We start from the raw sequence: 288,358 nt of genomic DNA on the forward strand, positions 1-288,358 counted from the left end.
GGTGGTAAGGAGGATAAAATTTGACAGTGCATGTGAAAATACTTTGCAATTTCCCCCTTAATATGATATTGTTTATTTTATGACATTATATTACTGATTATTCACATAATTAAATATCCTGTAAGACATGAAATATTTGGACATCAATACAATTGATGAGGACAGCATGTTCATTGCTGAAAAAGCTGTATTCTGATTTATGAAGCAAGAAATTTTTAAAAAAGCAAGCTACCAAAAATGTAAATATAGGAATTAGTCCAGTAGTATTTTTTTTGTCCCACTGGATGCTATAGAGCAATATGTGTGTAATGTCTATGTTTACAAAAGTAGGTGACATTACTGTCCTAAGAGACCCTAGACAACCCTCACAAACTTCGGGTTCACTTACATTCTTCTTGGCAGAAAAGTCACAATATAATGAGTGAGGGTAGATGACCCCAGAGTTTAGAGCCCTCATGCAGTCAGAGAGCAGAACTCACAGAAAATAAGCCAGAATACTGCACTGACTGACGGCCTCATTTAGGGAGGCGTCAATTTAACTTTAAATCCATTAGCTCATTGAGAGCAGAGGAGAGAAGGGGATGTCTCCAAATGCAGGAAACTGTTGCCATAGCATTTCCCTTCTCTATTTCTGCCTACTCCTCCTCCCTCAAAGCAGCAACAATTTGTGTTCTACCGTTTTCTTTCAGGAACCAGAGGCATTTTCAGCAACCAGGACTCCAAGGATGTGATGTCTACACCACCTAATAACTGTACCTAGTAGGGATGTCGAATAAGTCTGAGAGTGCTGTTAAGTTTCTCAGGACACAATCATCTCTGCGGATGCAATTGCAGAACAGGAAACAGATTCAGGGAGAATTTTAGCCCCCCCCAAATCTCATTGGCTAGCTGCACTAGCCAAGCCACAACAATCACTCCTGCAACACAACCGATCCCTTTCAGTACTCGCAGCCGTGGACAGCTCCCTCACCTCTCGGTCGGTTCCTCCGCAGTGAGCCGACTCGCGTTCAGCCTGCACGGGTCGGTGCGGCACCCGCCACCAAGTCTTCGGCAGCGCGCAGAGAACACGCGCTTCCCCCCGCCTCCCTCTCGGTGCCCCCGCCCCTCGCTCACCCCGGCTCACTCCAGCGGCGACTTTGAGGGATTCCCTCTCAGGCGGCCTCTGCAGCAGCACATCTGGCCTCATTCGCTGCACGGCGAGCATGGATCTCCGAGGAAGAGCCTTTTCCAGCGTCTATAGACTTCGAGTTCTCCTGATGCTGTTCCGTGAGTAGCTTTTGGGCCACAGCGAGGGCAGGGTGCACTATTTGCAGAGAATAGAACGAGCAGAGCAAAACCAGTAGCTTAAGGTCAAAATGTGGCCCCTACGTTTTGTTATTTTCTTTCTTCTTTGCGGGCAGGGTGGAGGGCCTTCCCGCCAGAGGCAGGGAATTCCCCAGAGGGCCACACACCTGTACCGCACATCCCAGACAGAATGCTATACGAGCCTGCTTCGTGGGGTCTGAGCATTGGCAAGAAAGATTTGGTTTTAAAAGCCTAAGATGAAAGAAAAGACCAGTCGGCTTACAAAATAGTAAGGATTTAAATTTAAAAATTTTATTTTTATCATAAATTAACAGCAACGGAGTTGAAATTGTCGGCGCTAGGTTAGGGAAATGGCTCGCAGAGCGCACAGCAGCCGGCAAGGAACTTTATCACCCCGAAGCCTGCAGACCACGATCTCTCCACCCCTGTGCCCGCGACGCGTGGGCTCACTGAGCCCGGAACCGAGAGGATTTTTTTTTTTTTTTGGTTTGTTTTTCCGCAGATACAACGGCTGGAATCATGGCAGAACAAGAAGTGGAAAATCTCTCAGGCCTTTCCACTAACCCTGAAAAAGATATATTTGTGGTGCGGGAAAATGGGACGACGTGTCTCATGGCCGAGTTCGCAGCCAAATTTATTGTCCCTTATGATGTGTGGGCCAGCAATTATGTCGATGTAAGGAAGCTTTTCCCTCCGGGCTTACTCCTAGGGCTCCAGGGGCGAAGGGCATCCCCCTTCAAGGCCCCAGGAAGACGTGGGTCGCCCGCCTTCCCCCTCTGTGCCCCTGCAGGCTTCTCCCGAATGCTGCATGGGGGTTCCGGCTTGTAACGCCTTCTGCTCGCCCTGCCTGCTTTGAAAGTAATCCCCCTTTCTCTGCTTCCCTAACGGCCGGGTCTGCACGCAGAGCAAGCATCTAACCGCATGTTCCGGGACCTGCGAGCGCGCGCGCAAAGGAGCGCTCAGGCGTGCCACCCCGAGTTTGAATGCGCTGCCCTTTACAGCCCCCGCGGAGGCCGGGTGCGCTGAGGGGGTGCGGGGCGTATGTGTTCCCAGCTGATCACGGAACAGGCCGACATCTCCCTGACCCGAGGAGCTGAGGTGAAGGGCCGCTGTGGCCACAACGAGTCGGAGCTGCAGGTGTTCTGGGTGGATCGCGCGTATGCGCTCAAAATGCTGTTTGTAAAGGTAACCCCGAGGGGGACGCGCAGAGGAGGCTCTGCCCACCTCTGGGTGGATGTGGGCGGGGGCCGCCCCCAGGATTTCCTCACCCAAAAGCCGCGGGGACGAGTGACGCGCGCCTCCCTCTTGGCAGGAAAGTCATAATGCGTCCAAAGGACCCGAGGCGACGTGGAGGTTGAGCAAGGTCCAGTTTGTCTATGACTCCTTAGAGAAGACCCATTTTAAAGACGCAGTCAGTGGTGAGTGAGGCCCCAAAGCTGGGGAGGAAGCCTGGGAAAGCCTGGGCACTGCAGAGAGCCCAGGCATGGAGACCAAATTCCTCAGGCAATTTATGGAAACAGATCCTGACTTTGCGCTCCCAGGTCACGTCCGCCCTGGGCTTTCTCTCCAAAGTAGAGGAAGCGGGAGCACCTGAGTGTCCTCTGGACTTTAGGCCTTGTAGATGAGCAAGGAACTACTCAGCCGGTCGGTCACCGTAGCCTGATCCTCGATGAGACATCTCTTGAGGGCCTGTCTTCCCCCTGGCTGCTTCAGGAGGATCTCTTATGATATGTCCTTTAAAGGAGCACGGAGAAGCTAATTTTTCCCCCCTGCACCCTGGTTTTTCTTCTTATGCGCAGAAACTTGAAAGGGGCAGTGTGACTCCTTTTCTCGGTTAGCCTGCAGTATCTTTTTGTTCGTGGCCCTACGGCTCACACTCGGTCTTCAGTCATTGACTGCAGTCACCCCAGAGCAGATTCTGAACCGTGTCCTAATTTATTAGCTTTTCCTGCCCATCGCTTCAACTCTCCCAGAGCCTCCAAAAATATTGTGGCAAGAGCAACAGCCATTCCTCAAATAAGAATGTTCACATGTGCAAGAGCCATCAAAGACCACATTCAAATTAATTAATTAACCAACCTATTTATTTAGTAAACTGTGTAATCTCCTAATGAGGCCTTCCATCACCTGGGCACTGGTGTTGGGAAAAGATTTTTATTGAACACATGAAAGAATGTACGGATCATGTCTCCCTTTCCACCCCTTTTTATCATTGCAGTAAAAAGAACATTTTCTTCTCTTCATCAAAATCCATATTCAAACACTTCTCCCAGTTAAATTAGATACCTTCCTCTCCAAAAAAGGGAAAGAGGGGGGAAAAACAACAAACATGTACCTGAAAAGGAGGAAAAGGGGCAGCCCTGCAAAGAGTGTATATGTGTGTTAAGTCTGCCTAGGGCACCAGCAACCAGCCCTGCTTTGTTGAAGATCTTTAATTCTGTGTGGGGCAGTGTGAAATGTGGAAAACCACATCACTGTTCTGTTTCATTGAAATCTCCATTTTCAGGTTGCATATAGTAAACAGAGTTGGGTTTTTAGGTATCACTCTCCTTTTCCAGAAAAGAAATTTCAAATCAATGTTTAAGGAACCCCTGCTCCTGAAAGAAGGGGAGTGCCTGTCCTTTGTCACCACTTGATGCCCTCTGCAGAGCTCCAGCCCCAGCTCGGCAACACAGAGGATCAGAGATGTTTCTGGAGCTGAGAGAGAGAGAGGCACAGGAGGTTAGGAGGTTAGGATTCTTCCAGAAGTAGGGGCCTAACCATTGCTTTGGGCCTTCCCTGCAGCCGGGAAGCACACGGCCAACTCACATCACCTCTCTGCCTTGGTCACCCCAGCTGGGAAGTCCTACCAGTGTCAAGCTCAGCAGACCATTTCACTAGCCTCCAGCGATCCACAGAAGACAGTTACCATGATTCTGTCTGCGGTACACATCCAGCCTTTTGACATCATCTCTGATTTTGTCTTCAGTGAAGGTAGGTTGGTGGGGATCAGTGTGGGAGGAGACAGGATGGAGGGAAGGGAAGGCTGACTTCAGGGTGGATGGGGAAAGGGACCTGCCAGGATTTCAGGCTGTTACTACTTGTATTTTCTTCAGGCTGACATGACACTTCCTCTCACTATAATATTTTAGACTGTGAACTGATCAACCTTCCTCAATGGTTCTTTCTTCTCCCTTCCCCCTTCATTTCATTCTTTCCTCTCCCACTTTCCCTTCTTTGGCCCTTCCCTTCTTTTTATTTCTTTCCTCTCCTCCTTTTTGTTTGCCAAGAGAGGAACCTTGATAGGGAAAGAGGTAACAAAGACCGTTTGGAAAAATATATATACATAATTTTGATGCAAATTTCCCAATGAAAAATCAGCTAAAAATCTCAAACACTTACATAGAGAGCCATGGATTACAGAAGGGCCTCTGCTTCCATGGGCCTTCACTTCTCCATGTTATTTCAGGTAGTTTCAGCTGTAGTTTCTACCACTGTGAGTCTAAGTTTTTGTGTGGCTAGAATGCAATAGGGGTGTGTGGGTGTGTGTGTGCGCGCGCGCTACAGAGAGACTCATGGAGACCTGCCTCCCTCTAGCACTCACCTTTGTGAGGAGGGCTACCCTTGAGGCTTCAGAAAAGCAGGGGCCCCTGATCTTTTCCTCCTGGGATGTGGAGAAAGGCTTCTTCTCAGTCTGTGCTAGTCTCTGAAAGGGGGTCAGGCAGGATATAGCTGAGGCAGATTCAGGACATCCACATTCTCTTGGTTCTCTGCATCCCAGCAGAAGTTGGGCACAAGGGGAGTCCACATTTCTGCAATTATCTGAGTCTAGCAACAATTTTTACCAGGCAAACGTAGGGTGAATCAATTTTTCAATTCATCTGTTCTCTCTTATCTGGAGAAGGTTGTTAAAGATGGTTTGATATTCTGTTTATTCCTTGTGGCTAAGAAATGGGGAGAGATTCTCATTGCTTTATGGATGCCTTCCTTTGGAGTGGGGATCCCCAGATGAATACAACTATTAGAACATACAGGATATCAGGGAATCCCCATCTGTGTCATACACAAATCATTTGATCATTTCCCAGGGAATCCAGCTTTCATAAAATTCCCCTCCCAATTCAAACTATACTGAGTAGAATATATGCTCCCCTCCCCCAATACCATGATCATTTAAAGACCATTTGAACATTCTTAAGTTAAACTGTCTTTGACAGAAAACCCTACTTCTTTTTTCATCTTTGTATTTTTCGTGCCTAACACAGTGCTTGGTACACTGTAGATGCCCAGTTAACTTTGGCTGAATTGATATCCTGAAGCTGTGGACACAATTAATGGAGACTTCCAAATGCTTGAATATTAGATGAATCAGGATTTAATATGTTTAGTAAGTCAGTGCAGTACTTACTTCCACACACTTGGGGAAGGATGGGCTAACTGCATTTTCATGGATCTTCACAAAATTGAAATTAAACTCACAAGCGTCAAGACCCTAGTGTTTTAAAAATATCTGTTTGATTACATAAGTGTTTATAAAATATAACAGTGTCTTTCTTCAACTGAAAATATTAACTATAATTAAATGTGATTGGACTTATGATTACTGATGACCAGGAATTCATTATGAACATCCTGGACTGTGTAGAATCAGCCCGCAGGGTTCCTACCACAGATACGTTTGAGTTTATGCAGGTACTTTTCATAGTCTCTAATTACTCTTTGTTTTTTACTGGTCAGCTCTTCTCAGGCACTTCTTTTCTGGTTGGTGCTATCTGTGCTGTGATGGCTGCTTTTACTAGGTCCTTACTTCAACCTCACCCCAGTCGTTCTGGGTTATTTCTACACTGTTGCTGATAGTCATTGATGAGCTGAGAAATCAAATCTCATCGGTGTTTAGAATGGTATACAAAATAAGAGTAAATGAGCACTGAATCAGGACCAGAGCTGGTTTCCTGAAAATCAGTGAAGTTCATAGCATGGACGTCTTGGCCTTCTTTGTTTGAAAACCAGGTTTTATTCACTTACAGGTCCTAGAGGGGCACGGTTGCTGGGTAGACTTAGAGAGTTTGTAAGCATGTAGAACTTTCTAAATGCAGATGTATTATTAAGCACAAGCAAACTGCACTTGTCTCAGGCTTTTCTGGGTAATAATTAGGATGTCCCCTCCTATATGGTGCCCTGGGGCTCAAAGCTCCTGCTCCTGGGAGGAGGCAAGCCTCATTCAGAATCACTCACTGGATCCGTTTGCCTTTGTTTGGCAGGGATTCCTTTGTTCCTGGCTCCTCCCATTTGTGCCTTTCAGCACCTGCCCCCCACTGTGTTTTGCAAGGGATCATTTGATTTGATTTGGTAGAATCCAAAAGATTCCTTTTGGGGACCTGGGGCTTGCCCCCGCCCCTGCTTTCCCAGAAAAGAAGCTCAGGAGGCTCTGGATGAATAGCCTGCACCCGCGTAGGGAAGCGGGGGAGTGGAGGAGGGGGCCATATCTGGTCTTATAACTGCACGCCTACTGCAGGGTGTATATGTGGGTTTGGCACGTGTGTGCAGGACCTATAGCCACAGGGTTTCCAATGAAGAAACTATTCCCTGTGTAAGGGGGCCATACTGTCAGTCTGAAGTTTCACATCTGCCTGTTTAATAGACTCTAAAGCAAGAAAGGGTCAGTGAAATGGATTACTGGATACTCACAGCATTGAGAGCAGCTCAAATGGGGGTTGACGTCTTTATCACTTAAATCCCTTTAGTGCATTGAGCTCGGCTACTATGCTTATCCTCAACAGAAGTCTCTTCGCCCAGCACGTCTCCAACTGCAGTGTGCACAGGAATCTGTAGCTGCATTGTGCACGACTGTGGTAATCTTGCTAACATGCAGAGTCTGGTTCAGTAGGTCTGGGGGCGGGGCCCAAGATGCTCCATTTCTAGCAAGCTCCCTGGTGATGCTGCTGGTCTGTGGAATACTCTGTGTGTGTGTGTGTGGGGGGGGGGGGGGGTTGAGGAATCTTGAGCTGATCAAGGAAAAGATATGACCTTGAGAGGCAATAATACACAAGTTTTGTTGGGTGGTGCTTGGACAGGGTTGCATGAGAGCGGAAGCTGCTCAGAGCATGAGACTATCCAGAGAGAGGCATATGGGGACCACCAGCCAGAAGGGAGGAGGGCATAGGACCTCCTGGCAGGGAGAGGGGTACTGGGGAGGGGGCTTACGTGTCTAGGCAATATGGCTCAGCAGCACGGTAAGGAGTCTCTGGGTCAGAGAGCTCTGAGGGGCAGCAGAGGCCAAGGCCTATCTTATCAATGGGTAACAGCTGTTGGGTGAGGTTTGGTATGCAAAGCAGGCAGGCTCTAAATAGCTAAAAATGTGCTTCTTTGGGCTGGTTTTTAAATAATTAGATGTGTAAAAATTTGAGTTTGGCATGATAGACTTTAGAGCTAATAGTCTCAGCCTGCAGTGAAAAAATAAACCACCTAGGGGCCAATACACAGAGGCTACTTTGGCTCATTTCTATAACCAATACACTTGTATGGTAACGACCACCCTGCAGTTCAAAGCACCTCATGTCTCTCAGTTGGGGTTGATTAACGTGTCCTTCCACAATTAAGTCCTTAAAGTGTGTCCCTTTGTGGGCCCCCTGGAGATTCCTGGCTGTGATGGATGAGGATTGCATCACTGATAAGCAACAGATCAGCCTGAGAATTTTAATGGCTTGAATTAAAGGCAACTTTTATGCATAATTTCAAAAGAAACATAAAAGAATGCAAAGGGTATCTCTGTTCCCCTTTGTTTTAAAATTTTTAAAGTTTCTTTATTTTGAGAGAGAAAGAGAGAGAGAAGGAGAAGGAGCAGGGGAGGGGAAGAGAGGGAAGGAGACAGAGTCTCTGCACTGCACTGTCAGCTCAGAGCCTGATGCAGGGCTTGAACCCACGAACCTTAGGATCATGACCTGAGCTGAAATCAAGAGTCAGACACTCAACCGACTGAGCCACTCAGGCACCCAGTCTCTGTTTCCCTTTTTTAAAGATTCAGGTTTAAAAGGCATTTAAAAGTGACCACATATAGGCTGGTCCCTTTTTAATTCTCAAGGGGGAAAAACAAGCAAACAAACAAACCTGTAAAGAAGGTGCTGAGATCCCAGATGACTGCAGAGAAACTGAGGCTCAGAGAAGTGAAGTTATTGGTGAAGCCTGCCCTTCTAGTGGCTGCCAGGGCTGGGGCAAGAGCCTGTCTTTGGGTGTCAGATCCTGAGCGCTTACTCAGAGCCTCAGCTGCTCCTAATAAACATGTGAGCACAGGAGGCACCTTTACACAGGTTGTTGAGTACCCTGAATTCATGAGCCTTTTATTAGTGTTCCTAACAGCATGATTGGAAGATGCCACCTCATCTATGTTTTAACCACATCTGTGTTATAGTGGAAAGGATCGTGCCTTACCGTTCTCTGTACACCAGCCCTCGGTAGGGCACCCTGTGGCTGGCTGCCACGTGCACGAAGGCTTAGCTGATGCTGATCCACAGCATTGTGTAGACCTGTGACTTACATAGCACCTCCCAGCATGCATAGTTGCTCCTCAGGGTCTCCTGGGTATGCATCTAGGGGGAGATAATCCTGTTATGAACACTGCTGAGAACTGTGTCAAGGGCAGGAATGTGGATCCCCAGTGTAGGGCTATGTAACTAGCCAGTTGTAGAATTCAGTGTTCCTGGTACTTTCCTGGAACATAGTGTTTTAGGCTGGGTTCCCCAAGGAGCAGATCCTAGGCAAGCATGTAAGTGCAAGTAGTTTATTTAGGAAGTGGTTCTAGAAAGCACTGGGAAGGGCTTGGGGAAGTGAGATAGTAAGGCAACCAGTACCCGTGCATTAGTGAGCAGGTGTCCACTGTGGGCACCTGGGGCTGACACTGCTGGAACCCCCGAGAGTGTAGAACCCATGTCAGAGTTATCCAGCCTGAGAGGTGGGAACAATGCATTTACCCATCAACTTTTATCCACCACTGATGGCTGCTGGGGTGGGGGAAGAGCATTGACTCTCTGGGACTTCTAGGCTGCCTTGTAGGCAAAACCCATTGCAATGTGTGAGAAAGTGACTGCCAAGGACACTGGATGGGTCTGTTACACGTAGGTTCTGGGGTATATGAAATTTCCTGCCCTGGCAGAGCTTATAGGATTGTGAGAAAGATTTATACAACTCTTTCTTGTGCATGCCATGTGCCTGGTACACAGTGGCATCAATCAACAACTGCTTTTATTATCTTATTTTAATTGCTACTGCTTACTGGTAAAAGTATCTGCTTGTCTCCAGCCAAAGGTCTTCAAGGCCCATTTATGCTCTTTCTCAAAATACAAAACACATTTTGCTGTGGTTACAGGAGTCCAGAACCAGCCCAGAGAAAATGGGAAGAGGGGCAAACTCCTCCCTCCAGCTGTCCTATCAGAGAGTGGAAGAAGCCCAATCAGCCCCTTCCTTGAACAGGAATAGTCTGGGGTGTTAGCAGACCTTGAGAAAGCAGGTAGCTTGCCTTTTTGCCTACTGCCCATCTCAGTGTTTTCATTTGGGGAACAATGAAGAGTTCTTGTGGTTGGTTCGCCTCAGGGAGTAAATACACCATTGAGATGGACATAAAACCATCAAACACACAAAAAATGGTGGTCATCAAACAAACAAGTGACCAAAAAATCCAAAAAACAAAAAACAAAACCATGGACTAAAAATGAGAACTGAAGATGGATCAGAATTTCAGCAGCATTGGATTTATGGTTGAGGGTACCTTATTCGGCAATTGGCAGCTGGCAATAGATTAACCCTCTGTTGTCCGATTTGTCTTTATCTTGTTCTTTCCAATGGCTAGACTGGTTGTTGTCTTTTCCAGCCATATGCCATCCTCTTCAGGATCTGTTTTGTGCACTTGAGAACCCTGAGCCCAGCCAGGGCAGAGGCATGAGGGACCCCACGCCCTGTGGAGGTGAACAGGGAATTAGGGGCCTCTGAGCATCCAAAGCCAGATTTAGTGTGGTCTAAGCCAAAAGATGTTCTTCTCCTAGGCAGAGCCTAGAGCCTTCCTGTTTCATAATCTGTGGGTTATATAATCAATTTATGGCAAAGGATCTTAACCTTGGGGTCCATAAGGGTTGTGGATAGAATTCTGGGAATGTGTGAATTTCAGTGGGAAAAATTTACATCTTTCTTTTCCCAAATTTCTAATTTTTGACATTCCCTTCAGTCATAAATGAAGATAACAACTCACAGTAGTAATAGTGGTGATAATTAATGAATAATTAGAGGTGACTTTCTCACCAATAGAAATCACAGATATTTTCATCCCCCATTTGCTTATGTAGATCTTGCAAAGTAACAATGATGCTTCTTGTTACTTTGCAAGCCCAGCCAGTATGTGTACTAATAAAGGGGTACATGTATTGCTTTCTCCCAACTTATTTAAACATATTTTGAGAGCTGAATTTCAGTGTAATATCTTTCCTTCATAATTGTGTGTGTCTTATCTTTATGCATTTGTAAGCATGATTCTGAGAAGGGTTTTCAACTGGTTTGCACCAGTTTCATCATTACTGGTGCAAAAAAAGATGGCATCTTCTGCCTTAGTAGGTCATGGTCAGCACTGTTTTAAGTTAAAGAGAATAGACTGGAGTGGAAATTATTAGATGCATAGGGTCAGAATAAGTATTGTTTTGTGAAAACTTGGTTTTGGTTATGTTTGTCTACCTATGTTCTGAGTTGCAATGTAAAACACTATTTCCCCTCGGGGTCAGAGGCAGAGTTTGAAATCACTGGCTTGAGCCTGAACGTGGAATGTGTGACCCTCTTGTGTGAGCTCCCGGTCTCTCATTTAAAACCCTTGGGGATAGATGGGTTTCAGAGTTCAGGATTTTTGAGACTTTAGGAAGATAATTTAGTGCATAGTCCATATATTATGGAAAACCCCAGAAGAGTCCACGCAGCCCCCTGTAATCAAATATATTAATATATCTGTTTCTTGCAGTGAAACACGTGAACCTTCATGCTAAGTAGGATGCATGAAATCACGGGCATCCTACATTAGTTCAAGTGTTGCTGCCAAATGCATGATACAAAGTGCTCTGGATTTCCAGAGCTCTGTGGATTTTGAAAGGGTGGAAAAGGGATGGCAGACTTGGGAATGTCCCCTTATTTGACCACTTAGTGGATGTGGATGGATGAGGATGGGGATTCAGTATTTTTCATGATAATTTTTGACATCCCCTTATTTCCCCATGATTATTTTTGACATGTCTGTAGTTTAATGCTCCCTTTATATACCCCTTTCTGTGGTGAGTTTAGTTCAGGTTTTTTCCTAAGGCACAAAAAATAATTTTTAAGAAGTAACCCACAATTATAATGCTAAGTGAAATAAGTCAGAGAAAGATAAATATCATGTGATTTCTCTCATATGTGGAATTTAAGAAATAGAACAAATGAGCAAAGAAAAAAGGAGACAAACCAAAAACAGACTCGTAACTATAGAGAACAAACTGGTGGTTACCAGAGGGGAGGTGGGTAGGGGATGGGTGAAATAGGTGACAGGGATTAAGAGTACACTTGTCATGAGGAGCACTGAGTGATGTATAGAATTTTTGAATCGCCATATTGTACACCTGAAACTAATATAACACTGTATGTTAACTACACTGGAATTAAAATTAAAAAAAAAAACAAAACACGAAACTAAACCACAATGGTATTTTAACCATAATTTTTTTGGTCAGAATATATTGTGCTTTTCCCCTCTGCCTTCCTTGAAGAATGGGATATGAGATGTTATTCTCCCATAACTATACTAAAGTTATTATCTGTTTAAAGGTAATACTCTGGGGAGCACCTGGGGGCTCAGTCGGTTAAGTGTCATGGCACAGGCCATGGTCTCGCAGCTCATGGGTTCGAGGCCCACATTGGGCTCTGTGCTGACAGCTCAAAGCCTGGAGCCTGCTTCGGATTCTGTGTCTCTCCCTCTCTCTCTGCCCCTGCCTTGCTGGAGCTCTGTCTCTCTCGCAAAAATAAACAAGCACTTTAAAAACATTTTTTAAAAAGTTAAAAAAAAGATAATACTTTGGGTAGTATGATTCTGATACCAGTTCAGATGTGTGGGTGTTTTTCCCAACCACTGAGCAATTCTCTGACAGCAGCTGGGTGTTCTGCAATTCAACTCACTGCTGACACTACCTGAAAATACCATCAAATCCCACGGGTTAAGGGCTGTCTCCTACAAGACTGCTCCCCATCTCCATTGCAGATATCAACTGCAAGTCCAGACTGTCACCTAGGCTTCCGATCAACTTACAATCAGAGGTTTCCATGATCTTCTCCTTGAATTCTAGAGAGGCTCACAGAACTCAGAGATATATTTTACTCACTAAGTTACCAGTTTATTATAAAAGGATATAACTCAGGAACAGCTATATGTAGGAGATGCATAGGGTAAGACACAGGGAAAGATGGTGGAGGTTCCAGACTCTTTCCAAGCCCACCACTTGTCCCAAATCTCCATGTGTTCACTGACCAGAAGCTCTCTGAATCCCATCCTTTGGTGTTTTTATTGAGGCTTCATTACACAGGCACAGTTGGTTAAATAATTGGCCATTGGTGATTGAACTCAAGCTCTAGCCACTTTCCCCTCTCTGGAAATCAAGGGGGTGGGGGCTGAAAGTTCCAACTTTCTGGTCACAAGTTTAGTTCTGGCAACCAGCCCCTATCCTTAGGTGACCTAGGGGCTTTCCCAAAGTTACCTCATTAGCTACAGTCAGGTGTGCTTGAAAGGGTCATGTTATGAATATCAGGGTGTAAGTTTGTGAGTAGTACATAGAAAATGAGCAAAGCCCACAATCTACGTTGACATTTCACAGGCAACAGCCTGTTGGGGAAAACAAATAGTTTTTGTTGTTAATAAAATCCCTACCCTAAGAAACCCCATTTCTACTCATTTTTCTCTTCAAAGGGGCAGTGTGGTATCATGGGGGAAAAAGCAACCTTCTGGGTATGGAGCTCTGGGCCCATAGCTGTTCCTGGTGCTGCTGTAACAACCTTAAGACTTTTCCCGGGGGAAATGGGTATGTTGGGCTGCAGGCCGACACTGAAAGTGTGGAACTCATTAGAATTTAATCAAATAGTCAAAAATAAAAGTCCCCTACTGATTCTTTTTAGTCCTTCTGATTATAATAAAGAGAAATGCTCAATTTAGTGCTAATAATAGGTCCTTAGCCCTTCCTTAACATTTGCCAAAATGTCTTTTTAAAAAATCTTCCCTGTAAAAAAATCTCTTCTTTTTTCAATCAGGAAATGTATGTATGTATGTATGTGTATGTTTACTTATTTATTTTAAACACTTTTGTTCAGGTTGTAATTGAAATACAATAAACTTCACACATTTAAGTGTATGATATGAGAAATTCTGACTTAGGAATACACCTATGAAGTCATCACTACAATCCAGAAAAAACAACATATCCATCCCCCCTGAAAATACCCTCATACCTCTTGGTAATAAGTATGACCCTCACTGAATTTTCAGAAATTGAACGTACCTCTGTGACCAGTACACATAGCCCCAGAGCCCGGAAGCCCTCTTCCTGCCCCCTCTTCTGATTCTGTAGCCTCTAAATGCCAGTAGGTCAGGTTTGCTACTGACCTGACCCTAACTCTACCCCTAGCTCATGTCTGCTAACTGCCCCCCTGATTGTGCTGTTGAGTTAGGCTGTCGGAATTCAAGTTGGGGCTTCATTTCCCCTGGGAAAATTACTTAGCTTCATTCTACCTTCTAGGTAATGGGTATAATAACAGTATTTATCTCATAAGGCTGTCATGGGGATTAAATGAGAAAATCTTTGTGCTTAGAACTGAAAGTTAATTTAGGAACCATGCGTATTAAGTATACAGCCTTTATTTTATTTTTATTTTGAGAAAGAGAGGGAGAGACAGAGAGTGTGCACAAGTGGGGAGAGAGGCAGAGGGAATGGGAGAGAGAATCTTAAGCAGGCTCCACTTCAACTCAGAGCCTGACTTGGGGCTCGATCTCATGACAGTGAGATCGTTACCTGAGCCAAAATCAAGAGTTGTATGCTCAACCCAGGTGCCCCAAGTATACAGCTTTTCATAAGCTATATGTTTGTCCATAATCTTCCAGACTCTAATTACTAGAATAAGCTCAGGCCTAATTCTCCTTTCTGCTGGCCTCAGGAGAGGTGAGACGAAGGACTGTGTCAACATGGAGGAGCCTGGCACACAGTTGGTGCTCAGTAAATGTTTACTGGGTCACCTTGACTTAAAAACTTGGTCTTTATGAACAGATATCTAAAGCCTGTTTTCTCCGGTTGTGGCTCATGAGCTTGGTGAAGAGGCCATCAGTTACCCACAAGGAGCAAAAGAGCCTGAGCAAACGTTTCCTGGTTTCTAGGAATGTAGTTCTGCTCAGATCTACAAACTATGTGACCAACACGTTGCCCCAAATTGTTTTTCTGGTTCTAGTTAAAAATTGAGGCAAAGGGCTATTAAACTGTCTTGGGGGTAAGAGAGTAAAACGGAGTCAACACCAACGTGCTGGTAACATTTTCTTTCTTGACCTAGGTGCTGGTTACATGAGATGTTCATTTGTGAAAACTCATGAAGTTCTGCACTCTCTTTTTTAAAATTGTAGTATAATTTACACATATCAAAATGCAAAAATCTAAAAAATTTAGCTTGACACATTTTTTTAATGTTTATTTATTTTTGAGAGAGAGAGAGACAGGGAGAGAACAAGTGGGGGAGGGGCAGAGAGAGAGGGAGACACAGACTCTGAAGCAAGCTGCAGGCTCTGAGCTGTCAACACAGAGCCCAACGTGGGGCTCAAACTATTGGACCATGAGATCATGACCTGAGCCGAAGTTGGATGCTTAACCAATTGAGCCACCCAGGCACCCCATAGCTTGATGCATGTTTACCTGTACTTGCAACCATGTAACCCTTACCTAGATCAAAATACAGGATATTTCCATCACACTTGGATGTTCCCTGTCCTGCTCCCCATATATAAGCACTTTTCTGATTTCAATCACCATAGACTTAGTTTTACCTGCTCTTGAACTTCATGTAAATGGAATCATATATATGTGCTCTTCATGTCTTAGAGTTTTCACTGAACATAGTATTTTTGAGATTCATCCATTTTGTTATGTGTTCATTCCTTTTTATTCATCCCTTTTTATTATTAATATTCCATTGTTTGTTTTTCCATTCCACTTTGATGGACATTTGGATTGTTTCCAGTTTTAAGCTATTGTGAATAAAGTTTCTGCAAACATTTATGCTCAAGCCTTTTTGTGTCCATATGTTTTCATTATTCTTAAGTAAAAACCTAGGAATGGAATGCTGTGTTAGTAGGTAGGTAGGTGTATACTTCCCTTTATTAGAAACTACTGGACAGTTTTACAAAGTGGTTGTACCATCTTCCAACAATATATGAGTTCTAACTGCTCCATATCATTACCAACACTTGATATTTTCAGTCTTTTTGAAAGCTCTACATTGTGTGAAATTCTCTGTGTGTACATATACTTCAGTAAAAAGTTAAAAAATTAAACCAACAATAAAAATGATGGTGGCTGTGTTTAATGCTGAAACTCTGAAAATTGAAATCAATTGTCTGGATGTTTTATTGGCACCTTCCAGGAATCCAATGACCGACTGTTGCCCTGTTTAACTGATACATTTTATTTTTACCTTGTGCAGAAATATTAAGTGGTTCATCCTTATGGTTGGTTGGGGAAACATTATTTCTAAATAAAAGAGTCTCCCCAAATGTTCCTTGAGAAATCTTTTCACCTCCATTTCTCTTTTTGTTTTGATAGGAGAGCTTATGATTTAAAATGTTTTGACAGGAGCTGATTTCTTTTCTTCTTCTTTCCCATTTCAGAACATAAGTGTCCGGTGGATGAGCGGGAGCAGTTGGAGGAAACCTTGCCCCTGATTTTGGGGCTCATCCTAGGCCTCGTCATTGTGGTAACACTGGCGATTTACCACATCCACCACAAAATGACTGCCAACCAGGTGCAGATCCCTAGGGACCAATCCCAATATAAGCACATGGGCTAGGGGCCATTAGGCAGGCAGCCCCCAAATCCCCCTATCCCGGCTGGGTCAGGTAGAGAAACAAAAGCACTTTTCCACCTTGTACATGGGATACACCAACATAGCTACAATGCAACAGGCCTGGGTGTCCAAGGCTTGCTTGGCCTGCGTCCATGCTTAAACCCAGGGATGGGCAGGGGGGGATTCTTTTGGATTCATGGGGTAAGTGGCAGACATTCTCTCCACTCTGGGGAATGAGGAGGGAGGGGTCAGCCAGGCTTCATGCTCATGGTGGCTTGGCTTTGACTCTCCAAGGAGCAACACATACAACTCAGAGGAGTATCTGGCTCGAAGTTTAGGGATTGAAAGACACTTCTTTTGGAAAGACACCCCTTTGGGTTCAGAGAAATGGGGGGTGCTTCGCTCCCTTGGCCTACCTTATACAGTTGTCAATGCACACAAAATACAGCATCATGCTCCCTACAGCAAGACCCCTGAAAGTGATCCTTGCTTCTGGCTGGCATTCTGCATGTCTAGTGATTGTCTTGGGAATGTTTCACTGCTACCTGCACCCGGTGACTTTGCAGCACAAGAACCTGTTTAATGTAACTATGCAGAGCTGTTCGGACTTCATAATGTGTCAGGTCCAAGTAAGGGGACCTGAAGAATCAATCATGTGAGTTTGTTTTTCAAAATGAATTAAAACACACTACTGTCTAACATTTGGCTGCTTTCTTGAAACAAGAAAACAAAACTAAAATGGTTTCTTTGGCATTCAGAGAAGAGAGAGGAATGTTGAAGATGGGCTTTCATTTCTGCAAGATGAGAGCAAAGAAAGGGCAGGGAAGCTGAAAGACGGGGGTTGGTTTTTCCAGGTGAACAAACATGGAATTATTTTGACAAAGATAGTTTTAATAATGGTGCCTTTTCAATAATTGGTCTACTATTGTTTTTGATGTTTCCTGGTCTTGAATTTGGCATTGAACTTCAGATTAAAAAGCTGGTCTGAACATGGTAGCCTAGGATGAGTTGTATTTGAAGTAAAATATATGCTGAAACTTTCTAGAGAAATGGACATAGTTTGAATTTCACTCACTTTCTAAATAAGCATTTTTCTGAAAAATCTGAGCAAGGGTAGGAGAAATTCTTTTCTCTGGTGTTAGGTGGGAATCTCTCCATACCCCATACCATCTCCATCGTATGAGAGCAACTCATGTGTTCATCTCCCCAAGTCTTCAACTGCTAAAAGTAGCGTATCCTTGGAAGTCCATTATCCCAGCAAATCTTGATAAATATCAGTCAATTGCTGTTTCATTACTTGTTTGTTTGCTGCCCTGTCAACCTGCTAGTTTCTTCCCCTGCACTCTCTCTCTTCAGTGCTCAGTTCCAGTGAGGAAGAAGCCCTGGTTCCTCATAAATAAGTTGGACATTGCACAAGGAAAAGGAGATACCTTCTATCATCTGCCATCTTGTCACTCCGTGCCCCGAACTTGACATTGCCCTTTCCTTTTTAGCATCTCATGTATTTTTTAAAAACTTCCCATTTGGAACCACCCAAGAATCTGGGGAGAAATGGTCACTTAGATGTATCAGTGAGTTACCCTTGCACTCTGTAACCCCTTCAGGAAAAAAAAAAATTTAGACCTGACTCACACTTCTCAATACTCTGTATCTCTTTACTTTTACAAAAGGAAATTTGTGTCTTTTAAAAATTTTACTTTCACAAAACATAGGATTCATGATTAGTTTTTGGTATTGTCATTCATTCATTTGTTCAACAAACAGGTTTTGAGCACCTACTGAGCAGTCTCTTGTGCTGAATATACAGGGGTAAACTGACAACTTTGAGTCTATGGGGGAGGGCTGACATACATACACAGGTTGTTCTTTTTTTTTATTTTTATTTTTTATTTTTATTTTTGGGACAGAGAGAGACAGAGCATGAACGGGGGAGGGGCAGAGAGAGAGGGAGACACAGAATCTGAAACAGGCTCCAGGCTCCGAGCCATCAGCCCAGAGCCTGACATGGGGCTCGAACTCACAGACCGCGAGATCGTGACCTGGCTGAAGTCGGACGCTTAACCGACTGCGCCACCCAGGCGCCCCCATACACGGTTGTTCTAAAAAGGACAAGTGCCCTGGCTCTTTTTACAGTGTTGTCATGTAAAACATGGCCACATCCCTGTGTTTAAGCTGATTCATTAAATCTTTCGAGATTCCAACTTTCTTAATTCTCAAATTCCAGTGGCTTTTTTACCTGCAATATGCGGTATGTATATAAAGCCACATTACCATGCCTATAATTGCTATAATCACAGCATCTTTAGTTGTCCTAAAACTAGCTCAGCTCAAACTGAGCCTAATTTAGCCTAATTTCTTTGACCCTCTCATTTCTCTCAGTCCTGCCTTTTTCTTATCAACTCAGTAGAATAAAGGGGAGCCTCCTGGTGAGGGCAGGTGCAGTGGTCTCTGGGTGGATAACACAAGGTGTCCAGAGGAACTAACTCAGCCCTGGATCTCAGCCTGGACTCCGTTCATGGGCATTCCCATTGTCCTGCATTTCACGGCAGCTCCTGTCCCTGAGTATAGCAAGCTGAGATGGTGGCTCATGTATCTGCATTGCTTCTCAAGCTCAGAGATAGAGAAAACAGACAAACCACAGATGCTCAATTACCCCTGTAACTGTCATTTTTTTTTTACTGCAGTTTTAAACACAACTACCTCAGGGCACAAAAGGATGCTGTGTCTGGTTGCTGGTCTGCCTGCCTGGAAAAGCCAGGCCAGATGGACCATATGCAGGTTTCTACTGGGGGGGGGGGGGGGGGCTGAGTGTGAATTAAATTTTGAATGTGCTTCTTTGCAAGATTCCCCCATTATGGGGAAATAGCCCCCAGTGAAGCTGCCTCAGGGAGCAGGGGAGACTGTTCTCCAGCCTGAGAAGGCCTTCTAAGCTATAACCACTCGCTTCTCACCAATTGTCCAATCTTTCTGTTAACAAAGACTTGGCAAAGCCGAGTAGGTGTGGGAGACACCTGAGAAACAGGAAGGGAGAAATGGGTGGGAGAGGGGAGAGGTGGTAGGAAAGCCCAGCAGTGTCTGTTGGAGGCAGCAAGCTGTGTGCTCAGGAAGGGGTGTTTCACCGGGGAGGTGGTCCCAGCTGGCATTGGGCACAGTCACTTCCTGGGAACAAACACCAGAGTGACCAGAACCAGGCAGATGTAGCTTTAAATCAGCGTGTCTCCAAGAGCAGTTTGCAAGCAGCTTTGGCATCAGTCATCCCAGGGGGCCAGTTTAAAACATCAGTTCTACTGGTGCAGCCACTCTGGAAAACAGTGTGGAGGTTCCTCAAAAAATTAAAAACCGATCTACCCTATGATCCAGCAATAGCACTGCTAGGAACTTAACCCAAGGGATACAGGAGTGCTGATGCATAGGGACACTTGTACCCCAATGTTTCTAGCGGCACTTTCAACAATAGCCAAATTATGGAAAGAGCCCAAATGTCCATCAACTGATGAATGGATAAAGAAGTTGTGGTTTATATATACAATGGAATACTACTTGGCAATGAGAAAGAATGAAATATGGCCTTTTGTAGCAATGTGGATGGAACTGGAGAGTGTTATGCTAAGTGAAATAAGTCAGGCAGAGAAAGACAGATACCATATGTTTTCACTCTTATGTGGATCCTGAGAAACTTAACAGAAGACCATGGGGGAGTGAAGAAAAAAAAATTAGGGAGGGAGGCAAACCATAAGAGACTCTTAAAAACTGAGAATAAACTGAGGGTTGATGGGGAGTGGGAGGGAGGAGAGGGTGGATGATGGGCAATGAGGAGGGCACCTGTTGGAAGGAGTACTGGAAACCAATGGTGTTGTATGGAAACCGATTTTACAATAAATTTCATATTAAAGAAAAATAAAACATCAGTTCTAGAGAATCATCCCAGACCGATAGGGAATCTCTGTGGTGAGACCTGGAATCTGCAGTTTTACTATGCTTCCCAGTTCATTTTGATGCAGGCAGGGTATGAAAACTGGTGAAAAAGCCTTTGCTCTCAGCCTACCTGCAACATTATCCACATTATCGGGCTTCTCTCTGTTTTCTCTCCTGAAAATGGAGCTTACTCCCTAATCTTTGCAAAGCTATTTGAGGATTCATGACAGTATATTTAAGTCCCTAGAACAATGGCTGGCATGCTGGAAATGCTCCATAAAAGCTAGTTTTACTGACATGCTTTCTGGCACAATTCTTAACATGCACATTCAAATGTCACCTGCCATCTGAGTTCAGGAAAGGTCCAAAGGGACTGATGTGGGGGGGGGGGGGTTTAACCTAGCACCCACAGTTTTCCATGTCAATTTATTTTGAATTCAGAGTATGTTTCTATGCAGGGATTCCCTGCTCCCCCAGCCCAGGAAACCACTGGGGGAGGGTGTCAATTGATAGGGGTTGGGGAGACCATCAGAGTCCATGAACTTGTAAGGGAAAAAATTACACCTTTAGCCTTTACCAACCTGAAAAGAAAGGTAGCATTTGCTTCAGTTATGAACATAGGCACCAAAGCACTACAGCATAACCAGGAACTGTGTGTCATCAGTAGAAATCAACGCATTGCATCTGTTGGAGATATCTTAAAAAATCACATATATTATGCTAAGTGAAATAAGTCAGAGAAAGACAAACACTGTATGATCTCACTTATATGTGGAATTAAAAAAAGAAACAAGTTGACAGATACAGAGAACAGATCAGTGGTTGCCAGAGGCAAGAGATAGGGGGTGGGTGAAATGGATGAAGGGAGTCCAAGTTACAACTTTTTAAATTTTTATAAGTCCTGCAAGATAATGTATACCTTGGTGACTATAATTAATAATACTTATTAATTAATAAGTATAATTAATAATACAATATAATTAATAATACAATATGGATCAATAATACTTATTAAGTATAATTATATAATAATACAATACGGATTAATATACCATATTGTATATTTGAAAGTTGCTAAGAATAAATCTTGCAAGTGTTCCTAAGGAAAAAAAAATTGTAACTATGTGTGTTGATAGATGTTACCTGGAATTATCATTTCATAACATACACATATAGCAAATTATGCTATACACCTGAAATTAATATGTCAATTACCTCAAAAGAAAAAAGTGACTGAACTTGTCAGGTTGTCTGCTGGGGAAGGATTCACAAACACTCATATGACAAATGAGATAACAAGTATGTGTTAGCATTGACTGACCATATGTTTTCTGGATCTTGGTCTGGGTGCTGAAGACACATCAGTGAACAGAGTAAAAATTCCTGCCCTAACAGAACCGAAGTCTGTGTGTGTGTGTATGTGTGTGTGTGTGTTCCATTCAGGTAGTAAGATTAATGTACTGACATTACTTAACGTTGGGAGCCTTGTTTGGCTCAGTTAAAATGGATCATGGAAGGAAGATCTTGAAGTCTCTTCTAGCTTTAATATTTTTAAAATGTTGACAATGGTGAGGCATAATTATCAAAGCATTTGCTACGTGGGCAAATCTTTCAGGCTAAGAAATCCCTTTGCCTTTAAAAAAGTATATTTTGATCTATAAATCAGCAACCTTTATAGAACTTCTCAAGGCTTCTCTTTGTGTCTTTCACTTTATCTATTTATGTAGGACATGTTGTCAGGGTCTCAGGGTCTCATATTCCCTCAGCCCTTCTTGGAGGCCATGTGCTGAGCGTTTCTGTACAGGCTTCCCATGCCTCTCTCTGTCAAAGGGAACAAACTTTGCCCATATATAAGGCAAGATAGAAGTTCAGAAGTTGATATCCTTGGAACAACTATCAACCAATGAGGAGTAGGAGGTGGTGGATAAATATCCAAACATCTTCAACCCCAGAAGAACGATTCTACAGTGTCTCTCCCAGAAAGTCTTCACTGGGATTGAGCCCCAGTTACCCACAGTGGTACACCCGTTTTTAAAAAACTTACCTCCCTTCTTCATGTCACTTCTCCACTCTGCCGTGTGAGAGAGCTTCTGGCATCATCTCCCAAATAAAGTACTTGTATCTAAGTCTCTGTCTTAGGTTCTCCTTTTGGCAGAACCCACACTAAGGTAATATATTTATTTGACCTGGAAATCCAACTGAAAATGCACACATGTGAAGGCTCAAGTTGACCGACTTTCCTGAATAATTTGGATTTGTACTACCCTGTGTCACTTTCACAGAACTGCTCCTGCTTGTACATCTTGTACCTGCTTCAGACTGAATCGATCCTTTCTCTGCCTGGAACCTCATTACTGTTTCTTTGATGACACAGTGCTATTCATTTGACCAGTTTGACCAAAGAATCTGAACTCATTGAGTTGTTAACTTCATGGGATGATTTTATTTTTTCAGTAATTGCTAGTGTGTTCTTCCCAGTGGGTAATGGGGACACAACCATAAGTCAGTGTGATTCCAACTGTCTAATCCATTTAAAAAAATCAATCTCATTCGAATTCAAAATAACTCCCTTCTCTTTTTCTTGGGCTAAACTTGTATCAGAGAAAGAGGCAGCAGTAGATAGGAAGTGGCAGAAGACACAGTATGCATTCTTAGTCTCCTTTTCTTTCTTCTAGACCCTTCACGCAAACTATGGGGGTGTCACACTAACACATGGCCCAAATGCATAGGGAGCAGCCAGGAAGGGAGGTTCCAGTAACCCAGCTGGGCGTAGCCAGCCACCTTGGAGATTTTGTTGGAAGAAGGGGAGAGGCTGAATGTCATTTGTGTCAGCCTGAAGACTACAGCCTCTGCTGTTTAGAGTGGTCTTGGTGTAGATGGTATATGCAGATTTTATTTTTTTTTTTTTTAATTTTTTTTAATGTTTATTTATTATTGAGAGACAGAGAGGCACAGAGTGTGAGCAGGGGAGGGGACAGAGAGAGGGAGAGACACAGAATCCAAAGCAGGCTCCAGGCTCTGAGCTGTAAGCACAGAACCTGACGCGGGGCTCGAACTCACAAACTGTGAGATCATGACCTGAGTCGAAGTCGGTTGCCTAACCAACTGAACCACCCAGGCGTCCCGTATGCAGATTTTAGAGTAAGGTTCAGCTCCACCCTCAGCCCTTCACCCTGCAGAAAAGTAGCCTTATCTTCCTTTAATTTCCCCCATGGTGCATGCCTCCAATGCACTCTCCAAGGGAGGCATCTCATTACTTGGTTAATGGTTTGATATGTTCCCTGTTCCCTCTCCATTATCTATCATAGACAAAGGGACCTCTTCTTCTATGTTCTGTAATGGCTTCCTGCCTGGGGGAGGAAGCTTCCAGCTTTCTCTTCCCTGGCACATGATATACTACATCCTTTCTCATCCTGCTATCTCAGGCTATTTCCTGAGGGTTTCCACCACCTGAAATTTCCAGGTGAGAAACAAGCTCTTTATATACAAGTGTCCCTCTCAACATCACAGGATAAATGTCAATGTCTCTCTGGTCTGCCAAAGAAGAAGAGGCACCCAATACTCTCTTTCCAGCTGCCAGAGAGCCACATACCTGCTCTGATCCAGAATAATCTCCTTTTTATGTCTCTGTTGGTAAAAGCCTTCAGATCAGTTCAGCATCTTTGACACAGGAAAAAGGTGTAAGGGTCTTTAGCCATGAGCCTGGCTTTCCTTGCCCATGGCCTTCCACAATTTAGTAATTTTGTTCTCAGTTGCGGTATCTTTACCACAGTCTTACACCATCTGTAACCTCCGGGGATGGAAATATTTATCTTTGGTTCATGTCATCATGATGTTACATATAGCATTATACTAACTCATGTACATTCCTTAAGATCATAAAGAAACCATTCTTGGTTACCCAAGAAAACTAATTTGGGAAATCACTGGATGTTCTAATAACACGATGGGAAAAAGGCAAACATTTATTTTTATTTGCAAGTGCAGTTTCTGCCAATAGTTAGTGCTCACAAAACCTTTTAAGCTACAGTAACTTTTGGTAAACTCAATGAATATTTATAAAATACCCAGTGATAAGAAAATTACAGAAAAATTTCCATTACACTGTTGAAAATGTTTGGAATCCAAAATCCACTATTTTCTGCAATGGTTTTTAATATTTGTTCTGGTTAAAAAAAGATTTTCTTTCTCTTTCTACTTCTACATAGTCCTGGTTAAATTAATACAATCTGTCCCATGAACTTTTAGGACGGCCATTTTCTGGATTTAGATTTTTATTCATACATATTTATATCAATATTTTAATATTTTACATAAAACATTGCTTTGCTATGTTTTATGAAACAAAATTATAGATCCTATTTAGGGTGAGACATTTCCAGTTTGGGGGAAAAACTGAAAATCTAATCTGTAGAGGTCATTTTATGCCTTCCCCCCCCTTTTTTTAGCTATAATAAATAATTAGCAACCTATTAATTACAAAAATTCTTAATTATGCCTAGAGCAACCAGAGCATTTTCATACATTTCAAATCCTTTTTGTTACTGTATGTGAAGTCATTAAGAAAAGCCTCTGGTTTTCCAGTTTGGTAACAAATGGCTTTTTTTTTCTGATGCATAATTAATAGAAACTAATGATGACTATGTAGCTCTTCCAGAGTTTTTAAAGGCAAATCTATATTGGCCTACAGTTAACATGCAAATTCATCCAACAAGCAACACAAAATGTATTGTAGTCGTCATTCATTGTTATCAACATTCAAGAAGATCTAGTCAGCAGTACATCTCTCCTATGTCGGAAACACATTATAACATGGTCACAACTGAAGTCAGAGCACACCTGGTAAGATACCCCCTTCCTAATTCATCCTCAACTTCCAGCACAACACATGAACAATAGCAATTAATACTGTGGTACAAAGGTAAATACAGACAAGAGTTTGGTGTGCTAGCATACAGAGTTTTAAAAACAGTGACAAACGAACCCAAACATCTTGCCCTGTTCTCTCTCCTTTCCCTTGGTGAGACTGGAATTCTCACAGTCTTACTTAAAACATTCAATTTGGGGAACTGAGTCCAATGATCATAGCACTGAAATTATTCCCATGGAGGGAAATTTGGCCACAAGGGGACGCCATACCTATCTGAGAGAGGGCACTCTGGGGACCACCCTGCTGTGCAAATACTGGCTTGTGATTAATAGCCTTGAAGGAAAATTTGATTTTTCCCCATATTTAGCTTTATCCCAAGGAGTAGCATGGTGGCATATTGTGGCTCAAATTTTATTTTATTATTTTTGGTTGGATAAGTGAAATGTGTGCCTCCATCACCATCACTCTTAATTCTTCCTCCATCACGTAAGACACTTGTTAAGATAAGAAAGATATTCTACTAAAGCTGACGGTGATTGAGAGTCATTCAGTATTCAAAGTTCCTAAAGAATCGTTGGTTCTCTGAAAGGGATAAAAAAGTAGGAAAGGCTTTTGTTCAAACTCTTGCTAGTAAACAATTACTTCAACTGATACAATGGCTACGTGACATCAAAGTACTATAAATTATCAAAACTATCGTACAGAAAAATTACAAATTCATTGCAAAATACATTACACTGCTACCATTAAGAAAAAAGTGCTTTTTGTTTTCCTTTCTTTTTTTTCTTTCTTTCTTTTTTTTTTTTTTTGCCAGAAAAGTATTCTTTTAATATAGAAAATCCTATGCGTTACCCTGCATGTGGCTAGGATATATCGTAACGGAGTTTGTACTGAGTCCTTCTGATTTGCTGGATGAAGGGCTGAAAAATATAATAATGACTTATTAAAGCCTTGTTCCAAATGATCACGCCAGCTGTCGGTGGAGAGATGCCTATTTAAGACACAAGAAGATGCCCTGGTCTGTTGAACCCTGCCTGTCATCACATTGTCCCACCAATCAGCTGGGTCGAGTCCACAATTATGTCCTCATCTAGCGCTTCCACTGAATCCTTTGCTCAGTGATGTCTGTATTGTCTCATGAGGGGAACGATGCAAGATGGCGGACCTGCCAGTTTCAAGAATGGATGTCCAAGGAGTTCCTGGGCTGTGGCTCTTTGTGAGGGTTCCCTCACCAGCATCAGGTCTAGGAATCCCCGGAGCACTGAAGAAACCTGTGAGAACACAAGATTCCATTCTGAGGACTAACACAGAAATGCAACTAGTTCCCCTAGAGTGGTTTCCCAGCCAATTTCCAGTTAAGTCATTCTATCAAACAACATTGAATTCTAGAAAGTCAGCTTAAGAAGATAGAAGTTATGAAAGCAAAAAGCGGGTACTGCCTTTATTAACATAAGATGTTTTCTTTACCTTCTTCAGGTTTGAAATAATATGAGCAAATGACATGGCAATAAAGAATGACAATCTGCTGACTAAACCGAATAATAATAGAAATAACAGCATTATGAAGTGCTTACTATTTATAAGGACTGGTCACACACATATGATGAAATGTGGTACAAACATGGAATAGTTTTATTTTTCTAACTGTAACCATCTAGGCTTTGTGGACTCCCCCTTCTTGAAGACAAACAAGCTTCTGTAGGGTTACCTGACACAGATAACATGTTTTTCTGTAATTCATTATAATTCACTTTTTGAAGTATATCTTACATACAAATGTATAAATATGACGTGCATGTTTTACAGTAGTATTTTTCTATATATTTACACCTAATTACTCTCCAGCCCCACCAAAATACAGACCATTTCTATCACTCCAGGGGCTGACCTCCGGCCCCCTTCCTGTTAATACCCATCTCCCTGCAAAGGATTACCACTCTCCTGACTTCTAATAGCATGAATTAACATTGCCTCTTTTGTCCTTTATAGAAATGGAGTCATATACCATCAAGTCTCCTCTTTCACCGGCTTCTTTCACTCAACATTGCGTCTGTGGAATTCATCCTGATGTGCATGGTAAAAGCTTTCTCCTTTTCATGAATGCTGTGTAACACTCACTGTTAAATTGTACCACATATTATTTATCAGTTTGGAAAACAACCTTGGGCAGTGTCTAATCTTTGACCATTAGGATTAAGGCTTCTCTTCTACATGACATTGAAGAACATCACACCATTCTTTTTGGATGTGGGACTCTTTTGATATCATGCTATTTTAGCCATTTTTAATTGTATAAACTTATTCCAATTTGGTCAAGGTTTTAACCTCCTGTTAGATTCAAACAGTCTCCTGGTTGTTTTTTGCTTGTTTGTTTGTTTTGCAAGTTCACACAACTATAGGGGTGATTCTATTGGGAGCTCTTCTCTAAGACTTCGGTGTGGGGGAAGAGGGTAATACTGCCCTAAAAGGCAGCCTTACTTCCTCTTAGTGCCATGAGGCAGAGGGCAGGGGAGGTGTGTGTCTGGGTCAGTGTTATATCATCTCATGGGAATGGCCCCTCCCAGCAAGCCCTGTCCCTCCACCTGCACCGGCAGCTACCAGAGTGGTAATTTTTTTCTTTATTTTTTAAAAAAGTTTATTTATTTTGAGAGAGAAAAAATGTAAGTGGTGGAGGAGCAGAGAGTGTAGGGAGAGAAAGAATCCCAAATGATCCCCACTATCAGCTCAGAGTTGAATGCGGGGTTTGAACCCATGAACTGCAAGATCATGACTTGAGCCAAAGTCAGGCGCTTAATCTACTGAGCCACCTAGGCGCCCCAGACTGGTGGTTCTTTGACTCAGCATCATTTTTTTCTGAGCTTGACCCTACCTGGCAATCCTTAGGAAACAGGAAAGATCCTACTTGGTCCCTTAACCATGCCCTTCATGGCCCGTATGATCCAGTCCCTGCCCACCTCTCTGACATATCTTGCCTTCCTCCTTTCTCTGGCTCACTTTGGTCAGCCACAGAATCTTTCCATTTTGGCATAAGGCCTTTGCACCTGTTGTTCCCTCTGCCTCAGACATTTTTCTCCCAGATCTTTGCATATCTTGCTCCGTCTTGCCATTCATATTCCAGTTCAGTTAATCTGTCTTCAGAAAGGGATTCTTTCACCCTTCAACCTAAACAAGCTCTGAATCCCCTCTCCTGCATACTCCACTGTATTACAGTGTTTTATTTGCTTGATAGCATATACCACTGTCTGAAATGAATTTTGTTCCTTCATTTGTTTATAGTTTACCATCTGACTCCCCAACTAGAACACAAGCTCTATGAGACTCAGGAAATCAGAGGTCTTGTGCTACGATATCCCCAGTAATTAGGACAGTCCCCAGTATGTCACAGGTGCTCGGAGAGGGAGTTCTTGTGGAGTGCCCGATTTACTCTTCTAGCCAACCCTACAAAAGAGGAGCCAACTGTATCCCATTTTACAGATAGACTTCAGAGATGGAGAGGCTAAGTACCTAGCCCAGTGAGTGAACAGGAAGAGCAGAGATTTGAATCCAAATGATTCAAATTCCAAAGTTCATGCCCATAAACCAGGATCTACTCCTGGGGAGGATAGGCAAGTCTTTGAAACTACAGAGAGAATGGAGAAGCTAAGAATGACTTTGAACTTCAGCAACACATGCTGTTTCTCACCTTGTGTAGGTCCTTCACTCTTGGAGGTAAACTGTCCCGAATCCTCCGCATTGCCTGGAGGGGGGGCTCATTGAAATAGGGGGGCTCGCCATCAATCATTTCTATCACCATGATCCCAAGGGACCAGATATCCACCTGTTAGGGACAATCCAATGGTTATCTCAGGCCAGGAGAACATTCTGAAATTCTGGATGTGTCTAGGGGACCCAACAGATTCATACCCATTTATAAATTAATGTGGTATTTGCAAACTCTCAAAATTTACAACACAGATTTATAAACTGAACTGTTGAGTTATAAAGTTTTTGCTAATGGTCTTCATTTCTTTCTAAATGTGACTTCAGTGAAGATTCTGTCATTTAGGTACACATGAATATGTTAACATTCTGGAGCTCAGGAGTCCAGAACTTTTTTTTTTTTTTTTTTTTTACCGTTAACTTTGGTGTTTACAGGCCTATCAGGACAGATGAGGAAAACACCCAAAGTTTTATACTATGAATGTAGAGAAGAAAGTTGCATTTAAAACCATAAAAAAGGGAAGCTGACATATTCATAACAAACCGCAAAAAGCTACTTTACACAACACGATATATGCTGATCCTTTTATTAATTGGATTTTTAAAAATAGTTCTTCTTTCTCTACTTTGGAGTTATTTCCTTTGCATTTTGTCATTTTGAAGCAGCATGCACAACACTCTGCTTTGTAAAAACATTTTCAGGGAATGGAGAAAAGAAAAGGAAGGGATGACAAGCAATTCTTTCCAAGTAAAGAATGGGAAGTCAGGACAACGAGAAGCCATCGCTGTGCTATAAATTCCCAGTTATAGCCACTTCCCTGTTACAGCCTCATTATACCTCTTATCAGTTAGCTGCATTCCTGTTATAACCCTTGCTGTAATCTTCACTGAGAATTTATGCTCTTGGGACCACAGTGATAAAAACAAGTACTCATTGAAGGGCGAGCAAACAAGGAAAGAGAGCAGAGTCTGCCTTCACTTCTGCCAATATCCTTAGTTCACTGGTCCATGCTGCCTCTTCATGCTTCTCCTCTCTTAGAATCACCTTCTGCACCATAATGTGTGGAAATGTTGTGTGCCTGGCTGGAACGAACTCCTTGCCGCCCTGTGTGTAGACTTGTGTGTCTCAGAGCTTCACTCATGCTACTCCCTCCCTAGAAGGCTTTTCCTCCACTCCTTCTGGCCCCTTATTTTCACATTTCCAAACCTTGTCCCTTAATAGATCATGAGCAATTGTTTCTTTTCCAAGGGAAACAGAAATTGTGCCGTATTTTAAAATGTTATAATATTCATACATAATTTTTTTTCTCTGTGAAAACATTTGTTCTCTGTCCCTCTATGACACCTGCTCATCTGTGCATCTCTGGCTACTTTTCAAGTTGTACTGCCTTGCTTTGAGTGTGCCCGCCACAGAGGATGCGATTGGAGTTTGAGTGATCTACCTCCCCCACACTCAGTGTCTGCTTAGGACCTCAATAAATGCCCCTGGGTCAATGTTGTGGTGATTTCCTCAATGACAGCCAGTCCCCTTCCTGCCACAACCTCCTCTGTGACAAGTCTAGTGAACGGGGTCAAAGGTGGAGTCCAAAGTCATCACCCTGATCTGTGGTCAATAACTCTCCCAGAACCACTGAATCCCTAAGCCTGCTGTCCTGCCACTCCCAAACAATGACTGTCACCCCCTTACCTCTGTCCCATAAGGTAGCCTAGAAATCACCTCAGGTGCCATCCAGTAAGGAGTGCCAACCAGTGATTTCCTCTTCGGCACCTCTTTAGAAACTTGAGCACAGAAACCAAAGTCAGATAGCTTTATCTGAAAAGGAAAGGAATATAACAAGGTAACAATCTAATAATACCAGTTTCCAGATGGAGAAAGAGAATTTCAAATTCAAAAGAAAATAGTCTCATGAACAGGCCTTGGAAATATGGGAGGTGGTCAGACCCTTTTATTGAAAAGGCCTGATCCATTTTAATGGAAAAACCTCTCATGGCTCCACCAGGGTTGACTTGCAAATGTGAAACCAGAAAAATTTACAAATTACACTCCAGACAACACATTTGTTAAAATTCAAACCCACAACTCTAATACTTAATATACAGATGATGGCTTAGTGTAAGTGAATTGCTATTCTTCACGTGAGTTTTGTACAAACTGCTGGAATTTAGGTTGTTTTGCATTGAACATATTTAGATTTCCAAGTACCATGAGATGATTAAAATCGTCAACCCCATTTCTATATTTGAATTAATGCAAGGCCCATTTCTATAGAATGCTGAATATTGGCTCTTGTTTTTGTTTTCCTCTTTTTCTCATCACAAATTGAATTTGCCAATGTGAACATCAGTGTAGGTAGAAATATGGGTATAGAAACTGGATGTTAGCACTTGTACTAAGGCTTTAAGGTGGTCATCCTAATGACCCAACCAACATATATATATATATATATATATTATTTACCTTAGATGTCATTAAAAAAAGCCCTGAGAACTCTTGCACAGAGCTTTCAAGATTACTCTTAAGAACATACTGGACCATTAGGCACCCTGCAGGTGTGTATACTTCAGAGAACCAGGATTCAGTTCATTTGTGGGGGCCATGATTCCTGCTCATGATGACTTGATCTGAACTTCAGATGGCCTCACTGAAGAGGACTGCCACTTAGGGCTACTGGTGATGACAGAATACACGCAAAGAAAACAATGGTTCAGAATGGGCATTTAAAATAAAAATTCTCATAGATTAAAGGTATAGTCTCTATGGCACAAATTCTCCCTTAATTCTCTTTAGAACTCCCTGAATTGTTTCAGCCCTTTTCTCTGGCTGTCTCTCTGCTGCCTATGCCTTAAAGACTGGGCTTCCTAGGGTTCAGGTCTTAACCCTCACCTCTTCTCTCTGTATATGCTCTTGCTGGGTACTTTTCTTCCTCCCATGCTTAATTAAGATCTCTTTCTCCTCCCTTCTAAACCTAGATTTCCATCGAATATATGTTTCCACATGGAGTTATATGCAAGGTATAAGGTCTGTGCCTAGAGTTTTTTTCTTGTGGATGTCCAGTTGTTCCAGTACCATTTGTTGAAAAGACCATCTTTGGTCCATTGTATTGCTTTTGTTCCCTTGTCAAAGATCAGCTGACTCTATGTGGGTCTATTTCTGGGCTATTTGGTTCCACTGGCCCATTTGTCTATTCTTTTGCCAATAACACTGTCTCAATGACTAGAGCTTTCTAGTAAGGCTTAAAGTAAGGCAGTGGTAGTCTGGCATGACTTTGCTCTTCTTCTTTAATAAGCGTTGGCTAGTGTGATGGTATTTTGCCTCTTCACACACACTTTAGAATCAGCTTGTCAATATCTACAAAATAAATGCTTGGATTTTGACTGGGATTGCATTGAATCTATAGATTCAGTTGGGAAGAAATGACATTTTGGCAATACTGAGTCTTTCTATCCATGAACATGGAATATCTCTACATTTATTTAGTCCTTTGATTTCATTTGTCACTGTTTTCGTAGATTCCCTCATATAAATTGAGTATACATTTTGTTAGACTTATACCTAAATGTTTAATCTTAGGGTGTTAGTGTAAATGGCACTGTGTTAATTTCCAATTCCACTTGTTCATTACTAGCATATAGCAAAATGATGTAATTCTGTTTAAAACCATACATCCTGCAACCTTGTAATAGTTTTAGTTTTTCTTGTCAATTCTTTTGGATTTTATACATAGATGATCATGTCATCTATGAAGAAAGACAGTTTTATTTCTTTCTTCCCAGTATGTATAACTTTTATTGTTCTTTTTTTTTTTTTTTTTGAATTACTGCATATGCTAGTACATCTAGTATGATGTTGAAAAGGAGAGGTGAAGGGGAACATCTCTGCCTACTTCCTAATCTTAGTGGGTAAGTATATTCAATTTTTAAGCATATTTCAAGGCCCTGGTCACTTCTCACTTCCTCCAGATTTTTTCTCAAGAGCCCATATTGATCTCTCTCCTTTCCAGATGTGAGAGAATTTAGCACTCACTCAATCTTGAACTATTTTCTGATGCTGATTTTGTCCCTCCAACTAGAGATGACAGTCCTCAGAGGCAACGGTTCTACCTCTTAATTGTGAAGCCTCACTGTGTTCCTTAAAAGCTGGGAAAACAGTAGGTAACCAAAAACACATGTTATTAGATTGATTTATTTTATAATGACACATACATATATGATAGCAGATCATGTGGTAGAGGACACATTGCTACTCTTTCTGAAACCACTATTGACTTACTGAAGACAGCTGTTACTAGAATCAAAGTTGGAACACAGATGAAGTGGGAATAATGTTTCAGAAATTATTGGGGTCTTTTTCTATTTCCTTGTTCATGATCTCCTCTCTAATCAGGCCAAGGTTAGTGTTGGTGTGGTTTGGGGTGGGAAGAGATTGAAATGCTTCAGATGGAATGCTATAGAAAGCTGGTTTAATGGAGAGATGATTTTTCTCCACTGCTTTGGCATATCAAGCATCAAACCCAGATGAGTCAGATCATAGACTTCCCATGTAGTATAAAGAGAGAGCTGTGGCCATAGTAGCTGGTCCATAATCCTTGCTGCCCTATTGTAAAAGGAATCTACAATTCAGAGAAGTGAAAATCCTATAGTCCAATCCTTTTTTAGCCTGGGATTATTTGCAGAAGAAGGCAAAGAGCAGTGATTTGATTATGGCAGGTCCCAATTTATTATATATCACTTCCATCACCCAAGCAGATGGTGGTGGCCTTCAGAAATATCTAAGTAGCATACACCACCAAACAAGCAAGGGAGAGGAGAAGCCACATGTATCTGTGTTCAGAGGTAGTATTCAAAATATTTAATAACCAGAATCATCTAGATCAATTGGAATCCAGACATAAAGTTGAGCTGTGTCCTGGAGTTTTCCTGGGGTTTTACTATCTTTAATAAGGCAGGGGCTTCCCAGTAAAGGGCTGTCATAATGGGGGATACTCCAATGACTTGAAACAGTGGCTATTAACTAACAAGCATGAAAATACTGCAATATTTTAATATGGGTATAGACATAGTAGTGAATACTGGCTGAACATCAACCTTGGCTCTGCTCAATGTGGCCCCCGTGGAGAGATGGCACAACAGAGTGGATGGCAGAGAACCTGAGGCAACGCTTCTGGCTTCCATGGTCTTGGTCTACTGTGCAGGGGCCCAGAGCTCCTGCAGATCTCAGTGAGGGAATGAGGAAGTGGTTGACATGAGGAGCTTCAGGATGGCTTTCAAGACTTGAAGAAAGAGGCTAGATTTGTGAAATGCTGCAGAAGACACCTTCCTGAAAAGTCCAGTAGCTGTGTGACCTGTTAATCATCAGTAGTCACCAGTCTTGGTAGAAGAAGCCAGTTATGCCAAGGCAGGGACCAGAACGGAACAAAATGGGTCTAATATCCTTTACTTTGAATTCCCATAAGCCACATTTGTCCCTTATTCTCCCAGACCCTTTGAGAAAGAGGGTGGTAGGAAGTGGTAATATGGAGTAGATGGTGGCCAAATCTGAAAGACTGAGGTTCTAAGGTATCAGCTGAAGCTTATAATAATGTGGTTGAACTTTGACAGACAATGTTTAAATTTCTTTTCTTTTCTTTTCTTTTCTTTTCTTTTCTTTTCTTTTCTTTTCTTTTTTTTTCTTTTCCTTTCTTTTCTTTTCTTTTCTTTTCTTTTCTTTTCTTTTCTTTTCTTTTCTTTTCTTTTCATCAGTGGAGCTTTGTGAAGAAGTGCAGATCAGGTTTAAGAAGCAGAGAAATTAGGGGCACCTGCGTGGCTCAGTTGGTTAAGTCTCTGACTCTTGATCTTGGCTTAGGTCATGATCTCACGGTTCATGGGATTGAGCCCTGTGTCAGGCTCTGCCCTGACAGTGCAGAGCCTGCTTGGGATTCTCTCTCTCAAAAATAAATAAACATTTAAAAAAAAAAAAAGCAGCAGAGAATCTATAATTGATGGCGCATGCATGTGTGGTTATTTCCAAAGCTTTGGTGTGAATAAATTTGCAATCCTACTATACAGACAGTGGAGGGGGAACAATTTTGCCAAAGCATATTTTTTGCCTGTAGATTTTAAAAAATATGAATTAAGGAGGTGAATGTATCAGCATTTTGGTATTGGCAGCTTTTAATACCTCTAATGTGGCTTTCTTCTTCTAGACATAAAAAAAAAACACCCCAAACCTGCCAGACTAATAATTATCTCGGCAATATGTAAGGTGAGAAACTGAAACTCAACACTAGGAAGCTAGGCCTGTTCCTCTGTTGTAGAAGTGCAACTGCTTTTACATGATTTTTTTTTTTACTCATCCAAGGACATAAAAGAGACAATTCTCTAAAAGAACATAATTGCACACAACACTCTTCCAAATAAATCTGAAAGTAGATAATGGGAACTTAAGTAATAAGTATAATAAAGTACTGTAGGGAGATCTTCAAAGAAAATCACACAGACTCTAAGCTGAGCCTTATTTGAGATAGAACTGTACAGCATGGTGTATTAGGAAACACTCTGTCTCACTAATGCAGTTAGGCTAAGAGACTTGTAGCTAGAACATGGCCAACCCCTAAAAAAAAGGAGGAGATGCAGCCTGTTCCCCACGGGCCAGACAAGAAACCAGAGGTCAGAGCTCAAAGCTGCTCTTTAAAGCTGACATCTTGTTCATCTCAGTGTGCCCTGCCTAGGAATCAGGGGCCACATAAAAACATGGGTGGTGGCTGGGGGGAGAGTCTATCTACAAGATAGCTACAGGTTTAAAAGAGAAGGTAAAACCCTCATTTTGTAAACTGCATACACTCTAAAGAATTCATGCATCTGCTCTAGGTTTTGCTAAGGCAAACAGATGGATGCTTTTTGTGCCTGGTTCCTGGGTTCTTCCTATAAGGCAATGGTACTCAAAACGTGTAGCATCAACATCCCGTGGGAACTTGGGAGAGATGCAGGTTCTTGGGTATCATCCAGTCTGGCTGAATCAGAATCTCTGGGGTGGGGACCCAAGAATTTGGTTTTTGGCCAAGGTTTTAAGCTCACTAAGGTTTGAAAGGTTTGAGAACTTCTGTTTTAAGAACAATGGCCCAGGGACAAAGGAACAGAGAAGGGTAACAGAAGGGGCCAGATGGATGAAGGTGTCTCCAGCTTCTTCAACTCCTCAACCAGAGAGGAGAGGGAGGCCATCACAGCAGCTAAGGTGGACCAGTATAGTGGCCTCAGTCGGCTCCTCTGCCATTTGACTAAGTGGGACAGGGTGGGAGCTTGCCCAAGACTGTACAATGGTATTAGAGGAGGACTCAGATCCAGTCTCCTGACTTGTCAGGCTGTGTTTCCTATGTAGGAAAAGCCACCTCTGTGGAGTAGCAGGGGAGAGAGAGCACACAGAGCCTGGGTATATCTCAGAGACTATGGGAAATGAATGGATTTATGCAAAGTATGGAACATGTTCCCATCTTTCTTCATTTAGAAAGAACTTCTTGGAGATAATCTTCAGGTCTTCTAATTGTTAAAATTCCAGTTATTTGAGAGACAAAAACACTCAAATGCCTAAGGGGGCCAGGCAAATTATCAATGAATTTAATGGGTTGGGTGGAGACCACGGAAAACTAGGGGTACATGCCTTTGGTGAAGAGACACTGACTTCCAGATGATTGTCAGGGCATAGTACAGGGGGTGTGGAATAGTCACAGGCCCTTGTTGACATCTATGGCCACTTTTCTACCCTTTACCCTCATTTTAAATCCTGTGAAAGAGAGGGTACAAACACATTACATTATCTCTGGAGGTTGGATTAGTTCAGCCCTTGCCCCCTCTGAGCACATTGTGAGACAAGGATTCAGTGCAAGTCATTTATTGGGGAGACATAGGAAACACTGGTAGTGAAACGGAGATATATAGCAGGGAAGGGAAGGCAGTCAGTCAAAGGTTAGTTACCACTGTGGGAACTAGAGCTCATTCCTGATGAGGAAGTCTGGGAGACCACAGAACAGTGCCTCAGAGCTAGTCCACACAAGGACAAGAGAGCTGGGTATTTCTACAGCAACTCCCATCACTTAATCCTGGGCTGCTCCTAGGGAACATGAATGTTAATTCTCTGGAATTTCTAGCCTTCTGTGTACTGGGAGAACAGACTGCAGTAGCTGGAGAAAGTCCCCAGAAAAAGGGATGCCAGTGGTGGCACTGGGAGGTAGAACTAGTGAGTACTGAAAGACGGAGTCTGGTGAAGGTATGGGTGTGGCACCAACAGCATTCTCCAAGGCGCTATTCACCCTCATCACACCACCGCCATTACTGCCATGTGTGAATTCAGGCAAACTGTTGTCAGATACTTAGATTTTTTCAAATGTTTATTTATTTTGAAAGAGAGAGTGCATGAGAGCAGGGGAGGGCAGAGAGAGGGAGAGAGAGAGAATCCCAAGCAGACTTTATGCTGTCAGCACACAGCTCAACTGGGGGCTCGATCCCATCAACTGTGAGCTCAGGATCTGAGCCAAAATCAAGAGTTGGATGCTTAACCGACTGAGCCACCCAGGTACCCCAGATACTTAGATTTTTTATTTTTTTATTTTTTTATTTTTTATTAAAATTTTTTTTTCAGTGTTTATTTTTGAGAGACAGAGAGAGACAGAGCATGAGTGGGGAAGGGGCAGAGAGAGAGGGAGACACAGAATTCAAAGCAGGCTCCAGGCTCTTAGCTGTCAGCACAGAGCCCAACACAGGGCTCGAACCCACGAACCGTGAGATCATGACCTGGGCCGAAGTCGGTCGCCCAACTGACTGAGCCACCCAGGTACCCCAAAGATACTTAGATTTTTTAAAGGAAGACAGGAATCTGAAATTTTATGTGAAATGTCCTGGTTCGTGAATTGTGGCAATCAAATTTTAGTTAAAAAAAAGAGGGCCATAAAAATCACCGTGTATGTCCCTTTTCAATATAGGCACTTGGCTTAATAGATCATGGGTTTGAATGCCATTCTAGCCAATGAATTTGGTAAAAGTTAAATCATTCAGTGTGTAGTGGCTCCTAAGTATCATCTCTCAAATGTAAGTCTTGGGCCAAAGAAAGATCATAGATGAATTTAATTAAAAAGGGGGTATCATCCTCTCTGAGCATCTACCTTGTACCTGGTTTTCTTTGACCGGTTTTACACAGATTACTTCATGTAATTCTTGCAACTGCTCTATTCATTTTCCTTTTCAAACACCAAATACCACCCCCCTCTTCCCCCGCTAAATGTGAATTAGTGACTCACTAGACATTATTTCTGCAACAGAAAAACAGCGAACGGTTTAACTTTGATAGCAAATCATCCCCTTCTAGTCTTGGAAGAGGCCAGAAAGGATTTATCCTTTTAAAAGAAACCTGAGCAATTCACTGTCTCTTCTAGATTTTTTATTTTGAAATAATTCTAGATTCATAAGAAGCTGCAAAGAAATGTGCACACAGTCTTCCCTCCTGCTGGCATCTTATACAACTGTAGTATAATATCAACACAAAGAAAGTGGTGTTGGTACAGTCCATAGAGCTTGCTAGGATATAATCATTTGTACATGAACTCATTTATGTATGTAGTGTGTGAGTGTGTGTAAATACTTTGCAACTGAATCATATTGTAGGCTTGAGTAACAACCCCCACACTCAAGGTACCCAACTCTACTGTCACCATAAGACTCCTTGTGCTGCCCCTTTACAATCGCCCTGCAGTCCCTCACCCCTGCAACCACTACGCTGTTGTGCATCTCTATAATTATGTTATTTCACAAATGTAATATACATGGAATTATGCAGCATGTATCTTTTTGAGATTGGCTTTTCCCCCCACTTAGCACAATTTCCTTGAGGTTCATCCAAGCTCTTACATGTATCACTCATTCATTCCTGTTTCTTTTTGCTGAGTGGTATTCCATGGTATAGACAAATCACCATCTGTTTGACCATTCACTCTGTGAAGGACACTTGGGTTGTTTCTAGTTCTGGGTTTTTATAAATAAAACTGCTATAAACGTTTGTGTGGAAATTTCTGTGTGAAAATAAGTTTCCATTTTTTTTTTCTGGAATATATGCCTAAGAATGCAATTGCATGGAAAGTCCATTTTTAGTTTTGAAAGGAACTGTTTTCCAGAGTGTCTACTATTTCACATTCCCATAAGTGGTATTATCACTATTTTTCATCTTAGCCAGTCCTCTAGGTATTAAGTGGCATATCCTAGTTTTAATTTGTACTTCTCTAAGGGTTAATGATGCTGCACATCTCCCACCAAGAAGAAAACTCAGTATACAGCTTACATGACAATGCTTTCCAGAAAAAGCCAACAATAATATCCCCCAGCCCATGAGCTCTTCTGACCATATAACTCGATCCTCCTCCCACTGGAGAGGGCTTTACATTCCCTCCTCCTGAGCTGGAAGGCCTGTAGCTGCAGGAGAAATGGCCTTCGGGGACTTTGAGGCTGGGTCATAAAAATTCCACGTGCTTCCATCTTGGTTTTTTGGAGTCCAGCCTCCATGCTGTGGGGAAGGCCACCCAGAGAGGTCACATTGTAGGTGTTCCAGTTGATGGCTCAGCTGAGTGCCCAGCCACCAGCCAGCCCTGACTACCTGACATGTAAGTGAGGAAGACTTCTAGATGCAGTGTCTCACCACGAATCAGAGCAGTTCTGGCTAGTAGAGCCCAGCCAACCGCCAGAGCCATGTAAAAACACTGAAGTGACTTTCAAGACCCTAAGCATTGGAGTGATTTGTTACAACAACAATAAGTAAATGAGAATGTTTTCTCCACTGCAAAACTTCATGCTCTAATAAATGAGTACGAAACAAATTAGTACAAAATTTTCTTGAAGTAGCCACACTCTATCCTGATTCTTACTCTTTTTTCAAATTTTTTTAGTAATTTATTTATTTATTTTGAGAGAAAGAGTGCACATGAGCAAGCCGGGAAGGGACAGAGAGAAAGGAAGAGACAGCGCAAGTGGGACAGAGGCAGAGAGAGGGAAAGAGAGAATCCCAATAGGCTCTGTGCTGTCAGCACAGAGCCCTATGTGGGGCCCAATCCCCTGAACTCATGAGATCATGACCTGAGCCAAAATAAAAAGTCAGATGCTCAACCAAGTGAGCCACCCAGGTACCCCTTGGCTCTCATTCTTAAAAAAAAAAAAAAATTCCTTTCTCTACGGAAACTGAAGAAGCCCACTAGAGTCAATATGGTGTGTATGTTGTCCTGAGGTGTGAATGAGCACACTCTGGGCAACATGGCCAAGAGCCACAGGATCCACTCCACATGCTGCTTGTTGCCTTTTCTGGAACACTGTCACCCTGACAGCCATTGTACCTACTCCCTCAGTCTCTGCTGTAGCATCATCTCTTCAGGGGGACTTCTATGACCCCACACTTTTATCACTTTCTACCATATCCTTACTCTGCTTAAATTAATTATCGAAAACTTAGTGCTTATCACCGCCTGCCTGGAGATGATTTTATTTGTGGATTTATCCTACCCCCATGTCCCAAATAAGCTTAATGAAAGTAGCAGTTTTGCTTTGTTCACCTGTAGGACCTAGAACTCCCCTGGCACAGAGCAGATATTCAGTGAGTATTTGTGGAAGGAGGGAGCGAGCAAACCAGTAAGACTAAAAGCACTTACCATGTGCCAGCCCCCAGGAACTCTTTGCTGGGTACATGGAAGTGCAGGACATGTTTGAAGCATAGGTCCACCCTCAAGAATGACACCGAATGATTTAATAACCTTTTGTACATTGTGGGGAGGGGAGATCTTTAAGCTGATTTAAATGAATTATCTTAGTCTCATGTCTGATTTTGACATCTGACATGTACTTGTAGCAAGGAAGTCTTTGTCAGCAGTCTCCAGAAATAAGGGGCAAAAGCCTGGCTTGAAATGGCCCAGCTTTTTCTTTTTCTTTTTTTCTGTAAGCACCAGTCCTGAGGGCCAAGCTGTGGACCAGTTCAGTGCTTTGTAAATTGTGTTCTGAGGTCATGGAACCTCGCATAAGTACTTTCCTGAGTCCGGCCAGGGGAAGGTTCCAACCCATTTCCCATAGCACCCTGTCTGGGAGAATGTGCAACATGGCCACATACCTTTCTTCTCCTTGGACCCACATCCCTTTGCAATGTGACTCTGCATCTTCTCTCATCAACAGGTAAAGTCTCCTTCCCTATCCCATGCATCTAGGCTTGACTGTGTGACTTATTTTGCCCATAGGGACATTAGCAAACAAGATACAAGCAGAGGGTTCAAAAGTGTGCACTGAGGCTTGCCTCCCTTGCTCCTGCTGGGAACCTTGTCATAGACACCATGGAAATAAGCCTGTGATAGTCTGCTGGGAGATGCAGGACACATGGCGAGTGCCGGTCGAAGGAGTGAGGACATCAGCAGCAGGCTGGCCACAGAAGCAAGAGTGAGCTCAGCTGATGCCACATGGAGCAGAGACAAGCTGTTCCAGCAGAGGGCAGCTCAAATGCTGACCCAGAACTGTGAGCGAATACATGGTTGTCTTTTTAAGCCACTAAGTGTAGAGTGGTTTGTTATGTAGCAAAAGCTGACTAAGGCATACTCCCATATCCTCTTAAAAAAAAAATTCATGGGGCACCTGGGTGGTACAGTAGGTTAAGCATCGGACTCTTGATCTCAGTTCAGATCATGATCTCACGTTTCATGAGTTCAAGACTGGTATAGGGGCTCTGTGCTGATGGTGCGGAGCCTGCTTGGAATTCTGTCTCTCCTTATTTCTCACCCTCCCCTGCTTAGGTGCTCTCTCTCTCTCTCCCTCACAATAAATCAATAAAAACTTAAAAAAATTCAGCCATAGTAATGCAAAAAGCAGTACTTAAAACCGCCCATTAAAAAATAATTCCAAGTTTGCAAGTATGCTATACAGGGAAATGTGGGGAAAAATGGGAAATGGTATTAAGGGTGATCTTTATTCTGTCCTTTATACTTTTCTGAATTTCCTGAATTTTCCACAATAGAATTGACAATCTCTTCAAAACAAAAGAGATTTCGAAACAATCTTTTCCCTTGAGAAAAGCCAAAGTGCTTCGGCAGTTTCTTCTGGCTGCCCTCTGATCATTCTTGGGCAATTCTAATGTGACATGAACATTTTCCACATGGCTGAGGTTTTAAAAGACAGGTATATTAAAGGGACAGCTGGCTCCCTACATGCCATGGCCATTACCTCTGGGGGGAGTTTCAGGGAGGTGAAAAGGGTCTAGATGATGAAAATCTATGCTTCAAAACTCTTCCATCTAACTAAGACTGTCTTGAAACGTCAACTCATTCATCCCCTGGCTATTGTATTCTATATCCTTTTGTAACCCAGCATGGCTGATGAGTTTCAGCAGAATCCCTTGAGCAGGCTGTAGTAATGGGAAATGCAGAAATCTGGGCCTGGGGATAAGCTAGTGTGATGGATATCTTTTGTTTGCCTTTCCAGATCTATTCTCCTCCCTTCTCTGAGCCCTGGGAGGCCAACCTGTGTTGACCTTACTGATGGCTTCTGATTGGGTTCAGCCAATGGGGAGAACCCGTAAGGGACCAGAAGAAAGGAATGAAGTAAGGTTAGGCATTTATCCTCCCAGCTCCGATCCTGCAGATTTACCGTGGTCTGTCTTCCACCAAAGATCAGAGTTCCTGCCAGGCATCCCACTTCAGACAACAATGTTTATTTTCAGATTCCAGTAGCCAGTTCCCTGTCTCACTTCCTCAGGCAGGGGTTAGTAAGAGTGGCACTCCATTCTAGAGTACCACACTAATCCTCATGTTCTCTTCCTTATGACTTGTCTACATCTGCCAACACGGTTATTAAACTCTCCTCAAGTTGTCTGCTGGAGTTTGTCTCGTATTTCCCTCAGGAACTCTGAGAGATATTACAGACATGCACAACCCCACAATGAGGGTGGACAAATCCCCAGAAAAGTCCTCTCTTCTCCCCCAACAAAAATAAGAACAAAGAAGAAAAAGAAATTTTCATAGTTTCTATTACTTCCTACACTCATTGTTAAAGGGGAAAGTCATCCATCAAATTCAGATCACAGAGAATTCTGACTAACAGAATGACACAGAGAATAGTAATTTCCTTTTGGCGAGCCTTCTGGGAAGGGCAGTGGGTGACTTGTGAGCAAGGAAACTTAGAATTATGAGAAAGTATTCTTCGGAGGAGAATGCCCATGACAGACAAAGTGACAAGGTAAACCATGTAGAGGCCAAACATGAAATCTTACCCGGCCATCACTTGTCAGGAGGATGGAGTCACTCTTTATGTCCCTGTGAATCACTCCTTGATTGTGAAGGTAGGAAAGAGCTCTCAGAACTGACAGACAGACGGTGGCTATCTGTTCTTCATTCATTCTAGAAAGGAAATAACATTTAAGGAGTGAAGACAGTTTTAAGAACATCTTTGAAATGATCAAGAGAGGCAGTTCCCTTGGTTCTATTGTACCAGTCCATGCTCTCCAGCCCATGTCTGGAAAATCTACAGGCAAGTACAAAGAAATCTTAGAATGTGACTCCCAGAACCTAAGGCTTGGCACTGATGATGACAGGGACCAAATATAAGCCAAAGGAAAGAGACCCCCCCTACTGCTGGCTTTTGGGTCATTAATGCAAATGTACTTCCTTAGACTCTCATGGGTAATTCCTTAGGTATTGTACAAACCTCCAGAGTCCTACAGAGAGAGTGTACTGAATACAGCCAACGTTTCAAGTATGCCTGTTAGGTGACCTTGACCAAGCCCTTTTAACTTCCTTGGGTCTCTTTTTTTCCTTATCTTGGAAATGGGGACACCTATGGTTCTCTTCAAGGCTGGACTCAGACAACACAGTCTTTGGATCTCAAAGATGCCCTAGCACTAGCCCTGTCTCTAGGGGCTAGAGATTCCTGTTGCTATAGGTCCTTCCATCAAGAAGAAAACTGGCCTTAGTTAGTTACTAATAACTGTGAATGGATGACACTTGAACAAATGGATCATGGGTATGGGAAAGGCAAGCACAGCACTGGATATGTGCTCCCACATGTCATCGCTGCACCCTTCTGAAGAAAGGTTCTGGTTTCAGAGGAGATTGAGGTCAAGTAACCTGCCTTAGGTGTCACACAGCTAAGAAACTGACCAGACCATGATTCTAACCCCACTTGTTTTTGAGTTCAGACCCATGCATTTCCACTGTCCCCATGGCATCACGCTGACATTGCAATTCATATGAATGGCTTTTCAGCCACTGAGGAACCTAAGTGGGAAGAATTATTTGAATAGCAGGGGCTTCTTGGTACCCTCAAAATGACGCAGGGAGGTATCTGCCTAACTCATCTGGGTATAAAACTTCCTTCCTGTCACACACAGCGTGAGGCCTAGACCAGATAGCAAATGTGGAAAGAGCTCTTAAAACAAACCATCATACAAAAAGAACACTGTCAGGAGAGATAGAGGGTGTGACTGACCAGAGCCCAAATTTAAGGACTGACTTGAAAACCAATCCCAAGTAACTCTTAGCTCAGCAGGACAAGGAAACGGATGACCCTGAATTTGTGTCAGTCTTGTTGATGCCAGCAAACCCTGAGTAAAATTAGGATTCAAAGTAAAATCCAAAGAGATGACCAACTGGGAGAATGTTGAACATATAAAGTGGATGGGTATCCCTTCTCTTCAAAGAGACTTCTTCCAGTAATGCATCGGTCTGTTACAAAGGCAGGCAAGAAGAAATGGTCTTGTCTGGGAGAGTGGAAACCTACAACTTCTGTGTTCTCAGTTTTGTATGAGTGGGCTGGTTGTTGCGCTTTATTGTTTTCAGATGACAACTCTCCCATCTTCCCACAGCAGAGCCCTCAGAGGTCTAGAGCATCATCAGCAGGGATAAGCGCAAATATACCTTAAAAATAATTCAAAAGCAACAATCACCTTCTCTAGTAAAATTCATTCTTCTTGGATTCCATGGGATTCGAGTTATTTGAAGCAGGCATAAAGATTACTTACAGGTCAACTACAACAAAAATTAATCAAATCTGAGCCCCCATCACTGACTGAAAAATCACCTTTAACTGGCATATGTGACAAATGCTGCTGATTCTGAATTCAGTGGCTTTGAAATTTTCGTACAGGATCCACTGTAGAAAGATTGTGCTTTCCTAGTCTTGCAGGAAGGAAGCCTGAATTGGGATAAAGATGCCTCAGTTCTGTAGTCAATTCCAAACTCAAAACTTGGCTCTGTTTTGAAGAGGTGTGTGGTTTGAAAGGTTACATGAGTTAATGTATGAAGTGCTTGGCACTTCCTTTTGCCTTCTCGAGAAATCAGTAGGATGTAATTTAACAAGATGCTAGGTAGGGCCAAAACTTTGGCACGCATAGGAAATTCCTGAGATTCTGCATTTCTAACAAGCCTCTAGGTGATATTATGCTGTGATTCTCCAGACCACACTTTGAGTAGCAAGGGGTTAGATATTTAACTAATCAGTCAATCATTCAATGAAGCATTTATTGAATATCTTGTATAGGAAACTCTTTGATTTAAGGATTAATGTCTAAATTCAGGATTAAAAGGATTTCAAGTTCTAAATATTCAGTGTTCCTTGACATACAACGTCTCCCTGCTCTCTGGAGCTACTCCACTTTCAATGGAATATTATTGACAAAACTGGATGGAGAGAATAGGAGAACATAATGGATTCCAGAGAGGCTAGCTCTTAAGTGGATCCCACCGACACACAATAAAAACTGAAAAAAAACAAAAAAACAAAAAAACAAAAAAAAAAACCCACCTTGACAAAGAGAGGGCTCTAGAGAGACATGCATAGCTATCTGAAGCTCTCCAGGACAAGAAAAAAGTTCTCTCCTTTGGACATATTCTTATTAATTTAGACATAAGTCACATTTGCCTTATGCTTAGGTTTCTTCAGTATATTTTTTTTCTACAAGTTAAGATGATCTTATGTATTTTTTGGGTGGTTGTGTCCAATGGCTATACCAACAGAGATCTGCCATCTGAAATGTTGGTGATAAACGTTCCGTGTCTTCCCTCATGTTCTTTTGTTTTTACATAGTCTACTACAGACCCAGAGCTGTAGGGGGTAACAATGGACACATCATCTGATTTTAGTGGAGAAACAGCAGCATATTCTACCCCTCACAGGGCCTCCCAATACCTTCTTGCTATTTTGCTTCCCGCCTATTGTTCATTTGGGTTCACTTATGATTTAGGCACCGTCAGCTAACATTCAATGCCTCTCCTTCTTTAAAATCATACCCTAATACTTTGGAGTTTTATTTACTACCAAGAACAAATTTAAGTTTCCCAAATGTAACGTGTTTTTTTAAAAAAATAGGTCTGTTCCTTAGTCCCTTGCTTCCCCAAGGCAGTCCATGAATGAGGAGAATTGGTGTCATCTGGGAGCTTGTTAGAAGACAGTATCATGCCCCTTCCTATTGAATCGAGATCTGCATTTTACTAAGACCCACAGGCACTTTGCATGCACATTAAAATTTGAGGAACACTGTCTTAGCACACACTCTGCCTCAAATCCCTTTCCCCCCCATTTGCCTTCCTAGGAAACTCCTGTGCATCTTTCAAAACTCATCTTGGTTATCACCTTATATTGGGAATCTTTCTTTACTCTCCCTGTTAGAGATATTCAGGTATTCTTCTTTGCTACTTGTATACATCTTTCTAATTCTGCACAGGTATTATAATGTATTTATTTCTAATCTGTGACTTCCTTGATGGAATATCTTTGAGCCTTAATTCTTTGTATTTTTGTATCCCCAGCACTCAGGAAACAGCTTGGCACATCAAAGGTGATCAATAAGCCCTTAATGAAATGACCACAACTGATACATCAGGGAAACAAGGAGCAGAGGTAACAATGACAATTAACCATTGTTACTTGCAAGACTATTTAAAAATAGAATTGAAGAATTTCTATTATGTAGGTTTCTTATTATGACATAAAACTCTGACTAATTTCCCACCTGCCTCCTCCTTACCCAGGTACCCTTGGTGGCACGAACACATAGCAATAGCATGGCAACTCATAATAAAATTAAGTTTTTTAAAAAAAGTATGTAGGAATGGGAAATTCTATTATTTGGCACCAAAGCCCATTCTCAGCAGCTTTCTGATTTTAAATCATTGGGTATTAATGAATTTCTGGAGTGCGAGGAGAATAGAATGTTAATTGAATGAATGAACTACATACATGATATTACAATAGGCACTTAGGGAACATAAATAAAAAGGGTCACCCTATTCCCTGACTTCCAAGGGCTCACAATTTATAGAGTTCATAGAGATAGCCATTGAAGACTTACCCTGGAGTAGATAATAAGCACTTGGAATTTTTTGTCTGGATAATGAAGAGACATACCTGGTATGAGTGACAATGTCTGTCAAGGCACCGCCTTCTAGAAATTCCATGACCACCCAGAGCTCATCGCCAACAAGGTAGCTGTTATACATGTCAACCACGTTGTCATGGTGGTAATCCCGCATTATCACAACCTGGGCAAATGGAAAGATGCTTTTTGACTTGTGACGGTGAAATTTGGCTTTCTGTTCTCTTGTGGCCACATCTGTGCTGTGAGTACAATTGATTAAGAAATATTGATTTGGGGGGAGATTTATTCAGGAGTCTACTATAGACAAAAAGACAGCATTGAAGGCAGCTAGTAGCAATAGAAAGGAATCAAGTTAGTAAATTCAGAGAAAATGGCAGAGCACCCAGGCACTGGGTTTGGGGATAATAAGAGTGAAACAGGCAGAACCCTGGCAAGGTTTGTACTCATAAGAGGGAGTTTTGTTGACTGTTCTGGGGGGAGGCTATTAATGGGGGGACAGGATTCTAAGAGTCTCCTTCAGACTACTCAACTATTGGTTAACCTGGCAAAAGCATCACCAACTCTAAATTATAAATGAGTGAATGATAAGTAGGTCTCACAAGTGAATGAAGTAAACAGTAGGTGTGGGGCCACATGAGGCTAACTTAACATCTTGGGAGAAGATCTGGGTTGAGTGTGAGAGAGGTTTGGGCTGAATACTAATGATAGGTCTTGAGGGTAAAAGCAAACATGACTCAGGCATATAAAAGGCTAACTTGAACTTGCTTCCTGGGGAGAGCATCCAAGAATTGCTGCCCTGCGGCTGCTTCTGGTGACATTTTCAGAATTAGTGCTGAATAATAAATTACAAAGTTATCTATGTTATATTGCTCTGTCTGCTCTAGCACTGTGATTTGGAAATAAGTTCCAGAAATCAGTATCGTGGAAGTGACAAACTGAAGCCCACCCACCTGGTGTTCTCTATGAAATGTGGAACATAGGAAAACACGAACCCATGGGGGCTGAAGACATGTGGAGGCCACTGATGGCCTCACATGAGCCTCCATAGAAGAGGGATCCAAAGTCACATGTGATTGTATTTTTATAATGTCTGTTAGGGGATATGGGTGGTATATCCTTTGTTAGAGACTGGCATATTATCTAACATTGGAATCCTGACTTGCTATCTTTAAGACTTAAATTTTCCATCCACAAAAGCTCATCTCTCTTCCCTAAGCTCTCATAAAATCAATCGATGAATATTATTACAAAACATTTTGTGTCCTTAGACACAGGAACTCATGTTTTTCCACCTCTGTGCATTTTAGAGCTCTCAAGTGTGAAAGGGGGATGAAGAAGTGGAAAATATGTGAAACAAACACATAGAAAAAGGTTAATTCCTTAACATATCAATAGTTCTTACTTATCAATAAGACAAATGCTACCACCCTAATTGAAGACTGCAAAGGATATATGGTTTAATGAAGAAATAAAAATGGCCTATTAACACATAAAGATAAATTCAGCCTCACTAGTAATAATAGTGTTAATTAAAGCAAGAAGATTTATTTATCTCTATCAGATTAACAGAGATCACATGACAGTATCCAGTGCTGGTAAGGATGACATAAGACTATATCAGTGAGGGCCCTCATTGTTACAAACTTTCTGTAAGTCAATACTTTATATTACTTTCTCTAAAGAGAAAAAATATAGAAATATTGAAATATTAAAGTAGCTATTTCTTGGTTGTGAGATTATGGGACATTTTCTGTATTTTCCACAGGAAGAATTCATTACTACTATAGTTAGGAAAACATATCTTAAATTTCCCAAAGAGTGATAATCTGTCACTAAGCTGACCTCTGTTTATTGAGATTATTTTTTAAATCTTTAATTAACAAAAAATTTAATGTCTATTTTTGAGAGAGAGAGAGATTGAGAGATGGAGACAGAGCTGTCCAGCACAGAGCCTGATATGGGGCTCGAACTCATGAACCATGAGATCATGACCTGAGCCAAAGTCAGACACAACCAACTGAGCCACGCAGATGTCCCTGTTTATTGAGATTTTTAAAAAATGGCTATAAAGGGTATATACATGGTATCACCACCATGTGTAAAATGTATATATACATCTACATAGGCAGTGTAGCATGAGGCTTTGGAATCTGCTAGAATTCAAATCCCAGATCTATCATTGACCTGCTCTATGACCCTGGGCTAGTCACTTAACCTGAGTCCAGGTTTCCTTGTTGCTATAGCAATAACGTCGGTCTCATAGGGTTGTTGTGCAAATCAGGCCATATCAGTGCTTAGCATAGTGGCTGATCCACATCAGTACTTTGTAAATGTAGCAGCCATACATGCATAGAGAAAGACCAGAAGGATTATGGGGGCACTATTTTTGTATTTACATTTTCATTGCTTTCTAGTGTCCTACACTGTATGTGCAATATTTTTGCGTGGGAAATAAATGTTACATAGGAGAGAAATAATGATCTGAACACACCGCATACCTCATTAAAGAGCAGTTCTCGTCTCTGTTGCTTGCGGAGGTCCATTTTCTTCACTGCAACTTGTTTCCCTGTGTGTTTCTCAGTTGCGATGCACACAATGCCAGTTGACCCTTCTCCGATTTTGATAAAGTTGTCCAAGTATTCTCTGGGGTCTCCGGGGCTGACCACCAGCTGCAGAGCAGCCCGAAACTGTTCATGGGACACCCTGGAGGGCTGCTGGTCTGAAGAGGAGCCCCAGCTGGGTGGGGGGTAGGTACTGGATGAGATACTCAGAGAGCTCAGATAAGAAGCTGTGGAGATGTACTGTGAACTGGTCTGCAGGGAGGGGTGGTGGTAGAGGGTGGCTTTGTGGTACCCAGATGGGTACTGGTGGCTGCTTGAGGAGTAGCCTGCTTTGCTTTGACTTTGAGGTAGTTTGGCGGGCCCCCTGGGGTAGGTGTCAGACCCTGACAGCGGAGGGCTGAGGACCATCTGTGCTCGATCGTAATCCACCTGGGAAGACAGACACGGATGGAAAATATTCACATGCTAGATCTGAATGCCGCAGTCAGTGAGCCAACCCACAGTTGGCCTGAATGAAGAGTGCCATTATACAACATGGTCGTGGGTGACACTTACCTTGTGAGGTCCCAGGTTGTCCCTGCTTCCACCATTTCCCTACCCTCTACCCCCATCCAGCCTCTTTCTTCCCCTTTCCCTACTAAAATCCCCAGAAGCAGACCATGAGACCTGGATTTGAATATAAATGGTGAGAGGTGATCCCAGGAGTTATGAAGTGAGACAAGGAAGGGGAAAACCAATAAAGGGTGAGTCATAGACTATGATGGTTAATTTTATGAGTTAACTTGGCTAGGCCACAGCATCTGGTTGTTTAGTCAAAAACTAGTCTAGATATTACTGTGAAGGTATTTTTTAGATGTCATTGACATTTAAATGAGTAGATTTTGAGCAAAGCAGACTGCCCTCCATAAAGTGGGTGGGCTGCATCCAATCAGTTGAAGGCTTTAAGTGAAAAGACTAAGGTCATCCACAGAGGACTCATTTTCTGTGCGTGTGCGCGCGCGCGCGCACACACCCACACACACACACACACACACACACACACTCCTACTGGTTCTGTTTCTCTAGTGAACCCTAAAAGGCACAGCAAGTTACCAATGAAACAGGGAACCTAATTCCACTAGGTAACCCTGCATCCTCAGAGACTATATTAAGCAGGTACCTGGGAGTTATCCCATCTGAGGGGCAGAGAGCTGGAATATTTATGCACCAGCTCCCTTTAAAACACTGTTTAACATCTGCTTCCATGGATATTAGTTTCCTGGTACTTCTGGCCTGCCATGTTCTGGGCTGGGTAGGCTCCAGTGGGTAGAGAAAGCTCTTAGAACCAGAATTTCTCAATTTTGGTACTATTGATTTTGGGGTCCAGATAACTGTGTGGGCGACTGCCCTGGATATTGCAGGATGTTTAGCAGCATCCCTGGCCTTTACCCACTAGATGCCAGGAGCAGTCTCTTCTGCCAGTCATTACCAGCAAAAATTTCTTGAGATGTTTTCAAATATCCCCAGAATATGGGTAAAATTGTTCTTGGCTGAGAACTACTGCTTTAGACAAAGGAAAGCAGTGTTGGCAGACAGAAGCAATAGGTGATGAAGGGATATGGCTGGGCAACAACTGTACCCACTGCTCCTAGGAGAGGGCTTTCTCCCCCCTCATCTGAACCACACGGAGAGTTTTAGTTAAAATGTGCCTTATCCAATGTGTATTTAGGCCTTGTTTTCTTTTTTGGGAATGTAAGATCCCATTTGTCATTAACGGGTGTTAGTCTTCAATGAGATAGGGATAGAAGGCCTTTGTCCATGCTTTTGAACCCATCTACTGGAGGGGGGATGTACTACCCACACATATAACCTAGCAGATATATGTAAAAGGAAAAATATTGTTCCCTGTGCCAAGCAGCTTTTCAGTATGGACCATAAGGTAAGTACAATGCTCTCATCAAATATGTAGAAATATAATTGAGAGCAGCCAAAATTTGCAGGGCTGTGTGTGTGAAAGGAAATTTGGTCATCCTTCAAAAGGATTCTGGCAGAGAACACTTTACTCTGGTAATTAAGGATGGATTGAGGGAACTCAACAGAGGAATATAGGGAGGGAAGACAGAACAAGGGTAGGGGAAGTCATTGAGGGGTTTATATGATACTTGATGTACAGCCAGCAATTGCTCCCTGAGAGGTATCAGGAAGGATCTTTGACTACCCCTGGAATGGCTGAGGTCATGAATATACCACATCATGCCACATTCACCTCCTTGCCCAGGATAGAATGCACTAATCGCTCAATGCACTCATATATAATATTCTGATGACAACACAGTGCTGGGTACACAGAAAGCTCTCCAAAAAGATTTTTGATTATACTAACACAGCACCCTAGGAAATCTCTACCACTCTACTGGGATGTACAGGAAATGACACGTATATGCCCCCACCCCCCATCTATCTCAAGGATCTATATCTACTCTAATATATGGATACTGGCTACATGTAACTACTTAATTGAAATCAACAAAAAAATTAAAATAAAACATTCAGTTCCTCAGTTACAGTATTCAGATACATTTTAAGTATCCAATAGCCACACATTGGACAGCATGGATATACAACATTTTCACCACTGCAGAAAGTTCTACTGGGTAGTACCTTTCCAAATAAATTCATTGCTCCCATGTAGTACATTCATGAAGCCCACTGATTAACCTTTGAGCAACTGTTAGGTGCTAGGCACCACTTTAGGTGCCATGGGAAGGTCCAGCAATAATAAAAATGGATGGTATTTCTGCCCTCTTGGGGTTTATATTCTAGAGGAGACAGGTAATAAATAAGAAAACCAATAAATATACAGTATGCAGTCCAGTATTAATAAAGACATGAAGAAAATAAAACAAAGCAAGGGGCTTGAGATTAATGAGATGCCATCTTGGATGTAATGGCCAAGGAAGGCCTCTCTGAGGTGGTGCCATTTGAGCAGTAACCTGGCTGACATGAAGAAATAGGCCCAATGTCTATGTGGGGAGGGGTAGTCTGGGGAGAGGGCACAGCACACACAGAATTCTAAGAAAATACAGGCTTGAGGAATAGCACAGAGGTTCGTCTAGAGTGCAGGGGAGTCCTTTTGGAAAGATGGCCAGGAGCACACACAGAATTCTAAGAAAATACAGGCTTGAGGAATAGCACAGAGGTTCGTCTAGAGTGCAGGGGAGTCCTTTTGGAAAGATGGCCAGAAAAGCAGCTAGGAGGGGATCATGTACACCATGGCAAGGGCGCTGGCTGTCACTCTGAGTAAGATGGGAACCATTGGAGGTTGCTGAGAAGAGAAACATGAGCTTAATATTGATCCTGATCTGCATGCTGGAGCAGAAAAGACCTTTGTGGCAAAAGAGGAAACAGGAATGCGTGTTAGCTTATTGTGGTCCGTGTGAGTTGAGATTAGATTGGCTATTGTAGTTGGGGTAGTCCCCTCCTACACTGTAGCAGGCTCATCTGTCTGGCCAAAAGAATATAGTGGAAGTGATAGCAAGTGCCTTCCATGACCAAAAAAGATATTGTGGCTCCTCTGCCTTCTCTCTTGGATACCTGTCCTGGTTTTCTCTTGCTGCCATGTCTTGAGGGATTCAATAGAGAGGTCCAAGTGCAAGGTCTCCTGCCAAGAGTCAGAAACTGAGGTCTTCCACCAACAGCCATATGAGCCATCCTAGAAGTGATCGTCTGGTCCCAGTCAAGCTTTCAGATGACTAGACCTGGCTGACATCTTGACTGCAACCTCATGAGACTCTCAAGGCCAGAATCATCCAGCTTAGTAAGTAAGTCACAGAGAAGTGACCCAAAGAAACGGTGTGAGGTAATAAATAGTAATAAATGTTTATTATTGTTTTATATCATTAAGTTTTAGAATAATCTGTTACATGGCAAAAGCTAATTATTACATGGGGGAAACAAAGAATTCCAGCATGGCTGCGTTAAGTTTGGGAGAACCATCAAGCATCTACGCAGAGATGTTGCTTAGGTGACTTAGACATGCTTTGCGTCCAGGAAAGAGATGAAGCTAAGACATGCATCTGAGCATCACTGGCGTTTAGTTGGTATTAAAGCCATGATGTTGCATGTGTAAGAGAAAATCCAAGGACCCCAACATTCAGAGACCAGAAAAGGCAGGAAGATGTTGCATAAAGGAGCACAGAAGAAGTAGCCAGAAATGTAGGAGAGAAAGTAAGGGACTAGGTGGTCCTGAGTCAAGGTACGAAAACATTTCAAAAAGGAAGAAGTAATGAAGCATGTCAAATGCCATGGAGAACTGAAGTAGGATGGGGCATGTTGCTCATTGGATCTGGCAATATGGTGGTCACCTGGAAGACAGCAGGTGTTCCAAGCTCCTGCCTCATCACACATCATCACACACCTATTCCAGAAGTCTGGCAGCAAGAGTTGAACACAGTTGGCTCCTTAAAATTCCTACCATGGCACCATTCTCACTCCTTTTGCACTGTTCATTGGCTCCCAGATGACAGTGCTGGCCTGTGCACATCCAGCAGTGAAGTCTTTCCTAGTCATGAAAACACCAGAATCTACTCAGGTGAGTTCACCATTCAGGCAGCCTTGCACCACCCAGCAGGAACAAGGGTACTTTGAAGCCAGGGCCCCATCCTGGCTGTTCAGCAAGAGAACACATGCTTTTGAGGGACATACTTAGGGTTCAATTCTGACTCTGATGGCTTTAGTCAAATCACTAAGCCTCTCTGAGCCTCAGTTTTCTCATCTGTAAAATGGGGATCATAAATACCTCCCTCACAGGGTTTTGATGAGGCTAAACCTAGAGCAACCTAATGTCTAAGAAAACAGGCTCTGGGTTCAAAAATGTTTTCTGCCATTTACACATTGTGTGACATGGGGCAAGTTATTTAAACTTCTGCACTCCAGTTTTCTCATCGGTAAAATGGGAATTGTAACAATAGTAACTACCTCTTTAGGTCATTGTGAGCTCTGAAGGACTGAACGCACATCAAAGGATTTGAATAGTGACTGGCCAATATACTCTACATGCTGGTATCATTATAGAAAGTCCTTAGCATAGTGGGAATGCAAGAGAAAAGAAATAGTAACATATTTTTTTAAAAGCCCAGCTAGCACTTATTGAATATAATATACTGGTAGCAAATGTATTCCTATACTAATGTATAATGTATCCTCAAAACAATCAGCAAAGATGGTTTTAATTATAATCTACTGAATACTGTATTATAATTAAGATGCTGTATTTGAAATCACGCTGAATTTGTGCTATACTCAGGGAAAACTGGTTTGTTTCTGTGATGTGGGGAGGGGGAATAAAATGTCAGTGTGAATTAAACAACTGGGTTCTTCCCTTAAATTAAGTTTGAGATTAGCCAGGCCCAGGCTAATTACAAGGCCAGCATGTGAGGGGAAGCGGGGTCTATGACTTTTATTTTTGAAAGTATGTCCTGGGAACTATCACATGGCCTCATCCCGCGGTGTCTTCCGTGGAGGCCTGGCTCCTGTACTTTAAGCGAAATTGAATTCATTCCCCACAAGCATGTGTAACTGATCTCCGAAGATATATTAAAAATAAAAATCCAGTAGGAATCGCAAACACCACTCCGTACCACATCAGGCCACTTCTCTCCTTTACCGACTGTCAACAGCATTATCCGAGCCTACTCTTAGCAGCCAACGTGTGGCATAAAGAAAAGGAGGCCTGCCTACACGAATGGGACCATTTCCAGTCAGAGAGGGAAGGCTGAGTTGTTCACTGGGAGCTAAACATCTTTGAAATTAGGTTTTTGAGACAAAACCGTGCTACTGTTTTTCATGCCTGCCAGTAAGAGGCACAGACTCAAAAAAAAAAAGTGATGGGTGAGGAGCAACCACTCTCACAAGAAACAATTTTTGAACAAAATTCGAGGTGTATCTGTAGAAGGAGAATTGACTGCTTCCAGGGAGAGAACATGTGGTCCTCCCTCCAGGTTTCCATCGGTTCAAGGAGAAGATGACAGACTAACAGCTGACTTTGGGAAGGAGAAGTGAATGTCCTGGCTCAGGGCCACCATGTTGCTGACCTATAGCCTTCAGTTGGGTCATTAACCCACCCAACTGTGGGTTCCATGATAGTATTGCTGGCCTATTTGTGCCAGCCTCATTCTTTTTCACTCTGAGAGTCAAGAAAGGGGAAATTTATCCCATTTTATTGTGGATAAAATGGAGCCTCAGGGAGGTAAAACTACCCCCCCAACCCCCGCCACTAGCCATCCAAGGCAAATGGCCCTCCATTCCCTCAAGAGGATTGCACAACCCAGTTCTTATTCTGCTCAGGTCAGTCTTTCACTCCGAGGGGGAGGATGTCTAGATGTCCCAGGCGCTAGGCACATTGGCACTACAGGCCTGCATTCTTGCCTGTCTTGACATTTCTACCATTACTTGTCACCTCCCCGCTCTGTGTAATCAAGGCTGAGACACTCACTCCTTGAAAGAATGCAGGGGCATGTTAATGGGAGCCAAAGCAGGGCCCCTTCCATTAACCAACTGCTCTTTCAGAAGTCTATCCCTGTAGGAGTGGTACATATAAATGTTAATAATGATAATTGACATTTGCTGAGTGGTTTCCATGTGCCAGGGACTGTTTTAAACACTTTATATACATAGATGCATTTAAACCTCAAGTTACACAATGAGATAGGCCCCATAATTGTTCCATTTTACAGATAAGGAGACTGAAGCACAGTGAGTTCAAGCAGCTTATGCAAAGGTCTGAAAGCTATTTAGAAGTAGAGTTGGTTGGGGCGCCTGGGTGGCTTAGTCGGTTAAGTGTCTGACGTTGGCTCAGGTCACAATCTTGCGGTTTGTGAGTTCAAGCCCTGTGTTGGGCTCTGTGCCGACAGCTCAGAGCCTGGAGCCTGCTTCGGATTCTGTGTCTCCCTCTCTCCCTGCCCCTCCCCTACTCTCTCTCTCTTCTCTCTCTGTCTTTCAAAAATAAACAAACATTAAAATAAAAAAAGTAGAGGTGGGATTCAAATTCAGATAATGTCACTTTAGAACTTGGGCCTTTGATATGTTGTCAGAGATACCCTTCAGTGATAAAAAGGTAGACATGGTCAGAGCAGAGGTGGGCATGGTGTGGAAAGACAACTACAGAGCAAAAGCATGGTTAAAGTGTTTCACCAGGGGCTCAGATGTCTGGAAGGCCAGGAGCAGAATGCTAGAAATACAAGGGCCAGAAAATGATGAATGATAATGCCTGGGGTGGTGAGGGAGGTGAAGATAAATTAAGTTTGTTTTGTTTTTTTTTTTTGAAGTGTTGGCTTAGAGAAATCAGCTCAAAATACACAGCAAAGAAATAACCATCACAGCAAAATGAGCTGATCATCTATGTACAGAACTCATCACTTTCATTATTGCGTTGGCCAGACCAGAACTTTGTGTTCACCTACAGTAATGTCCTTTCTTTTGCTAAGAAGAAAGCAAGCCCGAGCTTTCTTCTGTAACAAGCCCTCGTGGCCCTCTTACATGGCCCTTAAACTGTTCTAATTATTTCATTGTCTTACTCTAAATAATCTTTCCCATGATACCCTATATTTGGAAATGGGTGAAAAAATCTGATGAATTTGTTCATGTATATTGTTTTGCACAGACACACACGTTTGTGCATGTAAGCAAGGCTTTCAAAGGAGTAAAGCTTGACCTGTGTGATCTTTTTCACAACTGATCTACAAATATATATTCTAGAAAAAAAAAGTACATTCAGAGTGTAGTATCTTGAGATGGATATAGATTTTAATCATTTAGTGAAACCACAATGCAGTAGAAGCAGGCCAACGAAAGGTACAGATATTTAACAAGCAAATCCAATGTACCTTTCCAAAACATCTATGTAAGTGGTTCACCTCTGAAGACATTGCAAGGGCACAGGACTAGAAGCAGGGGTGGAAAACAACACCAGAAAGGCTTTCTTCCCACCCCTCCTGAGAGAATGGTCCTGGGATTTTGTGAAAGAGTAACTTCATAGAAATGAGACCATGGTCCACATACTTTTAAGGGGGGGACTTCCAAATGGCAAGATGTAATAAGAGCAGACTAGACCGTTTTGCAAATTATCACCAAACCTGCCAAAGTGCTTAGCTGCAGTGCTATGAGACCAGTAATTATCATTGAAAATCGAATACGTTCTGAAAAGGAATTCTCTCTACGGGATTCTTTAAAAACACTAAAAGAACTTATACGCAGTTTTGGTTTGCTTCCTCTTTGAAATGCTCAATAACATGCATTCGTAGTTTAGGTTCCATTTTTTAGTTGCCTTCAAGTATACCACACAAATTAATTCTTAAAGAACTGTGCCCTTCCTTTCATGTCTCTATTCAAACTGAATCAAAACATAAGGGCACAAAACAAACAAAAGGCTATATTATACGGGCATAAATAATCCAGGGCTAACAACTCAGCGGGACTACCCTTCGACAATGAGCACAACGTCTCCAAGGATAGGGTCAGACACAGGCTTGCGATGTATCAAAATTATAAATAATTATAGCAATGAATTCATTTAATCAATCAATTTCACCAGTGGTACGCTGGGGTGGACGGGCATAAAACTCCACACAGCTATCAATTGCTCCGATTACAGCTGGCTGTCAGCCAGAATTCCCCTGATCCATGTTCGTTAAATGCACATTAATCTGAATTTGGCAGTGTAATCAAGGACCTAACTGAACTGTGAAATTGAATTCTGCAGTAGAACATCATTTGACCATTTTATGCCAAGGCTGGGAAAAAAAAAAAAAAAAAAAAAAGGTTTGGTGGGGGGAGGGCGGGAGAAAGAAAAGAAGGGAAAAAAAGTCCTGAGGCAGCATCTATATGTTCACCGTGGTCTTCTGTACTGGTGACAGGGAGGCTGTGGCTAGGTCGTGCTGGACTGGGCGTGTGTGTGTGTGTGTGTGTCTGTGCCTGCAGAATGGGGACTGCGGAACGCTCAGTGAAAGATGGACAGTGTCTCTTTCCACTTCCCACAGAGCTACAAGGGATGGGAGGCAGCTGGTTCCAGTGCCTGAGTGTGATGCTCCAATACACCTTTGCGGAGTACAATAAAGCAAAGAGACTGCTCCTCTGAAAAATGAAAGAGCCAGACTGGGTGTTGTTTGTTCTACGTAAATCAAATGTGGGATAAAAGTGAATCACAGACCTCTATCATCTGAACAAGGAAAGGACGTCTGAAATTGTCCTTCCTTGACTCAAAGGGAAGTGTAGCAGTAGCAGCCTCGGCTTTGGGAAAGGAGAGTGACTGCCCGTAAGAATTCCAGGGAGAATCAGTAACTAGCTTTCTCTGCAGGGACATGTTAGAAGCTGGCAATTAGGGGAAAGGGATTCATTAAATCCTGTGACTTGAATATGTATTTACTCTCATGTATCCCTCTGGTTGTTCTCTGCCATGCCAATTCTCCTTGATACGAGCAGGAATGGCACTGATGGGAGCTATTCCCCATCTGCCTCAGGTGGGGGGAGGTTACTGCACCCTAATACAACTCCTGCTTGAAGCAAGACTTCGACAATTGCCCAGCCATGGTCAGTTTCCTCCGATTTACTTATTTCCATTTACAAAATGAAATATCTCTATTTCATATTTGCCCTGCCTAGATGACGAAGGGACACAGCACACAATATGAGCTGCCATTCAATTTTGGTAAGAGAAGCAAGCATATGCTATCATCGCCAATGAGCAGTGGTCATGAGCAGGTTCTACTTGGAACCTGAAGAATCAAGGTGTCTGCTTAAGGTTTTGATGCAGGGGCCTTGGGAAGTAGGTTACCTTCAGGATAGTCAGACACTTGCTGGATTTCCAAACTGCATGTAGCAGGAAGCCACGCACCATATGTGTTTTGCAAGGAGATCTCCCACGCCATGATACTGGATTCCTATTTAGGCATGTAGGCAACTTACACCCCTTATGACATGAAGGAGGAAGAGTCATGCTTTACCCTACCTTACAAAATATATGGCAAATGCACACTGAGACAGCGTGGACAAGTGGCTTATGACCTCTACAGGTAGGGAAAGATTAGTTAAGGAAGTGAATAAATCTGTGATCAGCAGGCTTAAGCATACAGGTATTTCAGGCTCTTCCTCCACCTCTGAATTGGTGTCTTCAACCCTCACCCCCTGCCCCCGCCCCCCTTGCTCCTCCAGACACAAAGAATGCATTTTCTGTTCAAGAGCAGATTACTAAGACCTGAGACTGGCCACTGCCTGCAGCTACAGGGGTGGGGAGGGGGTGTCTGCACCTCTGGGGATTGGCTCCCTGCTGCAGAATATGGTTCAAGTATGTCAGGGCCTCCAAGACAGCCGGAACACATATTGCCAGGTTAGATGAATTTCATTTTAATTTGCTAATGGCAATCTCACTCATAATTTACTTTGATCCATAGGAATATTCATGGGAAGATATGTCCATTCATATACAAACAACCCCTATAGTCTTCCTGCCAAAGGGACAGGTGTCTGAGATGCTCTGAATCACCTTTTTGGATGTTTTATGAGCCAGAATCAACACCCTATAAGAGCCCATATGTAAAGAAAAAAATCAAAATAATACCCATTGTTATATTAAGCGATTAGCACCTCTCTTTCCTTCCCTCTCTTCCCTTGACATCTGATTTTTGTTGCAGCTCATAAGAGTTTACCAGCATTCCCATTGCCACAGGATCTCTGAAAGTGTTCAGCTGGAATCCTTAGCAGATAAGAAGCTGAAGTTTTGTTCCTGAACCCTGGCAGAATCTCGGTGTACTAGTGTGTCACAAAGAACAGTGAGTCATTCAATTATTGATGCAGGAAGATGAAGCACATTAGTTCAGCTTTTTCCTTCCAGGTAAAGCAAAGGAACAGCTGAGCAGTGAAAAACCATTGCAGTGGTGACCCCAGATCTGGGGAATCATGCCAGTTTTCTTGCACCCTCTCTCTCCACTCAGAACTCCTTAATATGTCATCTGTTTGGGATGTCCTGGATTGCAGCACTGGTCATTTTGCTGCTCAGTGTAGACCAGATGCTTGGGGTAACATGGAGAGGTTGGCTGGCAAGAACCATCATGACTGGAGATGTAGTTACATATGATGATTCTTGCTTAAATGCTGCTAAATACTCTGCTCTCTTAACATCTGGCCTCTATGGGGAAGTCTGAGAATTTCATGTCCATCCTACAGAGTAGAGCAATTGGTAAGGTGGCGGGATTGGGGTCCTTCAGCTAGCTCCGTCACTCAGGAGTCACAGGGCCTTGAGGAAGGCACATAGCTACTCTGGCCTTCTGTGACCCGCATCTCTAAGGTGAGGGCATCAGTACTTATGAGTCTGTGAGGGCAAAGTCACATGGAACTTGTTCCCATGTTTTGAAAAAAAAAAATGTAACAGATTACACAGAGAGGATGTTTCTATGGCTGGTGTTAGCAGATATGGGGACATGTCTTCCAACCAAAAATATTCCAGGGAATAAGGGCTAACACTGAGTGCCTGCCATGTGATAACTCCTTTACATTTACTGATCTTTTTTAATCTGTAGAAGAAGTTCAAAGTAGGTATGGAAACACTCTACAGATGAGCGAACTGAGGCACAGACAAGATCATAAAGCCAGTAAGTGCTTAAATCCAGAGAATCGGATTTTAGAACTTGTGTTCTTAAACGTCTTTTGTAATGGGTGAGAACATCTGGACTGTCATTCATAAAAGAGAATAACACCATCACTCAAGGTAGAGTATATATGAGAGTCTCAGGGATCGTTACTTTTTTTTTTAATTTTTAAAACATTTATTCATTTTTGAGAGAGGGAGAGAGGGAGGGAGGGAGGGAGAGGGAGGGAGGGAGGGAGGGAGGGAGGGAGGGAGAGAGAGAGAGAGAGAGAGAGAGAGAGAATGCACACTGGGTAGGGCAGAGAGAGAGGAAGACCAGAATCTGAACCAGGATCAAGGCTGGGAGTTGTCAGAACAGAGCCCAACATGGGGCTTGAACACATGAATCGAACTGCAAGATCATGACCTGAGCCAAAGTTGGATGCTTAACCAACTGAGCCACCCAGGTGCCCCAGGGATCGTTATTCTTAATGCCTCTTTTTGACCAGTGATCCCAGTTTTTTGGCCACAAATCAGTCTGGGTGACACTAAGGAGCTTCTCAGAGGACTTCACCCTACCCTACCCTACAGAGAGAATAAAGGACAGTCCCCATGTACCCCAAATCCGTCTGTGACTCATCACCCATTTCTCACCAGCAAGGTGAGGGCTGACTGTGGCATATCTGAGCCCTGAGGCCTCATATCCATCTTTTTCCTCCTCAGTTTTCTTCTGTGGAAACAGGAATGTTCTGGAATATATCGACTTTGGAGTCAGATGGACCTAATTTTCGATCCTGACTCAGCTGTTTACCTTCATATCCTTGGGAAGTCGATAAAGACTTGGCCTCTGTCTTTCAGCTTTCTCAGGGTAAAAGGGAGATGATCCTGAAGTCTTCCAGAATCGTCATGAGGGCTCAACGGGGGTAATGCTTGCAAAACGCTTGGCACAGTGCCTGGAATAAGGTAACCCTCGGCTTCATGTCACAGCCGCCATCTGGTATGCTATACATACAGATACATGTGTGTATTCATAATCAGGCTGCCGCAATTATTAACTTATATAACCCTCACACAACATGATTGTTCCCATTTTATAGATAGGGAAGTAGAGTTAAGCAATTTACTCACCCAGTTGTAAGTGGTAATGTCAGGACTCAAATCCAGGCAGTCTACCTCCAGAACCTACACCCTTGAATGCCAAAAGGTACTTGACAAATAGTTAGCCTTGAACTGTGGTTCTCAGCTGGGACTGATTTTCCTCCCTGCTGCCCCAGAGGTCATTTGACAGTGTCTGGAAATATTCTGGATGTTACAGGAAGAGATGCCACTGGCACTTAGTGGTAGAAGCCAGGGATGCTGTTAATCATCCTACAGTGACAGCTCCTCCCCTGCAACAAAGAATTATCAGGCCCAGAATGTCCACAGTGTTGAGGCTGAGAAACCCTGCTCCTGAGTGGGACAGTACCATACAACCCTAGAGGACTTCACTGTTAAAGGTATTCAAAGGAGCTTGGAAGGAGGCAGGTTGAAGGCTTAGTGCCTGCAGAATTCCTGTGCCACTGGGGATATATCCAAGGTCTGGCAAAGGGGCCGAGCCCGGACAGCTGGATCCCAGCTTGGCTATGAGCTGACCTGGCTATTACCAGGCCTCTCAGAGCCCCAGTTTCCTCATATGTACAAAGCAGGCAAGAATTGCTGTCTTCCGGGACTGTGAGGCTCAACAAGGCAACACATGTGTCTGGCACACGGCAAGTGCTTAGTGAACTGGCAGAAGTGTGATTACACCAGGGGCTTCTCAGAGGCTGGAGCCAGAGCAAGAAATGGATTGCTGGGTCAGCACCGATACATGTGAGCTGGCAGCTGCCTGCTCCCTGGAGAGCCTGGGAATGAGCAAAATCAGAGGCATGGTGACAATATCTTCAGTCGGTTTCCCTCCCTGTAAAGCAGACTTGTCTGCAGGGGAGGGTGGAGGGCATTCTCCCTCCACATCAAGCTTTTTTCTTTTTTTTAAATTTTTTTAACGTTTATTTATTATTGAGAGACAGAGAGACACAGAGCATGAGCAGGGGAGGGGCCGAGAGATGGAGAGATACAGAATCTGAAGCAGGCTCCAGGCTCTGAGCTGTCAGCACAGAGCCCAACGCGGGGCTCGGACTCACAAACCGTGAGATTATGACCTGAGCCGAAGTTAGATATTTAACCAACTGAGCCACCCAGGCTCCCTCAAGCGGTTTTTATAGTTGTGTAGTGTGAACGGGTTTTTTTTTGGCTTTATTTATTATCCCCCAAGGTTTCATCTGCCTTGTGGCAGCCAAAAACATTCAAAAGTAGGGAGATAGATGCTATATCTACAGATTTGTAACATCCTTGATTCCTGTCATGTCAACAGGAAAATTAGGTAGGCAGATAACACTGGAGGAGTTATTTCTGTGAGCTAATGTTAGTATTTTTCCTCCTTTAGGCCAAAATGTAAAACTGGTGTCTCTCTCTCTCTCTCTCTCACATACACACAACTTTCCTCCCATATTTGCTCTATCTGGAAACCCACACAAATTTGATCCTTTCTCTTATTATTTGAGATGTGAACATTACCCACCAGCCTCTAGGACTTTCCATAAGGCAAAGCCAAATTATCTGAGTCGTGATCTCTATTTCTTCCCTCAGCAGGAAATCCAAATGTGATTGGTAGATTTTTAAGACTACAGTTCTAAAGACACAGGCACCGAAGTCTTTTTAGAGAGATGTTATATTTTTAATCAAGTAAACGTTTTAATTACTAACATGCCTCCCACCACCTACCCTCCCACAAAACCTGCCCGTGAATTTCTCGTGGGTCCCATGTGACATGGAACAGCAGCTTGCTCCTTCAGAGCCCTTGATTATAAGGGCTGAAAAACTCTTGGTAGAAGTTCCCAAGTGTGAATATGTTGTCTTTTTTTTTTTTCCTGAGCCACAACAGTTTCCTCATTATTTCTGTTACAGATATATCTTTTCTGAGCCACAATAGTTTTCTGCATTGTTTCTTGCACTGTTTCTGGGTTTAACAAAAACAGATTTCAGAGTAGGTCTGCTTTGCTTTATAATTGGAAGTCTGCAGGAAGAAGGACCCAGCAAGGAATGAAGCAAATTATCCCTTCCCTCCATCCTCTTCCTACTCCTCTACCTAGCTGAGACTTCTGGCGGCCACTGGGGCCCCTCATGGGTTTTAGTGGCAAATGCAGTTAATCCCCTGAAATCACGTATGCCCTCATAAGGGGAAGAATATGGGACTAGGAAAAACACCAGACCTGGATTTTGTCCTTGTTTTGCAACCAACTAATTATGAAACCTTAAGTATGCCACATGACACTCTGGACCTCAGTTTTTCCTCCTGTGAAATGGGTGGGCAGGCACTGTTGGGGGTTATATTAAATCCCAAATGCCTCTAGGATTAGGTTAATGAGAAAAATGAATGAAGTGGACTGAGAAGGGCCTCTCTCCTCTAATGGGTCAGCCTTTGCTTCCAGCCGGTTCCATTTCCAATGCTATGTGAAAATTGTGCCCAGGCATGTCAGACCATCCCATTTTTTTTTTTTAAAGAGAAGGCTGAAACCCAGAAGTTGAAGATACTAAATGAAATATCTTGATTTTTCAGAAGCTGGAGATGACTATTTTGTGGACCCAACAGGTCAGTGGGCCAAATATGGCCCCAGGGCTGAATGGTTATTGTCTCTGGACAAAGCTTTTTCTATGACCTTGACACAAACAGCTTCCTACCGTAAGTGTGCAACTACAGCACACATGCACAAATCACATTTGACCCTAAACAGCCAAAGCGGTCCTGAGAAAGGAGAACAAAGCTGGATATTTCAAACTATATTACAAAGTTATAGACATCAAAATGTATGGTATTGGCATAAAAGCAGACTCATAGCTCAAAGGAACAGACCAGAGACCAGAAATAAACCCACAAATATACAGTCCATCAAATTTCAGCAGAGGAGCCAAGAATATACAAATGCAGAAAGGATAGTGTTTTCAATAAATGGTGCTGGGAAAATTGGACAGCCACGTGTAAAAGAATGAAACTGGGTCCCTATCTTACTCTATACATAACAACTCAAAATGCATTAAAGACTTGAATGTAAGACCTGAAACCATAAAACTCCTAGAAGAAAAAGAGGGGGTAATTTCTTGAAATTGGTTTTGGCATGATTTTTTGTATTTGACACCAAAAGGCAACAAAAGTAAAAATAAACAAGTGGGACTACATCAAAATAAAAAGATTCTGCACAGCAAAGGGAAACATCAACAAAATGAAAATGCACCTACGGAATGGGAGAAAATATCTGCAAATCACGTATCTGATAAGAGGTTAAAAAATATAGAACGAAGTCATTCAACTCAATAGCAAAAAAAAAATCCCAAATAACCCAATCAAAAAATGGACAAAGGACCTGAATACACTTTTTTTCTAAAGAAGATATACAGATGGTCAACAGGTACATGGAAAGAAAGGTTCTAAACATCACTCATCATAAGAGAAAATCTAAACCACAATGAGATATCACCTCACACCTGTGAGAATGGTTATTAAATTAAAATTTAACTCTAAAATAAACTTTATTAAAAACTTACCATGCAATCCTGATTATTTTTTTCCTTTTCTATAGATCCATGTAAACTTTGTTAGAATATAGGAACCACTGTAATTACTCTATCTAATGGTTTATGATCATATGCTCCTTAATAGAGGACAGTACAATATGAGCAAACTATTTATTAGTAGTATATCAGGACATCTTTCAAATAAATAATTTTTTGTCTTTTAATCAGAAACCCTGTAGGGGATCTCCAAAGACTTGGATTTTAATGAATAAATGTGCCTTGCCCTACATCCTCTGCCCTTGGGGCTCGTGGATAGAAATCAGGTAGGGTTTCGATATAGACTCTCACTTAAAAGGTGAAGCATCACATTAGATCTCTGTGAGAAGGTCATGTTAGCACCACCTTTGTGGGGTGCCTGCACATAAGAAGGAAGGAGGCAGTGAACATAACATTACCTTTGGAATGCACATTGTGGGCTCGGACAGGCGAGGGTAGGTGTAGGAGTTGTACGAATGTCCTTGGGGGTGGGTTTTAAATGCACTTGCTCCGAAGGGCATCATTGGTTCCTGGAGCCCCGAACCTGACCTGGACCTTTGCCGCATGGTGGGCTGAGGGCTGGTCTGATTCAAGTATGATGACTTTGGCCTCCTATCATAGTCATCTAGGCTGGGTCCCCACTCGCTTTCGCTGAACACCAGACTCTCCTTGGAACACCCGCTGGTCCCCGCAGTTCTAGAAGGCGTGAATTGGAATGGATAATCTAGAGGGGAACTGCTTGAGGCTCTCTGGTACTCCCACTTGAGCTCATTGTATTCACTTGGTTTGCTCAGTGAGTCCAAGTGTGTGTGATAATCAACAGGAAATCTGGCAATATCGGATTTCAAAGGCTTCATCTCAGAATAGTAGGCTTCCCCGTGTTTGGTCTTTGTGACATGCCCATTTTGCTTGGCGGCATGGCTGCCTTTATAAAACGGATCCAGGTCATCACCATAGAGACTCTTTTCTCGATACTTCTCAGTGCTGTAGTCAGCAGTGGTATCGGACTCGCTGGAATACTGCGAGAAGGTGATGAAGCCATTTTCTTCCCTATGGCCTTGACCGTAGCTGGAGGCTCCCTGGTCTGGGGTGGGCGGGCTTTCTTTCCTTAGGGAGTTGGAACGAGTCACAGAGATGTTGTCGAAGTCCTCCAGCAGGCCGTTGATGGAGGTTTCTTTGCACGGTTTATTTCCTCTAACGATTGTCTGGGAACAGTAAAGGGAATGCCATTTAAAGAAATCATTTCATGCTTTCAAACTGATATTGCAATCCCACCCCTACTCCACTGAGGAAAAAAGACACCAGGAACATCCACTAAAAAGTGATAAAAATTGATCGTTTCAGTGGTGAAATAAGTCAAATATTATATAACCTTAATTGCAAATTTGCCTTTACCTATCTCAATAGAGGTATCAATTAAACATCAAAAAGCCATTTAGAAGACTATCAAAGCAATCACTGTCTTATTTACTAGTTAGGGGAAACCTCCTCCCTGGTTCCTCTCCTTAAATAATAAGCCCTAACCATCTAATGATAAGCTGATTATAATTTTAAGTCTATAACTGGTTATAAAAAGCATATTATTTCTTACATTCATTATTCATATTATTTGCAAAACGAGTAAGCATTGTCACTTGAGTATTAACATACCCAGGAATGGATGCACATTTTTTTTACCCTTTTACAGAATTCATAAAAATTGGAGTTACTAGATTTTATAGGAAAGGTAGGCATTTTCTGAACTACACTGAACAGCTTGAAGATCACTTATGAGATTTTATATGTGATCACATGTGATATTTTCATTAAGCATCTAACTGTAATGCTTGCTAGAGCCACACTTCTGTATCATCACGGCTGAGGTCTGGATGGCTTAGTAGTTGATGTGGTTGTTGTACTTGAACCTTAGTGACAAACTGCCGAGCCCAAATGTTCCCCTTAATGAACCTAAATAACACCAGAATACCAGGAACAGAAAGAAATCACAAATCACTTACAAAGCCAGTCAGCTGTGCCTTGACAATGACAAGGTTTGCAGCAAAATATGATGGGGGTGGATAAAAGAACAAAGAACAAAGTGTTGTGACTTCAGACTTCCAGAATTTTAGGAGAAAAATACCTTTGAGCAAGTAGCAAAGGAGTTCAAAATCATCTCAGTATAATAGAGGATTTCAAACTAGAGGCAAAAGTCAAATTTGTCCTAGAACATAGGATTTATAGATCAGTGAAAGACAAGGTTTTCTTTTTTTCCTATCCAATCAGTCCTGGACTAATACTTTTTGTCTATACCCCTTTCTTTTAAAGTTTTTTATTTTTTTTTTTAACATTTATTTATTTTTGAGAGACAGAGACAGAGCAAGAGTGGAGGAGGGGCAGAGAGAGAGGGAGACAAAGAATCCGAAGCAGGCTCCAGGCTCTGAGCTGTCATCACAGAGCCCGACATGGGGCTCGAACCCACAAACTGCGAGATCATGACCTGAGCTGAAGTCAGTTACCCAACCGACTGAGCCACCCAGGCACCCTTAAATAAACTTTTAATTTTGGAATAGTTTTAAATAAACTGAGAAGTTGCAAAGAGCATACACAGAGCTCTCATATACCCCTTACTGTATTGTTAATATCTTGCACTACTATTAACTAAACTCCATAGTTTATGTGAATGTCACTAGTTTCTTTCCCCAGTATTCCAGGGCCCCATTCATGACACTACATACTTATTTGTCATGTCTCCTTAGTCTCTTCTGGTCTGTGATAGTTTCTTGGGTTTTCCTTGTTTTTGATGACCTTGGCAATTTTAACAAGTGGTGCTCAGGGGTTCTGCAGAATGTCCCTCAACTGGATATGTGTGATGTTTTTCCCAGGGTTAAACTGGGGTTATTGGTTTTGGAGGTGATCACCAATTATATCACATCGTATGCAGGGTGCTACCATTAACATGGCTTCTCCCTGATGATACTGACCTTGGTCACCTGGCCCAGGTAGTGTTTGCCAGGTTTCCACACATAAAGTTACATTCTGCTTCCTTTGCTGCTTTCTCTACTGCACCCTTTGAAGTAAGTCACTCTACCTCCTTGAGAGGTATGTCTACATAAAGTATATGGAATTCTTCTGCACAGATTTGCATACTCTTATTCATTCATTCATTCATTCATTATGTTCATTTATTTTTGAGAGGAGGAGGGGGGAGAGAGAGAGAGAGAGGGAGAGAGAGAACGTGTGCGTGCAAGTGCCTGTATTCATGCACAAGTGGGGGAGGGGCAGAAAGAGAGGGAGACACAGAATCTGAAGCAGGCTCCAGGCTCTGAGCTGTCAGCACAGAGCCTGACGCGGGGCTCAAACTCACGGACCGTGAGATCATGACCTGAGCTGAAGTCGGACTCTTAACTGACTGAGCCACCTAGGCGTCCCCCGACCCCAGTTCTTTTTAAATCACTGAATAGTCTTCCATTATATGGAATGTTATGGTTATTTGTGGAGGAGGGGTATAAATGGGTTGATTGCCCAAATAGGTGATGTTCTGCTTGAGGATTTCTCAGAGAGAAAAAGAACCATGTATCACATATACATCAGAACCTTTTCTCAGAGTAACAACATCTATGCTGACCCCAATGGATGAACTGAAGAAATAATACCTTTGAACAGAGAAGGGGAAGTAGCTGGGAAGGGGAAAGGAGGAAATGGACATCTTTTGATACATTTAGTATGAATGCTAGCTAACTCATCCTCAAAAATATCAAGTCCATTTGAGTAGCTTTCTAGTGCATTTCAGTTGTATCTTACCTGTTTATTATTATTTCTTTCATTTGCTCAAAGTGCGTTCTCTCTCTCTCTCTCTCTCTCTATATATATATATATATATATAGAGAGAGAGAGAACGAGAATGAGTGGGGAAGAGAGACTGATAATCTTAAGCAGGCTCCATGCTCTGCACGGAGCCCCACATGGAGCTCGACCCCATGACCCTGGGACCATGACCTTAGCTGAAATCAAGAGTCGGATGCTCAGCCGACTGAGTCACCCAGGCACCCCCTCAAGGTGCTCCTTAAAACCCTTTTAGACATATATACTCTTATTTTCTGTGGATTTAAACAATTGGCCTCTCTTCTTCAATAATGTTTTGCATAAATTTTTAAGAAAACAGTATTAATTTGTTTATATCACAGTGGATAAAGTCTTTTCAGCCAGCATTCTAGACAGAAATTATACTCTTGCACATTCCTATTCTCTATCAACAATTAGCAGATTACTTAATGAAATGTTCTCAGTAATTCATGGTCTTCCCCAAAAGTAGCTTCCTGGTATTTCCAATCCTGGGCATCTGTGTTGACTGATGTATAACATGAATAAAGACTGTAAGGTATGCCAAGGTCTTCAAGTAACTTCTCAGTTATTGGACCTGCTTGGATAATCCTTTAGCAAAAATGTTATCAAGACTTTCTGTGAGCTTGACAAATAATAGCTAACTATATTAGAATTTTTCATGGTCAGTGTTATCTTTGGGTATATACCGCAGGGGAAAAAAAAAGTTCTCTAAATTCTATCCATCTTAAACAATATTTAAGTCAATCTTTCTTGTCTGCCTTCACACCTCCCATCTCTGAATACATGAAATATTCAACTCTGGGACCACAGAATCACTTCCAGTATTTTAATGTTGGAATGAATCTAGAGGGCAGTTAGGTAGGCATCCTCCTTCCTTTACTGAGTACCACTAAAACTTAGAGCTGACTTTGCCCACTGATACATAACAGACGTGGGATTCAAACTCCAATCCTCTCCCTTCCAGTCTAGCGTGCTCTCAGTCTCTCTCTCTCAAATCGAAGTATGGCTGACACACAATGAATGTTATATTACTTTCAAGTCAGTCTAGCTCTCTTTCCAAGGTACTCTTCAGACTCATTTGAATAAAATAGCACCAGTTGGCAATGCAAAGGTTTGGTGTGTGACATCATAATCCATCAACAATGGGTTAATAAAGTGCACATTTTCTATTGTGCACTCCATCCCTCTAGCGATAAATTGTTCAGTTTACAGCATATAGACAATTGCAGGTTCTGGTCTCAATTTCACCCACATTTGTTATGTGATTTACTTTCATCCTTCTTTCATTACCCATTCTCCAATTTATAAAAAGGATACTATCACTTGATATTGATACTGATTGATACCCAGGAATTGTAGAGGCTGATGGAGGGAGGAGTTACATAGAAGTTTTGAAACATACTAATGTATGCACTTCCCTCATGTGGACACAAACTTGTAAATCTGAAACAAGTTAGGAATATTAAACACAACTCCTAAATGAAGGCAAGTTAAAATGTGAAGATTATATAGTAAAGAAAAGATCAGAGAAGAACAGACTAAAACTCTTGGAAAGTTTTCAGGGAGGGGAGAATTGTGAGCTAGGTCCAGGAGGAAATAATAGATATACTTGGATGGTGACAAAAAAAAAAAAAAAAAAAAAAAAAAAAAAAAAAAAAAAGAGGTAATTACCAGCTCATCACTTACTAAATGATTGAGACACAGAGATGATCAGAATATGTTAACATGCCACCATCTTTGGGGCTATGTGGATAATTGTGATAACAGAAGAAAGCATTCCCCACTCATATCAAATCAGCATTTCAATCACTTGTCCTTTGGAATTTATATCCAGAGAACTTGTTAGTTTATCTTCAGCAAATTAATAAATGGCTATGATGGGGCTGAACTATCAGTTTTAGAAATTCCCTACCAAGACACAGATATTTAGAAGGGGGGAAAATCCTTCCCTGTGTGATTCTTTTGTGATCAGAGCATTTTGAGTACCTCCTTTGAAACTGCTCAATCCTTTAAATCTTCCAGTTTTCCAAATAAAATTTTCCAATTTCATTTATGAGCTGAATGGGCAGACATGAAACTCAGTCACTTTGTTTCTGAGGAATACTGACAGAAATGAATTTAGATGTCACAAAGAGGCACCTATCTATGTGTCTATCATCTATCAATGTATCCATCCAACTGGCTATCTATCCACCCACCCATCCATACAATAACATCAAAAGCTATAATGGAGATCTGTAATATGTCTATATCCATACTATCTGCAAATATTTTTTTAAATGACTAAGTGATAACATAATGAAGGCCTGTTTGGGAGAGAGCCCTTTCTTTCCCTCATTAGTTGTGCTATAAATATACTATATTTGGAAAATGAAAAACCAAACAATCATAAACACCTATTTCACAATTTTGTCCCCCAAGTAAGTTAATTTAGATTTTTTATGGGAGATTAGAGGGTCACTGTTTTAAGACATGAATTAATCTGTGACCTCAGAATTGGGAAGTCTGCTGTTTCTGTGCACTTATCACTGCATACCCGAAGACATGTTCAGTTTACATGCAGAATTATAGCAGTAAACTCAATAAACAGAATTCTACATACTTGTTGATGTGGAAGGAGAAATATATGGTTATGAGATAACTACTATTTAGAAGAAAAAATAAAGACTATCATTGAATAAGAAACACTTTTAAAAAACAATGTAGTTTTTTATCCTACTTTTGAATCAGGCTTATAGCATTTATCAACTGTGTGATAGTGGGCAAGTTACCTAACCTTTAAAAGCCATGGTTTCTTAATCCATAAAACGGCAAGAATAAATCTTTGTCTCATTGGGTTAACGTGATTTAATACAATAATGTGTAAAACAGCTGGCATGATTCCTGGCATACAGTAAGCACTAATAAATGGTAGTTAGTAAACTATTTTATAAGTTAAAATTTACTTTAAAATTAGGTTGATAATAATTGAAAGAAGAAAGATGTAAACAATGGAATAAATCAATCTCAGCTTTATGCAATGGAAGGAAAAGAATTGATGTTTTAGACTTTTAAAAACAATTATTAGGGGGTGCCTGGGTGGCTCAGTCGGTTAAGTGTCTGACTTCAGCTTGGGTCATGATCTTGTGGTCCATGGGTTTGAGCCCCGTGTCTGACAGCTCAGAACCTGGAGCCTGCTTCAGCTTCTGCCTCCCTCTCTCTCTCTCTATCCTTCCCCTGCTGTCACTCAAAAATAAATAAACATTAATAAAATTTTTAAAAATGATTATTAGTAACTTTAGATACAAAATACTAATTTCCTGAGTTTAAGGATATATCTTCAGCTAATTACAATTGTTATATATATCAAAGAAATATTCCTTATTAGATATAAAAAATGGAATACTTTCAAAACATGATCAGCACTCTACTGTAATCCTTCTTAAAGATGTAATATCTGAGTCCTAAAAATTAACAAAATTAGACTGCCTATTATTTATACTGAAAGATACATACGGAAAAGGAAGATTAATAGAAATACAGTAAAATATTGGCAGTGGTCATCTCTAGGTGGGGAGATTAAGTGTGACATAGATTTTAAACCCGCACTTGTCAAATCTTAATGTGCACACAAATCACCTGAGGATCCTGTTAGAGGGAGAGTCTGATTCAATAGGTCTGAGGTGGGGTCTGGGATTCCGCATCTTGAATGGGCTCCCAGGCAGTGATAATCCTGCTGGTCTGCTGTTCACACTGTGTACTCAATGGGGTTAGTGCATTTTCCATATTTTCTACAACTAGGGTACTTTTATAATAAAACATATTAGACTGACATATACTTTTCAGTATAATACGATCCAGGACTTTATATATATATATATATGTGTGTGTGTGTGTGTGTGTGTGTGTGTGTGTGTGTGTGGCACTAAATATATATTTTATTAAATATATAGTATAATGTTAAATTTGTATTTTATATCTATATAACATATCTGTATACATATATATAGTATTACATATATATGTATTGTGTTAAAATTATTTGATGTTACAGTTGGCTGCTGGGAGCTACACTGTTCAATGTTTTCCCATTCTCTACAAAGGTGAAATATTTCCTATGTTTAACCAAAATGAATACTTTGAAAGATTTCACTATTTTGGCACACCTGCTTCTATAGCATCATGATCTTATTATGAGGTTATAAATCTCAGAGTTATTGATGAATAAAACTTGAATACTATGGAAGTGAAGGTGTGGTTGCAGACATTTGCAAAGAAGAAAATTTCATCTATAGCAAAAACAAAACAAACAAAAACCCAAAGACACTATAATAACAGGCTTTTCTTGGATCTCCTTTTTAACATTTGGAGATGTTTACAGATGTTGTAACTGTATTACTCTTAAAGGAGCAGTGAAAACTATTTAGTCGGTGTTAAAAAGCAAGGGCTTGCAAAATGTAAATATCTGTTAGAAATAAACTGTTGACCTGTCTAAAAAGAATAGAAAAAAAGAAGGCTTTGTAACCTTATTTAATCAGGAAGACCAGTGAAACCAGAACCGAGGTAATATTTGTTTCCCTAACACAGGTTTCACTTTAAGGAATCATAACACCAAAGCAACAATAGTGAAATCCAAACATGCAAAATTTTACAACATGGTTTAACCAGGCTTCAAAATGTAAGAACTACTATTTATGGCTGTCAGTATCTGATGTTTATTAAAGCAAGATTGTGCAGTCTTAGAGATCAATAATATAACGGCAAGACTATCGCTGAACTTCATGCTGCGGAACAGCCAGGCATTAAAAATCAATGCAACCCAACCTATTTGAGTTTGACACCCTGGTTCTCATTGTCTTTCCATTGTGCCTGGACCAGCTCAGCGTCTGCTCTCTTGTTGACAGCGGCCATATTTCATGGTGCTCCTTCCCCAGGCTGCCGGCCAGTGATAAGCTATAATGGATCTGTCCGTAAGAACAGCTGTCTCCCCTTGTTCTGAGGAAGAGATGAAAAAGTGCCTCTGCTCTCACAGACTGTATTAACCTTGACAATAATGAAGTGTGTAATTAACAGCTTTGCCCTAATAAGACCTTGCCTTTCTTTTTAAAAAAACAATGTCTTCTATCCTCTTCAAGAATGTGTTTCATTTTGTCTTTCTGGGTAAACACTTCTCAGGAGGTCAATAAGCTAAACATTCCCATGACTCAAGAACAAACCAAGACTCTCTCAGAAAGTACCTACTTTTAACAATTTATCTGAATTCTCACGCTGTTTGCAGAGAATCAGTTGCCTTGTTTTTATTAAGGAATGTGGTTGCAAACAGCTGTGTATGTAACAACAACAAACGGATCTGACATACTTGAATCCTTATGGCAAGAAATGCTAATTCTCAGCTGGATTTTTATACACCAGAAGACTCAGATCTTCTATTTTCTTTCAATGTAGAAAACACTTTTTTTTTTTTTTTTTGGTAATCACAGGGGGTAGGGCTAATTGAGTAAGTAGGTGGAATTCCATATTCCTGGAAATGTGAGAATAAGGGGCAGCAGGGGTGCAGATTCCTTTAAAAAATTTTTTTAATGTTTATTCATTTTTGAGAGACAGGGAGAGATAGTGTGAACAGGGGAGGGGCAGAGAGAGGGAGACACAGAATTTGAGCCAGGCTCCTGGCTCTGAGCTGTCAGCACAGAGCCTGACATGGGGCTCAAACTCACAAACTGAGATCATGATGCTTAACCAACTGAGCCACCCAGCAGGGGTGTGGATTTCTAATCATTAAGATCTTTTCAGTAAATATGTAATGATCATATAGAATACAAATAAGTCAATTCCTTTATTAACTAAACGTTATGTTCTGCACAGATTATAATAAAGCCTAGTGTATCTAAGAATGACTTTGTGAATTTAGTAAAAGGCAAGATTCCTCATTAAATGGAAAACAGTCTGTTTGCCATTTTTCTCTACCTCGTTAAACACGGTGAATCTAACACATTTAGTGACCAGTTTCATACAAGAATAATCCCTAAAGCAGACTTTCTATTTATTGTTAATCTGGCAAAGCAAATGCAATTTATGGCCCTGGTTCTTGCTGCTTAGAATGTAAAGCAGTCACGCTGAAGTCAACTGAAGTCAGTTTGATCAGAGGTAATATAAGTGTTTCATGGATGGGTTTGAAGTCGGTTTGAGACTATGAGTGTTATAGCTGGGAACTTAACTATTATTTACTTGTGGTGTTCTGGTTTAGAGTGTAGGTAACAATGAAGTAGGACTATAGAAGTATCTCTGTTCATTGATTTATTCATTTACTGAAACAAAAAATTGTTTCTAAGGGCAGGGAGTACTTCGAGATGAGACAAGATTCCACCATGTATTTCTTAACTTGGGTAGTACATATAAGAATTTAATGTTACTCTTAAACTTCTCATATGCCATATTCACATCTTAGTCTGGGTTCCTCAAAAGCAGATATGAGGCAAAGGCCCGCACATGAGTAGTTTATTTTGGAAAATGAAGTTAGGAACTGTAAGGGGGTGAAACAGAAAAGGGGAAGCCCATTCAATGGTATGTTATCAAGCTGACTCTCTGTGGACAATTGGGGCTCAGCTCTCTTGAAGAGCTGTGAACCTGTCTCAGAACTGGCCACTCAAGGGACTGAGGATGGAAGTGTTCATCCACCTGCTCCCATCTTCTGTGTCAGAATGGCTGAGGGGACTCCCATGTGCGTCCCACAAGGTGGCAGTGAACAAACTGCCATGTCTGAAAGCAAAGGTGAGTGGTGCAATGGGGGTGAACAGCAGATTGCCTCAGCAATGGCCGGAGTGAAAAAGGCTGGCCTAAAAGACATGAGATGGGACACAAGAGGCATCAGGCATACCTTTTTTAGAAAAAGATTTCACAATAAAAAAATTGAAAATGAAGATGGATGGGGTCCCCTTCTTGTAAACCAACGGGCATGGATACCAGTATGCTTGACTGATGTGGCAGATATTTTAAGTGGCCACCACAATGGGTACTCCCCTTCCATTGTGTAAAGGCATTGCTGCAAAGCTGTTCCCAGCCAGGGACCACATTTACCAGGAGCCTTTGCATCTAGACAGACAATGGGACCAATTCTCACCCATAGAATGGGAGCAGGACGTGATATTTATCCCTTCCAGGCCAATGCCACAAAGAAATGCCTTTTCTTCTCTTTATTTTCCTGTCTGCCAAATGAATAGAGAGGACCTGGCAGGATCCTCTCAGTTGCTAGGGGATGCCAGGGCCACATGGTAGAATCTTCCTTGCTAAATGACCACATGGGATACCATGCTCTGGTTAGGAAAATCCACACTGGATACTAAGTGAATGAGAAATAAACTTCTATTTTGTTGACCTTATTTACTAAGATGTATGGGTTAGTATGTCACAGCAGCTGGAATACCTTAAGTAGTATAATAATAATGATGATGACAGTGAATCTAGAATTAGAAGGCAGACCAGGAATTAAAGACAGCAGGTAGGGACAGACTTGATTTTGATGTTCCTATCACGTGTGCCCACGCTGACTCTCTATAACTGGCATCAGTCATGGGGCACAGGACATCCACAGCAGCTCCAGGAATACCAAGGGAAGCAATGCCAGTTATGAACCTTAACCTAATTTTCCAAAATAAACTCACATATAAGCCTTGGTCTCAGCTCTGTTTTTGAGGAACCCAGCCTAAGACATGCCTATAGTACACAGAAGGCTTAAAGAACAGTATTAAATTCTTACATGTATATGCACTGAGATTGTCCTGGTAGAAGAAATGACGTTGAGCACCTGAGTCCTGAGACAGAGCACTGAAAGCTGTGAATGGAAGTGCTTGTCTCAGCTTGATTTTAGGTATCAACAAGAAAGTGACCATGTCTGAACAAATGTTTTATTTTTCAGTATTTCAGGTTGAGATATAAACCCACACAGGGGAGAGGAAGAAGCACATTCATTAGAGCATATCACAAAACCCAACCTTGTAGTGTGATATTAATCTCTGTGATAGACAGCTTGTGAAATGGGAACAATTACCCCTCCCCCCCTTCTACGTAATGTGACTTTATAGTTCTTCATACTGGGAGCTGGTGAAGTCTATGTCCCCGCCCTTGAATAGGAGATGGCCATATGGCTGGCTTAGACAATGGAGAATGGGCTTAAGTGACATTATCAATGCTTAGTCTGGGCTATCAGAAGCCTTGTCAGCTGCTACCCTCTCCATTCCCTGCTTCTTCCAGGTGAACACGCTTGGGCTGGACCACTGGGAGATCCAAAATGAGCCATCCTAGATCAGCCAGCCCCAATTCACCCACGTGCCCCTTTCCTCCATGATGGCTGGAGCAGGGAGAGGAGGTATAAAAGCTAGGAGCTGGGCCCATTTATACTAGAGCAGGTAAAGCAGGCTGCGGGAGGAGGAAAGGTTTGTGTGCCTGTGGGCAGGGATGGCAATTCTTAATGTGGCCAGAGAAGAAGGCATTTGTCTGAATAGAATTTCGTGAGAGTTGAATGATAGGGTGGCAGGCTTCTCTTCACTTGATCTTAGCCAAAAGGCCGAGAAGCGATGCAGGCTTAAGTGGGGATAATCAGGAAGCCATTCTCCATCTGTTTTTGCCCACAGAAGGATGAGTCAGTACGAAGTACTAACAGGGGCATGGCCAAGGCTTATCTCTGAGTTGCTTTTAGTTTCTTGTGGCTAAAATTATTTGAATTTGGCATAGTTTCATGGTTAGAATTTTGGTTCTACTTACATAGACTATAAGAAAAATCATTCAAAAGTGGGGATTTTGGCAGTTGTGCAGTTTCCCACCGTCACTTAAAAAATCTTGGGCCATTAGATATCAGGGTGCCGCAGTAAATTTATGTTATCTGTAAGTTGAGGTGTCTGTCTCTTCCTGTTCTAAGATTTGTTCATTCTATCTTTTAAAAGTCTTTAAAAATTCATGTCTTAATAGATCAAGAACTTCAAAAATGTGGCTACAAGAAAATGTAAAATTGAATATTGGTTTGCATTGTATTTCTGTTGGACAGCATTCATCTAGAGCGGAAGATGGCAAGCTATGGTCTGTGGGCCAAATCCAGCCTGTTTTTGTAAATAAGTTTTACTGGAACACAGTCACATGCATGTGCTTATGTACAGCACACGGCTGCTTTGGGGCCACAATAGGCAGAGTTGAGGAGTTGTGACAAAAACCATGTAGCCCACGACCCTTCACAGAAAAAGTCTGCTGACTCTTGATCTAGAGTGTCACCAGTTGTCCCAGCTCCTTTTTGGGGGAAAAACTGTTCTAGTATTTGATTCATGGGCTAAAGAAAGAGGTAGCAGGAGGGAGAGAGGGAGAAAGGGAGAGAGAGGGAGGGCAGGAAGGAGGGAGAAAGAAAGGGAGAGAGAGAGAGAGAAAGAGAGAAAAGAAGGGAGGAGGGAAGAGAGGAGGGGAAGGAGGAGGGAAGGGAGGAAGGAAGGGAGGAAGGAAGGGAGGAGGGAAGTAAGGGAGAAGGAAGGAAGGGAGGAGGGAAGGGAAGAAGGAAGGGAAGAAGGAAGGGGGGAAAGAAAGGGAAGAAGCAAGGAAGGGAGGAAGAGAGGAAGGAGGGAGGAAGAAAGGGAAGAAGGAAAAGAAGAAAGAAGGAAGGGAGGAGGGAATGGAAGAAGGAAGGAAGAGGGGAAGGAAAGAAGGGAGGAAGAGAGGAGGGAAGGGAAGAAGGAAGGGAAGAATGAAGGAAGGAAGGGAGGGAGGAAGGGAAGAATAAAGGAAGGAAGGGAGGGAGGAAGGGAAGAAGGAAGGAAGGGAGGAAGGAAGAGAGGAGGGAAGGGAGGAAGGGAGGAAGGAAGGAAGGGAGGGAGGGAGGGAGGAAGGGAAGAAGGAAGAGAGGAGGGAAGGGAAGAAGGAAGGGAGGAAGGAAGAGGGGAGGGAAGGGAGGAAGTGAGAAAGAAAGGAAGGGATGGAGAAAGAAAGGAAGGGAGGGAGGAAGGAAGGAAGGGAGGGAGGAAAGAAGGAGGGAGGGGAAAAAGGAAGGAGGGGAGGAAGGGAGGGAGGAAGGAAGGGAGGAAGGGGAGGAAGGGAAGGAAGGAAGGAAGGAAGGAAGGAAGGAAGGGAGGAAGGGAGGAGGGAAGGAAGGGAGAAGGAAGGGAAGAAGGAAGGAAGGGAGGAGGGAAGGGAAGAAGGAAAGAAGGAAGGAAGGAGGGAAGGGAGGAAGGGAGGGAGGGAGGGAGGGAGGGAGAAAGGAGGAGAAAGAAAGCCTCTTGGTGAGTTGAGTATTTCCATTTGTCAGTGGGATAGGGTCACTTGGCACCAGAAAAGCACTTGGTTCATTTATAATCTGCAATTCTATGGCAGAAGGGTACATGAAACACAGGTCTTCCACTTCTGAAGCAATTTTATTTGTGAGTCAAGCCAACTGACTAGAATAAGAGATCGTATCCTGTTCTCAAAGGAATTTTCAAGCAGCAGCAATCAGAGATGTGAGCTGCTCGGGTTCTTGTTCAGTGTTAGGCGTCACAGACATGATGGCATAAACAAAAGCTCAGCACACTCCACGGAGGATGTGAACTTTAAATAATTTGTGAGATCAATGAAATGGCTGCCAATATTCCACGAATGGGTTTAAGAGAGCTTCTAGTCACTAACATTGACCTAAACACTGTGTGCCAAGAGAATTACAGGTGTTTCCCCCATATTCACCCTCACAAGACCCTGGGATAGATGACATTATTACCTCTTTGCACAAAGAAGGGAAATGAGGCTCAGAGAGGCCAAGCAACTTGCCCAGTATCACTCAGCTGGTAGTATCAATGCCTCCCAAAATACGTGAAAACCACAGCACAGCCCATCAGCATCCTCAACTTGAACCTCTGAGGGTGTAGGAAAGGAAGCATGGTACGCAGGAACAAGCTCCACCTACTCTGTGACACAATGAGAGGAACGTAAGCACACCCCATGACAAGGTCATGTTAAATATTTCCAGGAAGGAAAGATGTTTAAAACTCAGGATTATGGGAACTGGGGAAAAACAAATTGATTGCTCTTTGGAATGGTTAGCCTTTACAGCAACTTCAAAATTCCATCACTGCAACAAAGGAAACATCTTCTCACCTTGCATTTGGTCAAGATTCTGACATTTAAAATTTAATAGCTAACAAAATGTGTAGTCTACACATCAGTTGCTACCCTACCCTTGTAAAAACACCAACTAGTTACATGATTCGTGAAAAATTGGGCATATGCAATGCCAAATGTCAAAAATTTTTGCTTGCCTATAGATGATATAAAGATGTACAAAGCATATTTATTTTTTTCCATTTAATAATTATTTATTGATGGTATTGCCCCCACAGACCTCACATTCAAACAAGGGAGGGGGTGGACATTAAAAAAGCTTAATAAGTCAATACAGTTCACCTTTACTTAACATTCTATTTCCAGAGACATCTGTCTTCCCTTCTGCTAGATCTCCAAGGGCATATTTATTTTAAATTTGGTCAACAAAATTTTACCTTTCAGTGTCCAAAACTCAAATTTTTTTCCACCTGACATTTTAAGCAATTTTAATAAACATTAAAATGATCTCTTCAAGGCATGATAAATGTTAAAAAACTTGTTAATCTGGAAATAAAACTGCTAAGCACTTAAATAACATTTTAGAGTATAAAGTTGGTATTGTAATTATGTACTTATATTTCAGAGATGGACTGGTCTTGGATGCCAAGAAAAAATTATGCTTCTATGGGGAAAAAAGTGGAGAAAATCTGGGCTCTAAATGTTCCAAAAGTTTCAGAAACACTGAACTTCAAAGTCCATTAAATATTAAGGTCAGCTTTACCAAACATTCCTAGCTATTGGTCATTCATTTCTCTTCAGTGATTGAAGTCAGAATGATGATGATTACCTCCAGGGGAAGATGTTCACTGGGAAGAGGCCCAAGTGAATTTGGTGGGTGATGAAAATGTTCCATCTTCATCTGGATCATGGTCCCATGAATACATACATTATGTAAAATATTGCAAGCTGTATAATAATTATCTTTTATGTAAATTATTCTTTTGTTAAAATACATTGGGGTGGCACAAAAGCACATGATTGCTTGTCTTGTCCAGAAAATATGTAGCATCCTGAGGGCAGCCTCTGCAAAAGTGGGATGGTGGATATATCCCAGTATCAGTGTTTGCCAGGTGTTGGCAGGTAGGGTCAATATGGGCTACAACATGGATGAATTATGGAGTTTAAGTTGGAAGGCCATTAATAAAGAAGGGGGCTGACAGAGAAGCATAATGCAGTAGCATTGGAAGACTGGAGGTCCAAGGGAAGAAGAAGAAATCTTGTGGGGACTAAATGGGTGACTTTGAGTGGGTGACTGAGTCAGAGAGGAGGCGAATCTGATCAAAGGTATCTTTGATATCACTGCAGGGGTACCTGGGTAGCTCAGTCAGTTAAGCATCTGACTCTTGATTTTGGCTCAGGTCATGGTCTCACTGTTGGATTGAGCCCTGAGTCAGGCTCCATGCTGGTAGCTTGGGATTCTCTCTCTGCCCCTCACCAGCTTGAGCATGTGCGCATGCTTTCTCTCTTTCTCAAAATAAAATAAGCTTTAAAAAGTTAAAAAAAAATTTGGGGGGGGGGCTGCCTGGGTGGCTCAATGGGTTAAGCTTCCAACTTCGGCTCAGGTCACGATCTCACGGTTTCTGAGTTTGAGCCCTGCATCAGGCACTGTTCTGACAATTCAGAGCCTGGAGCCTGCTTCAGATTCTGCCTCCCTCCCTCTGCTCCTCCCCTCCTGGCACTCTCTCTCTCTCTCTCCCTCTCTCAAAAAAATAAAAAATTAAAAAAAAAAACTTAAAAAAAGATATGAAACTGCGCACTGAATATTCTAGTAACTTAGCAAATACCAAAGAAACAATGCTATCACAAGTTGGGAGGCTGTTTTCATCCTTAATTTCTTTACCTTTCCGATTAGTGGAGTCTAGTGCTGCTCTCCCTGCTTACTTGGCTCCCCCAGAGAAACCTGGAAGTCTGTGAGGCTCTCTTTCTGCACAGCAGAGGTGCTAAGTCATTTCTTTGATTTATATAAGCTACGTACAGAATAAAATCATGTGGTTTCTCCTTTCTTTTGCAAAATGAGATCACTTTTTCCCCAAAGATATCCATCTATCCATGCAACCATCCTTCCGTCTATTCAAGATATAAGAGCGTTCCTGTTGAAAAGCTTTTATGTCTTTGAAATTCAATAACAGGTTTAAGAATGCACCAGGAGGTTTTCTAACAGCTGAGTCAGTGACAGGTTCCTCTTTACCTGGCAGCTTCAAATGCAGTGGCTCTCAGCCATAGCTGCACACTGGTCACCTGGGGGAGCCTGTGAGCATTTATGAAACCAAGGCCTCTTCCCCACACCAATTACATCGCTGGTGGTTGTTCCAGGTGTCAGTAATTTCTAAAGCTCCCCAGGTGAGTCCAATATGCAGCCAAGTTTGGGAATGGCACTACTAGTAGACCTTGTCCCCTTGCTACTCAGAGTGCGGCTTGGACCAGCAGCCTACGACACACCTGAAAGCCTGTGGGGACTGCAGATTCTCAGCCCCCTAAGCCAGAACCTCAGAATCAGAATTTGCATCTTAACAAAGACTCCAGGGAATTCATGTAGACACTCAAGTCTGAACAGCACTGGTAGACCATGTGCCTGAGGTCCCCTTTTCACGACTCAAATGATTTCAATTCAACAGAGATTTTGAAGGTCAGCCAATTGTGTGACAAATACACACATACACACGTAGATATATACACACACATCTAAATATGCAAAAATCTATAGATATATATTCTCAAAAGAAAAAATACCCTGTAGTCCTTAAACTCCAGATTAATAGGGTCATTTCTTTGTTTTATATTTAAGAAAAGAAAAGAAAAGAACAGAAAGAAGGAAGGAAGGAAGGAAGGAGGGAAGGAAGGAAGAAAGAAAGAAAGAAAGAAAGAAAGAAAGAAAGAAAGAAAAGAAAAGAAAGAAAAGAAACTGCTCCCAAACAGAAAGGGGAAAACGACTGGGGCGTACCACAAAGGGCAGCGCTGGGGTATCACGTTCCTAGAACCTGTTTTATGACTTTAATGTTAGAGCACATTTATCCCATTAAGTCTTCAAACAATCCCTGAGGGAACATTTAAGGCTAGAATGCAGGAGTCTGAAGAGTTCATTGGATAATCTTGTTCACTCATTCGAGGATATTAACAGAACAGCAAGAGCCCTTGCGCCAGCACAAAGAGATAATCATCCACCTTTCTCCTCTAAGTGGGATGCCAGCTCCCAGGACAAGTTGAAAGGGATTTTACAACTCCCCATCCCTAAGTATAACTTAGATAAGGCTGGACACACACACACACACACACACACACACACACACACACACACACCCACCCACCACAAAAGACTCAAACAACATCTCTCTATTTTCCATCAATCACGTTTCACATTATGAACAGATTTAACAAAAAGACACTCAAGCATGAGATCCAGTCCTGCTTTTGCCCTAGGAACTTTCTTGAAGACACACTTCACTCATGTCATTCCGTGTCCCCAGAGAAAGACCTCATGAAACTTTTATTTACAAATAAGAGTTAGAAAGCTTTGCTTTCCTGCAAGAAAGACACTCTCCTACTCCCTTTTCCTATGGATAAAAACTTAAATTTTTTTAATGTTTATTTTTGAGACAGAATGTGAATGGGGTAGGGGCAGAGAGAGAGAGGGAAAATCAGAATCTGAAGCAGGCTCCAGGCTCTGAGTTGTCGGCGCACAGCCTGACACGGGGTTCAAATCCACGAACCACAAGATCATGACCTGAGCCAAAGTTGGACGCTTAACCTACTAAGCCACCCACATGCCCCATAAGTAAAAACTTTGTTAACTACTGGATTCCCAGGAGGCTTGAAATAAAATCAAATTTATAGCTTAACTATTATTATGTTCATGTGTGAGCTTTGCACATTTGTGTTTTTTCATTGTCTTTTCTCTCTTCCATGATTTATATTTTTCTGGGTCGTTAATCTTTTACTGTATGTATAATTTGCAGAATTTTTATTAAGCGGGGTTTCATTGTGTCTTAGTGCCAATCCTTTTTTGGCAACAAAGTAGCTTTTTAAAAACACTCCTCCCAATCACCAGTTCTAGTGTTTAACCTTCCTTTCTTACAAAAACACATTTAAACAATTCTCAACAATTTATAAGTCACTTAACCCTACCCAGGACACTGGAGCAAGGTCGTCAGTTAGGGTCTTCTGAAGGTTGTTTTTACTCATTAGGAAAAACTAGCCTCTTGCACAGAAGGAAAATGTAATAAAAAGCTGCCATTGGCTCAAGGAGCTTTCAAAAATCTTTATGCCCAGACCGTACCCAAGAACAAACAGGTGAGAATCTCTGAGGTGAAGCCCAGGCATCAGCATTTTTAAACCTTTCCCAGGTGATTCCAAGGAACAGCCAACATCGAAAACCAGGGTCCCCAGGGAATGTTTAACTTCTACCATTAATGCAAATGCCCCGGGCAGCAAGTTAATTTGCATACTCTAATTCAGCAGGTCTGGCATGGGGCACAGTACTCTGAATTTTTCTTTTTCTTTTTTAAGTTAAATGTTTATGGAGAGAGAGAGAGACTGCAAGCACATGCGCATGAAGCAGAGGAGGGGCAGAGAGAGGGAGAGAGAGAATTCCAAGCAGTCTCTGTGCTGATGCAGGGCTCAATGAGATCATGATCTGAGCCGAAATCCAGAGTCAGATGCTTAACCTACTGAGCAACCCAGGTGTCCCAAGATGCTGAATTTCTAATAAGCTCTCAGGTAAGGCTGCTGGTCTGCAGAGCACCCTTTAATTGAAAGGTCCCAAAGAATAAAATCAAGTTCCTTGGGTGGTTGAGCTGGGGTTTGCATACTTCAAGGGGATCACTAGATCATAGAGCACTGGATTGTGAGTTCATCAATCTGGGATCTAGTCCAAGTTTTGTTGTTGGCAACTCTGAAGGCTTCATCAAACCCCTTTCCCTTGCTAGGTCTATGGTTCCCGTCCCTACTGATATGATCTGCCTGGGTCCCTTGAGCCTCCAAAATTCTATTGTCTTGAAGACTCTCTCCATGTCTCAGCTTCTCTGAAAAGTTACAGCTCCCACAGAGCACTAAATCTGCCAAGTAGCTGGCTTGATTGGAAAAATAATCTGAGAAGTACTCAATGCCTGAGAGAGAATATTCTGGGCACTAAGAGGAGTTTGTGTATACTTTTCCTATACTTTTAAATCTCTAGAACCAGCACTGCCCCGCTCCTGTAAACAACTTCTAGATTAGATACACGAGCCTATCTTAACATAAACCATTTGGTGTCCTGAGACAGAGTTCTCTATTAACAACGTCAAACTGTGGTATGTTGATGCAAAAAAGTTGCCAGTTTTCCTCTCCTGTCTGTATCCAGGTCATCTGCGGTGAAACTCTGCACCTCCTCCCATCAGGAGATCGGGGCCGTTTCAGTTCCCTCTGACACTGGCTTTGACCACATGACTTGCTCTGGCCAACACAATGCAGCCGAAGTGAGGCTGTACCTATTCCAGCCTACCGTTTCTAGAGACTGGGCAGTTCTGGACCCTGCCCAGCTGCCTGAGCTAGCTTAGGGGAATGATGAGAGACTTGAGGAGCAGAGACAAGCGATCCCAGCTGAAGCCATCCTAGCCCAGGCAGCCCCCAGCCCCCTCAGCAGCTGACTGTAGACCCATGAGTGAGCCCAGACAAGACTAGAAGAACTGCCAGCTGAGCACAGCCAAATTGCCAACTTGCAGAATTGTGAGAGACAAATGCTTATTGTTTTAAGCTCTTTAAAAAAAATACTGTGATAAAACAGAACATAAATTTACCTTTTAACTATGTGAGAGTGTGTATAATGCAGTGGCATTGGGTACAAACTGCTGTGCAACCATCATCACCATGCATTTCCAGAACTTTTTTCATCATCCCAAACAGAAACTGTACCTGTTAAAAAATACCGCCCCCTCCCCCACCCAGGTCCTGGTAACTTCTAATCTACTTTCTGTGTCTATGGACTTGCCTATTCCTGGTCCCTCATATAAGTGGAATCATACAATATATGTCATTTTGTGCCTGGCTTATTTCACCCAGCGTGTTTTTAAGGCTCATCCACGTTGTAGCCTGTGTCAGAACTTCCTTCCTTTTTTAAGGCTGAATAATATTCCATGTATACACCACATTTTGTTTATCCATCACCTGTTGGCTATTATGAATAATGCTGCTGTTAACACTGGTGGACAAGTATCTATTTGAGTCCCTGCTTTAACATTTATTCATTTTTGAGAGACAGAGTATAAGCAGGGGAGGGGCAGAGAAAGAGGGAAACACAGAATCTGAAGCAGGCTCCAGGCTCTGAGCTGTCAGCAAAGAGCCTGACACAGGGCTCGGACCCACGAACCGTGAGATCATGACCTGAGCTGAAGTCGGATGCTTAACCGACTGAGCCACCCAGGCGCCCCTATTTGAGTCACTGCTGTCAATTCTTTTGGGTAATACTGATAAGTAGAATTGTTGGATTGTATGGTAAGTCTTATGTTTAACTCGCGAGAAACCACCTAATTGTTTCCCACAGCACCTGCACCATCTTGCATTCCCACCAGCAAGGCATGAAGGTTCCAATTTCTCCATATCCTTGAAATACTTATTTTCCATAGAAAAATATTTATCTAGCTATATACACATATATATACTTAATATATATCTAATGAGTATGTAGGAGTATCTCACTGTGATTTTTAATTTGCATTTCCCAGGGACCAGTGATATTGAGCATTTTTTTTCCAAGCACTTATTGGCCATTTGTATATCTTCCTTGGAGAATGTCTACTCAAGTCCTTTGCCCACTATTCAGTTTAGTTGTTTGTTTCTGAGCTGTGGAAGTTCTTTATATATTCTGGATGTTAATACCTTATTAGACATTTGATTTGCAAATATCTTCTCCTATATTGTGGCTTGTGTTTTCACTTTTTTGATAGTCTTTTAATGCACAAAGTTTTAAATTGTGACAATGTCCAATTTACTGATTTTTTTTTCTTTTGATGCCTATGCTTTTGGTGTCATATCCAATAAATCATTACTAAATCCATGTCATGAAGTTTTTCTATGTTTTCTTCCAAGTGTTTTATAGTTTTGTTTTGTTTAGCTCTTATGTTTACGTCTTCGATTCACTTTGAGTTAATTTCTGTATGTAGTACAAGGTAAGGATCAAACCTCATTCTTCTGTATGTGGATATCCAGCTCTTCCAACACCACTTGTGGAAAATTTTGTCCTTTCTCCAATGTATGGTCTTGGCACCCCTTCAAAAATCATTTGAATGTGATATATGTGAGGGTATGTTCTTCGGCTCTACATTCTGTTCCACTGGTCTAGACATTTATCATTATGCCATCACCATACAGCTGGCTTTGGTTTTTTAATGTTGTTTTGTAGTAAGTTTTGAGAACATGTGAGTCCTCCGACTTTGTTGTTTTGAAGAATCTTTTGGCTATTTGGGGTCCCCTGAGACTCCACATGAATTTTAGGATGCAGTTTTGTCTATTTCTACAAACAAGTGCTGTTGAGATTTTGATGGGGAGTGTTCTGGACCTGTAGATAGCTTTGAGAATTACTGCCATCTTAACAGTACTTCAATCCACCAACACAGATGTCTTTCCATTTATTTATGTTTTTAATTTCTTTCAGCAATTTTTTTGGTAGTTTTGTGTTTTAAGCTCTTTAGCTTCAGAGTGCTTTGTTATATACAACCATATTTGTGATAACAGATGGCTGATCTTTTATTGGTATTAGTTCATGTCAATGACTCTAACCCTATGGATTTCTCCATTGGCTAGAAAGCTCCCAGCAAGGGATTAACCTTCCTCATTTGCAAAACAGGTTGTCGGGGAAACCACTTCTTCCTTGTCCTCATGTTTCCATGGAGGGTCTTCCATTGGAATGATGCTTTTGTTCTCTCTTGCCTCCCCCACTCACTTGTCTGGATATGACTTATCTGATGGGGGAGATTGGAGAAGGGTAAGGGCACATGCCTGGCTCGAGGACCCTTCTCCTCCTTTTTCTGGACAGTCTTTCTGTCTGTATGGCTTGTACATCCTGCTACTTACACGGGACAAGGACCCAGAACTTCAGTCAGCAGTCTCACTCTGATCCAGTGCTGGCTGATGATGAGTGTGTGCAAGTGATTCCTCCTACTAGCAGGCTGGGTCAATATCAGCTTTGCAGAGCTCTCCCTCATATTTAAGCTGCAAGGCGAGGTGGTGGTGCATATTGTCAGAGGTCTCATTAGTAAATGGGGCTTCATAATCACAAAGCTAATATCTGGATTGCGGTCTATCTTTCCTGCAGGCTAAATACAAGGGAGAGTCTGCAAAGACATACTCTAACCTCATGTGCAAGTATAATAATTTGGATTGGTTCTGGAAGTGAGAGAAGGCATAGCAGGAGCATTTAGGAATTAGGGGAAGGAGGTGTTGCTGGTGTGATGGCAGAGGGAGGACATCAGGAGAGGAAAAGGGTCCAAAATGGAAAGTGTGGATTCATTAAGTTACCCTTTATTTTTTATTTTTTAAATATTTATTTTTTTGACAGAGAGCAAGTAGTGGAGGGGAGCAGAAGGAGAAAGAGAATCTTAAGCCGACTCCATGCTCAGTGCAGGGCCCAACGTGGGGCTCAATCCCATGACCCTGGGATCATGACCTGAGTCAAAATCAAGAGTCAGATGCTCAACTGACTGAGCCACCCAGGCGCCCTAAGTTACTTTTTTTTTTGATCTCTCACTATGTGCTACTCTCTCTCTCTTGTTTTTTTTTTTTTTCTTAGTGTTTATTTATTTTTGAGAGAGAGAGAGAGAGAGAGAGCAAGCAGGGGAGGGGCAGAGAGAGAGGGAGACACAGAATCTGAAGCAGGCTCCAGGGTCTGAGATGTCAGAACAGAGCCCAATGCAGGGCTCGAACTCATGAACCACGAGATCATGACCTGAGCCAAAGTCGGAGTCTCAACACATTGAGCCACCCAGGTGCCCCATCTATCTCTTGGTTTTAATCTTTCCAACAGTCCTGGGAGGAAAATGTAAATTAAGCCTCACTTTACAAATGAGAAAACTTACATGATTTTCAAGGTCTATAGCTTGTTAATGGTCATAGTAGACTGAAGTATTATTTCAACTCTTCGCCTCCTCCCTGTAATGATTTATATCACACCCTTTGCATGTGCCTTTTTAGCTCCACCCAAGTGGAGTATGTGCAGTATACATTCCTGATCCATCGACTTTGGGCTGGGCCATGTGTCTTACCTTGGCCATTGGAACGTTAGTGAATGGACACGAGCAGAGGCTTTTATGTGCTTGCCTGGTTTAGTTTGGTTCCTTGAGTTCTTGCCACCTTCCCTGAGAAAAACCTAATCTGGGTAGTTGCTTATCCAAGAATCATGCCAAGAGGCATCCAGAGTAAACTTGAACCAAACCTAAAACAAGAATCAGCTGCACTGAAGCTTGAAGTAGAGTGACCCCACCAACCTGCACACACCCGTGAACAAGAAAAATATTTGCTGTTATCAGCCATTACCTTTTGGGTTGTTTGTTATACAACATTTTTATAACCAGACTTGACTAATAAAGTTGTGAAGTGAGGATTAAATTCCAAGAATCTGAATTCATAACTGTTGCTTGTAACTTCTCTAATATACAATCTAGGGAACACCACTGCCATGGCTAGCCCATCTGTATTCAGGGGAAGCAGAGCCTTCTGGTGTCTGGGATAAGACTAGTACAGATGCCCACCTGCCATGCATTAGTCATCTTTATGGACAGAGCTTCAGGCTGATCTGGCACTCAGGTCTTAAGAATCTAAAGTTCCTTTTGCAGTTCGTTCTATTGTTACTGTTTTGTACTGTAGGACTTTCCTGCTAGATTAGTAGCTAGTAAAAAGCTTGGTGTACATGCAACATTTCACAGAGCTGAGATGCAGAGCTGCTCCAAATCAGTCAAACATGACAACAGCATCTGAGCAAAATGCAGAAAAGACCCTCTTTGTCAAGCAAACTTGGGTTTCCTCTTAGGGAATAATCTGAACTGAATCCAAGATTCCAATTCTTCATCTTGCCTGAATGTATATGTCATGGAGTGTTTGCAGGCAAAAATATCCATTTGCTTACTCTACTCTTTAACCAGAAAACAACACAAAACACAAAACACAAAACACAGAAGGCAACAAACAAAACAAAAATAACATGCGTCATCAGTCATGCATTTTCGTTCCTATTCCTCTGAGTCACAGATGGTTGAGACAGAGGTGGCTTTGATGCGAAAGCCAAGTTGATTGATTTTGCCCCATTTTGTCTTGGCACAGAACCCAGGAAACTGGGTGGGACTAGTCTGACACAGAAGCATCACAGAGCACAGCAAGTTGGTAGGTTCGGTGGCCTGGAGTTGAAAGATCGTAGATGTCTCTAGACAAAAAGCATCCAAATTGCCTACGAGCTACCTGTGCAATGACACAATGGCTTTCTGGGTAAAGGGAGCTCTCAGGGAACAATGCAACCTTTGGCCTCTCGAGGGAAGTGCTTCATGACCGAGAGGGAGTACCCATTAGCAGCAGGCAGCTTTACCTGGGGGTGGGGGAGTGGGGGGAGGAGGGAGTGATCCATCTTCTCAATCTCTGTCAACTCCACCTTATCTGTCTTTTCCCCCTATTTCTGAGACTCTCGTCTACTTATGCCTCCTCATTCCCCAAAGGCTTCAAGCTCTGCCCTACTTTCTTCAGAGAATCAGCACATCCTGGCACCTAAGGGTTTTGGCCTCTCCCTGGCTGGTGTCCAACTCACACAGGGCTTCTGCCCCAAGGGAAAATTCAGGACTGTGTTTTCACATTGTTCTTCTTGGCCAAGCTAATGCACATCCTACAGATGAGTCAGTCCAAACTGTCTGGATCCACACTCAATGACTGCAGCTTCCTGTTTCCAAACAGCTTCTGGATTCAAGTTGTTTTTCTAGATCTATGGATCACATTATGGTGCTTTTGATGTGCTACATACCGTCTGAAGTTCTGTTTTTCTCTGTGTATTTCATCTTCATAACAACTCCATGAGGTCTGTCCTAGCATTAATCCCCACTTTACAGATGTGGAAACTGAGGCCTGAGCCAGGAAGTAGAAAGCTGTGTGTCTGAACCCACCTGGCTACAGATACCACCTCTTAGCACAGTCCCATTGCTAACATTAAAATCATGCTTTGTCTCCTGGGAGTTGTGTTAAAGGCTTTATATAGACTTTCAAATCTAATCCACTCAGTAACCCTATAAGGTTGGCAGAATTATCACCCACATAGGACATGAGGAAACTGAGGTGTGGAGAGGGTTAAGAGACTCAGTCAAACTCACACAGCTAGTTTCAGTGGGGCAATCAAGGCGTGAAGCTCAGAGGACAGGCAAGTAGTCCAAGAATATGAGGTGGAAGATCTTGGGATGGATCTGAACTGACCACTAAGCCTCAGTGTTTTCTATGTGGGACAAGGTGTTCAGATACCCCTGGATCCCAAGCAATGTCTTTCTATTTGATTTTCAGTATCATCTTCAAAACCAGAAGAAAAATATTATAAATACCAAATATCTTCTCTGCGAAACCTGACAGGGTATTTTTTTAAGAGAAATGTGTGTACAATGTGTACATATTCCCAAATGAAAACAAGATGCATAGGGGGAAGTCTAAAGTGAATTAATTTCTAGGAAGCTGCTGAAACACTTTTGAATCATTGAGATTAAATCTGCTTTGCCGGACAAGCCCACCTCCACTGTGTTCTATTACCGGTGGGAGAGTGGTCCTGACAACTCTAATAAATTAAACTGTCCAGCTGCTGCTCCTTCGTCTGATGCCACTGGTAACCAACACAAGAATAAAAGAGGAGAAAGGGAAAACTCTAGTAATGGCGGATATTCGGTGCAATGACGGATAAAGCAAAGCTGCTGCACGTTTCAGAAAGGAATGATTCCTCTTCACTGAGTGACTCCCATTATTTGAAAGTATCAACTCTGTCCCTTCCCCAGGATGGGAGAAAGGCTTGTCTCTGTAGCCAGACACTAGGCTTTGTGTAACAGGATACTGGCAACCTCCTGACGATAGGGGTGGGGGTCCGGGGGAGGGGTGGGGAGTGGTGCATGGGAGGCAGTGGATTACATACAGTTTGTAGTCTCTCCAGGAGTGAAAAGATGCCTGCCATCGCTTCCCCTGGCCTAGGCTGGTGGCTCTCATTTGCCAGCTGACTCGTCAGTCTTCAGGCCAAACCTGATGAGGTTACCCACTGAACGAGCCAAATGAAGAGGTTACCCACAGTTGGAGTCCATTTGTGTGGCCCTAAGCAACTGTGGTGGGGCATCACCTCCAGAGCCACCACAGTTTAATCCTATGCAGGTGCCCGTACATCCAAACTGCAAGCAAAGCAGAAGCATGAAAACCTTGGTATTTTCCAGGCAAAGACACCAACAGGGACTGAGCAGGCAAACCATTCCTTTCCTCCCACGGGGTGGGTGTTTATGGTGAGGGATTGTACCGGGCAAATGAATTTATAATCTTGAGCTCTGAGACCGATGCTCAGCCATCAGCAGTCAAAACCATTAGAGGTATAGATATCAGGGCTTTTGTGCATTCGGCCCCTGCACATGCTTTAATGAAAGATTTTATAGTGGCAAAACAAGAACACATTAAAAATGGCTAATTTGGGCAGATTTTCTATTCTAAGGTTTTGAAAACTGTGGCCCATATCTTAACTGGTGGATCTTTAACACAGGGAGCAACATCTTCATGTTTAAAATTCAAATGAATCCTCAAAAATTCTCCCCAATGAAATAGAAACACCAATAGGATGGATGGATAATAACACTTTCAAAGCCCACCCAAAGACGGTTTGTAATCAGCAAGTGACAGTGGAAGAAGTAAAATGCAGAATGGTGATTTTCTCCTGAGGTAGACAAACACAGTAGGTTTTTTGTTTGTTTTAAATTAGACCTAGGTATTGTTTTGTAAGGACCACACACCAGATTTCAAGAAGACTGAAGGCTGCCCCCTGGTGTTGGAAATAGATAAAAGCAACTGCAGCTATTTAAGGTGCTTTTTTAAAAATATTTTTTAACATTAATTTTTTTTAATATGAAATTTATTGTCAAATTGGTTTCCATACAACTGGCACCTTAGTAACGTATCTTGGTTGTAAGGCTGAAATTACTGTACCCAAAACTTACTGTGTACGCTGGGCTAATGAAGCCAACCACTGTTTTTGCATTGGGTCTATTCAGAACCAGACAGGCCACTACAGAGATTATCAAAGGAATGCAAGAATTAGTGTGTGCCTCCAAGATAGTCAAACTATTATTAAACACTTCCCTCATATGCTGCCCCAGGTACACTTTGAAGATGGCTTAGCAGACAGGTTCTGTGCTGTAAGTTATCTCTGCTGTATTTTCTGGCTTTCTCAAACAAAATTGCTGGGCGTGGGGGCGGGGTGGTGGTGCTGTTGGGCCATTCCCTGACCAGAGAGCCAGCTGGCGTGGTGCAGTATGTTTGCAGCATTCTTCCTTAGAATCATGTTTCCTATATCTAAATGAATGTAATACAGCCTCATATTTGAATTACAAATAAATTATATTTATAAGGTGCTGGCATACTTACAACACCCTAAGGTATTTCTTCTTTCTTTTTGTACATTCCACTTTGGTCTTCATAGCAGATGCTGTTGATAGATAATCTCTTGGATCTGTGTGGATCTCTTTTACTGTTCCCATGTGTCCCTTCCCTGGCTCCTGTGTGCTTTGCTTATTGCTAACGGCCAATTCCTGTAAGTTATCTTTGAAGGACTCCTCCAGCACTGCTGGGGCTGCTCTGCCTGCATAGACAGACACCAGTGGAGCCTGGGCGTTCCACCCTGGGCGTTCTACCCTGTTCATAGTGTGGTCCTCAGGCAGCCTGCTTGTTGTGGGATCCTGAAGCCCAGCTCCTTGCCTCAAGTGGGAATAAACTCTGAGGAGTGATCTATGCTCCAGAACTCCCCATGGGATTGGGCTGAGGCTGGGAATTTGCCATTAACTGCCTGATGCAGGGCTCCTTTCTTCCTTCTCTCTGCCTGTTTCTTTCACCCTCTTACCACTTTTTCCTGGGAGCACTTTCTTGGAAAATCCTTTTCATAAGAAATCTTTGCCTTAAGGTCTCCTTCCAGGCAACCCCATCTGAGACAGCCCTGTTCTCTGCAAATTCTTTAAACAAGTGTGAACAATGTCATTCTGCTATGCCCCATCCCTCAACCAACTCCTCAGGCAAAAGCTGTCTGGTCCATTATGGAAAATGCCTCTCAGTGGTATGTGTTAATTAAACTCTGGCTCAGTCGGTTAAGCTAAGCGTTTGACTTCTGCTCAGGTCATGATCTCGCGGTTCGTGAGTTCGAGCCCCCATTGGGCTCTGTGCTCACAGCTTAGAGCCTGGAGCCTGCTTTGGACTCTGTGTCTCCCTCTCTCTCTGCTCCCTCCCACTCGCTCTCTGTCTCTGTCTCTCTCTCTCCCCAAAATAAACATTAAAAAAATTTTAAAAACAACCCTGAAGCACAAAGAACAGTGAACATCCAAATCCAAAGTTGTCACTGAGGCCCAACCTCTGGGCTCTGATGGCCTCCCTGCCCTCAGCTCCTGGCATCTCACTGTGCTGCAGGCCAGCTGCCTCTCTGAGCACACCCCACCTTAACTAACCTGTCACCCTGCCTGGAAACCACATTTCCCAGCTAGTGTCAGACCTGTGTCTTCACCCCATTCCCATCTCCACTGAAATGTCACCTTATACCACCCTGCCTATTACTCTCCCTGTCACTTTCTGTCCCATTCTTTGCTTTATTTTTCCTCTTGGCACTTACCATCTGTCCCTCACTAAAATATAAACCCCACAAAACTAGGAACTTTATTTTACATACCATTCAATCCCCATCACCTAGAAGAGCGGTCAGCAAACTTTTTCTGTAAATGTCCCAAATGGTTAAGTATTTTGGCTTTGTGGGCCATATAGTCTTTGTGGCAATTCCTCAACAATGGCCCTTAGCCACAGAGCATATGTAAATGAGCGAGTGAGGTTATGTTCCAACAAAACTTTGTTTACAAAAACCAGACTTCCAGTTTCTGGCCTAGCATGTAAGAAACTTGGAAGTGGCCACTCCATCCTAATAACAAGTAAAAAGCAGAACAAGCTGAAAAATCAACAACTCTTCTTAGCTCTGTCAGAGAAGCGAGGTCCCATGGCAGACTGCTGCCCCAAAGTTGTAAAAACAGGCAGATACAGAGAATCACAACTTACCAGAGCAGAAACCTCTGCCAAACCAGCAAGACCTGCACTTGACAAATTCCTGGAGGCTCAGGATAAGAGAAGTCTGAGAGTTAAAAACTTCATGAGGACCCAGCCATAGGTGGGGGCTCCCCACTTTTGTGTTTCACCTCTAGGAACTCAGTCTGGCTCTCACAGTGAATAAGAGAAAAACGCCCTGGTGCTTCCAGCAGGAGGTGGGGGGACAGGAGCCATTCTGAAATATGCCAGAGCATTCTTCTTAACAAGGCTTGCCCTCAAGCAAACTGATTGTGTAGCAGAGCCCAAATTCTGGAGTTTTGTTTTCTTTCCAAAGCCCAAAATTTAAGGAAGGAATAATATCAACTCTTTACAATCTTTTCTGGATAACAGAAGCAAAGAGAATACTTCCTGACTCATTCTATGAGACTGGTATTGCTCTAATACTGAAAAACAGACAATGATATCATAGGGAAATAAAACCATATATCACTATCTCTCATGAGCATAGATGCAAAAATCCTCAAGAACATATTAGCAAATGGAATCCAACAGTGTATAAAAAGAATTATACACCATGACCACAAGTTTATCCCAAGTATGCGAGGCTGGTTCAACATTCAAAGATCAATTACTGTAATCCATCAACAGGTTAGAGAAGAAAAATCCCATGATCACATCAACAGATGCAGAAAAAGAATTTGGCAAGATCTAACCTCTGTTCATAATAAAAACTCTCAGCAAACTAGGGATATGGGGAACTTCCTCAACATGATAAAGAAGGTCTACAGAAAATCTAAAGCGAACTTCTTACTTAATAGTGAGAAAATAAAAGCTTTTCTGCTGAGATCAGAAAGAAGGCAAGGATGTTCCTTCTTAATACTCCTGTTCAATACCTTTTTTTAATGTTTATGTATTTATTTCTAGAGAAAGAGTGAGCGAGAGAACACACACTAGGAGGGGAGAGGCCAAGATAGAGGAGGAGAATCTCAAGCATGCTCCACATCAGTGCAAAGCCTGATGTGGGGCTTGAGCTCATGAACTGTGAGATCATGACCTGAGATGAAATCAAGAGTTGGACACTGAAGTGACTGAGCCACCAGGTGCCTCACTCCTGCTCAATATCTTACCGGAAGTTCCCAGCTAAGAAAAGGAAATAACAGGTACACTGATTGGGAAGGAAGAAATAAAACTGTCCTTCTTCACACATGACATGATCATTTATGCAGAAAATCCAAAAGAATCAACAATAAAAAAAAAAAAAAACTCCTGGAATAAGTGATTGCAGTAAAGTTGCAGGATATAAGGTTGATAAACCAAAGTCAGTCACTTCCCTATATGTCAGCAATAGACAAATGGAATTTAAGGTTAAAAATACAATGTCATTTACACTGGCATCCTGTAATGTGAAATACTTAGGTGTAAATCTAACCAAATATGCACTAGATCTATAGGAGGAAAACTGATTTTAAAAAAAAAAGAACAAATGGAGAAACATTCCATGGAAGTTCATGGGTGGGAAAACTCAATAGTCAAGATGACAATTCTTCCCAACTTGATCTATAGATTCATCCCAAACAAAATTACCCCAGCAAGTTATTTTGTGGATATTGACAAATTGCTTCTAAAGTTTGTATGGAGAGACAAAAACCAGACTAGTCAATACAATTTGCAGGAGGAGAACAAAGTCGGAGGGCTGGCAATGCCCGACTTCAAGACTTATTGTAAAGCTACAGTAATCAAATCAGTGGAGTGTTGGCAAAATAACTGATAAATACATCAGTGGAACAGAATAGAGATCCCAGAAATAGGCGCCTACAAATACAGTCGGCTGATCTTTAACAAGACAATATAATAAAGCAAAGACAGTCACGTCAGCAAGTAGTGCTGAAATAATTGGATAGGCACATGCCAAAAAAAAAAAAAAAAAAGAATCTAGACATAGACCTTACCCTCTTCACAAAAATTAATTCAAAAGGTATCACAGACCTAAACGTAAAATGCAAAACCATGAAATTCCTAGAAGGTAAATAAGGAAACCTTAGATGACCTTGAGTGTGAAGATGACTTTTAGACACAACACCAAAGGCACTACTGATGAAAGAAATAATCGATAAGCTGGACTTCGTTAAAATTAAAAACCTCTGCTCTATGAAAGACACTGTCAAGAGAATGAGAAGACAAGCCACAGAACAGGAGAAAATATTGGCAAAGACACATCTGATAAAGAACTGTTAGCTAAAACATACACACACACACAAAAACACCCTCTTAAAATTCACCAAGAAAACAACCCAATTAAAAAATGGGTCACAGATCTTAAGAGACACCTTAGCAAAGAAGATACCTATAGACAGATAGCAAAGAAGCATATGAAAAGATGAGTAATATCACATATTAGGGAATTGCAAATTAAACAATGAGATATGCACCTATGAGAATGAAAAAAAAAAAAAAAAGTCCCAAACACTGACATCACCAAATACTGGTGAGGATATAGAGCAACAAGGACTCTCTCATTCATCTCCGGTGGGAATGCTAGATAGTACAGCTACTTTGAAAGACAGTTGGGTGGGTTTCCTACAGAACTAAACATACTTTTTATAAATTTTTTTTAACGTTTATTTATTTTTGAGACAGAGAGAGACAGAGCATGAACGGGGGAAGGGCAGAGAGAGAGGGAGACAGAGAATCAGAAGCAGGCTCCAGGCTCTGAGCCATCAGCCCAGAGCCCGACGCGGGGCTCGAACTCACGGACCGCGAGATCGTGACCTGAGCTGAAGTCAGACGCTTAACTGACTGAGCCACCCAGGCGCCACAACTAAACATACTTTTATGTGACCCAGCAACTGCACTCTTTAATATTTACCCAAATGAGTTGAAAACGTATGTCTACACGAAATGTGCACGTGAGTATTTATAGCTGCTTTGATTCTACAATTACCAAAACTTGGAATCAACAAGGATGGACTTCATTAGGTGAGTGGATAAACAGGTATGTGTCAGCAATGGAGTATTACTCAGTCCCAAAAAGAAATGAGCTATCAAACCATTACAGAGGAACTGTAAATGCACATTACTGATGAAAGGAGGTAGTTTGAAAAGGCTACATACTATTCCAACTATGTGACATTCTGGAAGGACTAAAAGGGTCAGTGGTTGCCAGAGGTTGGGGAAGAGGAGAGAAGGAAGAGGTAGAACAGAGAGAATTTTAGGGAGGTGAAACTATCCTAGAGGATACAGAAATGATGGATGCATGTCACTGTACGTTTGTCAAAATCCACAGAATCTACAACACCAAGTGTGGACCTAATATAAACTATGGATTTCGGGTGGTGACAGTGTGTCAGTGCAGGTTTATGGATGGGAACAAAGGTACCACTCTGGTGGGGGATGCTGATAGTTGGGGAGACTGCGTGTATGTAAGGGGAGCAGGATGTAGATAAATCTCTGTCCCTTCTTCTCAGGTTTGCTGTGAACCTAAAAATGCTTAAAAAAAAAAAAGTCTATTCTATTAAACAATGACAACAATACCCCCCCCCACACACACACACTCCCGCCAAATGGATGGCAGGTGAGATTCAGCCAGTAAGTTATAGTGTTGACTCCTAGCATAGGTCCTCTGTTAAACAAGTGAAAAAAAAACCAAAGTGTGTTCCAATTACTGTCGCATAAAAACAACTGCTTTATTTTGCTTATAATCATGTGGGTCAGGAATTTGGCAGGGGGAGGAGGGGTGGGAGGGGCTAGGCAGTTGCCTGTCATTGCAGTCAGTGGTTGCAAGGTTGGCTGGGCCAACCAAGATGCTCCCTTACATGGCTGGCTCACTCACCATGCAAGCAATGCTGAAAGTATATTCAACTATAACTTCACCTGAAGCAGGGGTGGGTAGGTAGGGAAAGAAATGTGTATTTATCAAGGACAAACTGAGGCAAGCATCATGCTGGCACCTTACACAGGTCAGGCCCCAATATCTTTTGAAGTATGCACGCACCAGAGCTCCCACATTACAGTGGGAGGCAGAGTGGGATTAAGGGACTAGCACAAATATTATGGGCAGTAAATGGCAGATTCTGATGCCAAAGCCAGATTGGATTGCCGGATGCTCATCCTTCCAGACCCGTTTATGTTCCTGTGAACACAGCAAGGGAAGCAGCATGTTGGGAAGGGAATCTGAGTTCTCTCTGGTTAAAACCACTGTGTCCTCTGCGATGGTGCTTAAGCTTTAACCTGCACATGCATCGCTTGGACATCTTGTTCAAACACAGATTCTGATTCAGCAGGTCTGGGGTGGCCCTGAGAGTCTGCATCTAATTAGCCAGGGATGTGGAAGCTGCTGGCCTGTGACCTGCACCGTGGAAAGCTAGGCTCTGGGACACAAGACAGTGATTGGCTGGGGTGCATGAAAAGCAGGTCTCCTTCCTTAGGAGTCTGAAAACCTTAGCTTTCTGTGGGCAGAAAGAACCTAAGGATAGAAATCTGGGGTGGGTGGGAGGTGGAGGTAAAACACTGTTGAATTCCTGAGCAGTCTGTTGCTCATTGCCAGTAAGAATGGGAGTTAGGGGCACCTGGGCGGCTCAGTTGGTTAAGCATCTGACTTCGGCTCAGGTCATGATCTCATGGTTTGTTCATGAGTTTGAGCCCCACATCGGACTCTCTGCTGTTAGCACAAAGCCCACTTTGGATCCTCTGCCCCCCTCCCCTCCCCGTGCTCTCTTTCTCTCAAAAATAAACATTAAAAAAAAAAAAAAAGAATGGGGAGTTAGAAATTGCGATTTTCCTCTGCGAAGTCCCGTCTTTTCAATCCTTCACTTTGGTCTTCCTGGAGTTGTGTAAAAATAGAGGTAACTGCAAAACGCTGGACTAGGGCAGTTGTGTGTGATTCAGGCACAGCAAGGCTGGGAGGCACAACTGAGTTCAGAAAAAGGCCAACTCATAAATCAAAAGAGAGATCATACCAATTATTCCAAGTGAGTTGATGGGATAACATTTGCTTATCTCAGTACAGCACTGGCTTCCCTAATTAAATGCAAATTCGATTGCCTTTGTAAGTGGAAACACTGACAAGTTAAAGTTTCAATATGTCTATATCTGATGTAACAACATAAAAGGCTGCAAAGTGCCACCCAGCCACTGCTGTATCCAGTTAATTTGGAGCGTGAGGCTGTGCAAACTCTTCAGGGCCACTAGGTGGCACCTTTGCCTTTTTTTTTTTTTTTTTTCCCTTTTCTTGACAAAGCCAGAATTTAAAGCTGGAATCCAGGGAAGGAAACGTGTTAGTTTAGTGGTTCTTTGAGAACTCTGGGGACTGAGCTCTGGGAATTTGTAGTTGAAGTAATTCTTCCCTGGTGACTTTTCCACGTGGTTGGCTGATGGGCTGCCATGGGCTGCCTTGAGAAACAGCGGACACAGTTAAAGCTTTAATTGAGCAATGAAGAGGTTGCGATTTACTCAATTTGCAGCAATGAGTCTAGGACCCAACAATCCTGACTCTTGTTTCATTGGTTTTTCTACCAAATCAGGGAAAACAAAAAATAAAAAAGTTAGATAAGTTTTACTGTCAATCATCTGAAATAACTAAACCCTAAATTGTGTCCTGAAATTCAAGATACACCATGGAAGAAAATGTTGAAGCTATCAAAAGAAATTATGCAACTGTTTAACCTGCAACGAGGCTAATATTAATATAACAAAAAATAAACCTTTTAGAAGTACGAGAAAGATGGGTAGGCTTGTAAAGTGGCCCCAATTCCAGTAGATGGCAGCATACTCTAAGGAACATACAAAGCTAGGTGCCACCATCCGGAGTAAAGCAGGTAAAACAAATACAGCTTTAACAGAGGAGGTAAGTGCTTAATGTATAAAGTTTAACGTTACTTTATGTAGATATATTAAAAAAAAAATCAGGTACCTCCCAAACGTTATCAGACTACTACATTATAATCAGATTGGAGAAACTGTTCTATTCCATGCGGCTGCAGTGTTTTCTTTGTTGAGATCCCCTGCCCAGTGTTATTGCTGAGGCATATGTTAATACATATGACAAACTATTATGGGCTGGAATGTATCAATTCAGTCATCAAATATTTATTGAGCACCTGCTTAGTGACAGGCACATTTCTAAAAGTGGAATGTACAAGCAGATTAAACAAAGCTTAGATAAATGAATATATTTATAACATAGCATATGTTTCAGGACTGAAGGTTTTGAGCGGAGATAAGGAAGGAGGGCCCTATTCTTTATTGCTGCTTTACTGTTGGTAGACCAGATAGGAAAACAGAAAAAGAAGTTTGGAAGAAAAAAAATTCATGGTTGTATTCAATCTTAGGGACCATAGGTGTGATCCAGGACACGACAAGAGAGAAGTGAACAACGAACTCCATTCTTTTCTAACTTCTCTTTGGAGGAGACACAGCCGCCAAACTGCGGCCTCAGTTCTCGTATCTGACACCCCCTTTCCCCTCCTGTCAATACTCTTCCTTCTCAGACACTAAATTCCCAGATAGATTTCTCCACTCCAGTCCCTCCTGGCTTTGCTCCTACCCCATCTGCTGTGTCTGGGTACCTTTTGTGTGTGCAGTTGGGTCAATATGGGAACCTTCCTAATGATAAAGATCTCACTCGTTTCCCAGATGACACCTTCCATTGCTAGGGAATACACACTGCTTCTGAGTCCCACTCAGCAGAGGGTGCAGTACTGAGGCCTCTTGGTGCTTTTTCCACTTAGCTCTCTCTTCTGGTTCCTCCTCCTCCCAGGGGATTCCTAGAGGATCCTGAATTCCCCGCCTATAGGGCAGCCACTGAGTGAGCGAAGAAAGCCATCATGTGCCGCCCTCTCTGGGTCTTTGATGGGAGTTATCAGCTTTCAAACTGCCTCCACTCTAGATTCTCCATCATCTTGGCCACCTTTCTTCGGACACACTTGTTAAACACTGTCCAAGGAGGAAACAGAAGGAAACTGACGCTATTACAGCACAGCCAACATGGCGGTAGGTTTTGTGGTGACACCTGTGTGGGTACTGAGAGCAGAAATGCGAACTAGGACTCACTGCCATTCCACCATACCCTTTATTTGCCTCTTTAAAACACACTACACTTATGTCTCTAGGCCACATTAATAATTATTTCCCCTCTGGAGTAAATAATTCAAGCCTGAGTTCGTCACTGCTGTGTTCTCAGCATGTAGCACTGGGCTTGGTCCCCGGCAGCATTTGTTGAAACAAAGTGACTTGAAATAGAAGAAGGTTTGTTTGAATACAGGACTCTTCAGAAGGATTGCCGAAGGTACATGGAGTATTCTGGAATCATGATGATCCAAATACTGTTCCCCTCCTCTCCATGTTCAGTGCCAGGCTATTTCTCTCCACCAAATGACCTGTGGGACTGTGGGCAGCTGGACATTAGCAAGACTTGGGTGCTGAGGACATCTGAATAGAGAAAGCTGGTGGGCTTGTTTCTCCTGGGCTGGGAGAGAGCCTGAGGTCTGGCTGTGTATGAGTGGAAAACAGGGAGAGATCTCAGGAAGAACATGGCCCACAGCAACATGTGGACCCAGAGGAAGGTGGACTTTGTCAGGCTCTAAAGAGCTGATACAAACTGAAATATGCAGTTTCTGCCCTTGAGGCTGGGGGAGCACAAAGAGACTGTGGAAGAAGAGAGGGGCTTTCTCTAGGTGTCTCAGTGGGGATCTCTCAGACTGCCTGCATCTGACTATTAGTTCACTTTGCCTGCCTCTAATGGTGGACTACTGCCACTTGGAAAGAAAACAGCCAGACCTGGGAATCACTGAACTGGAGTCTGAGAGAGAGAGAGAGAGAGAGAGAGAGAGAGAGATTGAGTGTAAAAATATATATATTCCCAACTAAGGGGATCCAGCAGCCAGAGAGAGGAGATATTCACTCACAGCAAATTAAACTCATACCCAGCAAAACAGAGCAACTGTGAAAGACAGATAACAAGTTACATACAACATGCCAGAGCATCTTCAATGACCCAAGCATGGCACAAAGGATTCATCTGGACAATTCGACGTGTGGACTGAAGAAGAGAATGATCAACTGCTGAAAACAGAGCCTAACAAGTGGAAGAAACATCTCAAAAACTGTGAAAAAGCACAAAGAAATGAGAATCATGAGATAAAGAGACAATCTGCAAAGTAACAGCAGTGTCCAACGAATAAAAAGGAACTGGTGGAGGACATAATTTAACAAATAATAGAGGATTATTTCCTTGAGCTAAAGAAAGATCTGAGTATGCACATTAAAAGGGTTTACTGAGTTCAAGGCAGGACTGATTAAAAAAAAAAAGATACATCTCAACATATCCTTGAAATTCCTTAACTCTAAGAATAGCTTACATACTTCTAGGAAAGGAAAAACAATGAGAATGTCAATGGGCTTATTTGCTAAAAACCTTAAGTTTACAGAGCATAGAATAGACACTGGGTACCTGACCATATCCCCTTTACCAGGGGCTGAGTGCTGGTGGCTAACAGCAACTTGCTGCCCACTTTTTCTAGGAACATTCTGGAAAGGGGTTCATAGCCTCACCCAGCAGAGCCTGGGAGGTTATAACCCTCTTTGGGGTGCCTGCAGCCAACAACTGATTGGTAAGTGGGAATAAGGTCAGAGTTGTTACTCCAAGATGAGATAACCCTGAGATGAGATGAGTGTGAGTTGTTCACACTGCAGAGCTCTTGTGGGGCTGGGCTGAAGCTGGACCCTAGCAGATGCCATGTCTTTGCCCAGCTCTTCCTTCTGTCCTGCTTCCTTTATTGTCACAGATTCCTCCTGAGAGCTCCCCTTCAATTAATCCACTTGTGCAAGAATCCCATCTCAGGTTCTAGGGAACCTGACCTGAGAGAAAAGGCCTGAGAAACCCATATTCAACCAAGATGTAGTTCACTTAGCAGCAAAACCCAAACCAAATCTATAGATGATCTTATGTTAGAATTAAAAAAGCAACACAGGGGCACTTGGCTGGCTCATTTGGAAGAGCAAGTGACTCTTAATCTCGGGGTCATGATAGGTGTAGAGATCACTTAAACAAACAAACTTAAAAAAAAAGAAAAGAAAGAAAAACATTCATATACTGATTTTAGAGATAATACTAAAGTCAAGATTCTATCCAACAATAAATTATCTAGATCTAACTTATTCTATTTGGTAGCCACTAGCCATATATGGCCATTTAAATTTAAATTTAAATTAATTACAATTGAATTAAAATTAAAAATTTAATTCCTGAGCTATACTTGCCAGATTTCCAGAGCTTACTATCTCTAGGTTACGAGTGGCTACTCTACTGGAAAGCACATATATGGAACATCTCCATGATCACAGAAAGTTCTGCTGGATAGCACTAATCCAGAACATGCCTCAAGATGAGATAAACATGAGGAGGAGAGGAAAAACTTAAGCAACACACCCAGTGTCTCTATCTCTGTAGGTGTCTATGTATTAATTCTGAATGGATAAAGACAACTGTCTAGGCATGGTGTATAGCAAAATTGCTCAATAAAAAATCCTGAATTAATGTAAGGGAAAGCCTAATAATAGTTTAGTGCTGGAAATGTAAAATAAGTTCACCAAAATTTGAGAGTTTTGGAGGTGTTAGAGAAAGAAAGGCATCCATAAGGAGTGGATAAGAGGAAGAAGGGGAATGGATGAAAGTTTTCTAAATACCTTGTTTTATTGGAGTGGGAGATTGGGACAAAATACAGCATCTTTCAGGGGGACACCATGAGTGTCATTGGGGGAATTAGTCGGGATTTTGTTTCAAAAATGTAATAAGGAGGGAGGTATGTGATTCCAAAAGCAGAGAAATGGGGAGATCCATTAATGAAATATAAAAATGCAAACTCTAAGTTAACAAATGAAAAGCAACATGAATAAATAGGCAATAGAACAAGGAAAAGGAGAAAATAACAGTGCACACTAATTAAAACATGAATATTGAAGACATAAAATCAAATATATAAATCATGATATTAAATATAAATGTACTGAGTTCTTCTGATAAATGACAGATTTCATGAAGACAAAACGACATAAAACCAAATAACCCTATGCAGTTTGCAAGAAAATGCTTACCCATGCACAAAGTAAAATACAGTGTTAGACAAAGATATGAGACAAGCATCAACAACAAAAAAATCAGTTTTGGAAATATCAGTATCAGGCAAGAGGTCATTTAACCAAACAAACTCTTAATAATGCAAAAAGAAGACTTGTAACAGACACAACGGGAAAGACAGGAAACCAACAGAAAAAGTGGCCAAGCATTTGAATACGCAATTGGCGGACTCAGTAGTTAAACAGTGAACAGTGACATGAAGAGATGATCAAACATATTAGCAATCAGAGAAAAGAACTAAAAACTACAATAACACACTTCTTGGAGCTGTAAACACTAGAAAGGCTTATATTGCTAAGGCTCGGTAAGAGTGTAAGGAGATGTGTGCTCCTGTGCTTTACTGGTGGGGTGCACTGGTACCACCATTCTGGAGAGCCATCTGGCAGTACTCGCTCAATTTTAGGGTTTATAGTACTCGCTCAATTTAAGGGTTTATATGCCAATGACCCAGCAATGTCATCCTAGGGTGACAGCATGCCTGGTCTACAGTCAAGGAAATTTTTAGTTCAAAGCTGCATCTGAGGTCCAACATTAGAGAAAAAAAGATTACAAGGAAAACATTATAAGTCACAATCCCAGGGGCACCTGGGTGGCTCAGTCAGTTGAGCATCCGACTTTTGATTTCAGCTCAGATCATGATCTGCATTGTGTGTGGAGCCTGCTTAAGATTCTCTTTCTCCCTTTGTCCCTCTCCCCCCACTTGCATGCTCTCAAAAAGCAAAAATAAAAAATAAAATCACAACCCTAGAGAGGGACTTCTATCTCTCTCAGAATTTGGCAGAGATAGAGAAGTTTTGCTATAAACAGAAATAAGACATAGAAGAATTGCATCGGGAAATTCAAGTTGGTCCAATCCTAGAAGAATTTCAGCCACCGCTGGTTATCAATATCTCAGTCACGGACATACACATCTCACATCTCAGCAAGCACCAGCAGAGAGTCTAGCTTGCTGAACAAATAAATGCTGAATACCTGACAAAGGTATTGTCGGGGTAAAGAAATTAGAAAACAATAGAATCTGAACACCCGGAAGATGTTTACAGGGAGGTTTACAGGTCTTCTGGCAATGCTTAATACAGGGTGGATATATTGTAGAGATAAAGCAAACAGAGTTTCGTCCAAGTTACCTGTTTTCTTGAAATTAAGGGCTGTTTTCTCCCCCTTCCATCCCCATCTGGTGATACACTATTAAGGCTGCTCTACCCTCAGCAACTACCATCCATCTCAAATGGCAAAGCTGCCTGGAAAGGCGCTGGTATCCCAGGAGCTGGGTGGAAGTATGTTCCAGCTCTGCCACTGGAGAGGTGTGTCACCTTCGGCAAATCTCTTGTGTTCTTGAGCCCCAGCTACCCAGTCTGTAATACAAGGATAACAATGCCTATCTCTGCATAGTAAGGCTCAGGTTACGTCATGTCCATCCAAATAAATTAGTACTATTAGCCCCAGCCCTGCACCCCAGCGTTTGTATTCTACAGAGAAAACTGAACTGTGAACCTGTTCCCTGCAAATCTGGAAGAAGCACACATAACCCTACAGGCACACTGGTTTGTGGACAACTGAACATAAAATAATTGTGGGCCTCTCATTTCTACAGGTAACCTTTCTTGAGGCTTAAAAAAAAGGGGGGGATTATTTCTACTGTCCCCTCCCCCAACTTCTACTACCACGAATCACCTCTGTTATCACCTCCACCTCCACTACCACCTTCAGTTTGCAGAGAACCCTCTTAATTTTCAAGTTCTTTCTTGTTTGACTCCATCCACATAACAACCTTACAAGTCAGGAAGATGCAGTTTGGACCTGAGGGAATGTTAATGCAGCACAGGGAAGGGATGTCTTCTTAAGTGAAGAGCTAATTCTAAACCTGAATCCTGGTCTAAAAATCTATGCCAAAGAGAGAAGCAAAATGCTTGAGTAGCCCACTGATGTCTCTCCTTGCAGAGCCAAACTCACTGATGGGGTAGGAGACAGTTCTGAGCTCAGTTATCAAAAGTCAGAACTTTTGGAATTTTACAATTATTTTTATGTGTCTGCATTTTTTTTTTCTGGGTTCTAGGCTAAGTTCTCTCCGGTTGTTGCAAATTTACAAAGTCTTGTCAATTCCTTGGCTTTATTTTTATTCACTAACTTGGAAATGTGAAGCATAGCTGATGGGTTAAACAATGTTTCCTGTTATAGGCTCATTGTTCCTAAAGCTGAACCACTGACAAAACCATGAGGATCATAGGATTTGAAAGGTGGAAAATCAAAGCATTCAAGACTGCAGGTGCTACCAGCTAATTGGGCTAATTGGGCTCTGATTCTGCAAGGTGAGAATTTAACAGACCAACTGGATATGGGTAGGAACTATGTGTTCAGAAATTCTCCCTTCACATAGAAAAATGGAACTTCTTACCCTTTTGAGGACAATGAACTTATCAATAGCAAGCAAACTAGCAATCAAGATAAATTTCCAACAAGAGAAACATTTTAAATCATAATATGTCTGTCCTAAGGTGCCACTAAAAATAATGTTGCAGAAAATATAATGTTAGTTTCATGGTTCCCAAACTGTATGCCAAGATACCCCAGATGACTGACTGCCATGAACTCACAGGGTGGGACAGGATATTTTAAATTTTTGAAGAAAACAGCAATATGTAATCTGTCAGATTCCTTGTAAATCACCAGCTCAAAGGTCATTCATTTCTACATTTTATTCCCCTCTATGTCTTTTGATGACATCACTGAATGTAAAGCTGTGTATTTGGCAGTTGTCAGGACAAAAAGGTAAGTTATGTGTGAAAATCAATGTGGAACAGGAAATGAAGGTGTGGTATCCAACCTGGTTCCATGGTTGAAGAAGTCATATGTGTTTTAGGAATTACATAAAAAAATTATAATCTCGAATTTATATGTGTTACTTAATACGTTGTTTGGATTGAACTGCTTAATAAATGGAACGGATATTTCTTTTTGCCTAGGGGGTGCTGTGACAAAATTGCTGACACGTGATGGGTGCTGTGAACAAAGTTTGGAAAGGGCTGCAGTAGGTTAAAAAGTTTAATAAAAACTGCAAAGTCATTGCAATCAGTCTTGCTCTTCCTAGAGAGAGAGAGAGAGAAAGAGAGAGAGAGAGTGTGTGTGTTAAATGGAAAAAAAAAATGCATCAAAATTAAACAGTGGGCAGTGGAGATATACTAGGTCTTCCTTCTCCATAGTTTCTGTATTTACTAATGTAAATAGCTATTACTCTCCTATGCTGAAAAAAATTAAAGAAGGTTATTAAAAATGATTCCCTGGGGCTTCTGGATGGCTCAGTTGGTTAAGCGTCTGACTTTTGATTTCAGCTCAGGTCATGATGTCTCATGGTTGGTGAGATGGAGCCCCGAGTTGGGCTCTATGCTGACAGCACAGAGCTTGCTTGGGGTTCTCTCTCTCCCTCCCTCTCTGCCCTTCCCCCACGGTGCGTGCATGTGCATGTTCTTTCTCAAAAAAAAAGAAAGAAAGAAAAAAAGAAAAAAAAATGACTTCCCAAAGAAGCACATATGCTTCTAGGAATAAAAATTTCTGTTAAATATACCAGAGAATGGCATTTTGGGAGAAGGTTTTACTGCACTTTGTTAACTTCTCCAGCTTCCTGCTCCACAAATTTGGGATCTAGCTTTAGGACACTGAGATTCTGAAGAAACCTATTTCTACCTGCATCTCTCTTTGGTGCTGTTTTAAAAAGGCTCATGTCCCACCCCTGCAGCCTTTAGGAAGTGAACTTGGGTTGGGGTTTTCACGTGATAGGTGACAGCGGCCCAGAAGCTGATAGGTCTAACAATGACACCATAACTGACTGGATGGGGAGGCAGGGTTTCTCAATGTCAGATGCTGCTGCCAGGACACCCATATCTGTTCTCCTGCTTCATGGAGAAAAGAATGGCCTGCAGCATCCTTCAGGTTCTATGTGAAAGATATCACTGGAAACACGCCTTGAGGAAATTCACCCGTGAAAGCACCCATGAGTGAAAGAGATATGGGTTGTTTTGCTGTTACAACTGACCAACACCTGAGAACTCACCTTTTCTGTACCTTAGAGAGTTAGCTGTAACACTAAGATATACACAAGTCTTTGTTTTATTAACTGTGAGGGGAAAACAAACTTAACACATTGTTGTCCTCTGAAAAAGGGCAATTCTCCTCACACTCTAGTTGAGATAATTGAGTTTGCTTCACTTTATAGACTTCTAATATTTTAAATCAATTAGATTGTTAAATCCTCACATTAAACTGATGAGGTGGTGCTATTATATCCACTTTTAACAGACGAGGAAGCAGAAGCACACAGATTTGAGGAACTTGTGCAAGGCCAAATATTTGGAATTGGCCCAACCAAGATTTTAGAATTATTTTGGAAAGTCTGGCTCCAGAGGGCTCTTAAGGAAGACACCGTCACTTCCTCTTTGTAAAGTTATTTCCTTAATCTAGGGGTATCCTTCCCTTAGGCATGACTACGTGACTGTACTCTTTGAAAACACAAGATTATACCTTCCTTAAATTTTCTGGGAAGTAGAGCCATTCTGTTCTCAAAGCATTCATAAAAGCTTTTATATATTCTACTGTTATATATTAAGTGTTCTATATTCTTCTGTAACATTATATTCTGTCTTTACTAATGTGACTCCCCTACTCTATTGTGTAGTGACCAAACACTGTTTTTCTCTAGAGCTTCAGTGCCTAGAACAAAGTAGGTACACAATAAATATCTGATTAAAAAATGAAAGCTGATGTTGGACACCAGTTGCCATTGGTGTTGCCCCTTTATGCCCTCAGTCCACCTTGAAGGCCACCTGCAGACATTTCCTGTCCATGCTGAACATTTCCTGAGTCCTTCTACCTGAAGGCATTCTCTGGCTGCTAAGGAATGCCTGATCAAATGTCAGGCTGGGTTTTGCCAGGGAATTAATTCCTGGGAGCAACACACAATCATTGAGGAATTAAAGTTGGTGCATAGATATGCTTCAGATTCCTTGCTGGGGCACTTCTAATGTGTGTTCTACAAATGCTCAGGCCATCCCTGGAGGACTGAGCCCCAGGTACCCACACAGCATGTTACCTGTTCATTAACCCCCTTTCTTGACTTTTCTTTTTTAGTGGTCCGAGTATTCCATTCCCTCAGAGCCACAAGGAAACAAATTCTGCCAACAACCTATATTGGAATTGAAGCAGACACTTCCCCAACTGAGCCCCTGGGTGGCCCAACTGACATTTTGATCTCAGTCCTATGAGATCCTGAGAGAGGATCCAGTTAAGCTGTGCCCAGCTCCTGACCTATGAAAACTGTCAGGATATTAATCAATGTGTCCTTTTAAGCTGTTGAGTTTATGGGAACTTGTTACACTGCAATACAAAACTAATACAGATTTTGGTACTTGAAGTGGGGCACTGCTCTAACAAATACCTAAAAACCTGGGTATTAGTTTGCTTGGGCTGCCATGATGCAAGAACCACAGATGAGGTGACTTAAACAACAGAAACATATTTCTAACAGTTCTGGAAGCTGGAGGTCCAAAAGCAAGGTGTTGGCAGCGTATTCTAAAGCCTCTCTCTTTGGCTTGCAGATGGCCACAGTCTACGTTCTCAAGTGGCCTTCCCACTATGTCTGAGTGCCCCTGGGTTTCTTCCTCTCTTTACAAGGAGACCAGTCTTATTAGATTAGGGCCCACCCTTATGGCCTCATTTTACCCTTAATTACCTCCTGAAAGGCCCCATCTCCAAATGCAGTCACAGTGGCAGTTAGGACTTTGACATGTGGATTTTGGAAGGACACAAATTAGTCTCTAAAAGCATAAGGGTTTTGTAACCACAAAGTGAGTAGAGGTTGGAGGAACCTTGAGGAATATGGTAGAGAAAGTCTCAAATGCCATGAACTGACTCTTAGTAGAAATCTGGACTTTGAGGATGTTGATGACTAGGGCAAGTGAAAAACATTACTGGAAATGGGAGGGAGGAGTATCCTTGCTATGTAGTGGCAGAAAGTATGGCAAAATCATCTTCTGAAGTTATCTGGAAAGCAGAAGCTGTAAGTGATAAACTTGGTGACAGATTGAAGGAGATTTCCAAGGAAAGTGTGAAAGGTGCTGCCTGATGTCTTCTTTATACTTACAAGAAGAAATGCAAGAGGAAAGAACTTAAAAAAAAAAAAAAAAAGGAACCAGGATCTCAGGACTTAAAAGGTTCTGAGACTCTGTAGACAGCAAAGATGCAAAAATGCAGAGACGAACTCTCAGAAAAGGCTGAAATGTGACCATACAACTCTGTTACAAACTCAGAAAAATCAAAGGTCAGAATATGCAATCACACAAAGGACTTTTTAACGTTTATTTTGAGAGACAGAGACAGCGCCAGATGGAGGGCCCTAACTCATGAACCTGAGTTCATGACCAGAGCCAAAATCAAGAGTCAGATGCTTACACATGGGAGCCACGCCGGTGCCCCCACAAAGGGCTTTTTAGAGAAGTTAAGGGTATGGCCCACAGACCTTCTCAATCAAACCAGAGAATCTTTAGGGAGCTTAAGGGCACTGTCCCTCAGTCATCCTAGCAAGAGGCCAAAGTACAGGAGGGTTTATCTTAAAAATATCTATAGACATAGGGGCACCTGGGTGGCTCAGTTGGTTGAGCATCTGACTTTCGGTCAGGTCACAATCTTGCAGTTAGTGAGTTCAAGCCCCACATCAGGCTTGCTGCTATCAGTCTGTCAGCACAGAGCCTACCTCAGATCTTCTGTCCCCCTCTCTGCCCCTTCCCCTGCTTGCACTCTCTCAAAAATAAACGTGAAAAAATATCTATGGATATAGCTTTTTCTGATGGACTGAACCACAGTGAAATCCATAAAGGGTCTACAAAGTTCTTGAGAAATTGTTTCAATGAAAATACTGCTAGCTCAGACCAAGGGGGCAGAGATGACAGAAAACAAAAGGAGGCTTTCAGACTCCCTGAATTCTACTGGCTTGATAAAATTGTTTTGCTTAAACACAGGCTTTTGTGATGAATAAGGGCAGAACCAGTGGGTGGAGTCCGAGCCACAGAGGATTAATCCTAAACCTTAAAACCTAATCAAGGAACTCCCAACCTTTGCCAGGCTGGATTTCAGAACAGCTTTGGACCAGTGATGCCTTCTTAACTTTTATTTCCCCTGTTTTGAATGTCTACAGCTATTATCCTAGGCCACCATCATAAGCTGGGAGGGGAGGTGGGGGAGCAGATTCATGTCTGTTTAGTTTCAAACGTCCGCACCTGGAGAGGCATCCAGTCCTAGCAGCTGTACTTAATAGATTACACCCAAGTGCTTTATCCACACCTGCTCCCATTCTAACTTTGAGATGACACTCTAATGGGAAACGACTTTGAGAACCAGGGCTGGGGTGAATGCATTAAGCATGTGGGAGGGATATTGGGGACCAAAGTGGATGAGTCCCAGGGTGGACTCTGCCCCCCCCCCCAATGATTCCAGCCCCTTGGTGCTCATGCCATGAGTGTGGGCAGGACCTGTGACTTGCTTCTAACCAACAGGACATGGAAAAGGTGATCGCATGTCACTTCCACAGCTGTACTAGATTATAGGGCAAAGATGATGGGGTGTCACTCCCATGGTGATGTGACATGATATGGAAACAATGATGGGATACAGCCTCATGACTATGTTAGGATACGCACATAAGACTGCTCTCCTTGAAGAAGCAGGCTGCTGTAAGTTCTACAAACACAAGGAGATGATTTTTGCCAACAGCTTAAATGCGCTTGGAAGTATATTCTTCCTGAGTTAAGCCTCCAGATGGCAATGAAGCCCTGCTGACCTCTGGACTGCAGCCTTGTAAGAGCTGGAGCAGAGAACCCAGTTAAGTCATGCCTTAGACTCCAGACACAGAAACTGAGGTCTGTTCTTTTAGGCCATTATGTTTGTAGTAATTTGTTATGTAATAATGGAAAACTAATACAAAGATTCTCCACAAGTAATGGACTGTGTGATGACAGAAAACTTAGACTCGTATCATCCTGGGTACAGCTTTTTTTGTTGAAATTTTAACCTTATACATAACAGGAGTAGCATCCAGTTAGTTGGATAATGGTGTGCTGCTTAGAAATGATCAAAGTATTGATACACTGCTTTATTACTCGTTTAAACAGAGTCAGCAATATAATTGTTTTATTTAAAATTACTTAACAGAATGATAAAGATTATAGGATTTGGCAGTGTCCGCCAAGAAGCCTGCAGCTGCCATTTTAGTGCCCCAATTTCTACAAGATGCTAAATGAGAGATGAAATTAAAGTTTTCAAGTTCCAAGCGTGTGTGGGAGTCACAGAGAGCCACATGCTTTTTCTTTTTCTTTTGATTTAGAAGGATTATTTTCAGTTAGGTCACCCCTGCCAGGAGAGAAGAGCTGGGGCAAATAAGGCATTCCTGAGAATATCATCTCCCTTTATATAGAATTTTCCAGTTATCAAAGCACAGCCATTCTCATCTGATGAGTTCAGCCGTCAGCAGTTGAGAGCAGATCACTCAGTGGGAAACCAACAGAAGTCTGGAAAGAGGCTTGCGATTGAAGGGTTCATGGCTTGACCTCAGACATGATCAGCCCATGGAGTGGTGAGGCTGTCCTGGAGAGAGCGTGAGGAGCACACGTCTGGATGTGTACTCATTTGCGTCTTAGTGCACACTTGCACTGACATTTCCTGTTCAAATATTCTGCCTAATTCACCTGAGAAGACTTGTGGATTACACCCAAAATAAAAGACTCTGCAAAGCATATGCAGTGCTCTGCAACTAGAAAATAAAGTCACGTGCCAATAATAAGAAATCACATTGAGGTAGGCATTTAAATGATATCCTTTCAGATTCTGGAGGGAGGGCTAGTTTGTGGGCTACAGCTAGGTGCTTGAATCAGAAGCACCCCTTTTACTCAGAAACAGTATCTGACATCTAGCACTAACCTGCTGTGACCTTGGGAAAAATTTCTTTACCTAACCGGAGTCTCAGCTATATCATCTGTTAGATGAAAAGGAAGGATGAGGTAAGTAGAAAGGAATTTTTTGACTTAGCATAATTTATGCATGCAACGCTTGTTCATGCCTGAACACACCGTTATAATCAGGAGGCAGGGTGGTACAGTGGTTACAGCATGGTTTTTTGTTTTGTTTTGTTTTGTTTTTGTTTTTGTTTTTTTGAGAGAGAGAGAGAGAGAGCTGAACGGTCAGAGAGAGAGAATCCCAAGCTGGCTCCTCACCATCAATGTGAAGCCCAATGCGGGGCTCAAATTTAGGAACCGTGAAATCATGACCTGAGCCAACGTTGGATGCTTAACTGACTGAACCACCCAGGCGCCACACAGTATAGGTTTTGAGTCAGAGGTTTAGGGTTTGAATCTGGGCCTCTTCCAGTTCCTAGCTGTGGGACCTTTAGCAAGTTCTTTACCCTTCATAAGCCTTGCTTTCCTCACCTAAAATAGAAAATATCCCCCATTTGAAAAGCTGTGATGAAGGTTGAGACAGTGTTATAAGTCAGTTGTCTAGTAATGCTGTGTAACAAACCACTCCACGCTTAGTGTTGCACAATGTGCCTGGGGCTGGAGCAATGCTTTAAGCTGTAGAGATGCAAGATGTCCAGGGTGATTCTGCCCCATGTGCTCCTAACTCTTCTGGATTCTCCCAGATGCCTGAGGCGTGTTTTTCTAATGGTGATGGCAAAAACACAGAGGCAAATCTCAGCTGTACATTGCAAGCCTTTGTTCACATTACCCGACTGGCCAAGGCAAGTTACATAGGAAAGTCCAAAATCAAGGGGTGGGGAAGTAGTCAGTCCTCCATGAGGCTATGGCAAGAGGAATGAAGAACTGAGTTGAATAATTCAGCCCAGCACAGATGGGAAGCTCTTCTGTAGGCTGGGCTTGATCAGAGCCATGATTGATCACTGACATCTCTGATTATGTTTTTTTTGTTTGTTTGTTTGTTTGTTTTTTTCCCAACCTTCTCGATGCCAATCAATATTTCTGTGCTACTTGAAGCAAACTAGAAAATTACTCTGGCTCAAAAATACCACCATTCTCCTCACCTGTCTGACACTGCAATAGAAGCTTCTCTCTTTGGAATCATTGTCTTTTTCCTGTGGTCCTCCTATCAATAGCAAATACTTTGGAGGTAGGGAGGTATACAAAGTAATCATTAACCCGTTAGGAAAGAAGGGCAGAGGATGAAGAGAGAAATGGTATGGGAGTATGGGGCAAAAGAATGCTGCTGGGTCTTTGATATTAGAACTGGGTACAACTTAGAAATGGGGTGAATTTGAACAAATTGATCAACCATGGTCTTCTCCAAGGAAGAGGTTATTCTCCCCAACCTTTTAGGGAGTCCAAAACCTTGGCCTACATTCTGAAGCACTGGTTTTAGGAATGAACTCAGCATTTCCACTTTAACAACCTCCTCTGACTTCCCAAGTGAGGGAGAAGAAATGCTCACCCCTCATACTGAATGTGTGTAGGATTCTCTGACACTTGGGCAGTGATGGGGGGGGAGATATGAAGGGTGTGGAGCCCCCCCATTCCTCAGGTCTCCTTGATGCTTCCTCCACACATTCTTGCCTTCCCATGATTTCCAGCCCTGTCAAACTTGCGCCTGAATCCAGACTCTCCCCGATTCCTTTAATCCAGGCCAGGTAATGTCCCACCCATCCCAGCCTATGGTCTGGCCCTCATCTTCTCTTTCTCCCTAAACCCTTTTCAACCCAGACTCCCAAACTGGAAGGCTTCACCCACCAACTACCCACAAATCTACCTGTTAACAAGGACGAGGCTCAGCACCCACTTGGAGCAGAGCATGAGCTTCTTCATCTATATAACTGGCTCCTTCATCTACACAACTGGATTAAAACTATTCAGTGGTTATGGGATCACCACAAAATAATATTAAAGATTTTGTACTCTTCACAACACTCTCCAATGTTTAGTAACAATATTCTGGGTTTGGGTCAGGCCTGTTTTCTATGATATTCCTACATAATCCACAGATTACTACAGGTTTGATGCCTGCTTTGCCTCACACCAGCATCTGCTCTGGGACTAGTACTGGGTTCAAACAATCCTTGAGGTGGACACAGAACCTGTGCCTATATCCTGTCAATGTGTGGGAGCTGTTCTATCTCCTCTCTGGAGTCAGAGGAGGAGACCACGGTCACTGCAGGGATGCTGGCAAAGGCATTTTCATCTGTGAGAGGAGCCATTCAGAAACAGACCTGTCAGTCATAGATTACTTCCCAATACAACCCAATATTGACAATCACTTAGTACATGGTACATTCCATTCGTGTTTATCTTCGTCTTGAGGGTGACTATGGATACTAAACTCTTGACAGGGAGTGACTGTGAGCATTCCTTCATGAGGTCTTCATGGTCCAATCTTCACTGGGAGCCTAGAATCCGTCTCCCAAGTTCCAGGATCATGGAGTAGGAAAGCCCAGTTATTTTGTGCTTGCTTCAGTGAGTTGCAGGTGTGGGATCCTCTCATTTGTGGTTACAGAACTGTCACCCTGGGTGTCTGGATGAACAGCCAAGAGGCCCGGAGGAGGAGTGTGTCTAATATTCTGCCCTCCTCAAAAGGGAGGAAGGGGTGATACCCGCAGTGATAACCTTCCTATGATGGTTCCCTCTCCCCTGAAAACATCAGCCTTTGTTATTTGTGAAGTAACAACTAGGCCATCTGAGTTTAAGGCTGCCCCACCTTTGAAAGGCAATGTTAAGGCAGTTTAAATAAAACACTGCAGGGAAAGAAGAAAGATGGTACTTATAAGTGGTTGATGACAATTTTTACTTTTTTAACTTTTGGGGGTGTGGGTGTGTCTGTGCGTGTGCGTGTGTGCGTGTGCATTCGTGTATCTGTGCATGGAGTGGGGTGGGGCAGGCGTGGGACACATCAAACACTAATTTCATTGATACAAGCAAAAACTGCTTTCAGAAGCTTCCAGATATGATTGGATTATAGAAATGAAGGTATATAATACATCTGGCTTTGGTTTTGGCTTGGTCTATTCCTTTGGAACAAAGGTTACCTTGTGCCCAAGTCTAGTCTCCTGAATTTAGGCAAGTGAGAGAATTTAGGGCCAGTGTGATGTTTCTCTTCCATAGTCTCTGCGGCCATGGGAAGGTTAAGAAGGCATACTAAAAATTGGAGGAGGAATTCCAGAACACTATAGGCACCAAAACAATGGTTACCCTCACTGGTTTTGCAAGTGTGGAAACACCAGTGATAACTTCAGCAGTTAGCAGAGGAGATAACTTTCTCCTCATGACTGTGTTGGTTTCAGTCAACTCAACGGAGAGTGCTGTACATCTTTTCGGGCGGTGTTTTTGACGAGAGGTTTTAAAATACCAGTTATCTGCCCAACAGACTGCCTTTTATAATTAGATTTTCCTTCTCAAAAAAATCAGTCTTTAGAACACACACCCTATTTCTTCTGTAAGAACGTTTGTCAACATCACGTAGTTAGAAGGACTCCCTGAATCTCAACTCTTCATGCCTATTTAACTAATAATACCCCTAAAACCTACTGGATGGCATATCAAAACAATAGAGTTGGCACAGTTTAAATTGGATCTGACCTTTAAATGAATTGATTCATTTCATAATAGAACAATTTCTTGATCCGCAACTTGAGTCCCTCATGCATGGGGGGTTAACTAATGGCAAAGTCCTGTCTGTGGCTGATGAAAGCCACTCATCCAGACCCTCCTACCCATCTGACCACATCTCCTGCTCCTCTCCCCAACCCACTCTGCTCTAGCCCCACAGTCACCTGTTCGTCCTTTATAGTCTCCATACCTTTTCCTACCACAGGGTCTTTGCACTGGTTTTTCCTTCCATCTGTGAATTTCTCCCCCTCCTGGGGATTCTCCCGGTTCTCTTGTCACCTTCCCAGAAGGACTCTACTCAAGGACTCCAAATAGCTTCCCCATACCCTCAGTTGCTTTATCTTATTATGTTTTATATTCTTCACATTTACTGCTCCTGAAGCTGTTGTTTGCTTATTTTTAAATGATCATTGTCTGTCTTCCCGTGAGAATTCAAGGTCCCCAGAACAGGCACCTGGCACTCTTTGTTCACATAAGCAACCCCTGACCCAAAACAACACCACGCACACAGTGAGCATTCAATAAATGGATGAATGAATGAAATTAATATAAAAAATTTTTTTGTATCCTGTGGGTTTTAATGATATAGATCTTAGAACTGGCTCTGAGTTAACAAACAAGGGTTGGCAACCCTGTGCATATTCTTAACAATGCCACGATCAATATTTTTATATTAGGCTAAGTGTTAGTTTAACAACACATTCAATTACCTTATTATATTTTATGTGTTTTTACTGTTGTTTATGTGCATTTATTTTAAGTGTTTATGGTTGAAGCAGCCAAGAAAACTTAACATACCCCACCTCTGATTTTCTTGAAATATTTGAGAGATTGTGACAAATTAATATCTAACTGTATAAGGTACTATGATTTACAGAATTAATTTAATAATAAGGGATATTTTACTAAAAAAACTGCTTAACAGATCTGTAATTTTATCGCATTATTGACCTAAAGTAAAACAATGGAATGCATTCTTCTCCACATGCCAAAGCTCTTAGACAGTTAGGATCTGGCCATGTAAGCTTGCAAGAGAAATATTAGCAGCTTCATTGTATGGATAAGGAGACTTCTGTTCAAAGAAGTAGGCAAACCACTTATCTAAAGCCATGCAGTTTATGAATCGGCAGATGCCGGACCTCGATTCCAGTGTGCCGGCTCCCTTCCATTTCTAAGTGCCCAGCTGGGTGAACACCAAGGTATTGAATTTCAGGTTGTAAGAAAGGCGCTTCTATGTTCAATAGTATATTTCAGTAGAAACAGATCTAAAAGGAGGAAGATGCATAGCCACAAGGACTTAAGAAGAAAATTATGAGGAATCCATGAGCTTTAAGAGGGCACCCAGTGGAAAACATCAGGATGAAAATAGAAGGGCAGGAGCCACTCAGCCCAGCTGGAAGGTGTGTGAGGCTTTCATGTTATAAGACATTAAATAGGCATGGGAGCCAAAAGGTCATGATGGGGCCGTCCTCAGCTCTCAGAATTGCTGCGAGTCATTTCAGCTAAGAGCATAACAACCACCTGATACACACTTTAAACCCCTTGGTGACAACTCTCAAAAGGTGGAGGTGGTACTCAAAGAAAACATCCCTCCAAACTTAATTCTGACCAATGAGGAATTGCACATCAGCCACAATGAAATGAGAAGGATATTTGGGAGAAACTCTTCCCTTGGGTCAAAAGGAAATAAATGCCAGAAAATGTCAGAGAGTTGTCTCGTACTTCAAGAAAGTTGATTACAAACATTTTCAAGGAAATGATGAAGCCCACAGAAATGCAACTAAGAAGGATGATGTGGCTCTAAACACGTAGATCCTGAATGCAAAACTGTGAATCATGAAAACAGAGAGAGGATAGAGAATCACAGAGTAATTACAATGGAAGCATTCTTTGATGAGCTTTTTACATAAGCTCTGCTAGGGGAGAATACAAAATGGTGCCACAAGTCCTCAAGAACGGAGTGGCCACACCTGAGCATTTACCTCTCTTGATTTTTCCGTTTCTGAGAGTAGGGCAGTTTTTGATGTGATGGCCGGGGTTGGGGGGGAGGCGGTTAATGAGCAAGGAGAGCCTCAACTCTGTAAGACTGGAAGACTAGCAAACACTGAAGATGACAAAGATGAAGCAGACCCAGAGAATTTTGCTTTGGTATTCTCTGTGCTTCTTCAAACTTAAAAGATAAAAAAAAAAAAAAAAAAAAAAAAAGACTGCCAGAAAGGATTGAAAGATAAATTTGAGAAGGAGATGGTGAGTAAGGATGCAGGGATTTTCAATGATGCCACAAGTCTCAGTTTAGACAAATTATATTCTGTGACACTGAAAGGGATGGAGTATTACATTTACATTCAATGATCTCTGAGACAGTTGTACAGACTAGAAGATTATCAGCCAGCTAGAGAAGACAAAAATCTCTATTTTCCCCAAACCATCCCCCCCACACCTAAAAAGTATTGGTAGTGTGTGAGGAGCAAGTTGTAGAAGCCACAGATAATCAAATTTGATATCAGCCCAAACATAGTGGCTCTCAATCTTTTTGCCCTCAAGAACCTGTTATAATTATTAAGGGCATACCACAAAATACTTTGGTTTATGTTGTATCTAGTAACATTTACTGTATTTGAAATTAAAACTGAGAAACATTTAAAACTTAAGAGGAGCGCCTGGGTGGCTGAGTTGGTTAGGCATTTGACTCTTGGTTTAGCCTCAAGGACATGATCTCATGGTTAAGATTGAGCCCCATATCAGGCTCTGCACTGCCAGCATGGAGAGCCTGCTTGGGATTCTGTGCCTCCCTCTCTTGCTGCCCCTCCCCCACTTTCTCTCTGCCCCTCAAAATAACTAAATAAGTAAATAACATTAAAGAAAACAAAACAAAACAAACAAAAACTTAAGAATACAAGCACAAAGTGTGCCTGGGTGGCTCAGTCAGTTAAGCGTCTGACTCCTGGTTTCGGCTCAGGTCATGATCTCACAGTCTCGTGAGTTCGGACCCTATGTCAAGGCTCTGTGCTGACAGTGTAGAGCCTGCTTGGGATTCTCTCCCTCCCCCTCTCTCTCCCTCTCTCTCTGTCTCTGTCTCTCTCAAAATAAATAAACTTAAAAAAATAAAAGAATACAAAGCACCAATCCATTAGGCATCAGACCCAGTGATGTCAAGACGTATCACGTAGCTTCTGGGAAACTCCACTGTACATTTTGGAGAGAATGAGAGCAGAAAATGCATATGATCTCTTAGTATTAGGAAAACAGGTTTGGTCCTGCAGACTCCCTCAAAGAGAGAAGTTCTGGATCATACTCTGAGAACTGTTACACAAAAATTTCTCACCATGTCCCCAAGGAGATACAAATATAGATGCTCATAACAACATTACTTATAAATAGCAAATACTTGCCAATATCCTTTAGTAGAGAAATGGGTAAACTATAAAAAAACCCCTCTAATTTCTAAATAAACTCATTTTCTGCCTATCAATATGATTTATAGCAAAACAATGTTGTAAAAAGAAACAACTTGGAGAATATTCTATCCAGTATGACATCATTAAATAAAATTCCAATATGCTGTGGAACACCTGGGTGGCTCAGTAGGTTGAGCGTCAGACTTTTTTTCATTTTGGCTCAGGTCATGATCCCAGGGTTAAGCCCCATATCAGGCTCTTCACTGAGCATGGAGCCTGCTTTACATTCTCTCACCCCAGGGGTGCCTGGGTGGCTCAGTTGGTTATGTGTCTGACTTCAGCTCAGGTCGCGATCTCTGTTTGTGAGTTCAAGTCCCACATCAGGCTCTGTGCTGACAGTTCAGAGCCTGGAGCCTGTTTCAGGTTCTGTGTCTCCCTCTCTCTCTGCCCCTCCCCGACTCATGCTCGGTCTGTCTGTCTCTCTTTCTCCCTCAAAAATAAATATTAAAAAAAAAAAGATTCTCTCACCCCATCTGTCCCTCTCCCCTGCTTGTGTACTAAAATATATATATAAATAAATAAATAAATAAATAAATATATATATATATATATATATATATATATATATACATATGGCAAATAATACTATTATTTCTAAAGCCCTACTTGAAACTGAAAACCAATATGAAGCAAGTATTAAAATATGCTATCTGTTCATTTTAAATAGAGGATACAAAGGCTTTTTAATATTATCCTCTGTATTTTTTTTTTCAGCATCTTTCAAATGATTTCCAGGCTGTTACCAAGAGTGATCATTAAGTTCTAACTTCAGGCCACCTAAAATAATGGTTCTTAAAGTGTATCCACCCCCCCCCCCCCACTCATCAGTAGCATCAGCCTCATCTGAGGGCTTGTTAGACCCACAAATCACAAGGCCCACCCCAGACCTCCTGAATCTGCATCTCTAGGTTGGGGCTAGGGAATCTGGGTTATGGCAAGTCACTCAGGAGATTCTGATGAAAGCCCCAGTTTGAGAACCAGAGTGCAAGAACAATGTGACCATTCAACCTGCCACTTAAATAAATGCATCTAATTCAGCAGAAATTTTGGTAACATTGCTTATGATGCTTTGTGGACAAAATGACATTAGACAGAAAAAGGAATTTCTCAAAGACACTTACCAAATGTCCTAAAAGGATCCCCCCTGTCTCTGGGGGTTCAGATTTTCTTCGTTTGCCTACGTGCCTTTGGCTTGAGTACATGAACTTTAACTTTTGACACAAATCTGAGCTAACCTGTGGCTTCTGGTTACATTTCTGACCATTTGGACATCCTGGTCAGCATAAACTTTGATCGATTACACCTTATGTGGATGAATTCCTTTATAATTACCTAAATCAAAGTTCTTAAAGTGCGGTTTCCAGACCAGCAACATCAGCATCACCTGGAAACTTATTAGAAATGTAAAATTCTGACCCCATCCCAGTTCTGCTGAATCAGAAACTTGGGGGATGGGCCCAGCAATCTGTTTTAGCAATCCCTCCAGGTGACTTTGATGGACTATAGTTTGAGATACACTGACATCAATAAATCTACACAGAAGAAGAGCGTCCTGGCAAGAGTGATATGCAATTTAAAGAAGGTTCCGAATAGGAACGGCTGAAACACTAATCAGAGAATTAATCGCAATGGCGAATCTCCATTCAGAACCAGCCTGCCTAAAGCTTACTGAAGTGCTACACACTTCTTCCATTTACTGCTTTCGTGTGGTGATCTCTTATTTTTCTTTGTCCCCTTTAAAGGACAGCCTGAAAAAATTAGAATTGTTTGGTCTACTTAAATAACTTTGCCAAAATGGCTTTATCAGCATAATTCTTTTCACTCCTTTCTGTCAATTCCTGCATAGCTTATTTCGAGGACTGTTCTGACTTCTGAGATAGATTCTGCATGATTCATAATATGTTGAAACTATGGAAGATTCCTCCAGAGAAGGCATTTCCAAAAAGTAGATCATGCAAACCACGTGGCATACTTTGGCCCCTTGAACGCTTTTCTGATTCTAGAGATGCTATGGAGTCACCAGGATTCTCTCAGACCAATATTGTCCAACACGTGTCGACAGCACTGACTTCACTCACAGGATCTGGAGGAGAGGATCAATCTATAGCAGTTGGTGAAAGTATCAAGTAGAGATTTATTGGGTGTCCTTCAGTTCAAAATGTTTGATTAACTCCACTCTTTCTGGGGAAAATTCTACCTAGCTGATTACTGTTTTGTTATTCCTTGTCCGTTCTTATTTTCTTTCTCACAGGCAAAACTGTGCCTGAGGTCCAATTTCCATAATTCAGGCCTGGGTCTCTACTGGAGATATATTTTCCCGTCATCTTGCAGTTTGCATTTAAGTGCCTATAACAAATATTATCATTTCATACAGACTGGAGGCTCACTCATGGGCATCAGGGCTAGAAAGCCCATAGAGTGAGTAAGTGAATCATGAGGCCCAGAAGTTCAGCAGTTAGGAAACCTTGGTCCAACTCTTAGCGGAGCTGGCAAATTCTGTCAGAGAGGATAATGGGCTAGCCCATCTGAGAAATGGAAGAAATGAACTAGAAGTCCTGTTAAGTCCTACCTTCACCAAGCATGGTGGATTATCACTGAGATAGTAACCTCCTCCTTCACTGCCAGCCAGGCCCTGCTAGGACCCAGATGAATGAAAAACCACAGTGCGTAGATAATACTCTGTCCTTAATAATAGACACACTCTCTAATAAGACAGTGCATGTCCTGGGCCTTTAGCTAGGATGTTTTTAAGACTCTGTCTCCTTCTAGCTTGTTCCTCATCAAATAATAATGACACTCAATAATTGTTTCACTGGGGCGTTTTTCCTTCACCATGAGGCTCAATGGCAGAAAATTTTTCTGGGCACAGTGCACACTCCATTGTTTGGGTTTTATAAAAACTTGGGATAGGAGAAAAATAATAAAAAGAAAGAGCAAATTCTTTCACTCCATTATTTACTCATTAGTTAAGCATTAGCCTTCTCTTAGGGAGAAAATCATGTTCAGTAGTAGGATATGGCCTAATATCAAGCAGTAGAGTTGGTTAATTGGTCAATTTCTTTTTAAAATTTATTTACTTTTATTTTTTCAAGTAGGCTTCACACCCAGTGTGGAGCACAATGCAAGGCTTGAACTCATGACCCTGAGATCAAGACCTGAGCTGAGACCAAAAGTCAGACACTTAACCAACTGAGTCACCCAGGCGCCCCCTTTTTTATTTTATTTATTTATATGTTTATTTATTTATTTGATTAATTTCTATTAAATACCAGTCAATATCTTTTTTAAATGGGAGGTTCCTTTTTGTCCCCAAAGATGTATCTTGTCCAATATCCACCTTTTGAATATTTTACATTTTAGCTGGCCTAAAAGGTTTCTAAATCTTAATGAGAAAATCAAACTCACAAAATTCAAGATTAGAAGACTCTGTATTTATCTTTGGGTGGGACAGACCTACCCATTCAATACCAGAACAGAATGACCAAGACTGTGTGCACATGATGGAATGACAATTCTACTTTACTTAGCTCAGGTGGTATGTTGTAAGAATTTCCTGTAACTTATCAGCCAGGCCTCTTTCTCTGCATCCTTTAAAAATGCATCCACTTTTGTTTTGCCTAATCACTAACACACAATGTACTCAATATTCATGTTTACACAGAAGAGGCTATTTCATGTAGCTCAGATGTCTGCTAATACAATGAATAAGAGACCTATTGCATAACATGATGATAAACTTCAATGATGTTTAACTCCCATAGGGAGCTTTTGGACAATTTTTTGGTGGTCTACAGAATTCTTATTCTGAGATGCAGAAGGAAACAGCAACGACTGAATTTCCTTTATAGCCTCTTGACATTTTGAAATTACTGTGTCTCCTTTCTGCTTTAATGCAATTATCTTCATGAACAGACCTTGCCAAAAATCTACTAGCCATTTCTTTAAGGTACATTATATTGTATTCTGGGACTCAAATGATTCATTTTTGTTTGAAACAGCTCTCTCTTAGACAATGAAGACAAATATGAATATATATGTATATAAACATGATTATATATAAAAGGTACATATGTGTGTGGACATGTATGTTTATGTGTGTATGTGTATATACATACATATGAATCATTTATTATTGTCAAAATCTGTTAGTGCTATATTTGATATGCAAGTTAAACATTCTAAAGGGCAAATTCAAAACACCTAAAGGTTGCCTATTTCATCAGAGGTTACTGACCACACTTACCAGAGGGGGTAGATAATATTCTTCAGTATGAAGACTAGCAAACACCATTTTATTTATTTATTTTTATTTAAAAAATTTTTTAAGAGAGAGAGAGAGACAGTGTGTGAGTGGGGGAGGGCAGAGAGAGAGGGAGACTGAACTCCCTGAAGCAGGCTCCAGGCTCCATGCTGTCAGCACAGAGCCGACGCAGGGCTCAAACTCACCAACTGTGAGATCATGACCTGAGCTGAAGTCGGACGCTTCACCCAGGCATCCCAACACACACCATTTTTAAGTAGAAATAAGACTTGTCTATTTTGTGATTGCATTTTATGTGTTTGATTAAAAAAAATCTCACATCTGAAAGTTGCAGTTCCTTTTCATGTGCTGCAATTTACAATAAGTGGTGAACATTATAATCACTGAAGAGTAAGTGTGGATAATCAGCAGATACTTAAAAACAAATACATGATTTAGGCATTTTCTAGCTTGCCTGTACATATGGTGCACTGCATTAAATGAGAACATGCTTCTTAAGCCAACATAAAGACAGAATCCTCACCATACCTTCATAGGAGCCAGCTGGATGGGTGTGATGCAGGAAGGGTCTACCATGGGCTTCCGCCTGTTGGCCGTGTCTGCTAACAGGCTGTGCCACTGCTGCGGGAGGCCCGTGAATTTCTGTTCTTGCGGATCAAACCCAGTGTGAACCCTGTGTTCAAAGTTGGATGGACCAGATATTTCAATCTTTTTCTTTTTCTTTCCGAACATGATGCAAAGACCTGGGAAATGCAAACAGAAAAGAGATAATGTTTGTATCTCGCCAGCAGGAGATGATAGGAAAACCATCCATTCGCAGTTCTGTCTTCTCGATTATTCCTCTAGGTATCAGCAGCAAAAGATGAAAGTTGGATTTTCAGGGGGTGTAGATAAGATATTTCACTCATAATTTGTTTTCTCCTTGCACTTGCCATGCGGAATATACAGTTCCCTGCTCAACTGATTTTGGATTTGGCCATGTGAACTGCCTTCATATGGACTGTGCAGTAGTCCGGTGTGGAGGCACTCTGAGTAGAAGAGTAGAAGGCACTCAGAGTAGAAGGCACTCTGTGTTTCTACTTTCCTCCTTGTGCTTCTGGTGGGTGATACTCCCTCAGCCTGTATCCTGGAAGGAGAGACGCATGAAGCAGATCCAAATCCAACCTCCAGTCTGAAGCCATGCCCAGCTGAGCCACAGGTGACTCATGAGTAAGAAATCAAGGCTTATAATTAAGCCACTAAAATTCTGAACTTGTTATGTGGTATTAGCAAAGCAGAAGTTGACTAGCACACAGGGAGAAGCATCTCAAAATTTGGTGTGCACTTGAAATCTCAAACCTTTGTATGGACAAATATATGTTTATACATGAAAAATGAGGTTAGTAATCACATTCACCATATAAAATTATTATTAGGATTAAACTAGTAAACATTGTTAAAACACTCTGAAAAGTCCCTGGCACAAAGTAAATGCTACAAATATAAATAGATCTCTGAACAAATAGAGAAGAAACTTGACTGGCATTGCCTGCAGAGAAAGGAGCTGGGGAGACAAAGCAGGGAGAAAGACCCATTTTTTCACTGTATATTATGTTTAGAACTTCATAGCATGCATGTTGCCTATTTGAAACAATGTAGTTTACCTAATTAAAATATACCTTGTGACCAGGATACCTCTAGAAAATATTTAAAATAGTCATTGTGTGCTTTATGGTACCGAAAACATGTCAGACAACCTGGGTTTGAATCCCAGGTAGGTCGCCTATTCACTATGATCGTGGGTAACTGCTTTTCCATCTCTCAGTTTATTGTGAATAGGACCATCATGATCATTTGGGGAACCCTGAAAAACACTGTTGCAGGCATTATAAATGATGATGGTTTGGCTTCAATGTTGCTTTGTTGGGAAAGCCTTCCCTCAGCCTTTAGGCTTGAATAGGTGAGTTATACATTCATATAGCTCCATGTACATATTCTTCCCAGCATTTACCCACTTGCTATCAATTAATTAGGTGTAATGGTGTGCCTGGTGTCTTTTTTTCCCTACCAGACATGGTAGGGAAATATCTGGTAATATCCACCAGAGAAGGGGTACTATCGGCTTGTTCACTACTGCATGCAGTACCTGCTCAAGAAATATCTGCTCACAGACTAAAATCACGAGCACAGTACATTTATTCAGTGAATGACACCTGGGGTAAGAGCACCAAAGGTGTTAACATCTTCCCTTGCTCTCCCCCTCCCTCGCCTTTACCTTCCATTAAAATGTGTTTCTTCTCTTAACCAGTTATCCCTGCTTGGGAAACAGGGTCTTCCTGGTGCCTTCAAGTTTTCCCAAGTTCCTATTCCATCCTCTACCCGGGTGTTGGGCCGCCATAACAAAATACCCGAGACTGGCTAGCTTAAACAACAGACGTTTATTTTTCACAGTTCTGGAGTCTGGAAGTCCAAGATCAAGGCTCTGGCAGATTTGGTGTCTAGTGAGAACTGACTTCCTGCATGGCTGTCTTTTTGCTGGAACCTCACATGTTGGTAGGGAAAAAGGAGCTCTCTCTGTCCTCTTCTAACAATGGCACTAATTCTCCATTCATGATATTCCACCCTTATGAGCCAGTCCTCTCCCAAAGGCCCCACCACTTCCTAATGAGCTCACCTCGAGGGTTAGGAGTTCAACCTATGGGTTTTGGAGGGACACATTTAGACCACAGCACTGGATACGTATTCTCTTGACAGTGATCAGATTTTTCACAGCCTTAACTCCCTAGACTCTATCAAAACCCATTTTCCCATCCATCGTGGTTGTTACTTAAGACTAATTGGGGAAACTAATATAAAGGGATAAAGAAAAATCAATGAAAGATAATAAGGGCTGAAAACACCTTGATGTGTTGTTTCTTTTGGAGAGCGTAGCACAACTTAAAAAATTCTTTAAGTACCTTACTAAAGTGGGTTAATAAATACAGGTCGGCTGACTTTAAACTTTTGAGAATACCCAAGCCAAAATGTAAAGAATTTAAGGAATCCAGTTGTGGTAGACCATTAGAGGAATGGTCCCTGATGTTTCATGCCTCCCAGTGTCCATGTCCTTATGTGGGTCTCTCCCACACTGACTCTGGGCCTGAATATGTAATTTGCTGTGGCCAATGGGACAACAGAAACCATGACACAAGCATGAAATGATCTTGGACATTGGAGTTTGCCTTCTTACTGCTCTTGGAACAAGCAGCCAGCTTGAGAACAAGTCCAGGCCATCCTGCTGGAGGATGACAGACGGTGTGGCCCAGTCACCCATCAGTGCATCCAATAATCAGCTCTGGTAGCAAAGCCACATAACTGACCAGCAGCTATCCACTAAGTGAAGCCAGTCAAAACCAGGAGAAGAATCATGCAGCTGAGCTAGACCCAAAGTGCTGACTTACAGAATCAGGACATAAATAAACGGCTGTTGCTTTAAGCCATTACATACTGGAGTAAATTTTGGCACAGAAAATACCAATAGCAAAGACCTGCTTATCATCCCATACCTTGTATCTTCAGGTGCCCATCATTTTTCTCTTTCTACTTTAGCTGCTTCAAAGTCTCAAGTAATAACATCCAATGTGGTAACTGTGTTAGCTGTTATACAATTGCATTAACTCAGAGGAACCTTGATTGTGATGTTACCATCTGGTTGGCTGAGGGCCTGGAATGTTTTCAGTGGCCAGGAAATTATGCCAAATATGTAAGTGGGTCTATATACTACCTCTCAGTATTATATCGTGAAAATAAAAATACATTTGAAAATATAATTTGGTCATGTGTTGGTGGAGTCCACTTGACATTTGAATAAACTTTATGACTATTTTTTTTTAAAACAAGGCAGCAATTACCTTAGAAAAATCACTTAAGGAGAGTTATTTTGCATGAATTCATACATGAACTAGCACTGAAAATGCTAGGTCAAATATTTTTAGAATCAGAATAGAAATGTTTTACTATTCCCTTCCTATTTGTGAATGTCCCAGTGGTTGCCATGCCACTCATATGAAAATATAAAAAAGAAGATATCAATGGACTAATACTGTTCTTGTTCTAAAATAAGGCAGTTGTCCTGTGCCTGAATTAATTTACCTACACTGTATCCTGTGATACTACATAACTGTAATTTACATGGTTATACAGTTCTACACTTCTAGTAAGTTTGAGCTAAAGAGTTATAGAGGAAGAAACTAGACAGGAAAATTTTAAAGTTCTACATTTTCAAGCAATGTTTCCCTAAATGTAGAGAGACCATCTCCATGAGGTACAGTGATATTTCATTAGCGATGGCCATTACTCTGGTAGCAATGAGGAAACTCACACTCAGGTGAAATAGTCCTGATGCTTTTCACACCATGAAAGAGAGAGATACACGGTAGGGGGCCCTCCTAAAATCCATGATCTGCTTGGAATGGTTTCTTCTCTTGGATATGTCCATGATCTGTCTGTACCTGGCATAGTGCTCAAGGTTCACCTTGTCTATCTCACTTAGAACTCACAATAGCCCTATTTTGGTAGCAGGGGGTGATGGGGTGTTCCAAGACCACCCTCAGGTTTGATTGGCTAGGAGAACTCACAGAACTTAGCACACACTCACACTCCAGCTGTGATTTATTACAGTGAACATATGCAAAGCATCATCAGCAAAGGGAAAAAGGCACATGGGCAAAGTCTGGAGGAAACCAGGCGTAGGCTTCCTGGCATTCTCTCTTAGTGGACTCACATAGGACACGATTAATTCCTCCAGCACTGAATGGTTTCAATACGTGAAAAATGTTGTTGACCAGATAAGCTTGTGATACACTCAGTTCCTGAAGGTTTTATTCAGTATAGGTCACATAAGTACCCTTTGCTTGGCCCATGCCAAAATTTTAGAATCCAGAAGGAAATCAGGGGTTCAGCATAAACAATATTGTTTGCATAAACAATTTAGGCACAGTGAATCATTCTTATCAGGGAAAGGTGGGACCCCTCCTAAAATCCAAGCTTCCATATGCAACCTTACAAATCAGCTTTTCTAAGATACGTGGTCTCACACATTAACTCTTCTCTGCACAGGAGGTGTTATTATCATATCTCTATGGAGGAAACAGAAGCTCAGAAGTCAGAAAATGGCAAGTCTGGAGAATCAGAACCTCAAAACATGTGCTTTGAATCACTAGAAAAGCAACACTGCCCTGCACTAGCTTTCTTTATCAGACATGTTCACCCCTGCGATTTTTAGGAAACTTGTTCCCCTAGAGATATGCATTAGTGGGGAAGGTGGGCTCTAATAAGGTAACTGAGATTTTGGCGATTTTTGGGTTCTGCCATGTCTCTCCAGAAAGACCCTTTTTCTGACTGAGCTGAACTCTGTCACTGAGTAAGTAAGGTCAAAGGGCTGCTGGGAACCTGGACAACCCCTCAGGTAGAAAAAAGACCCCTGCTGTTCAGCATCTATGTGAATCAAGGGCATGGAATACCTTGACCTGCTCCTGAGTTCCAGGAGACCTACTTCCAGAATGATTTGGTAGAGACTATTCAGCACAGAAAATTTTGCTACAGGTTTTTAAATCAGGCATTTCAAGACTTATTGCTAATGTTTCCTAATTCGTTTCGTTACTAAACACGCATGTGAGCACTCACCTGCTAGTCTGACTAAGGGTTACCAAAACTGTGTTCCTGGGAACATCAGCTTTCTGAAAGGTGAAAAATTTAGAGGATGGAAGGTTGGTTCCTTGGGTAGGTAAATCTGGGAAACAATGGATTATATAAATTTCCTTTGTGGGACTTCTCAAGGTCTTTATTACGCTACTGTGTAGTTACATTCCTAGAGAAAGAGGGTAAACAGACCCCCGAATCCCTGTTTCCAAAAGTTTCTTGCAAAACTCAGAGCAAATACTACTTTGATGGATGGTTTTGGTCACCACATGTTCTTGTATGGAAGCTATCCTGGAAGAAACTGAAGGAAATCCAAATCCCCAGACTCTAACACAACACTCTGACAGCTTCGCTGTCATCTCAGCCCTTAAGCTGCTTTTAGCAAGACCCCAGCTGTTGGCCCCAGCTTGGGGTGTTGTCCTGCTTTATACGTATGCCTAGTCTCAAAGCTCTTGTAGGTAGCATCTCCCCATTTGGGCCTATTAGCTGGGATAATGAGTAGAGATTCAAAGGACTGGCAAGCAAGAGAAGGGCATCTGGGATCAGTTGTGTCAGGCTGCCTGGTATGGTTGGCACAGCACCTTACCAGGGACAAGAAAATGCTACTTGAAGTATATTTATATTGGGCTAACTGTGCCAGACACTGTTTTATACGTATAAACTCATGCATCCTCCTCACAGTAATTTGTGTCATAAGGGCTGTTATTATTCCCGCCATATAGATAAGGAAACTGAGTCTCAGGGAGATGAAGGAGTGCCCAAGTTCACCCAGGTAGGAAGAAACTGAAATGATATGCAAGCTCAGGCAATTCACATCCTAGGAACAGGCTCCTACACTTGCTGCCTTGAATATCAGAGCAGTCCCCACTGCTCTGTGGGGTCACTGTGACCCTGGCAGCCTGTGACCCTGGCAGCCTGAGATAGAATCTTCCTAAGTGCACATAATTCCAGATTTGCCTAGCTTCTGGAATAGTTGGAATTACTAAATAAGAAGGCATTGGAAGAAGCCCTTTGAAAACATCAGCAACAGTAAAACTGGGTAACACGAAATGAATATTTCCTGGAATCGACATTGTCTAGGCTAAGTGGAATAGCCATTCTATTATATTCTGACAGTTCTGTGAGGTATTTATTTTACAAGTGCAGGGATTTAAACTCAGGGAAGTTAAATCACATAGTTAGTTACCCATGGTACCAAGGTTACCAAGTGCCAGGAATGGAGTGAAACCCAAATCTACCTCATTTCAGACTTGGTTCTTAAGGGGCCATGTTTGACTGTCTGGTTGCAAAGTCCTATTTCATTTTCAGTATGCAATTAGGAGTCAATTTTAGGCAACACCAATAATTGTGTATCTGGAACTAGCACTAGCCTGGGTGCATAGGCAAGCTGGGGAACTCACCCAAGCTCTGTGTGACATCACAAAGTAGCAGGGAATTTGGAGATAAACAAAAAAATACATGTCACCTTGCAAGATGTACATTCTTTACAAAATAAATGATTATTTATAATTTTTTAATGTTTACTTATTTTTTTTTGAGAGAGAGAGAGAGAGAGAGACAGACAGACAGACAGCATGGGCAGTGGGGCAGAGAGACAGAGGGAGACACAGAATCTGAAGCAGACTCTAGACTCAGAGCTGTCAGCACAGGGCCCGACGTGGGCCTCGAACTCTGAATGGTGAGATCATGACCTGAGCTGAAGTAGGACATTTAATCGACAAAGCCACCCAGGTGCACCAATAAATGATTATTTGTAAAGAACCCATTATAAAAATAAGAGAAAGATATGAAACTTTGGGAAAACCAAAAACTGAAATAGAAAGAAAGGATAATCATAAGATAATTCTTGGGTCATCAGTAAGCAATGACAAAAATCACAAAATATAAGGACCATTTAACATACATAATCAAAAACAGCCCACAAAATTATATTGGGAAAATAAGGGAGGTGGGAAGATTATGTAAGAAAGCTAACTTCTATCTACATAGCAAAAAATAAAAGGAGGGGGATGCCTAAAATTGCTGAAGCTGCATACATATATTTTTGGCTATATATAAAACACTGAGGGGTGCCTGGCTGGCTCAGTCAGTAGAGCATGTGACTCCGTCTCAGGGTTGTTAAGTTCAAACAGCACATTGGGTGTAGAGATAACTTAAAAATAAAATCTTTTTAAAAAAACAAAGAAACAAAACACAACTGAAAGGAAAAGAAAGGTCCAAACTGAAGAAATGTCATGATGGCCTCTGGTAAGCAGAACTTGGAGTTATCATGGGGTATGGTCAGGCAATCATCAGATTTCTCGTGCTCTTTTGTAAACCACATGTGGTATATTTCTTTCCTAAAATATTTTTTTAATGTTTATTTAGTTTATTGAGAGAAAGAGGGTGTGAGCAGGGAAGGAGCAGAGAGAGAGAGAGACAGAGACAAACAGAATCTGGAGTAGGCTCCAAGCGCTGAGCTGTCAGCAGAGAGCCTGATGCGGGGTTTGAACCCACAAACTGTGAGATATGACCTGAGCTGAAGTCTAACGCTTAACCAACTGAGCCACCCAGGAGCCTCAATTTTTAAAAGTATTTTTAAACCAACAGGCAACACTTATTGAAATTAACATGTATCCAAACATATAGAAATAAAATGTTAAAAATTCATCCTTTGGGTTAATGTCCAGAAAAAGAGATTGATTTACATGGGTAACAACCATCTTTTCGTTTTTTGTTTTGTTTTTTACAACCATCATTTTGAAATATCGAGAGTAGTCATTCACGAATGACTGAAGAAGCTGCTATCCTTTGGAAACTACATCAGATGACAGCTTGGTTTTCCAAATGGCACCAGTCCATTCAGATTCTTATCTTGCCTGAGAAATGGCGGTTCATACAGAATGAGTGTTTTGATGTGTTTGAATCATTCATTAATGTGTTTGACTCACAAGTAGGTTTCTAATCCTGGGCCCTTTCACCTATATTTCTATTGTTCTACATTTCTTGCTAAAGTTTTTGAGTACCAGAAAAGCCTACTTAATTTTGTGGTGGCCATATTCACCAAAAGTGGTGTGCAGCTAGGAAAGAAACATCTCCTCTGATTGTTGAACAAGTGGATGAGCAGATGGAGACATACAAAGAAACCACATTGGACGTAAACTGGTATCCCTTATTTCTTGTCCCTCTAGGAAGTCTTTTAGGTCATACTGGTTGAAGCTCATGGTATAAGCATTGTATTGCCCAGAGCTCTTCCAAGAATCAGAACCAGTAGGATTTATACAGATGTATATAAGAGGAGATTTATTATAGGAATTAGCTAATGTGGTAACGTTGGCCAAAATGTCCCATGGTCTGCTGTCTACAAGCTGGACAAAGCTAGTGATATAAATCAGTCTGAGTCCTGTGCTCGCCTCGGTAGCACATATACTAAATCAGTCTGAGTCCATAGGTGTCAGAACCAAGGACTCTTATGATGTAAGTCTCAATCTGAAAACATAAGAACCAGTAGGGCCCATGTCCAAGGACAGAAGAGGATGTCTCCGCTCAAGCAGGGAGGGAGTGAATTCACTCTTCCTTTGCCTTTTGGTTCTTTGAGCCCTCAAAGAATTGCATGATGCCCACCCACCTTGGGGAAGGTCATTTGCTTTATTCAGTTCCCAATTCAAATCTAATCTCTTCCAGAAACAGCCTCAGAGACATACCCCAAAACTGTTTACCAGCTATCTGGACATCCCTTCCCCAGTCAAGTTTACATATAATATTAAATATCAGAAGAATGTATGGAAGAATTTATAAGAATGTTCTTGTTTAGGTAGAAAATGAAGTGACCTTGAAGGTAGATTTTAAAACTCTACCTGACTTGAGCATGCTAACTGGCCCAGAAAATTGCCACTAACACTTTATTCTCCTGAATATTTTTAGAGCAAAAACTCAGCATCAGGACCATGAATTCCATTTTCAACTTTCTTGCTCAAAGTTTAACTCGCTATACATGTCTGGTAATTTTATTTTTATTCTTTTTTGCAACTTCTGCCATTCTTTATTAATTTGTAGAGCTTGAATATTCAGTAACAGTAGTGGTACACTGATGGGGAGCAGCTGTAGTTTCCAAAATGTTTGCATGCTCAGAAGAGGTTTTGAGTGGACTTTGGGCCACAGGATACAAGTTCACGAGGTATTGATTTTCTAATGTATTCAAAACTATTAAAAAGATACTTGAGAAACATGATAAAAACGTGGATGAACCTTGAAGACATTATGCTAGGTGAAATAAGCCATACACAAGAGAATATCGTAGGATTCCACTTACATAAGGTAACTAGTTAAATTCATAAGGACAAAAAGTAGAATGATGGTTTCTAGGGGCTGGTATGAGGGAAGAATGGGGACTTATTGTTTTTTTATTATTATTATTATTATTATTATTATTATTATTATTAACTTTAGAAAGAGACAGAGAAAGCAAGCGAACTGGGGAGCTGGGGAGCATGGAGCTTGACGTGGGGCTTCATCTCACGACTCTGTGATCATGACCTGAGCCAAAATCAAGAATCAGACACTCAACTGACTGAGACACCCAGGTGCCCCAGGACTTACTGTTTGATAGTGTATAGTTTCATTTGGGGAAGATGAAAACGTTCTGAAGATGGATGGAGGTGATGGTTGCACAATAATGTCCATGTGCTTAATGCCACTGAAATATATACTCAAAAATGGTTAAAATGGTGAATTTTATGATATGTATATTTTATAACAAAAATAAAAATAAAATACATAAAAAATAATAGCTAATAGTATGAATATGTTCCAAAAGCTTTGACCTGCATGGGGTATGCAGTTAGTAGAAAAGGGTCGTGTTGAAGATGGGGAGGGGTAGGGACAAGATGAGCAGAATGGGAGCCGATCTATTAGACAATGTTTTGTTCATATTCCCCCCACTCACCATCAAAATGGTATTGGTCTAACCTTTGACGTTGACAACTACTTGGAGGTATACTTGCAGGCCCTACAGCTGAAGTGAGGAGTCAATATAATTACTGGTCTGTGAAGGTTTTGAGCCAGACAGACAGCTGAATACTTAAAGCCCACAGAATTAAATATGGCACCTTTAATGTACATCTCAAAAGTGGTTCTTTCCTCACTGACTCCCTCATGAAGAGATTTTTCTTTTCTTAGCCTCAATTCTACTTTGAAGAACTTGGCAAATATAATAATGGATACTTAAGTACTTCAGAAATACCTAGCCGTGTTCAGATAATTTAGGTTTAATGACCGGCCTGTCATTGGTAGAAGAAAGATGGCTGTTTGAGAAATTGTATTGCAGAGGGGATGGCACCAACCCCACTATACCCCTGTCCAGATGCCATTGCTCAGATACACATTTGTCATAGGCTCAGGACCAGGACTAAAAGGCTTTCAGGTATGTTGCTTTTAGGTAAAATATAACATGATTCACACATCTGTGATTCCTGGGAACACATAAAAAACTTGGGATGGGTTCAATCTAAAAATAAAGTTATTTTCGAAGACAAATTATTATTGCATCTAAAAATATTCTCCCTCAGATTCTTTTATTGTAGTGTCTCTTGGACATCACGCATGGGACAGTCCCTGTTTTCCACCAGGTGCTTCCCCCTCCAGAAAAACTTCAGAGCATGCTGGCTCAGTAAGATTATTCTTGTACCTGGTCCCCATTTCTACTGCACAGACACCTGTAATCCAGTTGTTCCAAGCTTCAAGCCTGCTTTTCTGACCTGAGCCCAAATCCGACTGCATCTGCCTTCTCAACAGCTGGAGTCCCTTTCTTCTCATGTAGAGCTGACTCTGGATTCCAATTTCTACCATGTGCATTTGAACTCAGCCTCCATACCACACTCTTTGTTTCTTATTTGTCCTTTTCTACTGTATGACTCTCTTAGGCACTTCCTACTTATTGAGTTGTTTGGATTTCACCTACTTGCTGGTTCCTTCTCAGGAATCAAGCTTCCTGATTCCATCCTGATTCTGGAATCTGTGGCTGTGGTTGGATTTATCACATTCATGCACCCAACTTCACACTGTCTGGACCCTCAACATTGCAAGACCACTCTGGTCCAGCCCAATTCTTCATGCTGGCTTCAATTCATCCATCTTATTTTTCTGCCACCCAACACAGGGGACTGACAAAAGGCATCCTTTGAGGAAAACATATTTAAATTCTAATCATTTTTACACTGTCCAGAGTGATAACATAACATTAAAACAGTAGCAAGAAGACTATCATAGTTCATAGAAGAGCATCAACAGAACAGGCACTCAAAAATTGCAGAAAATATGTAAATGTTATGGTCAAAAGCTACTATTTCACCATGGTCTTACTGCAAACCACAAGTTTATTTCCTCCTTATGCCAATGTCTCCAAATATGCAGACATAGGCCAAACTCCTCTCCTAAGCTCCTGATTTATGCAATCCAAATCTCCTCTTGGATTCTTCCCATTATTGACATTTCTGAAACATAAGTCACAAACTTCCTACTTGTTCAACTGGTTCGTTCTAACAGATAACTCAATCCTAGTATGCAGCTCCTATGTTACATCAAATTGCTAAAGTTATTCTGGGAATCCATTTTGACTTTCCCTTTATCATCCTCCACATCCAATCACCACCAATTCGTGTTCATTCCACTCTCCAACTATCCGCTACATCTGTACATCTCTCTGAATTCCCACTGCATTAGTTTCCTATTGCTGCTGTAACAAATTGCCACAAAATTAGTATCTTAGACAACACAAATTTATTTCTTATGATTCTTGATGTCAAAAGACTAAAATGAGTCCTACTCGGTGAAAATCAAGGTGTCAGCAGAGCTGTGTTCCTTTCCGGAGGCTCTAAGGAAGAATCCATTTCCTTGCCTTCTCTAGCATCTAAAGGCCACCTGCATTCCTTGGTTCTTGGCCCCTTCTTCCATATTCAAAGCCAGAAATATTGAATCTCTCTCTGACTCTTCTTCTTCTACCCGACTCTCCTCTTCTGCCTCACCCTTCCACTTTTAAGAACGCTTGTGACCACACTGGGTCCATCTGGATAATCTCCTTACATTAAGGTCAGTTTATTAGTACCCATAATTCTACTTGCAACCTTAATTCCCTTTTGCAATGTAACCTAACATGTTCATAGGTTTCAGGAATTAGCGCTTGAATATTACTTTGAAATACTACATTCACAGGAAGTTGCACAGTTCGTATACAGAGATTCTCTGTACCCTTCATCCAGTTTCTTCCCATAGTCACATAATTAAAGTATGACATCAAAACCATGAATTTGACATTGGTGCAATGTGCACCAATAGTAGTATAACATTTTATCACATGTGTAGATTTGTGTAATCACCGGCACAATCAAGATACAGACATGCTCCATCACTACAAAGATTGTCTTCTTGCTACCCTTTTATAATGACCTCTACCCCCTCATCCTTGGCATCCACTACTGTTTTCCATACCCATTAATTTGTGATTCTGAGATTGTTCTATAAATACAGTGTATGACCATTTGAGATTAGCTTTTTTGTTCTCAATATAATGAGATCCATCCAAATTGTTTTGAGTATCAATAGTTCCTACTGTGGAGTAGTATTCCATGAAACAGCACACCACAGTTTACCTACTGAGGGATAATTTGGTTGTTTCCAGTTTTGGGCTATTATAAGTAAAGCGAGTATAAAAAGTAGTATGCAGGTATTTTGTGGTCCATAAGATTTACTAATTTTTTGTACTGATCATATATTGAGATGACAATATTTTGGATATTTTGAATTAAGTAAAATATATTAAATTATACTTTTGTGTTTTAAAATATGGTTACTAGATATTTAATATTAAATATGTACCTTGCATCATATTTCTGTTGGAGCATTGTGATAGAGTAACTTTCAGGAGAGTAATGTCGTGGCTAGTTGTGATACATGGTTATTAGTGAAGAATGCTCAGATAAGTAAGAATATGGATGGATAAGAAGGTGTAGGTCTTGCCAAGTTGAGACAGAGCATTCCAGTAGGAGGAACACCAAGGATAATGGTCTCAAGAGAGAAAAAGACTTGCCTTTTCGAGAAACAGAAGCAGCCCATATGGCCTAAGCAGTACCAATGGAAGGGGCAAGAGACTGGCCCACCATCTTGAGATAGTCATTGCCTAGATAGCTCCAGATTCTCCAGTTTCTATTTGTATTCCACCTCACTGATGCTAATGCCCAAATAATCCCATCAACTTTCTGAGGGTAACAGGTAGCAAACTGAGGGGATGGGTAGAAAGTATTTTCAAAGTGACTCTTCAGGTGAAACAGTTTCCCAAATAGACATTGGCCCATATATTAATCCTAGCAATACCATTGATGTCTGTTTGTTTAAAACTTACCAGAAATTGTGAGTCGATTAGTTTATTGGTTAGTTTTTGCTGCAATAACAAACCACTCAATGGTTAGTGACTTAACCACTGATTTAGCTCACCATTGGGACTGGAAATCTGTACTGAGCTCAGGTAGGTGGTTCTTCTGGTCTTGCCTGTGCTCCCTCAAGTGTTCTGTGGTCAGCTACGGAATGGATGGAGATCGATTGGCCTGGCATGCCCACATGGACTCTAATCTTTCAGCAGGACAACATGGGCTTGTTATGGTGGTGTCAGTGTTACAAGAGACAGAAGTGAAGCCTTTTGAGACCTAGGCTAGAAATAGGCACATTTTTGGTTTCACTATATCGTACAACAAATGCAAGTCAGAAGTCCAGCTCAGATTCAAGGTACAGGGAAACAGAGTCCATCTCTTTAAGGAAGGAGTTGCAAAGTCACATTACAAAGGATGTGGCGACAGGGAAAGCCAGTGAATTAGGACTGGGCCTGTAATCTATTGCAATTAGTAACAGCACATGCCGGTAAATGTTCAACAAATGGCTCTGGGAAGCGGGTAGGGAGGTGGGGAAACAAGCTCCGACTGTAGTGTCTTGCCCGTTTCTAGGGTGCAAATGTTCCCAACCATGGCTGATTTCAAGCCACCAACATGACATTGCTGAACAAGGACTTTTTAAAAGATGCTCACAATTGGCCTCTCTTAGGAGCATGGGCCCAGGTAAGCAAGCTCCAGCATAAATCTGAGAGCTGGCAGTGGAATGCTCCAATTTTTGGCACTCACCTATTCAGGCCAGCACACTAAGGTCTCTGCCCTCTTTTACAAAGGCTACTGTAGGGAGCTATGTGTCCTGGCAGCAGGTACAAAGGCCTCCAAATTCCTACACTGATTTTAGACTTTAGAAGTCTTTGAAACAGAAACTACGAGATACACAGTGGCTGGTATCACCATCTAATTCTCAAACTTCCCAGGGGACTGAAAATAGGACGGCGTGTATTTGTACACGTACATGTGTCTGGCAATAAAAATCAGACCTATAAATTATAATGGGCAACACCATCAAATTTAACAACATTAAAGACTGTTTTCTTTCTTTCAGTCTCCAAGATGATAAAATTTGATGCACTGGAATTTCACACTGAGCAAAAGAACCTTAATAACCTTAAGTAACCTTAATTCTGCTTTATTTAGATTGGTCATATGGGTCATATCAACACATCTCTAATTTTGCTTTTTCTCATCTGAGGGTCATATGCTGACACCATCTCCTGGTGAGAATACAGGCTTTGCCTGGGCAAAGCAATGGGACCTATCTTATTTCCAAAAGTTAGTTATTATCATTCTACCAATTATTTGAAAACCTCACAGAGTTGAACACCTGCTTGAGGCTATGGAAACAGCAAGTTGACAAGCTGTCCACTTCTAAAGCTTCTGATCATACAGTTTTACAAATAGAGTACTGGTAAAACAAAACAAAACAAAACAAAACAAAAACAGCCTCTTCCCTGTTGGATAATATGGGTCAAAACATCAAGAAGGGATTTCGCTGCTATGAATAAAGGAATAGAACCTTATTAGCATCCATACTACAAACTTGTATAATTTTAGCCAACATTTAAAAAATCCAAACAATTGGAACTATTAGATATTGCTCTGTATTCAAACAATCCAACATTTTGAAGAACTATACTTTTGATGGTATGTCAGCTTTAAACTGAGATTTCCATGCATAGAAACCCTGCCTTAAGGTGTAATCTGTATCTTGTGGCTCTCCTCCTCACATTTGCTTCTCTATTATAGCAAGCATGCCAAAGGGGAAGGCCCAGAATGGGCTTGGTGCATACAGCCCAAGTCAGAACTACTAAGAGGTCCAATATTAGCAGTAAAAACAATAATTAGTCTGTGAGACCATAACTCCCTTCCAAACCTAAAGATGCTCACTCCTACTGTAAGACCATCCTAGAGTCTCATGCAATGCCTGTCACTTGCAGCTCTCAAACCCCAGAAGAGCCCGAAGACAATGCTGGCAACAAGGTAACCGGTGGGGTAAAGGCTTTCAGAATTCTACAATGAGGCAAGATGCTGCAAGCAAACTGTACAGCAAACTGGCCAAGTGCACAGGAGATGTGATTTGCATTCCAAGCTGACTAAATCTGTTACAGAGCAAGGTGAGCTTAACTTGTCTCTCCATTCTTTCTTCCCTCCATCCACACTCCATCTTTTCTTTGACAAATATTTTATTGAGCACCTACTAATGGTCAGGCACTGTTCTGGGTGTTGAAGACTCAATAGGGAAATGAAGATCCCTGTCACCCTAAGGGGCTCATATTCCCGTTAGGAGAGAAAAACAGCATACATATAAACAGGTAAATTTCTTAGGGTATTAGAAGGTGATAAGAGTAGGGGAAGGGAAAAAAGACAGGGAAGGGGGGCTAGTGAGTGGTGGGGTAGGGGCGTAGAAATTTTAAACTGTGTGGTCAGGGAAGAGAAGGGGTCCCCAAGAAGGTGCAGAGTGGGCAAATAACTGAAGGCAGCAAGTGTATAACCATAGGAATATATGGGCAACAGCAGGTACACAGGCCTGGGTATGCAGACATGCCTGGTGGGTTCCTGGAATAGCAAGCTGGCTAGTGAGCAAGGGGACAGAGAGACAGGAGCAGGGACAAAGGAGAAGTCAGGTAGCACAGGACAGTGTTCTTCAAGTGTGGTCCCCAGACCATCAGCATCAGTGGGTAGTTTGTAAAAAGTGCAAACTTTGGGGCCCCATTCCAGGCCTCCTGAACCAGCAACTCTGGCAGGGTGGGACCCACGTGACAGTATCTTATCAAGCTCTCCAGAGAATGTCTGAGGCACACTCAAGCTTGAGAAGCAGCAACTTAAGGTATCAGCTGTCACTCCCAGACTTTGGTTTGTGATAGTTATTGTTTTTTTATTTTTTCCTCTGAGTGGGATGACAGATGATTTGAATGTTTGGTGACTTTATTTGAAGCAATATTTGATTTGGACTAAGATGTGATCATCTGGCTCAACGTCACTCCTCATCAGGGAAATACAAATCAGAACCACACTGACATACCATCTCACAGCGGTCAGAATGGCTAAAATGAACAAATCAGGAAACTGCAGATGCTGGTGAGGATGTGGAGAAAAGGGAGCACTCTTGCACTATTGGTGAGAATGCAAATTGGTGCAGCTACTCTGGAAAACAGTGTGGAGGTTCTTCAAAAAATTAAAAATAGATCTACCCTATGACCCAGCAATAGCACTGCTGGGAATTTACCCAAGGGATACAGGAGTGCTGATGCATAGGGGCACTTGTACCCCGAAGTTTATAGCAGCACTTTCAACAATAGCCAAATCACGGAAAGAGCCTAAATGTCCATCAACGGATTAGTGGATAAAGCAGATGTGGTTTATATCGGGGCGCCTGGGTGACTCAGGTTGATCGTCCAACTTCAGCTCAGGTCATGATCTCATGATCTGTGAGTTCGAGCCCCGCGTTGGGCTCTGCGCTGACAGCTCAGAGCCTGGAGCCTGCTTCAGATTCTGTGTCTCCCTCTCTCTCTGCCCCTCCCCTGCTCATGCTCTGCCTCTCTGTCAAAAATAAATAAACATTTTAAAAAATGAAAAAAAAAAAAGATGTGGTTTCTACACACAATGGAATAGTACTTGGCAATGAGAAAGAATGAAATCATGCCATTTGCAGCAACGTGGATGGAACTGGAAGGTATTATGCTAGTGAAATCAGTTAGAGAAAGACAGATACCATATGTTTTCACTCATATGTAGATCTTGAGAAACTTAACAGAAGACCATGGGGGAAGGAAAGGGGGAAAAATAGTTACAGAGAGGGAGGGAGGCAACCCATAAGAGACTCTTAAATACAGAGAACAAACTGAGGGTGGATGGGGGGTGGGGGAGAGGGAAAGTGGGTGATGGGCATTGAGGACGGCACTTGTTGTGATGAGCACTGGGTATTATAAGTAAGCCAATTTGACAATAAATTATATTTTTAAAAAAGAAATCTTTACCAAACAACATTTAAAAAAAAAAAAAAGATGTGATTATCTGTTGGAGCGCCTGGGTGGCTCAGTCGGTTAAGCATCCGACTGCAGCTCAGGTCATGAGCTTGTGGCTTGTGGGTTTGAGACCCACATCAGGCTCTGTGTTGACAGCTCAGAGCCTGGAGCCTGCTTTGGATTCTGTATCTCCCTCTCTCTCTGCCCTCCCCTGCTCTTGCTCTAAGATGAATAAATGTTAAATTTTTTTAAGATGTAATGATCTGCTTGTATGTTTTTCAGGTATATTCATTTTCTTAGACCACAAAGGACAGAATAGTGGGGAGATGGTCATGTAGGACCTGCCTCCTTAGCATGGCCTCCTTGGGCCTCTCTTTTGCCTCTGTGGACAGTGGCTAGTCCTGGAAAAGAGGATGCCTGCCTGATGCCAATACACGGTAATGAAAGACTGGCTTTCTCTGTAGATTTCCTTCACTATGACACTTGAATTACTATAGGAGAGAAAATTGTCTATACATGGTAGTTTAAGATTTAGCATAGTTTGGTTCCTACCTGATGAGGAACCATTTGTTGACACAGCAAAATATTGCAGTGAGGTGTACCATATAGTGGGTAATAAAAGCCACCATATTTCTTGCTGTGATCACTCCTTGGTCAATCTAAACATACTGATACTCAATGTGATTATGGGTGGCTGGTATGGAATGTCAGTACTGTAGAGAAGAGTACCTAAAATGTCAACAGCTGCAACAGTCAAATGCTTCGTAATGTATATGAGTTTCACATGGTCCCCCTTCTGTAATATGGAGTTCACCCTAGGAAGTGTGTGCCCAGCCTGGGACTCCATTCCCAACTCCCTTTGTATTCAGGTACTGCCACATGATTTGGCCCGGCCAATAGGACATGTGCAGAAGTCAAGTCTGTCAATTTCAGCTCAGGGCTTTCATGCCAGCTGGATGCAGGCAGAGATGAAGTACAAGGAGGTGGTAAAATTTCAAGGTATAAGGAGAATGGGTCCCTGGATTGTTGCATGGAAGACACCCACCTGTTGACCAGAAGTAGCTGCACTGGACTTCAAACAGGAGAAAAATAAATGTCTAATGGGTGAGCTAATGAAATTCTGGGGCTTAGTTATTCTAACAGTGAGCATTACCCCAACATGCATGTCATTTTCTTCTGCTACCAACACTATGCTGTCAGCAAATGGCATTAGTCTCGTATCAAACAAGGAAGAGCTAAGGAATGAAATCAGTGCCTGAGGTCACTAGGCTAGCTGGTAGCAGGTATAGGCCCCATGTAAAACTCTTCCAGCTTTTAATGTATGGTTTTTACATTATATTTCGTGAGTCGGAGTGGCACATAAACACGAAGAAGCAGCAATGGTGATTATGAGCTATTATGCAAAATATCAGTAGTTAACAGTCTAAAGCAGATTGCCAATGTAGTTGTTAATAAAATCATTGCCTATTTTAGAAGACGGGCTCTGTTGTGATATATGACAGTGTTGGAAGTTTTGCTCCTTTAAGCCTATAAATTAATAAAGGCAAAAACATCGCAATGGTACAATCTGCAGTGGTCTGGAGCAATGTTTTGTATTCACCAAATCTTGATTTTGGTGTAGTTATTTTGTGTTCCTAAGAAGCAATCCCACAACGCAGTGGCTAGTCGGCCCTGTAAAATAACCTCAAGGAAGGAAATATTGCCAGAAGAGTAACGCCTAATTTCTGCATCTTGAAACTGTGTCTAAAATGTACTTAATGTGAAGTTTCTAGAGAGGGTTATTTAAATTGCATTGTCATTTCCCTCTCTCTGTTATGCATAATAATAACCTTTTGAAATTCAAATCTTTGAAAAAATGCCAAAATGCATTTTCCTCTCAAACTGAATGCTACTGCTTAATTTGGGGAGTTTTGTTGCAGAGAATGGTGGGATTTCTGGCTTTTTTAAATTGGAAGAGGGGCTTATTGTTCCTGCTTTCTATGATGTCAGAATTATAAACTATGTAAACTCAACAAAAAGTGCCCTTCCCTGTGCCAAGATAAGGCAAAATAGGTGAAGGAGATTAAGAAGAAACTTTCAGTTATAAAACAAGCAAGCCATGGGGGTGAAAAGTACAGAAAGAGAACAGAGTCAGTAATACTGTGATAACGTTATATGGTGACAGATGGTGACAACACTTACACCATGGTAAGCACCGAGGAATGTACAGACTTGGCAAATCACTATGTCGTGCACCTGGAACTAATAGAGCACTGTATGTCAACTATAATAACATTTTTTTTTAAAAGATGCTCTATAAGCCGAAGTTCAACACCACCACCACCACAAAAGAAAGAAAAGAAAAGAAAAGAAAAGAAAAGAAAAGAAAAGAAAAGAAAAGAAAAGAAAAAAGAACATATTAGGGCTGCTCTTTGGAGCCCATGTCCAGTAGGCTTTTTATGAGCCCTCAAGTAGAGATAGGGAACCCAGAATACCCCTGAGAGGGGCAGTTTTCAAATAAATTTTCTCAGTATAAGAGGGGAGCTCTTCAGAATGAAAACATGTAATGCTATTGCTTTATACTTCTACTTTTCGACATACTACTGGCTCTCATGGCCTATTTGCTCAAGAGTGTCAAACTGGAAAGTGCCCATGTAGCCATCAGCAGTAGAATGTATAAATTGTGCCAAGTTCCTATACTGGAATGTTGTAGACCAAGAGAAGGAACTATAGAGAAATACTTAATGAACACCACAAACATAATGTTGACTGAAAAAAAGCTAGATACAAATGAGTGCATGCTTGATCCTACAATAAATATGAGGCTTTACAAATAGGCCAGGCACAGGCAGAAAAATTCCTCCCATCAAGGTTACATTATGTGACCGAAAGAGCCCCAGAAAACATGTCAGAACTTTGAGACTCAATGATCTCATATTAGCAGGGCTTGGAAGAGACAGCCTGTAGATCCTAACCAAGGTGCAATGCTTTAATCCAAACTGAAAGTTGTCCAGCATTTCCCCTTATCTCTACAAAGGGTTCAGTGCACTAACACCCTCTTTTGTACGTGAACAGAGTGATCACAAGAGATTCTTCAACCTCCACTGGTTTCCTACGGTAAATCAGACCTCCAATGATTGTATCCAGCTTTAAAATCCTATGATTCTTTAATGCTTTGGGAATTGGGACTTTGCAAACTAACAAGAGGTGTACAAAAAATGTTTAGGAAATGGCAATATTACAGTATAACCTATCCAGAAACCACCACTTTGGCCAGACAATGAAACTTTGCCAGATATCCTTTCATTGTCATGGAAAATCATTTCTTTCTTTCTTTCTTTTTTTCCAAAAGAACCAAGACAGTATTTGCTGTTGCTGTTGTTTGTAATTATTTCTCCCACATTCTTCTATAGTTACCACCCTGTATTCTTAGCAGTACTAAAGGCAATAGTCATGTATGGATGATAGTTATTGTCTTTAAAAAATGGTTCATAGCCTCCAGCTTCACGTTATGTATCATAGCTTCATAAATATAAGGCTAAAGGATATTTAAAATCAGTAAATATTCACTGAGACAAAGCCCTGACCCATAAATGTCAAATTATTTTACTAAAAAACAGTCTCAAAAAAATAGGCATGGGGAAGCATAGCCTGGCGGTATAGCTTGTGGGGTGTGGAGAAAAATAGTCACCACTGAGTATCCGCTATTCAAAAGTTGAGTTAATTTATCGGGCAACAATTTTGTCTATTCCATGACCAGAAAATTTATTATTTTTTTTTAAGTAAGCTCTAACTATGCTCAGTGTGAGGCTCGAACTCATGACCCTGACATCGATAGTTGCATGCTCTACTGACAGAACAAGTCAGGTACCCCTCTATGACCAGCAAATTTAATTGTAGGACTAATCTTAGGAAACAGACATAAAAATGAGCAATTTTCTACAAAGATGTACATCACACTTAAGCAAAATTAGAGGCAACTTCAATGTCCATCAGTAAAAAAAATGGTTAAATTATAGTTCATTCACATATAGATATGTGCCAGGTAAAAAAAAAATCTTATTCTGTAAAAGAAATTGGTATGATATATAACAAAATGTTCATAATGGGGCACCTGGGTGGCTCAGTTGGTTAAGCAACCAACTTTGGCTCAGGTCATGATCTCGCAATTTGTGAGTTCGAGCCCTGCGTTGGGCTTTGTGCTGATGGCTCAGAGCTGGAGTCTGCTTTGGATTCTGTGTCTCCCTCTCTTCCTCGTGCTCTCTGTCTCTCAAAAATAAATAAATGTTAAAAAAATTTTTTTAAATGTTCATATGAATATCTATGGGTAATTATTTTATTTCTATATGTTCCTAGATTTTCCATATTTTAATTAGTATTTACTACATTAACATTTATACAAAACAATGAATATTGCTTTATTAAAAATAGATTATGGTGAAAAAAATAATTTATCAGGCAACAAATGTGGCCCACAATTATCTGTGGGCATGACTGCTTCTCCCAATAACCTCAATTCCTGAATGAATATAAATCCCAGGAAATGTAAATGACCAGGAAAAATGGCCAGGATTAGGTGGGGAGTCAATGAATACATCAGCAAAAAGGTAATTGGCCACTTGGAAAGTAAACCCATGAACTTTACTAAAGCATAACACTAAGAGTGAGAACACATTTTTGTACATTGTCATTAGTGTCTCGCTCTAACCAATAACCAAAAGCATCTTTTAGAGCTGCATTAGCTGTTTCTGGACATGAGGGCACCATTTACTTGATGATGTAATGACCTCCATCCTATTGGGAAAATTTATTGAGATACTTTCAATTTTGCTAATCCTATTTGGGGTTGCTGCAACTAAGACACAGCTACCTAAATGCAGAAATGAAAAGGAATGTCCATTTACATAATGGGCACTCTCCTGGAGAAAATATGCTGGGGTCTTCCTGCAGACCAGCACAGACTCCTCCAGGAGCCTGTCAGTGCCCAACAGCTACCACATACTCAAGAGAAGTTCTTTTTTTGGATTGCATCATCATAAGAGATTTTTTTAAATTAATTAATTAATTTTTAATGTAATCTCCACACCCAATATGGGGCTCGAACTCATGACCCTGAGATCAAGAGTTGCATGCTCTTCCAACCGAGCCAGCCAGGCACTCCAACTGACATCTTTAATGTATCATGGAATACAAAATCCAACCTGGTGCTAATTGTAGAAGTCAGTGGAAATTTCTTTAACAAAAGGCATTTAGCATAAATTGTAACTATACATGTTGCAATACACTTGTGACACACCTTTTAAGACATACACAGAAAGGGCACCTGGGTGGTTCAGTCGGTTAAACCTTCGACTTTGGCTCAGATCACAATCTCCCATTTCATGTGTTTGAGCCCCACATTGGGCTCTGTGCTGACAGCTCAGAGCCTGGAGACTGCTTTGGATTCTGTGTCTCCCTCTCTCTGCCCCTCCCCTGCTCATGCTCTATCTCTATCTCAAAAATAAATAAACATTAAAAAAATAAAGACATGCACAGAAAATATTCAAATGGAAGGCCATATCCATGTTTTAGAGGTAAAAAGTGATTTGATTACTGTTTTATATTTATTTAAATATATTTAGGATGGTTTCTCCTGAACTCAGATTACTGCTTACATGCTATTTTAAATTTTTTATATATCTATACACATGGAATTGTTAAATATATAACTACTGTCCTTTTAGAAATATCTCAGAGACACAGTTTTCTTTCTTCCATTTTTAGGTGGTTGTCTTATTTTTAAGTGGTTCCCATATGTGGTTTCTTCTATATTTAGATGTAATCACATTAAATGTCTTCCTTTCTCTATTCTCCTGAGACTAGAATTTCTTCTTGGCTATAACCTGAATAAATCCTGTCTTGTGGGTTTGTAAGAAGGTATGTCAAAAAAAAAAGGATTCCTTTTTACGCAAAGAAAGGAAGAACTTTATGTATCATCCAAGCACCATCCACGCTGGGGCATCTCTGCCATGGTTTCAGAGGAAAATCGGCCATTTTGGTTTGGTGCCAGAATTAGACACACAGCTGTTTTCAATTTTGTTTTCTAATTTACCCTAAGAGGGGAAACCCACACCAGTGTATGTTCTTGTAAAGGTAGCTCTGAGTTTAAAATGGACTCTGCTCCTATCACAGAACTCCTGATCCTTCCAAGAAAATCAACTATACCTTGCAGAAAGCTAGATTAGAGAAGCTTTGTTCTTAGTCTTTGAATGTCGAATTTGTTGAAGGAAGGACAAACAAAAGAATAAAGGAAAAGAATCAGAGAGGAAGGAAGAACCATACGTTCTTATAGTAGTAATGCCAGAAATGGTCATACATTATGGGTTAATAATTCAGTTTTTGAAGGCAGCCTTGAAACTAATGTGAACATGGATATTTTTTCACTCCATATTTACCCAACATCATTGGAAATGCAACCCATTGATACACTTAACATTTATTGAGTGCCTGATATAGGTCAGTGCTTGTGGTTATTTTATTTAATTTATGCAAAATCCTGGCAAATAATAGACATTCAGTAAATTCTAAAAAGCAGAAGTTAGAAATTTATATCTTCTCTATCCTGAGATTACAATAGTGAGTTTTCTTTCATTCCCTCCCCCCCCTTTTTTTTTTTTAACTCTGTCCACATAAACAGGTAGGAGGCATAAATACAAACAGATGGCTCTTGAACCACAGTCTTCCTTTGATAACTCTTGTTATCAGCTCAGTCTATAAAGGATGCAGCAAACACAGTTGCTGCATTAGATAGGGATGGTTATGGAAACATCCATGAGGTCCCTTCTGCTAAGGAGTACAGACTCCAAGAATAATGTTCACTTCCTCTTCTATCTATTCGTTTCCGTGCAAAACCATTCCCCACACAAAAGGAAGAATTATATGGACAAGAAAGAATTCTTAACATGGAGGGACAGACACAGAATGTTTTTACTGTGTTTGACATCTTACTGCATTTAAAATGACTACAAAATGCCAGTTGTCCTTCCTGTTATAACAGATGGAAGGAAGCTGACACCTTGTCCTTCATGTTTTTCCATGAAAGGGACTCAAAATGTGTTTATTTTCATATTTATTGGAAAAGAGAAAAAGAACTCAAAAGAAATGAACCTCTCAAATCTCTTCCCTTAAATAAAAGAAATAACATTTTTAAATGGGCTATTCAGAGCCTTCTACAATGATACATATGTTGGATATATGAGCTGTCAGTGGAGGCTCCATGAGCCACTTGTAGCTTTTGAGCACTGGAAATATGTTCATGCAACCAAGGAAGTAAGATTTTAATTTACTTATTTTTAAGTTTGTTGAGAGTGAGAGAGAGAGAGAGAGCGCGTGCACACACATACATGCAAGCAGAGAAAGGGCAGAGAGGGAGGGAGAGAGAGGATCCCAAGCAGTCTCCATGCTGTCAGCGTAGAGCCCAACATGGGGCTCAATCTCATGAATCATGAGATCGTGACCTGAGCCGAAATCAAGAGTCAGACACTTAACCAACTGGGCAACCCAGGCACCACTAATTATGTTTAATTTTAATTAATTCTATAAAATTTCAAAGGCTACATGTGTCTGTTAACACACTGGACAGTATATCCCTGATGACTAGGACTTTATAGGTTATTTTAGGGGAGGTTAACAGTGCCAATAATTCCCTTATAATGTATCTGACTGATTTAATTGCCGTTTTTCTGCCTTCTAACTTCTCCAAGTATCTGTTGTTACAATAATCAAGTTGAAAATTCCTTTCTAGCTCCTAATTGTCCATCACTATACTGTATTACTGATTTTATTGGACATTTCTGCCCACAGACCCCTTCTGGGCAATTTGCTTCTACTCAGAGTTCTACAGAATGGGAGCCTAATTGTTGTATAATCTATGACTTCCCCCAGCGCTCCCGGGGGGGGGGGGGGGAGGGCTACTGACCCCAGTTCAGTCCATTTATAAGCTGGCCAATTAATAACTTAAAATCCAGTGAGAAAAGTTAAACTGGGTTCATCAGAGACATGGATTTGGAATCAGAAATCTGGGAGGTTCTACTAGATAGCATGCGAATGGGACCAAAGTAATACAGTATGATTTGTTGTGCTATAGAGGGATCTGTGCAGCATAATGGTACCATGTAAATTGGAATTATGAGTGAAGCAAAGCTCCAAGGAAGCAAAAATGGAACAAGAATGGCACAGTCTGGCTGAAGGAAGAACAGAACTGCCTCATCTTCTGACAGGCAGGACTAGTTCCAAAATCTGTTTTCGCTAGGGTCACTGTTTTCCATATTCCAATTCTAACAAGAACTACTCATCCTTCTCTCCCCCCTCTCCTAGCAAAGCTGAACCTGAGCAAGCTTGTGTTCACTAAGAGACACAGATTTAACACACATGTGTGGATTGAGCCCTTCCCCCCACCCCCCACCAAAACAACCTGAGATTCCATGGGAATTCCATGGAACCTGAGATTCCATGGGTCCCACGGTTGAAGAACCTGCATGAATCCTGGAGGAAGAAGACATGTACCTTACAGAGTGGGTTGCCTTTTCTTACATGTCTCTCTTAAGGGTGTTCCTTCACTAGGTATTGCTTCTGAGTAATCTCTGCCATTAGAATATGATTTTGTATTAATGTTGGAAACACTCTTCCTAATTTTTGTTAGTACTTCGACTTTTTTAAGTTTTCGTAGGACCTAATTCTTATAAAGTACTTCCTAGACTGTATTGTCTATAGGCAGATACTCCATTTTAAGGGACACAAAACAACTAGAGCCAGTATAACTGCTAAGTGACTAGAAACAATATTAAATACACGGACTAAGAAAATCACAGAGGATCTACATTAAAAAAAATTTTGCCATTGGAATTTTAATTGACTCTGTTATTTGAATATGAGGAAGGTCATGTGGAAGAGGTTAGAACATCCTGGTCTGGCAAAACCTGGCATAATTCTAGTCATCTTAGGTTGGGTTTCTACAAGCAAAGCCTGAAGACAGGATTTGGATGCTTATGATTTACTTACAGAGGGACAGTTTTCAGGGAAGCAGCGTAGGCAGGACCAGGAGCTGAGCAAGGATGTCTCTGGTCTTAACATAATCCCTCTGGGCAAGGGGGAGCTCTGGAGCATGAGTTGCCTCATAGGCAAAGGGGACCAACATTTTATACTGTTGTGTCAGTCACTGCTTATGAGCGTAGCATCTTGGGTGGAGAAGCTACCACTGGCTGAAGGCAATTCTGCAGAGAAGGTGTCAGCTTTGAGCTGTGGCAGCCAGCAGTCACTGCAGCTCAGGGATGGTACATAGGCCCAGAGAGAGGACCTGGGGATCCATGCAGGGCACTGACCACATCCACCACATGCTTCTTCTTACACAGGAACTCCAGTCCTCAGGAGAAAATGGTACATCTGAAAATTTTAAGCACTGAACTCAGCAAAGGAGTTCCCTCAGATTGAGAATGATCAAGGATATGGAGATCCCGGGAGATTTTTAAGTAGACAGAACTGAATACAAGTGACAAAAAAATGAAATACGGAGAGGGCAAGGATCAAAACCATCCAGCTGAACACCCAAAGCAGCAGAGAGGACACCTTTTTCTAAGGCAAGAATGAGAAAATGAGGGGTTATGTAACACTTGGCAGTGACAAAAGATTCAATTTGGAATTAAAAGAGCATTCAGGACCAATGGCACTTAGTGCAAGGCATGACACAGTGGGTGCTTTTAAAGATTTGCTTAATGTTTGAACATAATAATGAATAAATGAATGGATAAAACTCTAAACAGGCTAATAATTAATCATTTCCAATATTCATTTCTTCCTCATTGTGTTTACATTATTCAGTTCACATTTTTTAAATTAAAATGTATCAGAGAAAAGAAGGCTTTTAAAGAAGGAAAGCAAACCATATAAGTCATCCAAAATGTTTATGGATAATAAATAAATTAGTCAATGAATACCATGTGTCTTGCTGCTTATTTTGTTAGTCACAAGGCTATTTGGTGACAACTTGTTATGAGCAATGTTTATTTCCCAATTCTATAACGCTTCCTTATAGCACAGGTATAACTGTAAATCAGTAAAGGCACTGAAACAAGTAACTCCTTTAGGCAATATATGAATTAGTGAAATTGGATCAATACGCATCTTTTTTATAAATATATAAAATACCGCACACAACAGTTTTTAAATTAACTTACTTTTGAAAGGCCTAATCAATTGATTACTGTCTTCCCCTGCCCCAAATAAGAGTATCCAATAGGATCCTTATTCCTCAGAGCTGTGTGAACATTACTGATGTCATTTTTTAACAAGGAAGAAAATGTGGTGGTTTCCATTTTAGCTTTGCTGGAAAATATGGTTGGGAAAGAGAGGTAGAGGGAGAAAAAGAAATGTGAATTCTGACATTTCTTTTCAGTATGAAAATTCTTTCAAAAGCAACAAATAAAAGAAAGACTTTAGGGGAGTACTGAAAGGGTAGTTCGGTGCACACACAGACATAGGAATACATACATATATATGAAACACAGTCTTTTCTCTGATATAAAATCATCCTGATTGGTGATGAATCACTTCCCAGTGGGCAAAAGAAATTGTGTCAATCAACTGTTATAATTTTGTTCACAGTTTTGCATATCGGGTGATATTCAAAATGTTTATATATTATATTTTTATATTTTATATGCTCCATACGTATTTGCTTTCAAGTGGTGAACTTTATGTATTAAATACATATCTGATATTCTAACAATAAAACGAGAGAAGAGTGGGTCCTAATAGCTGTTGGCTAGTGTTTCAGGGGGCACTAACATTTTACCACTAAAGAATATCTAAAGCCAGAGGAAAACAAATACATCTTCCTAGAAGAACTAAGAGCCACATCCTTAGGGGCACACCAAAATTCTAATTTTTTTTTTTCTACCTGAGGGGAGGAGGGGCACATTCTCTCATAACTCACAAAGTAAGAATATTGCCTCTCCCTTGGTAATACATTCTGCATTAATACGAAGCTCAGTTTTTCCTCCGCACTTGAACTCTCCCCTCTGCCCAATCTCACATACTTTGGCATTCTAATGAGATGCATCACATCCATACCCTGCTTTTTGCATTCCAGCCCCAGCAGCACTTGCTGGAAGAAAAAGAAGAGCGCTGGGGCTGAGTAGACCCTCAGTGACCTTTGCTTCCTTTTCCTTGTTCCAGTTTGAATGACTGGGAGGTTGGGCCTCCACCCATGCTGCAGGGGCGGCCCTACACAGGAGTGTATCAGGAGAGGTCTGTATGAACACACTTCTATTTCTAAAACAATGTTGATCACCACAATCCCACCCTTGCCAACATTTACTGGCTCCCAATTGCTTGTAGATAAAAAGTCTAAACTCTTTGGGGCACCTGGGTGGCTCAGTTGGTCAAGTGTCTCTTTTTTTATTTTTTTATTTTTATTTTTTAACGTTCATTTATTTTTGAGACAGAGAGAGACAGAGCATGAATGGGGGAGGGTCAGAGAGAGGGAGACACAGAATCCAAAACAGGCTCCAGGCTCCAAGCTGCCAGCACAGAGCCCGACGCGGGGCTCGAACTCACGGACCGCAAGATCATGACCTGAGCCAAAGTCGGCTGCTTAACCGACTGAGCCACCCAGGTGCCCCAAGTGTCTAACTATTGATTTCCACTCAGGTAATGATCTCACAGTTTGTGAATTTGAGCCCTGTGTCGGGCTCCCTGCTGACAGTGTGGAGCCTGTTTTGGATTCTGTCTTTGCCCCTCTCTCTGCCCCTCCCCCACAGGCACACACATGCATGTGCTCTCTCTCTAAACAAATAAATAAACTTAAAAAAATTCTTTCAAAAAGTCTAAACTCTTTAACACCAGACAATTTCTCACCTATGGGTTCTTAACCTAATCCTGAAGGACTGGAGCTTGGATAAGAAAGATTATAATTTTATTGTTATTAACCAATAGAAACAGATTACCTCCTTAAGTTATGCATGTAGCAACAGACCATAATAGTAATAACAGTACCTGTGACTCTTTCACTTGCTGGAATTACAGCTATTTTCACCTAAGAGTTTTTGCAGTGCCTTGAGATCTGTAAGCTCAATATGATCAAGATCACTCTGAGAAAGGACCACAGCTTACCACATTACCACCCTATGGCATAAACAAAGGCTAAAACCACATTCCAGTCCAGCTGTTACTGATTGTACCTACTTAATGCTTCCACTGTAACAAGATGCATCTTCTTCCCAAAACATTCCATGGTCTTTTCATGACCTCATGTCGAGCTCCTTGCTTGAGATCTTTACTGTTGGAAAATGTACCCTTTAACAGTGGTTTGGGGAGAACAAGCTTGATGAAGCCTTCCCTTAAGTTACAAGGCAGAGTTTGAATATGAACCTTTCAGGCTTTCCTTATTTTCAGTCTTTAGTATATTGAGTCTGCATCTGTTTCTACCATTTACACCTCTGTCTTGTAAACACCATATTTTCTCATCTCCCAATGACTGACATAGCAATTGTCACATTGCAGACCTAGAAAGATGCTAAAGGAATAAAGGAAGGGCTATCTTCCGGGAGATGACGGATTAACAAGGCATTCTAAATAGTCAGGGCACAATAGCAGAGTGATGTGACACGGTGAGGTGACAGAACCCACTTGCCTGCAGTGACAATTTCTGAATCGAGGGCAGTGCTTTCACTTCCCAACATCATTGTTTCTTGATTTTACAATCAAATTACTGACTGATGGCAAATAAAATCCCAGTATAACAAAACATCTTTTCGTGTTCTAAGCAAGGCTGGTTCCAGGCAAAATTTTTATAGACAAAAGCCTGTCTCTGAAATCTTGATATCCCTTGTCATTCAGTTTTGCCCTTCTTCCACAGAGGCTCCATGTGCCTCTTCCAAGCCCTCAGAGGTCTTCTGACATCCTGGTACATGAATGGAGGACACTCCTTGCAGCATGCAATCCAGGCCTATCCTTCTCAGAGCTCAGAATTCTCTCTACCCTCTTTTTAAAACTCCACCTGTGTGGTCTGTTCAGGCAACCCTGCCCTGAGAGTGTGGATGATGGGTTTCACATCAAGTTTCACTCATCAATGTGACAACTATTAGTTGAGCACTTGTTGGACACTTCTTATGCTCCAGGTGCCATGCCATGGCCTAGGACACAGAGGCAAAGACAGAATCCCTGTCCTCAGAGTTCCTAGAGGAGATGGCCGATTGCAATTAAGTGGGTTACAACTCTATTAGGGAAGCACAGACAGGGCATTTAGTTTGGGTTCTCACAAACAGACACTTAGATAAGAGTTTGAGTCCAAATCTTTTATTTGGGAGGTAATCTCAAGAGGCATGGACATCATGTGTGAGGAAATGATTCAGGAAGTAAAAAGCAGCCAAAAGAGGTGTGTTTGCAAGCAAGTTATGCCAGGAGAAACTGGGAATCCATCCTGAAGAGGATCCCAGGAAGCTGGTGGAGAGTGTACCCCAGAGCTGTCCCACCCGAGAGGTAAGGAAGTCATATATTTATGCAACAATTCTCACTGTTTATTGGTTGGGAGCTACTCCTGGCACATTAATTCCCTAGCATTTCCAGCCTGGAATTTATGTTCTTTTCTATATGTGTCACCCATTTTCCTCTCTATGCTTCAATCTGGGGATTTTCTATTGACCTATATTCTTAGTTCTATCTTCTATTTCATCTGTTAAATTAAATGTAAACCCATTTATTGAGTTGTTAATTTTGGTCATCATAGTTTTGAGTCACATGATCTTCAGTTGAGTATTCCAACAGATTTCAGTTCTCTGAAAATGCTATCCACTGGATTATCTTTGTTCTTGAACACATTAATCACTGCCATGTTAAAGTCCATCTAAAACAGCACTAATGATGGTGGATATATTTCTATTACCTGTTTTGTTCCTTCATTTTTTAGTAATTTGATCCCATTCTTAGCATTTCTGGAAAATTTTTTATTAAATGCCTGGCAGTGGATAAGAAAATGGTGATAATTTGAAGCTCTGGCTGACATTTTCTTCTTACAATGAACTATTACTTTTTTATGGTAGGTAGTTACAACAGGGAAGAAAAAGTGAGTTCTGTCTGGCACTGAGCTTGTTCTAAGCTGGTTTCAGAGTGTATGCTCAGTAGCTAGACTGTAACTATCTGCCTCATTCCTGGGCTGGAGTCCTCCTGTTTATCGGGGCTGCCCTGGAGCTCCTGTTTCATTGGTCAAGCCCCAAGAAACTGGGGACAGTTAAAAGCTCCCAGATTGCTAACCTCCTAGATATGCCTTCTGCTGGGTTTCATGGTTTCTCAGCTTTGAGCCATTATTCTAAATGATCTGAGAGAGAAATAGGGGGAGAAGAAATCCAGGCACATTTTATAATTGTATTATTTGAGCTTCATTAGTATCCTATGAAACACACAGCATTACTCCTATGTTCCAGATGAAAAGACTGAATGAAGCACAGAGACATGAAATAACAGGACGTGGTCACACAGCTTGCAAGTTAGCGGAATGGAGACTCTGCCCCACTTTGTTACCAAAGCCTTATGCTCAGAAATGTCAAACTTAAAAATTAACAAAATTTCCAAGATCAAAGAAAGCTGGTGGCGTTCAATTTTAATAACCAATAGGCATATGGTCTTTTGCCTGGCATACTAACGGCATGTAGTGATGATTTAAAATAAATCGTAGAGCATACGACTATTTCATGGCTTTTTGTTTGTTTATAGAGTTTTATTACATGCATTCCTTTTAATGGTACATAAGCAAATCAGAGCCAAGGTGGCTGGGCCTGTAAGTAGAATTACTGGTACTGACAGGTTGTGATTGGGAAATCTCAAGCAAGTTTCCCTTACCATAAATATTTTTACCACTGACCTTTTCCTGTGGCTAGAATTCCACTATTAACATATACCTTGAAAACTTTTTTTTTCATTTCTGAAAAGGGTAGAATACAAGCTCTTCCACCTAAACGACTAGCAAAGCTTGACAAGTTTTGAAATTATGTTCACAGGCACCAGAAAACTACTAAGGCACCCAGAACTTGAGAGACCAGGCTGTCAGAGAGAAGGGAACTGCATGAGGTGACATTCTGAGCTTCATTTCCTCTCAAGGCATTTACTCATACAGGAAAATTACACAACCAAAACTTCAAAAGCCATGCACAAAGCAGTGGCCAAAAGTCTGAGATGCCAAAGTGAGATTACAGCAGGCTTCTTAGTCTGGGAAATGAAAACTTCAATACTAGGTCTACAAAAACCTGAGGACCCAAGGTCCTGAGGAAATGGAGAACATATTGAGGTGAGCCCCACAGTCTGGGCCGCCTTGTGTTCTTACACAGATTTAAGAAGGGACGTCTATCGCTATGTCACCTTAGCAGGAGGAAAAGAGGTGGTTACCATCTTGGGAACAGTTCCTTATTCATTGGAATGATAAAGTTCTATACATGGAAGGATCCATGATCACAAACCCTAATTGTGTTCAAGCTCTAGCAAGGGGTTTTATGCATTCTATGAAAGCAACTGCAGAGTTAGCATTTACTCTCTTCCAGACGTTAGGGTGCCAGGGTTTAAAACCTCATACTTAAGTAAACTACAATCTCAGGACACTTGGGTAGTAATTGGTTGGCTGACACTCTTTTCTTGAGGGAGTGATGTGATCCTACATTGTTCATTAGAAACCTCCAGAGGCAATTTCACAAACCTACAGAGGAATTCTGCTCAAATATTCCCATATTCTCTCTCTCAAACTTCTATTTCACCAAAAATATCTCATGCTGTGATTTAGGCTCCTGACTCTGGTTCTGTTCTCAAAAGGAATGGAAACACACATGTCCAAACTCTCTGAATAATTATATTTTTACACAGAGTGAGACCTTAATTAGCCATTCTCTTGGGAATGAATTTTCTATAAACTAACTCATCCGAATTGAAGATACTTTTTATTTCTCAGATATCTCAGAAAGTGAAGCTGCTATGTTTGCAGATGCAACATAGTTTCTATTAATGCAGGACCAATGAAGATAAATAATATTTTTAAATGATTTTTACAAGACATTGTGAAACCTGGATGGGGGTCCTATCTTCTGCCTCTCTCTTCACCTTTTATTGCACACATGCCCTGGTCTGAGATATGAATTTGTGATGGAAATGGTTTCCTTTTTCTCCTGGGCACCCCATTAAATTACACTTCCCAGCCACCCTGCAGTTAGGTGTGGTCATGTGATTAAGTTCAGATTGATGAAATATGGATAATGATTAATCCCATTTCCAGGCATGGCCCATAAAATTCCCCTGAGCGATTCTCGGCTCTTTTTCCTCATATACTAGCCGAATAAAGAAAGGAGTAGAACAACAAGACAGAAACAGCCTGAGTCCCTGATGGAGCATATGGAAGGCTGCCAAGCAGGACTTCACAGTCCAACATGAAGTGAATGAGAAATACACTTTTATTGTGCCAGGCCATTGGGAATTAGGACATTTTGTTACAGAAGTTAGCCAATTATCATTCTAGAGAAAGAGGTATCAGGATCTTGAGCTTGTTCTTAAGAACACAGGTACTCTCTGGAAACAGCTTAAATTCAGATTCTGGGTATGCCATTTGCATTAGTCATGACTCTGGGAAAACCCTAAGGATTCTGGTTCCTGAATGAGTATGTGGAAGGCTCCTGGGCCAGAACTCCTGTGTTGAGCCAGGAAATGAAGAATAAACAACCTCTTGCATTAAGCCACCCAGAGTTTTGAAGCTGTTTATTATAGTGATTTACCTAAAATCAGACAGCAGAAGGTGTTGAAGATATGGAAGTCATCAAGATACAGAAGTCTGCAAAAATGGGCAGCATTCAATGTTTGAAATGTACAGAAAGAAATCTATTGATAATTTGCCAGTTTTCTTTTTCATGAATAATTTGGGCATATTGGTTTGTTATTGCAACATGCTGACCCTCTTTTCCCTGCCCTTTTCCCTCGTCCCAGGGATGTTCTTACCGCATTCTGAATGGCTTCTGTTGCTTTCTATAAATAAATCTCTGTTCTCTACCCCCATCAAAAAACTAATGACTAAACTAATTAAACCCATTCATGCAAAGTGTTTCTTCAATCAGGCATTCATATTTTTAAGCCTCTTAGCTTGAAGTACAGAGGTCCCCCTGTTCCAGTAAATAGATGGAAGACTGTGACCAGTAGCTGGCTAGAAGGCAGATCTGATGGCCATGTGGGGCCTTTGGGGTGGGGTTGGAGCATGCCTGCCATGGCAGATGCCCCTCACTCTTTGAGGAGCTGCTGTACAGAAGATCTACCCAGATTCTTCTCCTTCTTTTGGGAGCCCCTGCCAACCTCAACCTCTCAGGGTCTACAGACACATGTTCTCCCTGCAGCCCCACATTTAATCTCTTTCCTTCTTGAACACAGCTTGGCCCTAATATTTCTAATCTCAATCCAACTCTGTCTTTGCCTTTCTAGAACATTGGCCCCATGCTGATTTTTTTTTTTAAGAACAATGGATACCCTTAAGGGATTTTCTAGTTGAGTGAACTTCATGTTACTTAAATTCTTGCAGACTCCTGTTTTCTCATCTGACAATGGTTATGGGCTCAACTGTGATCTCCTCAATTCTTATATTTAAGTCTTAATTCCCCATGCCTCAGAGCATGACCTTCTGTGAATAAGGTTGTTACAGATGTGCTTAGTTAAAATAGGGTCATATTAGCATGGGCCAAATCCAATATGACTGGTATCTTTCTACAAAGGGGACAAAAACACACACACATGGAAAACATCAGTAAAAGGAAGAGACCCACAAGCCAAGGAATGCCAAAGACTGCCAACAAACCACCAGAAGCTAAGGGAAAAACATGAGACAGCTTTTTCCCTGAAAGCTCTCAGAAGGGAGCCAATCCTGTGGATACCTTGACCTTGGACACTTCTAGCCTCCAGAACCGAGAGTCAATAAACTTCTATTGTTTAAGGCAGGTAATTTGTGATACATTTTTACATCAACCCTAGCAAACTGATTCAAAATAGATGGTATCTATGTAATTGGGTAGCTTTACAGATTTTAAGAGGTAATACTGAGGGTGCTCACAGCACAGTGTCTAGCCCATAGCAAGTGCTCAATAAATGTCAGCTGATGATGCTACTTCTGTTACTTATTTTCTGATCCTTTCATCTGTCAACTGCATCATCTGTGTTCTAAAGTGCAGCCCCATTCTGCCTGTATTATTTCCATCCCTGCCCTCAAAGTTTCTGATTAAAAAAAAAATCTATTATGTTGGAACCCATCTTCTTGATTAGCAAAGCATTGCTACATGCAATGAACAATATTAATTGATCCTTCAGACTTCTTTTCTTTGAGCTAAATGAGCCTTGATTTTTTTTTCTTAATAGGACCTAATGCTTTGACTTTCTAATCATCTCTATAGTGTCTAAGAAAGGCTCTCCAAGCTCTTTAGTAAAAGAATCTATAATCTGATGTGGTATCAGCAGGAGCCAAGACTCTAGTGTGATAAGGGGGAATACCATATGGGCTATTTACTCTTTGTGTGCTCAGCCAAATCCAATTATTTGTCCTTCTCTGTGCCCTTGAAGGCTGACCTATGTGGACTATGTGGCCTAGATTCCCTTGGTGACTGGTGTCCAGATGGGTTTGGCCACTGGGGCAGCACTGGCAGATGACATGAGGGCAGGAGGAAATGAAGCTTCGGGTCTTTCCTTCTCTCTTCCTGCCTTAGCACTTTGTCTCTGGAAGTAGCTGCCCTGTTCCATAATGACAGAGCCTGGAAAAACACCTGTGGTCCTCATAGCTCTTTAAGCCCAGGGACAGAAAAGGCTTCCTGCTGTTCTTAGTCCCTAGGGGCCTCACCATCTTTTGTCTGCTTCCTGAAACCACTGCTTCCACACCTCTGTAGGCATTTCTTGCATTATAGACTCTTCATTTGGACCAATGGGAGTCGTTTCTTTCTTACCTGTACCCTGACTGATGCATTTGTGAAGTTAGATCCTGAGGCGGATGCTGAAACCAGGACTGAGTGCAAGTTTATTTGGGAAGTACTGGGACCACTTTCAAGGAAGTTATATGGGAAGGGGACGATTACAACAGTGTTTGACAGAGGCTCACTCCTGCCAGGAACTCTGGGAAAGTGTGGAAAACATGCCTCAGAACTGTCTCACCGAGGTCAGTGGGAGGAGAGCTATCACTGGGGGTGTTAATTCACTGGAACCTCCAGCTTACCTTGTCCCCAGGCTGTATAGCTTTGCTCAGGATGGAAAAGAGCCTTCAGCCCTAGCACTGCACAAATTGGCAGCTGGGAACCAACTGCAAGGCTCAGAGTATATGGGTGGTGCTCAGAGACCAGCTATTGCATACATCAAGTCTACGTACTGCCAAGATTCTCATTTTAGGGAAGCTTCAGTCACATTATCCTTCTTGGAATTATCGAATGACACTTTATCATTTTCCATCTCACTTGTAAACTACTCTTCCTCCCCAACCATGGTTCCTTGTGCTTTTCTGTAGTGGGTTTTATTCTGACACTTCCAATTTTACCTTGTCATTTTGAGTTCTTATTTCCTCCACTGCATTCTAAAAATAATACTTTACATGATTCTCACCATCTAGGGGCTACTCTGGATATCGATCAGGTCAGGGTTTCCCCAGGTTTCATGTTTTTCCAAAGCATAGGGCTAGACATATAAATATATGGTGATTAATTTCAAATGCTGCAAATTCTGACTCCAGATATGGCCACACGCATTTCTGGGTCACTATGGTGGATTCACGTATCCATTTGTGAGTTACACTGTTATGTCCACCACGCTCCCAGCACCGAGAATGTGTTGAAGGACATTATAGGGTCTTTGTCCTCATGAGTAGTCAGACCAATAAATAGATTGTTGTAGTGGAGCATGACAAGTGCTTAGATGAAGAGAAGACTGGTGTATGTTGTGTGTGTGTGTGTGTGTGTGTGTGTGTGTGTGTGTGTGTGTGTGTGAGAGAGAGAGAGAGAGAGAGAGAGAGAGAGATTGATTGATTATTTATTCTGGAATTGATGGTTGGATCAAAGAAGTCTCTGAACTGAGATGGGGGATAAGTGGATTGAGGATGCTGGGGGTGCAGGGGTGGGACAGGAACTGGAATAAGGATGTTCCAAATATTGAAACAGACACCAAGGTGAGAGAGAGGCTGGTGTTCTGTGGGGAGGTGGAAGTAGTCTAAAACTGGCTACATCACAGCCATGGTAGAAACCAAGGGTAAGGGATGGGTGAAAATGCAGAGTTAGCAGATGGCAGACGCTGCTGCTTTTCTATTTCCAAATTAGATTTCTTCTGAGAGCAAGTGAAATGTCCTGCTCAGATTCTCTTCTTCTCCTGTGTGGATTTTGTGTTATTTAGGAGATGACAGAGTTCTCTGAACTTGATCAGCTTCTGCAAAGTGGAGTTGAGACTCAGGTCCTCACCATTTCTGTGAGCTGCTCACCTGTCCTAGGGGCACAGGGGCTTCTTCCCTGGTGTGGACAGTATCCTTTTCTGTCCAGTGATGGCCCCTTTCTCTCAGTCTCCCTGCAAAGCTAGAGGCATGCAGAGTCTGGGAAACATTGGTAATTCCTTCCAACAAACAGGAAGGTAGAAACCCACAGAGCTTGCATACAGGATAGGAATGAGGAGTGAGTTAGGGGCACTTAAACATTCTCCTTGCCTCCTTGTAAAAAACCACCCAGCATGGGTGTTAAATGTGTTATCGTATGAAAACAATTTTGCCTGGCAAAAATGAAAGCTGAATTTTAACTCATCATCTTTTTAGCCAGTCCTGCAAAAGTGATGGTTGCCAAGTGATGAGAGTCTCAATTAGGTATAAAGTACAGGTGTGTCAGTGAAGATGCAGCCCCATCACTACAGGTGTGGGGACAGCATGGATTCAGCCCCATCAGTGCAGAAGTGCCTTCTGAATCATTAGGAAACCATCCTCTTGCACTACCAAGTTCATTTGCATCAAAGTGATATTTCAAACTGTTCCCAAAGAGCCACGGGCCTTTATTGCCTTTGTTTCTTATAATTAAGGTCTGTAGTTGAATATTTCTCTTCTCAGGTACTGCTTCATTTGTTTTGAGTCAGGAGGTGTCCCTGCTCTGTAAACACCCTCCCCTCTGCAGAAGACGTGGGAGGTTGTCTGCCACATAGCACTCCTCAAAACCCTGCTTCAGAAAGAGGAGGAAATCAGGATGCAGGATGAATTCAGCAGTCCTTTGCTTCCTTTCATTCTATGACCAGCCTAATTATCTACTCAGCCAAATACCAATTACCTGTAATCAGTGTTGCCGTGAAGTTCAATGGCAGATGGGCATTCAATTGATTTCAAACAGACTTTTAATGGTGTCTCCTCCTCTACCCCTCTTCTCCCTTTGTGTCTATATCTGGCAGTCGAACTCTCTTGGGTTCCCTAATCTCCATTGCAACTTCACCAAACCAACAATTAGTCCTTTCCCCAGCCTTCATGCTTCAAGTGTTTAATGACTTGGAAGCTAGTAATGAAACTTCCAATAAGCAAGAGACATCTTGCAAACTGGCTTGCAGAAAGCGATCGTTGGTAACTCGAATGAGATAAATGGATTATTGAGATTCTAAGTCTTTATCCAAAATGACTTTTTGATCCCTTGTATCTCATAATTGTTACTGTGAGGTTTGAAGTACACTGGAATTTAGGGTGAGAAATAGTTTAAGAGCCAAATCTCTCTTAGTTATCTCTGTGAATTTATGGATAGACACATATCCATATATGTGAATATTTATTGCCCTGTGTAGACATAACTAGAACACATCTGAACTCCTAGGCCATTTCTATGGCTATGTGGTTACTAAACTGACCTGGGGGCTCTAAGAGCTTTCAGGAACCTTCACATACAGATGCTCAGAGGTAAAATTCTTCTTTGAGGACAAGATTCTCTGTTCTAGATCTTTGAAAAAGCATACCTGACACCACCCTTTCTCCAGCGAGTCAGCCAAAAGATCATACAAATATGTGACTATTTATAAATGACTCTTTTAGGTCAGCTGATAGGAAAACAGTCAGTAGTCTGCCCCTGGTCAGGAAGACAAAGAAAAGCTGTGATCATGGCAGAAGGAATCAAAATGGCAGCCAGAGTCCTGTGGAGGGCAGGCTAACAAAGGCATATCTAAACACTCTCCTAACCCTGTGTAATGCTGGGGATTTGTGGTTGTTGCTCAGTACTGTGGATGGCTAATTCCTGAAGAGAATTCTCTTGTGATCAAATGCAACATTGGTATGGCCATACCATGTCATTTTTGAAATGAAAAATATGTGGTCTTCGGTTGGGTTCCAGCAAGAGGCAGACCCTAGCTAGCGTAGGGATTTGAGTGCAAGTAGCTAAGCTGAAAGGTAGTCCCAAGAAGCAATGGCAGGAAGTAGGGAAATATTTCAGGAAAAGGAGGGCACTGACACAAGCTCAGTTAATGAGCAAGTTACTGCTGTGGATGACTGAGTCTCAATCCTGCTGGGCAGCTCTGGAAGATAGTATAAAGAGCTTCAGAGTTCAGGGACAACCACCCCTGTCCCCTACATCCCAGCCAGGAGCTAGGAAGCTGCAATTTTTATACATTAACTCTCATCTGCCACTGGCTGGACAAGGGCTGGACAAGATGGCTGAGAGATGCTCCCAGGAGAATTAGTTCCTCACCATTTCTGTCTGCAACCCACATACAGATTGGGCAGCCAGAGGAAGCCAAAGGGATATAGTCAGGGCAACAAGAGCATCTGTATGTCTTTTTTTTTTTTTTTTTTTACATTTTTTAATGTTTATTCTTGAGAGAGAGAGAGAGAGAGAGAGAGAGAGAGAGAGAGAAAGGGAAGAGATGGGACGAGATGAGACAGAATGTGAGCAGGGGAGGGAGAGAGCAAGAGAAGGACACAGAATCTGAAGCAGGCTCCAGGCTCTGAGCTGTCAGCACAGAGCCTGACACGGGGCTCACAAGCCATGAGATCATGACCTGAGCCGAAGTCGGACACACAACAGACTGAGCCACTCAGGCGTCCCCAGCATCTATGTGTCTTACAGCTCACTCCCAGAAACATGCTCAGCCATGCCTAAGAAGAGATGCACTTGTAGAGATTTAGAATGCATGGGGCCCACAAGTTACCAAGAGAAAACACACAGAGTTACAATAAGCCAGATAACATCTGTACCAAAGAATGGCTGCACTTGGTTACCGAGAACATTCAGATTGGGAGGGGAGAGGGTGAGGAAAGAAAGAAAGTACAGAAGGAATGCTGTTTGGGGGAGTGAAAAGTCATCCCAAAGACCTTAGGCAACTCTGGCACCCGAATTATAGACTCTCTGGAAGGAAAAGGACCTATGGTTGCTTTCTCAACCACCCACCCAATCAGTGACACAGTGAACAAATGGCCTGAATTTGGTATAGAGTTTAAATCGGAAAAACCCCACCTTATTTTTCTATGGCCACTCTAAGTAGGCTCTTTTGCATGATATTTGTTCTTTTTTATCCTTGCTTGAATAAAAACATCTGAGAAGACACCACAGATTTCTGGTCACTCTCAGATATGAGGATCATCTAATTTTAATAATTAAGATTCACACAAATTAAGTCACAAATCTTATTCTATGACTTATAAGGAAAAGAAAAGTGAAATCACCAGTACATGTCCTCTAATATTCTTTATATGCAAAGAATATTGCCCAATATTTCATTATGGAACAACACTCATTTCCTCTCAAAAGCGTCTCATAGTTGGTCTGCAGTTTATGATATTTTTTGTAAACACTTATTTGGGGTCATTCATTTTGACCTTTGATTTAAAAACAATTTGTTTCCAAAAGATCTGACAGGTGGTCACAAGTCTCAATTGTGTCTTACCTTGAAACAGGCAACTAGCCCGTCCTCTAAAATCTCCTAAGATGGATAAGCCTACCTCATTAGCAGGGCCAAATTTAAACCCTTGTGCAAAGGGATCACTGAACCTGCTCAGGTACAGACATCACTCATTGTTGAAACTTCGATTATATATCCTCCCTTTCAGAGAATTACCATTGAAGTAACTGCTCATTCTAATATAGTTCTTGCACATATTTAAAATTTTTCATGTAAATTCACTCACATATGGAATTTAAGAGACAAATGGTCATAAGAGGAAAAAAAAAGGCAAACCAGGAAACAGACTCTTACCTATAGAGAACTGATGGTTACCACAAGGGAAATGGGGGAGGGGGTGATGGATTAAATAGGTTATGGGGATTAAGGAAGGCATTTGTTGTGATGAGCACCAGTTATTGTATTTAAGTACTGAAATACACCTGAAATTAATATTACACTGTATGTTAACTGAAAGTTAAATAAAAACTACAAAAATGAAAAATATAAAAATTTCGCATAAAAGAAAACTGTCAGACAACAGCACCTGTTTTGCCAGTAATGCTTCTAACTTGACATTGATGTCAAGAAATACCAGAGCCACGTTCATTGCGTGAAAGCAACAAGAAAGTTAAAGATCATTGTTGTGTTCACCTACACTGCTTATTTGTATTACATCTTTTATACTAAAGTGCATATACAGTCCTGGAAGGGATTCAAAAGTGTTATGTATCCATCTTTGCTACTGTCTGTGCAGTAACTTATTCAAGGTTCAACCATGATTTTATTTCAACTGGGAGTTAGGCTATGTTTTATTCTGTGGATAAACTTCCATATGCTTTAAATGAAGTTATTTGATACTAAGAATTCCAACTCAGCAATTTTTTTGAAGTAGCTGATTCAACTTTATTCAATTAGCTATTTTAGAGGGGGAAAACACACTGGGAATTCATCATTATTCACTTTCACACACTCATGGTGGCTTTTTATATAGTTATAACACATATATTTAACAAGCTTTGGAAATGCACAATTATGGCATTTTAAAAGATTTAGCAGTGGTAATGACAAAGCTCAACCCTCTCAGTCTCAGGGAGAATGGACGTTGTCCTGGCAAGAGTGCAAGTTTTACATGGGTCAATACCAGCTTGCCAGCTGTATGGATCCCACAGGCAAGTCCAGGAAATACCCATAAAAAAAAAACAAAAAAACAAAAAAACAAGGAAATACCTCCCTCCTCTCCCCACCAACACAAAAAACTTACAAAACAAAAAGTCTATTGTGCAGGTTTACTAACAGAAATAAATAAAATTGGTGTATAAAGTGACTACCACAGTAACAAGGCTACTTATTCCCAACTAGTAAATCAATATAATAACATATTCCTACTTTATTCTATGTATCATGCAATTAGAGTGAATTGACATCTGGGCCCATGAATGATAAATATGACATTTATGACAAGAGAATGTAACTGACCATTTGTGAAGGTAATGTAACGGAAAGGGGATAAAAGCTTCATTTTATAAATCTGACATTATTCTTGATAACCTCAGAGTGGGATAAGACCTTCGTTTAGAGTAACGCTCTGAAACACAGTATGCCAAGGAGAAATTGATTTGACTTTTCAATTCCACCAAATGAGGAAGTCAGTGCAGAAATGAGTTTGATTAATTATAGTAAGTTTCTCTCCCTCTTCATCTCTGCCTCCATTCTTTTCCTCCCCATCTCTCACCACTCCGTTTCCATCTTTCCCTCCCTGCCTGTGCCTCTACCTTTCTCTCTCACACACACTCCAGTGTGTAATCTTAAACCCAAATAACAGTAATTACAGTCATTTCTATCTCAAAGAGGCATATAACACATTAAATTCGTGGAAAGTTATCAGTCATGTGCATTTTGAAGTAGTCGTGCATAGATACTATGTTACTACAGTGCAATCACATATACTAAAACCAAAAATGCATTTGATCAAATGAGTTTTGAGTCCTATCATTTTAGTTCATTAGTACTTTATAAAAACATGCATTAAGACCAACTTCCTTCTGATAAAGAATATATCAGTACACGCATGAAGGCTTTTGAATAAGTGGTGTTGAGCAGATTATATTTTCTAAAATAATGCCTCTCTCTATATAATTTATCATTTCCATTTAATGTAAACAGCTGGATGGCAACTGCATAAATGTGGTTGTCATCAATCTTTGGAATCCTACAGGATTTTTCAAATCCCATCATCTATAGAACATGCCGCTATCAAGATCCTTTATTTTTTTAGTTTTTTTTTTTTTAGGACGTGTTAAATCACATAAGATCTCTATTAGCCACACGATACCTAATTGAATATAGAATACACTACTTAAAGTTTCTGTAACTCAGTTATTATATTCCTGATTTTCAATAAGTGTTTAATGAGGAATTTAGAGTAAAATGGACTGATAGCTCCAAAATTCTTAAACAATTTAATTAAGTCAATTATAACTTATAGTTTTAAGATGTCAGATATAACCACATGTCTGTATTTTAAGGAGGTAAGTTACTTTTGGAGGGGAGTCTTGGACTTTGACTTCTCTGTTAGAACATTTTAATAAAGTGTAGCATATACACAGAAAAGTGCACAAATCATGGGTACAAATCAATGAATTTTCACACAGAGAACACATTCTTGCAACCACAGGGCAGATCAAGGAGAAAAGTGCCAGAAGCCTCCCTGAAGCAGTACCCGAGTCATCAACTCTACCAAATTTAGACCATTATCCTGATTTCTCCCACCAGAAATTGGTTCTGCTTGATTTTGAACATAGAATCACATAGCATGTATTCTTTCAGGTCAAGTGTCTTTGATTGAACAGTTTGAGAGATTAATTCATGTTGTTGTAGGCCATCTTCTTTCTCATTACTGTGTAATATCCCACTGCAAAATTATACCAAAATTTTTAAGTTCCTTCTCATGCTAATGGACATTTGGGTAATTTCCAGTTTGGGACTATCAATAATAATGTTGCCATGAATTTTCTAGTACTTGTCCTTTGGTGAACACTCATATGATGCTACTGTTGGGTATATACCTACATAGGAGTGGAAGTTCTGGGTCAAGGTTATGTGTATATTTGGCTTTAGTAGATAGTTTCTATCAGCTTTCCAAAGTGGTTCCACAGTTTACATTCCCACCAGCAACTTATCAATTGCTCATATGCTTATCCACACTTGATGTTGTCAATATTTTGCATTTCAGTCATTCATTTTTCACATTGTGTGTAGTGGCACCTCATTGTGGCTTCATTTTGCATTTCCATAATGATTAATGAGTCTGAGCATCTTTCACATGCATTGGCCATTTGAATATTATCTTTTGTGAAATATCTGTTCAAGTCCCTTGCTCATTTTCCCATTGGATTCGCTTTTTCTTACTCATTTGATGGAATACTCTAGAAATTCTGGATAAAAGTCTTTTGTTGTATATATGTGTGGAAGTATTTCTTCACACTAGGATTTTTTCACTCTCTTAATAATGCTTTTGATAGTGGCGCCTGGGTGGCTCAGTTGGTTAAGTGTCTGATGTCAGCTCAGGTCATGAGCTTGCGATTTGTGGGTTCGAGCCCCACATCCAGCTCTGCGCTGACAGCTCAGAGCCTGAAGCCTGCTTTGGATTCTGTGTTTCCCTTTCTCTCTGCCATTCCCCTGCTTGCACTCTGTCTCTCTGTGTCTCTCAAAAATAAATAAATGTTAAAATTTTTTTAAATAATGGTTTTGATAAACATGTACTTAATTTCAATTAGTCCAATTTAGTCTCTTCATTATAGTTATTACTGTCTGTGCCCTGTTTTAAAAGTCTTTGCTTCCACTAAAGTTGTGAATATATTGCCCTAAACTTAGATTTAAATCCATCTGTAACTGATTTATGTGTGTTACAAAAGGTGTCCCAATGTATTCAAAGAAGAGAAGCCCAGTGCTCTTTATAGCCTTTGCTTCTGAAGGACAGCAGTTCTTAGCAACTCCAAGGAACTAAAGAAAACTCAGGAGAAACTGATCCAACAGCACACATTACGATAAAGATATGGTCAAGCATCTGTTGAAAGAATCTTCTAGTGTCTTCTAGTGAATCTTACCTTGTTAACTAGTATTCAAATAAAATGGAATAAAGACTATTGTTGGAAAGTACATCACTGATTTACAAAGAAAACACAATACCTTCTTTTCCTCTGCTAGTAATTCTTAAATTCTGAAAAAAGTTCCAAATTCTAAAACAAAACAAAACCCCCCAAATCCTCAGCATGCACATTTAGAAAAGCTTCATAGACCAGTGTTGTCCAGTAGAAATATGATGCAAGCCACATGTTAACTTCAAATTTTTTTTAATGTGTATTTATTTTTGAGAGCGAGAGAGAGTGCGCACATGTGCCAGCTGGGGAGGGGCAGAGAGAGAGGGAGACACAGAATCTGAAGCAGGCTCCAGGTTCTGAGCTGTCAGCACAGAGCCCAACATGGGGCTCAAACTCAGGAATTGTGAGATCGTGACCTGAGCCAAAGTCAGGTGCTCAATCAACTGAGCCATCCCAGCGCCCCCACATATGTTAACTTTAAATTTCCTAGTAGCCATATTAAAAATAAAAAAGATCAAGTGAAACTAATTTTAATAATATATTCTATTTAACATAAAAGATCTAGGGGTGCCTGGGTGACTTAGTCAGTTGAACGTCGTTTCTTGATTTCGGCTCAGGTCATGATCCCAGGGTTATAGGATCTAGCCCTGTGTCGGGCTCCATGCTGAGTGTGGAGCCTGCTTGATTCTCTCTTTTTCCCTCCCGCTGCCCCCTCCCCTGATTGCACACTCTCTCTCCCTAAAATAATAAAAAAATAAGACCCAAAATATTTTCGTTTCAACATATTGCACTAGTCACAACTGAAGACCCCAATAGCCACATGTAGCTATTGTCTACCATATTAGTCAACCCAGCCATAGACAATGACCTTCTTCATAACTATTACAATTTACATACCTACAAATCAACCAACTTTGTATTCATGTTATAGTTACATATTTGAAGAGTAACACAGTGGTTCTCAACACATAGTCTCTGGACAGTCAGCATAATCATCACCTGGGATTGTCAGAAATGCAAATTATCAGTCTTATCCCAGACCTTCTGAATCAAAAAACCTCTGGTGGTAAGTCTAGCAATCTGTGTCTCTGTGGTTTTGATGTGTGCTCCCAACTCTGAGAATAACAGGGTTATCTGTTTTATACAATGATATTAACCTCTGTATTAAACATTATAAATATACTGTCTTACCTGAAATAGAAGCATTTTAGGGAAATGTATAACCTCTTAGGCCTCTTGTGGCATGGCATATGGTCTACTACCCTCTGCAACAGATACATGGAAGAAAATTTTTTTGTTTGCTGATGATTCCCAATTGCCACAGGCATCTATTACATTTGCAGAAGACTTGGGCCCACATAGTAATAATCAGAGCAAGAAAACTGTATCATAGAGAAAAGCAAATAACTACTTTCCCTTTATTAGCTCTGTATGAATAAAGTGAATATGTAAAGAGATGCTTAAAGAACCTTTATGTTTTTTTTTAATATTTGTTTCTTTGTCTTGGGATATATGATCTTGAAAGACTTAATTTTATTAATGTTGCCTTAAAGGCAGGGAGCTTTCCCCATGTTTCTGACTGTGGTATCCCCAGCTCACAGAACAGTACCAGGCACCCAGGTTCTCAATTAAGTGTTTATTAAATGAATGGATCGATGCTTGGTAAATCCCTCTCCATGTCTCAGATTCTGGTTTAGGAAGCCCAGTTAGCTCAGTTAGTGGGGTTCCCTCATTATGTTAACACAAAATGAGCTGAATCATTCTGCCTCTTCATCTTTTCAAACAGCATTCCCCTTCTTTCCAAAAGACTTCTTTCCATCTAAAAGTTCATATAGAGGAAGATTATGAGGAATCCTCATAATAGAGGATTTTAAGTGTTTTATTTATTTTTGAGACAGAGACAGACAGAGCATGAGCAGGGGAGGGGCAGAGAGAGAGGGAAACACAGAATCTGAAGCAGGCTCCAGGCTCTGAGCTGTCAGCACAGAGCCCGACGCGGGGCTCAAACTCACAAACCTGTGAGATCATGACCTGAGCCGAAGTTGGACACTCAACTGACTGAGCCACCCAGGTGCCCCAAGATTTTAAGGAAAGATCTTAAAATACATTAGATTGTAAACTCCCTAAGGATAAGGATTTTATTTGGTTCACTGCTGAATCCATAGCATTCAGAGTATTGTCCATAATACATACGCCCAATAAATACCTGTTGAAAGAATACATTTTATCCTTTTAAAATGTCTTTCTGGCTCCTCTCTCTCTCCCTTCTATACACAGCCAAGAAACCCATCCATGCTGGTGTTTGTCCAGACTGTTCCACTTGCCTGGAAAGCAGTCCACTCTGTTCTCTCCACATCTACTGAGACCCACCAGTCCTCTCAAGGTGTTCAAATCTTCCCCTCCCAGACAGGCCCCCCAGAAACCCAAGGTTGTCTGAGCCGCTATACTCCCATCTAAGCTCCAAACTTCTTCCCTACTCAAATCCAACACTTGCTAACATGATGTCTTTCACTGTTTCTGTATCATTGCATTCTGTAAGCTTTCTTATATAGACTCTAGCTTCTTGAAAGCCAGAACTATGTTATATACCTAATTGGATTTTTAATCTTTCCCAGAGCTGAGTACTTAGAACATATTAGACATAATTATGATTTGACTTAAAGGGGAAACTTTCTAATGGTATTTTTTTTTTTTTTTGGCCCAGAACAGTCCTAGTTTACTACTATTATCCTGGTGTAACTATTAAACAGCTCTCCTTTTTACTCTCAAATCAGTCCCGGTTTGGACAAGAAATAATCTGTTTTCTCAAGTTATAGCACCAACATTGATACAATACAACACTGGCCATCAGGCATCTTCGAGTTCTTGACAACAAGCCAAGATTTTAGAACTGTTTGACCACTGTGATGAATCTGACCCATGCAATCGATGCCTTTGATTGCTATATTTATTTGCATTTGTAAAAGAAGAAAAAAATCAAATAGTATGGCAAGTGGGACAACTGGCTTGATCAGTCATCTCTGATTCCTCAAAATATTGCTGAGAAACCTTTTTTTAAAATGTTTATTTATTCTTGAGAGAGACAGAGGGTGAGTGGGGGAGGGGCAGAGAGAGAGGGAGACACAGAATCCAAAGCAGGCTCCAGGCTCTGAGCTGTCTGCATAGAGTCCGATGCGGGGCTCAAACTCAGGAACCACAAGATCATGGCCTGAGCCAAAGTTGGACGCTTAAGTGACTGAGCCACCCAGGTGCTCCTTGCTGAGAAACCTTTCTAAGAAAAAGGAAAAAGTAATATGAACTCTTACGCTCTATGCTCTTTTACTTTGTACTTTCAAAGCCTTTGCACACGTGTGATTTCCTTTGATATTTACAACACTCCTCTTAAGTAGATCAAGGTGGTAGATACTGGTTTTCCCATTTTAGAAATAAAACAGCTTCATTGAGTTAATACCATTTGGCCAGCCAGAAAGAGAGAGAAGAAAATCAGGATTTTAGATTATAACTGTATAGCTCCTTTGCTCCCATTAAAATGCATGCTCTTTAGTCATCCTTCCACACCGAAGTATTCCAATAAAAATGAAAACATCAGTTGCAAGAATCAAACAGTACTTCCTCCAAGGAATGTTTGCAGACATGCCATTTGGTATGGTGGCTTTCTAAGCCACAGGGGCAATAATGATCACAACTTCCATTCACCTCATCTTTTTACTTTCTAGGGTGCCTTTCATTGTCCTTTATACCAAACTCAAGGAATATACAGACCAGGTGTTTTCACTTTGTTTCATTCACTCAGCACTCAGAGAGGTTAAGGAACAAGCTCAAGACTGCATTGTGGACTCTAAGAGATTCAGCTAAAAATGACTCAGGTTACCTGACTCCCAAGTCAGGCACCTTTGGTCTTGCCAAATAAAAATGTCATGGTATAAAATGCCAAATTCCCCATGAAGCTTACTGTAATGAAATTTGATTTGTCTTTAAAGTAAAAAAAAAAAAAATTGGAAATTGACACAAAGACCATTTAAAAAATATTTCTTCTTTCTTTATGTTACAGACAAGCAAGCTAAGTGCTTTACAGAGATTCTAAGTTGCTTTATGTTTTGAGCATCATGTATTGATAAAACTAAAACTTTCCATTAGGAGCAACACCTTTAGAATAGAAGCGGGAGCATCAGCCCCAGGCTGTGGTTGCACAGCACCCTTCTCTGCATTCCCTGTGCTCCAACCAGCTCTCAGGCTCTCACATTTCGTGCCATATTAGCGATAGGCTGCAACAAGCAACCTGGAATACAGTCTTGACTGTGTCACCAGAAGCCCCTCCTGGCTTAAGGGCTCAGTGTGTGTTTCCACTTCTTCAGTTACTCCTTGAGTTCCTACCAACTCTCTCCTTGGCCCACTTTCTAACCAAAAGGTCAGATGCTGGACAAAACAGGCTGGGAACGCTTTCAGGCCATTCTCAATTGCTTCCTTCTGGGACTGCACCTACCGGTCCTGGGGCATGGGAAACAATCTGTGTGGCAACACAAATTTCTAGTAGCAGAGGAAGACCGGGGTGCATATTTTCTCCCCTTAAGTCTATTTCTTAGGAAATTTTAAGGCAACATTAAGCTTGTGAGTGAAGGGAGCATGGTTATTCTATTCGCTGTATTTTTTTTAAGTGTGCAGAGATTAGGATGCTGCAAGAGAAGATATACCAGTAATGCCCCCAAAGTGCCATTCCTTCAAGTTTAGTTGGTTTTATAGAAAACTCCAAATGTCTGTGATAACCGAAGAACTCATACTATACAGGTGGAGAACCTGGAAAAACCATCACACCACATGGGGAAGCAGATGGCCTTCACCTCTATACACGTGTATTCGCCATGGAGACATCTTGGGTTGGAGGGCAATGGGAAGAATTAGCCTGCAAGCACCTGGTCTGCAAACGCATGGGCAAACAGGGCTACTTGAAAACCTACTTCATATTATTCAGCAGTCATCCCTGAGTGCATCCTTGAAGCTGCAAGACCAGAAGGTTAATGCAATGCACCAACCACAGCTGCTCATTTACTTATTTACTTTTATTGCACATAGAAAGCAGACATTTCAATTGTTTGCAGCCATAAAACCACAGCTTGGATGAGACAGACATCACGACCACCCTACAAGGCTCCTGTGTGTTCTTTAGAGTTCTGTCACCATGAAGTAGTTTTTTGAGTTCTAACACTATAGATGTGTTTTACCTGTTCTTGAACTCTGTATAAATGGAATCAATCACACATACATCTTTTTTTGTGTGTGTCCAGCTTCTTTTGATCAACATAGTATCTTTAAGATTCATCCATGTTATTGTGTTTATCAGTAGTATGTTCTTTTTACTGTTGTGCACTATTACACTGAATGACTAAATCAAGATTTATCATTCTTCTATTGTTGAACATTTGGACTCTTTCCAGTTCTGGACTATTATGGTAGATTGGCTTTAACACTAATTTTCCTTGCATACAAACCTAGGTGGGCTGTTGCTGAGTCATAGTGTAGCTTTGTTGAAATTCTGAGTTGTTTCTGTTCTTCCATGTTACAGACATACAGGATCTCTGCGTGTGTAGGTTATGTGTAACTTTAGTTGATGCAGTATCCACTAGGATTTCAGTTTTGCCGAAGGGGGGAAAAACAAGCAAGATAACAAGCAAGCAAAAGCAAAATAAATGATAGGAAAGTTATTTTCTTTGGCACAAAATAATCAAACTGCCATGCAGATAGGCTTTACTTTATGAAACTGGTCAATTTTAAGCTACGTGTTGTTTATTTGAACTTGTCTGCAGGCTACCTTCCATTTGTAGGTTGCCTACAAACATGTTTTTTTCCCCTTGCATAATCAGATTCTTTGTTGTTAGCATGTTTTTGTTTTTAGTAAACCAGTCCTCAAAAATTGGGAGATTTCTTATCAGAAAATTCCAGCTTTCAAGCTTCTCCTAAAAAAGCTGGAATATCTGGTAGACCTGAGTCCCCATTCCCATAGGCCACTAACAGAGTAAAGTAGGTTCCATTGCACACATGCCCTTGTTTGCACAGCACCCACCACCACCACCTGTTTCTTACACTGCTTGGTCTCTGAAGGCATGAGAACATCTACCCTATGACCTGACAGTCAAGTGCACTCACACTTCTCTCACTTAGAGTACAGGAATTTGGAAATTCCAAGGATGAGAGTGTTCTGGAGAGTTAAAATTTTGTCTTTTCACATGTCAAACTTTGACATGTGTGGAAATCTTTCCAGAAAGTACAATATACTAACCTGCTTCCAAAAAATGGCTGAAATAAGAGGGACAGCTCAGAGAATGCTGAATCTGTGTGTCAAATGCAGCATAGGGAATATGGAGAGGAGAACAAGCTGGGCTGGTTTCTTCTGATGGAGAGAAACTTTACTCAGGATATATGCCCACAGGCCCAGGCTTCTGATCAACATCTGTTAACCATGTGAGCAGGATGTTTGACAACAGATGAGAAAAACGGCCCCTCTGATCCATTCAATTAAATACTTCCTGGACCAGACTCAATTCCATTATGATGAGTGCATTGGGCAGTTGCTAACTGCATTCATATATTTTCCTGGTGCCAAAGATATTACTAGGGAGCCAATGTTATCTCCTTTTGGCAGTATGCATTCTAGATAATCTGAAGATTCCTTGTGCTAAACTACAAACATATCCTGGATACATTTTTAAAAATGATAAGTTTTGCTAGGCTCACTAGACAGTAAAGGAAATATCTGGCCACCCCCTACCCTGCCAAAATGAAGGACGGAAGAAAGAAATAAGAGAATTTATAGAAAGATCTGGAGACCAACTCTCGGTCCCTTTGCAGAGCAAGGCAGGTCAGTCACACCTCCAAGACAGAATCTAGAATGGAACTGTGGAAAAGGAACAGAGGAAGCAAAGCAATACTCTCCCCAGGAAAACATCCCCATTGAGGCCCTAAGGATTCCCACATATTAACATTAGTAATCAAATATCCCAATCACGTGAAGAAAAATGCCAGCAAGAATAACAGTTAACAAAATGATTAGTTTTCTGCATCCTTTGTACTTCATCTACATATTGAGCAGCTAAATACAAAATAACTATGTCTAGGGGTGCCTGAGTGGCTCAGTCAGTTAAGCATCCAACTTTGGCTCAAGTCATGATCTTGTGGTTTATGAGTTTAAGCCCCATGTTGGGCTCTGTGCTGACAGCTCAGAGCCTGGAGCCTGCTTCGGATTCTGTGTCCCCCTCTCTCTCTTCCCCTCACCCGCTTGTGCTCTCTCTCTCAAAAATAAATAAAAGCATTTAAAAAAAAACAAACTCATAAAATAACTATGTCTAAAAATGTAAACACAATTGAAAATGGAAGATGAGCACAAGCTGACATAGTATCTTTGCCATCTATAAACTCAGACATGGAAACTTGGTAAGGGACCATGATATTCCATGATTTATAAGCTCTTGACTTTTTTTTCCTGATTATCCAGATTCTGCAACATCCCCATCAGCTGTCCAATTATTTTGTCCCAAAGACTTCCATGCTGTCTTGGCCACTGTCAGATCCCTGTGGTTCAACGCACCCTGACTGGCATTTTAATTGTGCTCCCCTATGGCAGTTGGGTCCACATTCCACTAACAGTAAGTGTAGCTACTGAGCTCTGCCATTCTGAGTCCCATCATCTCAGTGATATTAGCAAGCTCAGCTCCTAGTGAGTATCTCCAAACATCAATCCAAGCAACAGATGGCAGCCTTTACAGAGCTTCTCAAAGAGGCCAACCCTCATCTCCAGAGAGTACCTTATTGTCTTTGTGAAGGGAGTACCCTCTGGGTCCTCTTGGTCAGTTAGGAAAACAGTCAAGTGATAGATTCCCAGACAGTACCTAAAACTGTAAGCATTCCTTTTCTGTGAGCAATCTGATCCTTTATCAAGGCTCTATCAAAGAAACTGCAATTTCCTCCTCATTTGCTATAAGCCATCATAGCATAAAGACTTCAAAACACCATCCTAAGAAAACTGTCAGGGCCAACTTCAATCTTTTGTCTTTGACAAAAGATTAAATTTGAGTTATGTGTGAGGCCCCCATATTAATAAATCCTCACTGTTCCAGCTTCCATGTGGGTTTCCCCTTCCCCTTCCCGGATATACTCAAGGTTGGCACCCACGAAGGTTTCCTTAGTTTTGATGGCACCTGTTACCCAGGTACTTCAATTTTTCAGTGAGTGGGCTCTTTGTTCCCAAAGGGCTAACACTCCTTCTGCCTATACTCATCGTCACCTTGCAGCAATGAGGAGTGGCTGAGAAAGATCTTAAGGAGAATGACGATAGTCTTATGAGGAACCTCCTTTAGGTAAAATACTAGGCTGTTCTTTGTCAAGGGAGAAGGGATTGCTCCTGTCTTCTGAGATAGTTTAGGGGTATTTAAACGTTCAAGGTTGTCAAGCTCATCCACCCCAATGACCTCATACCATCTCAGCATCCTTGTCGGGGCCCTGAGTTTGAAACAGGAGACCCTAAAAAGCTATGTGGTCTCCTCTTAAGCTCTGCCAAACTTACAGTCAGATCCTGGGCTAAATTTCATCAGTCTGCCCTACAATGGCTGGAAAGAAGTCTCCTTGAAAGCTGCTGCAGATGCCCTCTGTCTTTCAGAGCATGCATTAAGTTGGCAATTAACCACGCTCAGCCTAACAATCTCTTTCTGCAGGTCAAAAGTAGACACGCTGCTGAACAATCCATGTAACCGTCATGGCCCTACGAGTTACTGTGTGTTGTAGCTGCTAAATCTCCCTCCATATCAGTGTTATCTCCATTTACTACAGGTGAAAGCTCAAATAATTGTGCTGCTGCCCCATACCAGAGTTCATTATCATTCCAATTTCCCACAAAACAAATGTGAGCCCTATTGCTTTTACACAGGTCAGTAATCCAATTCCAAAATCCAATTCACAGGGTATCCTTTCTACAACCACTTACTTTAGCTTAGTTTCCCTAGGAAACTGACCTGAGACAAGTATTAAGTGCTAATGCTTTAACTGGAATATGAAATCCCAAGGTAGGAAAAAGAGAAACGAAATGGGGCAAGGAAGGATAGGAAGAGGACAAGGTAATAGGTTACTAGTCTGGCCACTGCATTACCAGGAACTGTGAAAAAGCACAGGCAGTAGCCCAGCAAAGGCATCCTCGAAGTGACGTGGAGCCCCTTTAAACATGCTGTACAGAGACATATGCCCTGGAATAGGCCACCAGAGAGAGAAATTGAGAGGGAATTTAACTGCCTTGCTTCCTCTTCTCTTCCACAGGAGCAAGCTGCTAAGATCCAGGTCAGTGGTTGTCTGCCAGGTATAATTTTGTGCCCTAGGGCGACATCTGACTAGATATTTTTGTGTGTGTCTAGAGATTTTTGTTGTTGTCACAGCTACAAGGAACTATTGGCATTAAGTGGGTAGAGGCCAAGGAAAGTGCTAAACACATAATAATGCCCAGAAGGTTCCCTACAACAACAATTATGAAGTCCAAAATGTTATTAGCCCTTCTGTTGACAAACCCTATACTAGGTGATGGTAAAGCCAAGAGAATCCAAAGAAGTGCCTAAGAATGTATTTGGCAAAACTTCCCAGCAGAAAGACAAAAAATGTGGAAGATATTTCACAGAAAAGAAAATACAAATGGAGAAGAAAACATGAAAAGATATTGAACCTCATAGTAATGAGAGAACTCAAATCATGAGATCATTTTACATATCAAATCATTTTATGATATCATTTTATCATTGTACATATGATATCATTTTATCAACTGATTGGCAAAAATTCAGATATCCATAACACCAAGCAAGGGTAATTCTCATTTACTGTTAGTTGGGAACAAATCTTTAGGAAAGAGTTTAGTATTATGTTGTAAAGTTGAACACATACATATTTAGGTGACCGCTTATGCCAATTTGTCTGAGACTGTCCTGGTTTTAGCACTGAGAATCCTGTATCCTGGGAAAGCACCCAGTTCCAGGCAACCTGGGATAGTTGGTTTCCTATATATCATGTATTCTATCATGCGATCTATGCAGATAGCCTTGAAAAACTTGCACACACACTAGGAGACATATAAAAAATTATTATAGTATCATTTCTTCTAGTACAAAATGCAGAAGAATAAATTGTGATATATTTACAGGATGTAATATTACTTAGCTGTGAAAACGAACTACAGTTACACGTAACAACATGGATGAATCTTAGAAATGTTCAATGCAATGAGCATATCTTTAGACTATGAGTACAAAATCATTATAAAGCTCAAAAGGAAGCAAAAATTAATAATATATTAAACTGGAATATATTCATGTTTGGGCCAATTTTTTTAAGCCAAAACAATGGTAAATGGTTTATGCAAATTCAGGACAGTGCTTCCCAAGGAAAAATTACTAATTAGTAGGTCCCCACAGAGTGTTCCTGGGATTCCGTATCTTTGCTGTCAGCTTTAACTATATCATTTGTTGTTTATTTTACTTTTTAAAAAATTAATCCTTATCTTAGTTTTTAGAAATAGGTAGCTAACAATCACCAACATACTGGCAAGACAACAATGAATCGAATACATTCTACAAACCAAAAAGGGTGGGTATTTTGGCCCTGGGATCCCCACTCAAGGGTCTGACCAGCATTTATTTCCGTATCCTAGTTCCCATCCTGCCTCCAAGAAGCTGGTGATGCTATCTAATATCAGCCTGTTAAGGCTCACACTAAAATTTGCTGCACCTGGTGGCTTGGATGAGCACCACACTAAAACACAGGCCCAGCGGAAAAACAAAAGTCACTCGGGAAAATTATAGAATAAGGCTTCTATTTAATTTACACAATTCAGTCTCAAAGTGAAAATTCCATGAACTGAAAATTACCATTTCACACACACATCCCAATGGAACCATACATGGAAAAATCTCTTTATAAATACATCCCTGATGTCAATGGGGGCCAGCTGCCTCACAGAAACCTACCCCAGAAACCTGCCCTTGTGAGAGTCTGGAGCCTTGGTATTTCAGTTTAGGACCATAATCCCAAAATTATTTATTTCAGGCATACTTTATTCTGTGGGTTTCCACAAAAACCCACTGACCATGCTTAGCATGCTGTGGGAGGTGCATGTCAGAAAGAGTTTCTATCATGTAATCTACATCATTGCATTACCTCCCTGAAGCCACAAGATACATACACTGAGTCACATGCATTCACGCCTATTCTCAACTTCATCTTTTTCTCCAAGCATCCACCAAGGTATTTCCTCTCTCCCTCCATCCTTTTTTTGAAATAAATATCAATCCTACAGATCATTTCCTAAGAGAAAATCTTATAATTTTGTTAACCATATTGCTACAGCAATCTGGGTATCCACCCATCCATCCACTTATTAACCTTTGCTCCTCTTCCCATTTACTTAACATTTTTTTCTTGAACATATTATTCTTCCTGCAACTCAATTTTTATTTTCTAAATTTGGGTACACTTACATACTTCTAACCTTAATGCTGCTCTCTCTCATGGTGCTTGCTTCCTTCCCAGAGCTATATGCCTTCATTATGGGGCTCTGGGTGTCTTTGAACACCTGCTATCCTCCTTGCCTTCAATTCACTTCTTACTTTATTTGGCTGGGGAACACCTAGTCACCCTGTAAGCTTTAATCCAGATGTTTCTCTTCTTGGTAGATCTACCACCCCCCCACCCCCCATTTCCTGTGTCAATGCCCTTTTGCCATGTGACCTTGAAGCTCCTCTTACCAAGAGGTAGAGTCTATTTTTACATCTGGGCTGGTCCTGTGATTTAATTTGGTCTATATGATGCAGCAGAAGCGACTGTTCTGAGCTGAGGCCTCAAGAAGCCTTGCACACTTTCATTCACTCTCAAACTTTCCTTAGCCACCATGGGAATAAGTCCAGGCTAACTGCTGGAGAACTGAGTTGATCCAGCTACAGTCAATCCATTACCAGATATATGAGGGGAAGCTTCTTTGACTAGCCAACTCTCAGCCAATATTAGCTGCAGATGAATGAGTGGACCTACCTAAGATCAGCTAAACCTGGCCCACATCAGACCTTCTCAACCCACCCACAGATTCAGAGTCAATAATACATGCTTACTGTTTTCAGCCATAAGTTGTGGGGTTACTTCTTATGCAGCAAGAACTGATGCCCTCCTTCTTATTCCTACTTAATAGCAGATAATACCCTTTCATTATAGCTCTTATTACACTACATGTTTTCTTGTCTTTCTCTTCCTGTTCTCCTTGACAACAAGGGCATTTTTTTTTGTATCACCAAATCTAAATAGCTCCTGCCAGCTTTCAAATAAATGGGTGTCAGAAAAATAATTAGTTAATTAAGAATTACATTAATGATGCCCAAGGGATGGTATTGAAGGCAAACCAGAATCTGAACCCCAGATATATTTCCTATGTCTTACTCCAGAGAATTTGGTTAAATTTGTTCAACCTTACTGCTCATCTTTTTTTTTAATTTTCTTTTAATGTTTATTTATTTTTGAGACAGAGAGAGACAGAGCATGAACAGGGGAGGGGCAGAGAGAGAGGGAGACACAGAATCTGAAGCAGGCTCCAGGCTCTGAGCTGTCAGCACAGAGCCCGATGTGGGGCTCGAACTCACAGACTGTGAGATCATGACCTGAGCCAAAGTCGGATGCTTAACTGACTGAGCCACCCGGGCACCCCATACATGCTCATCTTTAAATGGAAGACTAGCATAAATATATATGCTTCAGGACTGTAGTGATAAAATATATATTTCTCCTCCCCTGTACCCGGCACTGAGTGTTCAATAAATAAGAATTAAATGATGAAATGTATGTAATGCATTTAATATAGTACATGGCTTAGTACTTGATAAATGACAGCTCTACTAATATTATTATGAGCATCACTGTTGTCACTTCTTATATAGAAACTGTCAGGGCTCCATCCATATCCTCTTGGAATTCATCATTTCTGTGCATGCTGATCTGATGGTGGCCTCCAACGGGCAAACACCTGAGATTCTTTGCCTGAGGCTTCCTCGGGCTGCTGGAGTCCCTTTGGCCCACATCTATGGCAGGCCACAGTGGCCAGGGAGTTCCTTTCAGGGGAGCAATCTTCCATCAAGACAGATGGCAGAAGGTGCTATATGTCCTGATTCCCTTGCCCTTGATTAGGATAAACCCAAAGTTTGTCCTATACTATATCCCAGAATTGCCTAACAGGATCACCCTCCTCTTCGTCACAGTAATTATAATGTTCTTTTCCTGTTTTCCTTCTCTTCCCCATCTCACATCCCCACTTTCCTACAAAGGTATACCGGCATCACCTTCCAAATAAATACCAGTATCCATTTTTTGTCTCACTATTTGATTCCAGGGAAATCAACCTAAACCAACTACTATTCTTTCTGTTTTATTTCATCTTTATTGATTTAGAATACAATTACTTTTTCCATGAAACTCTGACTTTCATTTGAAAGCCTACCCTTTTAATGATCTCCCCTGCTAATCTAGTCCAGTGGATGACCAATCACAAAATGAGTATACCCTTAGGGAAAACCTAAAAACATTTAGGTTTTCTTAGGTGTTTTCGTCATGGTCCAATTCTCTGAGTACATGAGGATAGGGTTAACTTTCAATTGATCTTGGGTAGTTCTGTGCTTATGTTGAAGGGTACCTGGAACCATGGTATTGATTCTTGCCCAAGACAGAAGTGAAATGTAATAGCTAGTGATTTATAACGTGCGGTTAGAAGTCCGAAACTCCCCCAAAGGCATATGGTACCAACCTGTCTATGCTGTTTATTGAAACTGTATGGATTGATGGTTTACACCTGTTTACCTGTTCACAAAGCCTGCTTTTAGCTTCCTGAGCTGTGGGGTCTAAAATACTTCTCAGTACACTTGATCCTTGGCTCCTGAGACGAAGGTATCACACTTGTATCTTGATGGTTCATGATCTGAAGACTAAGATGTGTGATGGAGTAAGGACTCAGAGCTGCACCTAGAAGTCTTGATTTCTTCTAATGCTTGCTGTTTTCTTTCTCCTGCTGTACCCTTTCCTTTGTTTCATTATAACCTTACATGTGTATACCTTGTGGAATCTCAACAATCTTTTCAATTACCTGACACTGTATAACTACGGTACTGGACCTGTTTTCTGATAACCAAAGGCTTTTGAGAAGGGTTTGGGGTGGAGAAAGGAAGGGTTCCCACAGCGCCCAATTTTAGAGCCACTTCACAGAGTTACTAGTACTGGAAAGCAGAACCTTGTACTTTGCCGAAGCGCTTACAATACTGTTTGAGTCATCCTGAAAATTCTTCTGAACACAGACTTTGAGGTTGGCCCATTCTCCGATAGTGGCTGTTGGCTTCTTGAAATCTTAGACCTATCCACCAAGGTCATTGCACAATTCCTATCCTCTCTTCCCCTCCTCTGTGACTTTGCTTATGGTTACTCACTCCAAGACATAGAGCCCTCACAATCCATTAGGTTGTCTAGTGAACACTGCTTAAATCCACATATTCTTGTCTTTGTGGAACACCAAGGTTAAGTTGTATTTTAGTTTTTGCTTCAATATTCCATCTAGGAGTATTCCAGTATGGAAGTTATACTCTTGAAGTCATGCTTGAGTGACTCAAGCCACTAGTCCTTAAAAAATGCATAGGTTTCTTATCTAGAAGGACACCCATCACACAGGCAACCTCTATGTGATGGGAGTAACAATGTTATGAGAAGTCAGAAACCCTGCTGGAAGCAGGAGAGAAGTTGCACAAGCATCTGGAAGGCTCACAACTCCAAGTGTTATGAGATAACCTGCCTAGAAATTGAGCTTTCAGGGCGGAACTTTTATTTCTTTCTCACAACTTGACATCAGCCCCCTCTAAGTTTCAGAAGCACACCACAAACATACACATCATATGCTGCTCTTTGTTAATGTGAAAAAAAAAATACCATTTGACTGTTATATATTAAAACACAAATGAACAACATACTCTTCATATGGAACTTAGAATTATGTCCGGGGATTCATAAATAACATTGGCAGTCATCTAATTTAATCTAGCTGAAGCAGACCCCAAATATATTTTAAATCCATTTATCCCCAGTGCCATGTCCCTAAACCAATTCATCATCATCTCTTGCCTAGGTGACGGCACCCTGTTTTCCACTGTCACTGAGCCCCCACCCCTTAGCTAAATATACTAGAAAGGCCTTTTAAAACTATAATATAAGCTCGCTTCTCTGCTAGTAACTCTCCAATAACTTCTACTTCCACTGGAGTTAAATCCAGGCAACTTTCTACATCTAAAAGCTTCTCCAACTTCATCTCCTACCTCATGCTTCTCCAAATCCCTTCTCCAAGCGATTTAGGTCTGCTTTCTGAGCCTCAAACACATATGTCCAGATCCTGGTTCATGGCACTGAAAGGTTTTCTCTCCAAACCTTCACTCAGCTGGCTCTTTCCCATCATTCTACTCTCAAGCCAAGATTCTCTGAGTGGTCTTCTCTGACACTCAAACTAAAGTAGCCCCTCAATCACCCTGCATCTCACTCACTACCCTATTCACCATGTTTGCAGACATGATTAACAGCTGTTGGTTTCCTGTGCATTTACTTATCTCCTCCAGCCAAAATGTCAGTTCCTTCAAGGCCATACCCTTATGTTTTCTGTTTACTACCACATTCCTTGTGTCTAGAAGAGTTTGCAGATATATAGAAGCCACCCAATGGATACTAGTTTAATAAACATCCTCCTCTGCTTTTTTTTTTTTTACCATTCCATATTTTTACTGAAATGCACTTGACATAGAACATTAATCGCAGGTGTACCACACAATTTGGTATTTGTATCTACTGCAAAATGATCCCTGCAATAAGTCTAGTTAACATCCCTCACCCCACAGTTATAATTTTTTTTCTTGTGATGGGAACTTTTAATATCTACTCTGTTAGCAACTTTCAAATATACAATACAGTATTGTTAACTATGGTCACCATGCTGCACATTACATCCCCATAACTTACTGGCTTATTTTGGAAGTTTGTACCTCTTGACCACCTTCACCATTTCACTGACTGTCCACCCGCTTCCTCACCTCTAGCAACCAGCAATGTGTTCTCTGTAACTTTTAGTTCAGATTTAAACAAAATTTTTGTAGATTCCACATATAAGTGAGATCGTGTGGTATTTGTCTTTCTCCATGTGACTTATTTTACTTAGCATAATGTTCTCAAGGTCTACCCACATTGTCTCAAATGGCAAGACTTCCCTTTTTATGGCTGAATAGTATTCTGTTGTGTGTATGTGTGTGTGTATAAATGATTTAAAATAAAATTTAAAAATGCAAAATCATACAATTCATTCCCCTACCTTTTTATGATGGTTGTGGATGAATCAGATTCCAGAGGAGTTTGGCTATTTCTGTTCTGCAACTTTTTGTTGGGTTTCTTCAGTGTTCTTCATTTTTCTTCAGTGTTCATTTTGGCAAGAGGTGGAAGCATTTTGCCACAGTGTATTTCTGTAACAACATGGTACCAACATGCGTCAGGAACCCACCAACATTATGCTCTGTTTAAAAATAAACACACACCTCACTTACTTCACATTCCCCTACATGCTGCACATCCTTTCTCTCCTGTTTCAATCATTTCTGAGGCATGTGGCCACTGACCTGTTATTCCCTGGACCCCCTGGCAGTGTCAGGCTCCCCCTTAGCACCTCTCCTGCATCTGTCATAGCACTTTTCTAATTCGGTCCCCTGTGAGTCCAGCTCTCCAACAGATGGTGAGCCCAACGGAGGCAGGAACTGTTCCCATGGTCCCTGAATCTCTGGGACTGAGCCCACTAACTGGTAATTGCACATGTTTAGTGCAGAGATCCTCATTATCTGCAGCAGTCACATTCTATAAGGTAGCCGCAAACACCAGGTTAGTGAATGCTGACCCACTGCTCCTCCGGGAAATCCAAGACTAGGTTTCTCCAAGTCTCTGACGCTAACGTGCTCGTCTCTGCTCACCAATCAACCGATACATAACCTTGTTTGATAGTTTCAGGTGTGTTTCTGTTTAAAGACACATTTCATATATATTGTTGATTCATCAATGGTCAACTTAGCCAATAGCACCAGAACTCATGTCTGAATGAAGACAACCGAAGACATATTATTTTTTCCATACAGCACATCACACAGAGGAGTACTAGATAGCACTTTAGCACTATGCTGGGGGGCCGTTTCACACAACAAAACCACCAACAAAAGCACAGAATTGCCAAAACATGTGAGATGGTGAAGTTGCAAATACAAAATCTATGAATAATGAAGACTATGTACACACTGGCTAATTCAAAGTTATATGTATATCTGTAAGTTCCTAGTCTTGCTTATGGTCCAGCACAGCACTGCCACTGAAATAATAAACACTAATGGTAGGATACAAAGGAACTAAATACAGATTTCATAAGCTTCATGAAAGATCCAAAAATTGAAAGCAGTTATTCTCTCCTATCCTATTAAAAAGACAAATTCCAGGTCCTAGTTCTTTTCTTCTTCCTGATATTAATCACTGCTCATCCAATTTTCAGACAAGTCCAAAGAAAACGTCCCTGAAAATAATTATAGGTTGACAGTCTACCCTATCCATTATGGGACAACCCAAACTGTTTCCAGAAGATGGCTCCATTTTTCTCCTTGAATAGTAAGAAATACCTGCTTTTATTTCATTACATGCATCAGTTAACTGTAGGTACACAATGTACACACTTAGTATGCTTGTATTTTCTGTAAAAATGCCAGTACTTTATGATCTAAAAAATGGAGGGAGCACACTTTAAGTATCTACTTTCCTGTGCATTCAAAAAAATGTTTAAGACTTCCTTAGGAATACAGATTTATGTTTTAAAGCTGTTGCAAGGATTTTCCAATTAAGTTTACTTCTTAATATTTAAAACTGGTTAAATTTAAACTTGATTTATTTGTAGTTCATGGAAAGCAATTTGTTGGTAAAATCATCATCTTAAAAGCATGCCCTATGTTTTAAACTACGATTGCTAAGATCAGAACTTCCTAAAAATGAATGTCTTGCATAGATAATGAAAAATCCTAGATAGTTCTGAAAGCTCAGTTGTGGCACGCTTTAATTTTTTTTAACATGCTTTTAATTTTAGTTCAAAATCAGTTAAAATATAAGTAGACATAATTTCCTTTTAAAGTCTGGTGATTTTCTCTTCATATATTTCAGAGTAGCAAAAAAATAAGTCACCGTGTCAGGAAATGCAATTTCAAGCCTGATATAGCCATATGGGTCTGTCATATAACAGTAATATATTACAGAGAAATATCTTGATCCAGAAAAGTTAAGCAAAATAAATGCATATTTAATTCCTTATTAGTACCATTATATTGCATTTTCTATATAATTAACCAATATTTGCTGTATGTTTATTTTGTAAGAATTGGCATGATTTTTAATTTTCTATTTATACTACAAATAACCAAATTTAAAAAGTCAGATGCCATAAATTTAATATGTGCCTAGAGTATCACTAAAACTCTCCTCTCAAATTGTTTTTTCTTTAAACATGCAGCTACGAAACCTTTACCTATACATCTCTGTAGAGCCATATTGCCACTCACTATTGACCTAGAAAAGGCACTCTGAATGCTCAGTAGACTATGTTCGGATAACAGCTATCCCACTCTGAACCTGCTGATAATGTACCTCTTACTATGAGGTACTGATGCCAATTAAATTTATTTGCAACCTTTGAAGAGGAAGGGCTTGACTTTGGAACCAATAGACTTGCTCCAGTGTGAACTAGCTGCACAGTTTGGGCCAATTCATCATTGCTCAAGTTTATTTATAATCTGACAAATGGAGATGGACACAATCTTCTGCAACACAGAGGGGTCCTCGGGGTAAAGTGAACACGTCCTATGTAAATTACCCAGCCAATCGTGAAGAGTAAAAACTGAGAACAAACTGAGGGTTTATGGGGGGTGGGAGGGAGGGGGGGGTGCGTGATGGGTATTGAGGGCACCTGTTGGGATGAGCACTGGGTGTTGTATGGAAACCAATTTGACAATAAATTTCATAATAAAAATAAATAAATAAATAAACAAATAAATAAATAAAGCTAAGTAAACAATACATGTAATAAATATGTAATAAATAAAAAAAAAAAAAAAAAAAAAAAGAATGTTAGTTCTGGTTTTTAGGAAGTACAAAACCAACCCAAGTAGCATTTCGGACAACTAAATTTAGCTCTTAAAACCAAAAATCAGTGAATAATTTGCAAAAGAAACAATCAAAGGAAAATTTAGAGTTTACCCACATTTTTTCTTACCAGCAAAATAAGCATCTCTATATGTGTCTGTTATAAAAATAGAGATCTACCCAAAGGAGAGTAAGTTTTTATCCATAAGTCTAAGCTAAGCCATTTTGTACATTTCATTTCCATGGATTCTCTGGTAAACTGGCCCCTCAATATTGGACTCCTTGACCATCAGATCAAATAAAAAAGCTTCACTACAAATGGCACCTCAGAAGTGGATATATTATTGAGCTCACTGGCCAATTACTAAAAAACTCTATTTTATGTAAAACATAAAAACAGAACAAAGATTTGCTATCAACTCTGTTAGTACAAATACTTCTAGCCTGCACACGTTTTTCTTCTCTCATTGAAGAATAAGAGCACTTATGCAGATCATTTTAAGGTGGTTTAGACCCGGGGAGGAAATAGGCCCATCAGCCTTGCAATCTAAGAATATTTCCTGCATTATTCACCCTTTTATCCACTTCTCCAGAAATTTGAGTTTGTGAACTGCAGATTTTTTTTCCTTCTTTCTCTCTCAAAGAGAAAAGGCTATGACCTTATCCTCATTAATAGTGAGTTCTGAGCTAATGAAGTCCAGCGGATTATGAAATCATGAAAGATGCTAAATACCATCAGGTCAAAGTCTTCCAACAACTCCAAGACATTGGGGTAAGAGGAGAAAAATAAATGGATTGTATGAAGAAAACCTGTAATTTATTTAACCTTTTTTTGACTATGATAGAATCTTTCCAAAACAAATTAATATGGATCATCCTTCTTGAAAATATACCTTCATCACTGTGCCATTTTATAACAGCCTTTTCTTTATGTCTACTTTATGACATGGATAATTCTACACTTTCAACTAGATGTAGCACTCCTCATCCAATTGGAAAACTCTAGATACACAAAAGGATCTCATTACTGGGTTTGACAGTGCAAAAGCCAAGCAGAAAACAAGCTGGCAGAGACAGTTTAATATAAACCTTCTCTGAGGACTTGAAAACAACATTAAATTTGTTTTCTGCTCCTCATCTGCCCCTTTGTGATCTTTGTCTCTCTATATAATAAAATATTTATACCAGAGCTCAGCAGCCCTTCCTCTTTCTTCACTGTTGGAATAAGGTGTGTTCCGTTCCCTGGGAGCAAACAAACAGAAACACTAAAAATCTGAATACATAACTCTGGGGGAGAAGAGAACCCCATACACTGAAAAACAGATTTTCTTTCATTCAAAGCAAGGTAACTGACATAGGGAACTGCATTTTTGCAGTAATTATTTATGCACCTGTCAAGTGTGCCAAATCCTCTCTAGGGAAACTTCTAGGGGGCCTATAGAACTATTTGCTGTTGTTGGATTTCCTCTAATGTGGATGGAACACTATTTTGATTTTTCTTCTCAGGGAATAATGAACCTCGATTTTCTAAAACCAATCTCATCTCTTCCTGCAGAAAAATATCCTGTTCAAAAGTCTGGCCTCTATGAAACCTTTCCCCTGAGACGACGGAAGCTTTGAGCTTTATAGGACTGAACTGAACTGTAGGGGGTATTCTCATGTTAACGCTCCTTTCATTTGCAAGAGCAGTTTCCGTGTTGGCTTTTATTTTAGGAGTAACTATTCTTTAGGCTAAAATCTGAGTAAACAATTAAGTTTGGATATATTAGTTTTCCAGTTGAATAGAAAAGGCACTTTGAATTTTTAGTTGGGAGATACCCCGAGTTCTAGCTCCTCTGATAAGTACTTGCTTTTCAAGCTTGATTGACTAAAGCATTCTGTATCAGGGCTGCCTTATCTCAAATGACTGGTAATGCCACACACACACACATCTTTGAGACAGTTAAATGCAATGCTGTAGGTGCAAGACCTTTAGATACTCTGAAGTACTATACAACATTAGAAGAGTTATTTTAATTCCTATGTGTTTCAGTTATATAAACATTAATCTGATACAGAAAAGATAGCAGCTCAAAATTTGGTGATAACATCTCCGAAATATGAGGATTCTCTAACTTCCACTTCCACAGATCTGCACCTAGCCAAGCTGATGCTCCTGAGCTTAGATTTTCGGAGATAATGAAATGGGGGTGATAGTGGGGTATATATAGAGAGAGACAGAGAGAGAATGGGCCACCATGGAGGCAGTTTTTATAACCACTCCTCTAAGGCAGGGGTTCTTTTTTATTATTTATTTTTATTTTTGAGAGAGAGAGAGTAAGAGAGAGAGGTAGAGTGCTAGTGGGTATGAGGGGTGGGGAGGGAGAGGGAGAGGGAGAGGGAGAGGGAGAGGGAGAGGGAGAGGGAGAGAGGGAGAGAGGGAGAGCGGGAGAGAGAGAGAGAGAGAGAGAGAGAGAGAGAGAGAGAGAGAGAGAAAATCCGGAGCAAGCTCCACTCTCACCATGGAGCCTGACACAGGGCTCGATCCCATGACCCTGGGATCATGACCCTGGGATCATGACCTGAGCCAAAATCAAGTCAGACACCCAACTGACTGAGCCACCCAGGCTCCCTAAAGTAGGGGTTTTTAACCGGGGGTCTTCACTTCAAGCCCCTGGGATCATTTAGATAGGATTTACGGGTTTCATGAATTGAGATAAGAAACTACCTATTTTCATTAGCCTTTAACAGGCAACAAAACCCAGGAATATTCTAAGGGTCTGTGATTGAGAAACATAAACCTTTTCATACCACATTACGATTGTTGCAGACACCATGAAACATCATTTGCATTCATCACTACTCTAAACATACACCACTTATTAGGTCTGCCATTGGATATTGTATTTCAAAATCAAGTAACACATATCACCATAACACAAATTTATTTTTGTGTTTTATGTTTTGTGTTATTTTATTTTTTTGTGTTTTGTGTTATTATATATTTTTATTTAGTTTATTTTTGTGTTATTTTAGGTTTTGTAAACTTTATGTCAACATAATTGGTTTCCTTTATAACCCTAGGTATTTCATTTAATGCATTTTAAAACATCATGTTGTCACTGTGGTAACCTAGCAATTCCATTCCTACCTATCTACCCAAAAGAACTAAAAACCAATACTCAAGTTCTGGTACAAGAATGTTTATAGCAGCATTATTCACAGTAGCCCCAAAATGGAAATAACCCAAATATTCATCAACAAATGAGAAGATAAATAGAATGTGGTATTTCTATACAACGAAGTATTATACAGGCATAAAAAGGCATGAAGGCATAAAAAGGAATGAAGTACTGATACATACTACAGTGTGGATAGAACCTCAAATATGCTAAGAGAAAGAAATCAAACACAGTCACATATTGTAGGATTCCACTTATATGAAATATCCAGAGCAGATAAATCCATAGAAGGAGAAAGAGTGATGGTTACCAGGGCCACGGGGCTCAGGGTTATGAGGAAGACTGCTTTCGAATGGTGGAAAGGTTTTGGAACTAGATGGAAGCCGTGGTTGCATCATGTTACAAATGTATTAAATGCCAGTGAGTTGCTTACTATAAAATGGTTAATTTTATGTCACATGAACTTCATCTTGATAAGTAAAACCAAACAAGGTGCTCAAAATTGGCTTCCAGCCTTTCTGGGACTGCCAAAGAAGTCCACAGCACAGCAAACAGATAAAATCCCTGATTTAAAGGTTCCCACAGTCTCCTCTTCCTTTGGTCCAACTGAAGATGCTGGGCTTATTCCACAGTTATGCAAAGTTCCCTAGCATACCAGAGCACCGGAGGCCTGAAGTTCAAGTTAGCAGGAAACAAGGACGTAACCAATGAGCACTACACTTACTGTTAAGTCCTGTCTGCCACTATGTTTCTAATATAGACTTACAGATATATTCCAGGAAACAGAGAATGATCAAAAAATTTTCAAGTAAAGATAGCAATTAGCTACCACAACAAACTACACATTTTAAACGAGCAGAAGCAGTGGACATTACTTTGTCAGTAGTACGGTTTTCCCATGCTGTCGGTTCTCCTGTGTACCATCGACTCTTTTAGGAATATCTTCATGCCAGGTATGATGCTCCTAGAACTTTACTGCACTTCCCTTAGGTTGTGTTTTTCATTCATTCAACAAATACACATCCACCAGTAACATATGTTATAAAGAAAGAAAAAAAAACTGGGCAGGAATAAGAATGACAGCAAGTTACTAGAAAAAGAGATCAAGAAAGAGACTCCCAAGAGGTGGCATTTGAACAGAAACTTGAATAAAGTATTTGATACTCATTTCCTCTGTATTACTCGAATGAGCATTAATGAGTATCAAACAGTGAGGTGAACAGTATTCTAGGCTATGGGGATAACATGCGCAAATGTCCTGAGGTCATGAATGTTCATGGAACAACATTGAAGGCCCATGAGGAACACTGGAACCAGTGGGGAAAGAATGGAATAAAAATAAAGCAATGCCAAGTAGCCACTAACCAGACTGTGGATGGCCTTAGAGATCATGGGTAACATTTTGGATTTTATTGTAAATCTGATGGGGAAGCCATTGGAGAGCTTCGAGCAGAAAGTGGTGTGATCTAATTTACATTTTAAAACTATTCATTGGGGAGCCTGAGTGGCTCAGTCAGTTAAGCGTCCAACTTTGGTTCAGGTCATGATCTCACGGTTCATGAGTTCGAGCCCCGTGTTGGGCTCTGTGCTGATGGCTCAGAGCCTGAAGCCTGCTTTGGATTCTGTCTCCATCTCTCTCTGCCTGCCCCCCCTTCCTCCCTCCCTCCCTCTCTCTCTCTCTCAAAAAATAAACATTAAAAAATAATTTTTAAAACTGTTAATAGATGTGGTAGAAACACAGCAGGTGGGCAAGGGTGAAACACTAGTTAAGAGGCTATTTAGCAACACAAACAAAAACCATTAGCAACTTGTACCAGGGCAGGAGTAGCGGAGACAGATGACTCTTCGACGGGTTGGCTATGGTGCAAGAAAAGGAACTCCAGCCTGAGCAGAGTGGACAGGAATGTCACTTACTGAGCTGGGAGGCAGCTGGAGAGGAGCAGCTGTAAGTGGAACTATTGTCCATTTGGGCTGCTATAACAAAATATAACAGCCCGGAGAGTTTAGAAACAACAGAAATTTATTTGTCACAGTCTAGAGGCTGTAAGCTAGAAGTCTGAGATCAGGATGGGAGCACAGCTGGGTGATGGTTCTCTTCTGGGTTTTCACTGGTAGAAGGGGCTAGGAGCTCAGTGGTATCTCTTTTATAAGCACACTAAACCCATTCATGAGGGCTCCACACTCACAACCTAATCACCTTCCCCAAGCCCCACAAATTTTAACGCATGTCCTGTGTGTAGGACACAAACATTCAGACCGTAGCAAGTGTGTTGGTCAAGAAAATCAAGGGTTCAGTTTAGAACATAACAGATTCATTGCAAACGGTGGCCCAAATTCTTTGTCTTCCACTGTATCCATGCTTTTCAGCAGGTAACTCTTGAGGCCCCTCCTTCCCTGACTCTAGGTTTAGCTATGTGACTTGATTTGACCAATGAGACATTAGCAGCTTCCCTATATTTTCAATTACTTGCACATTTGTGACTTTTCTGGCATGTCTGACATTACCATAAAAATGTGTCCAGGATAGCTGATGTAGAGATAGGGAAAGAAACATGGCCCTTAACTGACTGAGCCACCCAGGTGCCCCTAAAGAAACATGGCCCTGATCACCCTAGCCAAAACCATCCTACACACGTAAAGAGCCACCTGACAAATAGGCACAAGTCCAGTCAACTACTAGCAGGACCATCAGGTCATCCTACAGTTGACCCGAGATGTACAAGCAAGCCTGGCTCGGATTAGCTGAACCCTGCAGAGTTGTGAACTTAATAGATGTATGATTGTGTGGCTGGTTGTTACACAGCATTTTCATGACGATATAAGACTGACACAGGATGTTTCCTCTTCACCCATACATGAGAACTGCAGTGGCGGCCCATCCCAGCCAGTCCGAAGAGTCTGTGTGTGACAGAATCCTGTTCTAACATTCTAAGCTGCTGTGCTACAAACAGAATGTCATAGGAAATTAGTAACCAAACCTGAATCATAAATAACGAATGAACCACAAATTCCAGGCTCCCTCACTTGTAGAAGCCCATTCTAAGAAAGGCCCAGCCTGGGTGACTGCAATTAAGTTTTTTAAAAATCTGTAGTTTAGGAAAGTTTATTAAGATTTTTAATACTGCAGTATATTTTAAGGATTATTGTTAAATTCAAGAAACTTCTCTCAAGTGTAAGATTTTAGGGCATTTCAGGACTTCTTTGGATTGCCAACATTCAACTATTAATTTGTCATCAATATCCTCATTGACTTGGCTTCTAATACCATTCTGCACAAAAAGGAACAGAGACAAATATATCATGAAGCCAAAGGCTCAAGGCCATTCACTTGTTTATGAACATCAAGACCCTGAAAAGGACCCTAGCAATAAGTTCATATGGTCCTATTTTCACAAACCAGGCAAAGTAAGATATTTTAACAGCAACTGGTTAAGACAGCTGTCTCTTTACATTCCAACTTCCTACATCACACTTCTCTATGTGTTGCGTGGAGTTGGGGTGGTGATGGTTATTTTGGGGCTCTAGCTAAGGGGGAACTTGAGCTGAGGATGCATTTGATTTGTAATTAGCGGGCTCTATTTATGTGTTTTGTAGTAAATTTCCATTATGTTTCAGTATTGGTGGTCATCTCAATGCAGCAATGACTTCCAGGAATTCTCCAACACCTCCCTGTACTGACTGACCTGGCATCACAGCACAGAGATGCAGGACTTGTGAGCACATTGCAACGTAAGTGTGCCCAGCAGCTCTGGAGGCAGGTGCATGGAGGAAGTCTGCCTTTTATAAAGCTTCTTAAGTCACGCAACATGCGTACAATACTTCATATGCTAAAATGTGTTCCAAGGGCTCACGAAATTTTTGTTTAGAAACTTGATGTTTGAACATACCATCTAACTGCAATATGGTAAGCTGTTTTCAAGGTATCATTAAAACAAGTGAAACATTAAATCTCCCTGCTTTGATCATATAAGAAAGATATCTTTTAATGTCATCACTGTATTTATTAAAGAATGGAAGAAAACCTAAGAAAAAATTGAGAATATGAGACAAACAATTAAAATAATGAACCAATAACAATCATTCTGAAGCCTCTGGTACCAAGAAATTTTCAAACCACACCCAAACCATTTCTTAGGAGGGAAATTGTCAATCAAAGTAACAGATTGGTTCTTGTTTGATAATTCAACTAATAAAGAGTGAATCGTATGAACACCGGAAAATATTTAAATTCTTCCTGATTTGACACAAATGAAGAATGTGAAGACAACATAAAACTCATCACAGTCATAACGAGGAAGACATTGATGAATTGATGAGTAAGTGGTGATGCAGGGCATTGAAGAATATTAAGATTAGTCATTGTGCAAGCAAACTTCAAATGCACTGAAATCTTAGGCCTCCTGTATTCAAAACATGTGATAGAGCTTTTCCAAAATTTGGTAATTTTTAAAAAATATTACATGTTGGGGCACCTGGGTGGCTCAGTCGGTTGAGCATCTGACTCTTTATTTCAGCTCAGGTCATGATCTCATGGTTTGTAAGATGGAGCCCTACTATTAGCATGGAGCCTGCTTGGGATTCTCTCTCTCCTACTCTCTTCCCTTACCCCCCTCTCCCTCAAACTAAACAAACATTTTTTAAAAGAAGTTTACAGGTCATTTCTGATAAGCCATAATGCCAAAATACACTTTTCTAAATATGGGTAAAAAAATAAATTTCGATCAGACATCTTAACAGAAAGGCTGCATTATATTTCCATTTGCTCTATAAAAAAGTTTCAAAACAATTTTTATATGTAAAGGTAAAGAGATAATCCAGGCATTTTCAGCCAAAATGTATATGGGTCACGGTATTACTGGGGTGGAGTGGGCAGGCTATTAATAAAAGTATACTGCTTTTCTGATTTTGTGATGGTTCCACTGTTACCTCTTTAGCTTTGTAATTTGTCATGAATATTTTACTCCAAATATTCACATTCCTAACTTAATTTTGTGTCTCCTGACACACCTTTGAAACTCATAGATCTTTAGGTTTATGGATCTTGTTTGCTGGGCCATTGGCTACTTTTTCCTCAGTATGATTACTCAAAGTTTAAATTTAAAAAGTTAACTAAAATGTATGTACAAAGCATGACTACCAGTTCAATCAAATTAGAAATGTCACAGTCCAAAAGCAGCAGCTTGGATAACCTTGTCTGTCTCTGTGACGGCTACACACAGCAATTCCACTTCTGGAGTTCATCTTCAGCTGGCCGTGCGTGTCAATAAATTGAAATCCCGATAAGGGTAACTGATTCTAAGTGAAACTGAAATTAAGCAAATTCGTGACAAAATGGAGCATAGAAATTTTTTTTAAGAAACATGAATAGAACTTTGATTATATGGCTGAAAGGAAAAAGAGCATAAGGATTTTCCATATTTGGTTAAGGTGGTATCTGCCACATAGTAAACAGTTACCGTTTCTCCACACTTTGTAATTAGTAACCATCTTGGTTTGGGGGGTGGGGAGAGATGCTTTGTGACTAGGCAAATATCCTGTTCTCCACAAACTTCATCCCATTAACTTTAGCATCCATCAGTGGATTGTGCCTGCAACAATTATTACTATGGTATGTGCCTAATGGTAATTTTCTTTCTACTCTTCCATTGGAATTTATTTAATTCCATATATTTAATTGGAATTCTTCCCTAAAGGAGAACTGTCCCTTCACTCCATGTATATATTCAATTACTTATTTATATCTGCAGGTACTTGGGGATGTTTTTTTTTCCTACAGGTATAACACTCTCATATATTTAGTTGTTCAACTACCCCAATTTTGTCCATTTATAACCCTGACAGGTTGGTTCATGTGGGCTGTTAATATGCTCTTGTTCCGTTTAGGGTGCTACCTTACTTTTTGACAACACAAATATTCTGGGTAGTTCTCTTACCCTTCCTGGAATCAATCACTTTTGCAAAGAGCCCTCATTCCTTTTATTGGAGAATAGTGTTTAGAAATCAAGATCTTGGTGCTAAGGATGCTCTTTGCTCCTGAGGTGTCATTGACTTTAAGTTCTTTCAGTGGACAGAGCTACAAAATCTATGTATGTGTACTAACCCAGGCATATACACACACCTGCATTCATGCATACTTCAATCTAATCATGAGAAGCCGTCAGAGGAATCCAACTTGAGAAACATTCTAAAAAATAATTGGCTACTATATACTTCAAGTGGCAAGCTCATGAAAGTAAAGAATGAATAACTGTCTATGCTTGGAGGAGACTAAGGAGACATGATAATTAAATGTAATTTGGGATCTTGGATTGTAGAAAAAGGATATGAATGGGAAAAGCGATGAAATCAAATAAGGTTTGTCATTTAGTTTATAGCAGAAGTTGGCAAATTACAGGCCATGAGCCAAATGTGCTCTGCCACCTGTCTTGTAAATAAAGTTTTATTGGAACACAGATACAATATGTTCACACACTGTTTTTAAGCTACAACGGCACAGTTAAGTAGTAGTGGCAGATACCTAAGATTATTACTATCTGGCCCTGTACAGAAAAAGCTTGCTAACTCCTGGTTTATAGTTTTGCACCATTTTTTAATTCCTATGTTTGGTAATTGTACTACAGTTATGTAAAATGTTAACATTAGGGATGAAGAGCACACAGAAGCTCTTTGTATTATCTTTGCAACATCTCTCTGGATCTAAAATTTCAAAATAAAAATTTTAAAGTATTCAAATTAAGTGCTGACATATAAAATTCAAGAAATTTCACCTAAAATCTCTACGTAGATTTTTTGAAGCCAGAAAATTTCATAACATTGTCCAAAATCACAGTACAATGAACGTTGGGACCTGTGGCTAATGTGTCAGATACTGCTGGTTATTGACTCACTATTGGCTTCCATAACATCAGAACCCTAATTTTGTTTGGCACAAGGTGTCAGTTAAAGACCTTATTTCCTAGTCTCTCTGAGAGCCAGGGATGGTGAATGATGCAGAAGCACAAGTGTTCCCATGAGACTTTAAGGAAAGCTCATTAGAATAGGGTATGAGCCATATTCTCCCTTCCCTCTTTCCACTGCTTCTTATTTGGAAAATCGATGTGATGGCTCAGGTTTCAGCCATTGTATTAGACCATGAGGTGAAAAGAGCAGTCATGCATCCACTTCAGGCAGAGCTGAAGAATGGAAGAAGCTTGTGGTAGATTTATTGTAGCCTAATTTTTCACGCATCCTTGCATTCATACCCTTTGCAACATTTCTCATCAAGGAACAAAACCTATTTCCCAACCCATTTTATCTGGGCTGGACTTTATGACCTGATTTGGTCAAGAGAATCCGGCAGTAGTGACACAGTATCAGTTCTGAACCTAGGCTTCAACAGGCCCTGAGAGATACTTTCTTAGAAACCTTCCCCTGATATGTGAAATAACCTGTGCTAGAGAATGGTGAGAGGTCATGCAGGGTGGGACCCATGTGGTCCTAGCTGAGGACATCCTAAAGTCAGGCCCCCAAATACAGGATGCACAGAGCTACTTATTCAACCCAATGTTGACTGCAGATGCAAATGAAACCAGGACCAGAAAGTTCTCCCAGGTGTTGTGTAGACTTATAAGCAAGAATACATTCTTGCTTTATGACACTGAGTTCAGGAGAGTCTGCTATGTGGTGTTAGTGGCCTGACATAGAACATACATCTCTGATAACCATGAAGTTACTGCTGTGGCCTGAGACTTCTTGCGTGAGGTCATCTATGTTTTTTAAAGTAAACTCTACCCCAGTGTGGGGTCTGAACTCACCACCCCAAGATCCAGAGTTGAGTGCTCTACTAACTGAGCCAGCCAGACGCCCTGATAAACCTAAGGTCATCTTTTATAAGACAAAAAAGCCATCTTGTCTAAACCACTTTTATGTCCAGTCTGTCTTTCCTGTCACCAAATAGAATTCCTGATACATAAAGGGCATGAGCTGTCTACTTTTCTACAATCCGCATTCCTCATGTGTCACCCATTTATGTCACATGCCTTGCCCTGATAGCACTCCAATGTGTGACTTCCACTCTAAAGCCACATTTTTGAAAAAGAGAGGATGTTTTGGTCTCACTTTGAACTATGAGGCTCACTTAACTTAGTGGATTTTTTTAAAGGAAGCATATTTGAGGATGGTTATATACTCTGTGTGAAACTCATACCACACCCCAAACCACCTGAGCTGGAGGACTATAGCTCAGGACAACAGTGGAATTACCCATGGGATACGAAAGAAATAACTGGAATGATGTTTTTTTAGAGTATTCAAAACTTACTAAACTTATGCCAGCCTCTGTCAACTGCTACTGGAGGTTCAATGAAATCCCTTTAGAGAGAAAACCTTTTTTTTTTAAAAAAAGAACTGTATAAATGTAGAAAAAAAGTGAAAACTCAGGCTACCATTTCCTTTAACATATATACATACAATAATTCAAACAAATGCTAACCACATTGTCCTAATAGTCATAATAATGTACATGTATGATAATTAGCTATACATAAATTAGAACAGACTTAATGTAATGATTATTTAAAATATACAAGAAGTAGGGGCACCTGGGTGGCTCAGTCAATTGAGCGTCCGACTTTGGCTCAGGTCACAATCTCGTGGTCTGTGAGTTCTAGCCTCGTGTCGGGCTCTGTGCTGACAGCTCAGAGCCTGGAGCCTGTTTCGGATTCCGTGTCTCCCTCTCTCTCTGCCCCTCCCCTGCTCATGCCCTGTCTCTCTCTCTCTCTCTCTGTCAGAAATAAACATTAAAAAAAAATTTTAATAATAAAAAATAAAAAAATATACAAGAAGTGACAACCTATCAATTAAAATACATAAGAGCAATTAATAGTTTATATTGCTAATGAAAAGTAGTACAATTCAATTTTATCCTTTTATATTTACCATTTTAAAACTAAATGGCAGTTTCTATCAATAAAATTACCACAAAAAAAGATGATTCAATTTATAACTGGTATTCTGCTGTGTTTTCCAAAAAAAAAAAAAAAAAAAGAGAGACACTTCTCTTTTGGAGACCTCTACGTTTTAAAAAAAAATTATTTATTTACTTTTGAGAGAGAGAGAGAGAGAGAGAGAGAGAGAGTGTGTGTGTGTGTGTGTGTGTGTGTGTGTGTGTGTGTGAATGATCGAGGGAGGGGCAAAGAGAGAGGGAGACAGAGAATCCAAAGCAGGCTCTACACTGTCAGTGCAGAGCTTGATGCAGGGCTTAATTCCATGAACTTGTGAGATCATGACCTGAGTCAAAACCAAAACTCAGACGCTTAATTTGACTGAGCCACCCAGGCACCCCTGGAGACCTCCACTTTTTTACATTAATTCAGTTACATGAGAAACTCAAGAATATCAAGCTCATGCTTTGAATTTAGGTATTTATCATTTCATTATTCATCACAAAAAAAGTAAACAGAAATAAAAATATGGGCATGCTCAAGAGTACCTTTGGCTCCAAAGATTTTTTGTAAAACATAAAAGCTCTTAAAATCTGAAAAAAAAGTATGATATGGGTGTGTTCTGATATGGTATGCTCTCTTGGAATGAACAGGTACATATATCCACACTAAACTGGAGGTGACAGGGGCGCCTGGGTGGCTCAGTCAGTTAAGCATCTGACTTCAGGTCAGGTCATGATCTCACGGTTCGTGGGTTCGAGCCCTGCATCGGGCTGTGTGCTGAGAGCTCAGAGCCTGGAGCCTGCTTCGGATTCTCTGTCTCCCTCTCTCTCTGCTCCTCCCCCACTCATGCTCTGTCTCTCTCTCAAAAATAAACATTAAAAAAATTAAACTGGAAGTGACAACAACCACTGGTAGCCCAAGCAAGTGATGATATATTTCATTGAGCTCTTGATTGTTGAACTCATATTCTTGTCAGCTCATTTTCTGTGCTAACCCTTTATCTAGTGTATAGAGACTCAGCCTCATCCAATGTGAAATGAGATGCAGGTATGTCAATGATTGATAGGAAATACTTCTTGAAAAAATACCTCAGAAGTACATCTATGTGCTGCAACATACAGCCAGAAGCAATTCGAAGAGCTCCAGTGGACACTGACATAATGGCAGAGAACTTGGATACCATTTTGCCAAGTCCTGCAGTGTTTATTTACCGATAGATTTTGGTAGGACATGTCTTCTTGGGGAAGAAGTAGGCTCTAAAGCAGCACTGTCCAATAGAAATATAACATGATCCACAAACGTGTGTCACAAATGTAATTTCACATTTCCATAATAGCTTCACTAAAAAAGTAAAAAAAAAAAAAAGTGAAAAAAAACAGGTGAAATTAATTTTAATAAAGCATTTTCTTAAATATAGCCAAAACAGAATTTCAAAATGTATTAATAAATATTTTTTTTTAATTTTATTTATTTTGAGAGAGAGAATATGCACGAGTCGGAGAGAGGGGCAGAGGAGAGAAAGAGAAAATCCCAAGCAGGCTCCAAACTCAGCATGGACAGGGCGCTCAATCCCATGACTGTGAGATCATGACCTGAGCCAAAATCAATAGTTGGACACTTAATTGAGCCATGCAGGTGGCCCAAAATAATTTTTTTCATTTATCTTTTCATAATCAGTCTTTGAAATCCAGTGTGTATTTTATGGTTACAGCACATCTCAATTTGGAGTAGCCACAACTGAAGTTCTCAGTAGTCACTGTGGTTCGTGGCTCCCATACTGGACACTGCAAGTCTAGAGTCCTCTGTGATTTAGTGTGATCATTTAAAAATCTAAGAAGTGACAGTAACTAGAGAAGAAAACAATGAGATTTAAAATACAATGAGTAAATCAATTTTCTAAGAAGAATTTGGTAAAAATTATACTAGCATTTGAAAAATTAGCACCGGGGTGCCTGGGTGGCTCAGTTGGTTAAGCATCCGACTTCGGCTCAGGTCATGATCTCGCAGTCTGTGAGTTCGAGCCCCGCGTCGGGCTCTGTGCTGACGGCTCAGAGCCTGGAGCCTGCTTCGGATTCTGTGTCTTCCTCTCTCTCTGACCCTCCCCCATTCATGCTCTGTCTCTGTCTCAAAAATAAAAAATAAAAAGTTAAAAAAAAATGAAAAATTGGCACCAACTAGGTAGATTTTTATTTTCATTTTTAAATACACCCACCTTAAAGTAAGTTCTTTGTGAACAGAGAAATTATTGGGACATTAAAGTATACCAAAATGAAACCCATTCAACTTTAGTGAAATATACCAAGCAAATAATGAAATACTTTTATTTATATTCTGTAACTCAGATAATAAAACATAATATAGGAGGCCTGAAGTGAATATAAAATGTCAAAACTAACAGCATAATCTTATAATCAGCCTCCAATCCAATTATTACTCTTTAGATCAAAATTTATCTACACTAAAAACTGACATGGATTATTTTTTTCCAGAGTCAAATTAGTTCATTAGAATGACATATGCAACCAATAGGTCAAATATAAGGTATAGAGGTCCAGTTGCATGTTAATAAGCTATAAAACCTCTAGGCAAAAATAGGTGTTGTGCAGAAAATGAAAAACTCTTCTAATTTTTTTTTTATGTAAAGACATTTATTTTTAAGCAGTTTAAGTACTCAAACATCAATGAAACACAGCAAGCCTCCAAGCTGTCAAACTACGTGATAAGTCAGTAACAGTGTGTGCTTCTCAGGGCAGATTTTAATTGCATTTTGGGATATCGTGAAACAGTTTGCACCAAATATAAATGGCAAAAGTTATACATTTAAAAAACTTTCCTTATCTACTGTTCATGTGTTCATTGTAGAAACAATGGAAAAACATAAAAGCACAAAATAGAAAAAAAAAATCACTCAGAATCCTAGTACCTAAAACATTGCTGTTATTTTAGTCTATATTCTTCCATGTCTATACTATTATAATTATTACTGCCAGGTCTTGGTGATATAATATACTCATGTGGGCTCTCCTGTAGATATGAATCTCTTAACAGATATGATAATCCCACTTGGCACACAAGTACCCATACGCTGCCCTTCTCCTACACAGCCATCTACTCAAAGGTTGTACAGTGTTCAGAAGTACTCTGATCTGGGGTTGATCTGTCAATGTCTTCTGTTCCTTTCCTCCCACTCCATCCCCCTCAACTATACACTGAACACCCACACAGTAAAACCTCAGCCTAAATACACTTTCTTCCAGGGGTGTCTGGGTGGCTCAGTCAATTTAGCATATGTCTTCGGCTCAGGTCATGATCTCGCAGTTTGTGGGTTTGAGCCCCATGCCAGGCTCTGTGCTGACAGGTTGGAGCCTGGAGCCTGCTTCAGATTCTGTCTCTCTCTCTCTCTCTGCCCCTCCTCTGCTGATGCTCTATCTCTCAAAAATGAATAAAATGTTGGGGAAAAAACCCACACTTTCTTCCAGTTAGCTCAAAGATTTTTAGTGCTCTTAAGAAGAGATGGTGCTTCGTAGAAACACAGACTATCAGTCCTGCTTATTTAAAACTGTAAAACAGAATTATTGGGAATAGACACAAACTTCTCTCTCTTGCTCACTAATAACATTGGTACTGGCTGATAAACATAACCTTTTGGCCATATTTTACTAAGCTTTACTTTGTGCCTGAAAGAACCTACTTTCTCACATGAATCTCTAGATTCAACAATAACATTTGCCAAGTGCTTTAAAGGGCAGACATTGGGTTTAGGCCCAGACAGTGAATTGTGGATGAAGCAGACATGATCTTTTGGCCTCACAGAAGTAATATTTTAGTAGAGAAAATAGTTTGCAATCAAGTCAGCAAATAAATACATAATTACCTACTGGGATCAGTGCTGCAAAGGAAATGGACATGAATGTGGACACAGAGAAGATGATATTGCCTACCTTAGTTTCTGACATAAAGACCTATTTGAAAGACTATCAAGAACCCAGGAAGTTTCCCAACCACTTCACCAACACTGACCTTTCTTCTCAGAAGCATAGCACTGTGCTAAAGAGACCCAAACAGAGCTATCTGCACTGACAGATACTATTGTATCTGGTTGTACACACTGGCTGTAGCAAATAATTTTTTAATCAATTACTAAGGTAAAGTCATTTATATGGAGGTGGCTTTCCTTTAAAAAAAGAAAAAAAAAAAAAAAAAAAAAAAGGAAATCCTTCCAAAGACTACCACAGAGAAAAAGGTGACTTTAGGAAGCTTTAATTAGACTTCCTATTACAATAGGGGAATGTCTCCCTTTAAAACTACTGTGGCATCCTACCTATGAAGCTGATCTCAGATATGCTTTTAAAAAGCTGTAATTGGGGGCACCTGGGTGGCTCAGTTGGTTAAGCATCCAACTTTGGCTCAGGTCATGATTTCACAGTTGACGAGTTCAAGCCCCACATTGGGCTTTGTGCTCACAGGTCAGAGCCTGGAGCCTGCTTTGGATTCTGTGTCTCCCTCTCTCTCTGCCCCTCCCCTGCTGTGCTCTGTCTCTCTCTCTCTCTCTCTCTCTCTCTCTCTCAAAAATAAACATTTTAAAAAAGTTTTTTTTAACTGTAATTGTGAAAATGACAGCTTTTTGTATTAGAGAGGATAGAAACCTGGAGACATTTTTGGATCTTTGTTGGGCAAAGCAGTATACTGAATGTGTATATATAACAAAAGTAGGCCTACGGTATTGATGGGATAAGGCAGAGAGCTAGTTTGGCCTCCATGGAAGAATAAAAGGAATTTGAAAGAAGTGAGTAGGCAACTAGATAAATCAGAGAGAATAAGGGGAGAAGTGGGGGACAGACAGGGACATACAGATGAACAGAATGATAGTGGGAGAGAGGAGGGACAATAGGAGAAACACAAACAGAAAAATACAAAGAGAAAGAAAAGGAAAAGAGACAAAGGCGAGACCTAACAAAGTTGAGGCCAATAATGTTAAGCACAGAGCCAGTGCGAATCCCCCTATGGATGCAAATGTCATGTGTCTAAAATATTAATAAGTAACATCAAACTTAAATTTCTCTATCACTGTCTGATATCATTTCTCTATGTAACTCTTTGGTAAAATCTGCTAGCAATACTCCCCTTAGGATTAGAAGTGTTTTGAGAAATGAAGGAAGAGTAGAGATGACCATACTGGAGGGCAAGCAAGCTGGTGAACAAAGATGCTATTGGATCCAAGAGCCATGGAAGAATGAATGGGAGAAACAGCCTTCCTTGTGGGCTGACTTCAGAGTGGTGAGTGAACTGCCATTTCTCAAAATTACTCTTAAGAACAATATATGCAATATACAATACTATATAAAAGAATTTATATTCATTGAGTTCCTGTTGCCTCTGTGCTTTATATATACAATCTCATTCTTTGGAACAACCATTCCAATTGGCTCTAGATACTTTGATACTAGATACTTAGTTTTTTTTCACATCAGAAAACTAAGGCCCAAGAGTAAGCTTCCAGGCTGGGGTACAGGTGAACCCAAGAGAGGATCAGCAGACTCCCTGAGCTGTGAGACCAAAGAGACAAAAGCAGCTGGAGTTTTCAACAGGAAATACCAGAAAATGAGAGAGAGGGAGGGAAGGAGAGGAGAGGAAGAGGGAAAAACTATATATCCACAGATTCAAAAACCTCAAAAAAACCCAAACACACACACACACACACACACACACACACACAATATGTGAAAAAAACTACACCAAGACACATCATAATTTACTGCTCACAGTGATAAAAAGAAAACCTTAGCAGAAGCTGGGGGGAAAAAAGACATTTATGTACAGAGAAATTAAGATAAGGATGACCTATTTCTCATTAAAAATAACATACACAAGACAACTGTGGAATCAAATCTTGTAAGTAGTAAAAGAAAAATGTCAATCTCGAATTCTGCCTAAAAAAAATGTATTACACAACTGAAAGTGAAATAATGATATTCTGAGAACCACATTAACCCCCCCCACTCCCCCCCAAAATAAAAACCCCGAGGCAAACACATGGGACAAAAAGAAAGAAATAGCAAGAGACATCAGACTTAAACTTAACGATATCAATAACCACATTAAATGTAATAGTCTAAACACTCCATTAAAAGGCAGAGATGTCAGATTGGATAAAAAGCAAGACCCAACCATATGCTTCCTACAAGAAACACATTTTACAGATAAATAAATAAACGTGAAGAATAGAAAAATATATGCTAAAACAAATCAAAAGAAAGCTAGAGTGCTGTATTAATGCCCTAGAAAGTAGATTTCAGAGCAAAGAATATTGCCAAGAATAAAATTGGTCATATTGTAACAATAAAAGGAAAAATTCATCCAGACCTAACACTACTCAATGTTTGTACATCTAAAAAGAGTTTTGAAATACACGTAGCAAAAGCTGATAGAACTATGAGGAGAAATATACAAATCTACAGTTATTGTTAGAGACTCAGTGCTATCTCCATAAAAGAATCTCAGAAAGGCTACAGAGGACCTGAATAACACGAACAACCAATTTGACCTAATTAACATTTTATAGACTACTTAAACCAGCAACAGCACAAAAACATTCTTGACAAAAACACATAGAAAACTTACCAAGATAGGCTATATTCTTGGCCATAAAATTAGTTTCAATTAGTTTAAAAGGATTCAGTACAAAGTATGACTCACAAAAAAAATTGATATCAAGTATGCTATCTGACTATAATGGAATTAGGAAACAGTAACAGAAAAATCTCTGGAAAATTCCCAAGTATTTGGAGACTAAATAACACAATTCTAAATAAATCATGAATCAAAGAAGAAATCAAAAGAGAAATTAGAAAGTATTCAGAAGCAAATAAAATTTTAAATATATGTTTAAATATATATATATAGTAGAATACCATGAAAATAGTACCTAAGGGACATCATACAGCACTAAATTATAAAGTAACATGAGAAAGGTCAAATCAATAATCTCAGCTTCCACCTTAACAAAACCACGTAAAGAATAACAATTAAACCCAAAGTAGAAGAGAGTAAATAATAAAAATCACAATAAAAACATAAACCTGGTTTTTAAGAAGACTGATAAAACTGATAGTGAAACTGATCAGGAAAAAGAAGGGTGACATGATTTATCAATTGTGATTTTTTATTTACCAATATCAAGAATGATAGGGCATCACTACAGATTGTACAAATATTAAAAGTATAATAAAAAATGTTGTAAACTTTATGACAATAAATTTGTTTGTGAACTTGGATGAAAGAACAAATTCCATAAAAGACACAGACTACCAAAGCTCACTGAATAACAATACCATATCTATTAGAGAAATTTACTTTAGAATTTAAAACCTCCCATCAAAGAAAATTCTGGGCCTAGAGAACTTTACTGGTGAACTTTTTCAATCACTTAAATAGTACCAACTCTACACAAACTTTTCCAGAAAATTAAAATGAAGGAAACCCTTATAACTAATTGTATTAAGCAAATATCACCCTGTTACCAAAACCAAAAGGATACTTTATAAAAGACAACTACATACCAATAACCATCATGAACACAGATGTGCAAATTCTAATAAAAAATCTAGCAGTGAATCCAACAGTATATAAAACAGAAAATACATCATGACCAAATGGGATTTTTTTCAGAAAATCAAGGTTGGTTTATATTAAAAAATTAACATAATTCATACATTATTAAGCGAAAAGACTCTATTCTCAATAGATGAATAAAAAGCATTAACAAAATCCAACATCCATTCCTGATGAAAAATCTCAGGAAATTTGAAATACAAGGGAACTATCTAACTTGATAAAGGGCATTTACGAAAAACTGAGTTATTACCATATTTAATAGTAAGAGGACTGTTTTTTCCCCTAAAGTAAAGAACAGGATAAAAGACATCTACTCAACATTGCTCTGGAGAATTTAGTTAGGGGAATAAGGCAAGAAAACAAAAGGCATCTGTATTGGAAAATAAGAAGCAAACCCATCTTTATTCATAAAAATGGTCTATTGGAATCTACAGAAAAGCTACAGAATATACAGTAATTTCTCAAGATTGAAGAATACCAGACCAATATATTAAAATATATTGTATGTCTATGTACTAGCAACAAATAGTGGAAACTGAAAATTTTAAATGCCATTTAAAATATCCTTAAAAGCTATGAAATACTACAAAAAGCTATTAACATGACAAAACTACACTGTAAGCTATAAAAGATAAATGAGAAAAATTAAAGACCTAAATAAATAGAGAAACACACTTTGCTCTTAAGTCTCAAGTCCTAATATTGTTAAGAGACCAGTTCTCCCGAATTTGAACTACAGATTAAATACAATGACAATCAGAGTCCCAGGAGGCAATCTTTTTATAGAAAACTACAAATTGATTCTAACATTCATATTGAAAGTCAAACAATTTAGAATAGCCAAAACAAGGTTGAAAAATAACAGTTGGACAAATAATCAAGACAGTGTAGTACTGAAATAGAGACAAACAGATCGATGGACAGAATAGAGTCTAGAAATAGAACCACAGATATATGGACTACTGATTTATAGCAAAGATGGAAAGGCAATGCAGTAGAGAAAGCATTTTCAACAAATGGTATTGCAACAACTGCATATCCATTTGCAAAAACATGAACCTCAATCGTACTTATCACCACACAAAAAGATAAATCAGACTGGATCACAGACCTACATAAAACACAGATCATCTTAGTGGTCACAAATAAGCAAAGATTTCTTAGACACAACATGAAAGGCATAAGTCATAAAAGAATTTTAAAACATTAAGCTTCATCAAACTTAAGTACTTTTTAAGATCACCACCACAGAGGAAAGATTGATTGATTGTATTGCAATGAAAAAAGAATGGATATGATGTACCTTACATAGTTATGATGACCCTTAAACAACTATGTTGACTGATAACAAAGAACTCATATTTTGTATGTTATATTTATATATACTATATTCTTACCATGAAGTAAGATAGAGCTAAGAGAATGTTGGAAAATAAAGAAGAGAAAATACATTAATAGTATTTATCAAAAAATCTGCATATAAATGGACCTATACACTTAATATTTTTGTTTAAGGGTCAACTATATTAGTAAATTTGAAAAGGATGATGTTTACATGGTCACAGACATGATACAGGAGAGACTATGCAGTTGTAGAAAGAGAGAAGCCATTATTCCTCTATTGTATGTTCCATTATGCCAAATTTGTACCTTACTCAGCTCATAATCTTAAAAGACAAAATTTCTGCTTCTCTGAATTAAAATATGATTACCTTCAATATGTTATACAATGGAGAAGCATGTTTTGGGGAAAAATTAAAGTAAAACATTCCCATCAAAGCAGAAAATTCAATCAGCCCTTTTCTAAGTCCTGTATTGTAATTAAGGAGTGATAAATTTTCAAAAGCATACAAGGATTACTCTCCCTCTCACAAATGCCTCAGGTACTTTATCCAGTGTTTGCAATATTCTGCAATACATGCAAACTTCTTCAAATATCATGATGCCACACCACACTGAAAAATTCTTCATCCTCATGTTGGATCCACACAAGGTCGTTTTTTGGTTTTTTTTTTAATCACAGCTGGCAACCATTTTCAAAGTGCTCATCGACTTCTCTACTTGGCTACAGTCATACAAAGAGTCAAATATTCCAGCTGCATAAAATGATCTCCATATTTGACCTTCCCCGTGATAGAGATAAAAGGAAACTTGCATGCATTTGGAACACAATTCATGCACGTGAAGTACAGCAGTAAACTGCAATCACTAAAACTTCTGAAACCTCCCTTAGCATATTATGCAAGTTGAATTTAAATTCAGAAATACATGAACTAAGTTGCCTTCCCAAAAGAACAGTCTTTTTAATTTATCCTACCCTTTCTCTGGATTTTTAAACTGTCTTTACCCAGGACAAAATGACATGTTTTTAATATGAACCTGTGCCTCTGCTTCAACTTATCAGAGGACAGATTAATGACTTTCGTGATTATTTTAAAAATATTGATTATTCAGTCTCAATCTTCCAGGACTCATTTGAGAAATCCCCAAACTGAGTGACTGACAGAAGAGAAGGATCTTTTATCTTCAGAGAGGTCCAGTTATAAGAAAATGCCCAAGATAGAAGCATATCTTGTCACTGTAACTCTCAAACTGCAGTCAGTGAAGATAGAAATGAAAACCAAAAGGCCTAACCACACTTTGGCACTGACCCATTCAGTGCAGGTCTAAGCTAACTGAACCACTGACAGTCTTTATTTCTGTCTAGCTTTTGCTCACTCTAGTATCTCATGCCAACCAGAAGCCCTATTTGGCAGTTGCATACACTTCATATTTTTAAAGGGAAAAATAATTATTAAGAACTCTGGTACAAAGCAATTTCCAAACATGGAGCCTATAGGAACAAGAAATTATCAATGTTCTTTGGTGGTAAACGTGTTGGAGCCACCAATGGACTTTATCAGTGAACACCTTAATTTAGAGTTAATACCGTGGCAGGGATTAGGGGGACTGTTGGCAGAGAACAAGGCCACAGCACAACTGGGGAATTAGAAGAGAGCCTGGCAGCAAATGGAAGGCTCTAAATACCCGGGGTTTATTTGGGGTGGAGGGGCATATCTAAGACAAACTGGGATTCTCTGGAAATGAAGTGAAAGGAACTAATGTAGGGGTGGGGCAAAGGCCTGGTTCTGTCCTATTTCTATTCCTAAACTGTTAGGTAACTGGGACTGACAGATGTAGTAATGATTCCATTATTCAGTAATTACCCTTCTTGTACCCATACTGTTTACCATTTGATTTTGGAGCTGTTTCCAAAAAAGGTGAGGTATATTCCTCCACCCATTTAACTTGCTTTGTCCAACAGAGTAACAGTTTACTACTCCAAGGCAAGGTCCTGAGTGAACTTGTCAGGTCCCACCTGTGCTCTGGCAGCACAACAGCCCCCATCTTGAAAATGTGCCTGGAGAGCTGAGTTGCCTCCCTCTGTCCAGCTGAGGTCCACCTAGATCAGCCAACAGCCAGCCATGATCATCAAGGCGATATAGCTGACCCTTGGCTCATTGAAGACCCATGAGCAATGAACATTTATTACACTATGCTACTGAGGCTCTGTGTTTGTCATGAGGCATTACTGGGGTAGTAGAAAATTGCTCTAACACTCACATACTCTGAAATGCTTGAAAATGAGAGTTTAACTAGATGGCCTCTCAGATCCTACAGCTCAGATTTCCGCAACTGAACCAACAGGAGGTCTTGGGATCACCTGTCAAAAACTTTTCCTTGTCACCTTAAACATACCTATCACATACTATATTGCCCAACACTACCAGCAATCTGTTTCTAGTCAAAATTATTTATGCAAGGTCCCCTCCTGGACAACCATCACGTATGTTCACACTGCCTACAAAGTCGAAAAAACAGGAGTGACAAATGTCTAATACTGCAGATAGGAAATAGAGGAAGACAGAAGCAATTAAGACTGACAATACAATACCCTATAGAATTGTTCACACTACTTTGGATCACCCATGACCCCACCACTTTTTCTCCCCACCCAATCTCACTCGACTAGTTAATCCACAAGGCCCCTGAAGGAACATGAATATGTCTATCATGGTTAACAATAAGAGTTTTGGATTAAGTTCCTCCAGCCTCCATTCTGTTGATTAAGAATGACATGACTTTGGGCAAGGTCTTTCACCTCTCCTAGCTTCCATTTTCTCATCCATAAATTGAAGATTAATTCCTGCCCAGACTACTTCAGAGGGTTATTCCAGGAGAAAATGTGCTAATATCCATAAAAATGCAATTAAAACCCTAAGGTGCTCTACAAAATGTCAGGGTCTATCATGAGCACAGTTGCTAAGGGCAAAGGTCTTTGTTTGGGGGGGGGGGCTTTAAGGCAACTAGTTAAGACCTGGGTGGGGTGGGGGGAGTCTCTTGAGGTCTGACTCAGAATCTCTGAGATACCAACTTTTTCAAGAAACACTATGTAGGATCCCAATGATCCAGCAGAGAAAAACATCCTCTTTCCTCTCCTGAAAGCAGGACTTTGAAAAATGTCAGGCCAAAACTGAACATGGCTACTCAGAGATCTTGCCCTTCTTCCCTTCCTTTAAATGCTTCCATAACAAGATATAAAGAGAAGGTGGAGGCCAGCAGTGGTCTTACGATGATCAGGTCATCCTAAGGCAGAGAGCAAGGAAAGCTGAATAAAGCAACGTGTTCTCCAACCCTCACTGCCCAAGGGCATTCAGCTGCCACACAGGGTTGACCTTCTTAGAAAAAATTCTGATAATGACTTCCTCCCCACACCCCCCCACATTACTGTGAATCTTCACAGCAAGAAAACCAATAGACAGATGGCACTGTAAATATCAGGTGCCAAATACACAGTGTTTCTTCCATGCAAAAGCCAAAATCAAAGTGAAAGAATCATCTTACTTCTATTATTGTCTCCATAACCAAGGTTAGCTGAAACTAAAGTAGATCTGCCCATAAACAAAAATAGGAGCTCCATTACTTTATCCCAGTCATTCCTTCATTCATCAGATGGAAGTAGGTTTTTAATTGTTTTTAATCTCACGCAATGAAGGCATCTAAATATCCCATAAATAAATTACACACACTGATGATCATTCTCTTAGCAGAAGTCCCTGAGGCATCGTGAGTATAAGCAAATATACCAAGTTCTGTTCAAACAGCAGACATTACGCCCACATCCCTTGCTCTTACATAGTTCCCATTCATTCCCGCTGTGTGCACTATACTCCTGTCATAGAAAACACACACTAGCGAAGTCATTTCAGGATGGACCTAAGAAAATAATTTTCTGTATTTATTTACAATACTTGGTCTCCAAATAGGTTACGTTCCGAAAGTGAATATTCTCTGCATCTAAAACATAATTCATGTGTGGGTAAAAAGAGAACTCACTGTGGGTCTATCACTTCTCCCTCCTTCTCTCCCTCCCTCCCTAGGATGTTCCTCCCACCCCTTACCCCAGGAAGTGTTGGCTTGACAAAACTAAAACTTCTTGTAATAACTGTGCTGGAATTTACCAGCAGGAGGATAACCCAGAATTTCCAATCTAGGGTTTTAACAGGTCATTCCAGGTTTGCCTTGAGTGCTTCAAAAAACTAACCCAGAATTTTTGGATTGATAGGATACAGCCTTCTGGGGAAAGGTAACTCATAAAGGCTCTCTACCCATGTAACTAATCAAGTATAAAAAACTGAGAAGCCCTAAAGCTAAATGGCTTCACCTGAACTAACTTGTATCACACTTTTAGGTCACATTATCAGTTACTCCTAAACCAAAATGTATCCCAGGACATCAAAACAGAGTTTTAGGAAGGTGTGTCAGAGGTTACAGACAGCTGGAGGCCGAGATTGGGTTTATGTTCTGCTCCTATTCTTAATTATTAGTAACGCTTGATGTTGGGTAAGATCTACGATCCTTTGTGGAAGAACATGCTAGACACAGTATCTATTCTTCAATAAACAACACTTAAAAGTTAAATTTTTGTTTTTGTCTTTGAAAGAGAGAGAAAGACAGTGAGCCCACATGCACAAAGTGGAGGGACAGGGAGAGAGAGGGAGAGAGAATCCCAAGCAGGTTCTGTGCTGTCAGAGCACAGCCAGACACTTGACTCCATTCCATGAACCCTGAGATCGTGACCTAAGCCGAAATCACAAGTCAGATGCTTAACTGACTAAGCCACCCAGGTGCCCCCTGCCCCCAATAAACAACATTTTAAACAGAAATGCCCTAATTCCCTGAAGTCTGTGGAAGGCTGAGAAATTATCAGATGCCATTGAGTTAAAGGTTTTAAGATGGGGAGATTATCCTGAATTCGCCATCACTTGTATTCTTATCAAGGGGGAGGAGGAAGATTAGACACAAAGAGGAGAAGCCTGCTTGGAAAGAGAGACTTGAAGACTGGAGTGATGTGGGCACAAGTCAAAGAGGGCTAGCAGCCACCAGAAAATAGAAGTGGCAAGGGACAAATCCCCCTCCAGAACCTTAGGATGGAGTATGCCCCTGCTGGTACCTCAATTTCGTCCCCATGATACTGATTTCAGACTTCTGGCCTTCCAAACTGTGAAAGAACAGATTTCTACTGTTTTCAGCCAACAAGTTTGTGGTAACTGACTGCAGCAGTCACAGGAAACTAATAATACATACCCTGAAGATGCCCTCAAACAGTTCCTAAAATAGAAAAACCCGAGAAAGCAATATGGCTTCCTCTAAGACAAATCATTTCTGTTATTAGCTCACTTAACTGGCAATTTCAGCCTGTGCTCCTAATAGGAGACCTAGACTGTGTAGGGGCTAGACCATGTAAGCTCATTACAAGCAAAGACTGCTCTGACGACATTGGCATTCTCAGTACACAGCTCTTCATGGGCATTTGAAATGTATCCAATGAATGGATAAAAAATTAAAACATTAACAAATTAAGAGTTTGGGGGGAAAAATCAAGTTCATGCTAGGTGACTAGATGGATAGTTAGGCGGATTATGGACTGAACACAAGACTGGGAGACCATTTTGACTATCTCCCTGATGACAGGCAACACCCCAGCAGAACTCTTTCACCCTTGGGACAGGTGTGTGGTGGGATGACAGTCTTGAATCGTGTTCCCCAGACAAGTTCAAAGTTATCTCCATGGTGATGGGGACCTGTCTTGATCTTGCCTTTGGATTCAGCAGTTGGCACACCCACAACATTTTGCATCAGTTCTGGTTTTGTTTCCAGGTCAATATTGAGTTTTGCTTTCCATGTTTGTGATCTACGCAAAATCAGCTCATTCTGGCTACCAGGTGAGGCCTCTTGGGGGAACGTGCATCGTGCCTATGATGTGAGCTGCTGAGGAAGTTTCAACAGCAGGTAAATGGGGGCGCGGAAAGAGAGGAAACTTTCCAACCTGAGGAAGCTTCGTTCCTCTCAGGTCAGGTTTTCAGAGTATGTCCTCAGCATGTGATTTGAAATGAAGTCATTCCTAGTCAAAGGTAAGCAGAACATACATTACAAAGCTAACTATAAGTAAAATTAATTATCTGACACTTGGGGTTATTCATTCCTTTTCTTCTTTCCACTTCAGAGATTAATTGAAAGCTGTCAGTACCCACTTATTTCTTATTAAACTGCCATCTTATTAAATTGCCTTAGTCCAAGGCTTAAAATGGTGCACTTATCTTTTTATATGTCATTTTTCACTGTGAGTGACACTACATCAAAAAGCAATTTTCACTTTTAATATATAAAATACATTTGACATCTCACATGCCTGTTAGAAAATGGACTGCAACACTGGTGACTCAGTTTGTGAGTGAGAAATCCCACAAAAAGGAAACCACCTTTTACAGTTGTGAAATTTAGCGGACACTAGATAGTTAATATCTACAACTTGTCTTGACTAATGTACTACCAAACAATCAACCTAATTTATTAGTGTTGTTAATGTGCTATTCTGGGAGCGTCGTATTATTTTCACCATTAATTTCAGACTCCTACACATTGCTTCCTCTAGAGTGACAAGGTGCAAAAGAATCCCCTTTTGAGATACAGGCTCTAGCTTTCAGGTCTGGGGCAGAGCCCAATAATCTGCATTTGACCAAACTCTGGGTGATACCAGTGCTGCTGCTCCTCCCAGACTACATCTTGAGTAATAAGATTTTAAATGAATGAAGGACAAAGAAGTGAGTTAACGCTGCTGAAATGCTCAAACTCTGAGAAGGAAAATAAAAGGAGGAAGTGCCATTGTAAAAACCACAAGATAAAAGAAATTGGGAGTCTAATTTAATGGAATACATTATTTTCTCACTAATTTTTGCCCCAGCACTAGCCCCCATCACAAGTGATGAAAAGAATGTCTGGTATCAAATAAGCAAGGTTTTAAAATGGCTAAGAGCAAGACCAACATTAATAAAAAGTGTTTCCACAACTTTCCCATTTCCCATGCAGAGAGTAACGTCTTTTCTGGTAATGATCTTCCAAAGACTGTTATCACTCCTAAGGTGTCCCAGGCTCTCCCTTTTAGGCTGGTGGATCTGAGGCAGGCTTTACCCTGCCCTATACACCGTTGACACCTGCTCCTTAGAGGGCCACCTGGCTCCACGGAGGGTACCTGTGGGGCAGGTCTTGATAATGCATCTTCTCTATATCAACTAAGTCCCTGCCCAGACTTGTCAGGATCCAGGAATGGCACAGATATCCCTTGAGTTGAACTGAAAAAGCCAATAGAGCCAAATCTCTATTTTCTTCTATATATACTTTTACTTACTGTAAAAAGTAAGTTATACATATAACATATGTTATATGTATACATATACATATAACATATGTTATATGTATATATGTATATACATATACATATATACATATACATACATGTATGTATATGTATATATAACATAAGTTATATGTATACATAACACATACATATACATATACATATACATATACATATACATATACATAAGTTATACATATAACTTACTACAGTAAAAGGCAGAAGTCTTAAGTGTAAGACTCAATGAATACTGACGTTCAATATTTGTACACCCAAGCAACAACCCATACCAAGGTCTAACACAGTGTGGTCCAACAGGACTTTCTGCAGTGAATGGAAAGTTTCCGTAAAGAAATATAACTATTTCTGCCCCATTCATTAGCTATTGGCCACCATGTCACTGAGCACATCAAATGTGGCTAGTGCAACTGAGAAATTTTTAACTGTATTTATTTCACTTTTTAAATTTTATTTATTTTAATTAATTTACATTTAACTAGCCATAGTGGTTAGTGGTTGCCATATTGGACAGCACAAGCTTAGAACATTCATCACCTCAAACTTTCTCTTGTACCCTGTCCCTTGCCCGTATTCTCCAAACATGACTACTCTTTTTTTTCCTTGAAGTATAGTTAACACACAATGTTACATTAGTTTCAGGTGTACATTTCCTCTCTTCTGACCTCCAGTATAATACCACAGGTGAATTTTGGCTGTCTCTATTTATGGTGATCAAAAACATTTTTAGTTTTTATATCTGATGCCTTCTGTGAATGAATGATGGATAAACATTAGAAAACAACCCTTTAACTACAACAAAAAAGCCAATGTCCTACTTTATTATTATCATTGTTTTTTATTTATAAATACTCTTAAGTCTCTTTCAGGGGCAAGTAGTTTTTTAAAGATCTACTGAAAGCTACCAATTCTCTCTCTCTCTCTCTCTCTCTCTCTCTCTCTCACACACACACACACACACACACACACACACGATAAAAACATTAAGTCAACTTACTCAATATTCATTTAAGATACTCTACAGACAGAACTTTCTAATGAGCTATAATTCTTATTAAAAACAACCCTGAGCACTCACCATATCTGGTATTTGAACATATACAATTATTCTGATACCCTTCCCCACTTATGAGGTTGGAAAATCCTGATGACCACATTTACCTTAGATGTTTTTGTAAACCCAACAAAATCCAGAGTAGTGATTTGTATTTAGCACCTGTCCAAAGTTCACTTATGGCAGGAAGAGGAAAACAAAGCCTTTAAGTACTAATTTGTTTTGAAGTGAATGTTAACGTGAGGTCATATTTTGCTGTTCCACAGGTTGATGTAATCACTAGCTGCTCTTTATTTTTTTTAATTTTTATTTATTTTTGAGAGAGAGATATAACACAAGTGGCAGAGGGTCAGAGAAAGGAGGAGACACAAAATCCAACAGGCTCCAGGCTCTGACAGCTCAAAGCCCAATGCGGGGCTCGAACCTGTGAACTGAGTGATCATGCCCTGAGACCAAGTTGGATGCTTAACCAACTAAACCACCCAGGTGCCCCGTTGCTCTTGCTTTTTGTAATATTTATTATCCCCTCAATTACTGCTACTCAGAGTAGCTGATATACAAACTTGTTTTGATGATTGGTGACAAGGAACTTGCACAAGGATATAACTCAAGTCACTGTTTCCTCCAAGAAAATCTTCTACAATGAAAACACCAGCTGGACTAAACAGTGTACTGAATCATTTCTGTTCTGGCACAAATTCCTGATCTCATGGTTTGACCAGTAACGGTGTGCAATGGCACAGGTGCATGGACCATACTTTGAGTACGGTTGCCTTAGACTATAAACTCTTGAGAGCTATTTCCTAAAGAGGAATTACTCAAACATGATTCTTTTGTGACTCTCTAGTGCTTCATAATTCCTGGCAGTTAGTGAGTATCCAATAAAATACTTTCAACAAATAGTTGTTGAGCCACATAAATCTTCAACTATTTAATATGTTTATCTTTATCAGTTTCTGCTCAAACTTTCTACCAAAGGGAATTATTCTCTTGGTGGAAGCAGCAAATGCTTGCCTCCCGGATACCTCCTGAAACATAACATGAGAATGATCAGACTCCACAGAAAATTGTTAAATAGACTAATTCTATTTAATCAAACTATTTTAAGAAAAAAGTGACATCTTTTTAAACAGAATGAAGCATGGCATTGACTTAAAGTGCTCTAATTTAAAATTATGATTATGATTTAATAAAAGAATTTGGAAACCAATGACACAAAACCTCGAAATCCTCCTAAATAAAATTTTCATTATGTGGCTGGTACTGGGCCACACCAACAAGGGACAACCTATTTAATGAAATAGAACTACTCATTGCCTTGTAAGCATTATTAATTGGAGGAAGCCAGTCACGGCTCTTATATGTAAGCAACAAAAAGAGTAAAAAGAGTTTATTGAAAGAATAATAGAAACAACGCAGCATTGCTGAGAAGGCTGAAGAACAAACCAGGGAGAGGCAAAGGAGGCCAACATGGACCATGGCTACAATTCCACTCCAATCTGCCCAGTGAGGACAGACAGGTGTTGTCACATGATTTGCAATGCCACCAGCATCTGCACTGGTCACTGTTCCTCCTGGCCCTAGGGTCCCAACTGTCACTTCCTCTACCAATAAAATGGATTCTTTCCCGCTCTTTCAACCCAGTCTAGGGCATGTTTATCTGATCCCTCAAACCCAAACCCAGGCCACATGCCTGTACCCTAGCTGCAAAGGAGGCTAGGGAACAGCATCTACAGACTCTAAAAGGAGGCAATTCTCGCAGCTAGAAAAGGGATTGTGGGTCCTTGGCAGCCTTCCCGAGTTACCAATGTACATTGCAACATGTTTCCAAACTATTCATGCTAAAAGAGGATATGAATGATTACTAGTGTATCTATATGAATTACTAAGGTAGAGAGGACCTATAAAAACAAAAAGGTCTCTAGCATCTTTCAAACAAATGTTTCTTGCTCAAAATGTCATTTTTGCAACTCAAACCATTTCAGCATAAACTCTTTGAGATGGGATCCACCCAGGGGGAGGCTGTGCAATATACTCTTCCTTCTCCACCTCCCCATCTCACAATGTATTTCCCAAGGCCATCATCTAATTAACAGTCACAAACCCTCCTGCAACACAACTGCCTGTCCAACGGCTGGCTTCTTCATTAGCTCATCTCTCTCTTCATCGCTTCTGATTAACAGCTGATAAAAGGAAATCAGAAGCACCTGATACTCATTTTTCATGATGGAAAGATTTCATTTCTCTCTGAAGCACAAATAAAATTCAATTTCAGAGAGTTCTCTTCTCCATTTGGGAAACAAGGCTCTGCATACAGAGGTCTTTATCTGGAAGACTCCTCTCTGAAAATGTTTACTTGTGTCATATTAAGCAAGGTAGTGATACATTTCTTCTCTAAGTATCATCTCTATAGATGCAGCATCAGATACATCCACTTGTCATTCTTTGGACCATCCCAACTCCATTTCCATAATAAAAGATCATTAGTCATGATCCAATATTTATGATGTGTAACTGAGTATATTGCCATGAAAATCTGGAAAATAAAACATGTTTTAAAACGAAGGTTGCAAGTATTCTTTAACTTTGTTATTTAATACAACTTTTATGGAGGGGTCTGCTCTGTAGGGAATCAATGGACATTTATTTTTGATTTTTTTTTTTTTTGAGAGAGAGAGAGAGAGAGAGAGCATGAGCAGAGGAGAGGGGCATAGGAGGAGACAGACAGAGAGAGAGAGAGAGAGAGAGAGAGAGAGAGAGAGAGAGAGAGAGAATATGAATGAATGAACCTCAAGCAGGCTATATGCTCAGCATGGAGCCCAATATGGAGCTTGATCCCATAACCCCGGGATCATAACCTTAGCTGAAATCAAGAGTTGGATGCTCAACCGACTGAGCCACTCAGGCACCCTGGGAATCAATGAACATTTAATAAGTGGTCTACTATGCAATGATGTGTATAATCAGATACTTTCTTTGACTTCATGAAGCACACATTTTGGTGAAACAGAGAAGCAATACACATGTAAGTTAACAAGCCAAAGAGTATTAATAAGGAAGTGCACAAAGCACTATGGTGGAAAGTAATTGAAAAAGTCCTATTTGAGCCAAGTGGTTAAGGAAGCACCCTCAAGGAGATGTGGTTATATGAAGAAAGAAGTCCTATGAAAGGTACAGAAGGAACATACCAGGGAGAGGGTCCAGCAATTACAAAGTCCCTGAGATGGAAGGGGCATGATATGCTCTAGGACTTCATAGAAGGCAGGTAAGGGTGCAGCCAGATGGAAGTCAGATCATGGTAGGACATTTCTGACCATGGGAGGGAGTGCAGATTTATTCTAAGAGTGACAAGAGACAAGAATTTATTTATATTTTTAAAAAGTCACCATGCCTGCTGTGTGGAAACCAGATTAGAGACAGCCCAAAGTGGAAGTAGGGAGAGATGTCAGGGAGTTACTATGGTCAACAGATGAATTTTATTAAAAATATTTTAGTGACAGAATAGGTAAAATGACCTATTCAACATGCAGAAGCAGCATGCGGCAGACTGCAAACATCACCACCCATCCTTCATCCTGTTGTAATAGGACCTTGCACCTCCTCCTGCTGGAGGCCGAGTCTGCTTCTCTGCCCCGGGAGTCAACACTTGGACATGGCAGAGGCAACACCTCAGCCAGTTCTAAGGCTGGGTTTCAAGAAGCTTTGTAGCTTCTACTCTCTTCTAGAACCCTGTTATTCCCATGAAAATGCACTCAGACCAGTCTTCTGCAATATGAAAGACTACTTGGAAAAAGGCCCCAGGCATGCCAACACCCCGGCAGAGGGCACCCTGGACCGGCCAAACCCACACTGATCTCCACCTGACCCCCCACACAAGCCAACCAGCTAAGCACAGCCAAGTCCAGCCTAGATCTGCATAGCTATCCAGAAAATCTGAAGACCAATGAGCAAAATAAAAGCTTGTTGTTTCAAATCACTAAATTTTGAGGTATTGTGTGTTACACAGCAAAAACCTACTGTTAAATGGGAAAGCTAAGGATCAAGTATAAGGTTTACACTATGTAATTTATACAAGTGCAGCACCCTACTCCAGGAAGTTTGCTTACGTTTTCTTATTCTACAGGCAGCCCTAAGGTAGTATTTATTATAATCAGAGAAAGGCCATGTTACTCAAGCATATATGTATCACTGAAGGGTGGGTTTATATTAAGATATATGACCAGCTGGGAAAGATATGATAAATTCCTGTTCTTTAAATTTCATATTAACTAATAATACCAGGTAAGAATTCAGGAGTTTACTTGTTACCACATTTCGCAGAGTATTTTTTTAATTCTAGGTGTCAATTAACAGAGTCATCCACTTCTCAATTTACCAAGTAAGGACATTTTACATATGCACACATACCCAAACTTATCTGCTTCTCCTAACCCTATCATTTCATGAAAAGTTGATACTCCATAAAGACAATTCCCAATGAAAAATTTCATGGAGAGCATTCCATACTTTTCATGATTTGACAAGGCCTTTTAAAAACATGGTCCCAAATAGGCATTCACCTGTAGACTATTGTAGAAGAGGGCTCATGGAAGGACAAGAGAGGTGAGCACTTGGACTATAATGTGCCCTTGTGTCCAAGGTTACTTTATCCTCTGCCCTACAATTTACTTAGTTACAAAAAGAGAATATAGGATTGAGGACCACCCCATCTCTGATACTGTATAAGAAGAGAAGGACTCCATTTTTTAGGTTCCCTCACCATGGTCCACCCAGCATACTGCCTAGAAAATAGATATGCTTAGTCTTTGATCTTTTCTACCAATAATTCATGTGGGATACAACACAGTTACCAAGGAAATTATCTAGTTACATCTTGAATTCTCAGAATATTGTCTCTGTTTAATCCCACCATCAATTCAAGTAAAATGAACAAAAATGGATTAAGGATAAGTTAGATTTTTATTAACTTTCCTGAAGGCAGAAAAAAGTGGAGGTGATTAAAAAAAAAAGGAGCCATGTCATAACCTAAGGTGTGTAGGGTGGGAGGTGAAGGATCAGCTGGTGGGGAGTAAAAAAAAGCGCGCACACACACACACACACACACACACACACACACACCATCTTTGGATACTTTCTCTGCGTGACTCAAGTTCTAGCCAAAGATGTTTGTATCACACACCTGACAATGCTTTCTCTAATGTCTTTTCATTTTTATGTTAACAACTGTCCTATCACCAAAATGTTAACTGTTTTTTAAATACAACATTTGGGTATGTGCTCAGAGGGACTAAATAATCAGGACTACCATAGAAATGGAAAAGGGAAAACTTTAAGTCTGCAACGAAGACATAACCAAGAGCAAAACTCAAAGAAGAAATGGCAGCAGTTATGGTTTTAGCATTCAGTACAAAAAAAAATTGAGAAGGCTGGCATCACAGAGTATGAGTAGTTTGACATTCTGGAGTACTGTTATTTCTGTAAGTGAGAACTTTCCCGTCACGTACCAGTATACTCCTTTCATTTTAACCATGAATTCTAAGAAGTACTGAGTGGTTAAGGCCTCCCCACCCTAAAACTGGAAACTCTCCTCTGTGAAGTACACCTTCTCTGTGCAGATCACAGATGACCCGGGCCCCAGTTGGAAGTGGCTGCTCATGATCTTGTCTGGAGCTATTCTAATGGAATTTGATATTCACGGGTTGTTTCTCTATTGTCAGAGATGGTTTTCTTCCTATAGAGATGTGATCCTCACCTTTAGCCTGATAGTTCTACAAGACTGCTTTCTTGAGAACTCAGGTTTCAATGTATAGCCAGCAGGGAGGCCGGTAAGGACAAAGCAGGAAAAAGAATGAACAGAGGTTGGGAATGCAAGCTGGTGCAGCCACTCTGGAAAACAGTATGGAGGTTCCTCAAAAACTAAAAATAGAACTACCCTACGACCCAACAATTACACTACTAGGCATTTATCCATGGGATACAGGTGTGCTGTTTCAAAGGGACACATGCACCCCCATGTTTATAGCAGCACTACTGACAATAGCCAAAGTATGGAAAGAGCCCAAATGTCCACCGATGAATGAATGGATAAAGAAGATGTGGTATATATATACAATGGAGTATAACTCGGCAACCAAAAAGAATGAAATCTTGCCATTTGCAGCTACGCGGATGGAACTAGAGGATATTATGCTAAGTGAAATTAGTCAGAGAAAGACAAATATCATATGACTTCACTCATATGAGGACTTTAAGAGACAAAACAGATGAACAGAAGGGAAGGGAAACAAAAATAATATAAAAACAGGGAGGGGGACAAAACAGAAGAGACTCATAAACATGGAGAACAAACTGAGGGTTACAGGAGGGGTTGTGGGAGGGGGGATGGGCTAAGTGGGTAAGGGGCACTAAGGAATCTACTCCTGAAATCATTGTTGCACTAACTAATGTGCTAACTAATGTGCTAACTAATTTGGATGTAAATTTTAAAAAATAAAAATAAAATAAAAAGTTAAAAAAAAAAGAAGAATGAACAGAGGTCTGTATCATACTGGACATAGTGGAAAATGTTGTTAATATTTAAGAAAGTAGTCTGGTATAGAGAAAGATCGCAGATCCTGGAGTCAGACATAAAAGTTTGCATTCTTCTCATACCCCAGGTCAAGTTATTTAATGATTTTTGCCTCAGTTTCCCCCTATGTGAAATGAAAATAAGAATATATTCCTCACAGGATACTGTAAAATAACATAAAATATCATAACTGAACCTCCAAATAAAAGTAGAATAAATAATAAGAATATGTAAAATCTCATGTAGTAATGTCAACAAAAATGGGTGGCTTCCGAGTTCATCTACCAGAACGACATCAGGGTTACCAGATTTTCTGTGCTTTTCTTGGCTTTCCACTCATCACAAGATGGCTACCACAGCTCTAAGCACTGTGTTCTCACATGACTTCATGCAAAGCAGGAAGAAAAGGTGTTGGGGGTTTCCCTTTACCCATCTATCACATAAAGGAAAAATGTTTCTCAGAAGGTTCACTCCCTGAAGACTTCTACTCAGGACCCAATGGTCAGAATTGGGTCATATGCCTATGCCCTCTGTGCCAAGGATGCTGGCAAAGTCACTATGTGGCATTTTTTAGCTTCTTTAAAGAGAGTAGGATTCTGCCATCAAGGAGGAAGTTTAAGAGAAAGGTTTACTAGGGAAGCAGGCAACCAACGATTTCTGCCACCATATATGGACTAGCTAAAACAGTTGCCAGCAAATGAGTATTGGCATTCAGTAAAAAAAATGGTATGTTAGTTCCTTTTGTTACAATTATGCCAACCTCTACTCCATACATAGTAAAAATTTCCATTGATGCTACGCAGCCTCCATTGCCCACCAATAAGAGTTCCCCAGCCTCCTCTCTGGGAATCATCATTCCCACAAGTCTTGTCTGGTCTTACAGGAAGTTAATGCTTCCCTTCTACTACTGAAGGACAGTGGACTACACCTTTCCTCATACTTTCCTGGTACAACCAGAGGGGACATGTGCCTTGAGCAGACCAATTTATACCTTCTTTCAAGATTTTGCATTTTCAGTGAGCAATGCAATGGCAGGGACTGGATCACTAAACAGGCAGTGAAAGCAGCAACAGGGGCCTGCTCGCTGACCTTCCTGTTCCCGCTGTGTGAGGCTCTCCATGTTCCCCATGTTGCATCAGCCTCTAGATCTTTCTCAGATCTTTAGCGGGCTAGTGTGCCTATCCCCAGCTGCTGTGAGTGTTGGCTGCTAACAGCTTATAATTGCCCCTTTCTCCAAAGACTTGCCCTCACCACACAGCTAGCCCTTCTCCAGGAGATACCTGGGAACAGTGATCTGCTGCATCCAGCTCATACGAGCTCACAAAAGCTTATTGTGCAAGCTACAGCTCACATTCCCCGCAAGTGTACATTCAGTAACTTCACACTGGTAGCCTGAAAGAAGCCGTGGTGGGAGTATTTACACCGTGGAAATTGGCAAATACTATAGATCTGTTTCTCCTCTCACCTAGATAACCACTTCACCAAGACATCGTTGCCTGGGAGGTTATGCTCCATCTAGAGGCAGTCTATAGCCAGTGACTGACTGATACAGGAACACAAGAAGCTGGCACTATGCCACAAGTTGGAACTATTCTCTGATGAGCTCCAGAGCTCCCTCTGGAAGCCAGCTCAGGCTACACTTCACCTGAACCTTCATTTTTTTTCCGCTCGACACCTTCTCAGGCCCTTTTCTGTTTCCCTCACTCCCTTATAGTTTTCTCCAGAGAGCATTCCCTAAGTCATTTGTACAAGAATCTTCATCTCAGGCTCTGCTTCTAGAAACCCCAACCTAAACCACCCCTATGGCACCCCTCGGCTCCTGCCCCTTTGCAAAGCTCAAGGCTTCTACCAACTCTCTTAATCCCACTCTTTCCAGGAAGTCTTTTTTTTTTTTTTTTTTTTTTTTTTGCTTAAGATAGCCAGCGTCCTTTTCTATTTTGCTCACAACCAGTGACAAATTAAGAAAGAAGATGTATAGAAAGCAACCCAATAGCTACTTTTGTCTACTGGGAAATGACTTAAAGAAGCTTCAGAAAGCCATACACCCTAGAAAATGAGATCTATGAGAACAAAATGTATGATCCTCAATACTGAATCCACTGACCCAATCTGATGTGTTAAAAATGTTTAAAAGTAAATGTAATCTTTTCAATTAGAATTACATTAGCATGATTCCAATAGCCAAATGAAATGCCCACACCCATTAAAGGCAATTATTATGTAATAAAACACTCTATTATACTCAGCCAGTTAAATCCTACTGAAAGAATCTTCCTAGCATAACTCCAGAAATACCCTGCATATGTAATCAGCTGCAGTAAAATCTTTCCAAGTGCCAATGCTTAGAGTTAACATTTTCTTTGGCGTCTCCAACCTCAAAAGTTGATTATGCTTGAAAACATCATCTTTAAATTATTAAATGTTTTCACTTTTCACCCAATGAATAAAACAACCTTAATTAATAGAGAAAACCATAGCCTCACTCGCATTAGCAACTCAAATACCTCCTAGGGTTCATCTGGAAATACGGAAATGTAAAGTCTTTGACCTGCCCTGCTGGCAGCTACTTTTCAAAGGCCTACAAAGTTTACACCACGAAGATGGCACAGTGATTCAGCATCTGACAGCCCTGGGAAAGCAAGATGCTTAATTCCCATAAACTAGGCACCAGGAAAGGCAAAATATGGCAGTGTGAATATATTCCTAACCAGAGTTAGTGCAACGCATTTTACAGTAAAGTCCCTAAAGGTCCCCTGTAAATTAACAAATCTAAATCAAGGCTCTAAGTAAAAGGAACCCTTAGGTGACAAGTTCTGAAAAGTGAGAAATACTCTTTTAAGAAGATTTTGAATACCCACTATCCAACTTGTTTATTTTTATACATGCTGAGTTTTACACATGGCATTTGATCAAGAGAAAGCAGAGTAACACCCTGCAAAAACCATTTGCTAAAACCTCTTCCTCTTAATGTCAGCTATGGACTTTGGATGATAATGTGTCCATGCAGGTTCACCAACTGTAATAAATACACACTCTGGTGGGTGATTTGATGGGGGCAGTTGTGCATGTGTGGGGATAGAAGGTACATGGACATCTCTGTACTTTCCTTTTAATTTTGCTGTGAGCCTTAAACCATTCTAAAGTAATAAATTGTTTTTTTAAATGACCCTGTTCTTCATGGAACTTGTTTATATGGTGTTCTGTTTACTGGGTCTTCCCCCACCAAACTGTGAACTCCATGGAGGTAGAGTCTTTGTCTCTTTCCTGAAGGGTCAGAGGGCCTCAATTGTGCATGGCCCAACGAAGGTGCTCCATCAGTATTTGGCAGGTAGAGGGAGAAAGCAAAAGATAAATGAGCACCTAATTTTTACTAGTAAAACTACACTGATCTATTAATGGAGACAGCAGACATATGTTTTCAAAGACATTAAAAATGTTAAAGCCTTCAAAATGTCAATAGATCACAATACTTCTGTAACATAAGCAGAAGCCTGCAATTCCTGGGTTTTATATCTTGAGAAATCCAAGGAACATAATCTAATTGAGAAAGTAGAGCCTCAGTTGAGCCAAAAATGGAATTTGCGTATTTGGTTCCCCAGTGTACTGGGTAGAATTAATTTGGGAGGTGACTCCAAGTATAACGGACACATGCCCCCCAAATGCAGTTAACAGTAAGTCAAACACTGGTCCTTTCCCCAAGAACTGTAGTGTGGGTTGTGGGTAGTGTGGGTTGAGATATAAGAAATGCCATCAATGGAAAATGCACACCAAATTTCAAAACCCTGGGGCAAAAAAGTAAAATAGCTCAATAATTTTTGTTGTCCACAGGTAGAAATAAGGTTTTGGATGTACTAGTCTAAAAGATATATTAAAGGGCACCTAGGTGGCTCAGTTGGCCAAGTATCTCTCGGTTTTGGCTCAGGTCATGGTCTCAGAGTTTCCTGAATTTGAGCCCCACGTCGGACTCTGCGCTGACAGTGTGGAGCCTGCTTGGGATTCTCTCTCTCTCCCCATCTCTCTATTCCTCCCCCACTCATGCTATCTCTGTCTCTCTCAAACTTAAAAACAATTTTAATAAAAGATACATTTATTGGGAGGCCTGGGTGGCTCAGTCGGTTAAGCGTCCGACTTCGGCTCAGGTCATGATCTCACGGTCCGTGAATTTGAGCCCCGCGTCGGGCTCTGTGCTGACAGCTCAGAGCCTCGAGCCTGCTTCAGATTCTGTGTCTCCCTCTCTCTCTGCCCCTCCCCCATTCATGCTCTGTCTCTGTCTCAAAAATAAATAAACATTAAAAAAATTTTTTTAAAAAGATACATCAATTAATTTCACCTGGGTCTTTTTATTACTCAACTGGCTCTTAAAAAATCCTAAATTACACAGGTACATGACATTAGTGGCTCACATTAAACTTTTTTGGACAGTGATGCACTAAGGAATGTCCTGCCTCTGCACAGTGAAGGCTCCTTACTGCAAACCCCTTACTTCCCAGAGGGCATCTATCAGGCTAAAGCAAGACAGTAATTTTAAATAGTTAATGACCTCAGAAGCCACCTTCAACCAATGGCAGAAAGTGAGATGAATAAATACACCCATTTTCTTGCCTTTTTGTTTAGGACAATCCCTGTTTCCTGAAATTCTCCAGCAGGATTGAGTACCAGGTTCCCCTAAGGGCAGCTTACTCGATAATATACTCTTCACTGACTTCTTTCACTTCCATCACTCCTACTCACCCAGATATTTCCTGGGATTCCTTCCAAGAAATTATACTTGTATTAGAACCCACTCTCAAGGTCTGCATCTGGTGGAACCCAAATTACAATACAGAAAAAAAAAACCTTCTAGACACACTCTACACCTTTTAATCTGCCAAACAGTTCCATTTCAACTCTTCATAAACTTAACTCATTAACACAAAAGTGTGGTGATATTCTTCTCCTGCTCATCAAACTTATTGCTCTGCCTTATCCAAGATGGGATAAAAATATGTGAATATAAAATAGAAACATAAACATTAAATGTCACCAAATCTAATATGGAGTTGTCTTCCTTCTAGATATGTTATTGGATTCCACCAATCCACTCATTAAGATTTTATGCTCTGCCCTCTTCAATTCTGTTTGCGAAGTTCTGACTTTTTGGAAGAGATACCAAAGTTCAGAGATTCTGAGATTTAACAGAGGGTTTTGTCATACTTCAACATGGATTTGAATCTGTAGATCAGGTGCCTCATCACTTTCTCCCCTCATAAAATGACCCTATTTCAAGAACCGTGTAAACATATGGAACAAACCTTCCACATTCCAGTACTTCTAAAAGAATTCTTATCCCCAGTTCTACTGATTTCCTTCATGCTGCTCTGTTTTTAAACGTTTACTTGAATACCTTTCCCCTTCTCTCCAAATACCTTGGTTACTCAGGTACTGACAAAAGTAAATGTGCACATTTGCTGTTCTTGGTGTATGAACATGATTCTCTGAGGAGGAGGAGTTTGCTTCAGAAATTATGTTGCCCCTGGAAGCTATTTCCTAGTCTTATTTGGATTTCAGGCTCTTTTATTCTCTCCTACAAGAGCAAATGTATGCTTTTAACGGCCTTCTAGAACAATGAAGAACTGTGCTCACATATGGCTTTTGCTCTTGCTGCAGCCTTGGCTGGGAAAAAGGGTGATTGCTATGTCATTTATCTGAAAATCTGCCGTGTGAGGTCCTGCCCAGCCTTATGCTTTGTGGTAACTCATCATATTAACAAAAACACAGAATCCAACTTTTTTTTTTTTTTTTGACACAGCCACCCTAGAATCCAACATTTTAACATTTTAAAGCTCCCCAACACAGGGGCCAGTACATTAGCATGGAAAACAGTTGGCTCAAATACAGCAATGTATTTTCTCACCTACTGAAAACCAGAGATCTGTCTCCCTCCCCACATGCCAAGCCTGTGAACCAAAAGTGATCTCCCCGCTCCCACCCATGTCCTCCAAGGGCTAGCTCAATTCCCACCTTCTTCAATCTCAGAGTGCTGGGAAGGATGTAATTTGGGCAGTGGTATGCTGAGGCCAGCTGGCATGGGAGAGTGACAGCCGGTTGTCCCAGCTCCACTCCAGTGACATCATGTTGGTTAGCCTGAAATTGGCCATGGTGGGAGTATTAGCATCACAAAAATCAGCCAATGCTACAGACTACCTCCCCAACCCCAGCTCAGCAGGTTGCTAACATTTACCATCTCACTACTGAATTTGGGCAAACTAGAAACAACATAGCAGTTTATCAAAAGAAAATGTGTTCTGTCCATGCAGGAGAAATCTCCACCGCCGTAAGGACAAGAAATGCCTCAGTCCAGTCCAGACGCTCACTTATCCATGAACTGTCTGCTTTGACTCTTGCCCAGAGGCCATGTCTAAGGAAAAGAAAGACAAAGGCAGCGAGGCTTTTATCAACATAGGAACAGGTTCCAGGACTGAGTTTAGTTCAAAGCCTGCTTTCTAAAAGGGACTGAACCCTTTGTGATTCCAGACACAACAGTCCCTTGAGGAGTTACACACTAATGTAATCTTTGCTTAGCTCCTTAAGAACTTTTAATGAGAAAGCAAGTATCCATTATAAGAAAAATTCCAATGAGGAAGATAACACTTAACATCGTGTCCTACAATGTTACAAGGAAATAAAATTTTAAAAAATCTGGTGTATGACAGTTCCCCTAGATGTTGCGAAATCTAGCTTTGCCTCTATTGTTCTTTTCACTGCTAAGCATCTAATAATGCCATGTTTTAAGGAAATGACTTTGTAGCGCATTTCCATTTGTAACAATCTACTTCTTATCATATCTTATACATATGTGTTTACTCATTTGCGTTTTGGGAAACAACTTTTACTTGCAGGGTAAAAAAATGATCAAGATTATCTTCAGAGAAGTGTAAAGCTGTATGTCTGATTGTCATTTCACACCTAATGGAAATCTGAGGTTGTTAGACTTCATGGAATTATCCAGGAGAGCTTGTGGAAACACACATTCCTGGGGCACCTGGGTGGCTCAGTCGGTTGAGTAGCTGACTTCGGCTCAGGTCATGATCTCACAGTTTGTAAGTTCAAGCCCCACATTGGGCTTTCCTGCCTCTCTCTCTCTGCCCCTCCCCCACTCATGCTTGTGCGCGCACACTCTCACTCTCTCAAAACAAGCATTAAATAATAATAATAATAAATAAATTTAAGAAAAACACATTCCTGAGCTCCACTCCCAAGGATTCTGAGCTAGCATCTCAAACAAGCCCCCAGGTGACGACGATGCCACCAGCACATGGACCTCCATTTGAGTACCTGTTCTGCACAAAGCTGCACCTTGAGTGTAGACCATACCCAGTGAACAATGTCCAGAAGGGAGGTACCTCCAGTCCCATGCAGGTGTCTTTTGTGAAGCCCACAAGGAGTGCTGTTACCACGTTTACTCAAACACACCTGGGAATGACTCCCTGGAGGCAGGAAGACAATGTTGCCTGGTGACAGAATGTTGGATCCTGGAGAAGAGGATCTTATAAAACATCAAGAGACTATTTCAAGCTTTGTACCTAAGGTTACATTCAGGTCACAATGTATACCAACCATGTCATCCTCTTTTTTTTTTTTTAATATGAAATTTATTGTCAAATTGGTTTCCATACAACACCCAGTGCTCATCCCAACAGGTGCCCTCCTCAATGCCCATCACCCACCCTCCCCTCCCTCCCACCCCCCATCAACCCTCAGTTTGTTCTCAATTTTTAAGAATCTCTTATGGCTTGGCTCCCTCCCTCTCTTTTTTTTCTTTCCCCTCCCCCACATTTATAGCAGCACTTTCAACAATAGCCAAATTATGGAAACAACCACGTCATTCTCTATTCAACATCCACCTATGAGCCATTTAGTCAATAAAACTTTTAGGTAAGTGCACAACTTCACATCGGGATAAACTGCTACTCTACTGAGGGGTATGCCCCTACCTCATTTTATCCAGGGCTTGTATTTAAATATGTGTAATTAAATCAAACAGTGTGGATTCCCTTGCTGTGTGGCTTTATGAAAAGCTGTGGCAGCCAGAGCATTCCAGCCCTGTGAGGCCTATTTACCACAAATATTTTTTTTAAAAAATGTGTTTCAAAAAGTAAAAACAAAAAAAGAAAGAAAAGAAAAGTAAAGAATAAGAAAAAAGAGAAGTGGGTGGCTCAGTCTGTTGAGTGTCTGACTTCAGCTCAGGTCATGATCTCGCCACTCACGAGTCTGGGCCCTGCACTGGGCTCTGTGCGGGCAGCTCGGAGCCTGGAGCCTGCTTCAGATTCTGTGTCTCCCTCTCTCTCTGTTCTTCCCCCACTTGTGCGCTTTCTTGTGCGTGCTCTCTCTCTCTCTCAAAATAAACATTAAAAAAAATTTTTTTAAAGAAAAAAGAGAAGATTAAAAAGCTCATTCCAGGCTTTTAGGGCAATGACAAAATAATGCAAACATCTTAAAACTTCATCATTTATTTCTCCATGCTATTCACAAGAAGTGCCAGTATTGAGGGTTTAATGATCACTTTGATCAACAATCCATCCTGGGAACAACCCAAAAAATGACTGTTGTTTTCAATTCTGAGCAAAACTATCCCACACAAATCTGCTGTTCTCACTTTTGGATTTGGACTCCTAAAAGACATGATGAGTATCAATGTTGCTTCCAGAAATCCATCATCCTATTTCTCACAGAATGCTCCCAGAAGTTCCCAGCACAGAATTTCAAGTTTTTGATGGTTTAGAGAAAATGCGTATTTATCTGAGTTCAGCTTCTTTTTGAAGTTCATCATCTGTATCAATTCAACCAACATTGATACTCTTTCCACAAAATAACAGGGCCTGTTGCAGAAGCAGAGCTTATTCATTTAGCACCAGAGATTATGCTGAATCGCTTTCCTTACAACATAAGCATATCAAGTATCACCAGTGTTATTCAAGAGTTAGACAAAGATTTCCCCCCCCAGTTTTGGGTAATACCATAGGCTGATCTAAACTGACAAATGATAAAGGGGGGAGTTATGTCTAGTTTTACTCTTCCTGAAGTCATTGTTTCTCATAGAAAATTAATCCTGTCCAGTCATGATGCTGTATCAATCCAAACACACATAAGATTTTCTCTGGATGGGATCTTTCCCTTGTTCCACGTGTCTTCGGGGTAGAGTGCTGATTGCTAAGAATCCTTCCTCTTAAAGCTCAATTCTCACCAGATAACTAGACAAATACAGATTAAACACAGTGGAGTTGATCCCAGTAAGACTTTGGCCAAAATATTACAGAATGGATTGAGTTGTAAAACTGCAGAATAAATGGAATCAACTGCATTTTCTCAATTTTTTTATTCTGAAAAATATCAAAACTGTAGAAAAGTTGCAAGAATAGAACATTTATGCATATGTAGCCTTCACCTACATTAGCCAAAGGCTAACGTTTTGCCACATTTGCTTTTTCTCCCTGTCTTTATCTCCCTAGCTCTATGTATATCTGTATGCTGTGTACATAATTAAACATACTTACGTATACTGATATATACATATACTTTCCAGGGAATTATTTGAAAGCTATTTGCATATATGACACTTTGCTCATGAGTATTAAGAACATTTCTCCTAAGGCCAAAGTCATATTCCCATGTAACCACAATATATTGATCATATTTGGGAAATTTAACATTGATACACTATTACTATCTAATGTTTAGTCTACAATCTAAATCTCCACATTGTCCCAATAATGTCCTTTATAGCTTCACTTTTCCAGAATCCAATCCAGAACCACACACTGCATTTGATCACAAAGATTCTTGAGATGCCTTTAATCTATACCAACGTGTTGGCTTTTGTGTCATTGACATTTGAGAAGAGTATAACTGAATTTTTTTTCAAAAATCATCCTCAGTTTGGCTTGTCCAATATATTTCCTCATGATTACCTTAAGTTTTGGAATAAACACTGCATAGATGACATTACATCCTTTCTCAATGCATCTTATAGGGTACATGGTTTCAATATGTCCCATTATTGACAGTATTAAATTTGATCAGTTGGAAAGAGCAATGTCTGCCAAATATCTGCAGTTTAATGGTATCTTTCCCTGTTGTAGGCAATAAATCATCTGTGGATGATACTTTTTTTTAATGTTTATTTTTTAAGGAGAGACAGGGTGTGAGCAGGGGAGGGGCAGAGAAAGAGGGAGACACAGAATCTGAAGCAGGTTCCGTGTTCTGAGCTGTCAGAACAGAGCCCAACATAGGGCTCGAACTCACGAGCTGTGAGATCATGACCTGAGCCAAAGTCAGACACTTAACTGATGGAGCCACCCAGATGCCCCTGTGGATGATAGTTTTAAAACTATGTGAATATTTCTCTTGCCCAACAACCTTTAACCCAGTGGTTTTAGCATCCACTAATGACTTGCCTACATTAATTACCATGGTGTTTGCAAAGTATTATGCTTCAAGCATTATACATACAAGAGATAGAGTCCAACATAAAAGCCCATCACTCATATATCAAAAATATTCATTACAACTGATGCTATTATTGTTTAATAAAGAGTTTCTCTGCTTTTCTATTTGTTGAGAAAATGCATTACTAGGGGATAATTCTTTGAGTACAGCTGTCAGTTATTTTCTAAAATAATTCAGATAAAGGCAAGAATGGAAATAAACAGAAATGAATTAAAAGAAGACTTAAACAAAACCAAAAACACATGGCCCTGAGTGGATGGTCTCTATGTGGCAGAGACATTTACAGTGCGTCAAATATCCCAAGTGACCTCCCATATTTGCCAACTGCCTTTGCAGTGTGGAGGGACCAGGTAACCAGTTCTAGCCAATGACCTCTGAGTGGAAGTGACAAGTCATTTCTGAGCTGAAGCTCCTACACATCCATGCATAACCTTGACGTCTCTCCTTTGCTCCAATGGCCATGGAGCCTGAGTGTTTAAATGAAGAGTCCTAACACAGGACCCACCAAGGCTGCTGAATCAACGCATTGAGAACAGCAGCCCTGGAGGGTTGCTTCATCTATTGAGAACAGGGTGTGAGTGAAAAATGACTTGTGCATTGAGCTGTTGTAACTTGGGGATATAATCACAGCATAAATCTAGTATATTCTAACAGTCTCTAAAAACCAGTTTTCATCAATAGTCAGAATTTTACAAGAACAATCTTTGGAACAGAATGGTGTTCTATTAATTTATCCTTGATAAAGAACAACCTTCTCTACCCTTCCCCTGCCCTTTTTTTTTCTGGCAGAGCCAAACTTCAACTTTAAATGGTAAAAATGAGAATTAGTGGTATGCTGGATCCAGCCTGTACTAGGTTAGGAGAGCTGCTTTGCAAGCCAGTTGATGTAACGTAGGTACCTAGAAATTGGCCACAGTGGAAGTATTTACACCAAGGAAACTGGCAAATACTACAGATCAGCCCCACTTCCCAAATCTTCATGCAGAGAGCTGGTTGTTCAATGTTTAATGGCCTATCACTGACTACTTTCTTTCCCAGGGACTGCTGCAAATAGGAGATAGGCATATGACTCAATATTGACCAATAAAGCTTGAGAGGAAATAGGATATAGAACATCAAGAAAGAATTCTCTACTAAAAATGGAAAAGTTATACAGTATACCCAAAAGAAATGCAGGCATACGATCACTAAAAGATATGTGCTGGAATGTTCACTGCAGCACTACTCACAACAAAACTGCTTACTATTCAAATGCTCATCAACAGAATGGACAATAGAGCACTATCAAGCAATGAAAGCAATTTACAACCATACACAAAAAATGCCTGTGAACCTCACAAACATAATGAGTGAAAAAAGCCAACACAAGACAGTACTTAGTATGTGGTTCTATTTAGGTTAAACTTCAAAACAGGCAAATTAATCTGTGGTGTTAGAAATTTAAAATTACACAACTAGTTACACTTGGAGAAGGCAGTTATGGAAAAGGGGGCTCTGACAGACTTCTTGGGTGCTAATTATATTCTGTTTCTTGATCTGAGTGCTAGATACCAGATGCGTTTAGTTTGTGAAAATACATCAAGCTGTATACTTAGGATATGTACACTTCTCTGTGTGTATAATACACTTCAATAAAATATTGTTTTGAGAGAGAAAGGTGAGAAAGAGAAGCTACAAGAGAGAAAAGAGATGAGCAGACTTTATTTCTCCTTCTTATATTAAGATACAGCTGTGTGAGACCTGGATGCCTGGAACTATGACCGCCATCTTAACCAACACCCTGTGGGTAGCAGAGCTGGATCTCTGATGACAAGGTTGAATCACTGCACCAATGTTAGAAGTCCCTCTGGCTCTTTTGTTTTGGAAATAATAAATATCATTTTTGTTTGGCCTTGGGTAGTTGTGTCATCAAAATTAGTCCGATTTTGGATGAAGGCAGCCTTGGTATTCGATAAGGAAAAAAAATTGAATATCAAGATTACAAAGCAGAATGATTAACCTATTTAAGTGAATAATTTTCAACACTGCATCAAATAAACAACAAGGCTGTCTTAGTCTATTAGGGATGCTATAAATACCACAGACTGGGTGGTATACAAACAAGTTTATTGCTCACAGATCTGACAGATGGGAAGCCCAAGATCAAGTCACCAGCATGGTCATGTTTTGGTGAGGGTCCTGTTCCTGGTTCACCTTCTCGCTGTACCATCATATGGTGGGAGGGACTAGAGCTCTCTCTGAAGCCCCTTTTATAAAGGCACTAATCTCATTCGTGAGGGTGCCACCCTCATGATTTAAGCACCTCACAAAAGCCTGTCTCCTAATACCCTCACTGTTGGGAATCATGACTTCAACATATGACATTTGGGGGGACACAAACATTCAGATCATAGCAAAGGTTTTCCTAATCATTCTATTAAATTGGGTCCCCTAAGTTATTGGTCTACTCAAATGTCACCCCCTCAATGGAATTTGTAAATCTCTATTTATTCTGTAATAACAGAACTTCTACACCCAAGGCCCCTTCCCACTGCCCTTTTATTTTCTTCAGCACACCCATGTCTCCAAAATTTTGTCTATATGTTTCTCTTCTGGAACATAAGCTCCACATAAAAATAAACCTAAGAATAGGGGCACCTGTGTGGCTCAGTTGGTTAAGCTTCCAACTCTTAATTTTGGCTCAGGTCATGATCTCCCAGTTCAGGAGTTCAAGCCCTGCATTGGGACTCTGGGCTGACAGCATGGAGCCTGCTTAGGATTATGTCTCCCTTTCTCACTGCCCCTCCCCTGCTTGCTTTCTCTCTCTCGCTTTCTCAAAATAAAATTTAAAAAAAAAAAACTTTAAAAACCCTAAAAATAGAGAGACCTTTTCTATCATGCTTGACATGCTCTCTCTGGTATCTGAAACTGGGCCTGGCAGAATGTGGACAATCAGTAAGTGCTTAAAAAAAAAAAAAAAAGACTAAAGAAGAAACACATTTCCAGGCAATATTTACACTTTCCACCGGGTACCTATTGCCTAGTTTTAGATGTCTCAGTTGGGTAGTCCTTCAGTCCCTCTGCTCCTTCCCCTTATTTCTTCCTGCTACACATGGATACCAAGCAGGTCTTGTGGCATTGGGGGTCTGGCCTGTCTTACTTATACTTGGGATTCAAGGGGACAGCCTGTCACCTAGTTTTGTTCTAATCATTGTCCGTGGATTTCCAGCTTTGCTATCTAATTGCCCCATGTTTGTAAGAGGATTGTAAAAGATAATAAACTATGCCTTCCAGACTGACACCTTCCCTGAATTCCCTCTAACTGCAATGTTTAAACATTTTCAAAATAAGCCAATGACCACAGAGCTATAACTTACTAGGTCTGAACGTCTAACTAATCAGACGCACAGCACAGCAAATGTGGCATAATTACCATTTGTTAGATGAATGCAAAGATAGGCAGACAGGGCGTGACTTGAACCATGGCATCACTATAGGGACACTGAAGCAGACCCATTTCCAAGTGTGTGGATGTAAGATTTCCAATCTTACCTGCAAAGTTTGCCCATGGAATAAAGCATGCCATCAAAATACAAGGCAGAGAGTATACTAATTCCTCTGTATCCCAGCCAGTCTGCATCAATATACGGTGTCCCTGTGACATGCTCTACCCCTCAGCTATCAGACTAAAAATACTTCTTTGCTACAACCACTACAGGGTGAAGACTTTGACATAATTTATCAGATTGGGCTATAGCTCTTCCCCTTTTCCTAACTTTCAATGACGCTCTGAACTCTTCACCTCAAAATTGAATCTGACAATTGCAAACCAAAGAGATTTAAGAGAACAAATGGTCTCCAAGCTTTCCTTCAAGCCCAGTTAGACAGACTTAATGTGCCTTTAGCTCAGCTGCGGGCTAGAGAGAGCACATTGAAGGTACGGAGTAAACTGAAATGCTTCAACAAAGGTGATGGAATTGAATGGTTTCACTTTTCTCTAAATATATGCCTACTCTTCATCTTCTTTTCATCTGTTTGAAACCACAAACCAGCCATTCCCCCATGTGAGTTGGCCTCTGGTATTAAGATGCATTATTTCTAGAGGGATAAGCTCTTTAAAAACTGAAACTGGTCCAAAGTCATCAACAGTAGCTGGTGGAATACAGAACTAGGAGACCATGCAATGATGTGACTGCAGAACTGTGTGAATGGTTCTACTGAGGAATTTTGTTCTAAAGGGGAATAGAAAAACGGGGATGATAGCTGGAAATTCTAGAGAATGTTTTAAAAGGAAAAAATAAGCATAAATGTGGGTGATGCAGAAAGGTAAAACCGATGGTTCAGGAGAGAGGAAGAGTTGAGAGTGCAAGCAAGAAAGGATGGCACTCTGCTTCCTAAGTGGAAGGTTTGACCCTATGGCCCTGGCAGGAGAACTAAACAGTTCATTCAGAGAAAAGGTAACAAGGCAGAGACCATAGGTGCAGAATCAAAATTGGTAGTGTGATGGTGGTGGCGAGGGGGCATTCTACTCTGATGGTTTCTCTTTTCTTCATGAAACAAGAAGAATATCAGGTACAAGTAGAAATGAGACAGAAGAGAAGGTATGGAACAGGTACCTAAGACAAGAGACCAAATGGATTCAGGAAGTATCATCAGATGCCCAGCAGCTCAAAGGGCTCCTGGGTGGTTTGTGGTCATGAATGGAAAGTGAAACCAGCCAACACAGTGGTAGGGTTTTCTCCAGCTGTGTTTAGCTGGGCAAGTGCAGGCAGCAAGTGAGTCAAGAGTTGAATGTAATCAGGGCTAGAATGTGGCCAAGTGCAGAGAAAAGGAGAAAGGGAAAATGTATACCACGTGTAGGCAAGAAAGGAGCTATAATAATGGAGGTGAGACTAGAATCTGAGCTGGAACAGGGGGAAAGGACATGAAGGGGGTGAGGAATGGTGTAAAGGTGGTAGGATCAATGGATGCAAGTCACCAGAGTCTCCTATTGCTTAAGGCTGTCATGGGAACAGACAGCTCAGACTAGAGCAGTCTTGAGGGCAAGAAAAAAGTGTCCAATAAGGAAGACATTAGAAAAGGAGAGGGGAGAACTCCTAGGAGTAAACAGATACCTGGAAAGACCATTTTCCTAAGACTGTAGATATATAATATGAAAAAGATTCCTGAAGCAGGATTTCTTGTGGCAGCCACAGCACTGACCCACATCCTGGAGACTTCCTGCCTCTCTTAAGATTCATAAAACCAAAGACTACTATTGTTGGAAAGCTCCTTAGAATTTTTCTAGCCAAACCCGTTTTACATGTGAGTAAGTAAGATCCAAACAGGTGGGAGGGAGACAAGAAGCCACAGCCACATAAAAGCCTCATCATAGTAACACAGACATCCTGACTCAGTTTTTATTTTTTATTGTTTTTCATGGTTATTTTTGAGAGAGAGAGACAGAGACAGACAGAGAGAGCGTGCACGCATGAACAGGAGGGGGAAGAGAGAGAGAGGGAGAGAGAGAATCCTAAGCAGGCCCTGTACTGTCAGTACAGAACCCAATGCAGGGCTCAAACTCACGAACCATGAGATCATGACCTGAGTAGAAATCAGGAGTCAGATGTTTAACTGACTGAGCCAGCCAGGCGCCCCTTAACTCAGTTTTTACATTGAAAATTACTGCCTTTATGTCAGCAGACCCATATAAAACTTATTTTATAGGTCAAAAGTGGTCAGATATTGCTACTTTCATAGCATTCAAACTAACATAGTTCAGAGCTCTTTCCACTATGGCAGTGTCAAGCATGAGCAGACAACAATGATTTTTTTAAATAAATGATTGCGTTTCTAACTAACTCTCCAAATTTTGTGAAGAAAATATTAGCAGGAAGCTAGGTGGAGGTAACACTAAAGAATCTCCCCAAAACTGAAATTAAATGTAACCTTGGTACAGAGAGGACAAAGAATCCAAAAGTCATGGAGAAGAGAAACCATCTGGAGCTGTGACTAAGAGATTACTGGTGACTCTAAGAACTAATTTAAGGTGACCTGGGGAAGGTATAATTGGATTATGATTATAACCCTCACGCTTATGTCTGAGCAATTGCACGGTTAGGAGGAGGAGAGTGGTCAGCCACGTGTCTACAGTAAAAGGACAAAAACAGAATCAGATTCAAGACTGAGTGTTTTACAGGAGTGCCCAAGGCTGTTCCTATGAAGGAAAAGCCCTGCTCAGGGATGGATGCCATTGGTCTACAGAGCTTAAGGACACCAGCCAAGAAGCTCACGTCATCAGCTCTGAAAGCCCCAATCTCTTTGTGAAGATAACCTGACTTCGCACCAGGATATAACCACAAAGAGAGGCTGTCATTGTCAGAACACACATTTGGAATTCCTGGTGGTCAGGAGTCTCATTGAATATTAATAAAGCAGCACTATTATTTTTCATACATTAGTCTCTGTACTAAATGTGGTTAACATGCATTGGTGTTTGAGAAGTAAGAAAGCAGATGCTGTCAGTGCCCATGCATATCCCCTGGGCCCACACTGGGGGCACCAGCAGAGACTTTCCTCACTTAGCAAGTTACTCCTGCTTCCCTTGGCTGGAGGTTCAAGGAAGTGGTGCTCAGCCTGTGTGTATGGCCAGCTGGAAGTGCCAGGGAGTTGACTCCAAGAGCAATCTTCAAACAAGCAACTGTTGATAAATATCCCAACTTCCTCACCCCTCAGTGGAGAAAACTCTAGTACACCTTACACAGTCTCCTCAAAGGTCTGCAGGGAAAACTCAAACTAAGATACAGAAGTCAACATGCTGAGAAATTAGATTCATTACCCTTCAAAACTAAAAGGGACTATGATGAATTCAACAAGGTATGGAAGGCCACTCATGAGGATCTGTCTAGATGATGAGCTGGCTTTACCCCAAGAACTACAACATGCAACAGTAGAAAGAGACATGGCTTGTCCTTTTTTTCTCTTTCAATTCTACATGATAAGCATTTGACAGTGAGTGCATGTTATGCTAGTAAATTATATGTTACTTCCCCCCCACCTTTGCTGGCTGTAGGTCACACTTCTCTTAACTGGTCTTATAAGTGAAAAAGAAAACCCCAAACCCTGAAGATTACATGTTGAGTTAATATGGCTATGGACTATGTGAAATGGAACAGAGGACAAAAACAAAGAAAATAAAAGCATGTGGCAAGCAAAGGCAGAAGGTGGGAAAGAGCCAAGTTAGTAGGCACCAGAAGTGACAATAGAGACATTAATATTCTAACAGCCATCATGATAATAACAGATAGCAGAGTTGGGACCCTGAGGTACCTTTGGTTAAGTGCTTTTAATACTTTATTCTCACAATAATTTTTATCATTTTATTCTCACATGACCACAACTAGGTGGTTATTGTCGGTGTCCCATTTTGCAGGTGATGAAAACACCTTGGCTTGAGGTGTCCCATTTTGCAGGAGATTAAAACACCCTGTGTTTTCACAAGGTGTTTCACTTCCTGCTGGAAAGTGCCAGCAGGCTAGAGACGTGCCCTGGAGGAGACCATCACCATCATCTGGTGGGAACCCTTCTGACTAGAAGAGTTTGGGAGAAGAAGGAAACAAAGACCAAAATCTCTTATGAAACTAAAGCAAAAGTTGTGACTGGAGAAAACTGGAGTATGCATATAACCTAACTAGGAGAGATTATGTATACCTAAAAGTGAAATGGCAGTCAACCTCAAATGTTAGAAGGGTTCAGCAACTGGACAGCTCCTACCCAGCTGGTGGGAGTATAAAACGGTAAAACCACTTTCAATAATGCCTTGGCTGTTTCTTAACAATTTCAACACTAACCTTATTACCCATTCCTCTGTATTTACCCAAAAGAAAAGATGTGCAAAATAGTTCATTGAGGCTTTATTCATAACAGCCAAAAAACAAAAACAACGCAACTGTTCAACAGATGAGTAGATCAACAAATTGTGGTCTACCCATATGCTGGGATACTTTTTTCAAAGAAAAAAGGAAGGAACTATGGATAATATACAACAATGGACCTCAAAGGTATAGTTATAGGTGTGACAGTACATACTTTCTAGAATAGGCTATTAATGTAGTGATGACAGATATCAGACCAAGGGTTACCTTGGGGGTTGTGGTAAATGACTGGGAAGGGGCATAAAGAATATTTTAAGGTGACAGCAATGTTCTATCCTTATTGGAGTGTGGATTGTACGTATCTATACATTTGTGAAAACTCATATAACCATAAAATGTACACCTGTGCCTTTCATTAATATAAATTACACCTAGGATTCTTTTGAGAAAAAAAAAAAAAGAACAGCATCAGTATACTCACTCATATGTTATCAAGTTTCAGGACAGCTTGGGTGAAGTCTGTTACAGTTTGGGATTCAATCAAAGTTGTTGGACAGCTCCTTTCCATGCACAGAGTCCCATGGCCTCATATGCCCTTCACTAAACAATTTTCCAAATTCACCCTGCTGTCAGTTCACATAGGAATAAATGGTGTAACTATAGATGAATCATTTCATTTTCCTTTAGGTACAAGTATTATCACATTCATTTCTTTTAGACAGAATATCGACTCTAAACTGCAGGTAGTCTTCCTACACTGAAAAATTGGCTGTCCATCTGACACATTTGTTAATTGCTCCCCCATATACATATTAGAATCTTCTTGGGGGGGACCTAATAGCTAGGGATTATACATTCATGCTAAATCTCCCCCAATGGAATGTAAATCAATTTTTCTTCAAATACTGATCATTTAAGTAATTTATCATGAGAAGAGTTGCATTTAAAATTCTGACATCATATAGTGGAGAAATGGTTATTGTTAAGAGTGTTGGGGAAAATGGCAAGACAGTGGAAAATCATGTAAACTAAAATTTGAATGCTTACTTTGTACTGAATTCTCAAGAAAGTGCTTTGTATATGCAATCTCAGTTCATCCTCATAGTATTCCTGTGAAAATAGGTGTTAACAGAACACAGGTGACATGACAAAACTTAGGCTCATAGAAATTAATATGCTCAAAGTTCAGGGCAGAAAGGAGCAGGCAGAATTTCATCCCTGGTCTGAACAACTCCATACCTCCATTTTTGCTGTCTAGTAGTATATCCATCCATTTACTCATTCAACCAATGTGTGTCAACATGCCTCCTTCGTTTGCTCAGGGAGAAGGCAGATGTCCATGAGGAGAACACTTGGGCAGCCCTATAGACAGGCCTATGTGGTGAGGAACGAATGGAGATTTCCTGACAACAGCCATAGAAGAAAGCTGAAAAGCTGACCCCCAAACCCATCAATAGCTTCAGAAGAGACTGCAGCCCTAATCAATAATACTCTGACTATAATCTCATGAAGGAACATGAATGAGAGACCCAGTGAAGTTGCTCCTGAATTCCTGATCCATAGAAACCATAAGAGGAGAAACACTTGTTGTTTGGGGGACAGTTTGTCATACATCAATTAAATAGACAAAAAAGATACATTCATTATAAGCCCCTAGTATAAGATGTGCCAGGAAGAAAACAAAAGGTTGAAAGAAGTAGAAAGGGGCTAGTGCTACTTTAGGTATGGTGGACATGGGAGATATCTCTGTGGGTTTAATATTTCACCTGAGACATAAAGGAGGAGTAAAAGAAAGTGTTCATTGGATTTGACAACACGAAGGTAGCTGGTTTCCTTGACAAGAGCAGTTATTGTAATTGGAAACGAATTACTTGAGTAAAATCAAGAGTAAATGGATAGAAATAAGTAGAACTGTATGCATACATCTTCCTAAATCTCAGGGAGAAAGGGCAAAAGAAATGGCAGAAAGCTAGGATGGAAGATGAGGGCCATTGCCAGCGGTGGGTCTTGTTGCTTTTTTGAGATAAGCACTATCAATTTATACATATAGTGTGATGAGAAAAACCTAGTGTAAAAGGAAAAATGGCCAAGCTGAGGATGTGCAATCTGGAGCAAAAACTGTGGGGTCAACAAGCAAGGGTATTTCCTGCATTATAACAAGGGCTGGGAAGGCTGAGCATGAGGACAGGTCTGTGTGAAGCTCTGTGAGTATGAAGATGAAGGAATTCCTGGAGAGTGCTTTTATTAATTGGGCAAAATCCCTTTAAAATTGCGTGTGTTTTTTTAAAATATTTTTTATGTTTATTTACTTTTGAGACAGAGAGGGACAAAGTGCAAGAGGGGTAGGGGCAGAGAGAATGGGAGACACAGAATCCGTAGCAGGTTCCAGGCTCTGAGCCATCAGCACAGAGCATGATGCAGGGCTCAATCTCAAACTGCGTGATAATGACATGAGCCAAAATCAGACACTTAACTGACTGAGCCACCCAGGTGCCCCTAAAAATGCGTATTTATTTTTAAGTCTGTAACTTTTAACTAAAATATTAATCCAAAGAACTGTAAGTAGGTTAATATTTAATTTATTGATATGGGGTTTTTTGTCTTAACATCTCTTAAGCCTCAGGAGTATTACAAACTTACCATGATTACAAACAAGTTCTCAAATGTTATTTTTAATACTTTTATTTCTTTCATTACACCTGGTTCTTTAACTGACTTTTGCTATACATAATGAAGCATGGATGATCTTTCTACATGGTCCCATTTATTTGATTTTTCACCCTCTCTAAACTAAATGGAAATGCTACCTAAATTCTCATATAAACAGGAGTCCATTTCTCAACTACCAATTCTTTCCACCAATACATTTGTCTATTCCTGGATCTAGATCACATTATTTTCCTATTGTGAAATACAAAATAACACAGGAAAGGGCAATCAATTTATATGTACAGTGTAATGAACAGCATAAAGTGAACTTTCAGGTAACCATTCACACACACGTATATAAATCTACGTGTGTGTGTGTGTGTGTGTGTGTGTGTATATATATATACACATATACATACATACACACATACACACACATACATACACACATATTTTATATAATATACATATCTCTAAGCAATACAATTAAGTTTGTTCATAATTCACTTTTTAAATTATTATAGTAAATTTTGGTATCTGGCTAGGTAAACTTTCTTTACTGTTCTTTTTTTTCACATTTTTCATTTGTTTTGTTTTGGGAGCATTTTCTTTCCCAGATACATTCTGGAATTAGATTTTATACTTCACAGAATTACATTAGCATTTTGGTTAGTATTGCATTAAATTAATAGATTGTAATTCTTCCTTCCTTTAGAATTCTACCAATTCTAAAACTTGGCATTGGTGGGGGAAGGGATGCAAAGTCCCTCCCTTACATATTTTCCCACCTTTGTATATTGAAATATATATATGTACACCTTTATGTATTTTTTAAAATTATATTTACATAAACTTTAATATTTCAGGGGAAATTTATTACAGTCCCTTAAAGTCACTTTAGTATTACAACTAAACATTTAAGTAGCATTGTTAGTAAGTTATTTGCTAAAGACCTTTATTTTCAATTAGCAGCAAAGGGCAAATGTATCAATGCATCTTAACTAAAACTATGCTCTTTACTAATAGCTCAAATAACAAAGAAACTGAATTCTGAATAAAATAATACATTTATGAATTTGTATTTGACATCTATTTCCAATATGTATGTTCTATGATAAAATTCACATTTTAACATACTAAACTAGACTTCCAATTCTTAAGAGCACCATCTCTAAAACAATCTCTCATGGAGCTAGCTACTGTTATCATGAGGCACATTTTCTGCACAGTCTGGAGATGAGGCCAAAGGACCAAAAATGAATTTTCTAGACTTGTGGGGGAAAAGGCAGCTCCTAGTGAGTTGCAATTAGTATGGGACAAAATCAGATGAAAGAGTCACATTAATAACCCTTCTAGAACTCTCTTTACCTCTTGTTCACTTTCCCGAAACACTAAATTACATCAGGAAAATTATAGATAAAAAGAGAAAGAAATAGGATATAAAAGGGTGAAATTTACAAAGTTAAGCCAATATTTACCAAAAATAAGAAAAATCACTTCATGCTTCTTCAGCTTTGATATTCAAAGCAATGTTTATTTATTCTGCTACTAACTCTATTTCCAGTTTGAATAGAAAATAATATTCTCACAACCAAAAGCAAATATTATCTAGGTCCTAGAGGATGCTGAGACATTTATACTATATACATCATCACTCAAATACAATTCGTCCTATCCATCAATATATCTACATTTTAGTAGAACCATATTTTATTAGTGCTAATCTATGTTTTAAATATTAGAAAGATTAATATCTGTATTTAGGTTAAAATATACATCTAAGCTACACATCTTAGTTATCTTCTTCCCACACCCCTTATATCATCTAGTTCACACATAACCCCTTGGAGACTGTTAGCTTAAACCATACAAGCATTGGATAGTAGCTTCCTCTGAACAAGCCTTTTTATATGCCATAACCATTTTAATGTTAAGATAGAGATTTAACTTCCTTGGTGTTCCATCCATATATCATGTGCTTTAAAGGTTATAATCATATAGTAATTATGACTTAATCTTCTCATATATCATCACAACCCTAATGCATTGTTCCTTTACTTACCTGGCTCTTGTGATGCTGATGTTTATTTTTCTTTTATTGACAGAGGTCTCAGACTTTCTCTCTTTTTTTCAGGAAATGGACAGTGCCTATTACAGCATGGTCTGCAATTAAGAAAAACTGTCTACTATCCATTTGAGTTTTCTTTTAATTTAACCACTAACACTGACACAAATACTGCTGTATAGCATCATCAGGTGAAAAGACCTTCGCAGGGCACTAAGTCTTAATTGTCCCCATTTCTAAACAGATCCCATCACTGATTCAATTTGGGATTTGAACAAACAAAGTGGGCAGGCCTTGGAGAAAGGTACAAGTGATCCTTCACGAATTTACCACGGAGAGAAAGGATAGTCTGTCTAAAATAAGGTGTAAAGAAAGGCAAAGAGAAAGTTTAGAAAGGTTTCTGTGGAGCAGGTCTAAATGTGACCACTCCCCCAGAGAAGGCTATCTGATCATGACAATGAAGTTGAGAGGATGTTGTCTTTGCTTGTTGTGGGGCTTCAAGGAGCAAGTAAGTTACAACATTTATCATACATTTGCTTAAATCAGGATATGCTACACTAAGGCATATCAAGACCAGACCTCTTTCCCAGCTCAGGGACTCTAATATCCAGCAGTGTTGGACAATATCGACATTATTCAGATCACTTGCCATCAGGCTAACTCAAATTCAACATGCCCACACCTGGATTCCAGATATTTTCTCCCAAACTCATTCTATCCACAGCTGTCCTCACTGAGGTAAGGGCAAGTCCTCCCTTTTAGTTTCTTGTGCCAAGAACCTTGGCATTGTCCTCGACCCTGTCCTTCTCTCACACCAGTGTCTAGTCCCTCAGGAAGAGAGGGTGCCCGGCTCCATTTTAATAAAATATCCAGGTTCCAACTACTTTTCACATCCTCCACTGTCGTCACCACCTGTCCTGAGCCACCATCCTCTCTCCCCCAGATCCATGTCAGAGACTCAAGGCAGGTCTCTTAGTCTCTTCCCTTGTCCCTATATAGTCTGCTATTGGCCACCAGACAGGATACATGTTTATTTTTTAACAAAGAAAATTCAAATCAAGTCAAATTTCTGCTCAGAACCCTGCATGGGCCCCTTATGTCACTAGAGCAAAAGTCAATGACCTTCAGAACCTTACGAGATCTACTTCCCCAACCTTCATTCCATCTCTGATTTCATCTCCTACTACTTCCCCCTTGCTCCAGGCACAGATGCCTCCTATTTAGTTCCTTAGGTGTGGGGCAGTCAGGTACACTCATGCCCTTGCACTATATTCCTTCTCCCTAGAACATTCTCCTTTCAGATATCCACATATTCCTTCCCTTACCTCCTTGTAGTCTTTCTTAGATCTCCTCTTCTCTATAATGCCCACCCTGACCATCCTACTTAACACTGCAACCTTCCTTCCCCCTCACTATCCCAACCCAACCCACTCAGTGCCTCTTACCTTGTTCTCATTTTATACCCTGATAAACACAATGTACTTTCACTGAATTTCACACAATGTACTTTCAACACAGTGTACTTTCAACACAATGTACTTTCACTGAATTTCAGATGCTATCAGTTGTGAATCATACCATTATCTTGGTAGGACACACAAAACCACAGCATGCCCTTCACTGTATTTTGGGGACGTTAAAATATGAAACAATAGGTACTTTAGGATCAATGACATATGGGCAGCAGGCAGTACTTTGAGAGTATCTTCCCTCACCTCTTACACAAAACGCACAGCAGCATGACAGTGGGGAGCTACTGGAGATGCCAACTTCTGACTCCCATTCTCATTCATTAAGGAAGTCTTCCCTGGGAACTTACTTTGCACCAGGCATTATAGATACAGTAAGGAAAACACAGGATCTGCTCTCAAGAGGAACTTGAGTCTAGTAGAAAGCCTGACTATAAATCGGAGATTGAATTACAGTGTGCTAACTGCTATGATGTTAGCACATCTCAGAGATGTCTCAGAGGAGATCCCCAACCATGCTTCCAAAGCTAACTAGAGAGTATGCATAGTTGTTTATATTTCCCCCCCTTTTTTTTCTTTGCCAAACTGAAAAAATGGGACAAATTAGAGTATTGACATAAAAGGCACCAATATATCAACTAAACTATCATTAGACATGTATACATATTTATAGTTATTCCAAGTTCACATAGATGCTTTGTCCACCCCCATCCTGAAGTATGAACTCAGGTACCCTGTCTTTCTTCCATTTCTGCCTCTATACATTGTGTAATATTCTGAAATTCTTTCTCATCAATTCTAAGCAAGGTGCCAGAAACTCAGAACCTCTCCATATCAATATCTTGGATTCTATTATTAACTCTCAAGAAGATAGTTATTTTTACCCTCAGGAAAGGAGTCTATTTTGTTTTCTCCTATCAGGATATGCTACAGAACATTGTGTTAAAATAGAGACTAATGATATTTATTTCACAGGTTAAAAGTATTATATATGAATCTCTAAATCAAATATAAGTTTATGAACTCTAGGACTCAATTTTTAATTGCAATACAATGTGAATACTCTAAGTCAGAAAGAGAGTTAGAAATATTCTGTTGGTTGGGTCTCATTTAACATGATGCTTTTGAAGATTCTGAAGGCCAAAAGTGCTCTCATTTCCTTAATAGATTTAATCATGCTAAGAATCTCCCATCTGTAAAATTCTTCTAACTATCCCAATTGCCCATCAACGCATGAATCAAATTATTCATAATGTAGGACTTCGGCAAGAAATGGGGTACATCAATCAACTACAATTCTACAGTGAAATCATAATTTAGGTCCCATGAAAAGGTAAAAAATAAAATTGAATAGCAGATGCTACTCTCCTCTCAATAATCTACAATGACACAACCAACCACATGAATCTTAGAAAACACAAAGAATATAAATACTAAAGATTTTTACTGGTCTAAACTTTAATTAAAAGGACTATTCTTTTTTTAAAATGTTTTACTTATTTTTGAGAGAGAGCGAGCACGCAAATGGGGGAGAGTCAGAGAGAGAGTGGGAGACACAGAATCTGAAGCAGGTTCCAGGCTCTGAGCTGTCAGCACAGAGCCCAACTTGGGGCTCAAACTCAAGAACCGTGAGATCATGACCTAAGCCGAAGTTGGATGCTCAACCGACTATTACTGATAGGCCCTAAAAGGACTATTATTGATGCTATATTTCTATAATATGATACTGAATTTTGTTTAATTTTTTAATAGTTTATTTATTTTGAGAGAGAGAGAGACAGAGAGAGACAGAGAGTGAGCCAGAGTGCACATGTGTGCATGAGCAGGGGAGGGCAGAGAGAGAGAGAGAGAGAGAGAATCTAGTGGGGCTAGATCCCATGAACCATGAGAGCATGACCTGAGCTGAAATCAAGAGTCTGATGCTTAACCAACTGAGCCACCCAGGTGCCCCAGAAGCTTAATTTTTGCTTTGGGGTCTGCCACTGCGGAGATATAGGATTGGGGATGGGAGAGTGACTTCAAAGATGAGACAGGGCTAAAAATAAATTTGGTTAGGGATGTATTTTTAAGATATCACCCAGGTGGAGACATCTAGCACAAGTTGGAAATGCAGCTTTGGTGCTCATGGAAGAGGGCAGAGTTGGGAGACACAGACTGGGTGACAGGCATTGTGAGGATCACTGAGAGCCCTAGGGCTGGACACAATTACAGAGAGAGGGGGTAGCCTGAAGATAAAGGCAGAGAAAAAAATCTCCATGAAGTGAAGAAAACCTCAAGGGAATGGTGAGGAGGAGAGTCAAGAGGAAGTAATGGAGAATCTTCAGAAGTCTGGTGGATGGAGGCTTAAAATGTCTTGTTGGGTTTGGGGGCTAGTTTCTCACTTTCAGGGAGAGCTTGGCCATTGATGGGGTTCCAAGTGGAGACCTAGAAGAAGGGAGGATGAGAAAAAACTTCAATTGAGGCTGAAGAGAGGACGGAAGAATGCACAGGCATTTCAATATGGAGGTTTTGGAGGAAAACCACTTGAGGTTTTTCAGTTGCTTGAAGGGAAAGCCAAGGGGTGGGAAGACGATGCTATTTGTGGGTTGAGAATGAGGAGGCAAGAAAACACTCTGAGTGAGCCTTGGTGGCTCAGTCAATGGAGCATGTGATTCTTGATCTTGGAGTTTGGGGTTTGAGCCTTGCACTGGGTATAGAGATTACTTAAAAAATAAAAATACTGAAAATAAAAATAAATAAATAAATAAAAATACTCTGAATACCCCTGGAAAATGTAAGGCTCATCTGGAGATGCAAACTCCTAGATCAGGTGGGAGGAGGTGGGGTCTGAGCTCAGGGTTTGCAGGAAGTTTGGTGTTAGTTCAAGAGCCCCAGGGTGGGTGGGTGGAAGGGAGGGAGGGAAGCAGAGGCAGTCTCTGCCAAGTGAAAGTGGACCACAAGCAAAATGCAAGGAGAAAACCACAAGACCTGGAGCCACACCACTGCTTGGCATCTCACAATCCTACTTGCCTAAATTCTCTCACTCTTTACAGACACATAAAGGGAACAAATTGGTCAAATGCTTGTTAAATTGAACTAAATGCAGCTTAGTTTCAAGGGAAGAACATTCTCTTCATTTTAATATGATCCTACTTTTCCAATAACTGCAGCACCTCTTCGTATCATATGAGATTCCCTCTTACTTACATTGTATCTTCTCAAAACACCTATATCAAGTTACAGCTTCAAATATCAAAATCCGTAAACATTCCCCCAATCTGTATCCTATGATCATGGCAAGTCCAGACATTAATCAAGTCTTCTAGGAAAGGATGTAAAAATATTCATCCATAATTATTAAACATATTGAATCCATTTTTCTCCTCAAAGTTGGCAAATGAATACACAACTATATTTGCATTATTTAAATTATCACCATGCCTTAGTATACTCACATATGACTTGTCCAATTATAACAAAAAAATGCAAACAAATAAAAAGTTTGGTGACAAATGATGGTGTGCAAAGAATTTCAATGTTCAGCTTCAAAATGGCTGTGATAAAATGTGCTAGCTCAACTGAAAAAAATCACAGCATCTGTTCTGTCAACTTTCCAAGTTTATCAAATTCTTTTCCAGTCTTTCCATTTCCCTCTGAGTATGTCTCCTTGGAAAATTATCAAGTCTCCAAGTAAAGATAAAATATTCTCTCCAGTTATGGAAATGTTGAAAATGTTTCCTTCTAGAGAGAACAACTCCAAGACTAAGAGGACATGAGATTATCATCTTGGGGGTGGGGTGGGGGTGGGAGTCCAAGGAGTAGGAGAGAAAAGTGTTTGAATCAGTAAAAACCTTCTGCCAGTAACTTTGAAAAAGCTGGTGGTCAACAAAACTTAGGTTAATTTGATCATGTGTTCTTGCTTGCAAGCTTATGTCCAGTATATAAAAACAAATACCTAAATAATTCTTCAAAAAAGTAGCACGTCTGTATATAAACATGTTGAAATTCCCAAAGGGCAACTTTTTGGGCAGGCTCAAGGTCTGAAAGACAGTGTCCTAAAATAGACTGACCCACACATCTCTGACTCATGTTGCCTGCCTGTCATACTGACCAACCAATGAGGAGAACTTGCCCAGGGGACTTCACTCTTCTTATCTGTCCAGCCTCCATTCTGAGTACACAAGCCTCTTTCCTGACACTTGTCATGGCATGGTTGAAAGACAGCTGACCTGCTTCTGGGTGCTATCACCCCATTCCAGCAGGATGAAGAAAAGAGAAGGCAAAAGACAAAAGGATTGGGGGGTACGTTTAGTGGGTCTCCCCCTTTTGAAAAGGCTTTTCTGGACGCCCTTTCAACAGCTTACAGATTGCCATGCCTAGCTGGCAAGGTTAATAAATTGAGTATTTGAGCTTTCCCAACTTTGATTTTAAAAGGTAGGCAAGGGGAATGTGGGTTGTAAATGATTTTAGGGTACCTAGCCCTCAGGGTCTTCCAGCTGGGGCACAATAAGTGTTCAGTGAACATTTACATATTGTACAATGATCCATCCCCCTGTGACACGCAGGTCACATCCATGCTAACTCCAGCCTCACCTCATTTGGTGTCTTGCTTTTGTGGTCCAGTAGAGCACACACTTTCCTCTCTGTTGAAATCCTACTCATTATTTTAAGAAAAATGGTCTTAAAATGGCAGTATAGCACATACACGGTAAAGTGCACAAAGCAAACATACATCCTGCTCAGTTTTGATAAATTGAACATACTCATGTAAGAAGAAACAGAACATTTGCCAAAACCGCAGAAGCCTATTATGTTGTACCTTTCTTATTAACTATACTCTAAGATAGATCTACAAATCGATATGCAGATAAGAGGACTTGGCAAACTATTTTATGAATAATGAATGGTAAATAATCAGAAGACCCATATTTTCAAAATACAGAATTCATTTCGTTGTTTTTTGTTGTTGTTTTGTTTTTTTTCTTTTACTATTACTGCATGAGCCATGTGACTGGCCATTGGAAAAGTGTCACAAGAGCATCCTGTTGGGATTCTACCATAGCCAAAGATAGGCCCCTGAAATCCCAGATGGATTTAAGCTGCACTGCGCTGTGGATTTTACGTAGATGTAAGTAAGCTATTAGGTACTAGTTCTAAGGGGTATATTTAAGTATTTCCAAATCACTCATCATATTGCTGTAAAGATGGCAGGGAAAGTATCATTTTAAGAGAGAATGATTTTAAGTCAAAAGGAAAAAGCACCGATAACAAGCATGGTAGTGGCTTAGCTTCACTAATGGGAAACTATATGTAAACACAGTGAATTCACATATATTACCATCAGTTTATTCACACTGCAAGCATGAAGAGACCCACACAACAGATCAGAAAATTAAGTCCAAGAGAGCGAAGTCACTTGTGTGGTTTCATGAAGGTGGTCAGTGATCTAGCCCTATTTTTCTCACCTCTTTAAATTCTCCCCCTCTGAATGCAAATTGGTGCAGCCACTCTGGAAAACAGTGTGGAGGTTCCTCAGAAAATTAAAAATAGACCTACCCTATGACCCAGCAATAGCACTGCTAGGAATTTACCCAAGGGATACAGGAGTACTGATGCATAGGGGCACTTGTACCCCAATGTTTATAGCAGCACTCTCAACAATAGCCAAATTATGGAAAGAGCCGAAATGTCCATCAACTGATGAATGGATAAAGAAATTGTGGTTTATATACACAATGGAGTACTACGTGGCAATGAGAAAGAATGAAATATGGCCCTTTGTAGCAACATGGATGGAACTGGAGAGTGTGATGCTAAGTGAAATAAGCCATACAGAGAAAGACAGATACCATATGTTTTCACTCTTATGTGGATCCTGAGAAACTTAACAGAAACCCATGGAGGAGGGGAAGGAAAAAAAAAAAAAAAAAAGAGGTTAGAGTGGGAGAGAGCCAAAGCATAAGAGACTGTTAAAAACTGAGAACAAACTGAGGGTTGATGGGGGGTGGGAGGGAGGGGAGGGCACCTTTTGGGATGAGCACGGGGTGTTGTATGGAAACCAATTTGACAATAAATTTCATATATTGGAAAATAAATAAATAAATAAAATGAGGGAACTGGAAAAAAAAATAAAGAAAAAAAAATTCTCCCCCTCTCTCCACTCCAGCCCTCCAAAACATCCTTGCTGTGCTCAGAAACACATGACCCTACTTCTGTGCCTTTGCATTGGCTGTACCCCACTCTGTCCATGCCTCCGTCTCCCCCACCCCCTCCCCGCCTCTTGCTCTTCCTTCAGATCTTGGCTTTTTACTTCTATTCCAGTGCAGCTTCTGTCTTCCCTTGTCACTCCCTATGCTTGCTTGCTTACTTTCAGTTTGTGAGAGTTGCGAGAGAGTTGTGAGAGTTGCGGCACGAGCGTGGTTCTTTGGGCAAGTAACTTATGCTCTGAGTCTCCATTTCTTCATGTATGAAACAGACAAACTGACACCTATGTCTGAGTGGTTATGGAAAGGATTTGCATGTACATATAACAGTGTAAGTGTGTGTGCATGCTTCCAGCACTGCGCTGGTAAATGTTGAACAACTTGGCTCTCCAAAAAAAAAGTTCTTGATGCTGCTAAATACAAGATGCACAGTAACACACCATTATGTAGTCTTTCCTTCCTATACATGCAATGGACATAAAAACTGCAAGGACGTAGTCAAACATGGTAAAATTATGAGGAAGTGAGGGGGTTTTAAATGCTTATTACTTTTTAAAATTTCTGCGTTTACATAATTTGTAATAATGGCTGAAAATGAGCTGGCTCTGGCACAACACTGTGTGTGTCTACAAACACCACTGGATAAACCAAAGCCAAGGCTATTACAGAAATGAAAAACTACACTATTTTCTTTGTTTTCTCTAAACAGACCTAAATTAAAGGGAGCACTGATTTCATTGAATGGGATCTTGTACCAGTGATGTAATAGCATGTTTAATCATGGGGCTACAGCAGCAACTTCATTGCTAATGCACAGAAACGGAGATACATTATACTGAGAACTACCAAGGAATCTCAACCAAGGAACCTCAGAAAATGCATCTCCAGTAAAAAGGCAGGGATATATCATGGCTTAGCCTTTTGTTGTAGTAGATACTTGGTCTCTTCATGAAATCTCACCCTGACAGATTTCCAAAAAGTTTGTCAGGACACATTACAGACCCAGACAAGCTTTAAATCAAGGTTAGGGTCCAATCCTTCCACACCACTACCCAAGTCCTAAACTGCCAACCTGCTTCAGCTATGTTAAAATCCAAGTGGGGGGAATATGATCAAAATGGGGGAAAGAAGCATTAAGTGCTGGCTGCCAACTTGAGAAACAAGAGAAAGTTAAGGTTCCTCTACTCCAAGGTACATTTGGCAGATGGAGCACACAGATGAACCTGGTTGTTACTTTGAAGCCAAAGCATCATACAAAGTGACTTGTCTTCATAGTCTCTCTTCACAGCTAAGCCACTGACATGCTTTTACAACTGTTTGAAATTAGACATTTGGGCCAATTTATGCCTGACTCCATCCAACACTTCAAGTTCTCCATCCTATTCTTCATGTGATACAAATCAAAGAGGTTCCAAGATTCAGCTTAATCCCAGAGCTATCTCATCACTGACAAAGCCAACAGAAGAGCATTTAAACCCAAGGGGTAAAACTCACTTTGAGCCAGGTACTAAGGGAACACAGCCATGCAGGTGAATTTCAGGTGCCAGAGCTTCTAATAGGCATCAAATACAAACTTGGGATGTGTAAGGATATACAAGCAAATAAAGACCCAGATCCTGTCCTCAGACATCTCTCCATGTACTCACCAAGGTTCAACTAACTCTTAGGGTGCAGCCTCTAGAAAGGGATGCACCTGTCAAGGTGCAGCCTCCAGAAGGGGATGCACCAATTAGAATAAGGCCACCAGAAGGCCTTAAGAGTATTCCTAGCTAAGCTGCATTACAAACTATCAGTATGCAATTTGGACTGAAGTGATCAATTATTTGTAGAAGTATGTGCTCACTGCCACAAAGTCAAGCCCTCAGTTACTCAAATACATCTCAACATTCAAGTTCATTCAAATACTCTGAACACTTCTAGACAATCTCTCCATGCACTTTCTTCTTTATGGAACACTATCTGTGATGGAAGTTATGCCTAATTCACAACTCTCAATCCAAGAATGTCGTTTTTGCTTCATCTTGCTGCCTAGGCTGCATTTCTTGGAGACAGATGGCTATCAAAATACTCTTCCATTCAAAATACACACCAAATGCCCTCACAATTCCAGTGCAACATTAGGCTCTTCAAGGTGTGAGTATTTACCCTCTAAATTTAAAAAGTAACTTAACTTTCCATTCTTCCAACAGGAAGAAAAAAAGCTTCCTTTAACCTTTCTTTTCTGTTTTTCATAAAGTATCACTTAAATCAAATGTTAACTCTTTCCATCATCTGGAGTTAACATTCAAGGGGACTTCAAGACCACTGCAAGCTTGACCTTCCCTGGACCAGGAAGGGTTCAATACATTTAGTGGAGGTTGCTAGCACCAGCCTGAATATCCATTCCTGGTCCTATAGAGGGTAGTCTGGAGAAGACTGGGCAGACCAGGATTTCTAGGGGCAAGCAAAGGAACTGTCTCCTGAATTTCTTGCGGAGGCTCCAGGAGAGGCTGAAATAAAGCATCCCCTCTCCCTGAACCTCCAGAGACTATTTTAAAGTCACTCCTGAGGACCATATGGACTATCACCAGTCAAAAACTGCCCCAGGAATGATATCAACTAAATATCAAGACTAAATGGCTCATTTCCCTGTAATCTTAACCACATGAGTTTGCAAAAAGATGCTGATGCAAATCAGAGAAGGGGGGTGTCTCTATACCCAAGATGCAAGCAAATGAATAAGCATCAGCCTTAAGAAGTTGAGATGGGTGTCAGAGAATTCAGCTTAAGGAACCTTCTTCCCCAGCATAACCTTCTACCCTAATTGCCCAATAGCAATCCATGACAGCTAAAGAGCCTGCCACATTCCCAGGCAAAACCAACTGTACCCACAAAAGTTCCTATCTTGGCTCTGCTGTGATGTCTGAAATTCCTGCAACCAGCTGCTTTGGCTCAAGGCTTTGAGATCCAACATTAAGACACAAATGATACCACACCATTATTAAGCCATAGCACCTTATACAAAACAATTCATGTGATTTGTTTGCTGTCACAGAGCAAATGGAAAGAGAAGTTCTTATTTTGAGGTGAAGCGTGGGAAGAGGAAGACAGGGGAGAGAGAAATGTATTCCAGGACATGAGGGAAAGGGAGGACAGAAGGCTTGGGGTAGGAACATTACCCGCAGGGAAAGTGGCTGCTAAAATAAGCCACCTGCGAAGAGTTCTATTTTATAGTCTGATCTTGGATCAAAGATGGGGAAAGGGGAGAGACTAGTTCTGAAAATAAACTTCCCCAACTACACAGTTGGTCTCAGATCCAATCAAGGCTAAGAGGAAAACGAAAAAGTTAAGGTGTCTCAACACGTAACAGGGAATAGCACCACAGTCTAGGACTAAGGGGCAGCTTCCAATTGTATAGGCAAGGTCACACAGGTCAGGGGATGGGCCATAGGCATTACTGTGCCCAATTCCCTTTGATGTTATGAACAGCTTTTTGGTTTTCTCCCAAAACCCATCTGGTCATTACTCCATTTTTCTTCCCTTTTATCATCAAGCTTCATAAAAGTGGGGCCATCTCATTCTTTATCACCCACTGTCACTGCCCCTTGATATCTCTAACAGAGTTGATTTTGAGTCCCTATTTACAAAGCCATGGGATCTAGTCCTCCTTTTCCCTCACCTCTCTGCAGCACTGGGAATGGGTAGGTTACATTTCCCATATTCCTTGATCTTCCTCCTTCTGATTTTGCCCCTCCTTCATGACATCAATTTTTTAGACCCATTTCATCTGCCCTCCCCTTAAATGAGAGTAGCATCTGCATCCCATATTTAGCATCTCTTAGGTTTCTCTTCTCCCTCTATTGTGCTCATTCACTGCCATTAGCCACTTGCAGATCTTAAAAACCTTAATTTTTAGTCCAGACGTCACCTCTAAGCTCTAGACATGTACTCCAAATTCCCTGATTCCTGGACACGTCCATCAGCACGACTTCAAGCATTAGACAGTCCACACATCTGTCTACAGTTGGACTCCTCACAAAGATGCTCCATCTTCTCTTCCATGAGTAGTTTTAGTGAATGACCCACCACTCACCCAATCACTTAAAGGAAAATGTTCAATCATCTTGGATTCCTGTCATTCTGGCACATGACAACAGAGGCAGGAGTGTGCCCCATTCATACCCTCTGTCTTTACCACCTCACACACACGGGACTTCCAAATACCAGTTCTACCTCTCTCTGCATGTCAAGTCTCTCTGCCACCTGTGTAGCAGGCTGGCCGTCAACCTGACTCGGAGAGCAGCAAAGCACTCAAGGGATGGGATGAGCAGGTACAAACAACACACCAGTTCTTAAAAAAAAAAAAAAAAAAAAAAAAAAGTATAGCTTCAAACAAGACACTGGTGCTCAGACCAAATCACTCTTATAGTTAGTTTGCATAAACCTGCTTTATATCCAAGGGCTATGGCCTGGAAATAAAGCAAAGAAAGAGTCCTTTAAAAAGACATTTTGTGGATGAGCCAGGGGCGGCATAAAAGCAACTTCCCTAGGGACCTCTCCCTACTGACTGGGTCACACCTCCATGGCTTTGCTCAAGCTGCTGCCTCTACTGGTATTGTTGCTTCCCACATCCCTGGAACGCTTTGTCTTTGAGGACTTGATCCAAGGGAAACCTTCTTTATGAAGCTGCTTCTTCCTGCAAACCTTTCAGTTAACAAAGTCAGAGGCATTTGGGAGGGAAGAGTGCATTCTATCTCAGAATCTCTACCATGTTCTTGTTCTTACTCATCTGCCTACGTCCTTCACTAGACCATAAGCACCTTAAGGGGCAGGACTGGGTTTGAAGACTATTTTGGATACTCTCACTGCAAACAGTACATGCTGTATTTATTAGACAGATAAATTTAAAAGTGAGTGAATAGGGGCACCTGGGTGGCTCAGTAGGTTGAGCGTCCGACTTCGGCTCAGGTCATGATCTCGTGGTTCATGAGTTTGAGTCCCATATTGGGCTCACTGCTGTCAATGCAGAGCCTGCCTCAAATCCCCTGTCCCTGTCTTTCTACCACTCCCCCACTCACACTTGCTCTCAAAAATGAACATTTAAAAATCAATAAAATAAAAATGAGTGAACAATTTAAGAAGACAGTATTTCTGACAGCTTTACACTGGCAGGAAAATGGGGATTATTGAGTATTTAAAGGATCTATTCCAAACAACAAGAAAGTTACAGAATCCAAACTACGATATCTAAGGAGGAAAAACATCTTGGTAATCCTAGTGAACAAGATCCCTGGTTCTGGCCCCTAAACTGAGACAATATTTTGTGTCACAAAGTCACAATAGTTCTACAACAGAGCCGTGAGTTAAGTGCCTTTCAGAAGTGCTGTTTGCCGTTATTCCTCAGCCTATGAACAGTAAAAGGAGTTATTTTCACATGAAGATGTATCCAAGAATTGCCAGGAACCTTTTAAGTGGGATGGTAACTTTTGGAAGACACATCTCTGAACTTAATTTTCACGAAGCGTAAGTGAAGACAATCCTTTTGAGAATACCTAATAACAGGCCCCAAAGAAACAAGCCCAAAGAAACATATTTGAATAGAAAGCTGGAGAGTATATTACCATTTCAGGGGTGACTGACAACCCATTTATATTTTACGACACGTTATAGTAGTAACCCTGGCAATGCAGTATTTTCAGAAAGCAAGACTATGTGAGAGATTCGTAGGTTACAGGAGATAGAATTAACCTCAGATCAAGTGGAAGCTGGCACCTGAAATCCTTCTACGACTCAATCATGGTATGAATCAATCAAAGACACTGGCACAAAGTTAGCAGGCAGGTAACTTAGATTGCTTGCTTAGAGGAAAGAGACTAAATCAATTACTCTGTTACATCAGCAGAGTACCTTGAAAACTTAGGGGGGAAGTTTTTTAAATAACTGATAGTGTCTCATCAATTTCTCAGCACCACAGAGATGCCATTTTGTGCCTTATAGGTAGAAGAGTTTATGAATCATATCCACCAACTGGCCACTCCCTCTGCTTCTCTGTGTTCTCATTAGAGCTAACTTCATTCATTTATTCAGCAAATATTTGAAAATTTACTCTGCCGCAATGGACTAACTTCCTAGGGATATGAACTTTAATCGTAACCTTGTGATTATCAATCTTTGGTAGCAAAAGCATGAAACAAATGAGTAAACAAGTGTTTTTAAAAGATAAGAATATTCTGTAAAGGACATCAGTTTGTCCTGGATTATTTGTCCTGTACTAAATAATCTGTGGGTGAGGGTACCTATACCAAAAGGTTACCTAGAGGTATCCATGGGTGACCTAAGTCAGTTTCAGGTGGTAAGAGGGAAGACTCAGCATTCTAGAATTACGAGAAGTTTCACAGGGAGAAAAAGGCACAAGAGTTGATGAAGATACATCCACATACAAGGATGTGGATGTAAATCACTGAATCTCAGCATAAATAACAAAGAGAAACAGGACAGGGATACAGAGAGAAAAATGCGGATTAACAGACCAGTGGTTTGATGAAGGAGAAACGTCACTTGTGGGAGAATACAGCAGGTGAACTAGGATAGAAGGTTTGGTCAGAGAGTAGGACATATACAACCACCTGTGTTGAAGGCAGTGGTGTTTCTGGCCAGGACTCCCAGTGTGACCTTGGGAGAATGTGGCTAAGATAAAATGCACAAATAGGTCATTGGAAATGAGAAGATAAAGGAAACTGTGAAGAAATGTGGACACACATTGTGCTTGCCTTGTTTTTGAAAAGTTGGTCACAATGATACTTGTTGAAAGAGAGCATTTCATTTTCCCTTAAAGTCCCCAAATCTGACAGCTGTCTTTTTCCCCCCTCCAAGTTACACACTGACAATAAAACAAAAATCCCAACTTTAGTCCGTGAGGCTCCCTGGATGGCTTTCCCTCTGTCTCCCATTCCACCATGCCTTCCCTCTCCTACTGCATATTTTTATCTTTCTTCTCCCATGAGATGTACACTCCCTCCATCCCTCAGACCTCCACTGCACCCACTCCACTATAACTCAGCTTCCACCACATAGAGAGCTTTGCCCTTCTGGATTCAAGATGTGGCTTCCACACACCCTCAGGTGTGTGTTACAAATATTAGCAATTAACAGAAGATCCTGAAGCTCCCTTGGGTACTCATTTTCCAAGATGAACGTGTCACCAAGACTGTTAAAGAAATCAGTTTCTAGGCAAAGAAAAGCAAGATTGAGTTTTGTGTTTCCTACTGGGAACTGTTGCATATTTATAAACTTTCTAAGCTGTAAGTACCACACATATTTTTATAACTGCATCTACACCAAAGGTATTTATACAATCAATGTTTTCCATCAAAAAGGATGCACCTGGCTAAATAGACTGTTCCAAAATGATTAATGAGTATTTTCCCATATAAGCATTTAAATGCCTCTAAAAATAACTGGATTACAACTTTAATTGTGTTTACCATCAAAAATTTGGAAATAAGGCACAATGAAATCCAACCATAATTCCACCACCCTCAGAGACAAATCCTCACAATATTTACCTTCTTTTTCAGATATCCAATTATGGGAAAAAAATGGATCCCTATTGTATAGTAGTGCCTAGTACATAGATGATGAATAAATATTTGTAGACTGAATACATACAGTTTTGTAATCTGGTTTAAAAGGTCTTTGTTTTCAAACAAGGTTGTGATAAAAGGACTATGTGCAAATTATAAAAGTTTAAATATCTAATAGTTCAAAAAGAGATGAAATGAGAGAAATTCTTTTTACTCTACATTGCCATTCCCTGGAAGAAATCCCAGCAGAAATCCTGGAAATTCATGCAGAAAGAGATAGAGAGAGAGATGCATGCAGATATAAATACAGAGCTACATTTAAGAACAAATGGTAAAGTCTGTATGATGTTTAACAGTACTTTTTCCACTTAATATTTCTTCAGTTTCCCATAACCACACGCAAAGTTACTTCTTTATCGAGGTTTCAAGTGGATTGTTCTGTAACTTCACTATTAAATTGATGGACCTTTAAAAAGTGGCCAGATTTTTTGCTGTTAACAACAATGCTGCAATAAACATTATCCAGTCTCCCAACAAATACTTATCGAGCACCCACACACCAAGCGATGAGCCTGACTCTGGAGACTGAGATGCTAACAAAACAGCTAAGAACTCTAACCTCTAGAGTTCACGAAAGGAGAGTGAGAACAAGAAAACAAAAATGAACATATCCTTTCCAATTTTAATTTGTACCATGAGTGGGGAGCAGAAGAGAGAAAACCAGAAGGAAGAGACGTAGAGCAGATAGGCAGGAAGTTCCCTCTGAGGATGTAACCAGTCACTGGAAACCCAAAAGATGAAAATGAAGCCAGCTGTAAAGGTGTGAGGGGCATCTAAGTACCCGGAACAGCTAATGCAAAGGGCTCAGGGAGAAATCTTGTTTCCAGTAAAGACAATGAATGTGACTATGGTATAGACAATACAGAACAAGGCTGGCTTAAGAGGGAGAGAAATGGGCAGATCTTACAAGATGCTAAAAAAAAATAAGAAAGTTTTAAGTTTATTCCAAATATTACAGATAATGACCGAAGAGTGAGGAGTGAGGGAGTGATGATTTCATTTACATTTTTAAAAGACCCCTCTCACCGCTGTGGGGGACGCACCAGGGATTAGCACATGAGGGGAACTGTTGCAGGTTACCACAGGGCACAGGTAAGAGTGGTGGGGTTAGAACCAGAGTAGGAACAATGGATGAGCAAATACAAGATTCCTTTTTCCTCTATTTCAGAAAAAGCTAAGAGGAATAGGGTTAGGGGAAAATGCAAAGTTCCACTTTGGATATGTTGGTTTTGGGTTGTTTATTGGACATACAAGTGGAGGTGTCAATTATGTGAATGTGAGAGTCTGGATCTCAGCACAAAGGTATACGCTACATAGAAACAATTCCTCAGCTTATGAATGGTTGACTATCATCCACAGAGAGAGGAACTGTGGGTTCCTCTCCACAGGAAAAGTGGGTTGAGAGAAACAGACTGTGGAGGAGGTTGCTCAGGCAAAGGAGGCAGTGCGGAGATTACCTGGGTCAAATGTTACCCAGACAAGAACCTGGAACTCAGAGCAAGAGGGAGGCCACAGGGAAATCCAGTTCAGGAATATTTTGGGGGCAAAAACAGATTGGAATGAGTTCACCAGTCACGGGAAGGTAGGACAAAGTATATGAAGACAATTCTTGGAAGTTTCACTTTAAAAATCTGCAGAAGAGTAACTACAGGAGTTATAAGATCAAAATGGTTCACAGTTGTTGCTCTAAGTATAATTTTAAAATGAGAAATCCTATAGCATGTTTGTGTATTAATCAATGTGTATGATGATGGCAGAATAACCACGCCAACAATCAAGTCTGGAAAAGGTTAGAAAGGATAGGATTCAAAGTGCAGATTTATCTTTAACTTCCTTTAGGAAAGACGGTGAATAAAGGAGAAAATGGGATTCAGACACCAGCTGATTTGTGGATTTGTGATGTCAAGAGCATTCGTTCAAATTGTCTCTATTTTCTCAAGAAAACATGAGGCAAGTCATGCTCAAGTGCATATATCTATGTGCCTCTAAAAAGAGGAGTTTGAAGGAGAAAAATCAACACAACACACTGAATTTTTTGTGGACACTGGAAAAGGAAGCTTGGTAGGTTCTCCAGGTCATGTTTTGCTTCCATTTTAGTTGGGGCTCGTGAAGTCATAGTGACAACCACCTTCCAGCCGTGATTCTGTCAAGTAACACTTACGAAGGGTTCATCTGGGGAAATGCTTCTCAAAGTATGCTACCTGCTCAAGCACCATCAGTCTCACCTGATAAGTTATGATAAATGCAAATATCTGGCTCCACCCCAGACCTACCTATCTCAGAAGGCCTGGGGGTAGGGCCCAGCCATCTGTTAACATGCTCTCCAGGTTATTCTGATGCAATAGAAAGTTTGAGAACCTCTAATCTAAGAAGAGCTTTTTTTTTTTCTTTTTCTTTTTTTTTTTCGGCCATGTGAAAGCAAAGGAGGGAAAGAGTGCTAATAATTAAAATGCATCTGCAAGAGTAATTATACTGATGATCCACAGAATAAGAAGTGGGTAAGCTGTGAAGACATTCTTTATAAATACCTTGGCCATTTTTGGATGGAGATTTAAAAAGTATTGTGTTTAAATGAGAGGTATACCTATTTTAAATTTTAAATTGTGATACATATTACATAATGGCCATCCAAAAACTCTACATACCTATCCACAAAGCAAAACCATGCCCCCGGCACTGTATACTAGCCCAACAATTTTTTATTGAAGTAGAATAACATCCAATGAATGTTATATTAGTTTCAGGTGAACAATTCTTTTTTCATTTACATCCATTTAAAAGTGACAAAGTTATCTTTCGGTGATTGTTTTTGTGTTACTGTTGTCTATCTTTTATTGCACTTATGTTCCCCAAAATGAAAATTAGAAAAACAGTATGAGGGTATCTCACAAAAACATACAGGGAAAGAGCCAGAGGAGTCTGAGTCAAAACAGGCAAGAAGTCCAGAGTATGGTATGGTTCCATTAATAGGAATGTGTGTCCTGTTCAACTGCAGCAATACTCCCACTCAGTTCTGTCCCAGGAAGATTCCTCGGGGTTTTCCTACTCAGTTCTGGATAACACACTTTGAAAAAAAAAAAAATGTAATCTACAACTCTACCATAATGATAAAGTGCCTTCCTGAGACCACCAAACTTAAGGTATAGTTGAATGGGGAATATTTGGCCTAAAAGAGAGACTTCAGTGGAGGGAAGAGAATACAGAAAAAGAGACCAGCAGGACAACCGTAAAGAAATCTGTGAATAACGGACAGATGATGGACGGTGTAGACTTCATCATCATAAATCTTTTTAAAAGATTCAAGGGTAGAATTTTGAAGGACACAACTTTTAGTACCGCCTATAAGGATAGTACTTCCTAATAAAACAGAACCATCTTTCCTGATCCCCCAGGCTTTTGGCCCAGGTTGAATGGCATTAGCTAAGGTCTACAACAAGGATCTTTACCTTCTTCTTGAACTTTGAGATTTATGATGTTCTGAGGGTTCCAAATTCCATTTTCATGTACATAAATTCACTTTACCTGTTTGTTATTTAAATTTCTAACAGTGCCTGTACTCTAACCAAACAACTTGAGTTTCTCATTTAGCTGTAAGCAAGGAGTTACAGGTCACTTTCATTCTTTAAACTTTCAGTTTATTATCTAACCACTTATCAAAACAGCTTATATTGAAATGCTCAACTGTTGATCGTGAAGATTAACATCTATATTTGAACTTTGTGCCTATGAGATAGCAGGAAAAATATACCCTGAGACCTTCTACTTCCCAATATTCTTGCACTAGGACTAGTTTTGACAGAATGATAAATAAGACCAGCAAGTAAGAAATGAATGTATAATACCAGACCCAGAGTCTGCATCTATCATGATGCAGTTCACAGTGGTTCTTTTGGTAGATTTACTTCCAACATCTCCATGGCTGGTGAAATGACTGATTATGGCCTAACAACCTCTGCTATCTCCACTTCTACCTTCTGAGAGGGGAATCTAAGTCACAAATGTCAACCTACTGCCAACCTGCTCTTTTCGTAAGGAGAATAACCAACATCAGAGACAGAACCTCCCTCCGCTAAGGAGTTGCATTCTAGATCATGCTTCCAGTTCCTGAAGGACAGAGACCCCTGGGAGTGGCAAAATGCACTGCAGAAACTGAATAGTGAAAGAAATGAATATAAAGACACATGCTGAAAATTCAAAGGCTATAGGAGAATTTGAAAAGTCTGCTAACAGCATAGTTATATAAGAGAGGGATATCTAATTATCCAATTAATGCATAATCTTTTATCTTTACAGTAAGATATGGAATCAGTAAAGAAAAAGAAAACATGAATAGAGAATTCCTACTTCAGTATTACTATTGTCCCTGTGGGAAAAGATACCATGAAAACTTTATATATCACCCCTGTCAAGAAGGTTTTCAGGTCATGGCTGAGAATAACTTAGTGGGTCACTCTCCCCTTCATTGCAACCCACAAGGAAAAAAGGGACACTAGCTAGACACATTTATTCGCCATGGGGGGAAAACACTAGGCATAGCACCCAGCTAATTCTTCCTTTTCTTCTGGCCTATGAAAAGTCTCAAATTTTCAAACTCTGCCAAGTATATATGCTAGTGTCAGTCTTAAAAGTTTTGATTTGCTGAAGACAATAATTAGATAGCATACCCTATGTATCTCACAATATCCTGCTGTGTTCTGAATGAAGATTTTCTTCTTCTGTACTTAAAGCAGCAAATTTGTAGACCAATCTTCTTAAAGAGTTTCTTTATCACTTGAAAATATCTCGGAAACTCAGTTCCTGTAGAAGATAGATTTTTTTTTTAATGTATTGGTGTGTGTGCAACACATGTAAGCAGGTAAACTATTTCTGCCAGCTAGAAAAAATAAAATTTTCCTCCTCTCCATCCCATAATGATTTCATATTCTATTTTCATTAAATGTGATATTGACAAGATTTGTAATTTAACATTTAAGTATAATAAACCCTTGTTAATTCAGACTAGTTCTAGGAAAAGCCAGTGTAAATTCAAGTATCTCAATTTTGAATAGCCTGAGATAAATTAAGGTTCATTCTACGTAAAAATAACTCAAACCAAAGGCCACCAAAATACCATGAAGGAGGAGGGCCTCAGACAAAGGTTTGTACATTGCTACTTTATCAGGGAGTGCCAGCTCAGGAAGCGACAGTGAAGGATGTGGGAACTGAGACAGGGAAGCAAAGAGCCAATACAAAAGTACTTTCTGGTGTTGGCCACAACTAAGGGTGACTGATTTCACTTGATCTTGGGAGACAATCCTCTGAGAAGCGTTAACAAATGTTTCTTAGGGCAATCTGGGAGTAGAATTTTTTTTTTAACTGGCTCTTGTTTCCCATCTGTCAAAGATTAGCCCCTTGGGGCATTCATTTCCCTTATTTCTGGGTTGTATGTTTGTGTAGAGTAAGTAAGATCTCGTGGAGTCTCATGCTTTTTGGTATAAACAAGGGAGGCAAAAGCCACGTGGCTCATGCATAATATGAGGGGCCAGGCTAGATGTGTGGGACAACAGGTAAAGGCCACAGTGAGTGGGTGGCCATAGCAGTGACTCGAAGGAGAGACAAGTCTAGCCAAGAGGACCTTAAGTGGCTTATGAACGACGCTTCAGACAGATGTCACTGGCAGAAGGAGCTAGCACATGCACATCTTTCATATGTGCTGAAAGCATATACAGGGTAGCCCAGAAATTATTAACATGAAAACATCTTTGTGTTTTGATTTTGAACCATATAAATGTGTTTCCTATTCGAAAATGATTATCAAAATTTAGAGCTCTGAAAAAGTAATAGGATTTAAACATCTACTGTAAAGTCCTAAAGGAGAAATACATAACATTGGGAAGGGGAAAACCTGGGGGTTGGAGAGGGGTGGGACCACAGCAGTTAGAGGTGATGTAATCACTCTTAATTCCCCATACTTTTCCTGAGTGAGGGTTGAAGAGATTCTGCATCAAGCAAGAAAGAGTGGTGTCAAAATAGCGTTTGAAACAAAGCAGAAAACAAAAGGAGGGATGGGGCTAGAAGGGGTACAGTTAACTATTGTTTTATTCACTTCTGTACCATTTGATATTATAAACATGTTTGTGTATTACTCTTACATTAAAAGCACTGTTTAGTAAAAATTTTTAAAAATATGGAAGTTCTCATCCACTCCTCAAATACAGACTAAATACAGAGCCACTTAGGTAGCTGCACCAAGAAAACCTCAAATCAGAAAATCACCACTAACCCTAAAGACACTTATTTGAAGAGCACCAAAGCTTCTTGAAACATTCAAGAAACAATAAAGGACAATAACAAACATCATCAGTGCTTATAACTCAGAACACTGCCACTATTAGGAAAGCAGAAAATGGCACAAAAAAAGAGCTCATTTTAAGAATGTGGGTTTAGGGGCGCCTGGGTGGCTCAGTCGGTTAAGCGGCCGACTTCGGCTCAGGTCATGATCTCACGGTCCGTGAGTTCGAGCCCCGCGTCGGGCTCTGTGCTGACAGCTCAGAGCCCGGAGCCTGTTTCAGATTCTGTGTCTCCCTCTCTCTCTGACCCTCCCCTGTTCATGCTCTGTCTCTCTCTGTCTCAAAAATAAATAAACGTTAAAAAAAAAAATTAAAAAAAAAGAATGTGGGTTTACTAGAGTTTGACATCCAGAATTAACGGCTGCAGTTGCCTGAACTGACAAAGCCTCTTTCCCAGGAAACCAATGACCACGTACTACACCAAGCCCAGCTTAGCATCAAATGATATGCAAGGACACATCTGAGCACACATTGGAGGACTTTGAAGTGCAAGCGTCACCGAAGTACTTGAGAAACAGCAGTTTCTCAGAGAGGAAAGGGATAAATTCTCCTCACGTGAAAATGGAGATATTCAGCATCCCAACAATTAGGATGACTCACTAAAAGCAAACAGTAAGAAAAGAAAAAAATTGGGAAGATTCTAACAACATTAGCCTTCAAAACAGATCATCTCCGCAATAAAGGCAGATCAAATGGATGTTGGAAGAGCTAATGTAATCCAGCACCTGTGGCTTACCTAAACCAATGTTTTAGGCAAACATGCTGCAGCTCTGTATCTGCATTCGAGTATCAACTGTAAGAGAAAAATAACCTGCCAATAGACATCTTCTGAGAAAAGATAGAATTAAAACAAATGGGAACATTATGGTCAGTATGTTGTTCAGAAACCAATAAAAACTCCCTTTCTCAATTAGGCATTCCTGACTCCATGTCTTCTAAAGTCCTGCCTTTTCAAAAAAAAAAAAAAAAAAAAAAAAAAAAAAAAAAAGGGTTAGAGAGGGAGGGAGTCAAAACATAAGAGACTCTTAAAAACTGAGAACAAACTGAGGGTTGATGGGGGTGGGAAGGAGGGGAGGGTGGGTGATGGGTATTGAGGAGGGTACCTGTTGGGATGAGCACTGGGTGTTGTATGGAAACCAATTTGACAAATTTCATATTAAAAAAATTTTAAAAAATAAATAAAACATGTTTGTTCAGCTGAAAAAATAAAAACATCCCCCAAATCTGACATGTAAGGCACCATATACCAGATAGAGAAGTTTATCACATCAGCAGTATTAAAATCAAGGAAAGCAAAGACTAACACAGAAGAAATTTCAAATATCCGATGAAGCCTAATAAAGCCTCAGAGGCCCACCAGGGAAGCATGGGTCATGGCTATGGTAGGAGACCTCCTGCCTCTTGCCACTGACAGCATGGTGTGCAGCCAGCAGCAATATCACCCGGGAACTCGTTAGAAGTACAGAATCTCAGACCCCAACCCAGGCTTGCTGAATCATGATCTGCATTTAACAAGAGCCCTAGTGAATCATGTGTTCATTGAAGTTTGAGAAGCACTACCGTGGTTTCTGAATCTTGACCCCGGAGTCACCTGGTGGTGCTTATATAAAATATAAATAGGTTTCCAAGAGGCTTCTCAGACTTACTGAATTTCCTGGCACTGGCTACATAGCTACATAGATACATTAAGCAAGCACTTCAGGTCATCTTTTAAACCAGGAAGGAAGGGTAGACATATACATCCATGGAATAGAAATTAAAGCCCATAAAAAAAAACAAAAACAGGGGCACCCTGTTGGCTCAGTTAGTTGGGCACCCGACTTCCAATTTTGGCTCAGGTCATGGTCTCATGGTTCATGGGATTGAGCCCCAGGTCAGGCTCTGCGCTGATGTTGTGGAGTCTGCTTTCTCTCACGCTCTCTCTCTCTCTCTCTCTCTCTCTCTCTCTGTCCCCGCCCCACTTGTGCAGGAACATATGCATGCGGTCTCCCTAAATAGAACATAAAAAGAAAAAAATCTATGGTCAATTCATTTTTTCCTTAAAATTTTATCTTGACAGGTCTTTAAGGTTTTTCTTTTTATTGAGTCATGACTGACATAAAGTCTGTACATATTTAATGTGTATATCATGATGATTCTGAAGCATATACCCATATACCACCACCAGATACAATGCCATAACATTAACCATCACCTCTAAAAGTTTCCTTCCCTTCATTTTGAGTATTTAACACATCTACCCTTTCAAATTCTAAATACACAGTATAGTACTATTAACTACACATACTATACTCTATAGTAGATCCTTAGAACTTGCTAGTCTTGCGCAGGTAAAACCATGTACCCTTTCAGCAACACCCCAAGTCTCCCTCGCCCTGGTCCCCGGTAAACCCATCCTATTCTGCTTCGAATGGTTGGACTACTGCAGATTCTTGATATAAGTGGCATCATCCAGCATTTATTCTTCTGTGTATGGCTTATTTCCCTTAGCATCATGTTTTTCAAGTTCATCCATGTTGTAACAAATGGTGGAATTTCCTTTTTTGATGTGGAATATTCCATTGTATGTATATACCACATTTTCTTTATACATTCATCTGTTGATGGATATTTGTTTCCATGCCTTTGCTATTGTAAATAATGCTACAACAGACACAGGAGTGTAGGTATCTTCTCAAGATCCTGGTTTCTGTTCTTTTGAATATATACCCAGGAAGATGCTTAGACAGAGGATGGTGTTTTCAACAAATGGTGCTGGGACAACCACATGAAGAATGAACTTTATTGCACTACCTCGACAACATGTACACAATTTAACTAAATATGGATCAAGACCTAAATACAAGAGCTAAAACTATGAAACTCTTAGAAGAAAACACATGGGATCATCTGCAGGATCTCAGATTCTTTGGTAATAGTTTCTCAGAAAGGACACAAGCAATCAAAGAATAGATTAATTTGACTTCATCAAAATTAAAAACTCCTGTGCAAAGAAAACTATCAAGAGAAAGATGATGCATTTAATGAGAGAAACTATTTGCAAATCCTGTGTGTAATAATGGTCTAGAATCCAGAACATAAGAACTCTTATTACTCAATAATTTTTATTTTGGGGTTATAAGAGTTATCAAATAGCCCAATTTAAAAATAAATTCATTTTTCCAAATAAGACATACAAATAGCCAATAAACACATGAAAAAATGTTCCACATCATTAGTCATTAGGGAAATGAAAATCAAAAACACAATGAGACAGGTGCCCGGGTAGCTTAGTCAATTAAGCATCCAACTTCGGCTCAGGTCATGATCCCACAGTTTCTGGGTTTGAGCCCTGTGTTGGGATCTGCGCTGACAGCTCAGAATCTGGAGACTGCTTCAAATTCTGTGTCTCCCTCTCTCTCTGCCCCTCTCTAGTTGTTTGTTCTCTCTCTCTCTCTCTCTCTGTCTCAAAAATAAACAACAACAAAGCACAATGAGATACTACTTCATATCATCTAAGATGGCTAGAATGAAATAGATCATAACTAGAAATGATGAGGGCATGGAGAAATTGGAGTTATTGTAGGACTGTAAGATGGTACATGACTTTGAAAAACAGTTTGGCAATTCTGCAAAACGCAATGGCCAAACAACCTAACAATCCCATTCTACATATATACCTAAGAGAACTGAAAACATACCTTCACATAAAAATTTGCTCAAGTATTGACAGAAAAGCATTATTTAAAATAGCCAAAAAGTATAAACTACCCAAATGTCCATCAACTGATGAATGGATGAACAAAATATAGTACAGTCATACAACAATTATTTGGTCATAAAGAGGAATGAAATACTGATAGATGATATAAACATGCATGAATCTTAAAAACATCATGCCAAGTGAAAAAAAAGGCTAATCACAAAAGGACCACAGACTTGATGATCCGATTTATATAAAATGTCCAAAACTGGTAAATCCACAGAGACAGAAAGTAGATTGGTACTTGCCTCTGGCTGAGAGTTTGGTGGAACACAGGGAAGAAGGGAATGACTGCTAATGATTACTAGGTTTCTTTTTAGGGTGGTGAGAATGTTCTAAAACTGATTATGGGGATGGTTGCACAACTCTGAATGTTACTGAATTGGACACTTCAATTGTATGGAATATTAATTACATCTAAATAAAGCTGTTAATTAAAAAAAATCCAGGAGTGATTATTTCTAGGGGAAAGAAGGCAATACAATTTGGGGGCAAGTACACAGAAAGATTTCAATCATATTAGTAATATATTATTTTTTATGCTGCCGGTGGGTAGATGGGGTGCATTTTATTACTCTATATACCTTGTATGTAAGTCAGTTGTTATCATTTTATTTAAAAGATGGTCCCAAAGGGGATATCTGCACCCTGACCAGTATGGGAAACCTCATTATCATCATCGTTAAGTTCTCAACCAACATTGTAAACCTTTGGTACACACCAGATACACCTATGATGGTTACATAAAAAATGCAGATTTCAGGGCCTCACACCAGACTGATCAAATCAGAGACTCCAGGAAGGTAAATGGAGTATGGAACACAGCCAGGTCATTTTGTTAAACAATCTAGTTAGAGAAAAACTCATACTACTTATCTGTTGAGGCCATCCAAAATTGTCTTATGTTTTTGGCTGCCTCATAATGATGTTGACTCAGATTCTAGGTTTTGGGGACAATCCTGTGTTTAAAAAAAACAGAAAAGAGAAAATAAGAACACGAAGCCACAAATATCTGCTTTTAGAAAGGAAAGTAACAGCTGAGACAACTGAATGATCACATAGGCAAAAACTTCATTTTTCCTACCATCAGGAATTTAGTTGGGTATGTGATTGGATCCTATCTTTATCTAATCTATGTTGGGCTTAAATTTGGTTCTAGTTCATTCTACTTGGTGAGAAAATCACACTTCAGTAGTTTTGACTTGAATAGTTTTGATTTCGCCTGCCAACTCTACCTTCTACCATTTGCCTTTTCAGAAGTAGGCTTATCTCTTCCTGGTGTTTCTTTTCACTGAAAACCTTTCTTTAAGAAATGCCTTTGCATTTTTGAAACCCAGTCTATATCATCTTTAGCCCAGCTGAATATGTTCTTGAAGGTTCAGGGCATGATTCTGTTACTGTTTTTTTGGTTCTTTCACATTTCTAACACCATTCCTTCAAAACTCTAAGCTCAGAGTACCATTTGTTTTTTTAAGATGCATGGTCTTTACTGGTTTAATGTTTCTCAAATGCTTTCAAATTTATTCTCACCCCACATTCTTTAATTTTACAATATACCACCTATAAAGTTTTTAACTGATAGTTTTAAAAATCAATTTTATTTATTTTTAAAGTTTATTTTGAGAGAGAGCACATAACCAGGGGAGGGGCAGAGAGAGAGGCAGAAAGAATCCCAAGCAGACTCCACGCTGTCAGCACAAAGCCCAACATGAGTTTGATCTCATGAACTGCAAGATCAGGACCTGAGCTGAAATCAAGAGTCAGATGCTTAACCTGCTGAGCCACCCAGATGCCCCTGAATCAATTTTAAATTGACTCACTTTTTAAAAAGTTATCCTGGGGCACCTGTGTGGCTCAGTCGGTTAAGCCTCTGACTTTGGCTCAGGTCATGATCTCACAGCTCTTGAGTTCAAGCCCCACGTCAGGCTCTGGGCTGAAAGCTCAGAGCCTGGAGCCTGCTTCAGATTCTGTGTCTCCCTCCTTCTCTGTCCCTCCCCTGCTCATGTTCTGTCTCTCTCAAAATAAACATTAAATTAAAAAAAAAAAAATTTAAATTATCCTAACCTACTCCAAATAAATTCACAAGTTTCATGTGCCTCTTTGTTTAGTATGTACTATATAAACGCATAAATAACAATTTTTAAGTTTGTGAACTACATGACATCATAATGCATACCACATGTGTCACAGGAACTACCCTTTGAAGAATAGTGCTTGAAAGGCTGCAAGGTCAGAATTTTACTCTCAAGAAGCCTCTTCATCCACTTGAGTTGCCAAACTTTGGAAAGCCTCTAGCCACCAGATCTTATTTTTTTTTTTCTCTGACCTTTCCATTCTGTTAAGTATGTTCCTAACACTGAAGCTCTACCTTCCAACACTTGTTCCCAAGACTCACTGGCTTCCTTTCATGATCTTACACTTGTCAGTCAGAGTCCATGGTCAGAGATGTCCCTCATTGTGTCCTCTACCTTTTGGTAGGTGGTTCTCAACCTCCTCTGCATCTAGAGAACTTTCAAAAATCCTGGTGTTCTACAAGGATGTCCACTCTCACAACTTTTATTCACCATAGTAATGGAAGTCCTAGCCACAGCAATCAGACAAGAAAAAAATATTAAAAGGCAGCCAATTGCTACGGAAGAAGTACAACATACAACTTCCACTATTTGCAGATGACATGACAATATATATATAGAAAACAAAAGACTCCACCAAAAATTTGCTTGAATTGGTAAATGAATTCAGTAAGGTAGCAGCATACAAAATCAGTATACAGAATTCTGTTGCATTTCTATACACTAATTACGAAGTAACCAAAAAATTAAGAAAACAATCCCATTTACAACTGCACCAAAAACATTACCTACAAATAAATTTAACCAAGGAGGTAAAAGATCTGTACTCTGAAAAGTATAAAACACTGATGAAATAAATTGAAGAGGACACAAATGGAATATTTCATTCTCATAGATTGAAAGAATATGGTTAAAATGTCCATACTACCCTAAGCAATCTACAGACTAATGCAATCCCTATCAAAATATCAATAGTAGTTTTCACAAAACTACAACAAATAATCCTAAAATTTGTATGGAACCACAAAAGGCCGTGAATAGCCTAAACAATCTTGAAAAGAACAAAACTGGAGGTATCACAATTCCAAGTAATGAGATATACTACAAAACTGTAGTAATCAAAACAGTATGGTACTGGCACAGACACAGAGCAATAGAACAGCACAGAGAGCCCAGAAATAAACCCATGAATATATTATCAATTAATCTATGACAAAGGAAGCAAGATTATCCAATGGAAAAAAGTCTCTTCAACAAATGGTGTTGGGAAAGCTAGACAACTACATGCAAAAGAATGGAACTGGACCACTTTCTTACACCATACACAAAAATAAACACATAATGGATTTAATACCTAAATGTGAGACCTGAAACCATAAAAATCCTAGAAGACAACACTGGCAATAGTTTCTCTGCCATCAGCCATAGCAACGTTTTTCTAGATTTTTCTCTTGAGGCAAGAGAAACACACACACACACACACACACACACAACTATTGGACTACATCCAAATAAAAGCTTCTGCACAGCAAAGGAAACAATCAACTGAATGGGAGAAGACATTTGTATATGACCCATTTGATAAAAGGTTACTATCTAAAATGTATAAAGGACTTTTACAACTAAAAACCAAAAAATAACCCAATTGGAAAATGGGCAGGAGACATGAATAGACATTTCTCCAAAGAAGACATACAGATGTCCAATAGGTACAAGAAAAGATGCTCAACATCACTCATCATCAGAGAGATGCAAATCAAAATCATAATGAGATATCACCTTATACCTGTCAGAATGGCTAAAACAAAAAACACAAGAAACAACAAGTGTTGGCAAGGATGTGGAGAAAAAGGAACCCTCATGCACTGTTGGTGGGAATGCAAACTGATGCAGCCAATGTGCAAAACAATATGGAGGTACCTCAAAAACTTAAGAATAGAATTACCATATGATCCAGTAATCTAATACTGGGGATTTACCCAAAGAATACAATAACACTCATTTGAAAAGATATATGCACCTCTATGTTTATTGAAGTATTATTTACAATAGCCAAATTATGGAAACAGCCTCAGTGTCCATCAATAGATAAATAAAGAAGATGTGAGGATGGAGATATGGAGATATAGATAGATAGACAAATGATAGATAGATGTAGATACATACACACACACACACACACACACACACACACACACACACACACACACACCGGAATATAATTCAGCCATAAAAAAGAATGAAATCTTGCCATTTTACAACAACATGGGTGAATCTACAGGATAGTTTGCTAAGTGAAATAAATCAGAGAAATGTAAGAAACAAATGAAAAAGGGAAAAAATAAAAGAAAACCAAAAAAGAGACAAACCAGAAAACAGACTCTTAACTATAGAGAACAAACTGATGGTTACCAGAGGGGAGGTGGGTGGGAGGATGGATGAAATAGGTGAAGGGGATTAAGAGTACACTTATAACGAGGAGCACTGAGTAATGTATAGAACTATTGAATCACTATATTGGACAACATTAATATAACACTGTATACTAACTACACTGACGTTAAAATATTTAATAAAGGCTTAAAAAAATGTTGATATCTTAGCCATACCACAGATCAATTAAACCAAAATCACTTGGAATGGGGCCCAGACATCAGTAATATTAAAGCTTCCCAGGTGACTCCAGCATGTAGCCAAATTTGACAGCTACTTCTTAGAAAGACACAATAACAGCAAGGCAAATCAAGAATGTATTAAAGGTAGTATTTTCTTTAATATTATCTTAGCTGTTAAGATTATCTTTGCAAAATGGACTCTACCTGCTATTACCCAAATGGAGAATAAGTTTAATATGAACTAATAAAAAATAGTAGAGTCAGGTTTCACCATTTTTTGAGATAGATGAATAAAAACTTCGCCAAGTTTCACTGTACACACACTGCCTATACATACAGTTGGACACATTCAGGAAATAAGTCTTCAAGTGACTCTAGTGATAAGGAAAATACTATCCAAGTCCACTCAAAATACATCTGGTAGCCACATCAGTAATGGAAGAAGTATAATGGTTTATATACATACCACAATTTGCTGCACATTTTCATACATTCTGTGCTGCCTAAGCACTACTTGAACATTTTAATGACTGTGGAATAAACTGATTTAAATGAGCACGAGATTGTTTACAAAGAGCTGGCCATATATCTCCTTACAAATTAATCTGCCCCTAAATCTGATCAAATGTGATTTCTTGAAATGTACTATCCTACCCAGTTTTCCTTTTCATGAGACTTACCAAACACCACTCAGCAACTCCTAAATGCTACTAAAACACACACCCTCTTTCTGTCTCCAGATAAATGTGTTCAGAGAACTTAGGGGAGAAAAGAGGGACAAAAAGCTTTTTGTTTATTTTACTAATAAAGAATACCCTAGTAAGTTAAATCTAAGCCTAAAGTATTAAAAAGCAGGTCAAAGACTGACATAGTGAAAACCATTTGTAATCTGCAAGCATCAGGTCTAACAACACAGACCAAAAGAGAAAGTAGTGACACCAGTTAAGACCAAAGGCTGACAGATGGCAGCATAGTGGTCACAGTCATCCCACTGGTCTCTACAAGTAGAAACTCAAGACAATCTTGTAGCTACTACACATCTATGTCCTTAAGTAGTCTAACCCTTGAGTACACGTACTTGTTTTAGAATATAATCTCTAAGCACCCTTCAAAAAAAGGTATATGCTCACACAGCCAATGAAACAATGCCAAGTTGGGTAATGGAAAGGCACTATGCTCCATGCAGCTATTCTTCATCCTTTCCACGTATCCACCCTTCATGACTAAGGAGTCAAGATGGATTGTTCAAACACTAGCTTTACCAGTTTCCCTCTTAGTGACTTTGGACAAGGTGTCTTCATCTCCATCAGCCTCAATATACTTATTTTCATAACAGGTGCTATAATTACTGTACTTTATCCCCATCTCACTTCTTGTTTTTAATGAACGACAAGCACTTAGACTAGGGCCTGGCACACAGTAATCTCTCAGAACATGTTACTTATTACTACATCAGAAATTCCTTCAAGTAAACATACTACATTATAGACATAGTACACATACCTGTATGTGTGATGTATAGGGTTCAGATTAGGGGCTCTGGGGTTTCTCATACCTGACTCGGAATCTAAGATGCTTGCCAGGGAGCCGCCTTTTACTAAGTCTGCTTTTTTTTTTTTTAATTTTTTTTTCAACGTTTTTTATTTATTTTTGGGACAGAGAGAGACAGAGCATGAACGGGGGAGGGGCAGAGAGAGAGGGAGACACAGAATCTGAAACACGCTCCAGGCTCTGAGCAGTCAGCACAGAGCCATCAGCCCAGAGCCTGACGCGGGGCTCGAACTCACAGACCGCGAGATCGTGACCTGGCTGAAGTCGGACGCTTAACCGACTGCGCCACCCAGGCGCCCCTAAGTCTGCTTTTTAAGAAACAATTTTTGACCACCAACAGGTGCCAACTACTGCTCTGGTTTCTGGCAACAACAGGAGACAAAAAGACCCTGTTATGAGACTGAAATGTCAAGCCATAGTCTGGGACAAAATACTTGTAAAATATACGTCCAACAAAAGCCTCATATCTAAAATATAGTTTAAAGGCTTCATCTCTTGAACAAGAAAAATCCAATTTTTAAAAATGAACCAAAAATGTTAACAGATACTTCACTAATTAAGATACATAATGGCAAGTAGCATATAAAAATATGCTCAACATCATTAGTCATTAAGGAAATGTGAATTAAGCCATAAGATACCACCACTCCCACTAGATTAGCTAAAATGAAAAAAAAATGATTAAAGTGCTGGGAAGGATATGGAGCAACTGGAACTCTTACACAGAAACAGTTGACAGCTTCCGACAGAATTAACCAGACACCTACCATATGGCTCGGCCATTCCAACCCTAGACACATACCCAAGGGAACAAAGAGCACATGCATAAAAGCTTAGATATACATCAGTGTTCACAGCAGCATTATTTATAAGAGACAAAAAGTGGAATCAACTCAAGTGTCTGTCAACAGATGAATGAACAAACTGTAGTATACCCACCAAAAAAATACTACTCGTGAATAAAAAGAAATTACTGATACATGCAACATGAATCTCAAAACTATGCTGTGCAAAACAAAAAATATTATTTATGATCCCAACTATGTAAAATTCTAGAAAATGCAAACTAATGTATAGTGAAAGCAAGTCAGTGGTTGTCTGGGACAGGAGATGCAGGGAGAAGACGTAGAGAGAGATTGTAAGGAACAAGATCAAACTTTTGGGGTGACAGATATGTTCATTATCTTGATTGTGGTAATGGTTTCGTAGGTAGAGACATATATCAAAACTCAAATTGTAAAACTTAAGTACACAGATCATATGACAATTATGTCTCAGTAAAGCTAAAAAAAATAAACACCAACAGGACAAAATATAAAGTCTTTACTTTCCTACGGCTACTTTTTTGTTTTTTAACATTTATTCGTTTTTGAGAGACAGAGAGACAGTGTGAGTGGGGGAGGGGTAAAGAGAGAGGGAAACAGAATCCAAAGCAGGCTCCAGGCTCTGAGCTGTCAGCACAGAGCTCAACGCAGAGCTCAAGCTCACAGACTGTACGTGAGATCATGACCTGACCTGAAGTCGGACACTTAACCGACTGAGCCACCCAGGTGCCCCTACTTGTTATATTTTAATATTTATTTATTGTTTGAGGGAGAGAGAGACAGAGTGTGAGTTGGGGAGGGGCAGAGAGAGACAGAAACAGAGAATCCGAAGCAGGCTCCAGGCTCCAAGCTGTCAGCACAGACCACGAGATCATGACCTGAGCTGAAGTCAGGCGCCCATTCGATTGAACCACTCAGGTGCCCCTAAGACTACTTTTCAACAGGGGTACAAGTAGACATAAAAAGTTTAAGTAAGCGCATACCACATAGTTCTAGCAGAATTAAAATCAATTCCCGTGATACTCACCAAAATATACATTCAAGAATGTTCATAGTAATACTGTTCATAACAGTCCCAAACTGAAAACCAGCCAAATGCTCATCAACAGTAAATTAGATTAAATAGACTGTGGCATAGTCATACAGTGAAATACTATATGGCAACGAGAATGTGTGAACTACTACTCACAAATAAAATATTGACTGGAGGAAGCCAGGCACAAATAAGGACTTCTGACCCCAATTTTGCTCAAGGCTGATAGAGGTCAGGATGGCAGTTACCCTTAGGGTGTAGTGACTAGAAGGGAACATGACAGGGTAGGGGGAGGGGTTCTGGATGCTGGGGAATTTTCTCTCTTGAGCTGGGTGCTGATGCACAGGTTAAGTTCACCTGTTATATTCTTTTCTTCAAAATTTTTAACGTTTATTTATTTTTGAAAAAGAGAGAGAGAGAGACAGAGAGAGAGAGAGAGAGAGAGAGAGAGAGAGAGAGACAGAGCATGAGCATGAGCATGAGTATGAGCAGGGGAGGGACAAAGAAGGAGGGAGACACAGAATCCGAAGCAGGCTCCAGGCTCTGAGCTGTCAGCACAGACCCTGACCCGGTACTTGAACTAACCGCGAGATCATGACCTGAGCTGAAGTCGGATGCTTAACCGACTGAGGAACCCAGGTGCCCCTCACCTGTTATATTCTTAAGATTGTGTACTTTTGGTAAATATTTTAAGCCTTATTAAAAAGTATTTTAGGGCACCTGAGTGGCTCAGTTAAGTGCTGGACTTTCACTCAGGTCATAATCTCACCCCTTGTGAGTTTGAGCCCCGTGTTGGGCTCTGTGCAGACAGCTCAGAGCTTGGACCCTGTTTTGGACTGTGTCTCCATCTCCTCTGTCCCTCTTCTGCTCAAACTCTGTCTCTGTCTCAAAAATAAACAAACATTAAAACAAATAAAATTAAATTAAAATGGAGCCACATGATGTGATAGGGATTGAGTGACTATTTTTTTTTTATTTATTTTTGAGACAGGGAGAGACAGATCATGAACAGGGGAGGGTCAGAGAGAGGGAGACACAGAATCTGAAACAGGCTCCAGGCTCTGAGCGGTCAGCACAGAGACCGACGCGGGGCTCGAACTCACGGACCGCGAGATCACGACCTGAGCCGAAGTCGGCCGCTTAACCGACTGAGCCACCCAGGCGCCCCTTGAGTGACTATTTTAAGTTGGAAGTCAAATACCTCTCTGAGCAGACAGCATTTAGGCTGACTCAAACAACAAGAATGAGCCAAATATGTCAAGTTCTTGGGCAAGCACATTCCAGGCACAGTGAATGGCAAGTGAACATAAATAGTAGAGCCAGGCAGAGGAAGATAAGAGGTGAGGTGGGAAAAGTGGATAGGGGCCATGTCATAAAAGGGCACCACAGCATAAGGAATTTAGATTTTATTCATATCCAATGTGAAACCACTGAAAATTTCTATGTTGGAAATGTTATGAAATTACTTGTATTCTTGTGAGTTGTCTTACCTTTTTGAGCCATAGGTTCATCATCAGTGAAATGGGAATAAGAAAATATAATATAATGCATATAAAGGGCTTAACCCAGTGCTTAGCCTTCAAAAACTGCTAATGGTTACATTAACATATTTCACTGAATTTAAGATAGCAGGGATTATAAAATGCACCACTGTTTTAGAAATTTTTAAGGAAAAAAAAAGTTGCCAGTTAAAATATCACATTATTTTTATCAGTTAGGATGTTAAGTTTACCTTGCAAAAGCATGTAATCATATGCCACTCTTTAGGTTTATATACAAAGTAAAAATAAAAGTTCTCACCAAAACATCTTCCATTCAAAATCTCACAGCTCTGAATCCCTTTTAGACTCAATCCCTCCAACTCCATGCTTTCAGCAGCTGTGCAGGCAATAGTAATGGCAGGAGGGTAGCCACTTGGACATCGTGTGACACTTTGGCTATCAATCCTATCAGCCCTCTAAATCTGGGTTAATATCTGCACTGAAAACAGAAACATGAATCCCTGCTACCATTCCTTGGGAATGAATGTAGGGAGTGGTAACTGAAATGCATTTGTGGAGTGCTTGCAGTTTCTTGGGAAGAAAGGCATTATTAGGGGTCCAGGTGGTGCTACTGGGCCATCCCCCTACTCCTAGAGCAACTCTTCAAATTCACACCCAGTTTAGACCACACTCGTTGTCCATCCCCAATACCAGCCTTTCCCCAACCCCAACATGGGATAGTCATTATTTTCATATGTCAAATCATCATTCAGCTATAATTTTATCATGGTCCTGTTCTGATTCTTAGCCTTCTGGATCTTCTGTTCTTTCTGTGGCCCCTAGTGCTCCAAAAGTAGTTCTTACTAGGATCAAAGGTCTACTGTACAGCAATTCTTTTTGTTTCTACTCTGTGAAAATTTTCCCTTCTTCTGCCTACTAAAATGGTAATTAAATTTAACCCCACCAACCTATTTAGGGGAAAATACAATCCAACACTTCGATTTCACAGGCCAGCTCCTGCCCGCCTCTCAAACAACTCAAACCAACCTGCTACTTCTTTGGTCTTCCCTTCCTTGGGACCAGACACACACCTTCTCACAGTACAATATTAAGATGGCTCTTACAAAGCGGAAAACGCACGCACCGTTCGGGGAACTAAAAATTCACACCACAGTGGAACCATGGTTTCAGAATACTTGCAGTGTGAAGGTCAGCCTGCTTTCATAAAAGTTCTCAATTACGGGAACTGGTACTCTGGGGACAGTATCGCTTTGTGGTTATAAAGACGGGCTCTGGGGAGAGACATGACTGCGTTCAGAAGTGGCAGTGTGATCTTGGGTAAATAACTCCTCTAAAGCCTCAGTTTTGCCATCTGAAATATGGGAATTACTACTGTGCTAACCTCCTGGGATTACTGTGAACCGAATAGCTGTCGCAGTGAGAAGTGAAATAAAGGTTGGCCATCATTACCATTCCTGGTTTTATTATTCTACTTTACCACTACACGGACATGTTGCAGAGGGAGAATAACAGACAACAGGACACCTGAACTCCCACCTTGGACTTGCTACTAACCACTTGAACAAATTCTCTTAGCTTCTCTGGTATTTCTTTTATTGAAGCAAATTCATGGCTTAATATGAATTTAACAAGACACGAGTAAGGGCGATCAAAGCAACAACAGTTTGCGGGAGAAGTGGAATCTCTAACTATTTTAAATCTGTACAGCCAAAGCACTTGTATCCAAATGAAAGACTTTCAAATTTACACACAGAAGAGCCTAAGGTTTCAGCAAATGACAATGTGCATCTATTGAATGCCTTGTTCTGTGTCAAGCATGGTTTATTCATTTGTTTAATGGATATTTACTGATCCCTTAATATGTTCCAGATCCTAGAAATAGAGGGCTCAATGAAATAGACAAGGTCCTTGATCTTGTAGGGAAGAGATTTTAATAGTGAAGGAGGAAGATAACAAAAGATAAACAGACCAATGAAGGAGACAATTTCATATGGTGGGGAAAAAATATGTAGCAAGTAAACCAGGGTCACATTTGGGGTCAGGGATGCTAATAACCCACAGCAACCCTAATGCTTAGGAAATCAATGCTCAGAGTAACTAACAAATTGGATCAATTTGCATGGCTTGCAATGGTCCACACTGGACCTAGAACCTACGTTTGCCAAACTCCAAATCCAATGTCTTACCCACTATGCAATGGGTTAGTTAATGGTCATGGCTAGTACAGAGCTACACAGCAGGTTGGCCCCTCCGATTTATATCACACCAAACTGTCAATTCTGAATTCATGAGGTCGAACCAGGTGAGGGCCAGACACAACCAGACTCCAGCAGCAAGACTTTCCTCCCTGGAAAAGGATCACAGAGCAGCTGGGGTCATCAGCTTACCTTCATCACATAAAACTTCAGCTTCTATTTCCAAAACAAATATTCAAACT

At 40.6% G+C, this 288,358-nt stretch overlaps 2 protein-coding genes across 2 annotated transcripts; one reads left to right on the forward strand and one right to left on the reverse strand.

Moving 5' to 3' along the window:
- Nucleotides 1-1,202: 1,202 nt before the first annotated feature.
- Nucleotides 1,203-16,977, forward strand: LAMP5 (lysosomal associated membrane protein family member 5). The gene is made up of 6 exons (XM_042930164.1): nucleotides 1,203-1,266; nucleotides 1,808-1,980; nucleotides 2,359-2,490; nucleotides 2,618-2,723; nucleotides 4,090-4,278; nucleotides 16,196-16,977. Exons 1-6 carry the CDS (start codon nucleotides 1,203-1,205, stop codon nucleotides 16,372-16,374), a joined length of 843 nt encoding a protein of 280 aa, XP_042786098.1. The 3' UTR covers nucleotides 16,375-16,977.
- Nucleotides 16,978-25,973: 8,996 nt separating this feature from the next.
- PAK5 (p21 (RAC1) activated kinase 5) lies at nucleotides 25,974-127,361 on the reverse strand. The gene is made up of 8 exons (XM_042930165.1): nucleotides 127,158-127,361; nucleotides 66,404-67,189; nucleotides 49,703-50,194; nucleotides 47,234-47,367; nucleotides 43,104-43,230; nucleotides 30,543-30,668; nucleotides 28,839-28,973; nucleotides 25,974-26,427 (listed from the first exon to the last, which is right to left on the reverse strand). The coding sequence occupies exons 1-8, from the start codon at nucleotides 127,359-127,361 to the stop codon at nucleotides 26,272-26,274; spliced, it is 2,160 nt and encodes a 719-aa protein (XP_042786099.1). The 3' UTR covers nucleotides 25,974-26,271.
- Between the last annotated feature and the right edge of the window lie 160,997 nt (nucleotides 127,362-288,358).

This window comes from Panthera leo, chromosome A3, assembly GCF_018350215.1.
Source record: "Panthera leo isolate Ple1 chromosome A3, P.leo_Ple1_pat1.1, whole genome shotgun sequence".
Taxonomy (NCBI): Eukaryota; Metazoa; Chordata; class Mammalia; order Carnivora; family Felidae; genus Panthera; species Panthera leo.

Coding starts and splice junctions, on each gene's coding strand:
- LAMP5 (XM_042930164.1), top strand. CDS start 1,203: ATGGATCTCCGAGGAAGAGCCTTTTCCAGCGTCTATAGACTTCGAGTT. Junction 2,491..2,617: donor TCAAAATGCTGTTTGTAAAG/GTAACCCCGAGG, acceptor CCCTCTTGGCAG/GAAAGTCATAATGCGTCCAA. Junction 4,279..16,195: donor TGATTTTGTCTTCAGTGAAG/GTAGGTTGGTGG, acceptor TTCCCATTTCAG/AACATAAGTGTCCGGTGGAT.
- PAK5 (XM_042930165.1), bottom strand. CDS start 127,361: ATGTTCGGAAAGAAAAAGAAAAAGATTGAAATATCTGGTCCATCCAAC. Junction 67,190..127,157: donor TCCAGCTGGCTCCTATGAAG/GTATGGTGAGGA, acceptor TACTGTTCCCAG/ACAATCGTTAGAGGAAATAA. Junction 50,195..66,403: donor CCACAATGTGCATTCCAAAG/GTAATGTTATGT, acceptor CTGTCTTCCCAG/GTGGATTACGATCGAGCACA.